The sequence below is a fragment of the Chlorocebus sabaeus genome, chromosome 23 (assembly GCF_047675955.1).
Source record: "Chlorocebus sabaeus isolate Y175 chromosome 23, mChlSab1.0.hap1, whole genome shotgun sequence".
In the NCBI taxonomy this organism is placed as follows: Eukaryota; Metazoa; Chordata; class Mammalia; order Primates; family Cercopithecidae; genus Chlorocebus; species Chlorocebus sabaeus.
This window is the reverse complement of record NC_132926.1, coordinates 82984532-83261099: the sequence shown is the minus strand read 5'-3', so window position 1 is coordinate 83261099 and position 276568 is coordinate 82984532. Positions and strand designations below refer to the sequence as shown.

The window sequence follows — 276568 nt, the reverse complement described above, 5'->3', positions numbered from 1 at the left end:
GCACTCTAGTTCTTTTTAAGGCAATATGAACCGTAATAACTTCCTCCTGGTGGGGAGGATTTGGGAGGGCAGGATTTTCTGGCTTTGAAAACATAAATCTTCACTTCTTGGGCTTTAAAAAGAGACATCAAGAGATCATAAGTTGGTCTTTGTTCAAGAAACACACCAAAGAGTAGAAAAGTTAGGAAAATAAACGAAAGGCACAGGAAAGCAGTGTTACTTGTATTAGGTAGAATACTAAATGGATCAAATTCTGATTGGGGTAAACATACATCATTTCTTCTTCTTTCTTTTTTTTTCTTCTTTTTGTTTTTGGAGACAGGGTCTCACTCTGTCACCCAGGCCGGAGTGCAGTGGTGCAATCTCAGCTCACTGCAGTCTCGACTTCCTGGGTTCAAGTGATGCCCCCAAGTAGCTGGGACTACAGGTGCCCAGCTAATTTGTGTATTTTTTGTAGAGACTGAAGATAGGGTTTCACCATGTTGCCCAGGCTGGTCTCAAACTCCTGGACTCAAGCAATCTGCCCGCTTCAGCCTCCCAAAGTGCTGGGATTACAGGCATGAGCCACCACACCTGGCCATAATCATTTCTTAAATAAGCTTAATCATTGCAGTTGGTTATTTACATGCAGTAGTTCAGAGCAAAAAAAAAAAAAAAATCATGTCAGCTGAACAACATAAAATAGGAATGAAGTGACATAGTCACTGAGTACCCAGTGATGTTTCTGTGCTGAGTGAATGCAAATAATCTATAGCACAATGAAATGTGCTATAGACTATTTGACTTTTATGCTTAAAAGTCAAAAATAATTCTTTATCATTCTCTCTTCATTCCCAGAACTCCAGCTCTTTGGGAATGAAACTTCAACTCCAAAATCCCAACAGTGACACAACCCTAAGAGTCCTGTTATCTGATTTATTTTTTGTCTTATTTTTAATTTTGTAGCATTGGCAGCATTCTATTGTCTGGGGTTAGCCGGAATAACACAGTATTGGATTGCTGCTGTCCTTTCTGAGCAAAGATACTTTGCTGCAGATTTTCTCCCTGTCCTATTTGTATGTGAACCAATGTCTCCCCCACAGAGAAAGTAATCGGGATGTTCAAGGAGCAGTTCAAAGTTCTTTATTATTTCACTACCTAACTCATCATATTGTTTCTTTCTGCTTCTATCCCTTTTCTGTATATCTTCCAAATGGACAAGTTACATGCAAACAATTGTTATTATTTAGATGGTATTTTCCTTTAAATTTACTGCTCTTTGGCTGGGCACAGTGGCTCACGCCTATAAACCCAGCACTTTGGAAGGTTGAGGCGGGCAGATCCCTTGAGGTCAGGAGTTTGAGACCAGCCTGGCCAACATGGTGAAACTACCATCTCTACTAAAAATACAAAAATTAGCTAGGTGTGGCGGCGCACACATGTAATCCCAGCTACACCGGAGGCTGAGGTAGGAGAATCGCTTGAACCCAGGAGGCAGAGGTTGTGGTGAGCTGAGATCATGCTACTGCACTCTAACCTGGGTGACAGAGCGAGACTTAAAAAAAAAAAAAAAAAAAAAAAAAAAATCTGCTCTTCTTCCCCCAAGTACCTCTAATAAGCATGCCATTTGATCCTATCAACTAAATAATAGAATATGCTGTCCTTTGTACCCAAAAGGTTATGTCATGGCTCCCTGCCAGTGAAATATGTGCTTGGAGTGGTGATATGTTTGTGTCTCACCTCCGTTAAGATCATGCTACAGATTTACAAGAAGACTGGGGCGTCCAGCACCCAGCAGGATACGCTAACATTCTACAAAGCCAAAATGGCTGCCCTCAGCCTCCTTGGAATGATGTTAAAGCAACTGAGTAAACTGGTCCTGCCAACTGCAATGTAATAAAGTAGGTCTATCAAACTTCAACAGGAAGAAAGCAACAGGGCAATATTTTCTAACTGAGTTCTTCATGGGTAATATTTCTCTGACCCATTTTTTATTTCAGTAATGAAAACTCCAACTCCAGAAAGAAAAAAAAAAAAAAAGCATTCTGCTACCAGATTGAGTATACAAGACCTAGCCACAGATGAATTAACCAAGTAGGAATTACACCTGCCATAGATGACATTTTCAGAACATTATCTCAATCAATAATGTAACACTACCAAGGGAAATGGTGCTATTTGATAACCCAGAGGGTTTCCACAGCCTTCTAACAGGAAGCAGTAAGGTGGGATTCACTGAAGGGGGAGATGGAGAGGGACAATAAATTTATTTTCTAGTGAGCCCTTCTTTTGTGCTGCTAAATAGCGATGCCAGTAATGCAGTGCTGGTCATCAGCACAGTGAGGACTGTGAGTAGAGCTATTGATTGGCTCACCCTAAGTGCAAGGGAAAGATTCTCGGCCTGAGTCAGCTCATGAATGTCCATCTTCCTTCTTGGGAAGGAAAAGGAAAAAGGAGTGAAACAATTTGGGGCAGCCTGCAATACAAGATCCTTAGCATCCTGTCACATTGGAGATCTGGATGACATCTGGAGGTTAGGAAAGTATACCTGGGGAGCTGGGAGGAAGGGTGGCAATAGGACAGGAAGTGTTCACAAAGCAAAATGACAAATGTGGAATGCATTCTGGTTACATTTTGAGCCGCAGGCCATTATGAAGGGTTCTTTTGTGCATAGTCATTTATTTTATATATTCTGCCTTGAGGCAGCATACCATAGTGGTCAATATTATGGGCTGTAGACTGAGTTTAAATCCACCTACTTTACTAGTTATGTGGCCTTAGACGTGCCAAGCTGTTCTTAAGCTTCAGTTTCCTCATCTTTACAATAAGAATTCTAAAAGAAATTCATACCTCCAACATTCATTGTGAGATTCAATTTGTTACATTTTAAAGTTTTTAGCATAGGACCTGATACAAACCTAGTACTCAACCTACCTTACTCAGAAATGGACCTAAGATGGATAGTTAGTTGTATTTTCACCTTTAGGAACTGGCAAACCTATGAGCTATTCCTAGAATGAAATTTGCATGTATGCCCCTGTGAACATCCAAGAATTTAGGACGCGGCCACAGTTCTGCATAGTTTATTCACATCTATGAGGGAGATGTGCTGTGCACATGGTTCCTAGGAAGAGTGCATGAGACCAAATGCAAAACCTGTGCATATCAGGTGCTTCCTACTGGACCCCTCACTGCAGCCACCCCAGAAATCCAGCAAACATTCTTGAAAGCACCTACTAAAAAAATAACCCTGACTTGTGAGTACCCATTTGCCCTGGACAGAACTTCAGAAATTAGGGATAAACTGGGGACAGAAAGAACTCTGAGGAAAAGCTGCTAATGGAGAAATTATTGCTAGTGATTGCTGGTCATGTATTATACAGCTTGGCAAATCCCAGTCCCAGTGTAGACAGCACCTAACTTTGGGAAAGGACACTCTGAAATGTTTTGATAGATGGGGTTGTATATAAGTGGTGTGGAAACTGGGCTTCCAGGGCTCACATCATCACCATAACTCTTATCCACAGATCCCTTCTCGTTGTTCAGCCTAGGCCAACGATAGCATTCTTACCTTCTCAGAATTGCTTGAAATAGATAATGAAGAAAAGAAAGAGAATAGGCCGTCTGCCATGAAGGCTGACAGATTTAAATTGGCCCAAATGAGCAATGCCCTTCTCCTCTCTGATCTTAAAATGGTTTTCAAATGTGAGAGGTGAGAGGAGCTGTGAAAAATTTTACACAGATGCTCAATAAAAAGGCAACATGGGAAAAAATAATGAAAAGATGTCAAAAAAACCTATAAAAATGACAGAAATGGGAAAGAGAACGTGGAGCAAGTGACAGAGAAGGGTGGAAGAGAGATGATTAAGAAAGTTATATACAGTTAATAGAAACACTGATTACAGTCAATGCTTGAGGTGTTTATGGAGAAGAGCAGTGACAGGGAGCAACCATGTATTCTTTCATATCATGACTTTTAAAATTTATTTTTTAAATTTATTTTATTATGTATTTATTTTATTTCTTTCTTTCTTTTTTTTTTTTTTTTTTTTTTTTTTTTTTTTTTTTGAGACAGAGTCTCACTCTGTTGCCAGGCTGGAGTTCAGTGGCTCCATCTCAGTTCACTGCACTCTCTACCTCCTGAGTTCAAGTGATTCTTCTGCGTCGGCCTCCTGAGTAGCTGGGATTACAGGCACCTGCCACCACACCTGGCTAATTTTGTATTTTTAGTACAGACTGGGTTTCATCATGTTGGCCAGGATGGTCTCAATCTCCTGACCTCGTAATCTGCCGCGCTCAGCTTCCCAAAGTGCTGGGATTACAGGCATGAACCACCACGCCCACCTTAAAATTTATTATAGATCCCTCAGGCATTAGAGAGCATAACTGGCCAAGACTGGTTTTGTCAACAAAATCGAATTTGGACTATCTCCAGCATAAAGGGAGAAAGGAGGGATTTATTTTATGGTCACAGAGGTACTTTGTGGAACCCAAGGGCAGGAATGGAGCCTGGGAAGCTGTTAGGATCTCATCTTCTGACTCTAAAGTCACTTTCTCCTCTCCCTCTCAGCAAGCTGACTTCTCTGCCTCGCAGGTACTCATGGTGGAACATGGCCACCTCACAGAGTTATAGTTTTATCCACCTACAGAGAGTTCACAGCCTCAGCGGAGAATCCCTTTGGCTCAGCTTAGGTCAGGTAAGATAGCATAATACAAAAAGAGCAGCGGGCATCTCCCTCATTTCACCACAGGCCTCCGTGAATTTTTGGCACTCTGGGGCTCTAAGGCATTGGTGGTGTGGCCCAGCAGGAGAAAGCAAAGCACCAGCGCCCAGCAGTGCTGGGCAGCCACATCCAGGACAAATAGTCACATCCAGGACAAATAGTCTAAGCTCCTTAGGAAAAGCAGCAGCCCAGCTGGGCACAGCAGGAGAAACACAGGCACACTCAGAGGAAGAGGTACAGGGCAGAGGCACCACCCGGTTAGCAAGACTTATCCAAAAGCCCATACAATTCAGCCCTGCGGCACTCACACCTAGGTATCTGAGTGGAATCTATAGGAGGCAGATGTGGCAAGAATCTTGGAAAGTTGTGCTGTTAATGCTAATATCACTGTATTTCTTTACGTTTGAGAGATAAAACTCCTGCCAAATTACCTAGCACATCAATGATGCTTCATAAAGGTAGGTATTCTTGTTATCAGTACTGAGATTTAGGTAGTTTGGTTTTCCAATCCCAGTCTCTCACCTGAATTCCAGACTTGTATTTCCAACTGCCTGCAGATCGCTTCCACATTAATGTCTCATAAAGATCTCAAATGTAACAAATCTAAAGCCAAACACTTGATTCCTGTCACCTACACACAAACACTGTCTGCTCAACCCACAGCCTCCTCCTGTCTCTAGCGATGGCACCACCCTTCACCAGGGCTCAGGCTTAAATAGTAGCTCAGAGAATCGGCCATGTCTCTTTTCATCTCACACCATACATTAAATTCACCAGAAACTCTGTTACACATACTCCAAATCTGACCATCTGAAAGGTCTCCCTGCTGACTCTCCTGCCCATGCCTCCATGGACTCTAACCTGGACGATAGCAAGACACTCTTCACGAGCCTTCCTGCCTCCACACTTGCTCCTCTGTGGGCTCCAACTCGCCATGCGGCAACCAGATAGAACCTACAAAACATAAGTAGAATCACTCCCTGCTCAGAACTCCGCCCTGGGTTTCATCACATTTAGAATAAAATTCAAAACCCATAGACAAACACAAACAGATGGACTTTCTACAAACTATTAACTTGTACTCTTCAAAAAGAGCAGTGTCATAAAAAACAAAGGAAAGCTGAGGATCTGTTCCAGACTAAAGGAGACTAAAGAGACATGGCGGTTAGATGCAGTCTGTGTAGGATTCTGGACTGGACCCTGACGAGGGGGAAAAATGATTCTTAAAGGACATTATTGGGACAATGGATAAAATTTGAATATGAACTCTGTCTTAGATTATAGTGTTATACAATGTTAAATTTTTATGAATTATGAAAGAGAATATCCTTGTTCTTAGAGGCATACACTGAAATATTTTGAAGTAAAAAGTCTGCAAATTGTTCTCAAATAATTCAGCAGATAATGGTAGTGTGTATGTGTATATAATATACATAGCTAGATAAATAGTCTGAATGTGGCAGAAATTTAATAATTAGTTAATTTAGATGACGCATACACAAAAGTTAATTGTACTATTTTTACAAGTTTTCTGCAAGTTCAATTTTTTTTTCCAAAAAAGTTAAAAACAATCCTTAGCCCATGCTGGCTGACATGGTCTATATTTTCAGCCCACCCCCTTCTTCTCACTTTAACCACATCCATCTTTGCTTCTTCTAGGACAGGTATGCTTCTGCCTCAGGGCTTCTCACCTACTCTCTTTCTGCCTTAGATATTTGCAGGCATAAAGCCCTTCTCTTTATTCAGGCTCTGAGAGGCCCATCATGACCATTCTATCTAATGATACCCCCTCCCTCTCTACTCCTGCACCCTCCTTTGTTTTCCTTCACTATCTTACTACAGTCCTTGTTTATGTGTTCACTGTTTGTCTCCCACGTTAGGATGTAAAGTCCATAAGGCAGATAATTTTTCCTATTTATTGTTTTGTGCCCAGAGAAGACAGTTTTGCCCCTATGAATAAATATAGGAAGAGAAGAAGGAAGGAAGGGAGGGAGGGAGGGAGGGATTCAACTTGGTAATGCTTCAAGAGTAGAAGTAAAACTGAAACTAGAAGAAACAAAAAATGAAGGAGTCAAGAGTGAGCTGACAGATGTGATTTTATAATCAGAAAGGCTTTAAGGTTATGGTAACCCCTTTTTCTGATACTTGCCTATTAGCGATATCAGTAATGGAGGCTGTATGGAAGGGAGGGAGTTGGTTCTAGAACTAGACTGATCCTGTATCCAGTGCAGGGGAAGCAAAGGGATCTAATATCTGTTGATCACCTCCTATGTCCAGACACAAAGGCACCTTGCAAACTCTATGAGATTTGAGGAAACTGAGGAAAGTGGTTGAGTAATTAGACGGTGATCACCAATCAGTGAGGGGTGGAGCTTACATTAGAATTTAGACTCCTTGGGATCTAAAACTCATGCTCCCCATATGAAGCCATGATCCTGCCCAATAATGTCTTACTGTTGCTATAAGGTTTACATTGAATTATATAGTACCTACTTGAAAGAAAATACTAACGAAGTCTGAACAAATAGCCCTATTAAGCTAACCCTCTTTTATGAATAAATAAACACTAAAAATGGCCATTTTAATTGTTTGCTAACAGGGCATCTAAAATATTTGAGAATACTGTCATTAAAATGTAAATGTTTCTCCTGTAATCTTACTTATCAAACACTTGTTTAATTATTATAAAAATGAATTTTTCCCCTAGTCCATAGCAAATGCAAAAATGAATTGTATTATTGTTGTTTAAATCAGTGGGGTCAATAAATCAGGCTAAAGAATCTTTAGCCTGTTTTGTGTGTAAACATCTGTATAAACACATATGCATATGTATAATGTTGATAAAACCTTATGTAAGCTTCAGCATTACTAATCACTTCATAAAAATGTGCTAAAACTTGTCCACTCATCAGAACCACATTCTTTGGCAATCAGAGGATAGTATGATGAATTCAGTTTATAAAATAACTCTCTGCAATAGAATAGAGATTTTAGTGAGGAGAAAAATTGGACTGAATGTAGCATAGAAGGGAAGAGTCATTCATTTAACAAATGTTTATTGAACACCTACTAAGTACAAGCCACTCTGTTAAAAACTGGAAATTCCACACTAAATAGGCTCATTTTCTTACCTGGAAGAACTTGTGGTCTAGCATAAAGGAATATTATGTTCAACCTTCGGTGCTCAACTTTGAAATAAAATGTTTTAAAATTGACTAGTATGGTTTTAATATACCAACTATAATTTATTTCTATAATGCCTATCCATAATTTCAATAAAGTATAGTAATTTCTCTCATGATGTGTGCACTGACTGGGCTCAGCTGGGTGGTTTTTCCTTGGGATCTCTCATGAAGTGGTGGTTAGAGGTCACCTGAGGGAAGCAGTGATCTAAAGTTTCAGTTGGGCTGGACATCCAAGGTAGCCCACTCAAATGGTTTCAGTAGACTGAAAGTCTACTGAAACTTGTAATTTGCATTCATTTAGAAACAGGTTCAAGCATCTTATTTGCCCATCATTAGAAAGAAGATCACTTTTAAAGTCTCAAATTTTTCCCTAGTGCTTCATATAAAAAAGAACTATAATAATTTTCACAATAATTAACATAAATTAACTTTGGGAAATTGTTATCAATTCTTCATATCTGAATAGGTAGGCTCGGAAAAGCCCCAAAGACCCTCCCTATACTTAAAAATTTGTAACTCACCATGTGGTTTAGTATTCTCAAAAAGATAAGTAAGGAAATAAAAAATTCCAGATGGCAACATGAGAGCACCCAGATCTATAAAACAAACATTAGGTCTAAAGAGAAATATAGACTCCAATCAAAAATAGATGGGGATTTCAACACCCCACTCTTGGCACTGGACAGATTTATCTAGATCTAAAACCAACAAAGAAACATCAAATTTAAACTGTAGCATGGACCAAATGTACCTAACAGAGATTTATAGAACATTGCAATCAACAGCTGGAGATACACACATTTTTCTCATCAGCACATGGAACATTCTCCAAGATAGACCATATGTTAAGATACAAAACAAGTCTAAACAAAATTCAAAAAACATAAATCATAACAAGTATCTTACCTAACCACAGTGGAATAAAACTAGAAACTAGTAGCAAGAGAAACATTTAAAACTATACAAATGGGCCAGATGTAGTGGTTCATGCCTATAATCCCAGCATTTTGGGAACCCAAGGCCAGAGGATCAGTTGAGGCCAGGAGTTCGAGACCAGCCTGGGCAAATATAGCAAGATCCCATCTCTACAAACAATTTCAAAAATTAGCTAGGCATGGTGGCACATGCCTGTACTCCCATTTACTCAGGAGGCTGAGGCAAGAGGATTGCTTCAGCTATGATCACACTACTGCACTTCAGCCTGGGCAAGAGTAAGACTTTGTCTCTCAAACAAAAACACAAAAAGAAAACTAAACAAAAAATACTATACAAATACATCGAAATTCAACAACATGCTCCTGAATGGCCAGGCATGGTGGCTCACACCTCTAATCCCAGCACTTTGGGAGGCCAAGGCAGGTGGATCCCCTGAGGTTGGGAGTGCGAGACCAGCCTGACCAACATGGAGAAACCCCATCCCTACTAAAAACACAAAATTAGCCGGGTGTAGTGGCACATGCCTATAATTCCAGCTACTCAAGAGGCTGAGGCAGGAGAATCGCTTGAACCCAGGAGGCAGAGGTTGTAGTGAGCCAAGATCCTGCCACTGCACTCCAGCCTGGGCAACAAGAATGAAACTCCATCTCAAAAAAAAAAAAAAAATCAGTAACATATCTATACACAAATAGTGAACTAACTAAAAAAAAAAGTCAAGAAGGCAATCCTATTTACAAATGCTACAAAGAAAATACAATGATTAGGAATAAATTTAACAACAATAAAAACAAAAACACAACAACAACAAAGGAATGAGTTTAACCCAGGAGGTGAAAGATCTCTACAAGGAAAACATACAACACTGATGAAGGAAATTGAATCTTTAGCCTGTTTTGTGTGTAAACGTCTGTATAAACACATATGCATATGTTGATAAAAACCTTATGTAAGCTTCATCATTACTAATCACTTCATAAAAATGTGAAGGGTCATAAAAATGTGAAGTGTCATAAAAATGTGAATGTCAAAAAAAATGAAAAGACATTTGCATCCATGCTCATGGATTGAAAGAATTAGTATTGTAAAAATGACCATACTACCAAAAGCAATCTACAGATTCAATGCAATTATTATGAAAACTACCAATGATATTCTTCACAGAAATAGGAAAAAAAACTTAAAATTTTTAGGGAACCACACACACACACAAAAAACAATCCTAAGCAAAAAGAACAAAGCTGCAGACATCACACTACCAGACTTCAAAACATACTACAAAGCTGTGGTAACGAAACCAGCATGGTGCTGTCATAAAAACAGATACATAGACCAATGGAACAGAATAGTGATCTCAGAAATTAATTTGCACATATACAGCCAAATGATTTTTGACAAAGTCACCCAGAATACTCATAGGGTAAAGGACAATCTCTTCAATAAACGGTACTGGGAAAACCAGATATCCATGTGCAGAAGAATGAAACTACCTGTCATCTGTTTAAAAAATCAACTCAAGTGGATTTAAGACCTAAATGTAAGATCCAAAACTACAAAACTACTGGAAGAAAACAGGGGAAATCCTTCAGGACATTAGTCTGGAAAAATATTTTATGTATAAGACCTCAAAAGCATAAGCAACATAAGCAAAAATAAACAAATGAGAAAGGGGATTAACATCCAGAGTATACAAGGAACTCAAACATCTCAATAGCCAAAAAAAAAAAAAAAAAATCTGATTAAAAACTTGGCAATTGATCTGAACAGACATTTCTCAAAAGAAGACATACAGTCACTAAACATATGAAGAAGGGCTTGACATCACTAATCATCAGGAGAATGCAAATCAAACTGTAATAGTGTATTATCTCACCAGAGTTAGCATGGCTATGATCAAAAAGACAAAAAATAACATGGTGGCAAGGATGTGGAACAAAGGGAACTCTTATACACTGTTTTGAGAAAGTAAACTAGTGCAGCCACTATGGAGAACAGTGTGAATGTTCAAAAAAAAAAAAAAAAAAAAAAAAACAACTACAAATAGAGCTACCACATAATTCAGCAATACCATTATGGGCATTTATCCAGAGGAAAATAAATCAGTATATCAGAGACCTCTGCACCCCCATGTTTCATTGCAGCACTATTCATAATAGCCAAGATATGGAGTCAACCTATGAAATCAACCTAGTTGTACAACACCAGATGCTTGGTTAAAGAAAATATGGTATACATACACAGTGGAATACCATTCAGCCATAAAAAATAATGAAATGCACAGCAACATGAATAGAACTGGAGGATATTGTGTTAAGTGAAATGAACCAAGAACAGAAAGTTAAACTCCACATGTTCTCATTCTTATGTGGAATCTAAAAAAAGTAGGTATCACAGAAATAAAACAAAACAAAACAAAACAGTATACTAGAGGCTAGAAAGGAGGAGAGCTAAGAGGGAAATAAGGAAAGATTTGTTAACCAATACAAAATTACAGCTACATAGGAGGAGTAAGTTCTAGTGTTCTATACTACTGGAGGATGACAGGAGGACTACCAGAGTTAACAATAATATGTTACATAGTTTCAAATAGCTAGAAAGAGGATATTGGCTATGTGCAGTGGCTCACACCTATAATCCTGACATTTTGGGAGGCTGAGGTGGGAGGATTCCTTTCAAAACCAGCCTGGGCAACATAGAAAGACCTCATCTCTACTAATCTTTTTTATTAATTAGCTGGTCATGGTAGTCCACATCTGTAGTCCCAGCTACCACTTGACAGCTGTGGCAGGAAGATCGCTTGAGCCCAAGAGGTCCAGGCTGCAGTGAGTTGTGACAATACCATTGCACTTTAGCTTGGGTGACAGAGGGAGACTCTGTTTAAAAACAAAACAAAACAAAAAAGAAAGAGAAAACTGAATGTCCCCAACAGAAAGAAATGATAAATGCAAACGAGATGATGAATATGCTAATTATAATTACTGTGTGTTAATTTTTTAATGTTATTCAGTAAATATATGTGTGTGTGTATACATATATACACACACATTATATGTGTGTGTATGTATGTATAGACACAGGGTCTGACTCTGTCACCCAGGCTGGAGTGCAGTGGTGCAGTCATAGCTCACTGCAGGCTTGAACTCCCGGGCTCAAGCCTTCCCCCTGCTTCAAGCCTCCTGAGTAGCTAGGACTACAGGCACTGCCACCATACCTGTCTAATTTTTGTAATTTTTTGTAGAGATTTGATCTTGCTATGTTGCCCATGCTGATCTTGAACTGGCTTCACGTGATCCTCCCACCTTGCCCTCCCAAAGTACTAGGATTACAGGTATGAACCATCACTCCTAGCCAAAAAAAAAAAAATTAAATTAAAAAAGTAATAATTTAGTTGAACTGAGTAAAAACAAAAACAAAAAAAAAACGAGAAATGTCCGGATAGTAAATAACAGATTCTAGCATAGAAGGAAGAGAAAAAAGTACATTAAGAGGTCTCAGTTGCAATTTTTTCCGATAAGAACTTCCTCCAGCCTCACTCTTTGTGTAGTCCCACAGTGCTTCCTGTACCTCCTGTTCTCCATAAACAAAGATTTAGTCCCATTTCCTAGCTCCCATTTTCATTGTAAGCCCTGCTGCCATTTATCAGTATAGACACGCATGTTGATTCCCGAGCTCTCTGGGAATCTCTGGATGATGAGATTACAAAGAAAATCTCAGGAGGCTGGTTCACTGGAGGGCATTTTGAATCGATTGTGAACATGTGTTGGGTGTGTAGGTCAATGAATTCTGGGGGTAGGCTCAGGTGGCTCAATGAAGAAGGCTACTTCCTTAGACTACTTCTGACCTCAATTTAAGCAAATTATTTATAGTTGGGATAAAGTAGTTTTTGCATGACCTTAAAGTAAATTGAACAAGCCAATAGACAATGTAATGATCACCCACTTTGAAGCTCCTTTTTTTTTTTTTTTTTTTTTTACAGGAAAGAGATGCATTTAGATATTTGGTAAGAACTTCATAGAGATTAAGGTGATGGAAGTGTGGGAAGAAATTTCAGAAGCAAAGAGAAATGGTTTGTTTTTTAGAGAAATAAATGGGTCAGTGTTTCAAATACTCCATTTCATTCATGAAGTTGGCAGCAGTATCAATAAGCTCAATTGCTAGCAAATGATGATCTGATTAAAGTGGGAAGAATATATCCAAACAGGTAGAGATTATGAACTAAAATTCCTAAGATTAAATTATTATTATTTTTTTAGATGGGGTCTCACCCTGTCACCCAGGCTGGACTGCAGTGGTGCAATCATAGCTCACTGTAGCCTCAAACTTCTGGACTCAAGTGATCCTCCTGCCTCAGCCTCCTGAGTCACCAGGATTAAAAACATATACCACCATGCCCCATTAATTTCCTGCCTTAGCTTTCCAAAGTATAGGGATTACAGGCATGAGCCACCATGCCTGGCCTAAAAGTACTTTCCTTCCTTCTTTCTTTTTTTTTTTTTTTTAAAGAGATACTGTCTCATTTTGTTGCCCAGGCTGGTCTTGAACTCCTGGCCTCAAGTGATCCTCTCACTTTGGCCTCCCACAGTGCTAAAATTACAGGAGTGAGCCACCACTAAAAATATTCTTAATGTATTATTTTCTGACTGTGTTAGTAGGACATTGGGTAACTTTTTTTTGCCAGAAAAAAACTCAAAGATTTGCTTTTACTTTACAAACTATACATTCCTTGTTCTCTTGAGAATGTCATTCCACTTTTCAAGTTCACTGAACTATGCCAACCCACTTGAAAAACTAAATTGACCTCAGTTATCCTTGTTTATGCTGTTGAAAATGAACTTCTTAAGGTCACATTGCATTAAGTTGTTCATTCCTTTTGTTGTCCCATTCCCAAGTATCTCCAGGTGCTTAAAATGTCGATAGAAATAATGAAATCACTAAATGAAAACTGGAGACAATATGCCCAAATTTCAGAGAAGAAAGAAGAAAATGTTCTTTCTCTTCACTCCTGCCATGGAATATGAAAATGATAAAGAGAAGCAGTGACTAACCTCCAAACTCTTGCTTCAAGGGCAGGCAAACGGTGTTTCAGATGGATATCTAAGACATTCAAGCTCCAAGCCCCAGACCTGCAACACCTCTGTCTCCTACCCTTGGATGACTCAGTTCTACAGTTTGGATTATATGGTCCGCATTTACCTGGAGCTCTTCCTTAACTGATCTATTATGTATAACAGGATGGCTCACCCGGCAGCAATTTTGCAATCTCTTTCTCATGAAATATTTTGCAAGAAAGCTCTCCCTTTGACACCCTATTCAGCATAATATTGTATCATGTATAGATTAATATTGCATTTGTTCCATGATCAGTTATCTTGCAAAGTGAGTTATTCAGAACACAGCCAAGAATCAATAGGAAGATGAAAAAATTATCTGAAAAACCAAGTAATACTCTTACAGAATATTACTCAAAGAAGAATCTCTCTGGCCATTACTCAGGACTTACTTCTATGTTAGATACAATTCTTACATGCCTAATAAATCAACTTGTTATTCACCCAATTCTATGCAATCTTTTTTAGAGATAGGGTGTCACTGTGTCGCCCAGGCTGGAATTCAGTGGTACAACCACAGTTCACTGCAGCCTCGGCCTTCTGGGCTCAAGCCATCCTCCCACCTATACCTCCAGAGTAGTGAGTAGTGGGAACTACAGGCAGGCTCCACTACCCCTGGCTAATTTTTTATGTTTTTTAAAGAAACAGATCTCACTGTGTTATACCTGCCTCAGGCCCACAAAGTGTTGGGATTACAAGCATGTGCCACTGTGTCCAGCCACTAATGACATTCTTAAAGTTACTCCTAGGCTAACCCAGGCCATAAAGATGGTGCAGAACTGAAACACGGTGCCTGGTCTTACACAGGTCCTCAGCAGCCTTAGAATGTGCTCAGTGAACTGTTTATGATGTGACTGAATGGGATGATGAGACGCAGCCCAACAACACTATGTTCACTATGAGAAACTTAGTGAAAATATTTGGATCTGAGGATTCATTTCTTTCTCTTCTTAATGTAAGGAACCATACTGGCTCTTCTTTTTAAATTGTAAACTCTGTGAACAATGTAAGTGATTGTCATTCATATTCTGCCTTGGTATCAGAAAGCTCAAAGCCAAGATTGTGATCCATTTCTCATTAGTGTAAAGGATTTCATGGGAATAATTTTGTGTTTTGCATTTTGTTTTATTTTTTATTGGCATCATTTTTCTTATTTTGAATTTACATCTTTTTGCCATATTGTTTGTTTTATTTTTAAAAACTCATATGGAATTTACCATATGCTAGACACTGTTCTAAGCACTTTGCAAATATTAATTCATTTAGTTCTCATAGTTACCCTATGTTATCATATCCATTTATGGATAGTTAAAAATGGAGGCACTTAGAGATTAGTTGCATATCATTTAATCTACATACAATCTTTTTGGAATATAAGAAAATATATGGCTGGGTGCAATGCCTCATACCTGTAATCCCAGCACTTTGGGAGGCTGAGGCAGGTGGATCACTTGAGGCCAAGAGTTTGAGACCAGCCAGGGCAATGTGGCAAAATCCCATCTCTACAAAAAAAATAAAAATTAGCCGGGCATGGTGGCTGCAGTCTGTAGTCCCAGCTACTTGGGAGGTTTAGGTGGGAAGATTGCTTGAGCCCAGGAGGCAGAAGTTGTAGCAGTGCTGAGATTGTGCCACTGCACTCCAGCCAGGGCAACAGGGGGAGACCATGTCTCAAAACAATAAATAAATAAGTAAATAAATAAATAAAGCAAGCTTATTCAAGCTGGAAAGGCTGATTGAAAAAAAAAATTTAATGCTTAAAATCGATAAGTTAGTAAAAAGCAATAGGTAGAAATATAGAGGTAAAATACTAGGGGAACAAAAGCTAAAGGTTTAAGTGATTGCTTTTGGGGAATACGATTCAGGTGTAAAGGATCATGGGAACTGCTGTGTGTGTGTGTGTGTGTGTGTGTGTGTAAGCCTTTAACACTTTAATCCTTTTTAAACCAGGAATGTGATTTCTTTGAAATTTCTAAAATATTATGAAAACATCCACACAAACTTCTCAATCATAAAAGTGACTATCCTTTGATCACTCGCTGTGTGTGGTTCACTGAAAGGATATGAATCATGTGATATCACAGGGAATTTCCTGAGCAACAGACTGAAATTGAAAAATATGTTAGACTCTAGATCTGACTACATTTGGGGTTGGTATAGTTCTTCTGTCAAGGTACATGTCTTCAGATTACTAAGGTTCTACTTCTCTGAAACACAGTACAAAGCTATGGCACTTTTGAAGCAAATACCTGAGAACAGGGCTTTTCACAGTGCTGGCCTCAGACTCTGTCCCTCATGGTCCATGAAGGATCATCTATCTGTTTAGCAATTAAATATTTTTTTAAACTTACAATAATTATTTATATATATTTTGTAAATTTGAGATGTAAGATTATAAGTTTTGCTAAAATCTTATTCTGTTCTAACAATTTGTAGATTTTGTTTGTACTGTATTAATAAGAAACTCTTGCTTAACATTCAACTAAACTGAAATATTGTCTCTTGACCTCAGTGTTTTCAAGTTAATTAAATATTATCACTTAAATTTGTTACATTAAGCATGTTTCATTGCTGTCATTCCAATTCAAAGAATATACCCATCTATCAAAAGCAGCTCATTCAACATTAAAAGAACTGATAAAAATGGTAATATAAATACTGTGACCCAAAATAAAGTTGGAAGTATGAATAGGGAGAAGTGCTCTAGTGTGAATGTAAAATGCAGATCTGTATGTGCAAAAGCAAATAAATCTAAACGTGTAATGATTTTGCACAAGCAGCCAAAAAAGAAAAGTGTGGTTAAGTCCTATGATGAATATATGATAAACAAACTTTATTGGAAAATTGATCCACTGCCACCAGTCCCAGTACATTATCTGTTAGAATACTTGTCTATAGCAACATACAGCTCTAGAGGACTTCAGGCATAATGACTGTTCTTGTAAAATCAATCAGTTTTTACGAAACTGTGCAGAATTATGGTATTCAATAAATGATTTCTTTTTCTGATGACATAAATGACCAAACTACCAACTGATATTTAAACAAATTTATATACCTATTACACTTTATTGCTGTGAAGGTTTTTAAAATCATAAAAATGTAAATGCCTTTTGTTATACCAGGGAGAAAGCAGAATACTTTTGAAGAATAACATGTCCAAACAACATGTCTTACTAGGAATGAATAACTTACATAACACATAACAATTAAAGCAACGTTATACTGCCTCAGAATTAGAAATACAATCTAGTGAAACAGAAACCAGCAGTTGACCCCAGCATATAAATAGAAATGACATATAATGGAATTGACAATTCAAATCAATGGGAAAGGAGTAACGTATTTAATAAATTGCACTTGAACTATTGTTTATTCATTTTCAAAAAAAAGTATCTTTACCTCACCCTGCATGAATATAAACTCCAGATGTTTTAAAGACATAAATGTCAAAAGAAAAACATTTTTAGATGTTAGAAGAAAATATAGATATATTTGTTTATAAATGAACCTTAAATTGAGTAAGAATTTCTTAAACAATATACCAAAAACACAAGAAGCAAACGACATGACGGTTGATATATCTGATTATATCAAAATGCTTAGCTTGAATATAAAATTTTAAGATATATTTATGTACCAAAAAATATAAAATCATGAATCATTGTTAATTTGAGAGAAGCAGGAAAAACAATAGATCCAGAGAAAGTATCCAGGAGATTTTAATTATATGTATAATTTCTCAAAAACATCTTTATATCCATGTATGCTTATCTATATATAACTGTATCTATATTTCTCAAAAATATGTATAATAAGCATTTATGGCAAAATGCTATAGTTTGACAAAGATGTCTTACTGGTGTGGGTTGTATTGTTTTCTATAATTTATCTATTTTATGCTTGAAATAGATTGTAGTAAAAAAAATCAAGAATATTTAAGAGACATGGAAAATAGAATTTCAGGTCCATTACAAAGTAATAAGAGCTCCAGAAGGAAATATTAGGGAAAATGGAAGCTTAGTGATATGGTTTGGCTGTGTCCCCACCCAAATCTCATCTCGAACTATAGCTCCCATAATTCCCATGTGTCATGGGAGGTACCTGGTAAGATGTCATTGAATCATGGGTGTGGGTCTCTCCCATGCTGTTCTATAAAGGGGAGTTCCCATGCACATGTTCTCTTTCCTGCCGCCATGTAATATTGTGAGGCCTCCTCAGCTACGTGGAACTGTGAGTCAATTAAACCTCTTTCCTGTATAAATTACCCAGTCAGTCTCAGGTATGTCTTTATTAGCAGCATGAGAACGGACTAATATACTTAGTATATTCCAAGAGATAGTGGCTGAATATTTTCCAAAATTCACAAAAGACATAAATCAAGTTTAAAAAACACATCCCCTTACACCCTCTCATAAATACATATTTTTCTCAAAGATCAGTTGTGCTCGATCTGGGATCTTTTTGCTACAATTTGTGCCAAAAGTATAAAAGTATCTGAACTGGGATGGAACAAATTTATTATAAAATTAGAATATCACAATTAAATATTCTTACCCAGATGGCCCAGACTGTCGCCTGAGAAAGTTGAATAATTACTCTGACCAACTTAGGGCAAGCTTATGTATCCCTTCTACTACCACAGTTGGTGCTTTCTTGAAAGTGTTGCCTTTTGACTGCAGGCCAACCAACTCAGTCCATTACAGTAACTCCATAAGAGAACAACTCTGCTCCAAAGAAGGATTCCAGTGCCTGCCACATCCTGGCTAACGAGAGGTCCTGAGTCTTTCCACATGGTGACTTCACTGCTAGCATAAGCAGCATTTGAGACAACCACCACACTAAACAAAACTACAACAACGGACTCTCACAGAGTCCAATTCACTGCCCTGCCACCTTCACCAGAGTAGGTGCTGGTAGCCGCAGCTGGGAGACCGGAAGATTGACCACATCACAGAACATTTGCAGACATTCCCTAGTACCAGCCCAGCATCTGGTATCCCTGCTGGGTGGCTAGATCAATAGCCACCTGGGATCACTCCATGGGACAAAAGAATCTGAATAGCAGCCCTTGAGTTCCAGATTTTTCCACTGAAATAGTCTACCCAAATAAAAAGGAAGCAGAAAAGTAATTCTAGTATTATGACAAAACAAGGTTCTATAGAACCCCCAAAAGATCATACTAGCTCTCCAGCCATGGATCCAAACCAAGAAGAAATCTCTAAATTGCCAGATAAAGAATTCAGAAAGTTTATTATTAATCACTCAAGGAAGTACCAGAGAAAGGTGAAAACCAACCTAAAGAAATTAACAATACAGGATATAGATGAAAAAGTCCCCAGAGAAATAGATATCATAAGATATCATAAGAAAAAACAATTACAACTTCTGGAAATAAAAGACACACCTAGAGAAATATTACTGTAGTACTGTGGCAAAAACACAATTACTTTTGCACCAACCTAATACAAAATACACCAGAAAGCTTCAACTATAGACTATAACAAGTAGAAGAAAGAAATTCAGGGCTCAAAGACAAGACTTTCAAATTAACTTAATCCAACAAAAACAAAGAAAAAAAGAATTTTTAAAAAATAAATAAAGCCTCCAAGAAATGTGGGATTATGTTCGATGACCAAATATAATTGTTCAATATATGTTCAGTGACCAAATATAATTGTTTAATATATGTTCAATGACCAAATAATTGGTATTCCTGAGAAAGAAGAGAAATTTTAAAGTTTGGAAAACTTATTTGAGGGAATAATGGAGGAAAACTTCCCTGGCCTTGCTAGAGATCTAGACATTTAAATACAAGAAGCTCAAAGAACACCCAGGAAATTCATTACAAAAATATCATCACCTAGGCACACAGTCATCAGATTAACTAAAGTCAAGATGAAGGAAAGAATCTTAAGAGCTATGAGGCAAAAGCATCAGGTAACCTATAAAGGAAAATCTATCAGATTAACAGCAAACTTCTAAGCAGAAACCCTACAAGCCAGAAGAGACTGGAGCCCATCTTTAGCTTCCTTAAACAAAGTAAATATCAGCCAAGAATTTTGTATCCAGTGAAACTAAGCTTCATAAGTGAAGGAGAGATAAAGTCTTTTTCAGACAAACAAATGCTGAGAGAACTCATTACTACCAGGCCAGCACTACGAGAAATGCTGAGATTTCTAAATCTTGAAAAACCTCAAAATACGCCAAAATAGAACCTCCTTAAAGTATAAATCTCATGGGGCCTATAAAACAATAATACAATTTAAAAAACACAAGGTATTCAGGCAACAACTAGCATGACTAATAACAGAACGGTACCTCACATCTCAATACTTATATTGAAGGTAAATGGCCTAAATGCTCCACTTAAAAGATACAGAGTGGCAGAATTGATAAAAATCCACCAACCAAGAATCTACTGTCTTTAAGCTACTGACCTAACACAAAAGGACTCACATAAACTTAAGGTAAATGGATGGAAAAAGATATTGCATGCAAATGAAAACCAAAATTGAGCAGGAGTAGCTATTCTTATATCAGACAAAACAGACTTTAACGCAACAGCAATTTAAAAAGACAAAGAGGGATTAGTCCAACAGGAAAATATTACAATACTAAATACATATGTGCCTAACACTGGAGTTCCCAAATTTATAAAATAATTACTACTAGACCTAAGAAATGAGATAGATAGCAACACAGTAATAGTAGGGGACTTCAATACTCCACTGACAGCACTAGACAGGTCATCAAGACAGAATGTCAACAATAAAAAATTGACTTAAACTGCATTCTAGAAAAAATGGACTTAACATATATTTGCAGAACATTCTACTCATCAGCTGCAGAGCATACATTCTTTTCATCAGCACATGGGACATTCTCCAAGATAGGCCATATGACAGGCCACAAAACAAGTCTCAATAAATTTAAGAAAACCAAGATTTTATCAAGTACTCTCTCAGACCATAGTGAAATAAAATAGGAAATTAACTACAAAAGGAATTCTCAAAACTATACAAATACATGGAAATTAAATAATCTGCTTCTGAATGATTGTTGGGTTAACAATGAAATCAAGATGGAAATTTGTAAAAAATTATTTGAACTGAAGAATAGTTGTGACACAACTATCAACACGTCTGAGATACAGCAAAGGTGGTGCTAAGAGAAAAGCTTATAGCATTACATGCCTACATAAAAAGTCCGAAATAGCACAAATAGACAATCTAAGGTCACCCCTCAAGGAACTAGAGAAACAAGAACAAACCAAACCCAAACCCAACAGAAGAAAAGAAATAGCAAAGATCAGAGCAGAACTAAATGAAATTGAAACAACAACAACAACAAAATACAAAGGATAAATTAAACAAAAAGCTGGTTCTTTGAAAAGACAAACAAAATCAATAGATCATTAGTGAGATTAACCAAGAAAAGATCCAAATAAGCTCAATTAGAAACAAAACAAGAGATACTACAAAAAATACCACAGAAATATTAATACAAAAGATCATTCAAGGCTACTATGAACACCTTCACATGCACAAACTAGAAAACCTAGAGGAGATGGTTAAATTCCTGGAAATATGCAACTCTCCTAGATTAAGGAAAAAATAGAAACCCTGAACAGACCAATAATAAGTAGCAATATAGAAACAGTAATTTAAAAATTACCAACAAAAAATAAGTCCAGGACCAGATGGATTTACAGCTGAATTCAATCAGACATTCAAAGAATAGTGTCAATCTTACTGAAACTATTCCAAAAGGTAAAGGGAATCCTCCCTAAATCATTCTATAAAGCCAGGATCACCAAAATACCAAAACCAGGAAAGGACATAACAAGAACAAACAAATAAAAACAAAACTACAGAACAATATCCTTGATGAACATATATGCAAAAATCCTCAACAAAATTCTAGCTAACCAAATCCAACAGCATATCAAAAAGATAATCCACCATGATCAAGTTGGTTTCATACCAGGGACACAATGATGGCTTAACATCTGCAAGTCAATAAATGTGATACACCACATAAAGATAATTAAAAACAAAAATCACATGATCATCTCAATAGACACAGAAAAAGCATTTGACAAAATCCAGCATTGCTTTATGATTAAAACCCTCAGCAAAATCAGCATAGAAGGGACATACCTTAAGATAACAAAATCCATCTATGACAAACCCACAGCCAACATTATACTGAACAAGGAAAAGTTGAAAGCATTCCCCCTGAGAACTGGAACAAGACAAGGATTCCCACTTACACCACTTCTATTTAACATAGTACTGGAAGTCCTAGCCAAAGCAACCAGACAAGAGAAAGAAATAAAGAGCATCCAAATTGGTAAAGATGAAGTCAAACTGTCACTCTTCACCAGTGATATGATCGTATACCTAGAAAACCCTAACCACTCATCCAAAAAACTCCTAGGTCTTTACTAAATGAATTCAGTAAAGTTTCAGGATGTAAAATCAATGTACACACATCAGTAGCACTGCAATACACCAACAGTGACCAAGCTGAGAATCAAATCAAGAACTCAACTCCTTTTACATCAGTTGTAAAAAATAAAATAAAAATATTTGGAATATACCCAACTGAGAAGGTGAAAGATTTCTATAAGGAAAGCTACAAAACACTGCTGAAAGAAATAATAATTGACACAAACAAATGGAAACACATCCCCTACTCATGGATGGGTAGAAAGATATTGTAAAAATGACCACATTGCCAAAAGTAATCTATAAATTCAATGCAATTCCCATTAAAATACCATCATCATTCTTCATAGAACTAGAAAAAAAAATCCTAAAATTCATATGGAACCAAAAAAGTGCCCGCATAGCCAAAGCAATACTAAGCAAAAAGAACAAATCTGGAGGCATCACATTATCTGACTTAAAACTATATTACAAGGTTATAGTTACCAAAACAGCATGGTACCAGTATAAAAACAGACAGATAGACCAATGGAACAGAATAGAGAACCCAGAAATAAAGTCAAATACTTACAGCAAACTGATCTTCAACAAAACATACAAAAACATAAAGTGAAGAAAGGACACCCTATTCAACAAATGGTGCTGGAATAGTTGGCAAGCCACATGTAGAAGAATGAAATTGGATCCTCATGTCTCACCTTATACAAGAATCAATTCAAGATGGATCAAAGACTTAAATCTAAGTCCTGAAACTATAAAAAATCTGGAAGATAACATCGGAAATACTCTTTTAGACATTGGCTTGGGCAAAGAGTTCACAACCAAGAACCCAAAAGCAAATGAAATAAAAATAAAGATAAATAGATAGGACTTAATTAACCTAAAAATCTTCTGCACAGCAAAAGAAATAATCAGCAGAGTAAACAGACAACTCACAGAGTGAGAGAAAATCTTTGCAAACTGTGCATCCAACAAATGCCTAATATCCAGAATCTACAAGGATCTCAAACAAATCAGCAAGAAAAAAAAATCTCATTAAAAAGTGACCTAAGGACATGAATAGACAATTCTCAAAAGAGGATATACAAATGACCGACAAACATAAAAAATGCTCAACATCACTAATTATCAGGGAAATGCAAATCAAAACCACAATGTGATACCACGTTACTCCTGCAAGAATGACTGTAATTTAAAATTCAAAAAATCATAGATGTTGGCATGGATGTAGTGAAAAGGGAACACTTTTATACTGCTGATGGAAATGTAAACTTGTACAACCACTATAGAAAACAGTATGGAGACTCCTTAAAGAACTGAAAATAGAACTACATTCCATCCAGCAATCCCACTACTTGGTATTTATCCAGAGAAAAAGAAGTCTTTATATGAAAAAGACACTAAGTAGCACATGCATGTTTATAGCAGCACAATTTGCAATTGCAAATATATGGAACCAACCTAAACACCCATCAACCAATGAGTGAATAAAGAAAATATGGTATATATACATACATATATACCATGGAATACTACTCAGCCATAAAAAGGAATTAAATAGTGGCTTTCACAGCAACGTGGATAGAGTTGGAGACCATTATTCTCAGTGAAGTAACTCAGGAATGGAAAACCAAACATTGTTATGTTTTTACTTACAAGTGGGAGCTAAGTTATCAGGATGCAAAGGCATAAGAATGATGTAATGGACTCTGGGGACTCAGGGGAAAGGGTGGGACAGGGGGATGAGGGATAAGACTACACATTAGGTACAGTGTACATTGCTTGGATGATGGGTGCACCAGAATCTCAAAAATCACCACTAAAAAACTTATCCATGCAACTGGACCCCACCTGCTCCCCCAAAACACTATTGAAATAATTAAAAAAAGAAAAAATATATTGTGCACTAAACTCCATATTAGTTTCTCCCTGATGTCACTTGCCTTCTTTCCAGCCTCATTTTGCATCTTAGAAATCTTGCACTGAGTTGTGTACAAGGTCACCTGTGTCACTGAGGGCCTTGTTTTTTAAAACTTCTAGGTATTTTATCTTCCCAAGTTTCAAAATTCCAGTTTTGCTCCCACCAAGGATTTTTCTGACAAGAGTGGGTTCCTTCTCATGTTTATGCTGGCTTTTCTTTCTGAATGCCTTACATGAACTGTAAAAAAATAAATAGAAACATAGAAATATTAAAATATATCAATGTCTTAGTCTGTTCAGGCTACCATAACAACAACAAAAAAAATCATATCCGCCTGCCAGTGAACAAATAAAAAAAAAAAAATTAAGCTACTGATGTAAATGACGAGTTGATGGGTGCTGACGAGTTGATGGGTGCAGCACAGCAACATGGCACAAGTATACATATGTAACAAACCTGCACGTTATGCACATGTACCCTAGAACTCAAAGTATAATAATAAAAATAATAATAATAAAAAAAGTTCAACTACTAATAATGGAAAAAAAAATTCATTTTTCAAATGACACTGTTAAATATAATATAAGCGGTATAAAAGTGTAACAGCAATAATTTTCTTCATGTTAGCAGATCATTCACTTTACTGTTAAATTACTACCAGTGGTAAATGTATGATTTAGATTTAGGCATATATGTAATACATATAACGTATTTGATTATTTTTATTTGTTTCATTTATCACTGAAAACCCAGACTACATGAGAACAGATATAGGCCAGGAGTCGACAAACTATGGCCCACAGATCAAATCTGGCCCACCACCTGTTAGCCCTCCAGCTAAGAACAGACTTATATTTTTAAAGGGTTTTAAAAATAAAAAAGCACTATTCCCTTATATATGAAAATTTTGTGAAATTAATATTTCATTATACATAAATACAATGCTATTTTTTTAAACACAGGCACATTTGTTTGTTTATGTATTGTTTATGGCTGCTTTCATGGTACAATGGCCAAGTAGTTTCAACTGAGGTCATAGGGCCTATAAGGCCTAAAATATTAACTCTCTGGCTTTTTGCCAAAAACGTTTACCAGCCCCTGACATAGGATACACATGGGTGACTTATATGCTCCAATTGAATATGCAGGAAAGAAAAGAGGTAAATTGTAAATAAAATAGTTTATACATTAATGCCAATGTATATACTACTTTATTCACAGAAAAGAGTTATGAAGAAAAATATGACACCTTACCTTGAATGATTCAGCACTAGGTGAAATTGTCAAAATTATTAAGATAATTAAATTGTGGTAATTACTATAACTCCTTCATGTTATATGAAGGAATAATGAGTAAGTAAATGACTGTGCTTTTTCATACTACAGTTACTGAGATTTTGAAAGGAAAGTTGCTCACATGACTTTTGGAAAGGAGAGATGAAATTAAAACACTTCATCATGATGCTGAAAATGCCAGGAAAGATTATATTTTTAGTTTCATGTTTTGTTACTGTAGTGAATAGCCAGAATCTAATACTTCAAGACCAAAATCTCACAAGTTTGTAAGTTGAAAATAAGATATAAATTTTCATCAGAAGACAAAATTGAGGCTCAAATTATTCCATTGCTGAGTGTTACCCTTTTTAAGCACTTAATATTTTTTCATTTTTCAGAGAATTAAATCAATGATATATTATTGTACAGACTTTAAGTACCCAACCCCCAAAATGCTGAAACAGAACATGAAGAAATTATCCAGAACTACACGAAACCTACAAGTTTAACCTCATATGTCAAAGCAATCAACCTTATAGGTTCCTTTTTGTTTTTAGTTGGGGTCTCACTCTGTCACCCAGGCTGGAATGCAGTAGCACAATCATACCTTCTGCAGCCTCGAACTCCTGGACTCAAGCAATCCTCCTGCCTCAGTGTCCCGAGTAGCTGGGACTACAGGCATGCACCACCAGGCCAATCTAATTTTAAAATTTTGTTTAGAGAGTGTTTTATAAAGAGTATTTCTGTCTTGCCATGGTGCCCAGGCTGTTCTCGAATTCTTGGGCTCAAGCAATCCTCTCGTCTCGGTCTCCCAAAGTGCTGGGATTATAGGCATAAGCCACTGTGCCCAATCCAACCTTATAGGTTGCTTTGGTGGCTGTTGTTATTTTAATGTGATAACTCATCCACACCGTGTCCAAGAAAGTAACTAAAGTCATTATCAGTGAGCAATCACTCTTTAACTTTAGGTTCATTTTCAACACAAACATGGAAAACTGATGGTTATCAAATAGTTGCTCCCATTCTCAGTGATGCACAAATGTAATGTTCTAGCTCAATTGAAATAATCACAAGATAAAAACTGCCTGGATATGGAACCTCACTACTACCTTCATGAAAACTGCACATTGATTAGAAAAAAAGAAAAATTATTTCCAACCTAGAATTTTAAAATCTGCCCAATTATCAATTAAGTAGGAGATTAGAAAAAAAACATATTTTTAGAAATAGACTCTCAAAAACTTAATTCCTGTTTATCCTTTCTTAGAATGCTACTGGAGAACACACTCCACAAAATAAGAGAAAAACCAAAGAGGAAAATAGGAGATCCAGGAACCAGGGAATACAACACAGGAGGGAGGCCAAGAGAACCCCTGTTTATGGAATGAAGAAAAATCCCAAGGCTATGGTTACAGCAGGGTAGAAGCACACCAGTCCTGAAGGGGAAAGGTTAGAAAGTTTTAGAAGAGACATCTGAAAGAGATGAAGTTGATAGAGCATCTAATGTGTTTGAACATCATAATTGAACAATTTACACAATTTACACAATTAAGGGAGAGTTTGGGACTAAATTAAGTACATAAAAAGAACAAGTAAATTGACAAGACATTTAAAAATTCCAAGGAAGATAAAATATTGTGCTAGCAAAAAAAAAAAGAGTAACCACAGTATACTGCATGGTTCATCAACAAACTGTTTACATGGTCATCATAATGTCAACACTGAACATTTCTCTTTTTTTTTTTAGACAGTCTCACTCTGTCTCCCAGGCTAGAGTGTAGTTGCATGATCTCGGCTCACTGCAACCTCCGCCTTCTAGGGTCAAGCAATCCTCACACCTCAGCCTTCCTAGTAGCTGGGACTACAGGTGCGTGCAATCACATCCAGTTAAATTTTGTATTTTTTGTAGAGACGGGGTCTCATCATGTTGCTCAGGCTGGTTTCCAACTCCTGGGTTCAAGTGATCCTCCTGCCTCAGCATCCTAAAGTGCTGGGATTAGGCATGAACCACTATGCCTGCCAGAACATTGTTCTTATTAAAGTTATATCTATACCGGAAAGATGCGGCATGTGAATGCTGTTGGGGGAAAGCTGGAGATAAAATTGAACTAAATCCTTTCATAATAGAAAGTTAATAATTAATGCCAAAAGCGGTAATATTGAGAAGTAGAAATACACACCTTTTATAGAGATTTAAGTCAGTTACAACCACAAGAATCAATCAAGAGAGTTAAGAAGGGAAGTAGACAATGCTGGGGGTGAGTTGGGGGAGGCAAGGGACTGCTCTTTTTCATAAAAGCTTTGTGGAGGTATTTCTGTCTTTATATTATGTGAATGATTAATTTCAATAAAAACAGAAAAGTATGTTTTAAATAGTTAATAGTTTTAACTAGTTACTTTTAAAAGTATGTTTTAAAAGTATGTTTTAAATCATTTATATATAAATATCCATATATATATATAGAGAGAGAGAGAGAGACAGAGAGAGAGAGAACTTATCTATCAATTAAAAAATGACTTATTTATTTGAATACAAGGATGAGTCTAGGCAGGGCTGGGAGAGGGGCACCACCCACAGAAAGCACAAGTCCCTCCCCAACACCTCACCATATAATTTTTAAATGGATAGTGATGACTATAAAACTGCTAAGTTATTTAGATTCCTTCAGATACATGAAAAATGTACTATTTTATTTTAAAATGCTATATTAGTCAGGGTTCTCTAGAGGTACAGAACCAATAGCATAGATGTATATATAAAAGGAAGTTTATTAAGGAGTACTGACTTATATGATCACAAGGTCCCACAATAGGCCATCTGCAAGCTGAGGAGCAAGGAAGTCAGTCCAACTCCCAAAGCTGAAGAACTTGGAGTCCAATGTTCAAGAGAAGGAAGCATCCAGCACCACGAGAGAAAGATAGAGGCTGGGAGGCTAAGCCAGTCTAGTCTTTCCATGTACTTCTGCCTGCTTTTTTTCTGGCTGCTCTGGCAGCTGATTAGATTGTGCCCATCCAACTTGAGGGTAGGTCTGCCTCTCCTAGCCCACTGACTCAAATGGTAATCTCCTTTGGCAGCACCCTCACAGACACAACCAGGAACAACACTTTGCATCCTTCAAGCCAATCAAGTGGACAGTATTAACCATCACAAATTCCAGTATTTAAAATGCACTAGAAATGATATGCTTGATTATAACATACAACAATTATGTCTTATCTTGAACAATTTTAGATATCAACTTAAACTGTTTCATGGGATTCATAATTTTTGAAATTATTTTAGGAAGTCTGAGACCAAGCATTTCATACCAAACACCTGTTAAAAGTAAACGTTTCTGTGGTTCAGTTTAATGGGTGGACTCATACTCCCCTCTAGTGGTTAAGATGGTCAAAAACATATGAGATACAAATTTGGACCTGTGGCATTTTGGAGACACAGGAATTTCATTTCCTTTTGTTGCACTAGACAAATAACAAGTTTTGTGAAATCTGGATATAGTAAAAGGATTTTGAAAACTAGGATTTGACAACAAAATGGACCACAGAAAAACAACTTATCTGCCTTTAATATTGTGATTGGGTGTGAACCAAGCAAGAAAATTTTTGCTTTCCGGAGAAATCCAAACAATACAATGTCAGTATCATATTCAGAGACACGATGAAGACATTCAATTAACTGAATGCACCTATAGGTTCATTGTGTTCTCTGTGTAACTGTGGAGGTTTGCCTTTGTATAAGCATCCCCATAGCGTTTTTTCTCCTTACCCATCACTGTCCCCAAGGACTCCATGGTGTGACACTGTCAGTAACAAGAACACACATTATGGAGAAAGCACGGCTTAGTGGTATGAGTAGGGAATGATGAAATTTGAGAAAGACTAGATATCTGAATTTTATCCCCATCTATCCCTAACTGTGATCTTGGAAGAATTAACTTATTTAGGCCAATTTCCACAATAATAAAATGGTTAAAATTCTAGCATGTGTGTTGCCTCTGCCACTGTGGTGTGCCCCCATGGAGGTCGGCATCCCAGCACCCATTGGCACCCTGCTACAGCTGATGTAACATACACCCCACAGTGCTGCTGCTGGCACATGCAAATGAGAATGAATCATGCTGCCACTGCACTATGAAATGCTTTGACTGACACCACCCATCAGAGTGTAGTGACCAGCAGTCTGGGAGCACCTTGGGCCTCCTCCCACAGCACGCTGGATTTCTAATCTTGAGGAGACAGAGAACAACATTGAGCCTCAATACAAGTCCCCCTTAGTTAAAGCATGCAGTCTAGGAGTTGAGAGGTGACCAATGGTCTCCTAAAATCTTCCAGAAATGAAACCAGTCAGCGGAATCCACCTTATATCACAATCAAACCCTCAAGATGATTGAATAGGATAAAAGGGAAAAAAATCCAAAGGTTAGCAACTTAAAAGATTGAAGAAATTTTCAACCAAAAACATGAGAAAGAACCAATGCAAAAACTCTGACAACTCAAAAGGCCAGAGTGCCTTCTTTCTTCTAAATGACCATACCACCTCTCCAGGAGGGGTTCTGAACCAGGCTGAGATGGCTAAAATGACAGAAATATAATTCAGAATATGGATAAAAACAAAGATCATTGAGATGCAGAAGTACATTGAAACCCAATCCAAAGAAGCTAAAAATCACAGTAAAACAATACAGGAGCTGACAAACAATATAGCCAGTATAGAAAAGAATATTACTAACCTGATAGAGCTGAAAAACACACTACAAGAATTTTAGAATGCAATCACAAGTATTAATAGTAGAATAGAACAAGCAATCTCAGAGCTTGAAGACTGTCTTTCTGAAATAAAACAGGCAGACAAGAATAGAGAAAAAAGAATGAAAAGAAAATAACAAAACCTTTAAGCAATATGGGACTATGTTAAGAGAACAAATCTATGAATGACAGGTATACCTGAAAGAGATGAGGAGAATAGCACCAATTTGAAAAACATACATCAGGACATTATCCATGAGAACTTTCCCAGCCTAGCCAGAAAGGCCAACATTCAAATTCAGGAAATGCAGAAAACTCCAGTAAGATAATTCACAAGAAGATCATCCCCAAGATAGGTAACCGTCAGATTATCCGAGGTTGAAATGAAAGAAAAAATGTTAAAGGCAGTTAGAAAGAAAGGTTAGGTCACCTACGAAGGGAAGCCCATTATACTAACAGAGGACCTCTCAGCAGAAACTCTATAAGCCAGAAGAGATTGGAGGCCAATATTCAGCCTTAATTCTTAAAGAAAAGAAATTTCAACCCAAAATTTCATATTCAGCCAAACTAAGCTTCATAAGCAGAGGAGAAATAAGATTGCTTTCAGACAAGAAATGCTGAGGGAATTTGTTACCACCAGACCTGCCTTACAAGAGCTCCTGAAGGAAACACTAAATATGGAAAGGAAAGATCATTATCAGCTACTACAAAAACACACATAGTGTGTTATAGGCCAGTGACACTATAAAACAACCACATAAACAAGTCTGCAAAATAACCAGCTAACATCATGATGACAGGATCAAATCTACACATATCAATACTAAACCTGAATGTAAGTGAGCTAAATGCCCCCAGTGAAAAGGCACAGAGTGCAATCTGGATTAAAAAACAAAGACCATTAGTATGGTGCCTTCAAGAGACCCATCTCACATGCAATGACACCTGCAGGCTCAAAATAAAGCAATGGAGAAAAATCTACCAAAAATAATGAAAAACAGAAGTAAGCAGGAGTTGCATTCCTAATTGCTGATGAAACAGCCTTTAAACCAACAAAGATCAAAAAAGACAAAGAAGGGCATTACATAATGGTAAGGGTTCAATTCAACAAGAAGACCTATCTATCCTAAATATATATACACCCAACATAGGAGCACCTAGATTCATAAAGCAAGTTTTTAGAGATCTCCAAGGAGACTTAGACTCTCAAACAATAACAGTGGGAGACTTTAACATCCTACTGACAATATTAGTCAGATCACTGAGGCAGAAAATTAACAAAGACATTCAGGACCTGAACTCAGCACTGGATCAAATGGATCTGATAGATACCTATAGAGCTCTCCACCCAAAAGCAGCAAAATACACATTCTTCTCACCACCACATGGCACATATTCTAAAACTGATTACATAATCAAATACAAAACTTTGCTCAGCAAATGCAAAATAACTGATAACAACCACTCTCTCAGACCACAGCACAATCAAATTAGAAGTCAAGACTAAGAAATTCACTCAAAACCATATAACTCCATGGAAATTAAATAACCTGTTCCTGAATGATTTGGGGGTAAATAATGAAATTAATGCAGAAATTAAGAAGTTCTTTGAAACGAATGAGAACAAAGATACAGTGTACCAGAATCTCTGGGACACAGCTAAGGCAGTGTTAAGAAGGAAATTTATAGCCCACATCAAAAAATTAGGAAGATCTCAATTTAACAACTTAACATCCCAACTAAAAGAAACAGAGAACCAAGAGCAAACAAATCCCAATGCTAACAGAAGACAAGAAATAACCAAAATCAGAGCTGAACTGAAGGAAATAGAGACACCAAAAACCATTCAACAGATCAACAAATCCAGGAGCTGGTCTTCTGAAAAAAATAATAAAATATACCACTAGCTAGACTAATAAAGAAGAAAAGAGAGAAGATTCAAATAAACACAATCAGAAGTGATAAAGGGATATTACCACTGGACCCCACAGAAATACAAATAACCATCAGCGAATATCATGAACACCTCTATGCACATAAACTAGAAAATCTGGAAGAAATGGATATATTCCTGGAAACATACATCCTCCCAAGACTGAATCAGGAAGAACTTGAATCCCTGAACAGACTATTAGTCAGGGTTCTCTAGAGGGACAGAACTAATAGGATAGATGTATGTATGAAGGGGAGTTTATTAAGGAGTACTGACTCGCACAATCCCAAGGTGAAGTCCCACAATATGCCATCTGCAAGCTGAGGAGCAAGGAAGCCAGTAAAAGTACTAAAATCTTAAAATTAGGGAAGCTAACAACGCAGCCTTCAGTCTGTGGCCAAATGCCCATGAGCCCCTGGCAAATCACTGATGTGGTCCAAGAGTCCAAAAGCTGAAGAACTTAGTCTGATGTTTGAGGGGAGGAAGCATGCAGCACAGGAAAAAGATGAAGGCTATAAGACTCAGGAAGTCAGTGTCTCCCATCTTCTGCTGCCTGGTTTATTCTAGCTGCCCTGGTAGTTGATTGAATGGTGCTGACCCACATTGAGGTGGGTCTGCCTCTCCCAGTCCACTGAATCAAACTTTTTTGGCAACACACTCACAGACATACCTGGGAACACTACTTTGCATCCTTCAAAGCAATCAAGTTGACCTTTAACATTAACCATAACACAGACCAATAATGAGTTCTGAAATTGAGGCAGTAATAAATAGCCTACCATCCAAAAAAAAATAAGCCCAGAGCCAGACAGATTTACAGCTGAATTCTACCAGATATACAAAGAAGAGCTAGTACCATTCCTACTGAAACCACCCCAAAAAATTGAGGAAGATTAACTCCTCCCTAACTCATTTTATGAGGCCAGCATCATCCTGATACCAAAACCTGGCAGACACACAACAAAAAAAGAAAATTTCAGGCCAATATCCTTGATGAACGTCAATGCAAAAATCCTCAACAATATACTGGCAACCAAATCCAAACGCACATCAAAAAGCTTATCCACCACAATAAAGTAAGCTTTACCCCTGGGATGTAAGGTTGGCTCAACATATGCAAATCAATAAATGTGATTCATTGCATAAACAGAACTAAAGACAAAAACCACAGATTATCTCAATAGATGCAGAAAAGACTTTCAATAAAATTAAACACTGCTTCATGTTAAACACTCTCAATAAACTAGGTGTTGAAGGAACATACCTCAAATTGTTTGCCATATATGACAAACCCACAGCCAACATCATATTGAATGGGCAAAAGCTTGGAGCATTCCCCTTGAAAACCAGCACAAGATAAGGATGTCCTCTTCTCACTATTCCTGTGCAACATAGGAGTCCTGGCCAATGCAGTCAGGCAAGAGAAAGAAATAAAGAGCATCCAAGCCAAAAGAGAGGAAGTCAAACCATCTCTGTTTGCAGAAAATATGATCCTGTATCTAGAAAACCCCATATTCTTGGCCCAAAATCTCCTTAAGATGATTAACAACAAAGCCTCAGGATACAAAAGCAATGTACAAAAATTACTAGCATTCCTATTTACCAACAACAGTTGAGCAAAGAGTCAAACTAGGAATACAGTCTCATTCACAGCTGCCACAAAAAAGAATACCTAAGAATACAGTTAACTATGGAGGTGCTTTCACCTCTCTACAAAGAGAACTACAAAAAACTGCTCAAAGAAATCAGAGATGACACAAAAAATGAAAACAATTTTATGTTCATGGATAGGAAAAATCAATATTGTTGAAATGGCCATATTGCCCAAAGAAATGTATAGATTCAATGCTGTACTTATTAAACTACTATTGACATTCTTCACAGAACTAGAAAAAAAAACTATCTTAAAATTCATATGGAACCAAAAAAGAGGCCTGGTATTGGGGGAACCCCCCCCCCCCCGCCAATATTTCAATGTAGGTTCTATTTTCCATAAGTGTCAGTCAGCTGAGAAATAAAGAGAGACAGTACAATGAGAAGAATTTTACAGCTGGGCCGCCAGGGGTGACATCACATATTAGTAGGACTGTGATACCTGCCTGAGTCTCAGACCAGCAAGTTTTTATTAAGGGTTTCAAAAGGGGAGGGGGTGTAAGAACAGGGAGTAGGTATAAAGATCACATGCTTCAAAGGGCAAAAAGCAGAACCACTGATAAGGGTCCAAAAGATCACGAGGCGAAGGGCAAAAGCAGAACCACTGATAAGGGTCTATGTTCAGCGGTGCATGTATTGTCTTGATAAACATCTTAAACAACAGAAAACAGGGTTCAAGAGCAGAGAACCGGTCTAACCACAAATTTACCAGGGCTGAGTTTTCCCAACCCTAGTAAGCCTGAGGTTTCTGCAGGAGACCAGGGCTTATCTCAGTCCTTATCTCAACTGTACAAGACAGACATTCCCAGACTGGCCGTTTATAGATCTCCCCCCAGGAACACATTCTTTTCCCAGGGTATTAATAGTAATATTCCTTGCGAGGAAAATAATTTAGCGATATGTTTCCTACTTGCATGTCCGTTTATAGGCTCTCTGCAAGAAGAAAATATGGCTCTTTTTGCCCTACCCTGCAGGCAGTCAGACCTTATGGTTGTCTTCCCTTGTTCCCTAAAAATCACTATTATTCTATTCTTTTTCAAGGTGTACTGATTTCATATTGTTCAAACACACACGTTTTACAATCAATTTGTACACTTAACACAATTATCACAGTGGTCCTGAGGTGGTGTACATTCTCAGCTTATGAAGATAATAGGATTAAAAGATTAAAGACAGGCATAAGAAAGTATAAAAGTATCATTTGAGAACTGATAAATGTCCATAGTAAGATGAAATCTTCACAATTTATGTTCCGCTGCCATGGCTCCAGCCTGTCCCTCCATTCAGGATCCCTGTCTTCCCATAACAGCCAGGCACGGTGGCTCATGCCTGTAATCCCAGCACTTTGGGAGGCCGAGGTGGATGGATAACTTGAGGTCAAGAGTTCGAGACCAGCCTGGCCAACATGGTGAAATCCCATCTCTACTAAAAATACAAAAATTAACCAAGTGTGGTAGCACACACCTGTATTCCCAGCTACTTGGGAGACTGAGATAGGTAAATTGTTTGAACCCAGGAGGGGGAGGTTACAGTGAGCCAAGACTGCACCACCACACTCCAGCCTGGGTGACAGAGTGAGCCTCCATCTCCAAAAATAATAATTTTTTTAAAAATTTATATGATGCCAAAAAAGAGCCTAAATAGCCAAGGAAATCCCAAGCAGAAAGAACAAAGCTGGAGGCATCACACTACCCAATTTCAAACTATACTATAGGGCTTCTATAACCAAACAGCCTGGTACTAGTACAAAAACAGACACATATACCAATGGAACAGAATAGAGAGCTCAGAAATAAAGCCACACACCTACAACTACCTGATCTTTGACAAAGTCAACAAAAACAAACAGTGGGGAAAGGACTCCCTATTCAATAAATGGTGCTAGGATAATTGGCTAGCCATAGATATAAGATTGAAACTGGACCCCCTCTTTATACCATATACAAAAATCAACTCAAGATGGATTAAAGACTTAAATGTAAAATGCAAACCTATAAAATCCCTGAAAGACAACCTAGGCAATACCAGTCTGGACATAGGAACATGAAAAGATTTCATGACAAAGATGCAAAAAGCAATTACAACAAAAGCAAAAATTGACAAGCAGGATCTAATTAAACTAAAGAGCTTTTGCACAGCAAAAAGAACTATCAACAGAATAAACAGACTATCAACAGACAACCTACCAAATGGAAGAAAATTTCTGCAAACTATGTATCCAATAAAGGTCTAATATCCAGCATCTATAAAGGAACTTAAACAAAATTGTAAGAAAAAAACAACCCCATTAAAAAGTGGGCAAAAGACATGAACAGACACTTTTCAAAAGAAGACATACATGAGGCCAACAAGCGTATGCAAAAAAGCTCAATATCACTGATTATTAGAGAAACGCAAATCAAAACTACAATTAGATACCATCTCACATGAGTCAGAATAGCTATTACTAAAGAGTCAAAAAAATAAATAACAGGTGCTAGTGAGGTTGTGGAGAAAAGAGAAAACTTTTACACTACTGGTAGGAAAGCAGTGTGGTGATTCCTTAAAGAATGAAAATCAGAACTACCATTTAACCCAGCAATCCCATTACTAGGTATATACCCAAAAGAATATAAATCATTCTATGATAAAGACACATGCATGCCTATGTTCATTGCAGCACTATTCACAATAGCAAAGACATAGAATAAACCTAAATACCCATCAATGGTAGACTAGATAAAGAAAATGTGGTACAGAAATACCATGGAATACTATGCAGCCATAAAAAAGAATGAAATCATGTCCTTTGCAGGAACATGGATGGAACTGGAGGCCATTATCCTTAACAAACTAACACAGGAACAGAAAACAAAATACTGCATGTTCTCACTTGTAAGTGGAGGCTAAATGATGAGGACACATGGACACATAGAGGGGAACAACAGAAACTGGGGTCTAGCAGAGGATGGAGGGTGGGAGGAGGGAGAGGATCAGAAAAAATAACTAATGGGTACAAAGCTTAATACCTGAGTGATGAAGTAATCTGTAAAACAAACCCCCATGACACAAGTTTACCTATGTAAGAAACCTGCACATGTACCCCTGAATTGAAAATAAATGTTTTTCAAAAATAAAATAAAGTATAACTAATAAGTAATTTAAAAATTCTAGCCCTGGCCAGGTGCAGTGGCTCATGCCTGTAATCCCAGCACTTTAAGAGGCTGAGGCGGGCGAATCATGAGGTCAGGAGATCGAGAACATCCTGGCTAACACGGTGAGACCCCGACTCTACTAAAAATACAAAAACTTAGCTGGGCGTGGTGGCGGACACCTGTAGTCCCAGCTACTCAGGAGGCTGAGGCAGGATAATGACATGAACCCGTGAGGTGGAGCTTCCAGTGAGCTGAGATTGTGGCCCTGCACTCCAGCCTGGGCAACAGAGTGAGACTCCATCAGAAAGAAAGAGAGAGAGAGAGAGAGAGAGAGAGAGAGAGAGACAGAGAGAGAGAGAGAGAGAGAGAGAAATTCTAGCTTCACAGGTACCTTGTAAATTATAAAAGCATATAAGTAAGGTGCTCAATAATAGCAACCAATTGTCGTTATTGCTACATTATATGCTTGAAAGATAAGTAGCTCTGTCCATTTAGAGGATACAGAATATAATTGCAAGGAGTCCCTTTCAGTAGCTTAGTCATTTCTACTTATTTGGTCATGATAGTGCCATCTTCTAAGGGTTTTATTTCCCATTCTCTGACATAAATATTTCCATTGAACTTCCTCCCTTCTTCTTTTATCAGGTTTGTATTAGGAAAAAATATCCAGCCCCCACAACAACCAGACTTTGAGCAATCATACCCATATGATTGCTCCTCCATGACTGCTCTGACACTTGACCCCTGTAACTTTTATCAAAGGCTTCATCCTTGCAATTATCTGCTCTTCTGTGCATTCCTTAAAGAACTAAAATCAGAACTACCTACTATCATTTTTCCCCCTCTACTGGATCATTTTTATACACCCAAAATATCCTCAAGTATCTGTTTCTCTTGAAAACAATTCCCATCTCCACCTCATTCCTCGAAATCCTTCTTAACTTCACATAATCTTGAAGCTAATGACCTATTTCTCTGTTTCTCTTCACCATTAAACTTCTTGGGGCTGGGTCCAGTGGCTCACACCTGTAATATCAATACTTTGGGAGGCCGATGTGAGAGGGCAGCTTGAGGCCAGGGGTTCCAGACCAGCCTGGGCAACATAGTAAAACTCCTGTCTCTATTGAAAATACATTTGTTTTTAAATTTATTGAAAGTGTTGTCTATATTAAATTTCTTGAAAGAGTTGCCTATAGTCCCACTTTCTATTTCCTCACCTCACATGCTTCCCTCAGTACTATCCATTTGGAATAATTTTCTTCCACTCAGCTGAGACTTCTCTTGTCAAGGTCAGAAATTAATTCCCTGATACTACATTCATTGAAACCTTCTCTGCTCTTATGTTAACTAACCCCTTAGCAGCTTTTGACAGTTGACCACTTAAATTTCTTTTTAATGTGGTATGTGAAAATGATATACTGGTGATAACTTGATGACTTGGTAGTAAATAATACAAACTCACTCAAAGTAACTTAAATAGAAAAGGATTCATTGGAAAAATGAAAAAATGATTAGGGGCTGGGCATGGGGGCTCAGATCTGTAATTCTGAGACTGAGATGGAAGGATCACTTTAGGCCAAGAGGTCAGGACCAGCCTGGGCAACATAGTGAGACCTCCATCTCCACACACATAAAAAAAGTTTAATTAAAAGATTAGCAGCCGGGCACGGTGGCTCATGCCTATAATCCCAGCACTTTGGGAGGCCAAGGCGGGTGGATCACAAGGTCAGGAGATTGGGACCATCTTGGCTAATACGGTGAAATCCCGTCTCTACTGAAACTACAAAAGAAAATTAGCCGGGCATGGTGGGGGGCACCTGTAGTCCCAGCTACTCAGGAGGCTGAGGCAGGAGAATGGCATGAACCCAGGAGGCCGAGCTTGTAGTAAGTGGCGATTGCATTACTGCACTCTAGCCTAGGCGATAGAGCAAGACTCCATCTCAAAAAGAAAAGATTAGCATATTTTAAATTAATACTATTTATCATAATATAGTACATTATAAACTCAAATACAAATTAATATTGGTAATATAGTTAAAATTTCAATCACTTCCTTAAATAATTTGACTATTCATATTGACATTTTATAGCTTCGGTGGCTAGAACTAAAATAGAAAAGGGACTGGTCGAGGTGGCTTACGCTTGTTATCTCTGTACTTTGGGAGGCTAAGGTCAGAGGATCACTTGAGCCCAGGAGTTTGAGACCAACCTGGGAAACATAGCAGGACACCATCTCTACAAAACTAAAAATTATAAATTATAAAATTTTAAAAATAGGCAAGGGCTAAAGGCTGCAACAAAGAAACAAAAATATAAAAAGATTAGTGAAAAGAAGATGTTCACTCCTGTTGCAGTTTTATGTAAGGGGTTTCCTGCAGACTTCATCACGTACTTCAACTCAGATAGCAACTATAGCTCCCATCTGAAGCAGCTATTCCTCATTCTTTTCAGGACCCTGAACCACCAATATGACTACACATTTGATTGGACAATGTAAAAGCAAAAAGTAGCACAGCAAGCAGCCTCTTCCAGTGGGCAGGGTCAGCAGGCCCAAACTCCCACAGACAAGCAAACTGATAAAACCAAGAGTAACACGAAAGGTTTCTAAGAATGAATTGGGGAACAGAAGCAGCAGAGCAGACGATCAGAGCAGCATTGGTTTCTCTCCAAATCTAGAATTTTTAGTTCATATGTACACTAGCCAGTGGTTGTGGACAGTGATTTACTTGATGTAAAGAACTTAATTTCAGTATAAACTCACTTTGAGCAGCACTGGTGATGTTGTATCCTGAGTTGTAGCTGCTGTAACTGTGACTATTAACTGAGATAGTGAAACATGGTGTCTGGTTTTCTACAAGTGGAAAAGTTAACTAAATGGTTGACACACACAAATTGGGGGAATTTAAAAAATTAAAAAGTAGAAAAGGCACTCTGGAATCCTCTGCATTCTGGAAGTGAAAGAAGAGGTGACACTTTCAAAAAGATAGACTATATAGAAGAAAAGTTCATTGGAATGGAGCAAAGAGGTGAAAGATCCAAGGCAAAGAGTAGGAGGGAGTCTGACCTCACTTTCTGACAGCAGCTAGCCACTAGTAAACTCTTACTCTTGCCATTTTCTTTCTAGACCAGTATAGGGCAATCTTGAATGCCACAGTAGTAATAAAATATTTATTCACCCTAATGCTAAATTCCTAAAGTATACATGAAACGCAGTGTCTTATTTCTGTTTGTATGTGCGTGTCTTGTTTTCACAATTTGCAGCCATAGCAAAACCATAATTAACTGGAATTCTACAGATCAGAAAATAGGTTATACAGAAACTGAGGTGAGGGAAAATGGTTTGAAGAAGGAAAATGGGTTGCTAAAAAATTAAGCAGAGTTTGAGGTAGAGAAGACAACCAGATAAAAATGTCCAATGGGCCTCTGAAAACAGCACTCTAGAGTTTGGGAGAGGTCACCACTGGCAATGATGTAGAAATTATCTACTGAAACATAACAATTAAAGCCATGAAAGTAGATGGCATTGCCAAGGAAGAATGTGTAAAAAGAGCAAAAGAGAGTGTATTAGTCCTTTTTCATACTGCTATGAAGAAATACCTGAGACTCGGTAATTTACAAAGAAAAAGAGGTTTAGTGAACTCACAGTTCCACATAGCTGGGGAGGCCTCACTATCATGGTGAAAGGTGAAGGGGAAGGAAAAGCATGTCTTACATGGCAGCAGGCAAGAGAGGGTAAGCAGGGGATCTGCCCGTTATAAAACCACCAAGTCTCATGAGACTTATTCACTATCATGAGAACAGCATAGAAAAAACTCACCCCTGGGGGCGGAGCAAGATGGCTGAATAGGAACAGCTCCAGTCTCCAACTCCCAGCGCGAGCGACACAGAAGACCGGTGATTTCTGCATTTTCAACTGAGGTACTGGGTTCGTCTCACTGGGGAGTGCCGGACAATCGGACAATCAGTGCTGGTCGGCTGCTGCAGCCCGACCACTGAGAGCTGAAGCAGGGCAAGGCATCGCCTCACCTGGGAAGCGCAAGGGGGAAGGGAATCCCTTTTCCTAGCCAGGGGAACTGAGACACACAACACCTGGAGGATCGGGTAACTCCCACCCCAATACTGTGCTTTAAGGAAACGGGCACACCAGGAGATTGTGTCCCACACCTGGCCGGGAGGGTCCCACGCCCACAGAGCCTCCCTCATTGCTAGCACAGCAGTCTGTGATCTACCGGCAAGGCAGCAGCGAGACTGGGGGAGGGGCGCCCGCCATTGCTGAGGCTTAAGTAGGTAAACAAAGCCGCTGAGAAGCTCGAATTGGGTGGAGCTCACAGCAGCTCAAGGAAACCTGCCTGTCTCTGTAGACTCCACCTCTGGGGACAGGGCACAGTAAAAAATAACAAATGCAGCAGAAAGCTCTGCAGACGCAAACGACTCTGTCTGACAGCTTTGAAGAGAGCAGTGGATCTCCCAACACGGAGGTTGAGATCTGAGAAGGGACAGACTCCCTGCTCAAGTGGGTCCCTGACCCCTGAGTAGCCTAACTGGGAGTCATCTCCCACTAGGGGCAGTCTGACACCCCACACCTCACAGGGTGGAGTACTCCCCTGAGAGGAAGCTTCCAAAGCAAGAATCAGACAGGTACACTCACTGTTCAGCAATATTCTATCTTCTGCAGCCTCTGCTGCTGACACCCAGGCAAACAGGGTCTGGAGTGGACCTCAAGCAATCTCCAGCAGACCTACAGCTGAGGGTCCTGACTGTTAGAAGGAAAACTATCAAACAGGAAGGACACCTACACCAAAACCCCATCAGTACGTCACCATCATCAAAGACCAAGGCAGATAAAACCACAAAGATGGGGAAAAAGCAGGGCAGAAAAGCTGGAAATTCAAAAAATAAGAGCACATCTCCCCCTGCAAAGGATCGCAGCTCATTGCCAGCAACGGATCAAAGCTGGACGGAGAATGACTTTGACGAGATGAGAGAAGAAGGCTTCAGTCCATCAAACTTCTCAGAGCTAAAGGAGGAATTACGTACCCAGTGCAAAGAAACTAAAAATCTTGAAAAAAAAGTGGAAGAATTGATGGCTAGAATAATTAATGCAGAGAAGGTCATAAACGAAATGAAAGAGATGAAAACCATGACACGAGAAATACGTGAGAAATGCACAAGCTTCAGTAACCGCCTCGATCAACTGGAAGAAAGAGTATCAGCGATTGAGGATCAAATGAATGAAATGAAGCGAGAAGAGAAACCAAAAGAAAAAAGAAGAAAAAGAAATGAACAAAGCCTGCAAGAAGTATGGGATTATGTAAAAAGACCAAATCTACGTCTGATCGGGGTGCCTGAAAGTGAGGGGGAAAATGGAACCAAGTTGGAAAACACTCTTCAGGATATCATCCAGGAGAACTTCCCCCACATAGTAGGGCAGGCCAACATTCAAATCCAGGAAATACAGAGAACGCCACAAAGATACTCCTCGAGAAGAGCAACTCCAAGACACATAATTGCCAGATTCACCAAAGTCGAAATGAAGGAAAAAATCTTAAGGGCAGCCAGAGAGAAAGGTCAGGTTACCCACAAAGGGAAGCCCATCAGACTAACAGCAGATCTCTCGGCAGAAACTCTACAAGCCAGAAGAGAGTGGGGGCCAATATTCAACATCCTTAAAGAAAATAATTTTAAACCCAGAATTTCATATCCAGCCAAACTAAGTTTCATAAGTGAAGGAGAAATAAAATCCTTTACAGATAAGCAAATGTTTAGAGATTTTGTCACCACCAGGCCTGCCTTACAAGAGACCCTGAAGGAAGCACTAAACATGGAAAGGAACAACCGGTACCAGCCATTGCAAAAACATGCCAAAATGTAAAGACCATCAAGGCTAGGAAGAAACTGCATCAACTAACGAGCAAAATAACCAGTTAATATCATAATGGCAGGATCAAGTTCACACATAACAATCTTAACCTTAAATGTAAATGGACTAAATGCTCCAATTAAAAGACACAGACTGGCAAACTGGATAAAGAGTCAAGACCCATCAGTCTGCTGTATTCAGGAGACCCATCTCACATGCAGAGACATACATAGGCTCAAAATAAAGGGATGGAGGAAGATTTACCAAGCAAATGGAGAACAAAAAAAAGCAGGGGTTGCAATACTAGTCTCTGATAAAACAGACTTTAAACCATCAAAGATCAAAAGAGACAAAGAAGGCCATTATATAATGGTAAAGGGATCAATTCAACAGGAAGAGCTAACTATCCTAAATATATATGCACCCAATACAGGAGCACCCAGATTCATAAAGCAAGTCCTTAGAGACTTACAAAGAGACTTAGACTCCCATACAATAATCATGGGAGACTTCAACACTCCACTGTCAACATTAGACAGATCAACGAGACAGAAAGTTAACAAGGATATCCAGGAATTGAACTCATCTCTGCAGCAAGCAGACCTAATAGACATCTATAGAACTCTCCACCCCAAATCAACAGAATATACATTCTTCTCAGCACCACATCGCACTTACTCCAAAATTGACCACATAATTGGAAGTAAAGCACTCCTCAGCAAATGTACAAGAACAGAAATTATAACAAACTGTCTCTCAGACCACAGTGAATCAAACTAGAACTCAGGACTAAGAAACTCAATCAAAACCGCTCAACTACATGGAAACTGAACAACCTGCTCCTGAATGACTACTGGGTACATAACGAAATGAAGGCAGAAATAAAGATGTTCTTTGAAACCAATGAGAACAAAGATACAACATACCAGAATCTCTGGGACACATTTAAAGCAGTGTGTAGAGGGAAATTTATAGCACTAAATGCCCACAAGAGAAAGCAGGAAAGATCTAAAATTGACACTCTAACATCGCAGTTAAAAGAACTAGAGAAGCAAGAGCAAACACATTCGAAAGCTAGCAGAAGGCAAGAAATAACTAAGATCAGAGCAGAACTGAAGGAGATAGAAACACAAAAAACCCTCCAAAAAATCAATGAATCCAGGAGTTGGTTTTTTGAAAAGATCAACAAAATTGACAGACCGCAAGCAAGACTAATAAAGAAGAAAAGAGAGAAGAATCAAATTGATGCAATAAAAAATGATAAAGGGGATATCACCACCGACCCCACAGAAATACAAACTACCATCAGAGAATACTATAAACACCTCTATGCAAATAAACTGGAAAATCTAGAAGAAATGGATAATTTCCTGGACACTTACACTCTTCCAAGACTAAACCAGGAAGAAGTTGAATTCCTGAATAGACCAATAGCAGGCTCTGAAATTGAGGCAATAATTAATAGCCTACCAACCAAAAAAAGTCCAGGACCAGATGGATTCACAGCCGAATTCTACCAGAGGTACAAGGAGGAGCTGGTACCATTCCTTCTGAAACTATTTCAAACAATAGAAAAAGAGGGAATCCTCCCTAACTCATTTTATGAGGCCAACATCATCCTGATACCAAAGCCTGGCAGAGACACAACCAAAAAAGAGAATTTTAGGCGAATATCCCTGATGAACATCGATGCAAAAATCCTCAATAAAATTCTGGCAAACCGGATTCAGCAACACATCAAAAAGCTTATCCACCATGATCAAGTGGGCTTCATCCCTGGGATGCAAGTCTGGTTCAACATTCGCAAATCAATAAACATAATCCAGCATATAAACAGAACCAAAGACAAGAACCACATGATTATCTCAATAGATGCAGAAAAGGCTTTTGACAAAATTCAACAGCCCTTCATGCTAAAAACTCTCAATAAATTCGGTATTGATGGAACGTACCTCAAAATAATAAGAGCTATTTATGACAAACCCACAGCCAGTATCATACTGAATGGGCAAAAACTGGAAAAATTCCCTTTGAAAACTGGCACAAGACAGGGATGCCCTCTCTCACCACTCCTGTTCAACATAGTGTTGGAAGTTCTGGCTAGGGCAATCAGGCAAGAGAAAGAAATCAAGGGAATTCAGTTAGGAAAAGAAGAAGTCAAATTGTCCCTGTTTGCAGATGACATGATTGTATATTTAGAAAACCCCATTGTCTCAGCCCAAAATCTCCTTAAGCTGATAAGCAACTTCAGCAAAGTCTCAGGATACAAAATTAATGTGCAAAAATCACAAGCATTCTTATACACCAGTAACAGACAAACAGAGAGCCAAATCATGAATGAACTTCCATTCACAATTGCTTCAAAGAGAATAAAATACCTAGGAATCCAACTTACAAGGGATGTAAAGGACCTCTTCAAGGAGAACTACAAACCACTGCTCAGTGAAATAAAAGAGGACACAAACAAATGGAAGAACATACCATGCTCATGGATAGGAAGAATCAATATCATGAAAATGGCCATACTGCCCAAGGTAATTTATAGATTCAACGCCATCCCCATCAAACTACCAATGAGTTTCTTCACAGAATTGGAAAAAACTGCTTTAAAGTTCATATGGAACCAAAAAAGAGCCCGCATCTCCAAGACAATCCTAAGTCAAAAGAACAAAGCTGGAGGCATCACGCTACCTGACTTCAAACTATACTACAAGGCTACAGTAACCAAAACAGCATGGTACTGGTACCAAAACAGAGATATAGACCAATGGAACAGAATAGAGTCCTCAGAAATAATACCACACATCTACAGCCATCTGATCTTTGACAAACCTGAGAGAAACAAGAAATGGGGAAAGGATTCCCTATTTAATAAATGGTGCTGGGAAAATTGGCTAGCCATAAGTAGAAAGCTGAAACTGGATCCTTTCCTTACTCCTTTTACGAAAATTAATTCAAGATGGATTAGAGACTTAAATGTTAGACCTAATACCATAAAAATCCTAGAGGAAAACCTAGGTAGTACCATTCAGGACATAGGCATGGGCAAAGACTTCATGTCTAAAACACCAAAAGCAACGGTAGCAAAAGCCAAAATTGACAAATGGGATCTCATTAAACTAAAGAGCTTCTGCACGGGAAAAGAAACTACCATCAGAGTGAACAGGCAACCTACAGAATGGGAGAAAATTTTTGCAATCTACTCATCTGACAAAGGACTAATATCCAGAACCTACAAAGAACTCAAACAAATTCACAAGAAAAAAACAAACAACCCCATTAAAAAGTGGGCAAAGGATATGAACAGACATTTTTCAAAAGAAGATATTCATACAGCCAACAGACACATGAAAAAATGCTCATCATCACTGGCCATCAGAGAAATGCAAATCAAAACCACAATGAGATACCATCTCACACCAGTTAGAATGGCGATCATTCAAAAGTCAGGAAACAACAGGTGCTGGAGAGGATGTGGAGAAATAGGAACACTTTTACACTGTTGGTGGGATTGTAAACTAGTTCAACCATTATGGAAAACAGTATGGCGATTCCTCAAAGATCTAGAACTAGATGTACCATATGACCCAGCCATCCCATTACTGGGTATATACCCAAAGGATTATAAATTATGTTATTATAAAGACACATGCACACGTATGTTTATTGCAGCACTATTCACAATAGCAAAGACTTGGAATCAACCCAAATGTCCATCAGTGACAGACTGGATTAAGAAAATGTGGCACATATACACCATGGAATACTATGCAGCCATAAAAAAGGATGAGTTTGTGTCCTTTGTAGGGACATGGATGCAGCTGGAAACCATCATTCTTAGCAAACTATCACAAGAACAGAAAACCAAACACCACATGTTCTCACTCATAGGTGGGAACTGAACAATGAGATCACTCGGACTCGGGAAGGGGAACATCACACACCAGGGCCTATCATGGGGAGGGGGAAGGGGGGAGGGACTGCATTGGGAGTTATACCTGATGTAAATGACGAGTTGATGGGTGCTGACGAGTTGATGGGTGCAGCACAGCAACATGGCACAAGTATACATATGTAACAAAGCTGCACGTTATGCACATGTACCCTAGAACTTAAAGTATAATAATAATAATTAAAAAAAAAAAAAAGAAAGAAAAAAAGAAAAAACTCACCCCTATGATTCAATTACCTCCCACCAAGTCCCTCCCAGGACACATGCCGATTATGGAAGCTACAATTCAAGATGAGATTTAGGTAGGGACACAGGCAAACCGTATCAGAGAGCTTGGTACATTTTTAAGGATTTCCAACAGACAGAAAAAAGAGATCTGATTTAAGGGAGGGGAAACATCCACTATTATGCAGCTGCACTACTTGGCCTCTCAGGAGCATGTTTCCCTTTCATTCATTTTTCTCTTTTATTTTTGCTATGCCAATCCCAATTTATTCTATTTTGCCCACTTCACTCTGGGAAGGGTGAGCTACTCCCAGCTCCAGGGGTAAATCCTAATTTACCTAAGCTGATCATTGTACTCCCTTCGTCTTGTGATAGATTGGCATGCATATCTCTATATATAATATATGCGTGTATATATTTGTGTATGTTATATATAATTGTGTATACGTTTATATATATATACACACAGTAGTTCTGGCTCATGCATTGTGAGAGAAAACCCGCTGTAGAGACTTCTGGAAAAGAGTTTCGCTGCTGAAAGACACATGAGAAATGAAGTTCCCCTTCTTCTGGCTGTTGTTCCTCTTGGAACTGCAGCAGCCATCTTGTGGTATTGAAGAAAACTATCTCAGGATGGCAGAGTAGAAAATGGAAAGGACCTGGGTCCTCAATCACATCATTAAATTGTTGATGAGTTACCCTTGAGACAAAATACTTCAGGACTATGGAAGATAACTTTTCCTCGGTGTTTAAATCAGTCTAGTAAGGATTTTCTGCAGCCCAAAGTGCACATTAATATGTAAAATGCAGCCAGAGTTAAGAGTCAGATCAACCTTATCAAATGTTCCTGATAGTTGAAGAAGAAGAGTCATTCTTGGTTTAGGTCCAAATAGAAAGTGAAAAACTCAAAATCCTTAATTGTATTTTAATACATATGTGCTATGTATAACACATATAGCTTAAAAGGACATTTTAGTCATATTTCTTCAAATAAATGAAGAAATATATCAAGTAAGGTTTAATCAGAAAAGAACTATTAGGAGACAGATGATTATGATGACTAGATAGATAGATAGATAGATAGATAGATAGATAGATAGATATAGATAAGGGGATTCGGTACAGGGATTTGACCTTATCAACTTTGGGAGCTGGTTAAACAGTCACTGTAAGGCTGTCGACTTTGCACCTGAAGCTGAAACTCTTAAGTCCATACAGTAGACAGTCGGGAAAGAAGATGGGTCTAAAGTGAGGAAGACCAAGAACAGTCTCAAACCTATAAGCACAATTGGAGCCCCTGAGAACACACTGACCAATATGTCATTTCTTGTTTCTTCTCACCTGAAGGAAATACAAGCCCTGTAGAAACAAGGGCCATTCATCAAGGTGCTAAACACACACACCTGGCCCAGGAGTCAGAGACACTGACTCCAGGGGAGGGTAGAACAGGTGCAGGCCTGGTCACTGACTCATGCCAGGAGGTGATCCAACAGACAAGCAACGAGCTGTCTAGGCCATAAAATGGCTGCACCTTCACTTTTGCCCTCTGAATCTCCCACAAAAATGTCCCTGGTGGCCCACGCTAACTGGCAACACACAGGACAGTAAATTCTGGGAAGTCTAATGTAGACTAGCCAAGTTGACACACTAAAAATTCACCAAAACTTGCCAGCTTCTCGTGAAATAAATGGAGTCTATTGTTATCATGGTGTTTCTTTTTCTTAATCTAATAGGACAGTCTTTGGAAAAAACATCTCCGTATTTACATGCATGCTTACCAAAGCCTTTTAGTGGCATCTGTTTTGCAAAATATTTGCATCTGCTCAGCATCTTACTATTTTAATTAGATGTTATAAATAAGAGAGCACTTATCGTCTCTGAACTGTATCCTGAACTTTCTTGAATATGCAGATAGTGAGAGATGTCCATTCTGAAGACAGTTGCTTTACAGACATATGCTACTTGTTATGATAGTAGAACACCTTTGCCAAAGTACCATATCCTAGTCTCAATTTTGCCAAATTTATCAAGAATAAATATTATCTCTGCCCTAGAAGACCAATAATGAAGGTTATGCATGATCAAGGTAATGTGAACAAGAATTGTCTAATATCTGAAAAATCTATTTTAACAAACATGTTTTTCTGTGTTATAGTGAATGAAAGACTCAGCAGTGAATAAACCATAGACATCAGTACTATATACAAAGGTCAAAGTTAAGAAATATACATATATGTTAAATGAGATTGATGAAGTCAATAATTAACCTGTATCCACTTAGGTCAATTTACCTCTTTGTGTCTCTATTTTCTTATTTACAAAGTGAGATAAATAAAGCAAATTCTAAGATTAACTTCCAACTTGATTCTATATATATTTCTGAATGTATTCATGTATTTAATTCCAGTATTATTTAATACTTTAGGAGTACAGAATAAAACAATTTAAAACATAAAAATACTTATACATAAAATATTTATACATTTGCACAAATATATTGCAAATATATCATTATAACAGAGGCATGAACTACTTTATAATTATTTGCATAAACTAAAAAATATAAATCCAACCAGAAAAATTTTGCATCAAATGTATCACAGAATATTTTTCTGTTTTGTTGTTGTTGTTGTTTGTTTTGACACAGAGTCACACTTTGTTGCCCAGACTAGAGTGCAGTGGCATCATGTCGGTACAAGTGAGTCCCCTGTCTCAGCCTCCTGAGTAGCTGGGATTACAGGTGCCCACTACCACGCCTGGCTAATTTTTTTGTATTTTTAGTAGAGATGAGGTTTCACTGTGTTGGCCAGGCTGGTCTCAAACTCCCGACCTCAGGCGATTCGCCTGCCTGTGCCCCCCAAAATACTGGAATTACAGACATGAGCCACTGTGCCCTGCCCTGTGTATATTTTTTAATTTGTACAAGTTAATTTTAAAATCTGAAGGCCAAAATATGCAATGAACAAACAAGACAATGTGTTAAACAAGTCTAAATACAATATCAGCTTTGGGAAACAAGAAAAAGTTAATGACAGATAATTGGTTGGGAGGAGATATTTACAATATTTTGAACCAATAAGGAACTAATTTTTAGTATCCCAAAGGAACAATAATTAACATGTAAAAGGAAAATCAATATAAAAATTAGTAAATGATATAAGCAGGCAATCCATAGAAGAAAATAACTCAAAAGAATATAAAATATATGAAAAGATGTCAAACTCATTGTTAATCGAGAGAAATACAAGTGAAAATAAAAGGGAGAATTTTTTAAATAAAGCAAGATGATGCTACTTTATACCTATAAGATTGAGGGAAAAAAAGTCTGATAATGTCAATCATTGACATGAATAAGGGACTACAGAATCTACAAATGGGAGTGCAGACCGGTGCAGACCCTCTGGAGAGCAATTTGGTAACAGTTTGTCAAATGGAATAATAAAGTAAAATAGACCCTGTGACTGAGTAATCCTATTCCTAGGTACGTTGCGAGAATTTTCTTACACAGGCTCAGCCTATAAGCGGACATATGCAAGTATATTAATCTCAGGGTTGTTCGTAGTAATAGGAAGTTAGCTAAACTGGAAAGCTGAATGGAGAACTATACAGTCAAAATAAAAGAATGGGGAGATTTATGAAACCAAAGTAAACATTAAAAACCAAAACACCACTGTTAAAAATTATAAAGAAATTAGAAACAGCATGGGGCAAAACCACCACAGCTGAAAATCAAATCAGCGGCCTAGAGAGAAAGACATAAGAGAATGACTGCAGATGCAAAATAAGAAAAACAGATTGAGGCCGGGCGCGGCAGCTCACACCTGTAATCCCAGCACTTTGGGAGGCCAAGGTGGACAGATCACCTGAGGTCAGGAGTTCAAGACCAGCCTGGCCATCATGGTGAAACCCCGTCTCTACTAAAAACACAAAAATTAGCCGGGCATGGTGGTGCATGCCTGTAATCCCAGCTACTCGGGAGGCTAGGGCAGGAGAATCGCTTGAATCCAGGAGGCGGAGGTTGCAGTGAACAGAGATCATGCCACTGCACACCAGCCTGGGTGACAGAGTCAGACTCCGTCTCAAAAAAAAAAAAAAAAAAAAAAATTGAAGAAATTATATAGAAAATTATAGAAAAAGAGGACAATGAAACAGAAAATATATTCATAGATACTATTTTATTAAAACAACTTTCATACATGGAAGAAGTAATGCAATCTGCAGTGTGAAAAAGTATACAGATTATCAACATAAACACATATTCTGGTTAAGTTACTGAAATTAAGAATAAAAAGTTCTTCGTGTTTCCTTACAAAACAACCAACTACACGAGGAAAAAGGCTGTTAACAGCAGACGATGTAGCAATAGCTACAAAAGGCTGAGGGAAACAAAGTTTGACCTCTGGGCATAATATTCAGTCAAGGGGATACACAGATGAAAGGCAGGTGTCCTAAGACCTCACTGAACTGGGAGAACACTGAAGTCTCTGCAAAATCTATTGGATGACAGAACCGACTCAACCTAGAGATTAAAGTAGAAATTTTGGGTGGCAACTTGGAGCCCTGGGCCCGGCAGCAGCCCCCGCGCGGTGCAGGTGTTCGCTTAGGCCCGAGCACTGGCAGGGACCCCGGGAGGCGGCTGGGCAGGAGCCAGGCTGGCCTGGGAACCCGGCACTTGGAGCCCGGCACCCGACGCCTCCGTAGCCAACGGTGCGCAGCTGACAAGAAGGGACCCTCGGGCACCTGGAGACCATGCCAAAGCAGCAGGGCTTCGAGTTCTGCAGTTGCACCCTGGGGCAGGGCCGTGCCACGTGGTGGCCCCCATGGTGACCAGAGCAAGCTGGCCTGGAGGCTGCTGAACCGCCGCCATGGGGCACAGCTGTGCTACACACCCACGCTGCACACCCAGGTATTCAGCCACAACACCAACTACTGAAAGGAAAACCTGTACTGCGAGGTGTACCCTAAGTACCGGGCCCCTCATCCTGCAGTTCTGTGCCAATGACCCTGAGGTGTTAGTTCAGACAGCTCTCCTGGCTCAGGATTACTGTGACGCCATCAACCTGAACCTGGGCCGCCTACAGGTGATAGCCAAGAGAGGTCACTATGGCGCCTACCTGCCAGACGAGTGGGACCTGCTCCAAAGAATGATTGAGCTGACACACGAGAAACTCTGTTCCGGTCACATGCAAAATTCGTGTCTTCCCAGAGATTGACAAGACTATGAGGTACGTCCAGATCCTGGAGAAGGCCAGCTGCCAGTTGCTGACCTTGCATGGGCGTGCCAAGAAGCAGATGGGGACCCTGTCGGCCGCAGCGTCCTGTGAGCAGTGTGGAAGGCTGTGGCCATCCTTGTGTTTGCAAACGGAAACATCCAGTGCCTGTGGAATGTGGAGGGCTACATTTAGGACACAGGCGTGCAGGGACTCATGAGAGCCGAGGGTAACCCGTACAACCTCGCCCTATTTGAGGGCCGGAGCCCTGTGGTGTGGGAGCTGGTCAGGGAGTACCTGGACATCCTGCAGGAGCACCCCTGGCCACTGTCCTGCGTCAGGGCCCACCTCTTCAAGCTGTGGCACCGCGCACTGCAGGTACATCAGCAGCTGCCAGAGGAGCTGGCCAAGGTGAAGACCCTGGAAGAGGTCGCTGCGTGAGCCAGGAGTTGAAGCTGTGGTGTCAGGAGGAAATATCCAGGCAGGAGGTAGCAAAGACAGCCAGCGACTTGCCCTTCCCCTGGATCTGCCAGCCCTACCTCGGGCCAGGGCCCAGGGAAGTGAGCAAGGAGAAGGTGGGTGCGTGCAACAAGCAGACCCAGGAGGTGGAGTGCTGCACAGACGTCCTGTCCAAGAACAAGCAAAGAAGCAGCTGGGGATCTGCCACAAGACCTTCTACCCTATCTGGAGCTAAAATATGCAAAGTCTGACCAATGTGGAAATGTTACTTGGGGAAGGGGAGAGGGGGTGTGGGTCCTTCTTCTTAGAGCTCCCGAAGCTTTGGTGGTGGGCTGCTTCCAAGATGGCAGCAAGCCTCTTGTTCTCTGACCTGGGATTCTTGGCCTCACCAATTTCAAGGAATGGAATCTTGGGCCATGTAGTGAGTGTTATAGCTCTATTAGAAGCTGTGGGTCACGGAAGAGAACCATGGAACCCACTGATTAGTGTTCAGCTCCATTAGGACCAACCTGGGCACTTAGCCCTGCGGGAACAATGGCAAACATTTAGCCAGATAGGGAGTGGCCATGGGCACCTCACTGGATCAGGAGGCAGCAGACACACTGCTGGATCTGGAGGGATGGAAGTCAGCAGTGGGTCTGCCACTGCACACAGCAGTGGTGGATGGTAAGCAAAAGCTCACCTTGAGCCCTAACAAACATGGATCGGAAGAGTGTGTAGTTGCAAGATTTAATAGAGTGAAAATAGAGCTCCCATAAAATGGGAGGGGACCCAAAGGGGGTTGCCCCTCCCTGTTTGAATGTCTGGGGTTTATATCCCAATCATTGTCCCTCCCTCTGTGCTCTCAGGCGATAGGTGATTGGCTGTTTACCTCCTGTTTTTGCCTAATTAGCATTTTAGTGAGCTCTCTTTACTACCTGATTGGTCGGCTGTGAGCTAAGTTGCAAGCCCCGTGTTTAGAGGTGGATGTGGTCGCCTTCCCAGCTAGGCTTAGGGATTATTGGCCTAGGAAATCCAGCTAGTCCTGTCTCTCAGTAACCCAAAGGGCAACAGGTGTGTGTTCAGCTGTGCTGTGGCTGCTGCAAGAAGCAAGCCTCCAAAGAGACCACGGATTGCTTTTTTAAACCAAATTTGAGAAGTGTCTGGCCTGAGCTGCAGGAGCCTCACCTGACAGGGCCTGGAACACCAGGTGGCTTCTACCAAGTCATGGGAGTGCCCTGGCCTGAAGGCCCCAGAACTCCCAACCCCCAGCACTGTTGCTGAAGACTGCATGTGTCCTACTTGAGGAAACGCCTTTTACTTAGGGAATCTCCCACTACTTAACATGGAAAGATGCGCTCATGTCCTCGCCTTGGCCTACTCTTGGGGCCTGGAAATGTTGCAGCAGGAAGCAGGCCCCAGGCTGGATTAGCCTTGTTCTCCCAATGCATGTGTTCAAAAGTAAACAAATTATTTCAAAGATTAAAAAAAAAAAAAAAAAAAAAACAGAAATCTTGATAAAATGGGAATATTGAATAAATGTAGAGAAATAAATTTACCAATGTAGACATTTTGATTGTAGAATACAATGTATGTGTTGTAAAACTTTACAAATTAACAATATAAGCTAGTTAATAAAATATCAGGAGGGAAAATATGGGAGAGGGACAGAGAGTAGTTTACTAAATGTTTTATATTTCATAATAAAGAGTCATTAGACACTATGTGAATTTTATAAATCAAGAAAGAGTTAAAAAGTATAAAATTTATAAAAATAACTGATATAAGAACTAAAAACAGACCTTTCAGATATCAGAAAAAAATACACAGAGAAAAAGAGAGCAAATCAAAGATAATATATAAAGTAAAAGAGAATATAAAGCATTATAAATAAAAAATAAGATGAAGACTAAACATATCTGTCCTTTTAATAAACATAAATGAGATAAATGCATTTTTTTGTGAGCAATCTTCACTCGCTGCAACCTCTGCCTCCTAGGTTCAAGTGATTCTCCTGCTTCAGCTGCCTGAATAGCTGGGATTACAGGCACACACCATCTTGCCCAGCTAACCTTGCCCGGCTAATTTTTAGTAGAGACAGGGTCTCACCATGTTGGCCAGGCTGATCTCAAACTCCTGACCTCAGGTGATTTGCCCATCTCAGCCTCCCAAAGTGGTGGGATTACAGGCATGAGCCACTGCACCTGGCTTTTTTTTTAATTTGCTTTCTTTTGTCTGTCATATTGATGCAGGATTTTTGCTTCTTAGTTCAGCTAAAATCCAAGTTCTTATCTCATGACCAGGAAAAAATTAGGCACAAGGACACATTGAAGGTTGAGGAGAGCTGATTTATTAGGCAAAAAGAAAGCTCTCAGCAAACAAAAAGGGAGTCCTGCCAACAGGCTCCCACCTCACAGATTGAATACTAGGCCACCACACATGAGCTGAGGAGGCCAGGCTCCTCCCCCTGCATAAGGTGCAAATCCCCATTGGCTTCACCCGCACAAGCGGGGCCCCAGTCTGTCATGGGCATGCCTAGACAAGGCCCTGGGCAGGTTCCCTTATCTGCTTTCTTCATGGATCATTCCCTCCTCTAAAGAAGTACATCCAACACCATTAGAATAAGGATAAGGACAAAGACCAATCTTAACTGCTTCCTGCTGACAGAGGGCACTGTTTTGGGAAGACAGCAATCAGATCTCCTCAGAGGCCTATCTAAGGGTCTTTGGTAAAAGGGGGCTATTGTTTAAGGTTCCGTTACATGATCGTTTGGAGTTCAGTGGCCTGAAGGTAAGAAGAGACAAACTGTGTTATTAGAGAACATGTAGCAAAACTAAACAAAAAAGGGTAAAGACAGCTCAAAAATCCCAAGACTTCCAACACTCCCAGATAACTGGTGGCTACAGTCATGCCTGGTAAGATTTGGGTGCATGAGACTTGGCTTTGGTGAGCTCCATAGGTCTTATTTTCCCAAAAAGAAACCTCCAGGTTAGGAGCACCTATTTACTCCCATCACCTGGTAGGATTTGCAGGATAATTACTCAGAATTAAAACATTAATCTAGATTTTTACATTACCCATCCCTTTTGTTCCTTCTCAGCTGCAGCCGGAGATTGCTGGTTGGTCCACAGCAACAAGTAGGGTTAGTCTAAAATGTAGGCAAAAACTTAAAAACAACTAATGAGTTTAGAATTTAATGACAAATGTATGATAAATTTCGAAACATAATTTCTCTCTCTCCAATCCTCAATTAGTTAAAAGCAAATCATGATAAGCCTGAGCTGTTTGCAAAATAGAGTTTAGTCTTAATACTTGGCTTGATTACTTGCATAAAGTGCAACAAGAATAATTGTTTTTACATAGGCCTTTTTTTTTTTTTTTTTTTTTGAGACAGAGTTTTGCTCTTGTCGCCCAGGCTGGAATGCAGTGGGGTGATCTTGCCTTACTGCAACCTCTGCCTCCCAGGTTCAAGCGATTCTCCTGTTCTCCTGCCTCAGCCTACGTAGGCTTTGATGGAATTCTGTTCCACAAGGAATCTCAGATAGGACTTTCGAAAGCCAAGCCCAGCCATGGGTTTGTAAACTCAAATATCTATGAGTTAGGTAAACTCCATTCTTCTTGAGGTCCCAAGAACATGGCATTCCATGACCTGTTAGAAAGTGACATTCTTTACTCACCATAGGTTAGGAACCCTGTACAGGGACGGTGTAGACAAGGTATGAGGTCAGTTTTCCCAAGGGGCTTTTATCGGCTCTGCAAGTCAAGCTTGATTCCTTAAAGGGAAGCACACCCTTCCAGTCAAAGCCTTGGTAAAACAACCAGTTTCTCTAGTTGCATCCTGTTGCAAAAGAAAATGGATTCTTACTGCACTGATGCAAACAACTATACTGCCATAAGTCAAGAATACTCATAACAAGTTTCCAAATCCTGAAGAAGCCAGTCAGAGAAAAAAACAAATATGCTCCAAATTTTGTTCACAGGAGCATACGTTACTCAATTATTAAAGGCCATAAATAGCTCAAAATACATATCCTTGACTCTGAAAAACAAAACAAGGATCAGGAATGTTCCAAGCAAAAGTATGAAAAAATAGTACTTCAGTTTTCTATGAGGTCAGTCCATTCAGTTTACTCTTGCTTTGCTTGATATTCATGAACACTTCAGTTCTTCATGAGTCCTGTACTTCTTTTTATTCCATTGTCACATTCCCCAAAGTTATCAGAAACTTGCATTTGAGAGCACCTGTCAGGTTCTATAGCTGATTATAAACTGTGTTTTGAAGAGGATCAAAACAAGACAACAATTGTCTGTGAATAACAAAGTGTCCAGGGTAGTTACTCTCAAAACATGACTGACAAAGAAATTTGGTTATCTCTGTGGTTTCTAACAACATAAAAATCTTAATTGTGATTGATAGCATATACTCAGTCATTGAATTTTAGAAATCTCATACAATTCTGAAACAAATGTTAATATTATTTCCTAAAGTACAATCTGAAGAAGATGAAACATCATATTGGCAATCACACATACCTAAACATGTCAAATAATCCTGCTTACCTCTCTTTTGAATGTTCCAGGAGCCCTCTGTACCACTGAAAAGGTAGGGGTCAGGAAAGACAATCTTGAGGCTGAAATTTGATTTTGGGAAGTCCGTTAATGTTATGAAATAGAATTCCATATTACCATATGGAAGTTATTTATTTTGCCAAAATGATGACTCAAAAATTTTAAAACAAAGCAAAAACCTTTACTGATTAAGAGGGAAAATTTAGCTTTCCAAATAATTTGTCTCCTCCTTTCTCTTTCTTTTCCTTGGCAGCCTATCCACAAGGCAAACAGAAATCTTTCATTATCCTTTACTATTACACAAAAATCTTGTACATGGGAGAGAAAGCCAAATTTTGCCCTTACATTAGTTTACTGTTAATGTCAACTCCAATTTTCTAATGAAAACTTAGACAATTCTATCCAATGTTAAGCAGTTTGACCACGAAGTAAGATTCTTATAACCTTTTATAACCCTTTACAAACTTTGCTAAAGAGCAGATTTGTGCCTTAAGGGAAATTTGTTATGCTTTTATTTCAATGCTGAATTTACAGAAAAACAATATAATACACTACTGAATTTAGTCAATGTTTACACATAGAATTTCTTTTGCAAGATTAATTTTTACAATCCTTCCATAATTTTCTTAAACCTTTAGCTTTATTTTAACTAATTTAAAGCAATCCTTTTACCATAGGCAAAAATTTAGATTTCCATGCCTTCTTATAATATTTTACTAAGATTACATGATTAATGAATATTTACTGAGATTAAGGCCTATGTACGTAGGACTTACCATGTTGTAAAATAGGCAAGTTCTCAAAGGCCAAAGAAACAGTTTACAACTTTAAAACATTTAGCAAGTCCAGTATCTGACCCACATAATTTAGACCACCTACTTCCATTTTAACTACATTTGCATTTTACTAATAATCTTTAAGACTTTTTTTTTTTTTTTTTGAGACAGAGTCTCACTCTGCTGCCCAGGTTGGAGTGCAGTGGTGCGATCTTAGCTAACTGCAAGCTCCGCCTCCCAGGTTTATGCCACTCTGCTGCCTCAGCCTCCAGAGTAACTGGGACTGCAGGCACCCACCACCACACCCGGCTAATTTTTTGTGTTTTTAGTAGAGATCGGGTTTCACCGTGTTAGCCAGGATGGTCTCAATCTCCTTACCTCATGATCTGCTCGCCTCGGCCTCCCAAAGTGCTGGGATTACAGGCGTGAGCCACTGTGCCCAGCCAAGACTGTTTTCATTACTCAAAGATTAATGTCACATGAACTAAAAGGCATTATAGCTTTTATTTTTCTTTCAAAAATATTTGATCTAAGTACTTATTTTCCTTTATGCCAATTAATTAGAGCTCTCTTTTTTATAGACATCACACGCAACACGTATATAACCACACAGACAAACAGAAGCAGATCCAGTAGTTACAAGATTTTCTGTTTACCAGCCAGGCGCGGTGGCTCACGCCTGTAATCCCAGCACTTTGGGAAGCTGAGGGGGGTGAATCACCTGAGGTCAGGAGTTTGAGACCAGCCTGACCAATATGGTGAAACCTCATCTCTACTAAAAATACAAAAATTAGTTGGACGTGGTGGTGTGCACCTGTAGTCCCAGCTACTCAGGAGACTGAGACAGAAGAATTGCTTGAACCTGGGAGGTAGAGGTTGCAGCGAGCCAAGATCTTGCCATTGCACTCCAGCCTGGGTGACAGAGCGAGATTCTGTCTCAAAAAAAAAAAAAAAAAATTTCTGTTCACCAATCTCCTTATTGGACTATTGGCCTCTAAGTGGGGCCCTTTAAGAGCAAGGCTAGGAAAGCATGCAGTTTCTAAGGCCTAATAAACAGGTATAGCTGGAAGACAAAAGCAGATTTTGAAAGGGATCCATCTGCCTCTAATTCCTGGAGCTCCATGAGGAAAACAGAGGTCTCTCCAAAAGTGGAAGCAGTGGCACCTTTTCTGTTTTTACCAGGCCATCAAAAATTATCTTAGGGCCTCCCATGCATACATTAAGGGTGGCAAGAAAAAATGGAGAAAAAGAATTTAGTCAACTGAGAAAACAACCTTTTTCCAACAAAATAAGATCCAAGAGGAGAAAAACATAAAGGTCTAATATACCTATAACTTGGATATCCACTTTTAATTAAGCTGAGTGCTCTTTAAGAAAATCCTTTTAAATCCGTTATTACCTGACTTTGCCCATGCCAAGCAGCCAATATTTCTGGCTTTTGAACTTTACCAAAGGTAATCTCCTAGGTGCTCAGAGAAAGGAAAATTGAAGGTGGTTCATGAAGGGGGAGCGAATCAACAAATGGTAAAGGTCATGCAGATATCAAACTAGAAAGGACCCTTTACCTAAGCCAGGATTGAACCCAGACCACCGTTGTAAAATGGCAGAGTCTAAAAGAAAGCACTGCCACATGGTTACAGGTCATGCTTTCAAGGAAGTAAAACAAAACGGAGACCTGCAGCAAAGTTTGCCACTGACCGGTTTGCTAGACTGCGTTGAACAGTGGGCCTATGGAGTCCTAGGCCCACGTCGCATCCTATGGTACCCCTATTTCTGACAGAATCATACAGAGAGACATGCAAAGCACACCAGATTGGCTACAGCTTAAGACCAACCTCACAAATACTTTTTCATAATTAAAACTTTAAAGAGAATATAAACAGTGATCCTTATCATTCTCTTTACTGATTTGCACAGGGACAGGGAGGCTAAAAGCCTGACTGGTTTAAAAAAACTCTTATCCTTTTTCTAGCATATCAGGCTTCTGGCTTCCAACCCCTCAAGTTCAATCCCAAGCCAACCAGTTTAAGGCTTGGGAAATTAACTTTTCCCAGTTTGGAGGATACAGCTGAGGGGAGTGCCCTGTAGCATGGGGACACAACCACCCATCTGTAAAGAAAGGACAGAGGAGGAAAAAGGCAGCATTTTTTCAAAGCAACCCCAGGACTCAGTATGCATTTGAAAGAGGTGCAGACTGAAAATGAATGGCTGCGCATCTAGAAAGAGGGGAGAGAGGCATCCCTGATTCCCTTCTCTTCCTAGTGAATACCTGAGGTACATGAGGTAGAGAAAGTGAGGCATCCTTCTTTCTTTATTTTTATCCCTGAGTCCCAGTGACCACACCACCAGGTGGTCACCAGCACATGGGTGCTGCCCATGAGTGTCAAAGCAACTTTCACCCATGTTAACAGTGGGACCTAGGTGATAGGATTATCCTCTCTTACCCATGTATGTCCTATCTCCCCTGCTGTCAGTAGCTTGAGTTCCCTAGACCTCATTTATGCCATGGGATACTAGCATGACCTTTATCCATGAAATGGGAGACTTGGCTTAATCAGCAGCAATTAGTCATGCTCACCTGCACTGTGCCTTTTAACTTCAGTCATCGTCTGCCTCTGAATCCCTCAGATACAGTTTTCTTTCCTAGGGCTTCAAGTCGAAGCTTGGAATTGAGTTTGGGACAAAAGACCTGCCTCAGGGGGTTGCATGGACTCCTTATCATAAGCTGAATGCTAAGGTGAAGCTGTAGAATTGAGTCCTCCTCCAACAAGGGAGACAAAAGGATGTCTTGTGAATTGAGGTCCTGTAAAACGTCTTCTAAAAGGAAAAACAAAACCAAAAAAACTGACGTAAAAGTTAACTCCTGACAGGGTGGAGGAAAGAAAAAAAAAAAACAGCTTAAATGCAGGGCTGGAAAGATGCTTGAAGGAAGAACCTCTTATTCTTATGCAAATGGGTTTCTCCAACAGGGAGATAATTTTTTTTTTTTTTTTTTGAGACGGAGTTTCACTCTTGTTGCCTAGGCTGGAGTGCAATGGCGTGATCTTGGCTCACTGCAACCTCTGCCTCCCAAGTTCAAGCAATTCTCCTGCCTCAGCCTCCCCAGTGGCTGGGATTACAGGCACAGGCCACCACGCCCAGCTAAGTTTTTGTATTTTTAGTAGAGACTGGGTTTCCCCAGGTGGACCAGGCTGGCCTTCAACTCCTGAGCTCAGGTGATCCACCTCCCTTGGCCTCCCAAAGTGCTGGGATTACAGGCATGAGTTACCACACCCAACCAAGAGAAACTTTTCATTGCTGTTTCTTCCCTGGGGCTTAGACCAAGCTGGAGCCTAGACCAAGCTGGAGCCCTTGGCTGGGGAAATGGGGGAAGGGAAGACTCTGTGGGCACGTAGCAGGAAATGCTGTCCTGATGGCCACACAGGGCCCTGGCCCCCAAGGCCACCTTGGGCTGGGCGGTGTTGGTGGCTTATTCCTGCCCTCCATGGCCACTGGACATGGCATGCACATGCAATGGACACTGCCATGCACCCCAGCTGGGAGGGAAGTGGGGCAGGGAGCCGCCGCTCACCCATTTGTCCCACACGTGCACCTGTGGCCATTGGGGTGGGAGTGGAACACCCCCAATATTGTAAAAGAAAAGATAGGTGACATTACAGTCCCCCCAGAAAAGAAGGGAAATGCCATAGAAAAGGCTGGGTTGGACTGAGACCAATATTCCTGATCCCCAAGAGCAACAAGGGCTCGGGGGTCAGGGGGCAGAGTTTCCTCTACCTTCAGAAGAAGTCTTAGGACAAGAAGGCTCAGAAATGACAGAGAAATAAATTTTTTTGCCCACATTTTACTCACCATTTCTCATAGTTCCAAGCAGGCCACCAAAATGATGCAGAATTTTTGCTCCTTAGTTCAGCTAAAATCTGGGTTCTTGTCTTACTAAAAGGAAAAATTAGGCACACAGGCACACTGAAGGGTGAGGAGTAGGCAAAAGGAAAGCTCTCGGCAAATAAAGAGGTGGTCCTGCCAACAGGCCTCCACACACAAGCTGAAATGGCAGGCTCCATCACCTGCATAAGGTGTGAATCCCTGGTGGCTCCACCCCATTCTCCCAGTGCACACATGCGGGCCCCCAGTCTGTTGCAGTCATGCCCAGACAAGGCCCTGTGCACCCTTATCTGCCTCCTGCATCTATCAGTATTGTACAGGATAAGGCCTTTTTATAGGACACCAAAGGCACAATCCATGAAAGAAAAAATAAACTGGACTTCATTAAAATTAGTTTTTTTTTTTTATTATTTTTTTTTTTACTCTGTGAAAGACATTGTCGAGAGAATGAGAAGACAAGACACAGACTAGGAGAAAATATTTGCTGAAGACATATGTGATAAAAGACTGTTATTCAAAATATGCAAAGAATGCTTAAAACTCAACAGTAAGAAAACATACCCAATTTTTTAAAAAGGAGGGATTAAAGACCTGAACAAACACCTCACCAAAGAAAATATACACATGGCAAGTAAGCATATGAAAAGATGTTCCATATTATATGTCATCAAGGAAATGCATATCAAAACAAGTGAGATAACACTAAACACCCATTAGAATGTCTATAGTCCAGCACACTAACAACACAAAATTCTGACAAACACGTGGAACAGAAACTCTCATTTACTGCTGGTGGGAAGCAAAATAGTACAGCCACTTGGAAGACAGTTTGAGAGGTTCTTCCGTAAGTCAACATACTCTTAGCATGTAATCCAGTAATTGCCCTCCTTGGTATTTACTCGAACTAATTGAAAATTTATGTCTCCACAAAAATATGCACATGGATGCTCATAGCAGCTTTATTCATAATTGCCAAAACTTGAAGACAATCACAATCGAGATATCTGTCCTTCAGTATGTGAAGGGATATATAAAACTATGGTACATCCAGACAACAGAATATTACTCAGTGCTAAGAAAAAAATGGGCTACCAAGTTATGAAAAACATGGAGGAAACTTAAATGCATATAACTAAGTGAAAGAAGCCAATCTGAAAAGGCTAACTACATGCCATAGAATTCTAACTGTGACACTTGGAAAGGTAAAAACTATGGAGACAGTAAAAGGATCAGTGGTTGTCATAAGTTAGGGGATTGAGGGAGAGAGGAATGAATAGGAGGGACACAGAATTTTTAGGGCAGTGGAAATACTCTGTATGATACTATAATGAAGGATACATGTCATTATACATTTATCCAAACCCACAGAATATACAACACCAAGAATGAACTACTGACTTTGGGTGATGATGTGTCAATACAGATTCACCAATTGTAAGCAAATGTAGCACTCTGCTTATGGGGAGGTTATATGTGTGGAGACTAGAGAGTGTATGTCTGTACCTTCCTCTCAATTTTGCCATGAACCTAACACTGTTCTAAAAAACTAAAGCCTTTTATGCTGAGCACAGTGACTCATGCCTATAATCCCAGCAGTTTGGGAAGCTGAGGCAGGAGGATCGCTTGAGGCCAGGAGTTAAAGCCAGTCTCGGAAATATGTGAGACCCTTTCTCTACAAAAAATTAGCTGGGCATGGTGGTGCATACCTGTAGTCCTGGCTACTTAGGAGGCTGAGGTAGAAGGATCCCTTGAGTCCCGGAGTTCAAGGTCACAGTGAGCCATGATGGCACCACTACACTCCAGCCTGGGCAACAAAGCAAGACTCTATCTCTCAATAAATAAGCCTTTAAAAATACATTTTTATAAAAAGACAAGCAATAAAAAACCCAAAAGCTGGTTTTAAAACTATCAACAAAATTGGCAAACCTCTAGTTAGGCTGAATAAGAAAAAAAGATAAACAATTGATATCAGAAACAAAAAAAAAAAAAAAGGAAAGATCACTATGGAACATACAGACATTTAAAAGTTAAGGTGAAAGAACATACCACCTCAGTAGACAACATTTATGACAAAACTTCTCTAAAAACCAAGAATAGAAGGTAAATTACAAAGCCTGATAAAAGGCATCTATTTAAAAAACCTTAATGCTAAGATAATAATGAAGAAAGGCTAAATGCTTCCACTATAAGGATAAGCCAGGATATCCACTCTCCACCTCTCCCCCATGTCAACATGGTATAAGAAGTCATACCTAGTGCAGTAAAGCAAGGAAAAAAAAGTATACAGATTGCAAAGAGGAAGTAAAGCTGTTTTTATTTGCAGACATGATCATGTGCATAGAAGAACCTAAGGTACAAATAAAACTTTTCACTAAAGATATGATCATTTATGCAGAAAATCTTAAAGAATCTGGAACAAAACTATTAGACCCAATGAGTCAGTGAGCATGATCAGAGGATACAAGGTCAAAGGACACAAGGTCAAATCCAAAACATGAGCACTTAAAAACTGAAAATTAAAAAAAAAAACATTTAAATAGCACAAAAATATAATTTACCAAAGATAAATGTAACAATATATGTTACAAGATTGTATACACTGAAAAACTGCTATATGCTGATGAGAAAAATTAAAATACCTAAATAATGTAGACATATTTTGTGTTCATGGGCTGAAAGTCTCAACATTGTTAAATTGTATTTCCCAAATTGATTATGTAAACAATGCAATCTCAAAATCCCAGCATGTTTTCTAATTTAGAACAAAACATTGCAGTTCATTAAGATCCATTTTTTTTTTTTTTTTTTTTTTTTTGAGTTGGAGTCTTGCTGTTGCCCAGGCTGGAGTGCAGTGGCGTGATCTCAGCACACTGCAACCTCTGCCTCCCGGGTTCAAGCAAGTCTCCTGCCTCATCCTCCTGAGTAGCTGGGATTACATGCACACACCACCATGCCCGGCTAATTTTTGTATTTTTTTAGTAGAGACGGGGTTTCACCGTGTTGACCAGGCTGGTCTCGAACTCCTGACCTTGCAACCCGCCTGCCTCGGCCTCCCAAAGTGCTGGGATGACAGTCATGAACCACCATGCCGGGACTGGGATCCAATTTTTAAAATATTAAATAAACAAAGCCAAAACAATTTTGAAAAAGCAAAATAGGATTCATGACTACCTGATTTTATGGCTTACTATAAACTATAGTAATCACCATAGTGTGGTGTTGGCATAAGGACAGAAATATAAATTAATGGGACAGAATAGAAAGCCCAGAAACAGACTCACACATATATGGACAGCTTATTTTCAATAAAAATCAAATAAGCCAGGCAAGGTGGCATTCATCTGTAGTCCCAGCTACTTGAAAGATTGAGGTGGGAGGATGGCTTGGAGCATGGGTGTTTGAGACCAGCCTGGCAATATAGTGAGATCCTGTCTCAAAATAAATAAATAAATAAATAAATAAATAAATAAATAAATAAATAAATAAAAAGAAATGTAGCGGAAAAAAGGATAGTCTTATTAACAAATGGTGCTGAAAAAATTGGATATATAATATTTAAATAGTAACAGAACCCACAACTTTTTGTGTTCCACACAATATAGAAAACATCAACTCAAAATGAATCACAGACATACTTAAAAGGTCAAGGCTGCAGTGAGCCATGATTGTGCCACTGCAACCTGGGAAAGGAGGATCACTCAGCAATAAAAGGAAACGAACTACTGATAGATGCAAAATCAGGGATAATTACAAAAGCATCATGCTAAGCAAAAGGCAAACTCAAAGGGCAACATACATATGATTCCATTTATATGACATTATGAGAAAAATAAAACTATAGGAACAAATCAGTGATTGCCAAGGGCTTGGTATAGGGGAAAGGAGCAAAAGAGAACTTACTTGATAAGATGGAAATACTTTATATCTCAAGTATGCTGATGGTTACAACAACTGCATAATCTGTCAAAACTCATCATGATGTATGCCTAGAGAAGGTGAATTTAACTTGGGTAAACATGATGTAAATTTCTTAATGGGAAAAATATAGCAAGTAACAGCAACAGAGGGGATATTTTTTGTTTCTGCAATTTTACTTTAAAAACATTGGAAATACAACATATTTCTCTTAGTGTTTTTACAAGTTGTGCTCTTGTGCGTTAAAAAAGATAGTGTCTCATGATACTATCTAAAAATATATTTCTTTTCGAAAGATAAGGGAATAGACAACCCAGTCATTGTGGCTTGAGTCTGTAATCCCAGCTACTTGGGAGGCTGAGGGAGCAAGATTGCCTTGATCCCAGGAGTTCGATACCAGTCTGGAGCAATATAGCAAGACTCCACTTCTAATTTTAAAAATAATGAAGAAGAAAGGTAAAACAATAGACAAATCAAAATGTTTTTACATTTTCCTATTTTATATATACCACATCTCTGCATCTCTTTGCAAAGTATCGATTATATTTCCTAAGTAGCCATATAGTTACAGAAACCAGGTTTTCATTTAAGCATTAGTGTATTATTTATGACAGTGGAATTAACCTCTGTATTAATTATTCAGGTCAATGAAAGAGGTATTAAAACCCCATTACTTGGAGCATTTCCCTGCCATTTTAATTCCAAGAGATGAGGCTTACGTTTTTCTATGTTTCTCAAGTACCTCTGGTGATTTTTATTAGTCAAGTTTAAAAACTGGAAGTTAGTAAACAGACTCAAGTAATCCATGAAACAGTAAAGCATACGATAGTTTCCGATACTAACAAATCAGGTTAACAATGGTAAGACAAAAATTTTGGTAACGCTGGCCATTTATAGGGCATAGCATTTCCGGGAAGGACACTAAAAAAATGAAAACAATGTAATTGATACAAGGCATTAAGTACTGAGAATATAGCAGTGAACAAAATAAAGTCCCTGCCCTAATGGAACTTATCTTCTAGTGGGGAAGCAGTCAACGGCAAATGAACCAAATATATAAGCAGTGGTAATGCTAGAAGATGCAAGATAAGGGACTTTTTAAAACGATGGGGCAGGGTACTAATTTCAAGACTTGAAATGACATTTGAGCTGAAAGAAACTTGAATTGAGGAAACAAGTTTTGTACAAATCACAAATAAGCATTTTTAATAGATGGACAACAATGCAAAGATCAAGAAGTATTTTCTTTGTATTGAGAGGAGTGACTGAAGTGAAGCAAAAAGAACAGAAATAGCTAAGTAGAAAGTGCCTTAGGCAGAAAGCCGTGAATGCATTTATCAAAGACCCTAGTTTTTAAAACTTTCTTTTTTTGAGGCAGTCTCACTCTGTTGCCCACGCTGTAGTGGCGTGATCTTGGCTCACTGCAACTTCTGCCTCCTGGGTTCAAGCAATTCTCCTGCCTCAGCCTCCCGAGTAGTGGGGATTACAGGCGCATACCACCATGTCTAGCTGATTTTTGTGTTTTTAGTAGAGATAGGGTCTCACCGGGTTAACCAGGCTGGTTTCAGACTCCTGATCTCAAGTGATCTGCCTGCCTCGGCCTCCCGAAGTGCTGGGATTACAGAGTGAGCCACTGCACCCAGCCTCGTAGTTTTTAAAACTTTTAATGTCATTAGTGTAAAAGGGTTGTTTGGTTTTACATATTTTAAAATTACATATTGTTAGCTAAGTGGAGATGACTTCAGGGTAGTGGTTGAAGCTAAAGATACTTAGCACTAGAAACAGGAAAAAAAAATAGTACAGCTGTTGAGAAATAAATCAAATTAAGTCTTATGATAACAATGACATTGGATTCCAGAAAGTAAAAAGAAGTGGGTAAGAGGCAACAGCTGATCAAAAAAGAAATTAAAATAATAATAATAATAATAAAACCACCACAGGACTTAATATAGTCAGCCTACAGAACACTAGAGATAAAGCAAAGATTTGAAAAGTAAACAGAAGAAATAAAAAAAGTAACAAGTAGTGGTAGTTCCATAGCTCATTCTAAATTTGAAATCTAATGAATATTAGTCTACAATAATGAAATGACAACACATAATTTTTCAGTCACATAAAGTTTTTGTATCACCAACGCAAACAATATCATTAGCTCCTTTAACAGAATCGTTAGGAGTTTGAGACTGTTCATACCTCTTTAGTTTCATCTTTAGATCAGGACTCAAATGTGGAGTAGAACATGGAATTAAAATTATTTCATTCATTTGAATGAATTGAGTTTCTACTACAAATTTTGTTTCAAATACAGGTGTAATTTTTTTTACACCTTAAAAAAATTGTTTTTAAAAACAATTTTATGAAAAAAAAATTTTCCATAGTCTGAACATTAATTTCTAACATACTCTAAATTTTTTTTTTTTTTTTAAGCTAAAGGACAGAGTGGTTAGTGGCCTTTTAGTGTAGAAAATCCAGTGCATGAAGCCCCATTAATTTGTATAGGTACTTGTAACAACCTTTTAACATTTTTTATTAATCCTACTTTCCCCAGTAATCTCATCTTTCATCCTTTTACACCATAGCTAAGATTTCCTATTCCAAGATCTTCCCATCAGAATTCAAGGAATTTCTGTAATGGAATCAACCTATTAGGTCTTAATTTTTTTTGAGTTAAGAAAATTAGCATGAAGTGTTCCACAAAATCAATTACTAATGTCAGAAAATATAATCTCAAATTTCCTTCAAAATATCTATAATTGAATGTCTTAGAAATTTTAACACATTTTGACACTATCTCAAAATATTTGTTGTTGCATTACTATCTAATTGTGTCCTCTATAACATCCTCCATTCATTACAATTATTGTACAGTGCTAAAATCTAAGTTTCGTTTGCATTTTAAAATTGAGTAATGTGTATTTAATAGAGGCATCTATATTAATGTGCTTTTACATATTAACTCAGAAATATTTTAAAACATTTTTGCAGTTTCCTATGAAGCTGAAAGTCTTTTTAAAAAAATCCCGTATTTAAATATTAGTTGCTCTTCCAAATCCCTATCCCTTTTTAAAGCTGTTGTATTTATAAAGCTATGACAGCCAAATTGGGGTGCAAAAATCATTTTCTAGTTAGAGATAGTAATGGCGTAGAAATACAAATCATGCCATTTACCCCTAGAGCATATTCTTGATAAATTTCATGAAAATGAATAACCTACTCAACCTTTTCATATTAATTACAAAAAGAGAAATTATATATACAATCTACATTACATAAATTAAAAAGGTTCTCATTAAGCTACTCACTCTGAAAATAAATTATTCAAACTCATTTTCCATAGTCTGAACATTAATTTCTAACATACTCTAAACAAAGAATATCTTTATAAGCAAACAGGCTATTGCTTTTAGTAAGAATAATTTATTGTATAAGAGTGGAAGGTTAATTGGTACAGTACTATGCATAATCTCTCACCCTTGAAAAATTAAACATAACTGGATAAAAATAACAAAGCAGAATGAACATGTGAAAGACAAAAAATAAGCAAATTTTAGAGAATGTTCTGCTATATTTATGTACTGTTCTTCTCCATTGTCTTTTCTACTTACTGATCTCTTACAAAAAATGAACATATTTTGTCATTTGATAAATGTACATACAGTTCTATATTTTTCATTCAACTCAGCTGACTGAAACTTTCAACTAAATGTAGCATTATTTTAAAAATTAGAGCCCATTCCCTTGTCTCAGAAAATGCAACATTGTTCTGTGAAATTTGCACAATAGAATATTATGCAAGTATCTCAACTACAAAGCAATAAATTAAAAAATGCCAGCCATGATCTTATGACTTAAGCATCATGAATTAGTCAAATGCTAGCCTGTGGAATAAAATAATCATACTAAATGTACAGAAAAGTGATAAAAGTTTCAAAAATGTGTGCCAGGACTATGTTCATTACTTTTATATTTAAATATAAATTAGATGTTTAAAAAACTGAGCTATTCCCTCCCATGTTATCTCATATACCAGAAAAGAAATAAACCATCATTATTCTTCAGGGTAACTGTATCAGAAAGAGAAATTACTGCAAAACAAAACAAAAAGCAAAAAAACCCACAAGCTTTTATACACATAGACCTAATTGGACAAAGGAAAATTAAAAAAAAAAAAAAAAATCTATGGACAGGTTATCTGTAGGTGGCTCCCACAGCCAACTAACAGTAACACACAGAGGAATATTATAGAAATTATGTCCACATACTTATGTTTGTCAAAGTTAAGATTCAAATTTGTTACATCAAAGCATACATGCTAGAATGTACCACATGACTTTTAAAAATCCCACTGAATATAAAATAAAAATCTATGAATAAATATAAAGCATCCCATAATAATATCTGCAGGAAGCCAAAAGGGGCCAACAAAAATGTCTATGGCCTAAGTTTTACTTCATAGGAATATTCATATATTCTCCAAAAGATTTAGTTGTAATGCTACACATTACAAATATTCAACTGCTTACCAAAATACGTTTTCTGGCAGCAAAACGTTACTCAAAAAGGGAGTGCGGGGGGTGTTAAGTGCTTGAGGGAGTAAGAATGCAGCAGAAAATTACAGGAGCCCACATATCCTTTTTCTTAAATTTAATTTGTCATATATAAGGTTTTTATATACAATCAGTGTGCATTGTAACAGTTTATATTAAAAGTCAATCAAGTTTATCTAAAATGTTAACCTGGCTGCATAGCACATTTGACATTATTGCCCACATGAAACGGGAAAACAAACACATTTACAATAACTTTTGGCCGTTTTGGATTCTGAAAAGTGTTTATACACCTACCCTTTTAAACCAGATGCATCTGAAAAAAATGTTTCCAGAGCATGCAGTTTAAGATTTTACATATCATCTCGCCATTTTAAAACTACAAACACAATATTGACTAAAAAAGGAAAAAAAAGGGGGAAGAAATAACATGTATCTAATAAAATATTCAGTATAAAAAGAGGACTAATGGAATTAAAGTGGCCCCTTTCCCCATTTTTACATTCTAAACAATGATTCCATCAAGACAAATCATTAAAAAGTGTTATTACACTGATTTTTTTTTTTTAATAAGAAGGCCTGAGTTGGTAGGGAAAGGAACAGTCAAAAAAAGCCTGAGAAAGGGAAGGAAGTAAGGAAAGTTCCTTTAATATTTACAGTAATTTACAGCCATTTCTTTTTTGTAAAAAGGCATAATAATAGATCACAAACAGGAAATTCCTGGCTATTTTACAGATATAAGTACAGAATTTAAATATTCAAGCTTGTGATGAAAAGCGGCAAGGTGGTCGCAGTGTACAATGTAAACAAGTAGCTTTGGAAATGAACAAAGTCCTTGAGTGTTTTTCTTTATTAAGAAAGAACTCTCTTTCATTCCTTCCTGAAACATGATCACAGGTCAGAGTAAAGTTCATATATAAACATAATTTAAATGGAGGTCAGTCTAAAATCACTGACTTAAAAACAGTTTTATCCAGCCTGTATGGGAGGGCAGTGTTGAGGTCCCTGTAATAGTAAACATTTTCCATTTCTTTAAAAAAGAAACAAACAAAAAAAAAGTACTACAACATTTGTAGTACAGTGCAGCATAATCCTTAAATATAAAAATATTTTCTCTTCTGTTGGGATAATAGACCTTGCATCCTGGAAAGAAGTAACAATACTGCTACTGATAGAAGATCTGTTTATATCTTTCAAGTCATGTAAGGCAATTACTGTGTTGGTTTATGATATATGGCTAAAAGTCCAGAAAGACGAAATAGCAGTTTTTGTTATGTTTTCCGACTACTCCAGGTATGCTCCGGTGTACTTTTGTGTTCAATTGAATGTTCAAATGGAGATCTGGAGCCATAAGGAGATCTCTGATCTAGTGGTGACCTAGGGCCACTGCTGGAAGCTCTGTGGTCCATTTGCCAATCTGAGTGATACCTATAATCCCTGGAAGATTTATGGTGCGTATATTCAGAACTTGATCGGTGGTCTGAATGTAACCGATGATCTGAATGAGAACGATGATCAGAATGAGATCTATCTTTTAAATTTCCTTCCAAATTTGACCTGTGATCTCTACTCCTGTGATCATCCAGTTTTCTGTGTTTCTCTCTGTCACCGTAATATCTAATAAAGAAAAATTGAGAATTTTAGATAAATAATGCAAATTAAAATGTTTCCAAATAAAAGATTACTAAAAAACATAAAAAAAACTTCAAACATGTTTTTAACTGTATACAAGCTCAGTGTTTCATTATAAAACTTACTAAATTAACTCAAAAATCACTGGAAATATCTCTTTGGAAAAACTATTTGATTCATAAAACTAATATGAACCATACAAAGTCCTTAAAATAGCATCTAATTTCACATGGCTATTTTAGATAATTAGCTGCTTTTTATTTTACAAATCATTTATATGACTGCATCTTAATTGTCTGAAAGCTGAAATTAAGACTATTACAACTATCTGAAACACTCCTGAGACCAGAGTCTTTTATCAACCACTAAGCAGGAAAAAGTTTAAAAATGCTAGAATGCAGTCTACGAAATAATCTGAAACAATTTTTCATTGGTTGCTGATGCCTATTACAAGCTTCCTCAAGTTTGACTAGTTAGTAAGACGTGACACATGAATCATTAAGAAATTTACTCCAAAACGTGACAGCTTGACAAAAAATAAATGTGGCAGTTTAATGAGAAGTATTCTCTAAAATGAGCGCCTTTTCCAAAGTGACACACACTGAAGATAATGTGTTCCTTTTCTGTTGACCTTACTACAAACAACTATATTGAACAAGCCTGTGAAATATATATTACAAATCTGCCTTTATCTTTTAATTATTTGATGCTTTCTAATAATAAGAGACATTCTACAACTGATGTGTTCATAGTGTTGACAGCGGTTCTCAAAGAAATTGTAGTGAACACAACTAAAATACAAAGAATGTCTTCTAATTTGCTTCTTCTACTTACTATAAAAGCATAAATACTATAAATCTGTTTTCAAGTTTACTTTTAGTAATGATCATTAACTACTGACAATACTTCTTTATCAATAAAGGAATAAAAAGTATTCTATGTTATTACACTGAGGTTGCTTACTGTTCAAAGGCTTCAAAAAACAACAATAAACAAAAAACCCTCCTGGTTCCAAGAATATTCCAGATTGCTGAGATGAAGTTTAACCTCAACGAGATGTGTTTGCATATATTAATTTTTCCCCTCATGACTTTTTAAAAATATGGAATACAAAATTTCCTAAGCCAAACCTGAACCACTATTATATCAAGTTTTTATTTTATCCCATTTATTATATTTTAAAGAGTATTTGAACCAATATTCTCCAAAACCAACAATGAATCCCACACAATTTATAATTATGCAACTCCCTACATTAACTTTCTTACTACATATTTTGATCTCAATTTTATGATTCAAAAGCCATTTTATAGAGAAATTCAGTTCTTAAAATATATAAATTTTTCTTAATTATATACAACACCTTTATTTCACAAGATTTGTTTTGACTGCATGAAGATTGAATTAGTTGATAGGTTAAATACAGGAACATCATGATAAGGAGAAAGACATGCATAAGCAAAATTTCTAAAGTGACTGCCAAGTTTACCTGCTGTCTTGCTTGTAGTGATCCCAATCACGATGGTCTTTACCATTACTAAAAGAAGAATAGGGTCTTTTCCTGGATTCACTTTTTTTGTAAGAATCTCCCTGATGTCGGTCTTTATGATGATCATGGTACTGAGTTAAGTGTCTATCAGAGGAATAACTGTCCCTGCTGCTATCATCGTGATTTGTATTCTCTTTTAATCTTTCCACATCTGTTAGATAAGTACAACTTTTATTAACGACCTTAAAAATAATATGTGGCCAAAAAAACTTAAGTTGATAGATAACAAGAACTCGTTTCAACCCTTGCCAAAACAAAATTGGTTCCCAAATACAAGCAGTTGAAGCATTTATAAATGGTGTATAAAAGCAATACTAAGGATTATTTTAAAAGGGTCACTTGATTCTGAAATGTGACAAAAACTAAAAAATATGGGACCCATTCCTTTCTCAGACTACACTTTTGTGGCTCTCATACAGAAAGAATGCATTACTATTCCAAATTACATAAAAAAGAATATTTGTTCATTTTAACAGTTATTCTACAATTTCTAGAAACTGGGAAAAGGATGATTAAAAGGATAATCAACTAAAAAGAACCACAGCTTAAGAGAATACATTTTATATAATAATGTAGGTATGTATCAGAATTACCGTATCTTCTTAATATAAAGGTACTTGTAAATAAAAACAAGGTAAGAACTTTTTTAACATTTAGTTTATTTAAAACAAATATTAAAAAAAAAAATTTTTTTTTAATTTATTTTCCCAATCCGTAAGGCTTACATACCTGGATTTCTAATCACATGAGGATTCAAGTTGCTGTTTTGATCATTGTTTTGCTAAAATAAATGCACACATGTGTAAGAATCTTTAGGTGACTTCACAAACTTACAAAAAAGGATAATTCTTAGAAAATACTGAAGTCTTCAAACAAGGTATTCAGTATTCTTAGAAAATACTGAAGTCTTCAAACAAGGTGTTTATGTGTGTACATATATGTATATATATGTGTGTGTATATATACATGTATGACATTTATAGATCTCCATTTTTAAAGTATGAACTACTTGTCCCATGACTTAAAGATATTTTTTTCACTTTGAAATAAACTGACTTAACAGAAAAGTTGCAAAAATACTGAGTTCTCACATACCCTTCATCTAGCTTCTCCTAATGTTAATATCTTATATAAACATACTATATAGATCAAAACCAAATAATTAACATTGGTATAACACTATTAACTGAAGAACAGACTTCATTCAGATTTCACATTTTTCCACTCATGTTCTTTATCTGCTCGGGGATTCGATTTGGAAGCCCATATTACACTAAGTTGTCATGTCTTCCTCTGGGGCAGCTCCTTAGTCTACTGCATGCTGTTAATACTTCTGGAGAGTAGCAGACAGTTATTTTATAGAATATCCCTCAAGAAGGGCTTGTCTGATATTTTCACATAACACTTACATATTTTTGGCAAGAATTCCACATAAGTGATGTGCCTTTCTCAGTATCAGAGGGTTCATGATGCTGATGTGTCTTACCACTGGTGACATTAACCTTGATCACTTGTTTAAGGTGGGTCAGGCACGTTTCTCTATTATAAAGTTATTATTTTCCCTTTATAATTAATAAACATTTCAGAGGAGATCTGTCAATATCCTATTTTCTTGCCCATTAACTTTACCTCCCTTCTGTGAATCTTGCCTGCAACAATTATTACTGTGGTGTTCAATGGTGATTTTTAAAATTTATCTTATTCATTCTGTATTTATTAATCAAATTGCTTTGTAAAAAGAATGTCTCATGGTTTTAATTATATAAATTAAGGGAAAAAATATGATAGCAAGTTTACCTGAGATTCCTGCCGTTTTTTAATAGCATGCTTATATAATTTATGTAATTTTCTTGCATCAAATTCAGTAAACTTAGATACAAAAATCCATAGGTTTCTAGAAGAATTAAAAAAAAGGCAAATTACATTAGTCTGGTGGAAAATATTTAGTTTTTTTCATGGAACTCCTTCCCTCCAAACAGAAACACATACACACATACACAGCCCTCTATGGAACAAACTCTTAAGGATATTAATTCTATGTATTTTTTCAAAACTTTATATATGAATAAGACTCCAGTGAAACTAAACATTATATTTTACTTCTCTTCCAGATCACTTCATTTTATAGTCTTTAGACTGAAAAGCAGTAAACAATCCTAATTTGAAATGCACCAAAGATATAAATTAAATCAGGAAGTGATTCAGATTCATACTGTGATCCTGATTATGCACATAAGTGACAGGTATGTTAATAATTGGGAGTGGAAAGACCATCAGGTAATACGGATTATGCTTGTAAAGAATTGTCTTAAATAATGCATTAAAAAGTAACTGTCACTTAATAATAGTAATGTAATGGTCCCAAGAGTTAACACGATCAAACACCATAAATGAGGTACAGCTTGGTATCTCTTGCCATTCCAACAGAGGCATCAGTAATTAATCAGAAACTGTGGTGATTATTTCATAATGCATGTGTATATCAAATCATCAAACTGTATACCTTAAATATATAAGAACTGTAATTGTTAAATATACCTCCAAAAAGAAAAGGAATGTTAAGTTCTAAGGGAGGGTAGTAGTCCCTAGAAGATTCAAATGTACACTAGAGGTAAAATATTTACCTTGAAATATATTTTTAAAATGAACTTAAGAGAATATATTGAATGGTACCTTACTGAACTGAAATCCACAGAAGGGGGAAAATTCATCTAGCCTTTACATAAATTCACAGACTATCTCGAACATATCTACATTCTAAGGTTAACTCATAAGGGTAAAAGGTGGGAATTTAATAAAGTACCTTTTTGTTCCTAAGTAAATTCCTTGTAAAAACATATTTTCCGGCCGGGCGCGGTGGCTCACGCCTGTAATCCCAACACTTTGGGAGGCCGAGGCGGGTGGATCACGAGGTCAGGAGATCGAGGCCAACCTGGCGAACACTGTGAAACCCCGTCTCTACTAAAAATACAAAAAAATTAGCCGGGCGTGGTGGCGGGCACCTGTGGTCCCAGCTACTCAGGAGGCTGAGGCAGGAGAATGGCATGAACCTGGGAGGCACAGCTTGCAGTGAGCGGAGATCGCACCACTGCACTCCAGCCTGAGCAACAGAGCGAGACTCCGTCTCAAAAAAAAAAAAAAAAAAAAAAAAATAATAATAATAAAATAAAATAAATAAATAAATAAATATTTTTTTAAAATTAAAAAAAATACACACACACACACACACACATACATATACATATTTCCCCCCAAAAAATCTAGTCAGGAACCAGATTCTGGTCTTAATTATATCATCCAAATGACTATCTGATCTTGAACAAAGCACCAGAGCTGAGGCAAGCATCAGCACTTACACAAACCTAAGAATTAGTGCCTCTTTTAGAGTTCAGGTCCTAGTGTTTCCTCTGTCATTCTCCAGTTCCAGCCCTAAAATGCTTTTCAACTGAATCAATTTTTTTCCTTCTGTAAAATGGAATAGTAAATATCTGTTCGTATTTCCTACAAGTAATACTAAGTATCAGCTAGAATGAGGCATATTTGATAGACGAATAAAATACAAATATACATTCTATTTTGGCCGTCACTTTATTACAGTGATCTTTAAATAAAAACTAGTGTTGCATTTCAGTTGTTTTTAAGAAATTTGGTCAAAAAATATATTCAAAAAAATTGTAAGCAAAAAACAAAAAGATCATTATGGTAACTACTGTAACACTTGCTTAATGCTAACCGTTCTGTAATCTTTAGATTTCTATCTTCTTTCATTCTGTACAATTCCCCAGATGGGGAAGGAAAGATGGAAATATCTCATAAAGCAAAACAGCTGCGACTTCTGCCTCCTTGGTTCAAGTGATTCTCTTGCCTCAGCCTCTCGAGTAGCTGGGTCTACAGGCACGTGCCACCATGCCCGGCTAATTTTTTTTTTTTATTTTGTATTTTTAGTAGAAAGGGGGTTTCACCGTCTTAGTCAGGATGGTCTCCATCTCCTGACCTCGTGATCTGCCCGCCTTGGCCTCCCAAAGTGCTGGGATTACAGGCATGAGCCACCGCGCCTGGCCCACAATGACTGTTGTTGAGGGGATGGGGTGAGCCAATGATAGGTCTCAATATAAGGTACTTTTTTTTTCTTGTTTCTGTATTAAAAAAAAATTCCCCCCAGCACTTTGGGAGGCCAAGGCAGGCAGACTGCTTGAGGTCAGGAGTTCAACACAAGGCTGGCCAACATGGTGAAACCCGTCTCTACAAAAAATACAAGAATTAGCCAGGCCTGGTAGCCTGGGCCTGTAATCCCACACTACCAGGGAGACTGAGGTGGAAGGATAGCTTGAGCCCAGGAGGCAGAGGATGCAGTGAGCCGATATCCGCCACTGCACTCCAACCTGGGCAACAGAGTGAGATTCCATCTCAAAAAAATGAATAAATAAAAATACAATTTCTCCAAGAGAGCAAAAGCTATTTTGCTTCATGGGCTATTTCCCTCTTTCCTTCCCCATCTCCCTCTTAAGGGAATTTGGTTTAACCAGAGACAGAGGTAGCAGGAATGAACAATAAGGCATACGAAATCAAAGTAACTGAGAACCAAACGGGAAAACCAAAAAGGTAATCTGCCCAACTGAATGAAGAAAAGTGAGGTGAGAGCATAGCCTTAGGATGTAAAGTGACAGAACACAATGAAAAAGTTAAGTCTCCTGGCTATTAAGTCTCTCTTCTTCCAAAGGTTTCCCCACTGTTTCCTAATAACAAACCGAATTTGAAACATGGTACCTATTTATGTTAGTCACTGTGTAATTTTTTTATTTTACTTAAAATTTTATTTCAAATTCTTTAATTCTTTGCTCATTTTTAAATTTACTTTCAACCAAATTCACTGTGTAATTTCAATAAGATGTTCCTTATTTCTCATCTAGAACGCAGAAAAAGTAGATATTCTAACTCTTTGAACCTCAAAAATCTAAGCCCTAATTACAAGAATTCAAATATTGGTGTGTAAGATACAACTAAATATTTTCATTCAGTGGTCCTCCAAAAATGATAACCCATTCTTGGCAAAAGGTATTATTCAAATGAGAAGTTGCCAGGCTTTCAAATTTTGTATTTCCGGTTAAATGTAAAAGATAGAAGCCAAGCATTTTTACACTAAAAAAAGTAGAGAAGAAATTAAATATAATCCTTTAGATTAGCTAAATTTAGCTTTAAGAATAATGCACTACATTACTTTTATTTTCCTAATTTTTGCATTTTACATTGCTTGAGGATGTTAATTTTTACAACTTTATACATGTATCCAGGATGTAAATTGCTAAATTCATGCAACAATAAACTCTGTGGGAACATCAACTTCAAAAGATATTACCGATAATAATTTGGTAAATTGCAAAGACTTTTTCAAATAAAATGCAATCTGAATTTTAATGAAACAGCTGTCACTATTTCTTTAAAGGCAGAGATGCCACTTGTTACATACCATGATACCTAAGTAACCACTCATAAATAAAAAACTTTAACATTAAAGGGAGAAAAATTAAAACAATCATCTGCAGGTTACCTCTTTAAAAATTATCTTGTTCCCTAAACTTCAGAATCAGGAAAGAAAACAGAAAAACAAAAGACAGTTACATAATACAAATTTAACACTTCCTGAAAAGTGTATCACTTACTTTCTCCATTGCTTAATTTGTTCAGGATTTGTATACTCTTTTAGACATTCTGTGATATGGTCTCCAATTTTTATTAAACATTGTCTAGTATGTTCTAGTTGTTCTCTTTCTGAAAGGCCTTTCTCAGGCCTATCAAGTTGTTTCAAAGCTGCTTTAACAGGCCTCATTCTTTCTTTACACTTTAAAATGAGAAAACAAGAATATAAACACATGTATTAAAAATCTAAAGTCAACAAGATCTACCTCCTTCAATGATATTTACATGAATATTATAACACTGTTTGATAGCAAAATAAGCAATTAAATCTCACTTCACAAATCTTATACATCAGGGTTCTTTCCCCTTTAGATTTTTTTCAGGAAAGTAAGCCTTTCTGTTATCATTTAAAATTAGTATTTGAGTAAGTAAAAGTTTTGGATTTTACTTAGCTTCTACATAAATGGTTATTTTTTATACTGTAGCACACTATTATAAGGAGTCAAATATAGAATATTAAAAGAGAGTAAAAATATTTCAGAGTATAACTTAATATACCCTACTATCCACTAAATACAGGGTAAAATGATTTTAGCAAAACTATTAAAATCAATATAGCTATATATATAACTGTCTATTCTTCTAAACTTTTGCAACAACAGAAGGTGGCAATAATGACTTGCTCTTCATATTTTGGGTGGTTGGGGAATACAGGGTCAAAGGGTAACTTTTTCCTTGGCCTGTACATTCCTGACATGCTTATAAAAGGCTGACATATTAAGAACTGCATGTTTTATTGTAGCAATAGGAACTACAACCTTCTACCAAAATCAAAATAAAAATATTACTAACAAGGGAACCTTCAGATAAAATTTGTAAATGCAAAAACAAATTAAAAATTAACATTATATTCACAGAAAGCAAGCTGGTTTAGTTCTAGGTATATAAGGATGATGGGTCAACATCAGACAATACATTTAGATAATCTTTATTAAGAAATCGGGCCAGGTGTGGTGGCTCATGCCTGTAACCCCAGCACTTTGGGAGGCTGAAGCGGGAGGATCACTTGAGTCCAGGAGTTTGAGACCAGTCTGGGCAACAGTGAGACTCTGATTCTATACCAAAAAAAAAAAAACAAAAAAAATTAGCCAAGTATGGTGGCACACACATGTAGTCCCAGCTACTCAAGAGGTCAAGGTGGGAGGACTGCTTGAACCCAGGAGACTGCAATGAGCTGTGATCATGCCACTGGCACTACAGCCTGGGCAAGCGTGAGACCGTATCTCAAAAAAATAAAATAATAAATCCTCACACCACTGCTCTGAAGGACCTCTCTTATTATAAAGAAAATTAAAATTCAGTCAGATCTGATGCTTTAAGAAAATCTTTAATTTCCTTTCTAACTTTTAGTTTATTCATTGCTGTTCTTTATGTTTCCTATTTTTTGTTCAACTTTGGCAGTTTATATTCTGTTAGAAAATAATTTATCCAACATATGTCAGTTTAGTACATACTATGTTCTAGATATTGTTCCAGACCCAGGAAATAGAGCTGTAACTAAAACAGATCCTGCCTTTATGGAACCTGGAATCTAGCATAACACTAGAGAGCCAATAAATAAAGAAGAAATAGTGTGTCAGGTGACAACAACTGTGATAAAGAAAAATAAAGCAATAAAGTGCAGGGAGCTTCCTATCTTATACAAGATTTCAGAGAAGGGCAATGTTTGAGAGGACATCTAAAGAAAATGAAGGAGTAAGCCATTCCAAGTAGAGGAAAAAACAAACATGAATGCCCTAAAACTTGCTTGATATGTTTTAAAAAGAAGTATGAACACCAGTGTCGCTGGAACCAAGTAAGTGAGAGAAGTGGCCGGCAATGATGGGAGGTGACTAGATGCTACGAGGTTGGTTTCAGGCTAAGAATCTTTTCTCCTACATGAGACAGAAAGCCATTGGAGTGTTTTAAGCACAGAAATATAATGGTGGGACTTTATTCTCCCTCTAAGTCATGATTACTCTGGTTGCTATGTGGAGTGCCAACGGAGGTATGAGCAGGATGGAAGCAATAAGAATAGACCCTGACAATAGTCCTTTGCAGTAGTATTTAATCTATTTTATAGAAGAAACTGAAACTTAGAATAAAATGACATCTGTCAAATCCAGCTCTAACTGACCTCAGACTCTGTGCTCTTTCTTGACTGCTAAATTATACTGTCACTTAGGAAGACAACCAGTAAAAGATAAGGAAAACCAAGGTGCCAAATGAAGCAAATATGTTTAGAGAGTGACGACCTAGAAAAGGCCATTGATTTTCATAATTATTTAGAGCTATTCCCAAATACAATGGAATTTCTTACTTAGAGGTAAAATCCTATACAAGCCAGAAAGTCTGGCTCCGGAGTCCATGTTTAAGAACTATTCCGGTCTTCATTTCCATGATACACACAATATCATTTAAGATCAATGGAGAAAAAATTCATGCATTGTGCACAGTAGGAATTTTTCCATTCCAGCAGTTACATGAAAAAGTAAGAAAACTAAAAAAGAAATGTGGGGGAAAAAAAGTGGCAAAAGGTACAATCTCACCTAATTCATTAGTGGACCACAGAGAGAAGGGGAAGTAGCTCAAGTGAAGAGTTTAATGTTTTCACTTCAAAAAAGCAAAAGAATACCACCTCCCCCGAGTCCCACCCAATACAGAGTAGACAAAAAACAAAAACAAAAAAACAGTTACCCTTGAAAAAGAGAGAAGAAATCCCAACCTGTGAATCTGCAGAGGAGATAAAAATAAAAGTCCAGAGATAAAACATATGGCTCAAATAAATAAAATGGAAGATAGGAGCCACAGCAGCTTTGAGTGTCTCCAATATTCTCAGTGACTGGAAGAATGTCAACAGCTCAAAGTAGGGAGAACAAGAAGACTGGTAAGAACCAATATATTTAAAGGGCATGAACAATATTTGAACTATATTAGGGCATGTTGTGCAATCAGTAGGAAATACATTAGTGGGTTCATTAAATCAGCACTGTCTAGTCATGGTGCAAAAGAAGAGAAGGCAGGACAAGAGGGTAAGCTGGGGATCTAGAAGGACATAATGGGTCAAAAACAAATACAATTTTAGAAGGTGAAATTTTCCCTCTTTGAAGTATAGCATTTGATTAATACTAGTGATAAAACTAACAACCAAGTCTAACAAGTGACTGAAGTACGTTAACTGCTCCAACTGGTACAAAAGATTCAGATTCTAGAAATGCATGTTGTCATGCATTCTCTAAAAAGGAAATATAGGACTATATATTTATATATAAATTTGTATATATTGTAACTATATATAAACATGATACATTTATATATCAGACTACAAATGTTACCTTCAGTTGTGGCCTGTAAGGAAACATTTCCTAGTCCTAGTTAAGGCCAAACTACGTATCTGTCTCATACCACTTGGCTTTTTTCTCTAAAATTATTATTCCTTCCTGGTTTTGCTCTGCAATTGGACTTTTTAGTCTCACAATCACTATCAATTTCTGAGCTTTCTGAGCTTTTCTGAAGACAGCACTGATCTGCAAACTTTACATGTACCAATTCATTTAATCTTCATACTTACTTTCCAAATAGCAGCATTCTGCCTCAAGAGTCAGTACTATTAACCACATACATACTGTTATATTATGTAATTACGTAAGTATACAATAATATTCAGTAAATAAATTATGAATATATACATTGAGTAAATTATAAATAAATACAAAAATTATAAATATCTTCAGTAAATAAAGTCTTTAGAAAAGGCACACATAGTTTCTCCCTCACTTTGAGGAACACAAAGGCATGACAACATGCAGAATCAGTATATTTTAGACAAGAGATATTGCCAGTCCAAAACAACATACATAGGTACAAAAATTGAACCTGTTTAGAAAGTCGTATAATTTGACAATGCAACTTTACAGCTACTGCATCTACTAACAAAACATTAGGCTCATATTTTGTACATAATTTTTTCTTATTTTACTTTTCTAGTGAAACATTTCACTCTTACTGTATTTTTTTAAAAAAATATTGGTCTGCAAAAGACTGGCAAAAAAACTAGTCCTTCACCATAGATAACAAGCACAATTACATATACATGTGTGTGTATATACACATATTTATTTTATTTTATTTTATTTTTTTTATTTTTATTTTTATTTTTATTTTTATTTTTTTGAGACAGAGTCTCGCTTTGTCGCCCAGGCCGGAGTGCAGTGGCCGGATCTCAGCTCACTGCAAGCTCTGCCTCCCGGGTTCACGCCATTCTCCTGCCTCAGCCTCCCGAGTAGCTGGGACTACAGGCGCCCGCCACCTCGCCCGGCTAGTTTTTTGTGGTTTTTTTAGTAGAGACAGGGTTTCGTCGTGTTAGCCAGGATGGTCTCGATCTCCTGACCTCATGATCCGCCCGTCTCGGCCTCCCAAAGTGCTGGGATTACAGGCTTGAGCCACCGCGCCTGGCCTATTTTATTTTTTAATGGCATTCGGGAATTTAAAAATTTGAAATATGAGCTGGAGGAAAACAAATACACTCAAAGTACTTGTTAAACCCCTCTTCTTAAAGTCTTTCTTAAAAAGTCTCTCTGAATTGCTTCTAAATTTAAGACACCAGCTGGGCATGATAACTCAAGCCTGTAATCCCAGTACCTGGGCCCACCTTGGCCTCCTTTTATCTCCCTTGTTTTTTTTTGTTTTTTTTGTTTTTTTTTGAGATAGAGTCTCACTGTTGCCGGCCCGGGCACGTAGTCACGTGAAGTGCAATGGTGCAATCTCAGCTCACAGCAACCTTAGCCTTCTGGGTTCCAGCAATTCTCCTGCCTCAGCCTCCAGAGTAGCTGAGATTACAGGCGCCCACCACCACGCCCAGCTAATTTTGTATTAGAGTTTTGTATTTGGAGTTTCATCATGTTGGCCAGGTTGGTCTCAAAGTCCTGACCTCAGGTGATCCACCGCCTCAGCCTCCCAAAGTGCTTACAGGTGTGAGCCACCACACCCAGGCTTATCTCCTTTTCACCAAGGAATTCAAGACAAGCCTGGGTGATATAAAAAAATCCCCATCTTTACAAAAAAACTAAAAATTAGCTGGGTGTATGGCACATGTCTCTAGTCCCAGTTACTCGAGAGGCTGAGGCAGGAGGAGCGCCTGAGCCCAGAAAGGTGAGCCTGCAATCGGCTGTGACTACACCACTGCACTCCAGCATGGGTGACAGAGTAAGATGCTAACTCAAAAAAAAAAAAAAAAAAAAAAAAAAAAAGGAAGCCTTCAAATTTTAAATATATTGCTTATATCAATCTAATCTACAATAAATTCAAATGCAGTTCTAAATTAAAAGCTATAAATGACAAACTTCAACTTAAATGTTACATGATTTAGTACTAATAATCAGAAAGTCAAAGGCTTACAATGCTGAATGTCTTCTGATCCAGCTCTTCAGATTCTTCAGAAATGGGAACTGGTTCACCACTTGCCGTGATATGAACTGGAGCATCTGACACTGAAGATTTCTTGGATCTTTCCCTACCATCAGACTTGGATTCGCTCAACTAAAGAAAAAGTGAAAAGAAAACAAAAACAAAACCCCAATAGCAACAAAGGCAAAATGACTAACACTTCCAGAAAATAATTACTGTCTCATTTTATCCTACAAGTGCTCATTCTCATTGAATATCCTCATCTATTTTAATTTTTTTTCCCCAATTTCATTTGGGGAAACAACCAAAGCTACTCTGTAATGTTACTCTGAAGGTAAAACATGAAAGAGTGTTCAGACCTATTATTCTCCTCTACTGCATACCCACACATGCTTCTGAAGAACTCAGTTATTGAGACTAGCATCGGCTGATATGCAATTTAGTCTCCTAAAATGTAAATATGCTGATTGTTTTTACTTTCTATTTTTTATTATGATTTGCATACCTTTTCTTCCTTTATGTCTTTTTCTTTCTGTATAGCTTCTTTTACTTTGTTTTCTCTTTTTTCTTTAAAATCTTTTTCCTTTATATCTTTCTTATCCTCTTTTTCTTTTATCTCCCTTTTAAGTTCTTTTTTATTCTCCTTTTCTTTTGCTTCCCTCTTTTCTTCTGGTTCCTTCTTTATAAAAACATCTGGCTCAGGTTTTTCTTCACTGTCTCTTTCTGTTTTAATTTTTTTATTTGGATGTTTCACAGAACTGATCTCATCCTGAAAAGTGCAAGTATGGCCAATGTATTACTAACCAAATTTTAACAATGACTAATTTTTTTTTCACATGACTACAGATTGCATGTATGTGGATTCTGAAAGACAGCCCAGAATCCCCCTAATAATTATACATGCAATGTTTACCTTCCTATAAAGCCAGTCCCGTTCAAGTTCATAATACAATTAAAGGAGACAGAAGCTCATCGAACTGGCAAATGTTTGAAAAGGAAGGACCTTTGCTCTATGCCTCTAGTGCTATATAATATCTACTGGATAGTTAGAATTCTGTTCTATAAATGAGACTATGTCATGAACCATAAGTGCGCGCGCACACACACACACACACAGTCTTCAGTACCTAAAATACAAATTTTAAGGGACTAGTTCAAATTTTAAATGTAAAGTACACAAAAACATGCCATAATTCCCTTTCCATAGAAAAGGTTGTTGTTCTAAAACACATTCTTACTTTATCATCATCTTCATCAGACTTCTCTGAAGGCAAAGGAGAAGAATCACTCTTTATTTCCTCTTTCACTTTTATAGACTTCATTGCTTTATTCTTCTTAGCTCTTGCTTTTCTCCTCTTTGAACTTCCCTAAAAATCATTATTTTAATTTTAACCAATTCTACAGATTTCATTTTTAAAAACTTTAAATCCAATGGCTAGAATACATATACCTACCTGATCCTTAGTATATTGGTAATAAGCTGTACCAACATTAGAAACTCAAAAAAGGTGCTATAACTTAATGAGTCAAATATAATATTAATGTAAATAAAAAATACTAGCCAACTATTATTCCTTTAAAAAAAGAATCAGAGAGAAGTAGAAACAATTTTTTGTCCTCTGAGATTATTATCACCTTCAGCTTAATTCAATAGCACAAGAGACAGCATTAGGAATGATTTTTAATGCTACAGGTAGTTACTGACATTATGGTCATAGGTAAACTTCTAACGGTTGCTCTAAGTTTCCAATCACCTCCTTTTTGATGTCTGTTTTGTTCTTTTTCAGTAAGCTCGGCAAGCTATGATGCTGTCCCTTAAGCACTCTAATGACTCCAAGTAAAACAGTCATGTAGGCTATGCAGGCTTGACTTCTCAAAAAGCACTCCACACTCTAAACGAATTTTCTTTATCCCTCTCCAAAACTAGAAAAAAATCAATCCTACTTCTAAAAGCTATGATTCACCAGTTTTAACATGTATGCCGAGATAATTTAAGGTAAAATTTGAATATGGCAAGATCAAATAAAACTACTTAATTATAGAAAAATCTATTTATATAAGCTCATATTGACTTCAGATGTTTAGCATGGTCAAGTAAACGAAATTTATCTTACTAAAAAGTAAACTGGTCTTAGGCATGTGGGCCTTAACTTACCGCACCAGAAAGAGCTTCTTTTTTTGCAAGATCTCTACTAAGTAATTTGATGAGGTAGTCTGCACGGGTCTGCAACTGTTTTGCTTGTGGTTTTTTATCAGGATCATCTGGAAGAATCTGAAAAAGCAATTAACGTTTTCACATTGTCTTAATAAATAACATGAGAAATTTATTGGGTAAAACATGCTTAACCATTTAAATATATATATACACACATATAGTTCACCAACAAGTTTCAATTATTAGTATTTGTAGGAATAAACTCAATGCAAAATACATTTTTTATACCTATGCCAGAGCCAAAGATTTAATTTTTCTGAGAATGAATTCTAAATATACTTTAAATACCCTCATATTATCTTTCAAAATGGAAATAGAAAGTATGAGGTCGTAAATTTCCTTCAAATATACAAAAGTGTACTTAACATCCACTGTTATTCCATGTTATATAATCCTTAAATGCCCTCCCTTCTCAGTAAAAGTGTATTTATATATAATGTACAAAAAAATTCCTAGAATACAAGATGTCATCTTTCTAGAAGAAGACCTAAAGCATACACTGGGAGGAAAGTTTTATAGGGGAATCTAGACTACTTAATTTTTTCTTCACAGTAACAAAGCACCAATATCTAAAGGTTCCCAACACATAAGTATAAACAATAAGGAAGTTCTCCCAGTGTTTCCCGTTTTAGGCCAAAAAAAAAAAAAAAGATTTCAGCTAGCACGGTGCAACCAAATGACCAAAAATACTAAAATACCGATGTTTTTAAAAAAATATATAAAAGATTTTAATGATTTTGTCTTACTGGAATAATAAAATTAATGATGAATCGGTACAAATATATAGTTAGATAGAAGAAATAAGACCTAGTGTTTGATAGATGAGTAGGGTGACTATAGTTAGCAATAATCTATACATTATAAAATAGCTAGAAAAGAATCATTTGAATGTTCCTAGTGTAATGATAAATATTTAAGGTGATAATGTCCCAGTTACCCTGATTTCATCTCTACATATTATATGATTGTATCAAATTATCACACGCCTCCAAAAATATGTACATCTACTAGGCATCAAAAAATTTTTGATAGAATAAAACTTTTAACCTAATAATCTGAAAAATAATACACCTACTGCCTTAATAACATATAATTTCACAGTAATGCAAAATCTCAGAAATCATTTACATTTGATCTTTTCATGCAAGGCATCTTCTAAATACACCAAGGTCACACAACTAGCTAGAGCCTTGGTTTACATATTTCCATTATTTCCAACATAATTTAAAAGTAAGAATTAGAATAAATTAAACATGAATGGTCAACAGAATCAAGAAATAGAAGTACCTTGTGTGTAAGACTGAGGTCAGGATCCATTTTAATCATTTCCCAGCTTCCATATCCATATTCATAGATGCCAATTAACAAATTGGAATCATCTTCTTTGCCCCAGTCTATATCAAAATGAGCTGCCTTTGTGTGGCATGGGATAGTATACCTGGCATTAAAGTTAATAACTAATGGTAAGTTTGTAATTGCCTTACTGAAAAATTAATTTTGAAAAGCGTGAGTCATTAGAACTTTAAAATACTATGTTTTATTTCTTTGATTTTTTTTTTCATAACTAGGCAATAACACCATAAAAATTAAGCACATTCATTTTGTAATTATTGACTAAGAAAAATCTTACAATGGAGAAAATAAGTAACTCACTGCTTTCTTTCTTCTGGATCAGAAGGAATGGATTTGTGCAAAGGTATTAATTCTTCTTCATGGGAGATGACTAGCTTGGCATTCACCTGTACTCCTGATATTCGGAATGTTGGACCCTTCACTTTTCCGAGTCTACCACCTTGATTTTTTTTTTAAAAAGAGTATTTTTAAAAGTATAAAACATAATTCTATAAAACACCAAGCAACTGATGCTATTACTTATGTTATTTAACAATAAGTATTCTTTATTTATGTTATTAAGAGATTACTGGAAAACCTTAAATTTCATTACATATGAACTAGTGATTATAATCTAGCAGATGTAGATTCACGAAAAGTATTTATCTAAGTGTTTTACCAATTACATAAGATGGATCAATCTATTAATACCATCAACCTCTAAATAAAGAATTATAGGATGATAACTCAGGGTCTCGCTCTGTCACCCAGGCTGGAAGTGCAGTGGTACAATCATTGCTCACTGCAGCCTCAACCTCCTGGGCTAAAGCAACCCTCAATTCACAAGTAACTGAGAATACAAGCATGCACAATCACACCCTGCTAATTTTTATTTTTTCATTTTTCTTAGACACGGGGTCTCATTATGTTGCCCAGGCTGGTCTCAAACTCCTGGGTTCAAGCTAAACCCCCATCTCAGCCTCCCCAAGTGCTGGGATTACAGGTATGAGCCACTATGACTGGCCTGCTTATTAAATCTTATGTAAATATTTTTATTCAGGTAAATGAACTGTAAAATAAGCATAATAATAAAATAATTATGTACCAAACCAATATCATATATGTATATTTGCATTATATTTTCCCAGTCATCTATAATAAAAAACCCTATAGACACTATACATATTGTATTGTGTGTGTATATACACATATAGCTATGAATGTATATATGTGTATATACGTGTATGTATACATATACATGTATGTATACACACACACACACACACACACATATATATAACTGACATAAAACAGTAATTTCTGACCTTACCTCTCAGACAGAAAATGTCAGCGGAATTAAAAACAGATTCTACTGCCTTCAAATTGCCATTCTGTTCTCCATTTCCTATTACCCAGAATGGCTTTACTTTGTTTCATAAATAATCTTTTGAGACTGATGAATAGATAATTTAAGATATAATATCTAGCTCAACAAAGCATGTTTTGAAACTTTCATTTACTTCTCTTTTAAATCACTCTCATTTTAATGTTACCTGTTCGTTCTGTTCCTGAAGAACTATCCTTTAAAGCTTTAATGCAACCATTATGTACCAATTCTCCCAGTCGTCTAAGGTCTGTTTCCGACTTATCAACTAATTCAGCATCTCGAGCAATTGCATCTAATCTGTAACAAAATAATCCAATTTTCAGGTAAATATGTTAAATGAAGTGGTGCCATTGAAGAAACTAAGTTTCACTCTATTTCAAGATCTAAATGCTACTCTACTGCATGCTCTATATATTCTTGTTCATATAAATGGCAGGAAGCACATGAAAACCAGGACAATGTGGCAGAGAAACAATTCATTTATATCTTCAATAATAAGTTTACTTAATTAGAGAGCAAATGGAAGATTACATACCAATTCTATAAAAGCTTTTAATAACTGATCAAATTTTAAGATGTTCAAAATGAAGTGGTGAACTTTTATAATTATAAACAAAAAAGCTGAGTAAAGTTCCGTAACTTTTTATTCCTCTGCACCAAATAATATGAATGATTAATATTTAAGACTTTTGTTCATCTAAAATAATTATGCAAGTATTTTGTTATATTTTAAGTATGCCATCTCAAAATGAAACAGAAAATATGTCTATTTTTGAAGGGATTTTTTAGATAAAAAATAAACTCATTTGAGTCTTTGCTGGTCTATATGCAGACAGTGGGTTGACCACAACAAAGGGCAAAGAATATCCAAATCACAATACTTAGTGAGATTATTTGATAACTTCAAAAAACTGTCTTAATTTGAATTTCAATACAGTTTGTATAATAAGAGAATGAATTCGAGAAAATTAAGAAAATATCTCTAGTTAGGGAAAGCAGAGCTGGTTAAAAGGCTGTGCTAGCCTTTGGGAAGCTGAGGCGGGCAGATCACCTGAGGTCAGGAGTTCTAGACTAACCTGGACCACATGATGAAACAGTCTCTACTTAAAAAAAAAAAAAAAAAAATTAGCTGGATGTGGTGGCACACCCCGGTAGTCCTAGCTGCTTGAGAGGCTGAAGGAGGAGAATCACATAAAACCAGGAGGCGGAGGTTGCAGTGAGCCGAGATCGTGCCACTGCACTCCAGCCTGGCAGACAGAGTGAGACTCCATTCAAAAAAAAAAAAAAAGACTGGATTAGCAACTCAGCCCTTCTATGGATAAATCTGCTTATGCTACTTTTAAGTTATTGATGAAAAATGAGATAAAGACTGTAAAAAGTGCCTTACAGTCATAAAAGTGCAATTTAAACATGTATTGTATAAATAACTTCATTTACAGGAAAGAAATTTGAGACTAGAAATTAAAGATAGTATAAAAACATTTTTAAAATCAATCTGAAATTTGTCTTGTACATTAATTTTGTAAATGCCGATTAAAAGCAAATTTAACAAAGTAGCTAAACTGAATGTTAACACAAAGCTGACAGCATGTAACACATTCCATTATTCTATGAGAATAATAAACGTATTTACCTTTCCAGAGGACCACCAAATTTCTTATAGCTCTTGATAAACCTAAGAGAAAATAATTGTTTGGTAAATGTGAGCTTCAGTATTCACTAAAAATATAGGTATTTCTAATATTTACAGATATAAGAAGGTACTTGTTAGTATAAAAATTAATTCAAGGCACTGTTATCTAAGAAGAATGAATCAACTATGCTAAAAACAAAAATGTTAAAACATTAAGATACAGCAGGTAAGACAAGGCATATTTTAACACCCAGGATGATGTTTAGAGATATCAGTATAAATAAAACAATAGAAGCTAAATTTTGTTTTAAAAATTACTTTATTATTTTCATAAGACCAAAAAAGGTCTGAAGCTACCAGAGGAAGTGTCTCCATAATAATTATTAATTATATTACACTTCTTCACATTCCAAGTGCTGATAAAAATTTACTGAATGGCTTTAATTCAGATGCGTGGTATTACAACAATGAAAAATTAAAATTTTACTTAAGAAAGCTACATAAGTGGTTAGTAAATGAGGAAAAATATCCAGGTAAAGTAGAAGTCGAAATGCTTCCTCAACTAAAGACGAAAAGTCCAGCAATTCAGGTGGTCGGTACCTTTAAAAAAGGCTAACAATGTATTAAGTTTTCTGGTAGAAAGAATGAGGAAGAATTTTGTCAGGTCTAAGATTTAAAAGAAAAAAGTTACAATGGCTTGTAAGAAACAAACTTTCAAAATACAAAACTGAACAAGATTTTAATAAATTTCACATCCAAAACTATTACACAAACAAAAGTAAGCTGTTATCCCATTCCCCCTAAATAAATGTGTATATATAAACATTCTGAATGGACATTACAATTTATCCTGCATGGTCAATCTTACCTCACCTCAATTCCTACTTCAACATATCAGAAAAGGTTTTATAACAGGGTTATTTTCAAAAAGGAAATTACCTTGGTGTTAAGAAACTAGAAAAATACAGAACTTCTACAAAATATTAGTAACTGGGAGTCCTAAACGTAGTGAGAATTTTTAATAAAAAATTTTAATAAAAAACCAAAAGTATCATAAACACTTTTATTATTCAAAAGGATCACTATTCTGAGTCAAATTAATAAAAAAAATTTTGCAGCCTAAGTAGTTTAGCAATAAATAAATAACACGCAAAGGTAAGACACTAAACTTGTTCAGTTATAATACCCAAAAGCAGAACCACCCAATTCCTACTCAAATAACATACATTTGCCTCTTCTAAAACTTCATCACAATTTTTGAAAATTATGGAATTTTTATATTTTAGTTTCACACTCTACTAAAACTAAGTTGAAGCGATTGTCTTATATCATCTTACCGCCTAATTTCTGCATCACTAAATCCTTTAATATTCTCGCGAGGAATAGTCCGTGGTCTTCCCCGTTTCTTTGGCCTTTTCCCTTCTGAGATGGAATCACTATCAGATCCAGAGTATCTCCTACTTCTACTGCGCCTCCCTTCACTTCCATTGAAACTAATCTGGAATTGGAAAATAAATATTTACCCAACCTTAGTGTAAAAACAGCTTTTATCTTAGGAGCAAAAGCCATTATAAAAGATGGTCAGAATCTTAAAAATGTTATTCAAAGTATCAAAAACATTCCATAAACAAAATTAAAAAGCAAACAGAAAAATATATACATCTGGTGGGTATTTTGACTTAAAGGGTAATGAGACAATGTTACATCAAAAGCCTCAAAAGTTATTCTACTGACCCAGCAACATAACTTCTAGGCATTTTTCCTGAGGAGATCAGAACTGTGAAGAAACACTGATCAATAAAGTTATTTACATCATAAAAGAAAAATGTGGCTGAGCTTAACAGCTCATGCCTGTAATCCCAGCATGACTGGGAGGCCAAGGCAGGAAGATAACTTGAGCCCAGGAGTTCAAGACCAGCTTAGGCAACATAGTGACACCTTGTCTCTACCAAAAATTTAAAATATTAGCGAGGCATTTTTGGAGCAAGCACCTGCAGTTCCAGCTACTTGAGAGGCTGAGGTGGGAGATCACTTGACCCCAGGAAGTTGAGGCTGCAGTGAGCCATGACTGTACCACTGCATTTCAGCCTGAGCAACACAGTGAGATCCTGCCTCAAAAACAAAAAGCAAATAATCTAAATACTCATCAAAGAGAGACCAGACAAATCTATATGATAGAATGCTAAGAGACCATAAAAAACGGGGTTGTAGAATAATTAACATTCATGACATACTGTCAAAAAGAAGAAAAAGTTCCAAATTAATACGACTCCACAATTTAATTTGGCAAATGATAATGAATTTTTAAAAACTGGAATGATGTACACTGTGATAATATTAGTCGTTATCTCTGGGGGAACGGATTGATTAACTGTCCCTTTTTTTTCTGTTCTGCTTAATATCCACATATTGCTATTCTAACTAGACAAGTCAGATATTTGAAAGAAAAAAATGCCAGTTGAACCCACATAAAAGACTATTTGTAACATCCATTAATTTTAATGGGATACATCAAAACATACATTCTGTAAGTCTTGGGAGTTTTTCCAAAGCTTTGGCACATATTCTGAACCTCTAATATGCTGAAAGTTAAATGAAGTCAAAAATGGTATTTAGACCTTATTTTTTCTAATCTCCCTTGATCCTTTCACAAGATCATAATGTAATGCCGCATTCTCACACACTCTAAAACAAAATTACTTAGGGGTTTGAATAAATAAACAGAAACAAGAAATAACATACATGGTTACTTTTAGGCCAAAAACATTATTTTTGGCTCCACTTCTGGCTGTTATGTAGAAACTTGGTAGGGGCACTGCTCCTACTCTAACAACAAATCTGATCTACAGGATCCTAATTCTTCTGTTTAACATCAGAGAGATGAAATTTCAGGGCAACCTATACATCTAAATGTAAGGAAATACAAGAGATTACAAAAAGAGAAAAAGATATAGGACTCAAACAGTGGCTCATTTGTGAACAGCATAGGTGACAGAAATCAAGTACCATACAAGACGGTATCAGCTAAAATCTGCTAATGACTGAGTATAGGCTATTGTGAGATCATAGGACCTAACAGCCAAAACTCGGAGGACCTGCACCCATTCTCAGGCACTCTGCCACAAACTTCCACTAGGTGATCATGAGAAAGCAGCATGGTAGAAGACTGGACAAAACTTTTCTCCATGGTACAGCCTTAGAGAAAGTGAGTAGTCACCTTTGTGGAAACAGGAAGGAAGCCTTGCTAGATCCTTCTCATTTGCTCAATTGAGGGCACAGAATAAGATCTAATATGGTTGCAAGAATATAAAAACAAAAAACTCTACCCTTGGGGGAATGGTAGCAGGGCAGGGACTAGAGTGAGGCAAGCCCCTCATTTGCCCCAGGCTTAAAATTTAAGGAAACACCAAAAAACTCAGTAATCAAGACAAATAATTTTATAATATCCTAAAAACCAAAGGATAATAGAAAAAGAAATTAGTCTTAGAATTTTTTCCTTTTTGGCAATATAGCTTGGCATGGCACTATTACAGTTATTTAAAAATCTGATATTTGTTTACTTAGGCCACTGAATAAATACCAAACGTTTAAAAACTAAAATTACATAAAGTATGCTTTCTGAACATGACAGAATTAAATTACCAATAATTAACAAAGATAGTTGAAAAATCTCCTAAATACCTGAACATTTTAAAACATACTTCTAAAAAAACCTATGGGTCAAAGAGAAGTCACATGGGAAATTTTAAAATATTTTTAAATTAAGGAAAATATAAAAATAGATTTGGAAGATTCAGAAAAAGCAATGCTTAAAGAAAAATTTGTAGCATTAAATGCCGATATTAGAAAAGAGAGATTACATTTCTATATCTAAGCTTGCACCTTAAGAAACTGAATAAAAGAGGCCAGGTGCAGTGGCTCACGCCTATAGTCCCAACGTTTTGGTAGGCCAAGGCGGATGGATCACTGAAGCCCAGAAATTCCAGACTAGCCTGGACAACGTGGCAAAACCCCATCTCTACAGAAAGCATACAAAAATCAGCTGGGTGTAGTGGGACACATCTGTGGGAGGATCATCTAAGGCCATGAGGTTAAGGTTGCAGTGAGCCAGAATTGTGCCACTGCACTCCAGCCTTGGCAACAGAGCAAGATGCTGTCCCAAATAAAAAAAAAAAAAAAAAAAAAAGAAAGAAAAGAGCAAATTAAATCAAAAGCAGAAAGGAAGAAATAATAAATTGCAGAAACTCATGAAATTAAAAACACACAAAAAAATCAATGAAACCAGGAGCTGGTTCTTTGAAAAGATGAATAAAATACAAGAGGAGTAAACACTTCTCATTTCATGAGACAAACGTTATCAAATCAAGGACATTACAAGAAAAGAAAACTATGGACTGATACCTCATAGAAACAAACAAAATCGGTCCAGGTTGAATACTCTACTTTATAGAAACATCTTTAAAATTGCAAAATCACCTGTTTTGCACAATTTCTCATTCTTGGGAGCATATAAATTTCTTCAAGTTCTTTTTGTCTTTCTTCTTCTTCTAATCGTCTTCTTTGATCTTCGGGAATAATTTCCTCCCAATTCTTTGAATTTCTTTCAGGTTCCAACTCAATGTCATCCTCATCCATATTTGAGAAGTTGGCAACCTGATAAATTTCAGAATTTTAAGAGTAACTGTTATAGAAAAATTGATCCCTAATTTTTTCTTTAAAGGGAAGAAACTGACATGCCTAAATATCCTTAGGATACTGAATATGACTGTGGACTAAACCAAAAATAACTTCTAAACAACCTAGATTCATTACCTCACTAGGGCAAAGCAGATCAAACAAATGACATCTAATAATCCTCTAGGAAAGATTTTCTTTTGCCCTACTGCTCAACAAAATTAGTAGCATCTCAGAACTAAAAGCAGTTAACAGAACAATAAAAAAAGTAATTTATACTATTAATATGCTAAATAATCTGCAAAATTCCCAGACCAGTCCATGTATCAAGTATTGTAGAACAATCTAATATCATTTTTATGATCACAAAAACACAATCTAAAGAGCTACTGGCAGCAAAGAGCTACTGGCAGAGACACAGAGCTCTTTGAGAGCACACTACCTTCTGGGAGGATTATATAAGATAGCACATTTAAGGTACTATGCAAGGTCTGGTATACAGAAAGCACCCATTAAGGCTAACTATCACAGCCGGGCGAAGTGGCTCACGCCTGTAATCCCAGAAACCACCTCTTAACCAGGATTACTCAACAGTCTTCTATCTTATCTCCCTGCTATAGCTCTTGTCTCACTACAGTCAATCATCCACATAGCAGCCAGAGTGATATTAAAATTACAAAAGTTTTTTATTCACTGTGTGGGGTACACTGCAGATGTTCTATAAATACTTGTCAAATGAACACATGAAATGAACTGACCCTTAAAAACTGCAGTTCATAGAAAATAGCTAAGATGTAGAGAAGCCTGTTTCTTTAAACAAATGGCACTTAACTTACTCCATGAGGTCAGTTGACTTATGTTGTTTTAGAACTCCTTTCAACTCACTGGCCCTCAAAAAACCAGGGATATTAAGTATCAATATATAGTAGCTTATTGTTTACTTTGACTGATTTACTTGAGTTTTCTTATTTGTGATAAGTTAATGTCAAAAACTGCTTCAAAAAAAATCAGCCGAAAGCTTTCAGTCATGGAAATCTAAGTAAGAGATCACATTGATTCATTTATTTACCCAAGTATTTAAGGACATGCTATTTGCCAAGCACTATTCTAGTTACTAATTAGCAAACAACAGCTCTTTCCACCCAACAACATGTAACTTCATAAATGGATCTGGTCTCTTTCAAATCAGTTTGCTACTGGTTTGTCTGAACAAGGGAGAGTAGTTTTTATACAACATAGCAATCTTCCTGATTATGCTTAAAGAAAGATTAACAAACTACTAAATGACAATAATTCAATTCCTCTCAATTTAATGTAATTACAAGGAAAATTTTGTTTAAATCTACCTTGAACTGGGAAAGCAATTCGTCTCCTACAGTTAAAGGACCTGGTTCATTTTCATGAGTTTCAGCTCTCTTCAAGATTTCATCTATATCCATTTCCTATAATTAGAAAAACAATATTTAAATATACTTGAATCCTTTCATCCTACCAAACAGATGACACATATTCTGAAGCAGGTTTTTTTTTTTTTTTTTTTTACCTGGGGCTCTTGTTCTTCTCCTTCAGGTTCCTTAAAAAGTTCCTCAGCACCAAACTTTAAAATGGCTGATAACTCTTCTTTATTGAAAGGAGTAGAACTAAAAGAGGAAAAACAAAAATGCTTAACATTAACAGTTAAAAATATTTACACAGCACTTTTACTAATTACTGACATTTTCACCTTTACAAAAGTTACATGAGGAAGTTAGATGAATCAAGTATTAGTATCCTTTTTTTTTTTTTTTTTTTTTTTTTTTGAGACAGTGTCTCACTCTGTCACCCAGGCTGAAGTACACTGGCACAATCTTAGCTCATTGCAACCTCCGCCTACCAAGCTCAACTGATCCTTCTGCCTCAGCCTCCTGAGTAGCTGGGACTACAGTCGTGTGTCACCATGCCCAGCTAAGTTTTTTATTTTTTGTAGAGGTGGGGTTTCACCATGCTGTCTAGGGCAGTATATTTACTTTAAAATAAGGAACATGAAGCACAGAAGTTAAAGAGATTACCCCTAAAATTACACATCTATAGCGATGAAACCAGGTAGTGAAGTATGTCTTCTAACTAGAAATTAGTCAAAAGTCTTCCAAAATATAAAAAGTACAACACTGAATACATTTCCTCAATGATCTATAGTGATGTAACATATCCAAAAAATGAGTTTCCTGATTCTAAAATGACATTTTTTAAATCATAAAGTAACCACCTTGATGGGGCAGAACCTGTATGTAGTACTGTCTTCCCAGTTGTGTCCATTCTTTGAATTACAAGATGATCTAAAACCATCTTCTTTTTGGCCCTTTCAAGAATATCTTCTTCAACTGATCCCTTTGTAACTAGACGATAAATATTCACCTGTAGAAACACACACGAGGAAACAAATTGCAGCATAAAGGATTTGTTTTGCTAACTTCAAGTGCCTAAACATTGGCACACAAATTGAAGCTCATTCTACACTACATGAAGTTTTCACGGGTTAAAAGCAAAACGAAAATTTAAAAAACATGTTTAAAGCTAGAGTTCCTCAACTTAAACTCTTTTGAAATATATCCTTCCTTCCTTCTTAACATTTTGGCAAGGAGATTGCATTTGCTTATTTTTGCTTTTTTTTTTAAAGGAAAGACAGTAATTTGTAAGTTATGATTTAGCGGGGGAAAATGGGGGGGAGCACATAAACTTCTGACAGCCTTATTATACTCGCTGCCTTGATTCTAATGTTTCGTCACTCTATATAATGCAAAATTCTATGAACCACTCCTCAAGTTAATTAATAAGCAGCCCACCATAAAACAAACTCTCTAAAATTGAAAAAAAATTGGTGTAGTAAATTTTCCCTATTTCTCTAGGTAAAGGTTCAGTACCACCATTTAAGGGTATTTTGTTACAATTATAAAAATGGGGTCACATATTATATGTGGAGAATCTTGGAAGCACATGGACAAAATATACACTAACAGAAAGGCAGCACATGCTACTCAAACTCTTTCCAGTTAAAACAAGCAAGGAGACTTTTTTTATTATAATTGAAAAACACTGCATTTTATAGTTATGACTAGAACACAGGATATAAACAGCATACATGATCCTATTTATGCATAGTTATCTCAATTCTGTCATATTCTCCAGGTGATTTTGGTAAACCAAGTTCCTTAGCATCCTATCTGTTAAATAGTAGTATGACTGCTGCAGTGATCTTACCCTCTAGAAGATACACTGAAACCATTCCTCCCCAAAAAGAATTCTAAAACAGCAACATAATACAAATTAAAATTAAAAATACCTGTTTCTTTTGCCCAATTCGATGGGCTCTAGCCTGTGCCTGAAGATCATTCTGTGGATTCCAATCGGAATCAAATATAACAACAGTGTCGGCAGAGGCTAAATTAATCCCTAGACCTCCAGCTCTTGTAGACAGCAAAAAGCAAAAATCCTGTAAGAAATTGAATAATCAAAATGAAAATTTTTCAATTAATTTTCTGAACTTAAACAGCATGTTACTAATTAAACAAAAAGGCAGTTTTTAAAACTAATACATAGACATCTAGCAAGACCAACCAACAAAAAGACTCCAAAATCAAATATATACGTTATTAATACCAAATTCAATATAGTGTTTACTTCTGTTGGAAAAAAAAAAAAAGAAAATGGAATAGGAAAGGAATGATGCTTCAACTCAAACTGTAAATTTTATTTCCTTAAAAAATAAAAGGCACATACCAAAAAAAAAGAACTCTATGGAAAATAGTGTGGAAATTCCTTAAAGGAACTAAAAGTAGAACTACCATTTGATCCAGTAATCCCACTACTGAGTATCTGCCCAGAGGAAAGAAGTCATTACATGAAAAAGATACTTGTATATACATGATTATAGCAGCACAATTTGCAATTGCAACAATGTGCAACCAGCCCAAATGCCCATCAATCAACAAGAAGATAAACTGTGGTATACATATACAATGGAATACTACTCAGACATAAAGAGGAATGAAATAATGGCATTCGCAGCAACCTGGATGGGATTGGAGACTATATTCGTTTTTTTTTTTTTTTGAGATGGAGTCTCACTCTTTTTATTTGGCCTCACTGTAACCTCCGCCTCCCAGGTTCAAGCAATTCTCCTGCCTCAGCCTCCCAAGTAGCTGGGATTACAGGTATGCACTACCACACCCAGCTAATTTTTGTATTTTTAGTAGAGATGGGGGTTTCACCATGTTGGCCAGCCTGGCCTTGAACTCCTGACCGCAAGTGATCAACCTGCTTCAGCCTCCCAAAGTGCTGGGATTACAAGTGTAACCCACCACGCCCAGCCTGGAGACTACTATTCTGAGTGAAGTAACTCAGGAATGGAAAACCAAACATTGTATGTTCTTACTCATAAGAGGGAACTAAGCTATGAGGATGCAAAGTAATAAGAAATGATACAAAGGACTTTGGGGACTCAGAGGGAAAGGGTAGGAGGGGGTGAGCGATAAAAGACTACAAATTTGGTTCAGTGTATACTGGTGAAGGGTGCACCAAAATCTCACAAACCACCACTATAGAACTTACTCATTTAACCAAATATCATCCGTTTCCCAAAAATCTATGGAAATAAAAAAAAAATTTTAAAGCAAAGTGCGATAATTTGCTGTTTTGGGGTCTTGTCTTTACTTTTTTTGAGACAGAGTCTCACCTCTATTGCCTGAGCTAGAGTCTAGTGGCATAAGCAAAGCTCACCGCAGCCTCAAACTCCTGAGCTAACTGATCCACTCAACTCAGCCTCCCAAGTAACTGGGACTATAAGGGAGTGCCACTATGCCCAGTTTATTTTTTTACTTTTTTTTTTTTTTTTGTACAGACAGCAGTCTCACTGTTTCCCAGGGTGGTCTCAAACTCCTGGCCTGAAGCGATTCTCCTGCATTGGCCTCCCAAAGTGCTGGGATTACAGGTGTGAGCTACCGTGCCCAATCTGGCTAATTTATGTTGCAGCAAATTAAAGTAACTGTTCCATGCTGAAACAGTATTGATAATAAACGGTAAAATTCTTGGCTGGGCATGGTGGCTCACACCTGCAATCCTAGCACTTCGGGAGGCTGAGGCAGGTGAATCACCTGAGGCCAGGAGTTCAAGACCAGCCTAGCCAACATGGTGAAGCCCCATCTCTACTAAAACTACAAAAACTAGCCAGGCACGGTGGCAGGTGCCTGTAATCCCAGCGACTTGTGAGGCTGAAGCAGGAGAACAGCTTGAACCCAAGAGGCTGAGGTTGCAGTGAGCTGAGATCATGCCACTGCACTCTAGCCTGAGCAACAGAGCTAGACTCTGTCTCAAAGAGTGCAATTCTTAGGTTTAAACTAGAATAGTGACTTTAAAACCTCGTTTGCTGATCAAAGGTGGCTAACACTAGTCCTTTTTTATAAAACTAGATATGAAGATTAAAAATGTCTGAATATAATAATGTAATATACTGATACTAAATCAAAATTATTTATAATTTAAAAAGCATTAATACATACCTCTGATCCCTCAGCATTAAAATGATCCAGAGCTTGTTTCCTCAGTTCTCCTTTTATTGATCCATCTAACCTCTAGAATAAAACACATTAAAATACTGCATATAACAGAATCGAAATGTTACAAAGCAATTATAAAATTAAGTAGAAATATGAAGCATGTCTTGCTAAAACTATAATAGAAGGTACCTACTAGACGGTAAAATAATGCTCAGGCATTCCGTCTTTGGTCTGTGCTCCAAATCACTAAGACTGCACCCTCAAGAGTAAATACAGCATAGGTTGTCATACTATTCTGCCTCAGTCCCATTCTAAAGGTATGTGATTGAGTACACAGCTGTTTACAAACACCTGAAACAAGTTTCATATCATGCCATGACATACTGTGTTATACTCTCATGTTTTATCATTTTACTTTCAAAATGTTGGTGTAACCCATTAAACTGATTCACAGATCCATTAACAGGTTACAATTCAGTTTTAAAAACACTGATTAAGTACAGTGCGGTTACTAGAACAGCATTAGTGTCACTTGAGAACATAGATAGGCAAATTATTCAGCCCTACCCCAGACCTACTGAAGGGGTTTAGCAAAGGCCATCCAATTAATTCTGATGCACACTAAAGTTAGAAAATTACTGATGTGAAGCATCATGGGCTCTAGTCAACATCCTGCAAATGAGTATTTTATTCACTGGGTATCTTGAGCAAGTGATTTGACTTTTCTACACAAACTTTTTCTCCATGTCAGTTCTGCTTTAAGTAAAACAGACATAATAGTAGTCCCTCTTTCGTAGACTATAGAGAACTCAGTGAGAGAACATAGGAAAACACGTAGCACAGTGCCTACACATACTGAATGCTTATTAAACATTAGCTACTACTTCACTTTATAAATGGCAATGATTTTGTAATTATTACCTGGTTATAGACTAGAAATAACTTGTCTACTGTGATCCACGCATTTAACCGATGTATTAAACTAGTATTTTGGGAAGCCATATGCCTACCTTTGCTTTGTTACTGTATGAATTTTAACTCTCAGAAGAAAAATATATACATTTTAAATGATGTATTCTAAGTGCTTTAAGTGAAATGCTCTTAATTATCACCTACACAAAGTAGGAAAACAGATGTCTATTAAGGTTTTAAAAAATTAAAATAATGTTTCTTTTCCACTAAAATACAAACTAGTATAAATATTAAGAATAGTGGCATCTCATTACTGTGGCATGACCTAAACCAAATAAAATTAAAAATGATTCTCTCCAGGAAGCGACCTAGGAACAAGAAGGCATTAGCGGCAGAGAAGTGGTGCTTATAAACACTCAAACAAAAAATTAGTTTGACCAGGTACACAATAATTTGTTCAAAAACAAATCAACACAAGGCAGGAGAAGAAAGCAAATGGAAGGACAGGAGGAATAGCTAAAGGGTACAAGTTGCTTTCCGATGAAAATGTTCTAAAACCACCTATCTGACAATTACACATATCTGTGAACATAGTAAAAACCACTGAATTGTATACTTTAAAAGAGTAAATTGTATGATAAGGGAATTACATATCAGTAAAAGTGTTTTCAAAACCCTCAACTAATGGTACTCTTCTACGTTTTCCCCTAAATGATTGTAATTATTTCTCAATGATATTCATATCACCAAATACCTGTCCTTCTTCACAACACTTACCAGAATTGTAATGTTACATTTATTTGCAATCACCTGCTTGATGTCTGTCTCCTGTAAAAGATTATAAGCTCTGACAAAGCAGGGAATGTGTGTTGAGTCCCATTATTATAATTTTACTGCTATTTTACTATCTGCACTAAATATACACCATTTGTTAGCTGTATCTACATAATGTCTGCTATGTTCCTAGCACTGTTCATAAAATTGCTTCAAGGATTAAATAATTGGATGTAAAGTACTGAAAATAGCACCTGACTTTAAACACTCATCAATAATATTAGCTTTAGTTATACTGAATGAACTTCAACATAAATTTTGAATAGATGGAAGGGAATTTTGGTCTTTAGTTTCTTCTCTAAAGTTGTCCAGTTTTACCCAGTGAACACTGTGTCAGGTAACTATGAGCACACCAATCGTCAGAATCTTGGCAGCATTCACATTCAGAGGCTGCTGGCTGTTTTCCTCATTCAGATTAAAGACTAAAGGCTCCCCTGCTTTTAAATCTATCCAATCAAGAAAACTCTGTCTTAGTTCAATTTTTAAAATCTAAAGCAAGCACAGAAGAAAAAGGCAGAATTAAAAGAAAATAAAAATTAGAGGAAAGAAAAATTGTTTTGTTGCAATATGTAAAGTCAAGAAGAAAAAACGGAATGACAAACATTTTTTAAAGCAGATATATCTTTTTAAAGAAAGAGTGCAGTTTATATAAAAACCTAAACACTTATAAAATAATTTCAAAGGTAATACTGTAAAATATGCACAGGAATTAGATAAAATTTAAAACAACAAATACAATTAAATGCTTACTTGAAAGGGGAATTGACGATATTTCAAATATTCTGCAAGTATATCTAACATCCGCACCATTTGCGAAAAAATAAGAACTCGATTGCCTCGTTCTCTTAGGCGAATTAATAGCTTGTCAAGAAGAATCAATTTTCCGCTACTACGAATTAAGTGCTACAGAAACAATAAATTCAAGTCATTATATGTTAAAAGATGTAAATAAGCTGTCCACATAACACTTTAGTTGCTTGAATTCTTTTAAATTGAGATTTTTAATTTTCATGTTAGAAAACAACTTGTTACACTTTTCAAAATTTTCTAAGACCTTTACCATTTCACTATGACTTAAGCTAAAATATTCCTTGCCATATCACACCTAGGTTTTTGTTGTATTGTCAGGGAGGAAAAAAGTACTGTTCACTCTGTTTGCTAGTTACTTACACCACAGTGTTTCTCCAAAAATCTTAGCTGAAGAACAATTACATTGGAAGCAGCAGCAACTAAGCAACCAAAGGTTTAAAAGGAGTAAGCAAATGCATTCTAATGTATTAATTCTAGATGCTGATCCCAGCCCTTCAAGGCACTACAGTGGCTGGACTGCAGTTGTGCCTTCACACTTCTAACTTATCTTCCAGAAGTACCAGGAAGGGTTAAGATGTGAGGTCAAGATGTCCTTTAGACTACCATCTACCAAATCACTAATGCAGCACAATTACTATTAATGATTTTTTTCATAATTATGAACATACTGTGGGATTTTTTTGCTGGATAAATCATTATAGTCCACGGTTTGAGAGACATATTTTTAGAAAATTCATCAAAATAATTAGATAAATTAGAATTTTAAAATCTTTTCTACAAAGATTAATAGCTGAGACCATTATATAAAGGCACCATTAACTAAAGAGAACTTTTAACCAATATATTAAAGTACTGAGCTATTTTCGATTGTAAGTGAAATCAACATTTCTAGAACTTTATCATAAAGTAACAACATTTAAAAATTCTTACTTGTAAGGCCTCCTGTTTATTATAGAATTCATTATTATCTGGTGGTTTAATGAGGTAGCAATGGTTACAACATTTCTTTAGCTCCATCATAATGTTCAAAAAGCCTGAGGTACTGCCCTTGGAACCTTTGCTGAGGGCTTTGTAATTCCTAGTTAAAATCCATCTTAAAAAAAAAAAAAATTATGAAAATGACATTTAGCAGAACAATTACCAGGATAAATTCTAAAAGCATTTAAAAAAAAAAAAAAAAAGGCAAAAGGTAGTACCAAAGTAAAACTGTACCATTATGAAATTCACAACTGGATATACGATGGACCAAACCTCTTTCATAATACTCACGAGAACACAACTTGTTTTCCGAACCATTAGCTACACACAGAACGGGCTAACGTAACATAATTATTACAGAGCATTAATCCTTTTCCCCTCAAATTTGCTAAAAAGATGGTCGCCTGCATTACTTAATCTTCTTACAACTTTCACTGCATTAGACATCTAATGAAACTGAATCTTCTACATGGACCTAAAAGAAACCTGAGGATACCTGGTTTTAGCCACAACTGTCTTCTCTAGATTGCAATTACACAATACATATGCAACTTACAGAAAACACCTTGGTGCTATTTTACTGCTCCTAACTATATGTAACAATTCCTGTGCTCACTTCGGCAGCACTTATACTAAAACTGGACCGATACAGAGATTAGCATGGTCCCTGTACAAGGATGACATGCAAATCCACGAACACTCCATATTTTTTGTGTATATACACCATGAATACTACACAGCCACAGGAAAAAAAGGATGAAATGATGTCCTTCAAATAAAATAATGTCCATGGATATAGTTGTAGACCATAATTCTAAGTGAATTAACACAGAAACAGAAAACCAAACATCGCATGTTCTCACTTATAAGTGCAAGTTACACACTGCGCACACACGGACATAAACATGTAACACTGCGGACTACTAGAGGGGGGAATGAGGGGAACATGGGTTGAAAACTACCTACTGCATAACCATGCTCACTACCTGGATGCAATATTACCCATGTAACAAACCTGCACATATACCTCCAGCATCTAAAACAAAAGCTGAACTTTAAAAAGAAAAGAAAAATTTCCTCTCACCACGACCTTTTCCACCTTTTATTTTCTTCCTTTTAACAAGGTCAGTTTTTGAAGGGACTTCAAAGTCTCAAATATCTAGTGTACATACTCTTTTATTACCATTCTTTACCACTAGTTATACAGGCAGTTCCCCAAAACTGGAATGAAAAGCGAAACAAAACCCATGGACAATGCTCAATGCCGTAAGAGGTAATCAAGAATAAAGAATTATTTTTCCTTATCCAGAAAAAGTTTATTATTAATTTCTCTAGAGGTAATAATTCTAATAATTTTTCCAGAAATTTATGGCAGTATCTTATTACCTTAGTTGCCAAAAAGTACCCTGAAGAGTTTAAGTTCAACATTCATGATATATGACTAGCACTGAGAGAATTACAGGTGAATGTATCTTCTTCCTACTTTGACTTTTCTTTCCAGTTATTCTACAAAATGCATTACTTTTTTTTAAAAGAACCCCATAACAAAATCAGATAATCGCCATTGTGTACTACAAAATATACTCTTATCATAATTATTAATTTGAATATTATCAAGCACCTAGATCTAACTACCGATCTATAGGGAATACAGGGGATACTGTTAAACTATTTTAGAGGGAAGTACTATGCAAAATCTAGATTGTAGAAAAATTCTACAGAACAACTGTTTTCCTCATTGTATACATTTTAACAAAAAAGAAGTACCTATGGATAAATTCCGAGACAAATCAATTGCCATATATGAACCTATCTCAATCCTGATTTGAGTAAACGTAAAAAAATTTTTTGAGACAGAGAAAATCTGAACAGATACTGAATACTGGCATCAAGAAATTACTTGATTCTGTTGAGAGAGCAATAATTTCCTAAACTGTGAAAATTTTAAAGTGGGTTATTTATGATGGAGTCTCACTGTCACCCAGGCTGGAGTGCAGTGGCATGACCTCGGTTCACTGCAACCTCTGCCTCATGGGCTTCAAGCGATCCTCCCACCTCAGCCTCCTAAGTAGCTGGGACCACATGCACCCACGACCACTCCTGGCTAATTTTTTTGTATCTTGGGTAGAGACAGGGTTTTGCCATGTTGCCCTGGCTGGTCTCAAACTCTTGAGGCTCAAGTGATCTGTCCCCCCTCAGCCTCTCCAAAGTGCTGGGATTACAGGCATGAGCCACCGTGCCCAGGTGATACTAGTATTTTTAAAAATCAATTATTAGAAATACACAGAAAAATATTTATGGAAAAATGTCTGATCTGCTTCAAAAGGATAGTTACTGAGGGAAATGGGGATGATCAGAGATACATAAAAAGACTGGCTTGAGAGGAAAGTGAAGCTGGGGCTGGGCACAGAAGCTCACACCTATAATCCCAGCACTTTGGAAGGCTGAGGTGGGTGGATCGCTTGAGGTCAGGAGTTCAGGACCAGCCTGGCCAACATGACAAAACCCTGTCTCTACTAAAAATAAAAAAATTAGCAGGGCATTGTGGGGTACACCTGTAAACCCAGCCGCTCGGGAGGCTGAGGCACCAGAATCATTTGAAACCGGAAGGCGGAGGTTGCAGTGAGCCAAGATCGTGCCACCGTACTCCAGCCTAGAGTACAGAGGGAGACTCCATCTCAAAAAAACAAACAAACAAAAAAAGTAAAGCTGAGTCATGGGTACAAGAGTTCATTAAATTATCCTATTTTTGTACATGTCTGAAATTTTCCATAACAAAAATAATTATGCAATAAGTATATTCTTTCAAATGTGTGGCACCTATAGATTTACCATAAAATATAAATGTTTCTGAAACTCCAAATGCATGTAGCAATATATTTCCTTTTATGCAATTAAATGTTTAAATAGATATTAGAATAGATTTTCCTTTCTGACTCTTTGAAAAGTCCTACTGTATAGATCTTGACATACAAAATTTATACCAGCTATGATCTGTTAATACTCTTCAAAAAGCAGCAGGGCCTAAAATTTTGTTCTAAGTTTCTTTTTTTGGCCTCTATCTGTTAACTGTCATAATCAAATAATAACCTTCATATCGTGGAAATCCTAACACTTAAACTTTTTATAATGTAACAGTATGATATACAGGAAAGCAATTAATGATGTGTTAGAAGATAAATTAGTCTTGTTACTCATCATTTTGGACATGTCATTAAATCTCCTTTTGCCTCCTAACGACACAGAATAAACTTATTCTAAAACTCAAGAATTGCAACTGCTCTACAATACTATTGTAGAGAAGGTGGGGGCACCAAGAGCAGGACACAGACATGGAAGTTATTCAGAATTAAAAGTTCAGAACATGTGCTCTGTGTACAGCTTACTTGTAATATTGTTTCTGTAAAGCACTCATTTCCATTCTTAAAATCTGCTCAACCTTGGCAGGAAGAGATTTTTCCACATCTTTCTTAACTCGGCGTAACAGAAACGGCTCAAGCTCCTTGTGAAGGCTTGCATAACCATATTCTCTCCCTTTGCCATGTTCTTCTTCAAAATCTTCCCAGGAAGAAAACCTTTAAAATTTAAGAAATTGGAACAATCACTAGAAAAAGTCAAACTGCATATGAGTTTTTTTTTTTTTTTTTTTTTTTTTTTTTTTTTAAGGGGAGTCATTTATAAACAAAATACTACAGACTTTTAGAATAAAAAATTAGCTAAAAACTTAGTTACTGGCGGGGCACGGTGGCTCATGCCTGTAATCCCAGCACTCTGGGAGGCCGAGATGGGCGGATCACGAGGTCAGGAGATCGAGATCATCCTGGCTAACATGGTGAAACCCCGTCTCTACTAAAAATACAAAAAAATCAGCCAGGCGTGGTGGCGGGCGTCTTCAGTTCCAGCTACTCTGGAGACTGAGGCAGGAGAATGGTGTGAACCCAGGAGGCAGAGCTTGCAAGCTTGCAGTGAGCCAAGATCGCGCCACCGCACTCCAGCCTGGGCGACAGAGTGAGACTCCGTCTCAAAAAAAACAAAAAACAAAACAAAACTTAGTTACTTCTAAAAATTTCCCTCCCAAGAAGATGCATGATGAAATATAATTAGTTGTTTTATAAGTTATGATTCTTGAATCAAGTGAATATGAAGTATTTTGAGGTATGGGAGTAATTATCACTAAAATATTTCTCAAAAAAAATACTTTTAAAGTTCTGGACCTACTGAAAAAGAACAAGTAATGACCTTAGGGAACTTATTTAGCCTTGTCTAGTCTAGTTTTCCTCATTTAGAAAAAAGGATTGCCAGCACCTCATTGTTGTTACTCCTACTATTAAATACAAAGAATGTTACTATGTTAGTTTTTCAAGCAAGGTATATTTTGAACATGTGCAAAATCAACTGTTGTGATTTATAACACACGGCTTAAGTTTACTAACAAAATTGAAAAATTGAAATGGTATTACAAACTACCTGACCTCATTTTCCTTTTTAAAAAATTCTTAGTAATCTGTGATCTAATCTTTTAAGGCAATAAAAACTCTTCCTGACCTTATTACCTGGGTTTCTTCCCACTAAACATAACCACACAAAACTATGATTAAAATTGTAAATTTGTCTTACTTTTCTGGCATAATGAAATGTAGCAAAGACCAGAGCTCTTTGAGGGAATTCTGTAGAGGAGTTCCAGTGATAAGGAGACGATGATTGGATTTAAAATCTATTAAAGTTTTATACAGAAGGGAGTCATCATTCTTTAATCGGTGTGCTTCATCAACACCTATAAATGCCCAATTTAGACCTCCAAGGAACGCCTTAAAATAGAAAAACAATATTTTGAGAGAAAAATGGAAATCAGATTTAGCCTTACCATTATATCTGAACTCTATTATTAAAATGAAACAAAAATTAAAAACACGCTTATCTAATTTTCAAATAAAAAAATTGTAATTTCAAGATTACAATACACAAGTAACTCAGCACATATTCCTTCTATGACAAATTTAACCACTAGAACGTAATATCAAGCTAAAGTTTTTATTAGCTTATAAACTGATAATTAACAGAGAAAAATCAGCAGTGTCATTGAAAATTTTTACAAAAGATTTTTAGCCTAAGCCCAATAGAAGCCTCTATTAATGTCAATATGAAAAAAAACTAAGACACAAATTCAGAACAGTGTCTTATTCCAAGTGTAGGTACAATTCTTTGTACAACTTTCATGTGTAGAACTCTCTTAAACTTAGGTCTCCAAGTTACAGCAAGCCTGATTCCACTACTTAAGAGTTGTGTTACCATAGGCAAGTTCATTACATTCTTTGAGACATTCTTGAGTCCCGTTTTCTTTTCCATAAAGTAGAGAAAGCGAATATAAAGTAGATGGAGGAATTAAGTAAGGCAGTATCCATAAAGCCTTCATTGCTTCACACAGTGGCAGCTTAATCCTATTAGTTATCTTCCTCTTCTTTAAAGAGCTTACAAGTCAATACACACTATAACAAACTAGTTTCATTAGACTGAGTTGGCAAGGTTTTTCTAAAAAGAGCCAGATAGTAAATATTTCAGACTTTGCAGATAAGTATATGGTCTCTGTTACATATTCTTTCTACGACCCTTTAAATGTAACCTTTCGAAAAGGTAAAAACCACCCTTAGTTCAAGCACCATTAAAAAAATAAGACCACAGGCTATAGTTTGCTGACTCACGATTTAGGCTATTCTCTCATCTTGGCCACAGCATATGATAAAGAAAAAACTGATATACAAGAGACAAAAACACGAGAGAAATAAATACATACCTTATCCTTTAATAAAATTTCATAAGTTGTTAACAGTATATTAAATTTTAACCGTTTGGTCTGATGATGTGTCCATTCATGAGTTCTTATCTATCAAGAAATTTGAAGGACAATTTTAAGACAAACATCAAGCAAATTATACTTTTACTTACATATCTAAAAATAAAAATTCATTCAAATATGTAAATGACTATTAATATATGTTTATCTAATAAAAGAGTTTTTGTGGTTTTTTTGAGACAGAGTTTTGCTCTTGTTGCCCAGGCTGGAGTGCAATGGCATGATCTTGGCTCACCACAATCTCTGCCTCCCGGGTTCAAGCGATTCTACTGCCTCAGCCTCCCGAGTAGCTACAATTACAGGAATGCACCACCACACCCAGCTAATTTTGTATTTTTAGTAGAGGCGGGGTTTCTCCATGTTGGTCAGGCTGGTCTCGAATTCCCGACCTCAGATGATCCACCCACCTTGGCCTCCCAAAGTGCTGGGATTACAGGCATGAGCCAGCGCGCCTGGCCTGAGTTATTCTTTATACAGTCCAAAATGCTATGTAAATCTTATAAATAAAGCATAAATACCACAGCATTTGTTAAAAAATGAAGTAGACACAATTTTAAGGCACATCTTTCACAAAAAAAAAGGTCTTATTTAAGAAAACATTAGTGATTAATTCATTTAATAATATAATGTTTATGGAGGAAATATGATGTCTGGGGTTTGCTTCACAGTAACTAGGAAAGTAGTGTTAAGAGGTATAGATAAAACAAAACTATCAGTAAATTTGTGAAACTGAAGATGAGAACATGAGGGTTTATTACATTCTTCTGCCTGCTCTTATGTATATTTGAAATTTTCCATTAAAAATGTAAAATACGGGGGCGTGGTGGCTCATGCCTGTAAATCCCAGCACTTTGGGAGGCCAAGGTGGGTGGATCACTTGAGTTAGGAGTCTGAGACCAGCCTGGGCAACATAGTGAAAAGGTGGGTGGATCACTTGAGGTCAGGAGTCTGAGACCAGCCTGGGCAACATAGTGAAACCCCATCTCTACTAAAAATACAAAAATTAGCCGGGCGTGGTGGCAGGCACTTGTAATGCCAGCTACTTGGAAGGCTGAGGTAGGAGTATCACTTGAACCTGGGAGGCAGAGATTGCAATGAGCCGAGATTGCACCACTGTACTGCAGCCTGGATGACAAAGTGAAAAGAAAAAAAAAAGAGAAAAAAAAAAACCCACACACAAAACCAGTCAAATATATATATGAAGTAACACTAAACCAAAATTGACTTTGTTATAGTCAATTAAACATGTACTGAGAACTTATTTGTGGCAAGTTCTATGCCAGAAACAAAGATTTTTATAAAGACCAAAACAAAACAAAACCCTTCATCCTTGTTAGGCCAAGAACGGTGGCTCATGCCTGTGATTCCAGCACTTTGGGAGGCCAACGGAGGCAGATCACTTGAGCTCAGGAGTTCAAGACCAGACTGGGCAACACAGCAAAACCCTGTCTCCACTAAAAAATATAAAAAAATTAGCTGAGTGTGGTGGTGTGCTCCTGTGGTCCCAGCTGCAATGAGCCAAGATCATACCACTGCACTCCAGCCTGGGAGACAGAGTGAAACCCCATCTCAAAACAACAACAACGCTCAATCCCAAAGACAAGTACATTTTTATTTCTACATTTACAGGGAAACAACTTACCATGTTTCTGCTGTTAATGTCACCTAAATAAACCACAGCATTCATTTGAGAAGCCCATGTCTGAATTTCCCTTTGCCAGGAAGTAAGAGTGGAGAGCGGTACTACCAATAGAAAAGGTCCATATAATTGATGTTCATGAAACAAATAATTCAGAAATGAGATCGTCTGTATTGTTTTTCCAAGGCCCATTTCATCAGCGAGTATGCAACTATTTCCTCTACAAAGTTAAAAAAAAATTAGCATGGAAGAAAATATTCAAATATACAAAGAAACCTTTTTACATCATGTGTATATGTTTATATGAAGTTAAATAAAATTAATCTGATAGGTATTATATAGAATATATCACTTTTATTAACTACAAATAATAAATGTAAAGGTATTTGGGTACTCAATCACTAATGTTGTAAGAAAAGTAAAAGGAGATGACCACTTTAGGCCAGAAGAGGCTTAAAGGTTAATAGTATTATGTTTAATCAATTATAAAGACAATAATGCAATTCATCTACTACTAGTAGAGTCCAGATATATTAAGTATTAAATAAGTAAAAAGCATATAGGAAGAACATAGATTAAAAGAAAAAACCTACAGCTAAATTGCAACGGAGAGTCAAAAAGTAGACTGGGGGCCACAGAGGACAGAAAAAAAAATGTAGAAGACTAAATGGATATTAAAATAACTAGGAAAAAAGAGAATATTCCAGGAACAGCATGGGATGAGAATGGATATGCATTTTGATTTTTAAACAGAATAAAAATGTATTTTAAAAAGGCAACAATCAAGTTAAACTCAAACTCCACTGGATTTTCTTCCTAGTATGCAATAAATATTGTTTATATAAACTAGGAAATACAAAGAGTAGCATATCAACTGCCAAAGTCTTATCCTTTATGTAAATGGAAATTTTTTCTGAATTCTGTATTGGTAAAATTCTTACTCTGTCAAATTAAATAGATGATTCAAAACACACTTACTTGCACCAAGAATGAGCAAGCCAATTTAAACCATTCAGTTGATAATCTCTTAATTCTAAGCCCTCATGTCCTCCAATATAGGATGGCTGCTTCTTCAGGGCTACAAATCTTGGCCTTTGTTTTAATACCTTCAGCAGAAATAAAATTATGTAGAATTATTAAATATAAGAAATTATACTAAAAGATGAAAGCCTCAGCTTTACCATAAATTCTTAAATTTCATCTCTCATCATCAAGCTCAGAGATTCCATTACTCAAAATGTATCTGAGGATTCAGTCAATACTGTTTTCTACTATTCTAACAAAAATGAAAAGTGAAATATTTTGCCTTCTTTTTTAAACAAAAATTTATAGAGAAAATTAAGTTCCTGCCAAAATATGAGTCTCATGTATATCACATGCAAAACCTATGTTAAATTGTTCACAATCATTGCTCCAGCCTTAAGCTACAAATAAACCATAAAACTGGCTTAGCTTACCATTCAATTTCTGAATTCCAAGTTATCCCTATGAAGAATGTAATTCTTTTAATAAGGAAAGAAAGTCTAGTACTATACAGATCTCAACACTATCACTAGTAACTTTGGGTAAGTTACAAGGACTCAGAAAGTATTGTGCAAGGTAGTTCTGGATACTTTCCTATATCCCTCTCCTCTTTCTCTACCTTCTAAGAAAATATCCACTATCTTTAATATTGAGCATATCTCTAGTTTCCAAGAGCTTTTTTCTATTTAGTTTCCCAATCCTTTCCAACAATCGACATAACCAACTTATCTTTCTGACATAGTGATGCTCAACAAGATAAAAGACAGTACAAGATTTAAGAAGATATATTGACCAAAACATCGTTTACAATTTTTTTAAAAGAGAAAGTTTCAAATAAAAAATTATAAAACTAAAACTAAAAAACAAAAACACACAATTGCAGCAAGTTCACTTCCTGTCAGACCAATTAACCAAGAAATATTCTCCCTTAGTCTATCTGAAATCAGGATCCAACTGCTGTATTTAGGCTTGTAAATATTTATAATGCATAAATATATTTTTAATAATTTAAAATGTTAGACAATACTCACTTTGCAATCTTTAAAAGGAGTAGTTTTTGATTGGTTCCTGCTAAAATACTCATCAATGCACGCTTGAAACTTTTTGGAAATGAGAGCTCCATCTTCCCAGCTGCACTCTGAGTATGGAAGGCCCTGCCATTTGCAGTAATAATCAGGATAACCAGCCGCTGACTTTTGATTGGAATGAGCTGTGAGATAATCAGGCATTTACTTATTTTTTTTTTTTTTACATTTAATCATCAGATGCACAATTCTTAGTAAAGGCTACACGAGTAAAATTTAGCTATCTAGTTTACAATACTCTTTTAGTGAGAGCAAGCTACTGTGTATTTGATGTGTAAGTGGCAAATTTATGACTTTTTTCAGATTATTTCAAGCATAAAAAGATAAAGTTTTTTTAACCAGAATCATTTATCACTAACCAATTATACGTTCCACTATTTGATACTGTTTATGTAGATCATCTGTAAGTTCTTGCTGGCAATTATAATATTCCACATCTTCTGGAGAAGCATTTTTCAACCTGAAAAATTATTAATCCGGGAACAGACTTAAAAATCTCCCATAAATAAGCTGCCACTCCCCCAACCCCAACACTATTTGTAGCACAGAATCTTCCATTTTGCCACCATGTGGGCCAAGTTTCAGTAATAAAGAAACTAACAGGAATAAGGCATCATTAATTTTTAACTAAAAATTTGTAACTTATAATGTATGAGACACTCTACGTGACTGTTATCACGGACAGGTTTAGATAGGTACACCCCTAGGAGTTTTACCTTGAGATGGAATAAAATCATCCCTCAGTACCTGCAGGGGATTGGTTCAGGATCCACTACAGATGCCAGAATCTGAGGATGCTCAAGTCCCTTACATGAAATGGCATGGTACTTGCAATATAACCCACACATATCCTCCCCTATACTTTAAATCACCTCTAGATGTTCTTAAAATACCTAATTTTACATTTACAGTGTAAATAGTTGTTACATTGTATTGTTTTTAATTTGTATTGTTGATTGTTGTTTTTTTTTCTTCCCTCCGAATACTTTCAATCCATGGTGGGTTGAAACCAAGGATAGAAAAACTGTGGACAAAGACAGCCAACTGTATTATAAAGTCTATAGTTATTTTAGGCTATCATTTGATGTTACTATGTATTCTTTATTAACATGAAGGCTTAGTAATCTTTGAACTATTAAAAAAAGTATGACATACAGCATACTCACCATCTTTTTGTTTCCTGATCTTTTTTCTTATAATTATCCAATTTTTTCATTCCTCTAACATTCTGCTGCTTGAGGGTTTCTTCTGTCTCCCAAGTGTTGTGGATATGGGACCATCCTTTCCATTTAATTAAATACTGAATCTCTCCTGGTTCTTTGTTTTTTTCAAAGCCTGCATTTGGGTCACCATCTGCTTCAACTGCATAGATGGTTGTAGTAGCACCAGTAGCTGAAAACAAAAGCATAAGATCCTTCCATGTAATCAATTCTGTTGTAGGATTATATTTCAACTCAAAATTTCAAAAATACGAACACAAAAACATAATACTCTTAAAGTATCGGGGGTATAGAAACTATGGGAAATTCTATCGCTCATAAATAAAACTAAGAATTTTAAAATTATCTAATATAATCCCCTCTTTTTTCAAATTAGAAAAAATAAAAAGATAGAGGTCCACCTGAGATCCCACAGCATTATTCTATAATTATCCACAATATAGGAAATGTGGTCAGGTGGAGGCCCAGTGCGGTGGCTCACACCTGTAATCCCAGCACTTTGGGAGGCCAAGGCAGGTGGCGGATGATGAGGGCAAGAGATGGAGACCATCCTGGCTAACACGGTGAAACGCCGTCTCTACTAAAAATACAAAAAATTAGCCAGGCGTGGTGGCAGGCGCCTGTAGTCCCAGCTACTCGGGAGGCTGAGGCAGGAGAATGGCATGAACCCGGGAGGTGGAGGTTGCAGTGAGCCAAGATCGCGCCACTGCACTCCAGCCTGGGCGACAGAGTGAGAATCCGTCTCAAAAAAAAAAAAAAAAAAAAAAAAAGTGGTCAGGTGGTTATTAAGAAGATACTCAGGCTAAGCAAAGCATGCTTTTATAAAACATAAGTAAAACAACAACAACAAATCCACCCGCTTAGCTTTCAACACTGTTGAAACATCTTTAACACTTTACTCTTTTTTTTTTTTTTTTTTTTTGAGATGGAGTTTCGCTCTGTCACCCAGGCTGGAGTGCAGTGGCGCGATCTCAGCTCACTGCAACCTCAGCCTCGTGGGTTCAAGCAATTCCCTTGCCTCAGCTTCCCAAGTAGCTGGGTCTACAGGTGCGCACGACCTCACCCAGCTAATTTTTGTATTTTTAGTAGAGATGGGGCTTTGTCATGTTGGCCAGGCTGGTCTAGAACTTCTGACCTCAGTTGATCCACCCGTTTCGGCCTCCCAAAGTGCTGGGATTATAGGGGTGACCCACTGCGTCCGGTCCTTTACTCTTGTAAATATTATTTAAATAAGCAAACAATAAATGGTTTTTAAAAAACTACCTCCTTTTCTCCCAATCCGACAATCCATAAATCTTTCTATGGTTTCAAATTCCTCTTCCTCAGGTTGAGGAACGTCCTCTCCGCAGACTTCCAGCAGGTCATCAGAATCTGTTTTCATTTCTTCATCCTCCTTATAGCTAACATTAACAGTTGCTTGGCGACGAGAACTTCTTTTATCATTATCATAATCTTCTTCATCCTCCTCCTCCTCAGACGAATCAATCTGTCTCTTTTTTTGTCCAAGAATCTTCTTTCCATTTTTTGACTTAGATCTAGGAAAGGACAAGAAGAAAAAAAAAAACCAAGATTTGAAAAACTATATACACAAAGAATGAACACCTTTTACAATCAATTTTCACCACCAAACTGAGACCATACCTATTTTGAGGTTTTCTGCTTTTGACTTTGTTTTTTGGCTCATAATCAGATTCTGTTTCATCACAACTGCTTTTATCTCTCTCTTCTTCAGATTCTGAATCTGAACCAGACTGAGACGGAGATCCTGACCCAGACATTTGCCAATCTTCACTGTAGACAAAATTTATAAAGTATTTTTATTTGTACTTATACAGCAAATTTTATCCCTAATACAAAGATGATCAAATCAACTAAACTATATTCCAGTTATTATCAAAAATACTGTTGCTTTTACTCATGCTAAAAATGATGAAGCATTTATAGAATAAACACACGCCGGATAATATTCTTCATAGACTTCTCTCACAAGTCTAGTTTTGTTTATCAGTTATACGTCAATGAACAGCAAATAAATATTTTAATTTTCACTATAGATGAAAATCTTGTAAAATTATTCTACTTGCCCTCTCAAAAAAGAGATACTAATCCATGCCATTTTAATTCTCTAGAGGCTGTGATTTTGAAAAACACCTTTTTAAACTGATTTTTTAAATAGTGCCCGTTCACTAAGAAAAGCTTACAGAAAAATGTAAAAACAAAAGCAACACTAGTACCATCTCAAACATTCAATCTGAGTACCTTATCTTTTTATTATTTTTAGCCTGTTAAGTCTATTTCATTCCAATCAACATGTAGAGAAAAATAATGGATGTTAATATTTTGCTATCATAAGAAGTTCAAATGAAAGGTACATACTGAATTCTTACAAATACACTATATCCTATTTCAGCTATGCTTCTGCTTCATTGCTCTGTATCTTTTGCACCAATTGTAACTATGATGAAGGCTACATAAACAAGCGTATATGATCATATCTGCTTATGATAAAAACATAATAGAAGCAAATTTTTTACTTTGACATCTTTTCAGGGCTTGCATGCCAAGAAGTCTCCATTTTATATTTTTATAACAGAAAAAAAAAATGGATGATCCAATATACATCTATTAATAGGAGGATCAGAGAGATTTGTAGAAAGAAAAAGGAAAAAAAATCCAAAGATAAATGACTGACCTTTCAGAATAAAAGATAGAACAGACTAATAAAAGATATGAGTCTTCACATTAAAAATGCCTGAATCTTTTGGGAAAGGCAAGTAACCACTCTAATAGGCAGAGTATCAAAGGCAAAGGAAAATAAAAGTCAAGAAAATGGAATGTTTCCAAACCATTAAAATAAACATGGATTGAAATTTTGAAGTATTCTTAATACTTGCTGGGTCAAAATCTTTAGGAAAATACAGTGAGTTTCTAGAATGAGTTCTACAGTATGAAGTAAATTTCACATGCAGCTGAATAGTAAGGATAGCTATTAACATAATTATAAGAATCATCCCAAATCAGTCATCCTGTCATCCCTATACTCCTATATTCCCAAGTTATTAACATCTTCCGATATTACAACTAAGGAGATCATTAAAGTTTAAAAATATATAGGGGGAGTTATAGGAGATAAAGAAATGGCACAATACCCTTGGGTAGTCACAGAAAGATAAATGTTAAAGATTTATCTTTAAATGGTGTAATGGTGTAAATTAACTTTATAAAATGCCAAGAACTAAGAATTTAGAAGACTTTCCTTTTGGTAACAATTTTCATAAAGAAAGAAATATGAAATCATTAAGATTTTTCTAAAATGAAGAAGTCAGTTGAACAAAATGACATACTCTCTATGCTTTTTCCTTTTGACCTCACTTGATGAGTCATCGGAATCTTCACTGCTAGAAGAATCCTGCAGAAAAAAAAAAAAAGTCAGTATCATCCACTAATGATTAGAATGTAACCATATCAAAATTTTACTTGCTATACTATTTAACATTCACTTTATGAATAATAGCACTTGTGAAGCCTTTTTTAATGTAGTTTTATTTATATTAACTAGCTGAAAGGAATCAGTAACATTTTTATTGCAAATTAATATAGCCAGTGAAATTAAGTAAACAGCAAAATGTCAGCACTTTGTATAAAACCTTAAAATCTACCCTCTCTGGAGACCATTATTGTTGCCTAGTATAGCCAAAACAAGAAATCCTAGGTGCCGGCATGCCAAGTTTTGAACTCTTTTCTTCACCATTACTATTACTTTTTGTTATAATTTTTCCTGTTTTTGTGCAAACATACATGTATGCATGCTTGCACACACACACAAACTACACTGTTGAAACAATTTACTCTTTCAAAAATATTATGTTGAGAATTCTGTTATTATTTTGTACAAATATGATTTAATGGTATAATATTCCTTCATTCATACATGTATATGGATATATGTGTGTAGGTGCATATCAAATTTAATTATTTCCCACGGAGTTCACATTATTTCTAACTTTGGTGTGATGAGCAAATGCACACAAATGTCCCACTGCTTATTTTGGATTAATCCCTAAAATTGGAATTATTGGATAATGCAAAAGGTGCATTTCAACATTCTTGATATATACACTTAAAGTATTTCCTACTTATTCTTTCAAAGCACCTATTATTTTTAATAATTTCACCAAATACTAGTTAAGTGATTCAGCAGCATGTCCACTTTTAAAATAAAAGCTCATGATGAAAATGCACCTCTTCTGATCCGCTATTAGATGAGGCTTGATGTTGTTGTTGTTGCTGTTGCTGCTGCTGCTGCTGCTTCCTGAGCATTGCAGATCTCTGAACGGCCAGAATACTAGGACTAGATTTCCAAAACTATAATAGAAATATAAACCAGTGAACGATGAAGTATTAAGAAAATTGCAAAAAAGGTTAATTTATTGAAAAGCTGTACCACCATCTTTACGGCCTCAAAGTAATAAAGACTATTTTCCTTACCTATATGTAACACGATTATCATTGCAATATAATTAAATAAAATGCTGAGTTTTAGTTATGTATAAAAAAAATGGTGTGTTGAGTTCCACAGACAATATTAATCAATATCCTCTTGATATTAAGAGCATCTAAGTGATAATACGCTTTATTAGTGCAACTCATAGTGTGGTTACCTATTTTATCAGTGTGAGGTGAAGAGGCTGAGTCAGAATATACACCAACAATGTCACTAGGCACATTGTTTTAGTTCAGATTTGGTGGGGGGCAGTAGTAACATATTTTTCTATGAAGGAAGCCTGTGTCGATTTATATTCTGGCCCTCAAGCATCTTATCTCATCACAGACAGGTACTCTGAGTAACACTGTACACTACCATGAGGTATAGACAAGTTTTTATATCTCTTGTAGTAGTTTTTTTCAAACAGAATAGCCCCTTATCCTATTCTATCATTATCTTTGAGGAATCTGAGTTCCATCAAATTATTCTGTTAGCAGCAATAAAGTATTTCCTTTGAAGATCTTGAAAGTAGAGATCATACACAGTAAGGTTAACAAGTAGACCTCAGGATGTCTTAAATTTGTATCTATGACACAATGGATATTTACGAAACTCAATTTCTGCGTAAGAGGCAGAAAACGTTTTATTTGCCTGCATGTGATTTACACTTTGTGTTTTCTAGTTCGAAAATGCATCTATTCCAAGCCAATTAGTCCACACGTGTACCACCATGAATGTGAGGATCACTAAAAGTAAATTTTAATTTAAAACGCTGTCTTCCCTAAAAGCTAGATTAAGAATGGTATAAACCAATCCTCTAAATTTTCCCAAAGTAATACAAGCAATCTACCTTTCATTGGGTATTTTATTGATTACCTCAGCTCCATCAACTTTCGGTGGTTTTGCTTGAACTTTGTTTTCTCGGGAAGTGTCTGACTCAGACTCTGACTGACTGCCTGATTCAGATCCGGAGTCAGAGTCACTGCTACCTGACTGGCTACTGCTTCCATCACTACTGCTTCCAGAACTCGAACCAGATCCAGAGCCTGAAGCTGACCCAGAATCATCATCCGACTGGCTATAATTTGAAAATAAACAATTTCAAACAAAATTCATTAGGAATTTAATTTTTCTTAGACGTCAGCAGAAAGCCCCAAATCATTAAATTTCACTTCATACTTAATATTTCAACTATCTTTGGCCAACAAAATAGAAAAATAAATTGACTTAATCTATAGTAACAACTGTCATACTTGATAATTTATACGTGATATATTACATACTTGATAGATTTATGATACATTTTATAGATTTTTATGGCTAAAACATAAGCAACAAGATTGTAATCTTCTAAGACAAAATGCAAAATCCACTAAGTACAAGATCCTGGGTTAGAAACTTTGAGAAGTCAAGAAGTTGAAGCCATGATACCTACCTTTATAAAGTTCTAGCAATTATAAAGTAAGCAATGTGCGAAGAAAAGATTAAACGTGTTAAAAAAAACTCTTAACAGTAATAAGCAGAAATTTATTTGTAGTTTCTGCCTGTTTTCAAGTTTCCATCTCTATCACTCCAGGAGAATGTAGTTTATTATAATCGAGCTATGATAAAATATAATTTATTTTAAAAAATCAGTAACGCTGCTTGTCTGAGAAAACATTAATTAATAGTTCTTCATGGATCTGTAGCAATAAATCTGAAATAGCAAATTCTCATATTTCCTAACATGCATACACATACATACAAAAGCAATTAACATTTCATAAACTATCTTTTTTTCCATTTCTAATTTTTAGTCCAAGATAGAGCAGAAATGGTCTGGACTAAACAGTTCATTATATAATTATCCCCAAGGTCATTTGTTTATATGTTGAAAACTAGGGCATTAAATTTCTGGTACATACGGTAGAATCAGATTTTGATGTAATTTCATTTGGCTTTATGAGAAACCACAGGTAACATAGTTTACAGATACACAAGAAAATACAAGCTTCCTGTCCTCTTCTGTAATTTTCTAAAATGCCACCAGATGGAGGTATTTACTCTAAGACAACACAGTAATTCTCTTTTTCCAGAGCAAGAATTTAATAATTTCTGCATGAAAACAGAAATAAAAGTTTGCAGGAAGAATTTTGATTCTACAGGTGAGATATATAAATGCTTAAAGTATGAATAAGCATTATTGTTTTTAAATCTAATGGAATAAATGTTATATTCACAGAAACGGTAAATTAAAATTTGCTTCTTAAAGGCTTATGTTACGAACATCATTTTTGCCATCATGTCTACTCTCTGGTCACATAGTGTTGAGGTCCAAAAACAGCATATTACAGGCCTGTAATTCTTATTAGTCATTAGTCACTCCAGATGCATAGCTAATACAGACTGCTTGTTAACAAATCAAAATTCTTAAATGAATATAGAAATCTTTCCTTTCACATTCTTTAGGCAGTAGTACTGACTGGAGATAAAAGCAACAACCCGAGGCTAGGCTACTCTAATCGCACGGGTTTATTGTTAGAATGCCTTTACCTTGGGTATTAGAAATACTGAATAAAGTATTTTATTGAGTTGTTCTTTAGTAGGATAAAGAATATGCAAAAAGAGCCAGGAGCGGGGGCTCACACCTGTAATCCCAGCACTTTGGAAGGCAGAGGCGGCCAGATCACCTGAGGTTGGGAGTTCGAGCCCAGCCTGACCAACATGGAGAAACCTCATCTCTACTAAAAATACAAAACTGGCCGGGTGTGGTGGCGCACGCCTGTAATCCCAGCTACTTGGGAGGCTGAGTCAGGAGAATTGTTTGAACCCTGGAGGTGGAGGTTGTGGTGAGCCAGGATCACGTCACTGCACTCCAGTCTGGGCAACAAGAGCAAAACATCTCAAAAAAAACCAAACAAACAAGATGCAAAAAGAGTAAGGAATATCTTATTTACTGCCATAGAATGATCTAAGATACAGTTTAAGTGAAAAAAAAAAAAAGTTTACAGAATGTCTCTTTTGCATAAGAAAGAAAAATATTTATATGTATTCGCTTCTATTTTTTGAAAAGCAACAATGGCAGAATAACCCAACTATTAAAAAATGATCACCTAAAGAGAGAAGGAGGGAAGACCAGAAGGAACAGCAACTGAAATGAGTCTTCAGTTTTAGAATTACGTAAATTTTTTGCATGATTTTTTTAAAAAGAGATTTTAAAAATGAAAGACAAATATATACGGGGCCAGAAAAAAAATTATAGACTGAAAACTCTGAGCTAAAACAGATCAAAAGCCTCTCCCTAATTAAGAAATTTTATTTCCACCTATTGCTGCAAATGCTCTTTCTAAAATAAAAAGCTGATTGTGGCCTTTCTTTTTTAAATCTTCTGTTCTGTAACAAAGTTCAACAAACATCTATGAGACCTTTCAGGAATCTCTAATTCTCCAATCTATTTTCAACTGGTTGCTTACTTAAATCCCTAAGTTCAAGCTATGGCAAGCTAAATGTAATTCTCTGAAAGCCACTCTTTCCACTTCCTGCCTTTGTATCATTCCTTCTCTTTTCTTTTTATTATGTAATTTTTTAACTTGAGTCCCACCTCACAGCTACTCCTCCAATAAATCTCTGCTAACTCTATCTCAACCCAATGTTAAATCAGGTATCCTTTCTCAGCACTCCCAAAACTTCTTGAATATATACCTCTATCTTGGTTACGAGCAAACGATGTAATAATCACTGTAGTGTTTTTGTTTTCAGGTACCCCATCTAAGACCTTACGTTCCTTGAGTGCTGGGATTGGCTTATTGCTGCTTTATGTCAAGCATTAAATGAAGAATACAATGTTTCACAGGTAGATGAATGACTAAATAAGTAAATCAAAGAGATACAGGGGGCACAGTTTTACATATTTTATGTAAAACTCACAAATTTGGCTACTAAATCTCTGATCTCCAATTAATATTTTATTTTAGGTAACAACCAGTATTACTAATCTTTTATAAAACTGAAATATCTGTACAACACTTAAGAGTTATCCTTAAAGTATATTAAATCTCACTAGCACAATACTATTAAAGTGGTAGGTAGATTACTAAAAACACTGAATTCTTAATTCAGATAATATACCCATGGAATAAATAAATAAATAAACCCATTGAATTCTTTTCCTCACTTAATTCACAGAAGAAAAACCACCATTAATAGGTACTGTGATAAAGTTATAGTGTTTTCTTAGGGTAAATTAAGGAGAAATACCACATTTAAAAGATAAAATAGTAATTCAAATTAAAGTGTCTTTTCAAGTTTATTTTTATATACAATTTCAAATATAAACTGTAGAGTAATATGATGAATTATCATGAATCTATCACCCAGCTCCACAATTAGCAACTCATACCAATCTTGATTCAACTAAGAAACTATTTGTAAACATTTGCAATACCAATATATCTTAAAAGATCACTTCTTTAATATTAAAGATTTAATATTATTAAACATTTAAATTAAGTATACTGAATATTAAATATCCACATCAGGCTATACTTTTAGTCTCATAATTGTTTCTTCCATTCTGCTTTCTAGATTTTGCTAAGTGCACCCGTGTTATCATTTAATATATTTTTCTATCCCTTGTATTTCTTATAAACTGGCAATTATATCTAGAGGCTTGATCAGATTTAAGTTCTGTTCTTGACAAGAATAGTTTATACGTGGTGTTGTGGACTTCTACCAGATGGCATTTAATGTTCTGTTGTTTCCTTTTGTGTGAGATTTAGTAAAAATCTGTGGACTCAGGTACTGCCAGCCTTATCCATCCATTATAAAGCTCCCCATCACTTCATATCTAGTATTTTTTAGTAGCCATTGATGATCATATGTTTTCTTCCATTAATTAGAGGCAGTGAAGTGGTGACATCATTCATCAGTTACTCAAAACATCTTTTCTTCATTATTAGGTAGAATACTTCTATAAAGAGAAACTTCTCCCTCATTGTATTTGTTAACTCTGAGGTACATAGTTCATGAAGGGATTTTATTTCTTTTCCTTATTTACCAGTTTTCAAAATGAGTTAAATCGCCAGCATCTTCTAAAGTTGACCAATAATTTTTTAAGTCCCATTATGAACTCACGGATTTCAATTTATTTTATAAATTTTAATCCACTGTCAGCATCCTTGATGTCCAAACTCTCCCACCTTTTGCCAACAGGAAACCCTTTATTAGCACCTAAGTCCTTCTGACAAGACCTGAAGCAGTCTTGGATAACCTAATTGCCTTTCTAGTATGACAGGATGTACCAGGCTCATCTTGTGTATTTGTTGCCTGGGGCTATAACCCAGTCATTTTATCAAAAAGCCCTTCTATTTATAATAAATTAGAAACTAAGCTGCAATACTACTGGACTGGTTGCCTTATTTAGGATGTTTCAATTGAATGAGCTAGGATGCGCGTATTTTTAGAGAAAATACATTAAGAATTCATGTAATTCAAAACTGCAGGCTTTTTACTTCGATTGTATATTCATGTCATCACTCAGGCTGAGTTGGTTGCAAATGGCACTAATTATTTGCTTTATTTCATTTTTAATAGTTTCAAAATAATACATTATAAACAGTATGATTATTCAAGTTAAGATGACTATGCAATTCTTTTTGTTTTCAGGAATACTCACTTCTACAGTCAAATGACTGCTATAAAGTCAGGTAAAATAATTATTCTCTGTGTGACCACCAATTTGGTACAGTTAGAACCATTTGCTTTTTTAAATACAGACTGTGCTTTCTTACTACTTTTGATTTTATGTTGCTTTATTTACTTGGATCCAACTTTGGAGCTACAGAACAAGTTATGGTCAGAAGTTCAGCTTCCATTCCTGACTCCTGTACGCTAAGTCCTCTCTTCCCCTATAGTAACCATTTAAAAATTTTTTATTTTCCCCTTTTTTAACATAAGCAAATTATGAATAAGAATGTTTATATTTCCCCTTTCATAAATAATCATTAACATATTTTACTCTTAAATAAATGGTAGCAGATTATATACACATTATATCCTGGAGATCATTCTGCAGTAGTAGACATATTTGTGCAACTGCATATACTCAATTTTGTAGATGCACCATAGTTTCATGTCCCTCAAGGATGTACATGTTGTTTTCAGTTCTTTGATTCTACAAATAGTGATACGAAAAAAAAAAAATGGCCCTCTGCAGATATCTTTTTTCTTTACAACAGTGTGTCTTTTGATGTGCTATTTATCAACCAATGTAAACTCATCCTTTCTGAAGTTTTAAATTTACAATCACCTAGTACCTAGATTCTGACTTCTAAATACTATTCCACACTTAAATAAACTACAGCTCCTTTGAGAAATGGCAGGTTCTAAGGGTGCAACAGGGAAGATACAAGATGAGTCTAACCCTCCTGTGCCAAAATGAAAAAAAATGCATATATATGGAGGAATGTCAAAAAGTACAGAGGAAAAACAAAAAGACATGGGAGCCAACTTGAAGGGGGTTCCACTGACCAAATCTGATTTGAGTATAAAAATAAAGACAGTTAAGGATCACTACTCAGTAAATAAAACAGGAACCCTTGAGTTGGTGCTGAAGACAGAAACAGACACCCAGAGGAGGGCTCTGATAGAGCTCAGAATGTCAGCTGGTAAATATGGACAGGATATTAGTCTTAGAAAACCATAATTATGCAATCATCCAAGAAAATGCTGATTCGGGCAAAAAATCATCAATGGATACTAAATCTAGGGGAAGAGTTTGCTGAGTAGAATAATTTACATAGACTCAAAGTGTCTTTTCACAAATTGCTTCTTAGCTGTTAACAAATGAATTAGAAATCACAGTGGAGAAACTGGACACCATGTCCTGGTGACTGAGTGTAGCATCACTAATAGGGGCAGACAAACAATGTGAGCTCCAGCTGTGAAACACTTGAGAAGATGGATCATTACCTACACAGTTCTCCAGCCAGGTATGCAGAGTAAGGAACACATAACTTGGATATAATGATAAGTGAATACCAGAAAAACCCAAATTGAGAAATATATTCCATAAAATAACTAGCTTACAGTCTTTCAAAATGCCAATGTCATGAAAGACAAAGAAAGAGGAACTGTCCAGATTAAAGGAGATTAAAGAGATATGACAGTCAAATGCAATATGTAATCTCCGTACTGAAAGATGACTGACCAAACTGGAATGCAGGCTGAAATTCAAGTACTGTATTAGTGTAAATTTTCCTGAACTTAATAAACAATACAGGCCTTAAGTAAAAGAATACTTTTTTTATTCTAAAATATGTACTGACCGTTATGGAGAATGGTTTAAAAGAAAAAAAAAAATAACAAAAAAATATATACTGAAGTGTAAGAGGTATGATTTTTGCAACCTACTATATCACAAGTTTTCTCCATTAACATCCATGATTATGAAATCTTTGCAGGTAGTAAAAATGTACAATGAAGCAAAAATTTAAAAGCCACAGAAGTAAAGTGAACATAACAGGCAACTAAACATTCAATGTAAGAAAAATGGAAATACAATTATCTAATGTATAATGTATCAATAAATTGGCCAAACTAGGCCAGTAGAAATAAAATAAGAAAACTTCTTTTTAAAAAATCTGAAAAGATAAAAATGAACATTAAAGAAGGCAAATGTTAAACTGGGCACGGTGGCTCATGCCTATAACCCAGCACTTTGTGGGAGGATGAAGCTGGTGTATCATTTCAGACCAGGAGTTCAAGACAAGCCTGCCCAACATGGTGAGACCCCATCTCTACTAAAAATACAAAAATTAGCCAGGTGTGGTGGCACATGCTTGTGTTCCCAGCTACTCAGGAGGTTAAGGCATGAGAATCACTAGAACCCAGGAGGCAGAGGTTGCAGCGAGCCAAGATTGAGCCATGGTATTCCAGCCTGGGTGACAGGGCAAGACTCTATCTCAAAAAAATAAAATAAAATAAAGAAGGCAAAGTCAAATGTATACAATAGTCACCTCAGAAACTGCTAGTAGCACTAGAGAATAGACTGTTTATGTGTATTTAAACATTGTATGTCAAAAGCCTTAGATCTATTTTCAATTACATTAAATAACATATATTTATTTACTTTTATTCTTAGCACATAAAGATTTTCTTTCTTGTATATATAATTTCCCTACTTTTTATTTCCTTTTTTTTTTTAATCAGTTAACAGTGATTAGATGAATTAGATTCCAGTTGGCGGTGTTGGGGAAACCCTGATAGAAGGTAAACTAATTTTCCACAGAATTATAATGGAGGATGGCGTGCTTGACAAAGAGAGCTATAAATAAAGAAATCAAAGAATTTTATTTACTAAAGAATACAGCATAGTGCACTAAATTCTCATCCTATGCCTCTTGTTGCCTTCCACCTATAGCTACTGCTTAAGTGTCAATGTCATTCAAAAGAGCTTCTTGCTAGGCATGGTGGCTCACACCTGTAATCCCAACACTTTGGGAAGCTGAGGCAGGAAGATCACTTGAGGCCAGGAGTTCGAGATCTGCCTGAACAACATAATGAGATCCCGTCTCTACAAAAAAAAAAAAAATACAAACTTAGCCAGGCAAGGTGGCAAATGCCTTCAGTCCCAGCTACTCAGGAGGCTAAGGTAGGAGGATCATTTAACCCAAGGGTTCGAGGCTGCAATGAGCTATCAACTGTACCACTGCACTTTAGCAGGGACAACAGCCAGACCCTAACTCTTAAAAAAAGGGGAGGCGGCCTTCTTTTAAGGAATTCTTGGAAGAATTTTTGGACACACACTTACAGGGTAAATTCTGGACTAACCTGATGTTCTGAAGTTCAACCACAAATTATTTTCCTCTAGCTCTCTAGCCCTTTCTTCTCCTTCTAGTTGTATTTATATCTGTACACTGGTTAGATGAGCCTCAGGTTTCTGCCACATAGAACGAATTATTTAATTATTTAATTAAAAAAGGAAAATATGATGTTATTTGTTAGTTGGTGCTATGTGCCAGATATTAGGTTCTTATTTAATCCTTTTATTTTCATAATACAGACAAATAAATTAAGGATCAGAGAAGGCTGTGTAAATAAATGCCAACATTGTAATAACAAGGGTACAAATTATGAATATCTATGGAGAACTAAAAGGAAGTTCAGAAAAATAAAAGTCCCTAATTTCTTAGGATGAGAGTAGTCGTCTATTTTTTAAAAAATTCCTTAATGTTTGTGGCAGAAAATGTGCCCCAACCTATCCACCCAGTATCCATTTTGCTTGTCCTCTAGTATTAATAACCATCCCGCCAGTTTTGGTTGACACATGCCCACCCCGCTAAAGATTAGCTTTCTCAGTATCTTCTATAGCTCAGTGTAGTCATGTGAGTAGGCTGTGGCCAATGAGATACAGCTAGAGGTGATGGTGATGTGTGATTTCTACATCATAGCCTTAAATATGAAGTGGCTTGCCTTAAATCCTCCCCCTTTGCATCTTCTCCCTGCTAGCTGAAAAGGGTAACCACTAGTATTGGAAGCCATACATTAACAAAAGTAAGGCTGCCCAAAGGTTTGAACTCCCTTACCTGGGAGTGAAATAGTAGTAGTTATATTTAAGCCTCTGTGTTTTTAGTTCTCTAATACAGTACCCTAACTGTTTCTCTAGCCTAACAGCTGTACTAACTTTGTGAAATAAACATTTTGGAAAGAACATGTTTTATACATACACAATTTTAACTCACCTGCTCATATCCTCAACTAATGAGTATTGAGCTAGAGTTTCTATTGGGAACAAAATGCCATAGGAAAAAAAAAAAACACTTTATGTGAAAGTAAAAAGATAAAATACAACTGGTCTGATTCCTAACTGAGGAACTGGAAATAGGGGAAATGCAATCACACGCATGGTTTTATGGGGAGTGATTTCAGAACTCAGCATCAGTATCTTTCTCCATACTTTTCCCTCTGTCTGGAGAATGCTTTCTCTCCAAAGCAATCAATAAAACTTTTCACTCTTCAAGACTATTCAAAACCACGACCATTCAAAACTATGTCCTCTAGGTAGCCATTCCCTGATTTCCCCAGGCACACATCACTGCTCTAGCTCATGTTCCCACAATACTGTGCTCAAGTTACTAACAATTCCTTCACAATATTACAATTATTTGTATACATATATCTCTCTGCTAACTAGGTCTTGAAGATCATTCAGTCAGGACCTTAATTTTAGTTATGTTATAGACCATTGTCCACTTTAGCATGACTGTAGAAAGAATCTGGAAAGTAGTAGGCAATGACTAAATGCTAAGCATTAACAACAACAAAAAAGAATAGTGGCCAAAGTCAAGCAATGGCTTTCCAACTTTTTGGACCATGACCTATATAATACATTTTACATCATGATGGAGTATACACACACATAAACACAAATAAAAAGTTTGATGACACAGTACAAATAAAAACTGTAAAAGGTTTCAGAAGACCTGGAAAACATCTTCTCATCTGTACAACTCTGAAAACCAGGTAGTTCCACTGCTTTATTAAACACTGACCAGCAAAAACAACAGTTCCTTTCAGCATTCTAAACTACCAATCCAAGACAAAATTGTACTATAAACTCTTCTTAAAGTACAATATGATTCTATCTCCTTAAAGTTTCTAACTGAAGAAATTTAAAACTGCTGAAAGTGGAACGATACTAGGAAGAATAACTTTTAACATGACTAATTTCAAAGATGATTACTTAGTTGTGTTGAACCTGGGATAAACTCAAGAGAAAATATTTTCTAGTAAGCAGAGAATGATCAGATGAGAAATAAGGACTATGGATATATACATTGAAAAGTCATTGAAAAATAGTTTCCTAACATACATACAAAATTTATTACAATATTATGACATGAATGAAAATCTCTAAATCTTTAATTTATAGTTATAACAACCAGGCAAACCTTAATGATTTTTTCCCCCTTTAGTATTATCTCTCAGGTAGAAGTCTAATACACACAGAAATTATGTTTCCAAAAAATCAAGTGAGGTTGGAGAGGGTAATAGGAGTTAAGAGATTAAATTAGATTGGCTATGAATCAAAATATGTTGAAGCTGTATGGTGTGTACATGGGGCTCATTTTACTACTGTCACTACTTTAACATAAACTTCAAATTATTAATAATAATGTTTCAGTTAACACAAATAATGCCTACATTTAAAAGTTCAATTTTGGCTGGGCGCAGTGGCTCACACCCAAAATCCCAGCACTTTAGGAGGCTGAGGTGGGTCAATCACCTGAAGTCAGGAGTTCAAGACCAGTCCGACCAACATGGTGAAACCCCACCTCTACTGAATACAAAAAATTAGCCAGGCATGGTGGCACATGCCTGTAATCCCAGCTACTTGGGAGGCTGAGGCACAAGAATCGCTTGATCCCAGGAGGTGAAAGTTTCAGTGAGCTGAGACTGTGCCATTGTACTCCAGCCTAGGCAACAAGAGCAAAACTCTGTCTCAAAAATAAATAAATAAAGTTCAATTTTAAAGAGATTACTGATACTTAGTCTGCTTTTTAAAAAAGGTTTTGGCAGGGCACAGTGGCCCACGCCTGTAATCCTGGCACTTTGGGAGGCCAAAGCAGGCGGATCACCTGAGGTCGGCAGTTCAAGGCCAGCCTGACCACCATGGAGAAATCCTGTTTCTACTAAAAATACAAAATTAGCCAGGTGTGGTGGTGCATGCCTATAATCCCAGCTACTTGGGAGGCTGAGGCAAGAGAATTGCTTGAACCCAGGAGGCGGAGGTTGTGGTGAGCTGAGATTGCACCATTGCACTCCAGCCTGGGCAACAAGAGCAAAACTCCACCGCCAAAAAAAAAAAAAAAAAAGGTTTTAAAATATTTATATGCTTTTATATTACTTTAACGAATACTGCCACAAAAAAATAAAGTTACCAGCAATATATAATTTTAAACAAAATTATTTGTTATGTGGTATTTCATCTGTCTGCATATACCTATAGGTCTGTACTGCACCTGAGAAAAAACTTCTTTTACTGCGAGTCATTTGGTTAAAAAAAGTGAAATAAACAATGTAGTATGTATCAGATACTAGGTTGGACACTAGGTTAATCCTTCACTATAAAATACATTCTAAAACTGGAATAGATAAAAAATGATTAGGAATTTTGGTACCCCATATACCACTAATTCTGATTCTTTTACTATAAATTTTCCTTTCATATCAAACCTCTGCCGTTTACTAATGTAACTGAGGACTGAATCATTTAGAACTGTGAAAACAGTATTACAGAAGTAATAATACTCAGTATCAAGCACAAAAACAAAAAGACTCTTTCTTGTTTTAGGCTTCTAGGAATTCAGACTGTTACTTCACTCTTTTCCAAAGGCCCCATGCCTTGACAAAAACTTTTGATCCTAAGACTCATGATCTTTTACTAACATACTTTTCCTTAGTATAAAAATTAAATCACTCTGCTTTTTGCTTAATCCTGTCAAAATGCCTTACCACCAAAGTCACATTACCAGGACATTTTTAACATATGTGAAATTTAAGATTATCATGGTTTAAGTCAATCCCTCCAAAAACAAAGAAACCAAAAAAAACAAAAACAAAAACAAAACCCTCTTCATTTTAATATTGGGCTTGATACTTGTCCTTATGATCAAACCGCACTCCTACATTTGAACGGCTACAGATTTTGGTATCTCTCTGCATTTATGGTATTCACCTGATATATACATGTATTTTTGAAGACTTTTATCTCTTTCTTGATTATAAGCTTTAAAGGAACTCAAATTTTAGAATCCCATGATATCTACCACACAGTAATTGCTCAATCATCTAAATAACTATCTGAAAACAAACACTTGTATTTCTGAAAGCAACAACAGTAGAACTGAGAAATAGCTATTCGGAGTCATTCTCATTAAGACTAACCCACTATTCTTGTGTCTTATGCCTCAGTTCTGAGAGATACTGTAGACACTGAATTCCAGAAGTCAGTACTGTTTGAATAGAACTTTGCATATCTCCAGCTTTGTCTCTACATATTTTAATCTCAATAACTTAGATCTCAATCTATCTACACCAAACAAACTTCTGAGCACAATTTAACATTTAAAGTTGACTTCTGACTCAACAGTCACCTCATACCATAGTGATAGATAATATATTTTCAATCATAAACACTAATTTTCTCAGTCACATATACAAGTTGATTTTGGAACAAGATTCCTGGAATTTCTCCCTAAAACTAGTGGTTCCAACCCATTCACATGGGGAATACACTCCCCATGGGTAGTGTTTTTTCTACTATGCTTCCTTTTCCTTCCTTCACCTGGAACTAACCCACACAAAAACTTTTTTTTTTTTTGTGACGGAGTCTCACTCTGTCGCCCAGGCTGGAATGCAGTGGTGCAATCTCGGCTCACTGCAAGCTCCGCCTCCTGGGTTCACGCCATTCTCCCACCTCAGCCACTCGAGTGGCTGGGACCACAGGTGCTTGCCACCACGCCTGGCTAATTTTTTTGTATTTGTAGTAGAGAAGAGGTTTTCACCGTGTTAGCCAGGATGGTCTCGATCTCCTGACCTTGTGATCCACCCGCCCCAGCCTCCCAAAAGAGCTGGGATTACAGGCGTGAGCCACCGCACCTGGCCAAAAACTTTTAACAATGAATAAACCTCAGTAAAGAACTGCAAAGCTAGATGTCAAACATATTCTCCTTATTAGGGGACTTGCACACTTCTTTATTGGGGGACTATGACTTCTATAAAAATCTTCCTGAGCCAGGCGCGGTAGCTCACGCCTGTAATCCCAGCACTTTTGAGAAGTCAAGATGGGCGGATCACGAGGTCAGGAGATGTGACTATCCTGGCCAACATGGTGAAACCCCGTCTCTACGAAAAATACAAAAATTAGCTGGGTGTGGTAGCATGTGCCTGTTATCCCAGCTACGCGAGAGGCTGAGGCAGGAGAATCACTTGTCAGAGGCTGCAGTGAGCTGAGATCATGCCACAGCACTCCAGCCTGGCGACAGAGCAAAACTCTGTCTAAAAAAAAAACAAAAAAAAAATACTTCCCCTCTAACACCTTTTTGAATATATATTATTTGTTCTTCCTTTCTTTTCAAATTGCATTTCTCATCATTATTGAAATTACAAAAGTTAAAGCATGCTATGAAAACTTTCCAACTAGCTCATTAAATGACTCCAGTAATTTACCCTCCATTTTCTTTTTACTTCACTTTCATGCCCATTTGGTCCCACAAATTTGAATATACTCAATTGTATATTTAAACTGGCTATTCCATTATCACCCCTAGATTATAACAGTCTTTCTTGAAGTTAATTTATAACTTTAAAACATGACAAGATGCTGAATGATTATAGGTGAACAGCTTCATATACATGCATATGAATTTAACATGAATACAATTCTCCTGGGAATCTTGTCAAAATGGAAATTCTGGTTCAGTAGATCTGGGACCTTTTAAGATGAAGGAATGGCTCTGTACAGTACTAGAATAGAGAATAAATGATTCTATGTACTTGTCAAAACCCACAGAACAGTGCCTCATGGAATAAGTATTAATATACACAAATTTTAAAAATCAACCAGTATGATGATGATCACAGGATGGAATGCATATTGTAACAAATGAGTCTAATTTTATTACAAATTTATCACATAATTACACTCAAAGGGGTGAGGGAAAAATGCTTGACCAACATCAGAAAACAGTGTTTTGACTAGAAACTTAAAGGCTAAATATTAAAGTGTACTGTACATAAACACCATATTTTAGTTGGGAAATTAGTTTCTCCTGATAAAGTATATCTAAAAATTCTAAAACTGCTTTACATGTATATTAGGAGTGAATATATAAACACATAAATGGTGGATGGTGAGAGCCAGGTTTCTCACTGTTGAATAAGGAAGTTACAAAGGAATAAGAAACAAAGGTTAGAATGAACCCTATAGTACAGGGTTAGAGTTGGAGCCATCGGTATGAACTCATGTTTATGTATGAGTTGGTATGTATATAGATGGAAGGATACAGAAATTACTATAGATATATAGGTATACATAGTATATCTATATATATTACCTAGCTCTGTCCACTTTGTTCACTGAGAGGAAATAAAAGCAGTGACACTTGAATATCAAGAAGCATACCCAGTACCCAAATCTTGGTTTCTAATACCATTTTCCACAAAAATGGAACCAAGGCTCCTTGGAGAGTGGCTGATTCTAGGGTGAAAGTAAGGGAGTATGTAAAAGAAACATACAAGCCAAACTAAAAAAGCTCCAAGAGCCAAGGCTAGATCAATTTAAGTAACAAAAAAGTCAACTATTATACATTAGGTACATAAAAGTACCTATTATACATAAACATATAAATATTATACACAAATATGTATTTTATAGAGTTGTAATCCAGTTTAGTGGATTAAATATAATCCACTAAATCCATATAAGCACACATATAAATCCATACATATATAAACGATTTATAAATTTCCTTATAGAAATTCCATTTAATATATGTAAATACTCCCCCCCACCAGAGGATGGAATTTAATTCCTACCCAACCCTCCTGAACGTAGGCTAGACACAGTGACTCGTTTCCAAAGAATATATTATGGAAAGGGAACTTTATAGTAGAGAAACTTGCAAATACTACCTTGACCAAGTGATGGAGGTTAACACCACCAATAATGTCATGAGGATAACATGTTTCCCATGATGTGACTAGCACATTTTATCTTTGTGGTATTCTTCTAAAAACCAATAACCCTAGTTTATCCTAATAATAATAGACAAGGCCAGGTATGGTGGCTTACACCTGTAATCCCAACATTCTGGGAGGCCAAGGCAGGTGAATTACCTGAGGTCAAGAGTTCAAGATCAGCCTGCCCGACATGGAGAAACCCTGTCTCTACTAAAAATACAAAAATTAGCCAGGCATGGTGGCGCACACCTGTAGTCCATCACTCAGGAGGCTGTGGCAGGAGAATCGTTTGAACCCAGGAGACGGCAGTTGCAGTGAGCAGAGATCGCGCCATTGCACACCATCCCAGGCAAGAGAGCAAGACACCGTCTCAAAAAAACAAAACAAAACAAAACAAACAAACAAAAAAAACAACAGACAAATCTAGATTTCAAAGACATTCTACAGGATACCTGGCCAGTATTTCTCAAGATGGTTTAGATCATGAAAACTAAGGAAAGACTTAGAAACTCTCACAGATCAAAGACAACTGGGGAGATTTGACAACTAAATGCAATGTGGTACTCTGGATTTAATCCTACAACAGAAAAGAGGGAGTTAATGGAAAAATCAATGAAATCCAAGTGAAGTATGGAGTTTAGGTAATAGTTTTTTAAAAAAGAACAAAAAATAAATAAAATGGCTATAAATCTTGTTTCCCCATCTGGAAAGTGGGAATCATAACACTATACTTCACAGAAGCTTTGTGAGGATGAACTGTGATAATTCAAGTAATGCACAACGCCCTATGTGCATCATGCTAGGTTAAGGCACAGTAAGAGCTCAACAATCATCGGTTGCCATTGTTACTGTTTCCGAAGAAATGAAACTTACCTAGCCTCTTGCTGGTCTTGCTCAAGACACAGTTCATTGGAGGTTCCCAGAAAATGAAAACCATATATAAAAACATCAATAACAAAAAAAGTGGCAAGATGCTATGACTCCAGATGAATAGCTTCATATAAATGTGTATGAACTTAACACATAAGAATCACTTGGGAATCTTGTTAAAATGAAGATTCTGATTCAGTAGGTCTGGGGCAAGGCACAAGGTTCTACAGTTATAATAAGTTCCCAAGTGATGCCAACACTGCTGGTCCATGGACCACAACTGGAGCAACTTTTCTATTACTGTAGTTTTAAATATTCCCCATTTTAAAAAAAGTTTAAACATTTTTTCCATTTATCATAACGTAATATTCATTTTAAAACACAAAACTGCACTACATATAACCCATCAGTCATCAACATCTTAAATAAGCAACCACTTAAGCAGAGTAAAAGGGATAACATCACATTAATGTTTGCCCACACATCATCTTATGACTATATACAGAAAAGTAGTATCTTCGAAAGTTAACTCATACACCATTCTGATCTTTAACCGTATAGCCATTCCTGAAGTAAATCATCACTCAAGATAACTTATTTAAAACTAAAAACAGTCGGTTGGGCACAGTGGCTCACGCTTGTAATCCCAGCACTTTGGGAGGCCAAGGTGGGTGGATCATGAGGTCAGGAGTTCAAGATCAGCCCACCCAAGATGGTGAAACCCCATCTCTATCAAAAATACAAAAATTAGCGGGGCGTGCTGGCAGGCACCTATAATCCCAGCTACTCAGGAGGCAGAGGCAGAAAATTGCTTGAACCCAAGAGACAGAGGTCACAGTGAGCCAAGATCATGCCACTGTACTCCAGCCTGGGCAACAGAGTGAGACTACATCTCAAAACAAACAAACAAACAAAAATTTAAAAAAGTCTACCAGGATTTGAAAAATTTGCTTGCAAATACCACCACAAATCCACACAGCTGCAAACTGATGCTTTGAAATCTTCCAGCATTATCTTTAAAAAGCTTAACTTCAGTTATATAAAACTTTGTGTTGAGCTATAACTGTTATACAGGTGCATCCTGGCCCACATTTCTTAGTAAATAAATTTCAAGACTGTCAGCAATAGCATAGCCAACGAGACATATTTTCCTGTGTATTCTTCTTCCTTTCAGTGAATAGTTACAGAGAGCTCTCCAGACAGAACACTTAAAAAAATTTTTTTTCAATAGAAAGCTAACTGTAACCTGCCAATGCCAAATGAATTTTTTCCTAATTCTATTCTGTTTAATAAACTTTCACAAAGGAAAAAGGAAATTTTGAAGCAAAAATACATTATAGAATTCTAGCCACTAAAAAACCAAAATTTACTTTAGAAAGCTACTTACAATGAATATCAACTTTAAAAATAAAGTATATTTCTCATCTAATTGTATTAGGGGCCCAGGCACGGTGGCTCATGCCTGTAATCCCCAGTGCTTTGGGAGGCCAAGGTGGGCAGATCACTTGAGGTCAGGAGTTTATGAGACCAGCCTGGCCAACATGACAAAACCCTGTCTCTGCTAAAAATACAAAAATTAGCTGGATGCAGTGGTGTATGACTGTAGTCCCAGCTACTCGGGAGGCTGAGGCGGGAGGACTGCTTGAACTTGGTAGGTGGAGGATGCAGTGAGCCGAGGTCACACCACTGCACTCCAGCCTGGGCGACAGAGGAAGACTCCAGCTCAGAAAAAAGAAAAAAAATTACTCTATATTAATATTCATAGTTATAGAAGCTTTCGTTTTTTTGCAAGAAAATCCCTCTACCTCTAAAGTTCACCTCCTCAGTCTTTTAACAAGGCACAATCTCCCTTCTTTGTAACGTCTTATGACAAAAGCTTCTGGGGAAAGGAGTGGGAATAGAGTGTTAATGACTGTAGAGCATAGCTATAGCAGCAGCAAGAAAGAAAATGAAGGTAAAAAAGAAGGTCTCTCTCCTGATAAACTCCAAGGCAGTTGTAAAAGCTAGATAACCACACTTTTCAGAAGCACACAAAATTAACAACTCTGAATAATTAAAGAAATACGCTTTGCAATTATTTAAGATGAATATGCATTGTAAAAGATTCCTTAAATTAGATTTCACAAGGTTTAATTTTTTTTTTTTTTTGAGAAGGAGTTTTGCTTTTGTGGCCCAGGCTGGAGTGCAGTCGCGCGATCTCCGGCTCACCACAACCTCCACCTCCTCGGTTCAAGCAATTCTGCCTCAGTCGCCCGAGCAGCTGGGATTACAGGCTACCACACCCAGCTAATTTCGTATTTTTAGTAGAGACAGGGTTTCTCCATGTTGGTCACGGTGGTCTCGAACTCCCAGCCTTAGGTGATATGCCTGCCTCGGCCTCCCAAAATGCTGGGATTACAGGCGTGAGCCACCGCGCCTGGCCATAAGATTTAATTTTTTTTCACCTGTAGTATCAAATTAGACCAATTACTCCTCCTTACTTTAGATATGGCAGAAAAATAAATAAAATATTGGAACAGGTAAGTAGTCAGAATATACCAGCACATGATCTGTCTGCTAGACAGATCCAACTAGAGGATTTACTCTCAAGAATCTTATTTCCTATTTTATGAGTAGTTTGGTTCCTGTGTTTCCTCTAGATATTTCTACCTACTAAACATTTCATTGCAACTATGAATAAGAAAACGTGAGGCCGGGTATGGTGGCTCACACCTATAATCCCAATACTTTGGGAGGCCAAGGTGGGAGGACTGCTTGAGCCCATGAGTTCAAGACCAGCTGAGGCAATATGGTGAGACCTCATCTCTACAAAAAATTTTAAAATTAGCTGAATGTGGTGGCATGCACGCCTGTCAGGATGCTGAGGTGGGAGAACCATTTTGAGCCCAGGAGGTGGAGGCAGAGGCTACAGTGAGCCGAGACTACACAACTGTACACCAGCCCGGGTGACAGAGTGAGGACCTGTCTCGAAAAAAAAAAAATTGTGGGTGGACAATATGACTCTTCTATTCACTTAACTGTAGTCAGTAGTCAGCATACCTATAGAGATTTGAATCAAAGCTGAGATTTAAGTCTTTTAATTAAACCTCAACTCTAGTGGTTCTAGTAAAACTTTACTGTTTGAAACTTTACAATGCACTTTGTAATTAATTAAGATGAAACTTCAATATCAATTCAATCCTTAGAGTCGAGGCAATCATAGGAGTTCTAATTAATGCAGAGATAGCATCAACTCAGGTTTTATAACTCCTAGACTATACTTGTTCAATAACGCTGCTTTCCATAACTGTTCCTTATTTTATTCTGTATGATATTCTTGTTTATCCAAATGGTACCTACGAAAGTTGATAAATTAAAGTATAACTAGTTAGGTCAGAAAATTCCATGTGTCAGGCCGGGCGTGGTGACTCACGCCTGTAATCCCAGCACTTTGGGAGCCCGAGGCAGGTGGATCACTTGAGCACAGGAGTTTGAGACCAGCTTGGCCAACGTGGCGAAACCCTATCTCTACAAAAAAAAAAATACAAAAATTAGCTGGGAGTGGTGGCCTGTGCCTGTAATCCCAGCTACTCTGGAGGCTGAGGTAAGAGAATCACTTGAGCCTGGGAGACAGAGGTTGCAGAGAGCCAGGATCGCACCACTGCACTCCAGCTTGGGCGTCAGAGCGAGACTCTGTCTCAAAAAAAAAAGAAAAAGAAAAGTCCAAGTTTCAGATTAAATACAAATACCACTACTTAATTTCAGTTTTCTATCTAACATTTTTCTTAATCTTCTTAACTGCCAAAACTTTCCCGTTTCTTGTCTACCCCCCATGTCGCCATCACTGTAATTAATGTTTTTGTTATACAGTATCCTGTGTTACACAAAACATGCTGGTTACAATAAGCAAATATTCAGTGCTCATTGTCTCAGAAAATATTTTAAGCCCTTTACATGAAGCATCTCAATCCTCAAATTTTTTTAATTTTATTTTTTATAAATTAGAGACAAGATCTCACTATGCTGCCTAAGCTGGTCTCCAACTCCTGAGTTCAAGTGATCCTCCTGCCTCAGCCTCTCGAAGTGCTGGAATTACAAGCATGATCCACCAAACCTAGCCATGAACTTTAAATAAGATAATAGTGTAATCCCCTCTTTATGGGGAAAAAATGAGAGCTTCAGAGATTAATTTGCCCTAATTCACACAACTAATAAGAGACAGAAATGGAATAAGTAAACAGGCTGACTCCACATTTCTAATTTCTAAATACGATAATGCATATAACTACATGGATTGTAAATTAATGTGCAGATAACTCAAAGTTTGGGAGCTACAGAATTTGAAGAATCTTCTTTGCAAACACTTGGCCCAAGCAAGAACTCTTAACTCCTTCACAGATAATTAAAACTCCAATCTGAAAATAAAACAGGGCGCAGTAATATTTCAACAAATGTTTGGCTCAGCACTGTCTAAAACTTTCTCCAGTGATAGAACTTTTCTATGTACTGTCCAATATGGTAGCCACTAGCCACATATGATTATTCAGTACTTGAAATGTATCTAGTACGACTAAGTAAATTCTGAATACTTTGTAATTGAAGTTTAAATAGCCACATGTGAATAGTGGTAACCATACTGAACAGTACAGGTATAGAAGACAAAATGCCAGAAAAAGATGAGTGAAAAAATTTTTACTGCCTTCATCTAGAAATTTCACTAACAGTCAAAACAATTTAAATCTATTTTACATGCTCCAGCTTAATTATTAGCTCAAATATAAACTTCCAAATAGATTTAGGTAAACAAAAACTTTCTATATTTAAGACCTACTGTGTATTTGAATGAAAAAAATTAAAACCTGTATTATGAGAAAAGGTTCGTATATCACAATTTTTTTAGTATTTTGGATAGCTAAAAGGAAAACCTGAAAACTCTGCTACCTATGAGGAAAACTAAACAACAATAATAATAAAGAAAAAAGAGAGTGAAGTTTTCAACTCTCTTCATAGTAAACAACTCATAACAAAGTGCTTACTTACCTTGATTCTCCACTACTGTTTCTAACACTTTCTTCATCACTGTGTCCATTCATTGTAAATTATTATCAAGAAGTTTTAAAGTAAAATATAAATCTTCCCAGTTTAAAAGATGAATATAAATACTGACTCCTTGAATATAAAAATTCACAGATAAATTTTCTTCAACAGTCACAGGTTTTCTGGGACTCTCCTTTCATTCACCTAAAGAAAATATATTAATAAATTAAGAAAATTTCCTACAGAAAAAAGGTAAATAAGCCCTGTTTAAAACATATAAATCTACATAGGCCAATTAGACTAGAGGTAGTAAGGAAGAAGTGGAGGCCTTTTATTAAATACTTAAAATACCTAGACTTCTAGTAACCACACTCCTGACTACTAACTGGAATTTAGTATGCTACTGCTAGTATACTTCGGACAGAAGAATTAAAATATTTGCGGAGTGATATGATTTTGAGAGACTAACTGAAACTGCAACTATCTAACACTGTTTGTATAGACTCCTAAAGCAAGGTGATACGATGTAACATATGCATACATCCCAAGAGTAGATAACGGAGTCTTATTAGATAACTTGGTCGAATAAATGAAGTGGGGGGCCGGGGGAGGTTACCTTTAATCAAGTTCTCATTCCTCCCACCAAGAACTTCATACACTTGAGTGAGAAAGTTTTGAAAACGCTCCCATGGGAGGAACAGGCAAATAAAAGATATCATATAATCTCAACAAAAATGCACAGATCAAAATAAATGTGTTCTTTAACAGGTAAACGGATAGTGGGGTAACATTTAAATAATACTTAACCAGTTTGCACTTGGTTTTTATTTTGTGAAAAAAATTAAAAAGGTAATAGAATATCCACTATATCTGATTTTCTTACGTAAAAAAATTGGGGCAAGAATAATGACCCAAGACACACCATTTCCACCTTTAGAGATTTCAGTACAACACTGAAGAATCACCTACAAGCCATCCACGAATAAACAAAGGAGATCTCTGGCAGGGGAGGGAGAGGAAGAAGCGGGGGAAGGAGACGTCAGATCCTTCCCCAGCCAGAAAGTACCGAGACAGCCAACTGAGAGCAGAGCTGTCCTGCGACCTCAGCAAAGAGAATTCACTCCTACGATTATTTCCCTTCCACAAAAGAGGGAGGGAAACAGACTGTTACCAACTCAATGATAGCAAAGTCTGCATCTGGATCAGGATGTTAATTCTCTAGACTACAGTCCAGTAAACTCTGCAAGCACAGGTTATCTAAAAAGTAACCGTTCTACTCAACATTTATTCCTAATGTTAAATATTAATCTCACCCTAGTCAAACAGCCTTACTGAACAATTAAGTCTTAAAAAATCGATGTTAACAAACTGCCTTTCCCGTTTCTTCCTTTAAAAAGTTCACTCCCCTTTTCGTTCTTTCCTTTTCACTTTCCTTTCGTCCCTCAAAATGGCTTTCTCTGTACATTTTTAACTTCTTTTCTCCCCCATCTCCCTTACCCGAAAAAGTCCTCTGAAACCCTTTCACAACCTTAAGTTCTGAAGCTCCAAGCGCACACAGTGCTCCGTCTTCTCAAGTGTCTCCATGAGGACTATCCTAAGTTATCAAACGTCTTCAATCCCCTGTCTTTTAACAGTTGCTTTGCTCCTGCTAAGTTTTTAGAGCTGCACTCGAAAGAGGTTTGGAAATCATCCTCCTTGCACATCCATTCAACGCGCTCCAATCAGCCTCCCTTGCGGACCTGCCCCCCTCTCCCAGGGCCTCCATCCCGGTCCGGGAGTCCCTCTTCCCGCCTCAAACTTCCCGCAGACCCGCCCCGCGCCCTCCCAGGCTCGCCCGAGCCGCCGCCCCCTCCCCCTCCCGCCGCTCCCCACGTGCTGGGAGCCCGGGTCGCAGCGGGACCCACGCACCGGCTAAGAGCCAGCCATTCGCGGGTCTCCTCTCGCGGCCCGGTCCGCACCAAGCTGAAGAGGCCGGGGCAGGGCCGCCAGACCGGCGTAAGGACGCGTTCTGCGGCCGCCGGCCTGTACTCGCCGCTCACACGCCCCCTGCGCGCCGGGCCCGTACACCGCCACCGGCACTCACAGAGCCAGCCGGCCTTCGCCCGGCCGCTGGGCCGCCGCCTGGGCACCGCGCCGCGCTTGCCCTCCACCCGGCCGGCTCCTGTCCTCCCCGCCACATCCTGACCCGCCCGCCGCCCCCTTTCTTACCGGCGGGCTTGGCGGGGCGGAGGGAGCCGACTCCAGTCGACGGCCTCCCCCGCGCCCAGGCCCGGGATCTCCGCCGCCAAGGTCCTAGAGCTCCGGCGTCTCCGGGTAAGGAAGAGTCCGTGCGGGGGAGGGGGAAGGGGACAGACGCGGAGGGGAAAGGGAAGCCCTGGCCCGCAGCACCAACGCGCGATCCTCTGCGGAGTGGAGCTAACAATTCATTATTGAAGCACCAACGGCGAGGGCAGCAAGAGCTAGAAGTAACGAGTCGTCGCCGCCGCCGCCGCGCGCGCGCGCTCCCGCTCCCGCCGCTTATCTGCCCCCGGCAGCCGCCATGACGCCGAGAGAGCGAGCGAGCTCAACCGTCCCCGTCGTAGCCGCCGCCGCCACCGAGGTCGCCGTCGCCTCCGCCTCCCGCGCGACGTAAGCGCCTCTGCTCACTCCCCTTCTCGACAGAGCGCGACGCGGGCAGGCGAGCGGGCGAGTGCGCGCACGCCGAACCCTTTCGGCTCGCGCGCGGGCTGCGGGAGGGACTACGTTTAAGAGTCGTGGGCGTAGGAAAAAAGCGATTGGTACTGGGGCGGGGCGGAGGGCGAGTGCGCGCACGCGCACGAATGGGAGTGCGCACGCTGGCTGCGCGGAGGCCGCCGGAGTCTGACTGCGCGGAGGCCGCCGGACTCTGGTCGCGGCCTTAGTCCGCTGATCTTCGCTTGGGTGCCCGCCCTTAGCGGCGCGGCGTTGAATTCCGGGAAATGGGAGCTTCAGGCTCGCTCCGTGCGGGTATGGGCGCTAATGTCACTCGGGATGGTTGCGCAAAGACGTCGCGGCGGAGACTGACAAGGAACCGGGGAGGAACGGGGGTGGGGAGAGAGTGCGATGGTACTCGGGAAGCCGGGAACGGCCGCGCTGAATAAGCCTAAGGGGCCGGGTCGCAAGGAGTGTCGGGTAGCACAGGCCTCGGCTCCGTCGGAGCGCCAGGCCTCAGGGTCCGGGCGGGGGCTGCTGCGTCACACCAGGCAGCCTGGGAACGCAACTGTTGGGCAACCGTGGTGGCCTCTCGCCACCTCTTACGTTTGGGCGATCTGCGACTGACGCTCCCTCGGGAGCTGATGTCCCGCACAGGCGGGGCGCCTGAGGAGGAGTGAAAATACAGACCCGGTTGTTGACAGCCTGTGATGCCGCTTGATTCCTGTGTGGGTGGCTTGGTTTAGAAATGTACCAACCCTTCCTTTCTAGGTTCCTCCCCAGAGGGCGGGGTGAAGGGTGCGGCACTGAATCGCAACAAAAAACGCTACTCGAGGGATGTTAGTAACTGTCTCAGCTTAACTTGCTGCCTTTTAGCTGACAGTTTGTATCGTAATTGTAATTGTGGGCCTTAGTTAAATCCCTTCAATGTGTTGGAAACATCTTTTTTAAGTGTGTTTTTGAAACATACGTAAAGCATTTTGAAATGCTTTTTTGAAAGCATTGTTTTTTAAATCAAAATTCTGTTACACGTTATTTTTTTCAGTCTGCAAATGGACTTGACTCACTCAAGGTTAATGATTTTTGTTTTTTACTTATTTTTATAGAGGCGGGGTTTTGTCACGTTGCTAGGTTGGTCTTGAACTCCTGAGCTCCAGCGATCCGCCTGCCTCTGCCTTCCACAGTGTTGGAATTACAGGCATGAGCCGCAGCACCCAGCGGCCAAGGTTAATAATATTTAAAAGTTTCTAATTCCATTGTTCAGTTATGTGATTTCGTGTAAAGGTCCACTTTCCAAGTCAAATGAGTTTGTGGTAACATGCATTCCCCAAATAATTATTTTTCTCTTGTGGGAAATATTCCAGAGTTTTAGGCTACCAGCTGTTTAAACAATTTGGTTCAAATCCTTCAAAAAAAATCTCAAAACATAACTCCACATATGTATTTACTGCATATTGAAGGGTATATTCACCTGGAGGAGTAGGAAAAAGCAAACAGATGCCCATGGCCTTTTTGAAAACATGTATCTATCAGCAATAATTGAATAGCAAAACGAAATGGAACACTACCGTCCTTTGCAATGTTAGTTTTAATACTGGGCTGTGAGGGATAAAAGGATCATACAAATCTTCATTTCTGAAGTCCCTAGAGTATTATGAACTGAGTGCTAATTTTTCATATTAAGCTTTATGTTAATATCCTTAATGATAGAAACTTCCTGTGCCCCTAATTTCTCCAGAGAAGCTATTAACATATATAAAGAATGTTGTAATCAGAAGTATAGTTACAACTCTGACATTTTGTCATTGTCTTATGAAAATAATTACTGTATAATACAGTCTATTTTACGTTTTCCGGAAGCACATCAGACTGTTTTTTTGGTTTTTTTAAACTACTAATTGTGCCATCAAATATGCTATTCTGCCATATTGTGCCATCAAACATGCTATTCGAAAAAATATCTTGCCCAATTTGTAATAAAATATTGAACATTGGAGATCTAGATTTCGAGTAAAATCATACTTCATTGCTTCACAGAAGTAGACAGTAGGTGGAAGATTGCAACAATCTTGCCAGTTTATTTTCTAAAAAGCGTGTAGGCAATCCAAAGATACCTTTTGGGTGATTTATCAATGTAGTTAAATTTACAGTGTCACTTTATCTGAATAAACTGGCTTTATCTCTACTTACTGGTACTAAAACAATATCCAAACAGTTGATAATCTCACATGACTAACGAAAAATTCCACATAATTAACATTAACCAGGAGGTTTTTTTTACTATTTAATTTCCGATTTTTTAAATTTCATATTCTTTGGAAAGAATGTTATTTTCCAGAATCTAAGACAGCATTTTGTGGGTCCTTAATTGTGATATGCTTTACTAGGCGAAGTACTAAATGGGTATCCTTAGGTGGGGATAGACTGGGAACCACATATCCAGAATTTGAAATATGTAACGTAAACAGGATGACTTGCTCCGTTGTTAGCTTTTTGGATGCCAGGGTTGAGATTTTAATTCCATAATTATCTTCTTGTTGCCTGGAGGATTTGCATATGAGAAACCACAAAAACAATCAGGACAGTATGAAAATACCCTAGAATCTCAACCTATGACAGTATTTCCCATGTCCTTGCCAAACCAGAGGAAGTCTTTCCAATATGATTCTTAAATTTACAAAGTTCTCTGAATAGAACCCATGAAATCCTAAGTCATCGTCTAGTGAAGATTTACTGTACATTTTCTGTTTTCCTAATAAGAAATTAGGGGAGTTTAGTTCCCAGTGTTGGGCAAGGGACAGGACTCAGTCACCTGTAAAGTTCAGAAACTACATGTGCCTGACCTTCCTATTCTTCCCCTCTTCTGATATGCAGAATTTCTAGGTTCTAGGTAGTATTTGGGAAGTTTCCCAGATTATTGTGATGTCCACCAGTGGCTCATTCACCTTCTTTATGGTCACTGTGTTTGGGGATTTTGACTGATAAATTCTTGAATCACTAAAAGCTAAATTTCAAACAAAATTCTTAGAGGTGATACTAAGAGGCAAGTATGTATAAACTCTAATAGGCATTGAAGAAGATAAAAAGATTCCATCCTCTGCTGCAAAAATTGTGTGCACACGGAGTAAGAAAGAAGGTTCAGTAGCCAACCTCAAAAATATTAAAAAAGAGTTGCACTGATGCTGTATCACTCCTTTCCTTGCCCAGATTCTCTCTCTCTCTCTCTTCTTTCTTTCTCTCTCCTTCCTTCCTTCCTTCCTTCCTTCCTTCCTTCCTTCCTTCCTTCCTTCCTTCCTTCCTTCCTTCCTTCCTTCCTTTCTCTTTCTTTCTTTCTCTTTTTGTCTGTCTTTCTTTCTTTGTCTTTCTTTGTCTGTCTGTCCCTCCTTCCTTCCTTCCTTCTTTCCTTCTTTCCTTCTTTCTTTCTTTTTTTCTTTTTCTTTTTTTTTTTTTGACAGTCTCTGTCACCCACACTGGGGTGCAGTGGTGAGATCTCAGTTCACTGCAACCTCAGTCTCCTGGGTTCAAGTGATTCTCATGCCTCAGCCTCCCAAGTAGCTGGGACTACAGGCGCGTGCCACCACACCCAGCTAATTTTTTGTACTTTTAGTAGAGGCTGGGTTTCACCATGTTGGCCAGGCTGGTGTCAAACACCTGACCTTGGATGATCTGCCTGCCTCAGCCTCCTAAAGTGCTGGGATTACAGGCATGAGCTACCACGCCTGGCCCTCACCCAGATGCTTTACTCACTGCTGTCCAAATACTGTTGGTCCTCTGTACCTGCAGGAATTTGCAGGTACAGAGGCTCAACTGTAAAGGACTTGAGCATCCCCAGGTTTTGGTAAATGGGGGTCCTGGAACTAATTCCCTCAAGATACTGAGGGACAAACTGTACCACTCATTTTAATGCAGAAATTTTGTATTCATCCTTTCTTTTTAAATCCCACTACCAGGCTTAGTTTAGGCCTCTATTTTCTCTACATCTTTCCCTTCAGCTTATCCTTTAGGTTTCCTTCAAACTTGAAACCTAATTAAATCAGTCCCCTGCTTATATACCACATATATTTGTAAACTAAACATATATAAACATATATGTACATATCATATATTCCTAGTATTTTAGTTACTTTTTTCACAGACCAATCTCAGGATTGCCGCCCATCATTCCTCACGAACGCTTGGTACTCTAGACACTTCTGCAGGCCACTGGAAAGCTATCTCTCATTGTAAGTGGATATAGCCCATTTATCTTATGGATCAATCTTTCATAGGTTCATTTAAGTAAATGCTCAAGAGCTCTTGAGTACCCTGACACAACTGTGCTGTCAGCCTCTGAGACTTGTCAGACAACTCTCTGACCTCCCTTTTAGGACATGGAATTGAGTATTCTGTAAGTGCAACATGTCATTGTATCACAATATAACATTTGTTTCCATACTACATTGTGAGGTCCTTGAGCAAAGAGACTGTGTCCCAGTGCATTGTATTGATATTCATTCAGTACAATGTATTACATACCAGACATTCTGCTGAGGGTAGGGAGGGATTATAATACAGCAAAAACTAACACTTCCAAAGGTAAAGCCCAGTTCAGGACACAGTCACACTATAAAATCACAACTTAGAAAAATAGTTTGAAGAGACATACAGTGCTTTGAGAATCCATAATAAAGAACCCTAGTCAGGAAAGTCTGGGTAAAAGAAGCAACATGGACAAAGATTCTGGGGTCAGAGAGATCACGTCAATGCATTTGCCAGTTTGCCAAGAACAGGCTGTATTCACTTTCAGAAGTGTTCAGGTTGGGATAGTAAATTGCATGACCACCCTATCTGTAAGGAACTCTTAAGAGGCTTGTTACTGCTGGAACAAACAGCAGCTGGACAAGATGAGGCTACATAGACGCTAGGCCCAAAGGCTAAGTGAAGTATGTTTTTCAAGACAATGAGGAAGCTACTGAAGGATTTGAAACTGGGTGGTAGCTTGATGGGATTGGCAAATTGAAAGTTTTTACTTTAGGTGTAAATCCCAGAGAAGGATTAGATGTGAGTTGAAGTAGATACAGTATTCCTAAGAGAGTCAGGAGTCTTTGACACATAAGAGAGGTGAGAAATGATACGATAGACTAGGATAGTGTAATGGAGGTGGAAAGAAGTAGAATTGGGAAGAATGACAAAACTTGATGGGATTGGATTCAGGCAGGGTTAGGGGGAGGAAGGATGTTAGTCATTTGCTGGTGAATGACATTCACTTATATAGTAATGTATTTACAGATGTGTAGATAGGGAGATTATTATATTTGGTTTAAGACAGAATTGGGCCCAGTGCGGTGGCTCATGCCTGTAATCCCAGCACTTTGGGAGGCTAAAGCAGGTGGATCACGAGGTCAGGAGGTGGAGACCATCCTGGCCAACACGTTGAAACCCCGTCTCTACTAAAAATTAAATTAGCTGAGCGTGGTGGCATGCACCTGTAGTCCCAGCTATTTGGGAGACTGAGACAGGAGAATTCCTTGAACCTGGGAGGCGGAGGTTGCAGTGAGCCGAGATTGCGACACTGCACTCCAGCCTGAGCGACAGAGCTAGACTGTCTTGGAAAAAGAAAAAAAAAAAGACTTACAGAATTTCCAATGCCTTTGAATTGCCCGGGAGGTTTCGGGTGAAGTCTAGACTGAAAATTAAAGCTGTTAAGTGTGAAGTGTGTAGGGAAAAATTAAAGTCTTGAGTATTCATGAAGTAAACTTGGAAGACAGCCTAAGTGTGTGCAATGAAGAATTTCAGTTTATTTTTGACTAGGTAAAGGAAGATGAACTGGATAAGGAGGAGTTACACAGTTACCAGAAGGGTGTTGTGCTATTGAAGATGAGTAAGTGCTTCATGGAAAGAGTGGTGAATAGTGTCCAGTTGCTGTGTAAGAATTAGGTGGAAGGATTATCACATATTAATCATCTAAAAAACAAATACATTAATATCTTCAAAGTCTGATTTGGGATAATATGTTTTCATTGTTTTTTTCAAACAGGAACTGAACAATACCATCATTTACAGTTATGGGCTGTGGGTGGTCACTTAATTGGTGTGATTTGAGACTGAGAACCTCCTATTCCACAAATCTGTACTTCATCCTCTACTAATGCTTGAAAAGTCATTGATGGAAATCTGTTTTAAGATTTCCATCAATCCTGTTCCACAAATCTGTACTTCATCCTGGGAAGAGTAATATGTTTAGAAGATACATAATTCTCAGCTGTGCCAAAATTTAGAATTACCTGAGGAGTTGTATACTAAAAATGCTCAAAATTCTATTCCATGGTTCTGAGGTGGGGTCTTGGCATATGCATTTTTTTTAAAAGCTCCCCTAGGTGATTCTAATGTGCCATTGTTGAATAATCATTGACAGCATCCTATTAACACAATGTTGACTCATAACATTTTTTTTTAGATGACATGTGGGGAGGACAGGACACTTATTTATAAAACAGTGGTTGGTAATGGCCATTGAGTAGGGAGGATTTTGCCCCCAGAGAAAACATTTGCCAAAATCTGGAAAAATTTTTGTGGTCATCCCAGTGGGTGGGTTTTGCAGAGTTGGCACTATTCATATATAGTAGTTAGAGGCCAGGGATTCTGCTAAAAATCCTACAGTGTACGGCACATCCCCCTCTTCCCCTGCACAAAAGAATTATCTGGCTCAAAATGACAGCAGTGCCCTTGTTGAAAAAACTTGCCATAAGTGATGGCAAGCTAGGTAGTATTTTCCAGTGAAATCTCACACAGATTGGCGTTGTGGTTTGGTAAGGGTGCAAATGAATGAGGATCTACTCTCTACCTAGCAGCTTAGCCAAAACTCACCCTTTCTTATAACCAGTAACAAAAGAGCCTCAAATAAAATACATTCTGCAGAACAAAGAAATGTGACTAGCATAACAGACTAATTTCAATGTTATTTTTCTTGTTAACAATTTATAGTGTAACAAACTCTTATTGCTGGTAAGGGTGCAAATTGGTTACAACCACTTTGGGAAATTGATGGGCAGTATTCATTATAGCTGAACTTATGTCTACCCTGTAATTCAGCAGTTTCACTCCTGAGTGTATACTCAAAGAAATGAATGTGTCTACTAAAAGTTTTTGTGTAGCAATGTTCATAGCAGTTTGATTCATTATAGCCCCAAACTGGAACAAAGTGAAGCATATTCATAATATGGAATATTATCTGGTAATAAAAAAGAAAATGCCACACACGTAACAGATAAATCTCGCAGTCATTGCATTGAGTGAAATACACACAAAATAATTCATATTGTATAATCCCATTTGTATGAAATTCAGAAAAAGGCAAAACCAATTGATGATTGAAGTCAGGATGGTATTGACCTTTCTGGCGTTGGTATTGACTTGGAAGGGGCACAGTGAGCCTTCTGAAGTGATGGAAATGTATACCTTGATCTGGAATGTTACACTGGTGAATGTGTATGAGAAAGTGCATCAAGCTGCACATTGACTTTTTGTGAACTTTATATATGTTATACTCCAGGGTTTTTTTATTATTAAATATAAAAAAAACAGCAAAGCCGCTTCTTAACTACTTGAAGTCTTCTGTCTCAAGCTTGGTTAAATACAGGGTCAACTACATAATATAGTCTCAATAAATATAAATAACCTAATGCATTATTTGGTAAAAGGAATATTGGATTTGGAATCAGACCTAGTTTGTTTTTTAAGACTAGTCAAGTGCAGTAGTGAGAAGGAGGAAAAGAGTAGAACAAGAGTTCAATCTAGAACAGACCGAACAACCAACTGAGATGACTGACTACCTTTGGACCAGCTTCAGACCTGGTTTTGTATCACAGTTTCATCTTCCATGAGCTGTATGACATTGAGTAAGTCACTTACTTGGGTACTTTTTGTGACTGTAAAAGAACAGAAGATAGCTGAGAGAAGTATAAGAAACATTTTTAAAATTTTAGCCTTGATTCATGATCCCTCACGACTGAGAAACATCCACACACATTCAGGAATGGGCCTCAGCAGTTAGTAATGTATTAGGTGACCTAACACTTCTGGCTTTAGCTAGTTGAACAACAGAACCCTATCTGAATGAATCAGATTGTTCTGAGAATTTAAAATTAGGATTGAGAGAAGCTTGTCAGACTGCTGATCACTTGAACTGGGAAAATATAAACGTAGGCCAGGGCTGCTTTGTTTGGTAGCAAGCAGCATGTGGAGAATCTGAGAGATGTGATAGAGAACAAGAGTAATCTCAGATTGCTTACCGAACACCCAGTGTTCTAAATGCTGTAAGTCTATGAATTTGGGTACAGGTTTAGTATTCCTTATCCAAAATGGTTGGGACCAGAAGTGTTTAGGATTTGGGTTATTGGAATATTTGCGTATACATAATTAGATATTTGGAGATGGGTACTCAAGTCTAAACATGAAATTCTGTTCTGCTTTCTATTTTATGCTTTATATACGCCTTATATGCATAGCCTGAAGGCAGTTTTATACAACGTTTTCAGTAATGTTGTGCATGAAACACATGATGTATTTTACGAGGTCAGGTGTGAAATTTTCCACCTGCTGTATCATGTGGGTGCTCAGAAATTTTCATGAGGGAGGAAGATTGCTTGAATCCAGGATTTTAAGACCTGCCTGGTCAACATAGTGAAACCCCAGCTGTATTTAAAGAATAATAATAAAAAGTTTCAGATTTTGGAGCAATTCAGCTTTCTAATTAGGGGTGCTCAACCTGTACTATTATCCTTACTTTACAAGTAAGGAAACTAAAAACCTTGCTTAAAGTAGGTGCTAAAGATACTAAACCCCAAGTAATTTGACCCCAGAGTCTGCTTTCATGAAGCAGTGCTGACATATCAGACACAGATATAGTAGCTTCCTCAGTTACTGATAGCTTTCTGGTTCCTGATCTTAGTGCTTTGCAAAGATAGGTCTGCTCCCTATCTTTTAATTATTTATAATAATTTATCCTTAAAATAAAATTTTGTGTCTTTGGTTAATCTAGCTTGAGTGGATTTCAGCCAGTTGCAACTGAAAGAGCCCTGCCTCAGTTTGACTGTAAATGGGGTTGCAAATAACAAACCTCAGAGAAACTGAAACTGGCTGATTCGAGGTAAGATAGGGGGGTAATGTGGACTTCCCACCATTAAGATGGAAATTTAGTTTGTGTTATGCAGCAGTGAATCTTTTATCCAGACATTCTCCAACAGTGTTTTAGAACTCAGTCATTGAGTGTTGCATTAGAGAATTTGGTAGCCAGATATTTTTAAATGTCAAGTATATTGGTTACTATATATGAGTTTTGAAAAGTACATTGGAAAAAAGAGGCATTCTAAACAAATTTTCCAGAAAAAAAGCAGATTGGAGCAAATTCTGCAAATTTGACAATTATTGGAAGCCATTTCTGCCTGTAGCCTATGGTCTAAGAATGTAAGACCAGATCAAATTATTTGAGAGGCATGTTTAGTTGCAGCATTTTTTTTTTTTTTTTTTTTTTTTGGCCACAGTTTTTCTAATGCTAGAGTTTTTACACTGAATACCAGAAAGTGAAATCTTAGTATTAGGAATAAGACAGTCAAGGAGATGCAAGTGATAATAAAGAACTCTAATTCCTCAGCTCCCCTCCAAAATATTTTCTACTGCCTACCCCCTTTCATGCCTCCCAGAAATATGATGATACCTCACACCGTCTGTCAATAGCAACTAGGATCGGAATGCACTGTGTGTATAGGGATATGACTAAAGGGCAAGCTGGCATGCCTACTTATTCTCTTACTTGCTTGTGAGGCTAAAACAGAACAATGTCGATGGACAGAGTCCCAGCTGTTGCTAAGAAACAGAAGTTCAGAAGAATTGACAACTTCAGGAGACAGCTGACCCACTAAGGTCTTTAGCATTAACTAAATACAAAAGGAATCTCCCTAAATGAAAATTGTCAGGCAATCCTTCACAGTAGAGCAGTTGCATGCCATAAAACCCCAATGTCTGCAGTAGACCCAGACCACAGACTATCTCAACTTCTTGGGCACCTTTCAGTCTCCAATTCAAAGGAATGTGCGCCTGCCGTAAGTGAGTACCCTTACCCCAAATGAGGAACCTCAGTGTCTCTCACTTGGGAATGTACCTGAAGGACTCTATAAAAGGGAATCCAAACTAGGTGTAGCCAGATTTTCTAATAACTGGTTAGGAAGTGGGTTAATTAATTTATGCCTTGTAAGATTACAAGGGCCCATTATGTCCTATTATACTCCTGCTGGATACAGTATATACTCTATTTGAGCTAGTTAAATTTGTATTGAGTCCACAGATTGCAGTATAAATTCAAATATTTCTTGAAAGCTGTCTCTATCCCTGTCCTCAGGCCAAGTACCAGGAAAACAGTGTTAAGGAAAGGGTTTTTCTTTTTTTTTCTTTTTTTTTTTTTTTTGAGACGGAGTCTTGCTGTGTCGCCCAGGCTGGAGTGCTGTGGCGCAATCTCGGCTCACTGCAAGCTCTGGTTCCCGGGTTCACACCATTCTCCTGCCTCAGCCTCCCAAGAAGCTGGGACTACAGGCGCCCGCCACCACGCCCGGCTAAGTTTTTGTATTTTTTAGTAGAGATGGGGTTTCACCATGTTAGCCAGGATGGTCTTGATCTCCTGACCTTGTGATCCACCCACTTCGGCCTCCCAAAGTGCTGGGATTACAGGCGTGGGCCACCGTGCCCGGCCTAGGAAAGGGTTTTTCTCACTTGGAATTGACAATTTAGTTTGAAATTGGAGGAGGAGAAAGATGGATGAATAAGTAACAGGATTACAAACGGAAGCTGGGTGCCGTGGTACATGCCTGTAGTCCCAGCTACTTGAGAGGCTGAGGCGGGAGGATTGCGTGATCCCACGAGCTTTAGTGGAGGCCCACCTAGGCATCATAGCAAGTCCTTCTGTCTTAAAAAATAAATAAGTTATTGGGATGATTTCTGTAAAGGAAAGATAGGGTACTATCAGAAAGAGTAACGAGACATTTACATGGGCAGAGCAGTTAGGGCGGTCAGAGAAGGCTTCTTTGAGCAGTATCTGGAAGGATGAGAAGGAACTGATTGTAGGAAGAACCATGGGAAAAGTAGGAAGGAGAGCAAATGCAAAGACCCTAAGGTAGGAAAGGGTTGTGACATGGAAAGGACTGGAAGAGGCAGATATTGCTGGAGATAAATGAGTAAGAAATAGAGTTGATAATATAGTGAGCACTCATGCAACAATTTAAAAAATTATTTTTTAATTTTTATCTGAATTTATTTCTACTAAGTTTGTATTAACATTAATTTAAAGAAGTAAAAGTACTCATTTGGCTAGAAACTTCTCTCTTTTCATTTTTTAAATTATCCATACATCTTAATTTTTTAACTACCTGAAATTAGACTTGGTGTAACAATTATAAGGCATGAATATTTTACTTTTAAAAAATGATTTTTCAGTCAATTTGATTTTATGGTTTCTTAACATTTGTTATGATGAATCATGTTTCTGTTTTTTCCTCTGACTAGTTAATATCACTTTAATTAGAGAAATGTAAGTAAAAACTGTGCAAAACTTGTTGTTTCGTATACTGCCATTAACAAAACTCCCCGAGGAGATAGTATATGAACCTGTCTAACTCATCAAAAATAATTAGCCTAGACAAATAGATATATTTGATTGGAAGGGAAAAGAAGTACAAGTAGCTCTCCATGTTGATGTCCTGTGGGTTTTGACAGTTAAATCAACATGTAGTTTTCAATGACAATACATTAATAAAATAAGCTAATTAGACATTTTGAAAAGGGTTCCAACTTAAAAAACAACAACAACAAAAAACTATCTGTATAGCCCAAAATGTACAGTCCAATAGAACTGCTGCAAGGAAGAGAATGGTAGTAGGACTTCTGCTTGTTTTTCATACTTCCATTTCTGTGCCTTCCCCTTGCCTGCCACTCTCATACAGAAATCAGAGAGGGGTCTTTAAAAACGTAAAACAAATCATCTTGCTTCACACTCTTTCAGAAAAATTCAACCTCCTTTCCATTGAGTCTTACAAGAGCCTGCATGATCTCACTTCAGTCTAACTCTCCAAAGTCCCATCCCCTATCATTCTCCCCCCTACTCATTATGTTCCAGCCAATTGGCTTGCTTTCTGTCCTCAAGCCTGCCAAATTCTTTTCCACTTGCAGGCTTTTGCTCTGGTCATCTCTGTTCCTGGAATGCTTCCTTGGCTCTTCACACATAGGGCTATCCGTCATCCTTTAGGTCTGAGGCCAGATGTCACTTCCTTAGGCTTCCAAAACATTTTCCAAAGAGGGCTTCCTCTGTTACTTTTTCTAATTCCCCTGTTTATTTCCTTCATAGTAATGATCATGATTTGCAGTTACTTTATTTTACCTGTCTTGTCTGTTGTCTACTCCCTTACTAATACATAAGCTCCCTGATAAACTGATATGATGAAACATTTGGAAAACTTAAGGATGTATTAAAAGTAAATTTTGTAGGATTTTTAAGAAGAAGCAATTAAAAATTACCAGTGAAACATAACAATTAGAAAGGAAACAAAATCATCGGACCCTATTACCATCTGTTGTCAACGTGAAGTAAATATTGTTATTGATTTTAAAAAATATTGTGTTATACAGTAGTTCTATTGGAGTGGTAGGCATGTAGGTAGTATGTGAGTGCTGAATGCCCATGGTAGAAGTTGGCGTTGTTGATCCAACCTCCATCTGTCTTTCTCCCATAGGATAGTGGCCACATGGTCCAGCTTTAGAGTTCAGCCTGATTAACTTAAATTGATTAGTGTAATCCCATCCTGCTTGCCACTCTACTACATTTATGGATGGGTAAGTCTAAGCCAATAAATTCATGGCGTTCCTTAGGCCATAGGGCATAGTTAAGGAATGGGCATATAACCCAATTTGGAATAAAGAGTTATGAGAGGTTTGTTTAGGAATTCAGAGAGAGGCCCTTTTTGGGTTTTTTTTTTTTGAGTGAAAGATGAGAATGAGCTTCTTTGTTGCCTCTGGGTGTTGAGTGTGTTGTTGTGAAACCAGGAACTGTTAAATTTCTTTTGCTCCCACAAGAGACGCAATCAATCTAAAGATGAAGACATCACACAGAAGAGAAGAGAACCGAGGAAATCACAGAGAAATGGAGCTAGAGCTGCTGGGTGAAGCTGACTCAGGCTTCTCATAAACTCTGTGCTTCCAATTGTGAAAATAAATGCAGTTCTCATTTCTTCCTCTTTTTTTTTTTGTAAGTTTTTCAAAATTTTATTTATTTAGAGACGGGAGTCTTCCTATATTGCCCAGGCTGTTTTTGAACACTTGGGCTCAAGTGATCCTTCCCTCCCGAGTAGCTGGGACTGCAGGCACATGCCACTGTGCTCGACTGTAGTTCTTATTTTTTAAACTAGGTGGGATTGTGATTACTATGAGTTGAGGCATCCTAACTGATAAAATCCTACTAATAAGAAGTCAAGAGATAAGGTCTAAAATATATAAATGAAGAGGTAGCTAGGAATATATATTATTTAGAAAGATGAAACTTGCTAGCAGAATAAACAGCTTTCAGTAGCTGAAAAGTATTTGTCTCTTTAAAATAGAAAGCAGAGATGGGGAGAAGAGAAATGAGGTGCAGGCTATTTTTTTTTTTTTAATTGTGAGCCTTTCAACACTTTGATTTGTTAATTGCATATTTTAATTATTAAGTTTTTTAACCTGATGAAGCTTAGACTCTTAAATTGAGCCCATTTAAAAAATTGTATCTTAAATTGCTATTTTAATGCAAGCAATTTTAAAATAAAAATATCTGGTGTTCCAGATATAGAGAATGGGTAATAGAGGAGTAGGGTACATGGAGTAGACCTAGAAGGAAAGTCAGGATCTTAAAAGATAAAAAGTTTAAAGTTTTGGGGTTTTTTTAAAGTGCCTAGTGGCTATGGTGTTTGTTTTTTTTTTTTTTTTTTTTTAAGACGGAGTTTCATTCTTTTTGCCCAGGCTGGAGTCCAATGGCGTGATCTTGGCTCACCGCAACCTCCGCCTCCCAGGTTCAAACGATTCTCCTGCCTCAGCCTCCCTAGTAGCTGGGATTATAGGCATGCGCCACCACCCCGGCTAATTTTGTATTTTTAGTAGAGAAGGGGTTTCTCCATGTTGGTCAGGCTGGTCTTAAACTCGCGACCTCAGGTGATCCACCTGTCTCGGCATCCCGAAGTGCTGGGATTACAGGCGTGAGCCACCGTGTCCGGTGTGCCTAAGTGCCATGCTAAAAGTACTGCTAAAGTATTGAAAAACAACAAAAACACTGATAGATTTATTAAGATAGATTTCTTAAAACAAATTGAACATTTTATACATAATATGATTTATCAAAGCCCATTTTGGGGAGAGAGGAATATCAGTTTTTCTTTTTCTTAGGCTGATATTGGCAATATGTTTTCCCAAAGTAATATTATAGCCCTATATTCCACTTGTAAAATACTCAACCGTTTCTATGTGTAACAAATTTATTACTTCCCAATAGATTTTCACAGTGTTCTCATATTCACTGCATAAAATTCTTGTGCCTCAGCCTCCCAAGTAGCTGGGATTACAGGCATCCTGGAAGTCCTTAAGAGTTGATACTAATCTTCTCCATCTCCACCTAAAATGTGAGATACTGCTTTTGGTTTACTCTTTTGTCTGAAGTAGACTGGGGATCAGTTTCCAAAACTCTACTTAGCTTTCCCTACTATAATAGATCTTACTTCACGATCTAAAACTCAATGTAGGAATTACTCTAACTGCCAAGCATGTCTATACCAAATAACATTCCGGGACTGGGGACCATCAACTGTTCCCATGGACCCAGGTATGCATCATGAGCCAGGATTTGGCCAAGACTAAAGTTTATTATTAGTTTGGTGCAAAAGTAATTGCGATTTTTGCCATTAAAAGTAATGACAAAAACCGCAATTACTTTTGGATAAACCTAATACCTGGCTCCTGTATGCTGCTACTCTAATAAGAAGGCCAAGATGATACTGTTGGTCTGCAGGTATCAATGTCAACTCAGACCTTGTGTCTGTCTTCCCTGAAGTATCTAAATATTTCCCACTTTCCAGTGTGCAGTCACCTGAGAAAAGGGCTAGATCCCTTTAGGGAAGTATGGGAAGAATCATTACAGTATATGATTATGGGATCCTTCCTTCCAGGGATCTGGCCACCTATCATCAGGTTCCCAGTCTGAAAATTGGCTCAGATCTGGCAATTGAGTGAGGGATCATGGTGCTTTTTATTGTGATAACCACTCTTAGTCTCCCCATCCACTCTTGCTTTTTTTGATTATATATGAGAGGCAGTACTCTTGTTGCCTCCCCATCTGTTTTGCATGTAGGGACACTGAACGCTGTTAGCCAACTCTAAAACTCATTTTGGGTTGAACTCCCTTGACTGTCACTCTGCTTTTGCTGGTCATAATTGTGACTCCCCCTGACTTCTGGCAGTAAACCCTGCCCCCTGGCATTTAATGTGCGTCTGGGGCCGGTCATTCCCATTCCTTTTGATAAGCCACGCCCTGTGATAGTATCTTTTATCGTTAGCTCTGACTATCAACGGTGAACTGTCACTGAACTTTTTAGTGAGGCTAGTGCGTCTCTTACTGGTACATTCCTGATGACCTTAGTGAATGGTGTGTCCTCCGGGCCCTCCCATGGAACGTAATTCTTGTGTGGGCTGCTGGCCTCACATAATATATCTACTCCAGCCTACCCATTTCCCTGATCCATTTTAATCCTGTTCTTCACTATCTTTCTTTAGCAGTTCAGGTGTTTTGACTTCACTCAACATGGGCAATTGCTTATAGTAACCATCCTAACCGGAAGTTTGCACCCTCCTCTGGGACCCTGATAGAGTATTAAATCTCATATCCTGAAAATACCTCCCAGTTAATAATGTCACTTTTTTCCAGTCTTATGTTTCAGCCTTCTTCATCAAACACCCTCAACATCCAGTCCCACATACTCCTTTATTTCCTACCAATATATTCTAATTCTTGCTGCTGCTTTTGGGGGTATACATTGGGCCTAGTGCATTCCCATTTGGGCCATGACTTAATTCTAGTTACTGGTCTGGCAGTCATGAGAGATAGGGTAGGTTTCCAAGAAGGCACTCTGTTGTCTTATTCAGGAACTATCTACTTTTGAGTACTAGCTTTCAGTAAGAAAGGGAGGCAGCCTCTGCAGACTGAGTGTTCAAAGGAGATTTGGCAGCCAAAATCTTTGGGGGTATCCCCCTAGCTGTCCTCACCCTGTATGCCAGAGTCCCAAGTTTTCCAACTAGCAACTTAACCTTGGCTTCAATTGTATTTTAATCTTCTTGACTGTTAAGTCCTGAGTTTGGTGTTCCAGCTTTTTTCTGTTTTCCCAGGGCAAAAAGATAAGGGCCTCTTTGTAAGCTACTAAAGAAGCTGTCTGACCTACACAGTAAGTTTTCACTTGTTAACAAGCTCTCAGATTTTCATTAACCTTTTGTAGGCCTTAATGTAATTTTATAATAGCTGGCCAATTCCATTGTTCTTGTAGATATTATTACACACACACACACACACACACACACACACTCACACTCACACTGAATTTTTGCCCCAACAAGGGCATTGCTCTGTATCAGAACATTCTCCCAAATGACTCCTGTAAGTTTTTTTTTGTTTTTTTTTTGAGACGGAGTCTCACTCTGTAGCCCAGGCTGGAGTGCAGTGGCGTGATCTCAGCCCACTGCAAGCTCCGCCTCCCAGATTCACGCCATTCTCCTGCCTCAGTCTCCCAAGTAGCTGGGACTACAGGTGCCCGCTACAACGCTCGGCTAATTTTTTGTATTTTTAGTAGAGATGGGGTTTCACCGTGTTAGCCAGGATGGTCTCAATCTCCTGACCTTGTGATCCGCCCGACTCAGCCTCCCAAAGTGCTGGGATTACAGGCGTGACCCTCTGCACCCGGCCACTGCTGTAAGTTTTAATGACTGAGCCACCACGTTCTTCCAGGGACTATCCATGCTCCAACAATCACACATCCCATTGACAGTGGGTCAGTTCTGATGAACCCCAAGCCCCTTGTTTGTTTGAGTTTGTGGTATAATATGAAATAATTTGGTCTTTGTCTCTAGTTCCTGTCACAGAGCTAAAACCCTTGGAATTTCCTTGTTATTCATAATATCCCTGTCTTGATCACTTCTGAGTTTATGCTACTGAGATAATTTAGGGTGGGGCCCCTAAATAGCCTCAGGATCAGGCCAGTTGCCAGAAAAACCAGGTGATTTCAGGATTAGAGGATTGGAACTTTTAACTACACCCAATAACCTCCAGGAAAGGGAGTGGGGCTGGATGGATGTCAAGCTCTATAAAAACTCTTGGACAACATGATTTGATGAACTTCTGGGTTGCTGAAGATACAGAGATGTTGGGAGGCTAGCACACCCAGAGAGGGCATGGCAGCTCTGTGCCTGCTTTCCTCCGCATACCTCATCCTGTCTATCTCTTCATCTGGCTGTTCATATGTTTCCTTTATAATATCCTTCATAATAAACTAGCAAATATAAGTTGTTTACCTGAGTTCTGTGAGCCAACCTAGCAAATTAATTAAATGCTAGAAGGAGGTTGTGGGAACCCTGATTTGTAGCAGGTCAGAGTATAGGTGACAACCTAATACTTAAATCTGAAGTGAAGGCAATCTTGTGAAACTGAACCCTTAAACTGTGGGATCTGACGTTATCTCCAGGTAAATTACCAGGTGGATTACCCTATTCCAGGTAGATAGTGTCAGAATTGAATTCAATTATGTAATACCCAATTGGTGTCCAATGGAGAATTGCTTGGTTTTGGAAACAGCCCCCCACACATCTGTTCACAGAAGTGTTCTGTGTTGAGTGTGAGAGTGGGGTTGTGGGGAACAGTATGTTTTGTTTTTTTTCTTCTTTTTTTACAGGGTTGCTATAACAAAATAACATAAACTGGTTGGCTAATAAATAACAAATTTATTTCTCACAGTTCCAGAGGCTGGAAAGTTCAAGATCAAAGAGCTGGCAAATTTAGTGTCTGGTGAGGGCCGACTTCGTAATAGATGGTGTCATCTCATGTGCCCTCACATAGTTGCTTTTGGCTTTTTTTTTTTTGAGACAGAGTTATGCTCTTGTGCAATGGCATGATCTCGGCTCACTGCAATCTCCGCCTCCCAGGTTCAAGTGATTCTCCTGCCTCAGCCGCCTGAGAAACTGGGATTATAGGCATGTGCCACCACGCCCAGCTAATTTTGTATTTTTAGTAGAGACAGGATTTCTCCATGTTGGTCAGGCTGGTCTTGAACTTCCAACCTCAGGTCATCCGCCTGCCTCAGCCTCCCAAAGTGCTGGGATTACAGGCGTGAGCTACCATGCCCTGCAACCCTCACATAGTTTAAGGGACAAACTAGCTCTCTGAGGCACTAATCCCAATCATGGGGGCTGATTACTTCTCAAAGGCCCCACCCACCTCCTAATACTATCACCTTGGAGGTTAGTATTTGACCATAGGAATATTGGAGAGACATAAACATTCAGACCACTAATCCTTATACCAACTGGTTCACTTTGGATGTTCCAGGAAGCAGAATATAACATTAAGAGTACAAGAAGTCTATTGGAAAAATGATGGGGAAGAAAAAGACAGAGACTGTGGTGTAGATCTAAAAATCAGACTGGGTTGGGTGTCTCATGCCTGTAATCCCAGCACTTTGGGAGGCTGAGGCAGGTGGATCACTTGAGGTCAGGAGTTCGATACCAACCTGGCCAACATGGTGAAACCCCGTCTCTACCAAAAAATACAAAAATTAGCCAGGTGTGGTGGTTCACTCCTGTAATCCCAGCTAGTCAGGAGGCTGAGGCACAAGAATCACCTGAGCCTGGGCGTCGGAGGTTGCAGTGAGCCGAGATTGTGCCACTGCATTCCAGTCTGGGCAACAGAGCAAGACTAAAATAAATAAATAAATATCTAGCAGAATCTCAGCTAACCCATTGTGGAGCTCTGGGGAAAATATTGCTTGTTAGGGAAATTCAACTTTGGGCAGAAATGACTAGACCCTTATACCATTTCCATGTTCAGTCATTGTCTGGGGGCTGCCAGGGAAGACGTTACCTCAACTGGTGTGCTGTGGTAGATCTTGACAGTGCTGCAGATGGAGGCAGTTAGCTTACTGGTATTCATTGCAGCTGAATGGCAAGTTCTATCTAAAATGGAGATATTAGTGGTGTACCTCCTATGACTGCCCCACTGATCTAACCTGAGAGGGTTCAGGAGATGCCTTCAACTAGTAGTCTAAGCATTTGATGGGGAAGGAGAGTAAGGCCAAAACAAGGCAGGTTGGCTGAAAGCTGATGACGGAGCAGTTATCCCATTAGATATCCCCAACTCTTGTCACTAGGCAAAGGCCAGTTGAAAACTGGTTTTATCAGTACACATTCACACCTGTTCATTTACATATTGCCTATAGCTTCTTTTTATTTTTTCATTTACATATTATCTGTGCCTCCTTTTTTTATTTTTTTCTTTCTCAGATAGGATCTTGTTCTGTCACCCATGCTGGAGTGCAGTGCTGCCATTATGGCTCACTACACTCTTGACCTTCTGGGCTGAAGCAATCCTCCTACCTCAGCTTCCCGAGTAGCTGGGACCACAGGCACACGCCATCACGCCCGACTAATTTTTGTATTTTTTTGTAGAGATGGGGTATTGCCATGTTGCCGAGGATGGTCTCAAACTCTTGAGGTCAACCAGTCCACCCACCTTGGCCTCCCAAATTGCTGGGATTAGAGGCATGAGCTACTGCACTCAGCCTGGCTCCTTTTTCACTACGATGCAGTGTTGAGCAAATTCGAAAATATTTACTGCTTAGTCTTTTCCAGAAGAGCTTGCTGGAAAGTTTGCTGATTTCCAATCTATGCCATTGGGGTTATTTACATCTATGCATTGAGGTTATTTGTATCTATTGTATCTCCATGGTAGATTTACTATATAATGGTGTGTGCTGCTTATCTCTTCCCAACTGCATTGAGAGGAATCATATTGGTAGCTTGAAATTGGCTATAGTGGGGGAATTTTACCATAGAAGTTAGCAAGTGCTACAATTCGGGCCTTTTTCTTTTTGGACAGCTGATTGTTAAACATTGACCTGCAGCATTTTTCAGTATGGGGTATTACAGGCTGAATTGTTTCCACTCTCCAGAGGTATGTGTTGAAGTGCCTACCCACAGTACCCCAGAATGTGGGTGTGTTTAGACCTAGGGTCTTTAAAAAGACATTTAAGGCTAGGCACAGTGGCTCATGCCTGTATTCCCAGTACTTTGGGAGGCCGAGGCAGGCGAATCACGTGAGGCAGGGAGTTTGAGAGCAGCCTGGCCAGTGTGGTGAAACCCCGTCTCTACTAAAAATACAAAAATTGGCTGTGTGTGGTGGCATGTGCCTGTAATCTCAACTACATGGAAGGCTGAGGTGGGAAGATCACTTGAACCTGGGAGGCAGAGGTTGCAGTGAGCTGAGATCACACCACTGCACTCCAGCCTGGATGACAAAGCAAGACTATGTCTCAAAAAAATAAAAATTATAAAGTCATTTAAGTTAAAATGAGGTCATTAGGGTGGGCTCTAATCCAGTATGACTGGTGTCTTTTTAAGAAGAGGAAATTTTTACAGGTTTTGGGGAAGACTCTGTGGTAACACAAGAAGACAGTCATCTACAAGCCAAGACCAGAGGCCTCAGAAGAGAACAACCCTAGTGATACCTTGATCTCAGACTTCTAGCCTCCAGAACTGTGAGCAAATAAATTTCTGTCGTCTCACCTGCCTATTCTGTGGTACTTTGCTATTGTAGCCCTAGTAGACTCATAGAATAAGTGACCTGACAAAGTGTCAAAAGTTCCTGCAGAAGCAATCAATTGAAACGACTTCCAAAGAGCTTTGGTATAGGGCCAGGAGTAGTGGCTCACGCCTATAATTTGAGCACTTTGGGAAGCTGAGATGGGAGTATCACTTAATGCCAGGAGTTCAAGACCAGCCTGGGCAACACAGTAAGACCCTGTCTCTAATGTCAATTTAAAAAACAAATACAACAACAACAGCAACAAAAATGGCCTTGACTATTTAGTGCATGGTCTTTTCCAGAAAAATTTGCACCTCACAGAAGTTTGCTAATTTCTGTGGTAAAAATTCCCCCACTTCAGCCAGTTTCAGGCTACCAACATGATTTCTCTGAATGCAGTTGAGGATAAGCAGCAGCACACCATTATGTAGTAATCCCACCATGGGGATACAGTAAATACAATGCACAGATGTAAATAACCCCAAGAGCATAGATCAAGAGTCAGCAAATACACCTGATTCTTTTTACCCCAACTGCATTTTGGTGACATTTAATAAATTTGCTGAGCACTGTAGGTACCATGCAAGCCTTCTGGACTCTGTAAAGACCAGTTACCCTAGGAAATAGTTTTCAAGACTCTAGAATCAGGGTTATATAAAGGCAGTACAGCTTTGCTCCCTCCCACCTGTACCCTGCCTTTTGTTGGCCTCATTCCTAAGGTAAAGTGATAGCTAGGTAAAAAGCAGAAGTTACAGCTAATGGCAGTCTTAAGGGAGAATTTCCGGAAGGATTCAGTAGGCTAGGTGAGTGACACCTGAGCTACTTTTTGTTTAAGATATACTCATGTAGAAAGCCCTTGAGAGCTGGGCGCAGTGGCTCATGCCTGTAATCAAAACATTTTGGGAGGCCGAGACAGGCGGATAACCTGAGGTCAGGAGTTTGAGACCAGCCTGGCCAACTTGGTGAAACCCCGTCTCTTTGACAAATAACAAAAATTAGCTGGGTATGATGGCAGGTGCTTGTAATTCCAGCTACTACAGAGACTGAAGCAGGAGAATCATTTGAACTTGGGAGGAGTGGAGATTGCACCATTGCATTCCACCCTGGGCAACAGAGTGAGACTCCGTCTCAAAAAAAAAAAAAAAAAAAAAAAAAAAAAAGAGTCCTTGAGAGAAAGGGGCAAGTAATATGAATGTACCGCTCCCTAGGTAGTATAATCTTTAGCCTTAAAAGTTCTGTGTGACTTGACCTAGGGTGTTTTTAACCTGGAAAAGAGCAAACTGATTGGGAAAGTAAATAGTCCCAAGACTTCAGGAGAATAAAGTAATCTCAGTGACCTTTTATGCTGTTGTGGTGTGGATATGGCACCCCGAATTAATATGTTGAAACTTATTAGCCAATGTGATAATATAAAACATGGGACTGTTGGGAGGGAATTAAGGCCCTTATAAAAGAGGTTGAAGAAGTGGATTTTCTCTCTCCCACTCTTTTGCCATGCAAGGACACAGCATCCATTCCCTTTTTTACCCTTCTGCCTTCTGCCATGTGAGAAGGCCCTCACCAGACATCAAATGCCAGTGCCTTGATCTCGGACTTTCCAGCCTTCAGAACTGTGAGGAATACATTTCTATTGTGCATAAATTAACCAGTCTGTGGTATTTCGTTACAGCAACACAAATGGACTAAGACATATACCATTAGCACTTTTGGAACATGATTTACTTTACTGGCACAGTACATATATAAAATAAACTCTCTTTTATCGTTTTGAAAATCAATAAATATGCATTGAATGCCTATATATTTATGTAGATCAACACAGGCTATAATAGGAGAGCTCTAACATATTTAAACATTTATTCTCACATCATTAGTTACTTGATAGAGAGTATAAAGGACAGAAAGACTTGAAGTAGTGAGAGCATAGCCACTGCTGATTAAAGACAAAAAATAAGAAAGTAGATAAACAATTATTCGTCAGTTAAAAATAAAACTTTTAAAAATTAAGAAAATATATATGTGAACTTCTACGTCCTTAAAAGGTCAGCTTACATGTAACTTTTCTGGAACAAATATATTTCTGAAGTAAAAAATATATATAAAGGTATACTTTCATTTAGCACTACTGATATATGAAATTCCACATTTATGAAGTATACAAACTGTATTAGGGTTCTCTAGAGGGACGGAACTAATAGGATATATATGTAGGAATTTATTAAGTATTAACTCACATGATCACAAGTTCCCACAATAGGCCGTCTGCAGGCTGACGATCAAGGACCAGTCCGAGTCCCAAAACTGAAGAACTTGGAGTCCCATGTTCGAGGGCAGGAAACATCCAGCATGGGAGAAAGATGTAGGCTGGGAGGCTAGGCCAGTCTCAGCTTTTCACATTTTTCTGCCTGCTTTTTTATTCTAGTCCTGTTGGCAGCTGATTAGATAGTGCCCACCCAGGTTAAGAATAGGTCTGCCTTTCCCAGCCCACAGACTCAAATGTTAATCTCCTTTGGCAACACCCTCACAGACACACACAGGATCAATACTTTGTATCCTTCAACCCAATCAAGTTGACACTCAGTATTAAGTATCACACAAACTGAAGTGGATCATTTGGCTTTCCAAATGGATATGCCATGAGATTAATCATGTATTTCACAAATTGAACACCAGTAATAAAAATATTTTACAACCAAACCCATTTTATGACATCATTCAATGGCATTCTTTAATTTCATGAAGAAAGCACAAATTCAGCACCCCCAAAATGAAAATTATTTATACAATAAAGCATAATATAAATGTTATATAATGACATGACATATAACTTTGTACTGTTAATACTGATTTAGATGATGTTGTATAGTGAGTACTAGAATATGTATTTGAATACAATACTTAGCAAAGCATCTTTATTTTTTGACATAATTTGACTTTAAACATTTTATTTTGTTACATTTTTTAAGACGCAGGACCTCACTGTGTCACCCAGGCTGGAGTACAGTGATGTGATCATAGCTTACTGCAGCCTTGAACTCCTGGGCTCAAGCAATCCTTCTGCCTTGCCCTCCCAAAGGGATTACAGGCTGAACCACCACATGTGGTGTATTTTATTTTTTTTAATGAATTTTTCTAACCCCTTTTGCAGTAACCAGGACCTACCCTTAGGTGAGGCATAGATGGACACCCAGAGTCAACACACTAGTGGTCCCAAGCTGGGTCGGAAAACCTGTGTGATCACAGGGAGACCCTTTGAGAAATCCCCCCTCAACCAAGTACTAAAGCTGATAGGTAAGTGTGGCCTCCAGAGCAAATGTGACATCTGGAGAGTCAAATTTACCCTGGACAAGTCTGCAGAGCTGCCCAGGAGCTGCTGATGTTTGTTGAGAAGGACCCATGGCGTCTGTTTGAAGGCAGTGCCCTGCTGCAGTGACTTATTCACATCAGAGTGCAGCACAGGGACAGAATGAAACTACATTGCAACCTAGGCCTGAAGATTGAGGCTTTCTTGCAGAGATGCCTACAGACCCAGCTCTTCAAGCCAGGATTTGGCCAAGTCCAGTCATCATGCCCCTGTGCTGATCCACTAGCACCATATCTGGGTCTGCAGGTGGTGAACATCCTGTCTGTCCTTCACTGACTGCCTGGACTCCCAGAAGCATGGCAACATCTCCCTTTGCCCTTTGTTTGGTAGTGGTCGCCTGGGCCTCCTGAAGAGAAGAATTCCAAGAAGGACCAGGGTTGGGTTGGAGGGCCCCTGGAGATAACCAAGAGGAGGGTTAAGCACACCCTGGGGTGGGGAATTGTCTAGTTTTCTAATCAGATAATGGGATCAACATTTTGGAAACAAGGATTCTAGGGATGATGCTTCTCTATTTTCCATTGATAATATGGAAAAATGTTTTTGAATGTACATACTTTTATATTCCATTAATAAGTACAATCATCTACCCAAATCATTTTTTTCCTGCAATTTCAGTAACTGAATTTGAGGTAAGTAAAAATGCTTTGTTTTCTTTCTTTTTTTTTTTGAGATGGAGTCTCGCTCTGTTGCCCAGGCTGGAGTGCAGTGGCACAGTCTTGGCTCACTGCAAGCTCCACCTCCCGGGTTCACGCCATTCTCCTGCCTCAGCCTCCCGAGTAGCTGGAACTACAGGCACCCACCACCATGCCCAGCTAATTTTTATATTTTTAGTAGAGACGGAGTTTCACCTTGTTAGCCAGGATGGTCTCGATCTCCTGACCTCATTATCCACCTTCCTTGGCCTCCCAAAGTGCTGGGATTACAGGTGTGAGCCACCGCGCCCGGCCGCTTTGTTTTCTTTCAAGCATGCACAATCTACTTTCTAAAATTCTACGAGCATGAAAAAGAGGAGCACTTCTTAAAACACATACCATTTACTAAGAAATCTGTTAAATGTTCAGGTGGTGTTGCACAGTTTTCTAGGCATAATATTTAAACCATATGTGCAGTAATAGGCACATACCTCCTTTGGACAATGTGAAATCACGCCATAAAGTATTTTCAAAAAATGTTCATATATTTTTTAGTAATGGAACTATTTTTAAAACAAAAATTTGCTTAGAATCTTAGGAAGCCAAAGAGGTAAACATAGCGATGCTAGAGTTGAAGCTGGGTTGGGATGCAGAGGCTCTTCCACTCAGCCATCCGTCCATTATCCTAGAAGCCCTGTAGGTTTCACCCAGAATCCTGGGTCCTTAAGAAATCGAGTTTGGGAACTGGTATAAGGAGCAGGCACCAGGTAAGAATCTGAAAGCTTTGTTCTGAGTTTGAGACTTGTAGCTGGTCATTAACTTTTTCTGGTTTTTGTTCCCTGATTGGTGTAGTGGAGGTATAAGATGTAGATGATCTCTGAGGTGTCTTCCAGCTCTAAAACTTTATGATCTCAAGTGCTACTAGTGATAAATTACTCCACATCTGTCCAATCAATGCCAGAGATTTAATCTAACTTCATGAGCAAGCCAGGCTGTGCCAAAGAAGAAATAGTTCTCGACTCTGTATTTGGCATTGTTTTTAACACTAGAAGCAAATTTCATTTTTCATATTGGCTACATTCATCCCTTATCATCAACCAAGAATTATTTCAACATTGCCTAGTTTATCTAACATAAATAAGGAATGTTCATATTGTTCCATATTTGAAAACTCTGACTTCTAGTTCATGACTATCAAGTTGAATAGAAACTTGGCACATAGTAGGTATTCAATAAATAGTTGTTCCTTATGACTATGCTAAAAACCAGTGAATTGTATACTTTAAAAGAGTGAATTTTTATGGTACATGAATTGTATCTGTTTTTTTAAGTTGTTAAGTGAATGAATTAATTATATTTCTGGATGTAGAAGTAAGGGAATTTGTTGCAGTTTTAAAATCCTAATTTCTGGTGCTCAGAATAAAAGAGCAACAACAAAAACCAAATTAAAAAATAATAATAAAAAAGAACAAAAGAAGCTGCCACTTGTTGTCAGGAGACATTAATTATTGGGGCTGGACACAGTGGCTCACACCTGTAATCCCAGCACTTTGGGAGGCCAAGGCAGGAAGATTGCTTGAGCCCAGGAGTTCAAGACAAGCCTGGACAATAGAGTGACACTCTGTTTGTATGAAAAGAAACAAGGTCTCCCTTTGTCACCCAGGCTGGAGAGCAGTGGTGCAAACACAGCTCACTGCAGCCTTGACCTCCCAGGCTCAAGCAGTCCTTCTGCCTCAGTTCCCCAAGTAGCTGGGACTACAGGCCCGTGCCACCACACCCAGCTAAATTTTGTATATTTTGTACAGATGGGTATTTGCCATGTTGCCCAGACTGGCTTGAACCCCTGGGCTCAAGAAATCTGCCCATCTCACCCTCCCAAAGTGCTAGGATTATAGGCGTGAGCCACTGCACCTGGCCACATTCCTGAACTTTTAAGATTTTGGCAAGATGTTACATAGTAGAATTTTCCTTGCTACTTTTTCAGAGGCAAAATAGTGACTAGATCAACTTCACTCATAAATCTCTATGGCATTTTATAATGTTTTTATGTGCCGGGCGTGGTGGTTCACACCTGTAATACCAGCACTTTGGGAGGCCGAGGCGGATGAATCACCTGAGGTCAGGAATCGAGACCAGCCTGGCCAACATGGTAAAAACCCATATCTACTAAAAAATACAAAAAACTAGCCAAGCATGGTGGCAGGCGCCTGTAATCCCAGCTACTTGGGAGGCTGAGGCAGGAGAATTGCTTGAACCCAGGAGGCAGAGGTTGCGGTCAGCCGAGATCTCACCATTGCACTCCAGCCTGGGCAACAAGAGCAAAACTCCATCTCAAAAAAAAAAAAAAAAAAAAAAAAAAAAAAAAAAAAAAAAAAATGGTTTTATGCATTATAAGTATTGCATTTAATGCCATGAATTCACAAATGCCTAATATGTTGCCTATTATTCCCTTGAGTCAATTTCTTAATGCCGTGAGAGCCATGGGCTTACACATTAACTGTAAACATTTACAATGTTTGGGAATCGGGTGCAGTGGCTTGTACCTGTAATCCCAGATACTGGAAGGCAGACACAGGAGGCTTGCTTGAACCCAAGAGTTCTAGACCAGCCTTAGCAACATACCGAGACCCTGCCTCTACAAAAAAAAAAATTGTATAAATTAGTCGGGTGGATGGTAGCAGATGCACGTATTCCAAGGTACTTGGGAGACTGAGGCAGGAGGATCTCTTGGGCCTAGGAGTTCAAGCCTGAAGTAACTCCTCATCTCTCTAAAAAAATAAATTACAATGTTCAGTCAAATGTACATAAATATCGTATTTTTATATATTTCCTTCTTTCTGAGTAAATGAATATTTGTTGGGGGAGATCTTATAAATTAGTTTAAAATAAAAACTCTTTATATTTGGTTTATTTCTTATCTTTACTATATTACTAATAAGAGAGGACAGCCATAGACTATTTTTAAGAATTCTATTTAAAGGACTTTTGCCTCTAAAATAGAGGCAAAAGCTTTAATTCTGCTTTAAAAACACTTCATTCAGTAACACATGGTACTTATTTATTTATTTATTTATTTATTTTGAGACAGAGTCTCACTCTGTTGCCCAGGCTGGAGTGCAGTGGCACAATTTCGGCTCACCACAACCTCCGCCTCCCTGGTTCAAGCAATTCTCGTGCCTCAGCCTCCCAAGTAGCTGGGACTACAGGCTCGTGCCACCATGCCCGGCTGATTTTTATATTTTTAGTAGAGACAGGGTTTTGCCAGGTTGGCCAGGCTGGTCTCGAACTCCTGACCTCAGATGATCTGCCTGCCTCGGCCTCCCAAAGTGTTGGGATTACAGGCATGAGCCACCGCACCCAGCCAGTATGTACTATTTAAAGTCATCGCTGACACATCATTTATACCTCTGATATAACCCTTAGAACATAGAGGGTCCTAAGTAACTGTCTAACTGTCTCATTTTATAGATAAGAAAAGTAAAGCCTGAAAAGCTTAAGTGACATGTCCAAGACTACCTAGCCACTTGATGGCAGAGTTTATGCTTCAGAATTACCTAGAAATTCAAAAAATAATTCAAAAATCATTTACATCATCTAAATTCACAAACCTGATGACCCATCCTGATCCTGTATCCTAATTCTCATTTGCTGTTTTTCTCCTTTTGATATGTTAATATTTACATATATCTTAATTATTTACAGAGTATTTGATATAACCCAGCAGCATATTGCATAAAACTTTTAGGTTTGCTTTGTACTGTAGTAATACGTTTAGATGATTGATTGATTGATTTTATTTATTTATTTATTTATTTATTTATTGAGACGAACTTTCGCTCTTGTTGCTTATGCTGGTGTGCAGTGGTGTGATCTTAGCTAACTGCAACCTCCGTCTCCCAGGTTCAAGCCATTCTCTTGTCTCAGCCACCCAAGTAGCTGAGATTACAAGCATGTGCCATTATGCCTGGCTAAGTTTTGTATTTTTAGTAGAGACAGGGTTTCACCATGTTGGTCAGGCTGGTCTCAAACTCCTGACCTCAGGTAATCCATCTGCCTAAGCTTCTGAAAGTTCTGGGATTACAGGTGTGAGCCACCATGCCGGGCCAAGTTTGGATAATTTCTAAAAGTCATTATTTACAGCATGTTATAATGACATCTATACGTCTATTAAAATTGTTCTTTATATAGGCTTTGAACATTTCTGGCAAAAAGTGTATTTGTTTTTGTTCTCAATGTCGTAGTGCTCACTTTAATGCTGTAACCTGAGGAAACTGAAGATCAGAAGCATGAGGAGAGACATTTTTATGTACTTGTTTCTCGTAGTTAAAAGATTAGTTCCCTCAACCTTGGTTTTCCCATGCAGGTTTGTCTCTGCCTCAGAGATGATTTGAAGAATTATTCTCACCAGCAGCAGGTGTAGTCAGTTTACCAACATAGTTGTTATATTACCAGAATACTTTGATCGTCGGTAATCATTTTTTATGATCCACTTGCTGACTAACCAGAGATTCACCGAATACACACACATGCACGCGCACACACACATACACACACACAGACACACTTGCAAAGCTACAAATCAGGTTCTATGGTGGATGATGTGGTATGACCCCCACTACGCCCCCCAATTCCAGCCCCTTAAGGACTAAGACACTCATGCGCCCGTTTGCCAAGAGTGTTGGCTGCTGACTGCTGGCAGCTACATTCTTCTTATGATTGTTCTTTGCTTAAAGAAGCTGCCTCACCTAAGTTTACACCCCCACTATCGATGTGGGAATACAAAGGCTTGGACACTTGGCTTTAATTTAGAACTTCTCTGAAGGGGCTTCATAGCTCCCGTGGGGCAACTGAGATCTCTGTTGTAACTGCATCACAGTTCAATTCCTCCCTCTCTAATCCTACTTCCTTACCTCTCACAGATCATGTTTCTGAGAGAAACCCTCCTTTCCACAACAAACCTCCTACATGCACCTCAGAATCTCAAAGTCTATTTATTTCCTGGGATCCCGACTTGCAGCTGCTTACAAATATGTGTGTGTGGAAATGGAAGGAGAGAAAATAAGTTTGAATGAGTTGATTAATTTTACCTGTCACATGTGGCATAATCATGGGAGAAAGGCCAGGAAAACAAGGCTTGGATATTAAATTCATTTTCTCATATAATACTACTGGTTTTATTTTATCTATAGTCCTTACATTAGATTATCATTATTTACTTCTGAACGTTAGACTACCTCATCCTTCCGTTCTTTACCCTCTTTTCTCTCTATAATTCCATAAAGAGACCAGATGTGGTGGCATACATCTGCAATCCCAGCGCTTTGTGAGGCTGACATGGGAGGATCAGTTGAGGCCAGGAGTCTGAGACAAGCCTGGGCAGTATAGCGAGATCTAGTCTCTTAAAAAAAATTATAAACAATCTTTTCTATTCAGGTAAGTCCTATGAATTTAATTAGCACCTATACACACATGGATTCCTAAATCTTTAGCTCCAATTCTAACCACTTTCTGAGGTTTAGATAAGAATTTTCAAAGCCTTTTTGACCTCTCACCTTGAATTTTTGACACTTCAAATTCATTGTGTCCAAAACTAAACTCGTTACTATGAAAACTACTTCCCCATGTAGTCTCTAGGTTTTAATATAGTCACTGTCTGCCCAGCTCCCCCAAAGTAAATGATCTAATCATTGTTAATCTTCCCATATGTTACACTAATGATTGATCACCAAGTCTTGAAAATTCTAATCAGAAATGTAAAATCTACTTTTTCCACTGCTTTACTTAAGTCTTGTCATTTTATTTTCTTTTTTGGTCTGAAAGGCTACCTACTATTCAATGTTAGTTCTTTAACCATCCTCCCAGTTTTTCAGTGTAACTCACCACATACCACCTACCTTTAGGCCTATAAAAGAAACTGTATCCAGTGATATTTGTGAAAACCAATTTGGGCCCTACTTCCCTGTTTCTGATCCCTTACCTATCCCGAATTCTTATTCTGTCTCTTTTACTTCAAATTGGCATTTAGGTGTGTGTTTGGGCTCTTGAATCCTATCTATCCTGTAGGATTCTGACTTGGCTGTCTCTACTCTGGACCCCTGCAGGTGATGTTATCATAATGATTCTCATACTCGGAGCTGAAGCTTCTGGATACTAAGGATGTAGCAGTCAACAAAAATTACTGTTCTCATAGAGTTTAAATTCTAGTGGGATAAGTGCATCTGTTGAAGCTCAGAGATGAGGGAGGGGAATGCTAACCACAATATTTACACTTTCTCACCTGGCTGACCTAGTTTGTTAAAGAGGGAGAGAGACTGTCCAGCAGATTGTACCAGCATCTCCTCCCATAGTTGTCCAAGGGATCTGTAAGCCATTGCTACTTCACCCTCTTCAAACATATCTTGGGATCAATTAAAACAAAACCGAAAACAAAAACAGTCTTCCTTGCTTAAGCAACTGCAAATTCATGTGAAAGCCTGAGACTCATAATTGGCATGTGTAATCGGGTGATATTTCACAGTATTACATGGATACAACGTAATCTTCACAGCTTTCCTTTTTCTTGGTTTGAGGCTTATTACACAAAAGGAGCCAGAGGATTATTACACAAAGGAAGCTACACCAGAAAGGGCACTGATTAGCTTTGAGACTCAAAGTTGACTTTCCTGACCTCTCTAAGAAGAGAATTGTCTTGCAAACCTGGAGAATGAAAGAGTTTCCCAAACTCCTTTTGCTAGCATTAACACATCAAAGACTAGGCCTGATAGCTATTAGGCTCTCACATCACTACTACCCACAATAGGAAACATCATATTGTGACCCAGTTCACATGTACCTAGACCGAATATTATACATTCATGTGAACTGAATCATAATATGATATATGTACACACACACACGTGCATTATCGCTGAAACAAAAATTTAACATGCATTTTGATATATTCACTACAATTTTATTTCTTTTTAATACACTATTCACAGCACACTGAACTGAGATGTGCATTAAAAAATATATATATACCACCTAGGATTTTTCAAAAGGGAGAATTCGGTGAGACAGAAAAAGAAGTTAATTCTGCTTCTGCTTGGGGCGAGGGTTGGGGATGGGTACGGGTGGGGGCCGTGCTTAGGGAAAGGATCTGAAGAATCAAAATGTTCAAATTCTTGGTGTTGAGTAGATTTTGATCAGAGGGAAAATATCTTACAGTGAAGAATGGAATTATTTGATGTCGGTTATTAAAAGCAGAAAGTTTTGAAGTCACTGCATTCAGGGGGAAGTATAAGGTCACCAAGACATTGTAAAAAAATAGATGCGGATGAGGCAACTGCAGAATGTTTACATTCTTACAGGGATAAGCACAGGATAAGCTAAAACCACAGCTGGTGTTTGACCAAAGAAGGACTGGCTATAACTGACATTGCTCTGTGTGGGTCCCTCCTGATGACTTGGGCAATGAAATTCCTCCTTATGATAATGATACTATAAAAAGAAAGAAGTAAGAAAATGAAGCAATTGGTAACCAGTGATGGAGCAACCTGTGGTCTAGTTACTGTCATCTTGAGGGAAAGACTGGGGAGCACTTGTGTTTGTGGTAGGTTGGGTGGTGGTGGCTGCAGGTGGAAAGTTGTGCAAGAAAGATGAGACCATGAAAATAATAAACATGAGGTAGGCATAAAAATGTACAGACTTGTCGGCCAGGTGTGGTGGCTCATGCCTGTAATCCCAGCACTTTGGGAGGCCGAGGTGGGCGGATCACCTTGTCGGGAGTTCGAGACCGCCCTGACCAACATGGTGAAACCCCGTCTCTACTAAAAATATAAAAAATTAGCTGGATGTGGTAGCACATGCTTGTAATCCCAGCTACTCGGGAGGCTGAGGCAGGAGAATCGCTTGAACCCGAGAGACGAAGGTTGCAGTGAGCCAAGATTGTGCCATTGCACTCCAGCCTGGGCAACAAGAGTGAAAACTCCATCTCAAAAAAAAAAAAAAAAAAATTGTACAGACTTGAATACTTACAGAAAATGCTTGGGTGCCATAGACATGTTATGATTAACTGACAAGGTTGTGTTCAATAAAGATAATAGAATTCTGTGTCTCCACATTGCCTCATCAGTTTCCCCCATCCTACCTTTGAAGCAAAAAGTAGATTAAGCTGAGTTTTTTCTGGGCTGGGTTAAATATAGATTTTTTTCTTCCTTGCCTCCCAAAAGGGGAGGAAGTAAAAAGGAAAATGAGATTGTTGACTGCTATATCCTTAGTACCCAGAGGACCCTAAGAGGTTATAGTAAATGAAAAGACCTCATTGTCGTTGTACATTCAAGTATAGTGAGCAAATGTGTGACCCTATCCATATGGTCTTTGCTCAAATGTCACCTTTCGGCAGGCCTTCCCTAACCACACTATAATTTACCCCAAGCATTCCTTCTTCTGCTGTTCTGCTTTACACTTCTACATAGCATTTATCACAAATAAACAACAGTGTGTGTGTATGAATAATATAATGAATGTCTTATGTTCCCATCACCAAGCTTCAATAATTATTAATATTTTAGCGTCATTTATATTACCCTCATCATTTTGTTTTGCTTTGTTTGGGCTTTTTTCTAAAATGTTTTAAAGTGAATACCAGACATGACATTTCCTTTCATACTGTATGTTTTACTTATTTAATGTCTGTCTGCTCCTACTAGAATATGTGCTCCATAAGGGCAGGAATTTTTATCTACTGTTCACAGAAACATTCCCAGCATGTTTTTTACTTTTTCTTTTTAAATTCATTCAATTTTGAGAAGTGATTTCGAGCATTTTTTTTTTTTTTTTAAGACCAAGTCTCTCTCTGTCACTCAGGCTGGATTGCAGTGGCATGATCACAGCTCACTGCAGCCTCAGCCTTCCCAGGCTCATGTGATCCTCACACTTCAGCCCCCTCAGAAGCTGAAATTGCAACTGCACGCCACCACACCCAGCTAATTTTGTATTTTTTGTAGAGGTGGAATTTCACATGTTGCCCAAGCTGGTCTCAAGCTCCTGGGCTCAGTGATCTGCTTCCCTCAGCCTCACAAAGTGCTGGTATTATAGGCATGAGCCACCGCTCCAGCCACAGCATCTTAAAAAGCTTCCTGGGACATAATAAGTGCTCAATAAATATTTTTTGAGTGCATAAATATGGAATCCAAAAAGTAACATTTTCAGTCTCTTCCTAGTTAGGCATTGTCTCAGTCAGTTCAGGATGATATAATGGAATATCATAAATTAGGTGGCTTAAACAACAGAATAGTTTGTTTTCAGTGTATAGAAATGCAAATAACTTTTCATATGTTGGTTTTGTATCCTACAACTCTCTGGATGTATTAGTTCGAAGAGTTTTTTTGTCGCATTTTTAAAGGATTTTCTATACATAAGATGTTGTTCACAAAAAGGGACTTTACTTCTTCCTTTTAGATGTAGATGCTTCTTATTTCTTTTTCTTGCCACATTGCTCTGGCTAGGACTTCTAGTACTTTGTTGAATTGAAGTGGTGAAGGTGGGCATGTTTGCCTTGTTCCTGATCTTAGAGAAAAAGCTTTCAGTTTTCCACTGATTAGTATGATGTTAGTTGTTGGCTTTTCATATATATACTTTATTATGTTGAGGTACTTCCCTTCTCTTCCTTTTTAAAAATTTTTTAGCAATTCCCAAATTGTAGTAGAGAGAGTCTGTGGGCTTTTTTTAAATCACAAAAGGATGTTGAATCTCGTAAAATGCTTTTTTGGCATCTATTGAAATGATCATATGGATTTGATCTGTTGATGTGGCAAATGACATTGATTAATTATTTTGTATCTGAAAAGAAAATTAGGAAAACAATCCCATTTACAACCATACCAAAAAGAATAAAATACTTAGAAATAACTTAATTAAGGAGGTAAAAGACATACACTGAAAACTATAAAACATTGATGAAAGAAATAATACATGCATAAATGGAATGATACTATATTCGTGGATTGGAAGATTTAAAATTGTTAAAATATTCATACTATATGAAACAATACAGATTTAATGCAATCCCTGTCAAAATCCCAATGGCATTTTTACAGAAATGGAAAAGACAATTCTAAAATTCATGTGGAACCACCAAAGACCATGAACAACCAAATCAATCTTGGAAAAGAACAAAGCTGGAAGCATCACACATCCTGACTTCAAAATATATTACAAAGCTACAGTAATCAAAACATATATAAAAAACGTACATACAAAACCACATAATACAAAAATCAACTCAAAATGAATGAAAGACTTTAAGGCTTGAAACAGTAAAACTCCTAGAAGAAAACTTAGGGGAAAAACTTCATGACATTGATTGGCAATGATTTTATATATACGACACCAAAAAGACAGGCAGCGAAAACAAAAATAAGTGGGACTACATCAAGGTACGTAAACCTGCACAGCAAGGGAAACAATCAACAGAGTGAAAAAGCAACTTACACAATAGAAGAAGATATTTGCAAACCACATTCTGATAAGGGTTAATCTCCAAATTATACAGTGATTTCCTCAAAACATTACTCAATAGTAAGAAAATGGATAACCAGATTTTTTTAAAAAATGGTCTAAGGACTTGAACAGAGATTTTTCCAAAGAAGACATGCAAATGGCCAACAGATATGTGAAAAACAAATGCTTGATATCATAAATCAGGGACATGCAAGTTAAAACGACAATGAGAGATCACCTCACACCTGTCAGGATGGTTACTATCAAAGGAAACAAAAAACAAGGATTAGCAAGAATGTGGACAAATTGGAACCCTTGTACACTGTTAGTGGGAATGTAAAATGGTGCAGTGGCAATGGAAAACAATAGAGAGCTTCCTCAAAACATTTTAAAAATAGGACTACTGTATGATCCTGCAATCCCACTTCTGTGTATATATCCAAAACAATTGAAATCAGGATCTCAAAGATGTTAGCACTCCGATGTTCATTACAGCACTGTTTCACCACAACCGAGATGAGGAAATAACCTAAATGTTCATGGAAAGGTGAATGTGTTTTTTAAAGTGTGGTACATACAAATGGTAAAATATTATTCAGCCCTAAAAAAAGAAGGAAATTCTACAATATGCAACCACATGGATCAACCTTGAGGACATTACATTAAGCAAAGCAAGCCAGTTACAGAAGGACAAATACTGCATGATTTCACTTATTTGAGGTATCTAAAATAGTCAAGTCTGGAAATTCAAGGAGGGAATGGTAGTTTCCAGGAGTGGAGGAAGGAGAAATGGGGTATTATTAATCAATAGGCATGAAGTTTAAGCAAGATGAGCAAGTTGTATAGATCTGCTGTACAGCATTGTGCCTATAATCAACAACACTGTTATTGTACACTTAAACATTTGTTAAAAAGGTAGATCTCACGGTAAGTGTTCTTACTACTGTGAAATAAAATTAAAGAAAAACTGCAAAGTCTAACACTGCTATCCTACCAATGAGCACTTTTTTCCTCAAACTTGCAGCAGCCACTGCTCAAAGTTCTCCATCTCAGTATCCATTTGTCAGTAATCCACCGTCATAGGCCAATTACTGCATTGGGTCTTAGATTATTTACACTCCTACATACTATACAGGCCCAAGGCATAATTCACTAGAATAGAATTTGCAGAGTGTGTTGCTCTACCCATTCAGCTAATCACAACAGTCATTACCATTACAGCTTCGATCCCTAATTTCCCACTTCCCTGCCCCTCTAAAAACCAGCCTCTGATTGCTAGTGGGATAAGATGCTTAAGAAAACCTACAGGATCCACTGTGCTCTTGGACATCTAATGTTTTAGCATAGTCAGCACATTGTCATTCTTATGGTAAATGCACCAGATTTTTGCTTAGGGCACTGTCTCTCTTTGGTTACCATTCCACATTGTTAGGTTGGGACTGATCCCTCCACCTTTGCTCCAGAAGTAATTATGTAAGCCTGTCAGAGAATCTCATTAGCCTTACCACAGTGCTTGGGTCATAGATAAATGTATAACAGGAAACAGGCAAATCAAATGCATGAAATCCATTTCTGAGCTATATGTTGGAATTGTTGGGGGCAGAATAGCTCTCTTTACAACAGATTTAAACCTAAAAAATTTTGAGCTGCTGGTTGCACTTTTGCTATCATATGTGGAGAGCCTAAAGTTAGCCTATCTGAGACTGAAGATAATGCTTAGGAAAGGAGAACCAAGAAATGACTAGTTAATATCAATTGAGCAATTACTATATGTTAATCACAATTGATCATTTAATTCTACAGTAACTCTTAGAAACAGGGTCCAAATTGATCATCCATAAGCTAGAGATGAGGTCAATAAGAATAAATGTCTTGCCTAAAGTTTTACAGCTAATGGCAAAGCTGAGATTTGTACTAGCTAGATCTAGTCTAGATCTAGATCCATGTTCAGTACCACTATGCTACACTGTCTCAATGTATGCTAATATATTGACTAATAAATACATGCACTTCAGAGAGAGTTGGAGAGAGAGTAAGAGCCTGAGAAAAACAATGAGTCCTGGTTATTTGTCTTTGAGTACCTGGATCTAATCATACCTAAAATCATAAACTTTTTTTTTTTTTTTTTTTTTTTTTGAGACAGAATCTCGCATTGTCGCCTGGGCTGGAGTGCAGTGGCACAAACTCAGCTCACTACACTCTCCGCTTCCTGGGTTCAAGCGATTCTCCTGCCTCAGTCTCCTGAGTAGCTGGGATTACAGGGGCCTGCCACCATGCCCAGCTATTTTTTTGTATTTTTAGTAGAGATAGAGTTTCACCATGTTGGCCAGACTGGTCTCGAACCCCTGACCTCGTGATTCACCCACCTTGGACTCCCAAAGTGCTGGGATTATAGGTGTGAGCCACCGCGCCTGGCCCTAAACTTTTTTTTCCTTTAAATTAAATAAGCAAATTCCCCTTTCCTTTCCACTTTTTTTCAGAAGCCAGTTTGACTGTTAAAACTGATAAAATTCCTAATATATACTTCAATATGCAAGGAGTGATACACAGAAAACTATATCAAACATGAAAGCTTTCAGATCACACTGAAAACACGGGATGGCTCTACATACTTTATAAACATTTACACTTGTCTCTAGGAGAAATTTGAGGACTATTTCATGAGATTCTTTGAAGTAACTCATTGAAGTAACCAACCCTTCAGTATTCTCCCTATATTTACCCCTGCCCACTTATGCTCTTTCATTTCTTCATGCCAGGCCTGACTGACATACACCTTGCTCTACATCTAGGGCCTACAACTTCAGGAAAAATCAGAGTACATAGTAAAAGCAGTGTCCTGGTGACCTGGCATGCTGCAACCCAGGCTCCCATCTCAAAATTGCCCATAAATGTATCTGTTTTCCTTGGACCTTCCCCGAAAAAGTTACACTGAGCCTTGTCTAGTAGGGGAGCCTTGCCTCAGATACAGTATCCATCTCAAATTTGTTGCTTGAAGTCATCCTAACACATCCACATAAGGAACCTAAAGGAGCATGACCTGACCCTCCTCATTTGTTCTTTTTCTGTTCCTGCTTTCGTCCTGTCCTTGAGTGATTTCCAATTGGAGACGCCTCTTATTTAACCTACCATTTCTGTAGGCAAAGATTTCTTAATCAGTATTACAGACAACACAATAAACAAAAAGATTAGCAAATAACAAAGTGATAAAATTAAGAATTTCTGTTTCTTGAAAGATATAATTGAGACACTGGAAAAACAGGAAAAAAACGTTTGCAATGCGCACAGCAAAGAGATCCTACAGATTAATAAGAGAAGTACCTAGAAAAATAGGTAAGAAACTTGATTGGCCAGGTGTGGTCAATCCTAGCACTTTGGGAGGCTGAGGCAGGCAGATCGCTTGAGTCCAGGAGTTTGAGACCAGCCTGGACAACATGGTAAAACCTCGTCTCTACAAAAAAACAGAAAAATCCGAGTGTGGTGGCAGGCACCTGTAGCCCCAGCTACTTGGGAGGTGGAGGGGGGAGGATCATCTGAGACCAGGGAGCTGAGGCTATGGAGAACTGTGATCGTGCCACTGTATTCCAATCTGGGTGACAGAGACCGTGTCTTAAAAAAAAAAAAAAAAAAGTTAAAATCCCAAAACTTAATTTGGTACTCCATATAATGGGATATACAGTTGATCAATCAGTATATGAAAAGGTATGTAGCATCATTAGTCAAAAGGGAATCGAAATTAAAACTATAAAGAGTTAACATTACCTACCCAGTGATCAGAATGGTTAAGAATATCAATACGAAGAGTTGATGTGGGCCACTTGGGGTGACTCATGCCTGTAATCCCAATACTTTGGAAGACTGAGGCAGGAGGATCCTTTGAGGCCAGGAGTTCAAGACCAGCATGGGCAACATAGCAAGACACTGTCTCTACATAAAACTTAAACCGTAATTTAAAAAAATTTAACCAGGCATAGTGTCATGTACCTGGAGTCCTAGCTACTCAGGAGACAGAGGTAGGAGGATTTCTTGGCCCAGAAATTCAAGGTTATAGTGAGCTATGACCACACCACTGTACTCCAGCCTGAGAGACCCTGCCTCTATTGAAAAAGATAAAAAGTTGATTTGGATAATTTGTTGATGATCTGGAACTCTCACACACTTTTGGTAGGACTATAAATTGGTACAAGTTTGCAAAAACAGTATTAATCTGCTAAAATTTTAATCTCCTAAAATCTTAGGGACGTGCCCACCGGGAATGCAAACATGCATATCAAAGCTACACTGGAAGTTGTTAACAGTATTATTTATTCTAGCTATAAATTGCAAGCAACCCCAATGGAATTAGAATAGATAAATAATATGTGATATATTCATGGAACAAAATACCATTCAGCAGTGACAGTGAACACACTATAGCTATGTACACAATGTGGATGCATCCCACAAACATAATATTTCCTGAAAGATACCAGACACCAAATAATATAAATGCATGATTCTGTTAATGTATACTCAGAAATGAAATTTTAGAAGTTAGAATATTGGTTACCTTTGAGGAAAAGAAAAGGGATAGTGCACCTTGCTCCAGAATACGCTGGTAACATACATACTACCCTGGCTGTCTGGTGGATAATTCTACCCTCTGCCCCAAGTCTGATGTCCCACTCCAGACCACAAGCAGGTTCCCCAGTCTTTCTACCCGATTCACCAATGGAAGGGATGGTGGAACTGTGTTTTAACAATGGTCAACAACCCGGATTTTCCTAAACGTTGCACATACATGCATAACTATTTGTTCATATTGTTCCCTCTGCCTAGCATGGAATTCCCTCTTCTCTCTCAGCAGAGAAAGCCATACTCCCAATTCAAAACACAGATGGCACCACACGAGGTCAGAGAAAGAGGCAAGAAGTTTTAGTCAACTTGTCTTTGATTATTGGCTTACCATATGCAGTCTACGTGAACTTGGTCATTGCTTAACTTTTTAGCCTGTTTCTCACGTATGAAATGAGAATAATGATATCCAGCTCATGGGCTGTTTAAAGGAATACATGACATGATAAGGTAAAAGCTTATTACATATTATTTTTCTTTGTTTTCCTTTTTCCCTTGCAGTATCACTTGCTTTCAGCTGTGTACTGGCACCACTCAGAATCATTTTAGAGTCATTAATTTTACTTATTTTTCTCTTTAATTTCTTTTAATTTTTTTTTTTATTTTTTTTTATTTTAAAGGCATGGTCTTGCTTTGTTGCCCAGGCTGGTCTCAAACTTCTGGGCTCAGGTGATCCTTCTGCCTCAGCCTCCCAAAGTGCTGGAATTACAGGCATGAGCCACAGTGCGTGGACCCGAGTCATTGATTTTGTTTTAGTTAATTTAATTAATTAATTTATTTGAGACAGAGTCTCACTTACTCTGTTGCCCAGGCTGGAGTGTAGTGGTACGATGTTGGCTCACTGCAACTTCCCTCTGCCTCCTGGGTTCAAGCGATTCTCCTTCCTCAGCCTCCTGAGTAGCTGGGATTACAGGCATGAGCCACCACGCCCAGCTAATTGTTGTATTTTTAGTAGAGATGGGGTTTTACCATGTCAGTCAGGCTGGTCTTGAACTCCTGACCTCAAGTGATCCACCTGGCTCAGCTTCCCAAAGTGCTGGGATTACAGGCATGAGCCACCGCCCCTGGCCCCAAGTCATTAATTTTAAAAAATATTTATTTAGCCTGGGTGTACTTGGTAGGAGCCAAGGTTAGAAAAAGAGCAAGATAGGATTTGCGAGAAATTATTACTTTGGCCAAGAATAGCAAGTTAGTGAATAAGAAAATGTCTAATGAAAAAATAATTTTCGGAAATTCTAAGAAAACTTTAAGAGATTTTAAAGCCATTATGTGCAAGAGACTAAATTTTTTAGATAACCAGAGAGATAAATCTACAGTAGCTATGCTGATCTAAAGTTATTGGTATCTAGCTTAATAGGTGTGTCAATGGGAAGATTAAAAAAAAGATATGACACATGAGACAGTAAGAAGGAAGAAGCATTAGAATTTTTAAAAATAGATACTGTATAAAGAATAGTACAGGCCAGGCATGGTGGCTCACATCTGTAATTCCAACACTTTTGGAAGCCCAGGCGGGAGTATCACTTGGGGTCAAGAGTTTGAGACCAGCCTGGGCAAAAAAATCAAGACCCCATCTCTAAAAATAAAAAAGTTTTTAAAATTTAAACTAAAATTAAAAAAAAAAAATTAGCCGGATGTGGTGGCATGCACCTGTACTAGGTGACAGATTGAGACCCTGCTGAAGAAGGAGAAGGAAGAAGAAAAGAATGAGGAGAAAAAAGGAGGAGGAGGAGAAGTGGTAGGAGGAGGGTGATAAGCAGAAGAAAGAAGGAGAAGAAGAAGAGGAAGAGGAGGAGAAAGGAGAAAGATAAGGAGAAAAGAAGAAGAAAAGAAGAATAGTATAATGTGAACCTGTTTTGTATTTTTTGGTTTTTTTTTTAGAGACAGGGTCTCACTAAGTCATCTAGGCTGGATTACACTGTCTCAGTCATAGCTTACTGCAGCCTTCTGTACTACAGGCACACATCACCATCCCCCGCCTGCCTTTTTTATTTTGTTTTGTTTTTTTTTTTTTTTAAGATGAGGTCTCTGTGTTACTCAGGCTGATCTCAAATTCCTACACTCATGCAGTCCTACTGCTTCACCCTTCTGAGTAGCTGGGATTATAGGCATGACCCACACTGCTCCTCGCAATTTCAAAGTCACATAGAAATTGTATTTGTTTACTCTGAAACCAAAAACCTACCAATATTTTATCAATCTAATTGTGTGTGCTTCCAATGGTGATAGCTGAACATTTCAGATATTGAAAACAAAACACACTGTTACAGAATAAATTCATCATGTTGATTCTAAATAACATTAAACATGTTTTATTAAACATCATTTTAATTTTTAAAAGATGAGACTTTTGTCACTTCTGTCAAAATATCTATCTTGGAAAAAAGAAAATAGGATGCAGGAAAACATCAAGTGGCAACTGTTGCTACATAGCTAGAAGGCTACATATGTTTCGGTTATTAGACATTTCCATGTTCTGTGACTTTTAAAAAGATTACTGCCCCTGTAATGGGACATAAATCTTAACAATACATACAATTTGACAACTTGAAATTTATTGGTATTGTTATAAGCTGTTTAACTGACAAAATTTTACCTTGACATTTGAATAAAACATCTAATATGCAATTTGCTTAACACATAATTTGCATATCATCTGCTATAATATAAACTTTTATTGTAACAATGGGAATATAAGATATAAAGACATTTTTACATAGTAGACGTGAACCAATGAATCCTTTAAGATGAAATGTGAAATCCTGGCAAGGAAGGGGAAAGAACAGAACATATTAATGGAATGCCCTAAGATGGTCTGAGAACACTTACCCCTAATCAATATTTCACCAAGCAGATCACATAGCAAAGCTACTAACTGAGCTAAGCACTGAACTAAGATACATAACTAAGATACGTAAAGAATAAAGAATAAAAATTTGTAATACACAAAATAAATTACATGTTTACAGTTGTGGATATATAAAAAGCCAGTATTTTAAAAAAAGATTCTGGAAGAATCATGGCTTGCCAATAATCAAAATTGATTCTGGACTGTTTCATCAATGGAAGATCTTTTGAAGTAACAAGATACTCATAATGGGGAAGATACACTCAGGAGAGGAAAAAAAAACCTTCTGATATGAAATCATGGAATATCACAATAACTATTTAATGGGAACAAATATTCCTACTGAAGTACTAAACTTTAATGTTCCTATTACAGTACTAAACTCCTGGATATTACTCATCTGACAGGAGACAGTTGAACCTTACTGTTATGCTTATACAAATGTTTGGAATGTAACTTAATCTGGAACAGTATTTGCACCTGGAACTTTTGTTATAATTTCATGAAATTTGCTTTATGAGTTTCCACTGCCATTTGGGAGTAACCTACATTCAGTCCTTGCCTCTGTGTTAGTTTGTTGTTGCATTGCTATAAAGAAATACCTAGACAGACACAGTGGCTCACACCTATAATCCCAGCATTTTGGGAGGCCGAGGGGGGCAGATCACTAGAGCCCAGGAGTTTGAAACCAGCCTGGGCAACACAGTGAAACCCTGTCTCTACAAAAAATACAAAAATTAGCCTGGTGGTGCACACCTGTAGTCCCAGCTACTCGGGAGGCTAAGGTGGGAGGATAACTTGAGCCCAGGAGACGGAGATTACAGTGACCCATGATTGAACCACTGCACTCCAGCAGCTGGGTGATAGAGTAAGACCCTGTCTCAAAAAAAAAGAACAGAGAGAGAGAGAGAGAGAGAGAGAGAGAGAGAGAGAGAGAGAGAGAGAGGAGAAGGGGAGAGAGAGAGAGAGAGAAAGAAATACCTGAGACTGGGTAATTTATAAACAAGTTTCATTGACTCACGGTTCTGCAGGCTGTACGGGAACTGAACACACCCACATAGGGTATGTACAGAATCAGATGCTCTGGGGCCTCAAGGAAGCTTACAAGCATGGCAGAAGGCAAAAGAGAACCAGCATGTGACATGGAGAGAGAGGGAGAAGGTGTCATACACTTTTAAACAACTAGATCTCACGTGAACTCAGAGCAAGAACTGACTAGCACCAAGAGGATGGTGCTAAGCCATTCAAGAGGGATTCACCCCAATGATCCAAACACCTCCCACCAGGCCCCACCTGCAACATTGGGAATTACATTTGAACGTGAGATTTGGAGGCAACAAACATCCCAACTATATCAGTTTCTACCCTAGTACAGGAATCTTCATTGCATATAGTGCCATGCCATATTGGGTGCCCTGAATTTCTTTCAGTTCTAATAGGTACAAAAGTTAGCTGCTTGTGGGCAGTGAGTAACATTCATGAACTTTATGGAGGCTACAGAATTGCCTAGCTGTTCAGTTTGAGGATGTCCCCGGGGAGGGCTATCTCTTAGATACCTTAATAATTAACCTTTTTGCACATAGCATCAACTTCCCAAGACACAATATATCCAAACGTTAGAAGAACAGAGTTCATGAATGTTTATGCCTAAGCATGGACTTTGCTGAAAGTTGTGGCTTGTTTATGTGGGTGTGTCTTTAGTTAGGTACCCTATATGGGTATGTCTTTAAGTACCCTAACCCTCTCAGGTGTGTCTCTAACCCTCTAAGGTTAAGGTACTTAACTAAAGACACACCCACATAGGGTACCTTGGAGTTTAGGGTACTTATTTAAAGACACACCCACATAACTCTTACTGTGCTGCTCTGACTCACAAATAAAGGTGGAAACTGGCAGGCATAATTCCTGTTCCCTTATTTCATGTACATGTCTGAGAGTAACTGGGCTCCCCAGAGCACTTGTAGATCAGAGTCTAGGACGGGAAACCCAGACTATGTCATGCCTAAGTGCCACTCCAGAGTACACAAAAATGAGAACATGTTAGAAAAGATCTTACAAGTTCTCAAGCAGCTCTGTAGTTCATTTATTCCCAATCTTCTCTTAACCCTAAAGTGCTGGTGTTGCTAGTCAAGGACAGTTTCAGAGCAATAATTTCAGAGCCTATGAGCTGCCTTTGTGTATACAATGATATATGTCATAACTCTCCTAGTTCCTGCAAAAGAGCTGTAATTCTTCTTAGGATTGGGGGTGCACACTTTAAAGGAGTATGTTGATAGAAACTTGTTATAGGAATTCATTTTCCCCTCAAGCCACTTCATGGAAGCACAAGTACAATTTGTAAATTTAGTGAGGCCATAATTCAGGGATGCACTGGATTTGGGCTTCAAACTGAGTGCACAGAGATCACTAGAAGACTTAGGGGGAAAAAGGAAGTGACCCCATGAACAAGGGGGAAAAATTGACAGACGAAAAGAGTGAAACAGAATGATAACTGCCAGAGGAAGGGATGAAGTTTTATTCCCTACAACATCCTTTCTTGTACTGCCTAGGTGCAGAGGCACATCTGCTGCCATGATAGGAGTTTCCTAGAAAGTGGTGAAGAGACCATAGCCTAATGCAAGTAGAGAATTGGGACCAGGAAAAATAAAGCCATGAAATAATGAGTCTACTGTGTTAGATGTAATTTATTACTGCTTCCAAGATTTAACATATGGAGTAAAATCCTAAATGTTGAATGAAAGAATCCGAAAGTTGAACATAATATAAGGTGTCCTAGGATCCCTCAAAAAAATTAAATACCATTGGTTTAGAGAGAGGTATTCTATGGATTGACGTTTCCTGGGAATTTGGGGGTTTGAGGAAAAAAATATACTATATGTTTAGTATTTGGTTATATTACACTATTTGTTTAAATACATAAACATTTTAACATAAGTTCGTTGTCTGAGAATTTGCTCTATTTTCACGTATCATCAATATTTCTAGGAAAGAGTTTCCAGAACATTTTATGAAACTTTAATCAGTGGGTATCTATAAATTTTATTGGATTATGATGCCATATAAACAGGTAAGAAGCCATTTTTTCCCCTAAAACATTATCCACACAAAATGTTCTTATAAAAACCATGAACTTTGTCTTTTCTCTTTGGCCCTACAACTTCACCGCCACCAGAGCAGGTAAACAGTTCTTAGGATTCCATGCCTCAAAAATGTACTTTCAGGCTAATCTGTTGTTGGCCAAGAAAAAGCTATAGGGCCATAATAACAGGCAATTTGTAGCAAGAGAGACTTGAATTTAAAGTACCTCATCACTTCGCCCACCACACTGGGCCCTGAAAAACCTTAAGAACAGGTCACTGAGCCCCTTTCAAGTCAGGAATTATCTAGTGGACTAGTACCTCATCGTCTTCTTTCAAATATCTCCAACCTATTTTCCATTGCTTATATTCAGGCTCTTTCTTTATAGATCTCATGTTGCATCCTGATTGTTTTCCTGGTAGAGCTAGGAGAGAGAGACAGCATGTTCCTTTTATGCTTTCTGGACTCCTGGGATCCTAGAAGCCAGCTAAAGCACATAGTTGTAGAAAGAGCTACTAGCTACAGAACAGAAGAGCTAATCTTTCCTTGTGTATTCTGCCAGGACAAATTCTAGCTTTCCATTGGCTGGCCCCATTCCACCTCACTCCCGTGCCAGGTAAGTCTTTTGAGTCATCAAGCACAGCCAGGCTCATCCTGTTAGATATGTATACCCCCAGATTAAAACCTAATGCTTCCCACCTCACCCACTCCACCTGGCTTCTCATTCTGAAAGTTGTACTTTATTAAGGGCCTAATTGTTCTTTTTTTGTGCCTTACCTCCACTCCCTAATTTGAATTACTCAGTTTCTTTTGTTTTTTCATATTGAACATTTGATACACAGACTGTAATTATTCATAATTCTTATTTACTATCACACTCTCATCATTTGTACACACGGAGCTTCCTTCCTTCTCTCCTTCCAACCTTCTTTATTTTTTATTTGTTTACAAACCGAGTCTTGCTGTCACCTAGGCTGGAGTGCAATGGCATAATCGTAGCTCACTGCAACCTTGAAATTCTGGATTCCAACAATCCTCCCACCTCAGCCTCCAGAGTAGCTAGGACTGCAGCCATGTGCCACCATGCCCAGCTAAGTTTTGTTTTATTTTGTTTTGGTTTTTATTTTTTAGAGAGAGAGTCTCACTTTGTTGCCCAGGCTGGTGTTGAACTCCTGGGCTCAAACCATTCTCCCACCTTGACCTCCCTAAGTGCTAGGATTACTGGTGTGAGCCACCATGCCCAGCCTTATAATTATTTTTTAAAATTTATTAGTGTAGTCAGAGTCTCACTATGTTGCTCAGGCTGGTCTTGATCTCTTTGGTTCAAGCAATCCTTCTGCCTCAGCCTTCTGAGCAGCTGGGACTACAGGTATGCACCACCACATCTGGCCAATTTATTATTTTTTATTTTTATTTAAAAATATTTTTTGATTATTGTTTTTATTATTCACTGACTATTCCCCAAATGTTTTAAAAATTATTTTGTTGAGACAGGGTCTCGTTCCATTGTCCAGGTTGGAGTGCAATGGCATCATCGTGGCTCACTGCAGCCACAACCTCCTGGGCTCAAGGGATCCTCCTGCCTCAGCGTCCTGAGTAGCTGGGACTACTGACATGTGCTACCACACCTAGCTAATGTTTTTTTTATTTTTTTTAATTTTTTTTGTAGAGAGGTGGTCTCACTATGTTGCCCAGGCTGGTCTCAAACTCCTGAGTTCAAGCAATCCTCCCACCTCAACCTCCCAAAGTGCTGGGATTACAGGTGTGAGCCACTGCACCTGGCCTTATTTTTTTAGAGACGGGGTCTTGCTATATTGCTCAAGCTGGTCTCAAACTCCTGGGCTCAATAAATTCTCCTGCCTCAGCCTTCTGGATAGCTGGGATTAATAGGCCTAAGCTACAGTGCCTGGCTCAAACCTTTTATTTTAATAATTTTATGTATTGCAAAAAAAGAAAAAGACCATTTATGAGTCTACCACAGGAAAACTAGAGCACAGACAATAATTTACATCCACCTCTGTGGTTCTTCCTTATCTTGTTCCCTCCTGCTTTGATTTGAATGTGTTTCCCCAAATTCTTGTGTTAGAAACCTAATCTTCAATACAAGAGTGTTAGAATGTGGGGCCTAATGGGAGGTGTTTAAGTCATGAGGGATGGACCATCATGAATACATTAATGTTGCTGTAAAAATGGCTTGTGAGGCTGGGCTCAGTGGCTCACGCCTGTAATCCCAGCAGTTTGGGAGGCCGAGGTGGGGAGATCACTTGAGGTCAGGAGTTCAAGGCCAGCCTGGCCAACATGGTGAAATCCTGTCTCTACTAAAAATACAAAAAACTAGGTGGGCACGGTGGCACATGCTTGCAGTCCTTAGGTGGCTGAGGCATGAGAATCACTTGAACCCAGGAGGTGGCAGTTGCACTGAGCTACGATTGGGTCACTGAACTGCAGCCTGGGAGACAAAGCAAGACTCCATCTCAAAAAAAAAAAAAAAGGGCTTGTGAGGGTAGGTTTTCTCTCTCTTCTGCTATATGAGGAGGACACGGTGTTCCTCCCCTCCGAAGGATGCAGCATTCAAGGTGCTATGTTGGAAGCAGAGAGACTGGGCCCTGACCTGTCAGTGTCTTAACCTTGTACTTTCCAGCCTCCAGAACTATGAGAAAGAAATTTCTATTCTTTATAAATTACCCAGTCTCAAGTAGTCTGTTATAGCAGCACAAAACAGACTAAAACACCTTTATCCCCCACTGCATCCAAGGTAATCACTATTCTGAATCTTGTGTTCATGATTATTTTGCTTTCCTTTTACTATGGTACTGTATGTATGCCTAATTAATTAATTAATTGTAAAGATAGGGTCTCCCTATGTTGCCCAGGGTGGTCTGAACTCCTGGGCTCAAGCAGTCCTCTCACCTCAGCCTCCCCAAATGCTGGGATTACAGGCTTAAGCAACCAAAACTGGCCATATGTATGCCTTAAAGGTTTTAACTGTTACATGACTCATTTTCATTTGACTTCAGACTTGAGCCCTCACATGACTGCAGTGTTCAGTCTGTTAGTCTGTCATGGTCTTGCATGAACTAAAGACGAACTGAAAGTCAGATAAATAGTAATTCAAAGGCACTTGACATCATGACATCTGTGCCTTATTTGTGAAAGAATCCAGTAAAGATGCTCTAAAAGATAGGAACCAAAGATATACTATGAATATTTGCCTTTTCTTTATATCTATTCCTTTAAAAGCTTTAGAGAGAGATTACCTGATAAGTAACCCTCTGAAGATTTCTGATAGTTTGCTGTTTTTCTGTTCACTAGTCTTCTTTACCTTAGAGTGTTCTACTCATTGTTTAAGATACATTTCAAAATTCACCTCAGGGCAACAAATGCAAACATAGACAAATGGGATTACATCAAACTAAAAATCTTCATAGTAAAGGAAATAATCAACAGTGAAGAAACAATGTATAGAATGGGAGAAAATATTTGCAAACTATACACCTAAGAGGTTAATACTCAAAATATATAATGAATGTAAACAACTAACAGCAAGAAGACTACCCAACTGAAAAATGGGCCAAAGATGTGAATAGACTTTTTTTTTTTTTAAAGAAAACACACAGTGGACAAGTATGCAAAATCTCAACATTATTAATCATTAAGGAATCAAAGAAATGCAAATAAAAATCACAATAACACCCTACACTCCTATTAGAAAGGCTACCATTAAAAAGACGAAAGATAAACAAGTGTTGGTGAGGATATGGAGAAAAAGGGATTCAGCAACACATCAAAAAGCTTATCCACCATGATCAAGTGGGCTTCATCCCTGGGATGCAAGGCTGGTTCAACATTCGCAAATCAATAAACATAATCCAGCATATAAACAGAACCAAAGATAAGAACCACATGATTATCTCAATAGATGCAGAAAAGGCTTTTGACAAAATTCAACAGCCCTTCATGCTAAAAACTCTCAATAAATTTGGTATTGATGGAACGTACCTCAAAATAATAAGAGCTATTTATGACAAACCCACAGCCAATATCATACTGAAGGGGAAAAAACTGGAAAAATTCCCTTTGAAAACTGGCACAAGACAGGGATGCCCTCTCTCACCACTCCTATTCAACATAGTGTTGGAAGTTCTGGCTAGGGCAATCAGGCAAGAGAAAGAAATCAAGGGGATTCAGTTAGGAAAAGAAGAAGTCAAATTGTCCCTGTTTGCAGATGACATGATTGTATATTTAGAAAACCCCATTGTCTCAGCCCAAAATCTACTTAAGCTGATAAGCAACTTCAGCAAAGTCTCAGGATACAAAATTAATGTGCAAAAATCACAAGCATTCTTATACACCAGTAACAGACAAACAGAGAGCCAAATCATGAATGAACTTCCATTCACAATTGCTTCAAAGAGAATAAAATACCTAGGAATCCAACTTACAAGGGATGTAAAAGGCCTCTTCAAGGAGAACTACAAACCACTGCTCAGTGAAATAAAAGAGGACACAAACAAATGGAAGAACATACCATGCTCATGGATAGGAAGAATCAATATCGTGAATAGGCCATACTGCCCAAGGTAATTTATAGATTCAATGCCATCCCCATCAAGCTACCAATGAGTTTCTTCACAGAATTGGAAAAAACTGCTTTAAAGTTCATATGGAACCAAAAAAGAGCCCGCATCTCCAAGACAATCCTAAGTCAAAAGAACAAAGCTGGAGGCATCACGCTACCTGACTTCAAACTATACTACAAGGCTACAGTAACCAAAACAGCATGGTACTGGTACCAAAACAGAGATATAGACCAATGGAACAGAACAGAGTCCTCAGAAATAATACCACACATCTACAGTCATCTGATCTTTGACAAACCTGAGAGTAACAAGAAATGGGGAAAGGATTCCCTATTTAATAAATGGTGCTGGGAAAATTGGCTAGCCATAAGTAGAAAGCTGAAACTGGATCCTTTCCTTACTCCTTATATGAAAATTAATTCAAGATGGATTAGAGACTTAAATGTTAGACCTAATACCATAAAAATCTTAGAGGAAAACCTAGGTAGTATCATTCAGGACATGGGCATGGGCAAAGACTTCATGTCTAAAACACCAAAAACAACGGCAGCAAAAGCCAAAATTGACAAATGGGATCTCATTAAACTAAAGAGCTTCTGCACAGCAAAAGAAACTACCATCAGAGTGAACAGGCAACCTACAGAATGGGAGAAAATTTTTGCAATCTACTCATCTGACAAAGGGCTAATATCCAGAACCTACAAAGAACTCCAACAAATTTACAAGAAAAAAACAAACAACCCCATTAAAAAGTGGGCAAAGGATATGAACAGACATTTCTCAAAAGAAGACATTCATACAGCCAACAGACACATGAAAAAATGCTCATCATCACTGGCCATCAGAGAAATGCAAATCAAAACCACAATGAGATACCATCTCACACCAGTTAGAATGGCGATCATTCAAAAGTCAGGAAACAACAGGTGCTGGAGAGGATGTGGAGAAATAGGAACACTTTTACACTGTTGGTGGGATTGTAAACTAGTTCAACCATTATGGAAAACAATATGGCGATTCCTCAAGGATCTAGAACTAGATGTACCATATGACCCAGCCATCCCATTACTGTGTATATACCCAAAGGATTATAAATCATGCTGCTATAAAGACACATGCACACGTATGTTTATTGCGGCACTATTCACAATAGCAAAGACTTGGAATCAACCCAAATGTCCCTCAGTGACAGACTGGATTAAGAAAATGTGGCACATATACACCATGGAATACTATGCAGCCATAAAAAAGGATGAGTTTGTGTCCTTTGTAGGGACATGGATGCAGCTGGAAACCATCATTCTTAGCAAACTATCACAAGAACAGGAAACCAAACACCACATGTTCTCACTCATAGGTGGGAACTGAACAATGAGATCACTTGGACTTGGGAAGGGGAACATCACACACCGGGGTCTCTTATGGGGAGGGGGGAGGGGGGAGGGGGGAGGGATTGCACTGGGCGTTATACCTGATGTAAATGACGAGTTGATGGGTGCTGACGAGTTCATGGGTGCAGCACACCAACATGGCACAAGTATACATATGTAACAAACCTGCACGTTATGCACATGTACCCTAGAACTCAAAGTATAATAATAAAAAATAATAAAAATAATAATAAAAAATTAAAAAAAAAAAAGGAACCCTTGCACACTGTTGCAGGGAATGTAAATTTGTATGGCTATTATAGAAAACAATTTAGGGATCCCTAAAAAAATTAAAAGTAGAGCTAGCATATGATCCAGCAATCCAACTACTGGGTATATATCCAAAGGTCATGAAATCAGTATGTCAAGAAGATATCTGGCCTCTCATATTTATTGCAACACTATTCACAATAGCCAGATACAAAAATCATCCAAGATAAAGAAAATATTGTACTTATATAAAATAAAATACTACTCAGCCAAAAAAAGAAGTCTTGTCATTTCCAACAACATGGGTAAACCTGAAGGACATTAGGTTAAGCGAAATAAGCCAGGCGCAGAAAGTCAAATACCACATGATCTCACTTATATGTGGAATCTAAAAATTTTATTCTATGGAAATAGAAAGTAGAATGATGATTACCAAAGGCTGGGGTTGTGGGGAGTGAGAGAGGAGATATTGGGAAGATGTTGGTCAAATAATACATAATTATAGTTAGAAGGAATAAGTTCATGCGCAGAATGGCGACTAGTTAGTGAAGATATATTATGTTCTTGAAAAATGCTAAAAGAGTTTAAAAATGCTAAGTGTTCTCACCACAAAAATGATAACTGTGAAATAATAGATTTGTTAATTAGCTAGATTGAATCATTCCACAATGTGTATATATTCAAAACATTATATTGTACATATTAAATACATATAATTTTATATGTCAATTTTTAAAAATAAATAATTTGAAAAAAGTAGAAGTCACTTCAGAAAATCCTTGTACAACTCTCACAGGCATATAGTTCTCCATCGTTTGTTCTTTAAGCGCATGCCCAAATCATTATTCTGGAATTTATCTCACTTTGTGATGATTCTTTCTAGAGAAGCCTGTCTTTTCAAGTCACTGAGCTATTGAAGAGATGGTCTCACTCATCTTTGTCTTTTCCAGAAATTAGTCCAGTACCAGGGCAATAGTAAATATTTGTTTAGTAAATGAATGAATGAATGATAGGCATTATTTCAGATTATTAGTAGTGGAAAAGAATGGGGCATAGTGTTGCATGTCTGTAGCCCCAGCTATTTGGGAGGCTGAGGCAGGAGGATTGCTTAAGTCCAGGAGTTCAAGGACATTCTGGGCAACATAGTGAGACTCTGCCTCAATATGTATTTTTTTCTTTTTACAAAAAGAAAACATTACCAAAATGTCTACTTATAATCCCAGACTACAATAAGAATGTGCTGTAACAGGAGTGAACTTAAAATTGTTTCCATATCTGCTCACCCTACTAGGCTTTTTCCTTATAAATGATATCACCGAATAGAAAATGGTAAATCAGGTTTAACAATCATGCAGTAATCACAGTAGTGGTGGGTACTATAACTGATTATAACTGAGGCTGAGGATTACATTCATTTACATCCTCAGGAAATTCTGACTAAAATGGCAGATTTGGAGACAGTGGTAGAGGGGACAGTAGCAGACAAGGAATTTATTTATTTGTTTGTTTATTTTTTAGAGACAGGGTCTTGCTCTGTCACCCAGGCTAAAGTGCAGTGGTGCCATCCTAGCTCACTGCAGCCTTGAATTCCTGGGTTCAAGTGGTCCTTTCACCTCACCCTCCTGAGTAGGCTGGTACTACGGGTGCACGCCAGCATGCCTGGCTTCAGGCAAAGAATTTAAACAAATATTTGGAAGATGGAAAGCAGAGAAAGAGCAATAATTACATTAGTAGGGCAAAGTAAGCTGCAACCTAAATGCCTGCAGAAGGGAATACCAAAGAGAAGCAAATAGAATTGTTTCAGGACTCTGGTAAACAGTTAAAATAAGGAGCAAGACAGGACTGCTGGAAACAGAGGGAAACTCCGAAAAATCTATACTCGGCGTACCTAGACTACCCTACAAATGCCTTCTTGTCTCCCACCACGAACTAGATGTTTAGTCTCTGGATATATTGAACTGGAGAAGCTCTAGGATAGGAGACACCAGCTCAGCAGATGGTGGTGGGGGAGGGTTAACTTCAGACACTGAAGATGACACCTTGAGTTCATTTGTTCTTTTCCCAAAATGCCAACAATCAGATCTATGCCCTATCGGATGGGAGATCAGGGGATTTCTTTATGGAAAAATTGAATAGTCTTGGGATCCTCCAACCAAAAATTCAGCTTTTTACCCAGGTAATCGAGAATTCAACTAGCCAATAAGCTTTATACTGCCTTAACCTGAAATATAGGTGATTAGCCAAAGATCTCCAGATGTTTGAAAATGACCCCTTGACACGAGAGGCACAGGTTCAATCAACCTAATATGGAAAAGGAACCCAGAGAATATTGAGATAGGGCAAGAAGAAGAAAAGAAAATCTTTTAAAAAAAATCAGTAATAGTCTCAGAGAAACAAGAGAAGATATTGCATCCTCGCAACAAAAAACAATGTTACTTTGTAGCAAAGAAATAAGATGCTATATTTTAAAAGGAATAATTTGGGAACCCTCCCCCCAAAAAAGTCCTCTTAGAAAAAAATGACAAATGAAAACATTAAGAAAATAGAACAACAACAACAAAAAGCAATAGAATATAAGAAAAAAATATAAGAAAATCCAGTAAGTTTGGGCCAGGTACAGTGACACATGCATGTAATCCCAACACTTTGAGGCCAGAGGATGACTTGAAGCCTGGAGTTTGAGACCACCTTGGGCAATAAAGTTAGGGCCCTATCTCTACGAAAAGATAAAAAGAAAAAAAGAAAATTCAGGAATTTCAATATCTGATTAATAGAGTTCCCAAAAAAAAAAATAAAGAATAAAGAAAATGGAAATGAGGGAGTTATCAAAGACACAACATAAAGAAAATTTTTCAAATTGAAAGAACGAGAGTCTATGTGTTTAAAGGGCCCACTCAGTGCCCATAGTAGCAAATGACGACCAACAACAAGAATGCTATGAATAAAATGAAGATCCTTTAACCTGAAGAGAGAAAAAAAAAGTAGTATGTGGAGGATTATCTCATCAGACTGCAAGAGTAGTAAGTACATGTAGAAGACAGTGCAGCATTGCTCTCAAAATTCTAAGGAAAAATTTTCAACCTAGAGTTTTATATTCAGCCAAACTATTCATTAGTTATAAGAAAAAACCAAAGGTATTTTCAACATGCAAGTCTCAAAAATTATACTTCCCTTCCATTCTTTCTTAAGATATTACAAGCCATGGCCGGGCATGGTGGCTCAAGCCTGTAATCCCAGCACTTTGGGAGGTCAAGGCGAGTGAATCACCTGAGGTCAGGAGTTAAAGACCAGCCTGGCCAACATGATGAAACCCCGTCTCTACTAAAAATACAAAAAAATTTGCCAGGTGTGGTGGTGCGCCCCTGTAATCCCAGATCCTCAGGAGGCTGAGGCAGGAGAATTGCATGAACCTAGGTGGCAGGTGGTTGCAGTGAGCTGAGACTGAAGTGCCACTGCACTTCAGCCTGGGCAGCAAAATGAGACTTCATCTCAAAAAAAAAAAAAAAAAAAAAGATACTACATTACAAGCCAGATGTGGTGGCTCACACCTGTAACCCCAGTGCTTTGGCAGGCTTAGGAGGGAGGGAGCCCTTGAGCCCAGAAGTTCGAGGTGTTGAACTATGATCACATCAGTGCAGTCCAGCCTGGGTAACAGAGTGAGACCTTGTCTCTAAATTAAAAAAAAAAAAAAAAAAAAAAAAAAGATATTATTTAATGATATTATTAACTGCATCCAAACATATTTTTGATCATCCTGGATCTTGGAAATTAGAAGCAAATCATGAGCACTGAGATCCAGGATGTCCCAAAATAAAGGCAGGGTAAAGGAATTCCTGGATGGCAGCTATGTATCTGGGATTGATGGATAATCTGATGCATTTTAACTATATACAAAATAGTATTGAGGATATTTTGAAGACCTTTCTGAGAATTTGGAGAGAATTTTTGATAGGTATGTGGGAAAATAAGTAAATTGGAGAGATTGATAATCTGTATCTCAGAAGAAAAAATGGAAACAAGAAAACATTTCAAAATGAAAAACTATATTACATAGCGAATCAATAGTAGATTATATTTTAATATTCATACTATTCTTAAGAGTGATAATTTAAAATATTTAGAGAAATTTTAGGGAAAGACAAATGGGGTTGTGTATATCCTTATCTACTATGACATATATAACTAATAAAACAAGAACAATATTAGTGTATCATTAGAAACTCCTTCACCTCAGCAAAATGTATGAATATTGAAAGTGGTAGCATTTAAATAATAGGATGAGAAAGGTAGGGGAAAGGTTATAGTTTGCTACGATTTGTTATAAGCTTTTTTCTGTTCCATTGAACTTTTAAATTATATGTATACATTATTTTAATACAAGTTAAAATTAGTTAAAAGTCAAAAGTATTACAAATTATTATCCTATACACACAGAATCACATATAGAATACACTAGCCCTGTATTAGTCTAGATCCTCCAAAGAGCAGAAGCCAAGATAGGATTAAATATGAAAAATATTTATTAAGGTAAATACTGATGAAAGAAACATGGGGATTTGGGAGAGGCTAGGAGAGCCATAGGACTATTATGCATGTCTGATTTTGAGTGAAGAAAAGAAAAAAAGAAAGGAGGAAGGTAAGCAGGCAGGAAGGAAGGGAAAAGGAAGGACAGGTAGAAGCAACTTTTACTGTTGTGTAATCAGAGGAAAAGTCTACAAGACCACTGGAGGGTCCTCAAACCAAAGTAGAACGGCTGGGTGTGGTGGCTCATACCTGTAATTCCAGCACTTTGGGAGGCTGAGGCAGGCAGATCACCTGAGGTCAGGAGTTCAAGACCAGCCTAGCCAACATGGTGAAACCCTACTACTAAAAATACAAAAATTAGCTGGGTGTGGTGGTGCACGCCTATAGTCCCAGCCACTCGGGAGGCTGAGGCAGGAGAATCGCTTGAACCTGGGAGGTGGAGGTTGCAGTGAACCGAGATCATGCCACCGCATTCCAGCCTGGGTGACAGAGTGATGCTCCATCTCAAAAACAAACAAACAAAAAACACAAAGCAGACCATCAGAAGAGTCCTGGCATCTCCCAGGAACAGGCCTGCCTTCCTGCTGGATGGAACAGCTCCTGGAAAGTTTGGCTTCAGTGCAAACCTAGCAATTGATTTCAGACCACAGAGGTAAGAGCTCTTGACCCATTAGACTTCCTGCTGTAGAAGATCTAAGAGGCACACTCTCATGGTTGCCACTGCCACAAGGACTGTATTGAAAATAAAAAGATTTTGTGTCATCTATTGAAATAAGTGTGTTAAAAAATCAAATTAGCAGGGGATTTTTGTATTTTGTTTTTTGTTTTTTTTTTTTCATTTGAAAAGAAGGGATTCTAGTATTACCTATCACTTAGGAGCTTTGTGAGAATAAAGTGAATAGAAAGATTAGATAAATAGATATAGATATGTCTTAATCTCTCATAGCCTGTCACATAGAAAATGCTATATAGTTACACATTAAGTAACAATGCTACAATAAGGTAGACAGTTCGGGTTTTTATTTATATTACATCATCTTCCGCTTCCTGAGACATGGAAGACTACTGTGTCACTAGATTTGATGAAAAAATGTGAGCAGAATTGATGCATATCATTTTTAGGCAGATGCGGTAAAAGTCCATTCACAATTCTTCATGTATCTTTCCCTACTGGTCATGAAGGAGGCCTCAAGTTTAGATGAAAGAGCTAACATACAGCAAAGTAATCTGGATCGCTGGAAAATCCACAGAAAACATGTGCCCTAGAATAATTTCTGCACCTACAGCAAACTTTGCATAAAGGAAGAAATGGATTTTTGTCTGCATTTTTTTTTTTTTTTCTGAGACAGAGTCTTGTTCTGTTGCCCAGGCTTGAGTACAGTGGCACAATCTTGGCTCACTGCAAACTCTGCCATGGGTTCAAGCGATTCTCTTGCTTCAGCCCCCCAAGCAGCTGGGATTATAGGCATACACCACCATACCTGACTTTTTTTTTTTTTTTTTTTTTTTTAGTAGAGATGTGGTTTCACCATGTTAGCCAGGGTGGTCTCGAACTCCTGACCTCAAATGATCCACCCGCCTAGGCCTCCCAAAGTGTTGGGATTACACACGTGAGCCACTGTGTCCAGCCAATTTTTTTCCATGATAGCAACATAACCTAGACCCTCCTGACGAATGCAGCTATTATTGTTGTTGTTATTATTTCTAAAGATCCTCTCATTGAACAAGTGACTGAATTTCTGTGTTTTTGTTTTTTGTTGTTGTTGTTGTGCAGTAATGTGGAAAAAGTGACAATTTCATTTCTTAAGAATGCTGTTGTAAAATAAGGAGAGAAAAATGGAGCTGATTGAACCATCAGAATGCAATGCAAGTCTGATTCTGAGTGAAAAAGAGAGGAGTAAAAGAAGGAGGAAAGCCGGCAGGCAGGAAGAATGAAAGACAGGTGGAAGCATCTTTGACTGAAGTAAAGTCTAAGGAAAAGAAGGAATTTGTAATTTGGAGTAATTGTTAATTTTTCTTTTTTCATAACCACATCCAATCAATTACTAATTCTTTTAGACTCACCTTCAATAAATATCCCAAATCCAGAACTTTTCACCATTTTGAAACCATCTTAATCTCCTGTCTGGATTAGTAGTATCTCTCTCTCTCTCTCTGTCTCTCTCTCTCTTTTTAAGACAGGGTCTCACTCTGTCGCCCAGACTGGGGTACAGTGGAACAGTCTTGGCTTGCGGCAACCTCCACCTCCTGGACTCAAGCGAGCCTCCCTTTATTTCACTGTATACAAAAATTAATTCAAGATAGATTAAAGACTTAAATGTAAGACCTGAAACAATAAAAATTCTAGAAGAAAACCTAGGAAAAACTCTTCTGAACATTGGCCTAAGCAAAGAATTCATGACTAAGACCTCAAAAGCTAATGCAACAATAACAAAATAGAAAAATGGGACTTAAACTCAAAAGCTTCTGTACAGCAAAAGAGTCAACATAGTGAACTGAAAACTTGCAGAATAGGAGAAAATATTTTCAAACTTTGCATCCAGCAAAGGACTAATGTCCAGATACTATAAGAAACTCAAACAATTCGACAAGAAAAAAACTACTCCAGTGGGGCATGGTGGCTCAAGCCTGTAATCCCAGCATGTTGGGAGGCCGAGGTGGGTGGATCATGAGGTCAAGAGATCGAGACTATCCTGGCCAACATGATGAAATCCCGTCTCTACTAAAAATACAAAAATTAGCTGGATATGGTGGCACGCACCTGTAGTCCCAGCTATTTGGTAGGCTGAGGCAGGAGAATCACTTGAACCCAGGAGGCGGAGGTTGCAGCCAGCCGAGATTGCACCACTGCATTCCAGCCTGGCGACAGAGTGAGACTCGGTCTCAAAAAAAAAAAAAAAAAAAAAAAAAAAAGAAAGAAAGAAAGAAAAAGAAAAGAAAAGAGAAAGAAAAAGAAAAAACCCATTAAAAAGTGGGCTATTTTTCAAAAGAAGACATACAAATGGCCAAGGAGCATATGAAAAAATGCTCTAATCACTAATCATCAGAGAAGTGTAAATTAAAACCACAATGAGATATCACCTAACACCAGTCAGAATGTCTGGGATTGGTTTTATTTTGTTTTTGTTGTTGTTTTGTTTTGTTTATTTGTTTTTGTTTTCAGGGACAAAGACTTTGTATTAATCTGTTTTCATACTGCTATAAAAAACTGCCTGAGACTGGGTAATTTATAAAGGAAACAGGTTTAATTGACTCACAGTTCAGCATGGCTGGGGAGGACTCAGGAAACTTACAATCATGACAGAAGGCAAAGGGGAAGCAGGAACCTTCTTCACAAGGTGGCAGGAAGGAGAAGTGCCGAGGGAAGAGGGAAGAGTCCCATATAAAACCATGAGATCTCATGAGAACTCACTGTCTATCATGAGAACAGCATGGGGGAACCAACCCCTTGATTCACTTACTTCCACCTGGTCTCACTCTTGAGACATGGGGATTATGGGGATTATCATTCAGGATGAGATTTGGGTAGTGACAGAAGGCCTAACCATATCAATTTTGCTCTATCACCCAGGGCAGAGTGCAGTAATGTGATCACAGCTCACTGCAGCCTCAACCTCCCACATTCAACTGATGCACCCACCTCAGCCTTGCAAGTAGCTGGGACTACGGGCACATTCCACCATGCTGAGCTAACTTATTATTTTTTGTAGAGGCAGGATTTCACTATGTTACCCAGGCTGGTCTCGATCTCCTGGGCTCAAGCGCAAGAGTCTGACTGGAGCCCAGGAGTTCGAGACCAGCCTATGCAACGTAGTAAGATCCTGTCTATGTTGAGACTCTGTCTAAATCCTCCTGCCTCAGCCTCCCAAAGTGCTGAGATTGGGAGTGAAAAATGGCTGCTATTAAAAACCAAAAAAAAAAAAAAAAAAAACATGTTGGTGAGGATGCAGAGAAAAGAGGATGCTTATACACTGTTGGTGGGGACGTAAATTAGTACAGCCTCTGTGAAAAACAGTATGGAGATATCTCAAAGAACTAAAAATAGAACTACCATTCAATCCAACATCCCACTACTGGGTATCTACCCACAAGAAAAGAAATCATTATATCAAAATCTACCTGCACTCATGTTTATTGCAGCACTATTCACAATAACAAATATGTGGAACCAACCTAAGTGTCTATCAGTGGATGGTTGAATAAAGAAAATGGTACATATATACCATGGAATACTACTCATCCATAAAAATACATGCAATCATGTTTTTTGCAATAGCAATGGATGGAACTGGAGGCTATTATCTTAAGTGAAGTAACTCAGAAACAGAAAGCCAAATACCTCATGTTCTCACTAGTGAGTGGGAGCTAAATAATATGTACACATGGACATAGAGAGAGGAATAACAGATATTGGAGACTTGGAAAGGTAGGAGGGTGGAAGTAGAGGTTGAAGGATGAGAAATTGCCTAATGAGTATAATGTACAATATTAGGATAATGGGATCATTAAAAGCCCAGACTTCATCACTATGAAGTATATCCGTGTAACAAATCGGCACTTGTGCTGGGCCAGTGGTTCACACCTGTAGTCCCAGCACTTTGGGAGGCCAAGGTGTGAGGATCCCTTGAGCCCAGGGGTTCAAGACCTGCTGGGCAACATAGGGAGACCCGGTCTCTAGAAATTTTTTTTTTTTAAACAATTAGCTGTGTGTGGTGATCCCACCTACTCAAGAGGTCCCACCTTGTGGTCTTACCTACTCAAGAGGCCAAGGTGAGAAGATTGCTTGAGCCTGGGAGCTCGAAGTTACTGTGAGCTGTGCACTCCAGCACTGCACTCCAGTCTGGCAACAGGCAAGATCCTGTCTCAAAAAAACAAACCAACCAACCAACCAAAGAAACGAACAAAAATTCACTTGTACTCTAAGTCTATAAAAATTTAAAATAATAATAATAGTAAAAGGAAAATTGATCTGTGAAAAACCAAACTTATAAGTATTAAATTAATAAAAGTCATTTGATAGCATTAATGTAAACCTTAATTTGAATACTAAATTTAATATTGCTCCTCATCTTTTGATTTCTAAGCTGTGTTGAGATATTAGAGAGACAAATGAATAATTACTATCTTAGCTCCACAGGTTTCCTAGTAGAATTGGAGTCTGCTGAAGTCATCTGCATTGCACATTCATTAGATATTTTATATATTTGATTTTTTAAAAAATTATTTTTATTTGGAGGCAGGGTCTCTCTATGTTGCCCAGGTTGGACTTGAATTTCTGGGCTCAAAGAATTCTACCACCTCAGCCTCCCAAGTAGCTGGGACTACTGATGCATGCCACCTGAGTAGCTGGGATTACAGGCATGCGCCACCATGCCCGGCTAATTTTTGTATGTTCAGTAGAAACAGGGTTTCAACATATTGGCCAGGCTGGTCTCAAACTCCTGGCCTCAAGTGATCTGCCTGGGTGTGGAGATATATTAGTATATTTAATATTAAATAAAATTGTACAGTTCTTAGCAGAAGAAACTTTGCACACTTTCCTAATTTCGACCTATCATTCTGTTTTGTTTGTTTTTCTTGAGACAGAGTCTTGCTCTGTTACAGAGGCTGGAGTACAGTGGCACGATCTTGGCTCACTGCAACCTCCGTCTCCCGGGTTCAAGCGATTCTCCTGCCTCAGCCTCCCGAGTAGCTGGGATTATAGGCACACACCACCACGCCTGGCTAATTTTTGTATTCTTAGTAGAGATGGGATTTCACTATGTTGGCCAGGCTGGTCTTAAACTCTTGACCCCGTGATCTGCCCACCTCGGTCTCCCAAAGTGCTGGGATTACAGGCGTGAGCCACCATGCCCGGCCCTCCACCTGTCATTCGTGACCATTTTCTCATAAACCCAGACACTAGTTTGGGCTCTTGATGACTTATAGATGGTAAAAGATTGGCATTGTGGAAGACAGTGTGGTGATTCCTCAAAGATAGAAATACCATTCGACATAGCAATCCCATTATTGGGTATATACCCAAAGGAATATAAATCGTTCTGTTATAAAGACACATGCATGTGTATGTTCATTGCAGCACTGTTCACAATAGCAAAGAAATGAACTCAACCTAAATTCCCATCAATGATAGACTGGATAAAGAAAGTGTGGTACATATATGCCATGGAAAACTAGGCAGCCATACAAATGAATGAGGTCATGTCCTTTGCAGGGACATGTTTGGAGCTGGAAGCCATTATCCTTAGCAAACTAACTCAGGAACAGAAAATTCATACTGCACATTCTCACTTATAAGTGGGAGCTAAATTATGAGAACGTGTGTACACACATAGGGGACCAACACACACTGGGGCCTGAGAGGGTGGAGGGTGGGAGGAGGCACAGGATCAGGAAAAATAACTAATGGGTACTAGGCTTAGTTCCTCAGTGATAAAATAATCTGTTCAACAAATCTCCATGACATGCGTTTAGCTGTGTAACAAACTTGCACATGTACCCCCAAACTTAAAAGTTTTAAGAAAAAAGAGAACTGGGGGACAAGGGGAGGGAGAGCATTAGGACAAATACCTAATGCATGTGGGGCTTAAAAACAGATGACAGGTTGATGGGTGCAGCAAACCACCATGGCACATGTATACATATGTAACAAACCTGCACATTCTGCACATGTATCCCAGAACTTAAAACAAACAAACAAAAAACAAAGAACTGTCACAAGCAAAAGTATATCACAAGCGAAAATATGTTTTTCGGCCAGGCGCGGTGGCTCAAGCCTGTAATCCCAGCACTTTGGGAGGCCAAGATGGGCGGATCACGAGGTCAGGAGATCAAGACCATCCTGGCTAACCCGGTGAAACCCCGTCTCTACTAAAAAATACAAAAAGCTAGCCAGGCGAGGTGGCGGGCGCCTGTAATCCCAGCTACTCGGGAGGCTGAGGCAGGAGAATGGCATAAACCCGGGAGGCGGAGCTTGCAGTGAGCTGAGATCCAGCCAGTGCACTCCAGCCTGGGCGACAGAGTGAGACTCTGTCTCAAAAAAAAAAGAGAAAATATGTTTTTCTTGAAGACCAACAAGCTCAAGTAGAGCTCTTTGAATTCTTTCTGAAGTGAACTTTTAAAAAGGGAAGGTTTAGGAATGGAAGAGAAAAAAGAAAAGGAGACACCACTTTCTCAATTAGGAGGAACCCTAAGGCCATCTACTACTTACCCATAAGGAAAGCAAGGTTTATAGAAAAAAAACTGAGTGAGGAAAAGCCAGGTGCAATACCACATGCATTCAAGGAACTTTAAAGAGTGCTTCTCAAAGAAAAGGGTCAGAGTGTGCCTTTGGGGCAGGTAGGAGGATGAAAGAATTTTATCCCAGTCACTGCAGGCTGTGGCATAAACTGAAAAAGGCTGAGAAAGTACTGCTTTAACCTTTTCACTAGTGACATAAGAAACTCCAGCCCCCAGCATTGTTACCTACTGCTATCAGTAGGTATCCTCTTTTGGAGGCAAAGTGAGGCAAGAAACACCTTGAGTTCCCTCAAGTGTACAGCCAATAGCTTTTATTTTGTCCTCCTGTTAACCCACATGAATTTAATACTCCAACCATGAGATGTTGCTGTGTCATTCAAATGAGATCAGAGTATTAGAAATACCCTAACTGGGCCAGGCACAGTGGCTCATGCCTGTAATCCCCAGCACTTTGAGGGGCCAAGGCAGGTGGATTGCCTGATCTCAAGGGTTCAAGACCAAACTGGGCAAAGTGGGGAAACTCTGTCACTAGAAAAAATACAAGAATTAGCCAAATATGGTGGTGCACACCTATAATCTCAGCTACTTAGGGGGCTGAGGTGTGAGGATCACTTGAGCCCAGGAGGTGGAGGTTGCAGTCATCCGTTCAGTTCACACCATTCAGTTCACACCATTGAAGTCCAGCCTGGGCGACAAAGCGAGACCCTGTCTCAAAGAAAAAAACAAAAATTTCCTAACTGTTTATAATCCTTACCACAGCTCCTATGCATCATCCAGAGATGGGCCATACAGCCCACTCAAGGCCTGGTGTTTCCCCTAGACACATCAGAAATAGGATAGGACAATATTTTAACTGAAATGACATATGACAACTCAAAACTATGTACGTGGCCAGCTGGGAGCTAGCCTCTTAGAATGATCCAAAAACTGTTTAATTTGGTTAGCACTTTTGATAAATAAATACTGAATGTGAATGCCCTGAGGCAATAGACATGCTTACTCTGATTTGCAAAAGCCAAATACCTCTTCTAGATTCCACGTTTCGCTACTTTATTTTCCTGTCTCTGAACTCCCCAGTACACCTTGTAATGTTTACTTTTAGGTGTCAACTTGACTGGATTACTGAATACATAGAAACCTGGTAAAGCATGATTTTGGGGTGTGTCTGTGAGGGTGTTTACAGAAGAGATTAGCATGTGAGTGTGAGTGGACTAGGTGAGGAAGACCCTCCCTCAATGTGGGCAGGCACCATCCAATTTGCCAGGGCTGGAGAACAAAAACAGAGGAAAGACAAGTATGTCCATCTATTTCCTAGAGCTGGGCTGCGTTCTTCCTCTCCTGTCCTTGGATATCAGAACTCCAGGCTCCGGCCTTTGGACTCCAGGACTTAACACCAGCAGCTCCCAGATTCTCAGGCATTCAGCCTCCAACTGAGAGTTACACCACTGGCTTTCCTGATTTTGAGGCCTTCAGACTTGGTTTAAGCCATGCTACCAGCATCCCAGAGCCACCAGTTTGCAGATGGCCCGTTGGGAGACTTCCCACCCTCCATAATTATGTGAGCCAATTCCCTTAATAAATCCCTTCATATGTCTGTGTACATATCCTATTATATCTGTCTTTCTGATAACTCTAATACACATTGTCTACATATATTTGTGCAACTTAGCTGTCCCCTACAAGTATGTGGGCTTGCTATTTCCTTTGTAGCCTGCGTTAGGCAAAGCAGTCTCCTTCTATTCCTATCCTTATTTTATTTTGCTTTTTCTTTTTTTAAATTTTTTACTCTTTCTGGCATGTGCCTCTAGATGTGATTCTTTCCATATTTTAAAGTGTGCTCAGGCCAGGCACAGTGGCTCACACCTGTAATCCCAGCACTTTGGGAGGCCGAGGTGGGTGGATCACCTGAGGTCAGGAGTTCGAAACCAGCCTGACCAACATAGTGAAACATCACCTGTACTAAAAGTACAAAACTAACTGGACATGGTGGCACATGCCTGTAATCCCAGCTACTTGGGAGGCTGAGGCAGGAGAATCGCTTGAACCTAGGAGGCAGAGATTGTAGTGAGCCAAGATCATGCCATTGCAGTCCAGCCTGGGTGACAAGAGTGAAACTCTATCTCAAAAATAAATAAATAAATAAATAAAAATAAAGTATGCTCAGCTATTAATTGCCCAACAAACTTACCACGCTATAATACAGTGATTATAGCTAACATTTTTACAGCTAGTTGTGCTAAACACAATTCTATGTTTTCTACGTATGTCAGTGCATGTAATCCTCACAACTAATTTATGGGTAGGTATAATTATTTTTTCTACTTTTAAGAGAAGAAAAGAGGTTAAGAGACTTGCCCATAGAGAAAGTAGTATTAAAACCCAGATGGTCTGACTCCAAAATCCACCTTTCAGTCACTATAGTACATACTGAGCCCTTGATGTCTGCACTACATAATGTCAGTTATTTTCTGTATACACCTTATACATTTTAACAGTACAAATCTTTTCCCAATATCAAGCCAATTCTCTGTTCCCACAGATAAATCAAAGCTCTAATATCAGATTCAGTGTCTCAGGCCCTCTTGCATATCTTCCTCCTGTTTGCCTGCAACCATGCACATTTTCTTTTAAATCCATGCAGTCCCACTGTTGGGACTAACCCAGGGCATGTTTCAGCCTGAGTCTTTTCCTCTAAGGTATATTCTAGGCCATCTTCCACTAAATATGAGTTCAGTAACATGTGAACAGAGGCCACTATGAGCCACTTTAATCCCAGCAGAACCCTAGCTTTCTTTGCTCCAAGTTCTTCCAGCACTGTGCATACAGGGGCTCATTGAGAAGGATATTATCTCTGCAGAGTCTCATTCCCTAAATCTCACCTTTCTTCAGTGTTGAAATCATTAAACCTTGGTTAAAGTTGTTCTTCTTAGGCTGATGCAGGCATTTTCTGCAACCCATTTTCCTGTTCCAGGAGGAATTTGCCTATTTTCTCTAGCATTGAATATTACTCCTTCAACCCTGGCTGAGGAATAGGATGAAGAAGAAAATTGATCTTGGAGTGGAGAACACAGAGCAATCCAGCAGTACTTGGTATTTTTAAGTCAGAAGTTTACATGCTGAGGCTCTGTCTTGAGGTCAGCCGGACACCCTAGAACTGAATCCTCGTCTTCACCAAGACAATGGTCTACTTACTGGATCCCATACTTGTGCATTAGCCTTGCTCTTCTTGTGGGGATATATCCATAAATAGGACAACAGTCCTTAAAGTTTAAGATTCTTTAGTGATCTTACCTCCTAAACCTTAGCTGTGTATACACTTTGATGAGTTTAACTACACCAGATGTTGGTGATCAGAATTCCAAATTCTGCTTTTTAAAATTTCTTTAAACTTTTTGAGACAGGGTTTTGCTCTGTTGTCCAGGCTGGAGTGCAGTGGCACAATCATGGTTCACTATGCCCTTGACCTTCTGGGCTCAAGTGATCCTCCCCTCTCTGCCTCCCAAGTAGCTGGGGCTATAGGCACATATCAGCACACTGGACTAATTTTTTATTTTTTGTAGAGACAGGGTCTCACTATGTTGCTCAAGCTGGTCTTGAACTCCTGGACTCAACCCTCCCACTTCAGCCTCTCAAAACTGCTAGGATTCCAGGCATGAGCCACCACACTTGGCTAGAATTCCAACTTCTGAGTCATACACTACTAGGTTGGGCTTTGGACTCCAATCCCAATGTACTCTACTCGTGATTCAATCAGGACTTTGTGGGCCCCCAAGGATTTCTCTTGTTTAGGTCAGAGGCAGACTGAAAGAGTGTTCACCAAGAACTACACCCTAAATTGAGATCTGGAAATCCTATGACTTGAATGGAGTGAGGGGAAAGTAAAGATGAATACAAAGAAAAATGAATCATAGGCATGAAAGGCATTTCTTAAAGAGGCCTAAATCTGAACTCATGTAAAACATAATCTCCTAAACTTTCCTAGGGCTGTAGTTGTGTTTTTGGAGTTAGTTTGGGGCACAAAAGCTGTATCAGAAGGATACACAGCATCCAAGCACTACGTCCATCTTACAACATCAGACATATTGGAGATTGGCACTCCAAAAATGCAGACTTGACTGGGCACAGTGGCTCACGCCTATAATCCCAGAACTTTGGGAAGCTGGGGCAGGTGGATCACCTGAGGTCAGGAGTTCGAGACCAGCCTGACCAACATGGTGAAACCCTGTCTCTATTAAAAATACAAAAATTAGTTGGGCGTGGTGGTATGTGCCTGTAGTCCCAGCTAATCGGGAGGCTGAGGCAGGAGAATTGCCTGAACCCGGGAGGCAGAGGTTGCAGTGAGCTGAGATTGCACCACTGCACTCCAGCATGGGTGACAGAGTGAGATTCCAGCTCAAAAAAAAAAAAAAAAAAAAAAGAAAAATGCAGACTTAAGGGACACTAGGCCACTGCTGATGCTTTAAAGTTGGTCAGCCACCCCAAAAGTGTCTCAGTGTCTCCTAGCAAAGAAAAAATTAGGAAGAAGTCCAGGATAACTTCTGAATGCCTTGTAAGATGGGGGTACCAAAACCCCAGACAAACAATATAAGAGAGAAAGTGATGATTTCAGTTTTGGTTTGTAGCTGTCTGTAATATTCAGGAATAGATGTCGAGCAGGCGGTTGGATATACTGGTCTGAAATCAAATTACAGAGAGTTCTGGATAGGGATAAAGATTTGTGAGGCAGAAGCAAAAAAGGTAGTAACTGAAAGCTTGAGATAATCTTTAGATCTTCTGCAATCCTATTACTCTAAAATTATTGCTTTTCATGTTGATGACAAATTTAATTTTTGCCTACCAGTTTAGTGCATGATGTTTTAAATGCAGAAAAAAGTGCCACTGTTCCTTTGTATCTTCTGTGACATAATGCATTGATTCTGTATTTAACTGTTCTATGTAAGGATACTCTTTTAAAGAATGTTAATCGATGCAGAAAAGGAAAAGGAGTAGAGTACTGTTACGAAGATTCTGATGTGAAGCTCCTCAGCAGCGCCTCTCATTTTCAGGCAAATTTTTTACTTGGACTTTTAATGTCTTTGGTTAGGAATATTTCTCCTAATGGAATTGAGAATATATTCATCATAATATTGGAAGTGCTTGTTGAAAAATTAAAATTTCTTAATCCCTTTCAGAACTACTGTGTTATGATATCTCAAACTAACATTTGAGACTCCCTGGCTTGATAACTATGATTCCACTGAAGATGACTATTGAGATAATCAACTTTGTAGCAATTCTCAAACTTTATATATGAGTCAGTCAGCTGGGTACTTACTAAAAATATGGATTCACAGCTATTCTCCAGCCCTAGTTTTGATTTAGTAAGTCTAGGAAAAGGCCAACATATTTGCATTTTAATAAACACTTGTATCTGTGATTACCTGATTACACATTGAGAAATAATATTTATTTCTTAGTATTACCCTAGAAATTCCAGGATAAGTATAGAATAGGATTTCTTATAACCTGAGATCCAAATATCCCAAAGGAGCCTATGAATAAAATCTAAAGGGTTCACGAACTTGGGTGGGGTAAAATACATCTTTATTTTCAGTAACTCCTAATTAAACCTAACATTAAAAAAATTGTAAATGTAGACAACATAGCACAGTATTAAGAATAATTCGCCTAACTTTGTCATCAGTAGAAAACACAGAAATTTTTATATTGCATTGGAGTTGCTGCAAATATCTCGAAGTGTTGTTTATAATCATCACTCCTTTAAAATTATGGTAGTTACCAGACTGCCATTAGATTTCATTTAATTTAATAAAGAAGCATACATATTACTCTAAAATTAAATTTGAAAACATTTTGAAAACTGTGTCTTGATAAAATTGGTTTCTTTCGTAATCCTGCATATTTCTAAAACCATTTACAAATGATTACAAGAATAGTCCATAGGCTTTGCTAAAATATTTAAAAGCTCCATGGCACTAAAAGGTTAAGAATCTTAGTGTAGGAAAGAATAGTTTCTATTGAGACATTAGGGAGGTATATTAATTCCATGGGAAAAATCATAAATACTTATAGATCAGTTGAGATTTTTGACTCAGTCTCCATTTCCGCTTTCCTGACTAATTTTTCACTCTTCAATATCTCTTCTCATGGACTACATCTTCCCCGATTTGTTTACTCCTCCTCAACAGTTGAATGGCTGTGTTTTCCATCAATGATGACAGCTTTTAATCATAGATCTCAAGCCCATTATGAACGTTAGTTAATGTCTGACATCGCTTAATGAGGTAGGTAAAAACTATTACTGTTTCATAGATGGGAAAATCAGATTGAGGCAAGTTTGGTGACTTGTTCTTAGGTCACCCAAGAAATTGTGGCTTATTTCCAAAATCAATGCTTATTCTCCTTACAGACAAATGATGTGGTTTTTTTTGTTTGTTTGTCATAGTATACCAATCTGTTGCAAAGATAACCTATTTTGCAAAAAAAAAAAAAGATTATTGATACAGGCATGGAAATAATCTTTCTTAAGGCAGAAACATTTGATGGTATCAGTATTTATACTGCTTCAACCTAACAATGTATTGGTTGGGTTTTCTCTGAAAAATAATAGATGTCTTGGTTGGAGGGAAAAAGCCCCAGCTCAAATAAACCATTAAAACCACTATCCATTGATTTGAATACAATAAAAGTTGATTAAAAAAAAAAGAGAAAAAAACTCACTACCCATTTTGAAATAAAGCAGTTAGTTTCTTCTTGTATTTAGAAACTCTACTTAGTAAGAGTCGGAGAGGAACAAAGTGAACATTAGTTATCAAAATGCGTTGACTTACCTTTTGATCTTAAGACACCACACACAGTAAGCACTTTTGTCTTTTTGTGGTAACTTTGTTTTCTATGGACTCATGTTGCTTTGATCAATGGTATTTGTGTGCCTCATCTTAATCTAACTTTTTTGTTGTTTGACCAGTTCATCTGGTTTGACAGGCTAATGTGAAAAATTTGAAAATTCTTTGTGATTTGTCTTTTTAAATGGTATTTGCTCTTCTCTTGTTGTTTTGCTAAATCCTCAGTTGCCTGGCAAATAAGGCAAACAGAAGGAATATGATTTGGAATAGTTGAATAAATAAATATTTGAGAGAGAAAGGAAAATTTATTTTTTATAGAAAAATCCAATTAATATATGAGAAAAGAATGAGGAAACTTTAAAATTTCCATTAGACAAACACGATTGTTGCAGGTAAAATACATGGAAGGATTCTAAAATCAGTGGACAAAAGTTTGAGGAAAAATAAGATATTTGTATAGTCTCAAATTATTTCCCCTAACGTACTTATTAATGGGAGAAGAGGGATAATTACATGGAGAAATTCGGTAGATACCACCATGTCTCCCGGTATTTAAAATTAGTAGGCCTTAAATAAATGTATTAACTTTCCTCTCAAGCCATCTCTTCCTGCCTATATTCGATTTTCATTTAAATTATTAACAATTAGCAAATTTCTTGAGCTAGAATTCTCAGAATAACCTTTGACCTTTCCTTCAAGACCTACTGTCCCTTCCTCCTTCCCATAACTATTTGCCAGATTCTCTGTTAGTCACTGAGAGTACTATTGTGAAAGAGCAGACACGGCCACTTAATACTCACGGAGTTTACAACATAGTGGGGAATATACATAAGAAACCTAATACATGAATAAAATAATTACAACGTGTAAGAGGTGCCATAAAGAAAATATAGAGGGTAGCATGGTAGAAATTTACTGAGATAAAAATATTGAAGAAGGCTAATTCAGCTAAGCCTTCTGAAGCTGAGACCTGAAAGGTGAGAAAGTTATGTCAAATGCTGCTGAAAAGTCCAACAATTAACATTAAAATCTTTTGCTCTGAAGAAGACACTGGTGGAAAATGAAGACAAACCTACAGACTGGGAGAAAACATTTAAAGTCACTTTTCTAACCAAAAAAACCACCACCACCACCACCAACAAAAACTTGTGTTCAGAATATATAAAGAATGCTCAAAATTCAACAATTAAAAAAGCAAAAAATATACACAAATCAACTCAAAAAGATATGTTGATGGTAAATAAGCATATGAAAAGATATGGTACTCATTATGGAAATGCAAAGTATGATCACAGTGAAATGCCCAAAATACCTATGAGAATAGGGAAAAATTCCTGATATTACCAAATGTTGGTGAAGATGTGGATCAACTGGAATCCTAATATTTTGCTGTCACAGCCACTTTGAAAAACAGTTTGACAACCTTGTTGACTTAAGCAGGTTTAATCATTTAAACATTTATGATTTGCCATCATATATTCTATCATATAAGAACATGCTTTTCATAATGCAGCAGTCTGACTCTCAGATATTTACCCAAGATTTATGCAAGGTTATGTTCACACAGAAGTCTGTACATGAATGTTCATTGCAGCTTTATTAGTAATTGTCAAAACCTGGAAACAACTCAAACTTGAATAAATGAATTAGCAATTTGTGGTATATCTATACATTGGAATTCTTCTTAGCAATAAAAGTTGAGAAATATGGATTCATGTAGCAACATGAATGAATCTCAAATATATTTTGTGAAAGTGAAAGAAGATAGAAGCAAAACATTTATATTGTATGATTTCACTTATTTAACATTCTAGAGAAGGCAAAAATATTAAGATGGGAGACAAATCAGTGGTTGCCAGGAGTAGGGTAGAGATGGAGGCTCACCATAAAGAGGCAGCAGGAAGGAATTTGGGGAGTGATGAAACTTTTTTTTTTTTTTTGAGATGGAGTCTTGCTGTGTTTCCTAGGCTGGAGTACAGCAGCATGATCTCAGTTCACTGCAACCTCTGCCCTCCTGGATTCAAGCGATTCTCCTGTCTCAGCCTCCTGAGCAGCTGGGATTACAGGTGCAGGCCACCACTCCCAGCTAATTTTTGTAGACATGGGGTTTCACCAAGTTAGCCAGGCTGGTCTTGAACTTCAGACCTTAAGTGATGTGCCCGTCTTGGCCTCCTAAAGTGCTGGGATTACAGGTGAGAGCCACTGTGCCTAGCCTGATGAAACTGTTTTGTATATGACTGTGATGATGTTCTATGAATGTGTCAAAACACATAGAAATATAAATTATAATAAGTGAATTTATGTAAATTTTAAATCTGTAAATTTTTTTTAAAGTTAAGCAAAATAAGAATTGAGAAAAGACTTTTCGAGTTTTTCGTTATGCATTTCATTGGTGACTGAGCAGTTTTGATGAAGTGGGGCTCATTGAATCCAAATTGCATTATGTTTAAGAGGAAGTGAAGTGAGTAAATGGAAACATGTAGTGTGGACTTTTCTAGAAGTTTGACTATAAAGGGGAGAAGGGAGTAGATGGATGAGAATGTGAGCTTATAATAAATCTTAATTTTGGGGGATGAGACCAGTTAGAAATAAAACTAATAAAAATGTGCAAGACCTCTACTGAGAACATTACAAAATTTAATAGAAGATATAAAATTTCCAAATAAGTAGGTGCATCATGTTCACTGATGAGATGACTTAGTGCTACAAAAATCTAAGTGTTCCCCTAATTAATTTATAAATCCAAACAATCTCAATAAAAATGCTAATAGGATTGTGTGTGTGTGTGTGTGTGTGTGTGTGTGTGTGTGTGTACTTTGCCAAATGGAGTCCAAAATTCATTAGGACAAGCAAATGTATAAGAATGGCCAAAATAATCTTTGACAATATTAGGAATTACTTCATCAGTTTTGAAGACACATTATAAAGCTATATTTATAGAAACACTGTGGAACTGGTGCAGGAATAGACATCCAATTTTGAGATATGAACAAGGTCGTCTCCTTGAGGAACAATTCTACAGTTCTACCAGTAGAGTATACTGTTAATTTTCCACTTTGCCTTCCTGAAAGTCACTAGAGGCTGTTTAATAGGTTATCTGTGTACTGGAAAGAGGGCAACATCCAGATTTTTCTGGGATTACTGGGACAGACTTAGAGTTGATGCTAATTCCTGGAGAACTCAAATGCTCTTTGGCCAAATAGAGTGGAGATTTATAGACATTAGATGTTATATGGAGCTTTGGTCTAATTTCTTCTCACAGTGGGCCAAGTGGGTCCACACAAAGAACCCTATGGTAATTCTCTTTATTTCTGAATTTGTAGTTCCCAAGAAAACACTTGAAAACCAACAAACTCTTCAAACTGGCTCCATTGCCTGTAGAATGATGGCTAATGTGAAAAGGGCCAAGTAGAAACCACTAGAATTACTCTGATCAACCGAAATGTTAAATCAAAAGCAATAGTGCATCTGTGAGGTCTGTGGAGATTAATGTCACCATGAAAGTCTTGAGGGATGCAAGAGTGTAGATTTAGCTTGTGATGATGGTAGTAGGCTTTAGGCTTTTGGAGAGTGATAGAGGATTTTCATAAAGTTTTTTTTTTTTTTTTTAGATGGAGCCTTGCCCTGTTGCCCAGGCTGGAGTGCCATGGCTTGATATTGGCTGTCTGCAACCTCCGCCTCCCGGGTTCAAGTGATTCTCCTGCCTCAGCCTCCCAAGTAGCTTGGATTACAGGTGAGTGCCACCACACCTGGCTAATTTTTGTATTTTTAGTAAAGATGGGATTTCACCATGTTGGTCAGGCTGGTCTTGAACTCCTGACCTCAAGTGACCCACCTGCCTTGGCCTCCCAAAGTGCTGGGTTTATAGGCATGAGCCACCGTGCCCAGCCAATTTTCATAAACTTAATCAGGTGGTGACAGGAAATACTGCTGCTTTTATATATGTAGTCTCTTTACTGGATCAAAACAACAAAATCTCTGATACCTAGTATGCAGCTATTGCTCTGGCAAATGCTTTATTCTCTCTATTCCAACCAAGAAGCAATTTGCTGCTGCATTATTAAGACAAAAAAAAAAAAAAAAACAAAAACAAAAACAAAAACAAAAACCATTCACTGTTGCTTTCAGCTCTGTGGCTGTCTGTCATAATCTAGGCTACATAATATATGAAATCATGCTTTTAGATCTATTGTGAAACTTTATTAAGACACATTTGTGCTGGGGGAGGAGATAAATCCCATGAAAATGTATTGGGTTCCTAAGGTCCTGGGGTTCGGGATATACTGAGATCTCTCCTCCAAAGTAAAAGTTAACTTGATGTTACCCACTAGCATTAAACAAGTGGTTATTTTGTGGATCTCTTTTGGATCTGGAGCCAACATATATCTAATTTGTGTGATTTGCTTTGCCCATTTACTGAGGTTTGAATGGAGCTCAGAGCAAAAGAAGACTCTGAAGCTGGTCCAGGTTACAGTACAAGTTATTTTACCATTTAGGCCATATGAATCAGCAGGTCTGTGACTTTTAGGGCTGTTCCATGGAGCTTCTGGCAAATCCCCATACAAGAATGACAATACATGCTTGTAAGATTTTAAAACAAAGCTATGTAGATATTCATTCACCTTTTTAGAAATGGCATCTTTCTTGCCACTCAGTGCTGGTAGAGATTAAATATCTGACCATGGGACATCAAATGACCAGGCAATCTGAGATGAGTATCATGAACTGGATGTATCTGATCCCAAAAGCTCTAAAGTTGGACATCAACAGCGAAACCCCATTATAAAGTGATAGTGGTAGGAGACTGAGCTCAAAGAGATACTGAATATGTGATTTGCATGAATTGAGGTTTAGACTCTCATGAAATGTACTGTTATTGCATTGCTGCCTGTCCTTCAACTCATACTTCTGACCTCATGGGGCGTTCCCCCTGACTGAGGAAGAAAAAATTTCAGGCCTGGTTTACATATGATTCTGAGTGATATGCTGACACAGATGGAAGTGAATTGATGCATAATTATGGCCCAACTCAGAGGTGGTCTGAGATGACAGTAAGGAAATGAAATACTTCTACTGAGCAGGACTTCAAGCAGTATATCGGTCTGCTTGCCCACTCTGCCTGGAAGGAGAGATGGCCAAAAATATGGATCATATTGACAGTCAGTAGTGATTGTCACTGGAAATTCAATGACTTGAAAGATACACAATTGGAGGAATGAAGATAAGGAGATCTGGGCAAAAGGTATTTGTGTGTACCCCCAGAATAAGAACAGAATATGAGGATTTGTCTCATGCGAATTCCTACCAAAAGTCACTGATTGAAGAGTCTTGCAGTTACCAGCTAGACAAGAAGACCCATTGTATGCATAACATTCAGCTTCTAGCTTCATCTACAAGTGCTTCATCAAGGACTTATGAACAAAGTGGCCTTGACAACAGGAATGGAGATTACACATGGGTTCAACAACATGAACTCTCATCAAGGCTAATCAGATTAATGTCACTGCTGAGTGCTTGCCTGGCCAGTAGCCTAGCTGAGCCTCTGAAAGAGCAGGATTCTCCTGGGAGACCAGTTACCAGTCTGGTGGCAGGTTGATTTTCTTGACTATACTGTCACTTTGGATAAATTTGGCTTTAAAATTTGTGTTACTTGTCTGAAATGTCTGTCAGCATCACCATCAATTAACCTACGAATATTTCACTCACTATCATGGTATCACACATAATAGTGTTTCTCCAAGTATGACCCATAAAACCATAGGGATCTCCAAGACCCTTTCAGGGGATCTATAAGGCCAGAACAATTTTTAAAACAGAACTAAGACATTACTTGCCATTTTTTGGGTTTACATTTATACTGATAATGCAAAAGCAATGCTGGGTCAAACCGCTGTCTCCTTAGCACAAATCAAGGCAGGGGCACCAAACTGTACTGAGTTCTAAGATTCTTTGCCACTGGGGACTCAGAAAAAAATATAGTTTCACATCAAGAATATACTGATGAGGTAGTAAAAATGATTACTTACTAATTTTTTTTTGAGATGGAATCTTGCTGTGTTACCCGGGCTGGACCCGAATTCCTGGGCTCAAGGAATCTTCCTGTCTCAGCTTCCCAAGTAGCTGGGACTACAAGTAAATGCTACCATGCCCCACTAATTTGATTAAATATTAACTCTTTAGTACATGGCTTCTAAATATGCTATGTGGCAAATAAGTCATTCATATAGCACTTTTGCTGCATACAAAAATACAATATTTGTCTCGTGGAAAAGCACTTGTGTGATGAAGTTGTGAGCCAAACTAGCTTATTTTTTTCATGGGGCACTATTTTTACTTGAAAGAACAATTGACAGACAAATTAGGATTATTCAGACTTGGATATTTGGTAGACATTTTCTCAAAAATGAATGAAGTAAGCCTGTCATCTCAAGGAAAACAACTGACAGTATTTTGTTATCAATTAAAAAAAAAAAAAAATTAAGCTTTCAACTAAAAGCTAGTGTTTTGGAAAACTATCCAGTACTCTGAGCATGAAAACTTCAGAATTAAGATGCTAAAAATATTGTTAGTGTGATATTAGTGATTGTCATTTTATTTTATCGTATCATGAAATGTGTCACTACTTGGAAGGTTTGAATAATTCAGTAATGCAGTATTTTCCAAATGTTCAAAGCATGATGTTACAAGATCATGAATGGTAAAAGGTTCATTTAAAGTGCAAGTTAGGCTAATAGTTTTAATGTAACACAGTATATTGAATAATAAATTTAAATAAAAGGCAAAAGATAAATTGAGAAAACTATTTCAACACATGTTAACACTGTCAGAAATAGCACTTTAAATTATTTTAATAAGTATAATAGATCATTGAATTATTTCTACTTATTTGGGTATAGAAATGAAATATTTTTTTTTTAACTATTGTTTGAAAATGTACTGTGTCAAAATTTCTTTTTCATCCCTTAGCACACTCTTGGGCAGATTCCAAAATCTTCTGGTATTTTATTTTATTTTATTTTATTTTATTTTATTTTTTGAGTTGGAGTTTCGCTCTTGTTGCCCAGGCTGGAGTACAGTGGCAAGATCTGGGCTCACTGCAACCTCCACCTTCCAGTTTCAAGCAATTCTCCTGCCTCAGCCTCCTGAGTAGCTAGGATTACAGGCACCTGCCACCATGCCCAGCTAATTTTTGTATTTTTAGTAGAGACGGGGTTTCACCATGTTGGCCAGGCTGGTCTTGAACTCCTGCCCTTGTAATCGCCCTGCTTCGGCCTCCCAAAGTGCTGGGATTACAGGCGTGAGCCACTGCGCCCGGGCTGGTTATTTTTTTAATTAATTGTGCCCTGCATAGTTTCAAACCACCAGGTCATGTCTCCATTCCTAGTGCCACCAAAAACTGAGTTTCTGGCTACTAGGAGTGACTTCAAGAAATGGGTATAGGGATTAGAAAAATGCTACAAAAATAGTTCTTGAATTGCCAAAATAACTAGTCTCTGAATTGTATTATTCTTACTTCTTAACCCTGTACTTTGTATGAAGTGGCAGATGGGGGTGGGAAGAGGCTGTAGGGCTATTTTTGTAAACCTTGAGGGTAAGGAAAACTCTCTGTTCACAAATTTGATGGTATTTTTATGTCTTTCTTTAGCATGTAGGTTACTTGGAACCTCTGGACTTCAGCTTTAAGTCTAAACCTAGATTGAAGAGAGTAGAAAAGTCTACCTAACACCCTATTCTGTAAGAAAAATACTAATACAACAATGGAAAAATGACAAAAGATCCTAAGCAGAAAATCCACAAAAATACAAATCACTAATAAACATTTGCCATCTTAGGAAATCCAAAATAGTGTTGGACCAGTTGATATGGTTTGACTGTGTCCCCACCCAAATCTCATCTTGAATTCCCACATGTTGTGGGAGGGACCTGGTGGGAGGTAACTGAATCAAGAGTGCATTTCTTTCCTGTGCTATTCTTGTGTTAGTGAGTAAGTCTCATGAGATCTGATGGTTATTATAAGGAGGGGCAGGGTTCCTGCACAAGCTTTCTTTGCCTGCTTCCATCCATGTAAGACGTGACTTGCTACCCCTTGCCTTCTACCATGATTTTGAGGCCTCCCCAGCCACATGGAACTGTGAGCCCAATAAACTTCTTTCTTTTGTAAATCGAGCAGTATTTGGTATGGCTTTATCAGCAGCATGAAAACAGACAAATACACCAGTATAACAATTTTATATGTCATACTGCCATTAAAATTTATAATACCAAGGCCAGGTGTGGTGGCTGACACCTGTAATCCCAGCACTTTGGGAGGCCAAGGTGGCAGATCAACTGAGGTCAGGAGTTCAAGATCAGCCTGGCCAACATGGTGAAATCCCATGTCTACTAAAAATACAAAAATTAGCTGAGTGTGGTGGTGTGTGCCTGTAGTTTCAGTTACCTGGGAGGCTGAGGTGGGAGAATAATTTGAACCTAGGAGGTGGAGGTTGCAGTGAGCTGGGATCTTGCATTGCATTCCAGCCTGGGTGACAGAGCAAGAGCCTGTCTCAAAAAAAAAAAAAAAAAAAAAAAAGAAAGAAAATGTAATATCAAAATGTTTCAAGCTTATGAGTGATAGGTACTTTTCATACACTGCTGATGGATTTCAAATAAGAATAACCAGTTGTGAGGAACAATTTGGGGACCCATGTCAAGAACCTGTGTCGATATAAATATATTCATGCTCTTTGACCTACTAATTCCTTTCCCAAAAATTGACTGAAGAAAATAATCTTAGATACTGTATTAGTCAGTTTTGCATCGCTATTAAAAAACCCTGAGATTGGGTAATTTATAAAGAGAAGAGGTTTAATTGGTTCACAGTTCTTCAGACCATACAAGAAGCATGATATAAGCATCTGCTTTTGGTGAGCCTCAGGTAGCTTACAATCATGACTGAAGGTGAAGGGGTGGCCACCATCTCACATGGTGACAGTGGGAGCAAGAAAGTAGGGGAGGTACCACATGCTTTTAAATAACCAAATATAAAATTAACTGAACATGGTGGCACCATGCCTGTAGTCCCAGCTACTTGGGAGGCTGAAACATAAGAATCGCTTGAACCGGAGAGGTGGAGGCTGCAGTGAGTCAAGATTGTGCCACTGCACTCCAGCCTGGGTGACTCCATCTCAGAAACAAACAAACAAAAAACCAACAATAGTCAAATCTCATGAGAACTCATTCACTATTGTGAGGACAGCACAAAGCTATAAAAGATTAACAACCATGACCCCAACAACTCCATCCAGGCCTGATCTCCAACACTGGGGATTAAATTTTAACCCTCTTGGTGGTGCAAGCCATAAGTCTTGGCAGCCTCCATGTGGTGGACCGAGCTGTATTTGGGGCCCTTTGAGCAGAGATTGGAGTTGGAGTTGCCTAGATGCAGGGAGCAGTGTCCCCAAGCTGCACAGTGTCCCTGTGGCCTGTGGTGGGAGAAGCTGCCTTGAAGGTCTCTGAAATGCCTTCAAGGCCTTTTTTCCATTGTCTTGCAGATTAGCACTTGGCTCCCTTTCAGCCTTGGTAATCTCTCTAACAAGTGGTTGCTCCACAGCCACTTGGATTCTTCCCTTGAAAATGGGCTTTTTTTTTTTTTTTTTCCTACTACATGGTTAGGCTACAAATTTTCCAAACTTTTATGCTCTGCTTCCCCTTCATATTAATATAATTTCCAACTTTAAGACATTTCTTTGCTCCTGCATCTGAACATAGGTTGGTAGAAGCAGTCAGTGACACTGTGAATGCTTTGTTACTTAGAAATTTTGTCTCATGCGTCTGTGTGAAGAGACCACCAAACAGGTTTTGTGTGAACAACAAGGCTGTTTATTTTACCTGGGTGCAGGCAGGCTGAGTCCAAAAAGAGAGTCAGCAAAGGGTGGTGGATTATTATTAGTTCTTATAAGTTTTGGGATAGGTGGTGGAGTTAGGAGCAATGTTTTGCAGGCAGGGGGTGGATCTCACAAAGTACATTCTCAAGGGTGGAGAGAATTACAAAGAACCTTCTTAAGGGTGGGGGAGATGACAAAGTACATTGATCAGTTAGGGTGGGGAAGAAACCAATCGCAATGGTGGAATGTCATCAATTAAGGCTATTTTCACTTCTTTTGTGGATCTTCAGTTGCTTCAGGCCATCGGGATGTATACGTGCAGGTCACAAGGGATATGATGGCTTAGCTTGGGCTCAGAGGCCTGATGAATTTCTTCTGCCAGATACCCTAAGTCATCACTCTTAAGTTCAAACTTCCATAGATCCCTAGGGCATGAACACAATGCAGCAAAGTTCTTTGTTAAGGAGTAACGTGGGTTACTTTATTCCAGTTCCAAATAAATTCCTTATTTTCATCTGAGACCTCGTTAGCTTGGCCTTCACTGTTTATATTTCTATCAGCACTTTGGTCATAACTACTGTACAAGTCTCTAAGAAGTTCCAGACTTTCACTTGTCTTCTTCTGAGATCTTCAACCTCTGCCTGTTACCCAGTTCCAAAGCTGCTTTAACATTTTCAGGTATCTTTATAGCAACACCATACTGTTTTTTTTTTTTTTTTTTTTTTTTTTTGAGACAGAGTCTCAATCTGTTACCCAGGCTGGAGTGCAGTGGCACGATCTCAGCTCACTGCAACCTCTGCCTCCGGGTCTCAAGCAATCCTCCTGCTTTAGCTCCCTGAGTAGCTGGGATTACAGGTACCTACCTCCACACCTGGCTAATTTTTGTATTTTTGGTAGAGATGGGGTTTCACCATGTTGGTCAGGCTGGTCTTGAATTGCTGACCTCAGGTGATCCACCTGCCTCAGCCTCCCAAAGTGTTGGAATTACAGGTGTGAGCCACTGCACCCAGCCAACACCCTACTTTTGATACTAATTTTCTTTATTAGTTTTGTATTGCTATAAAAATTTACCTGAGACTGGGTGATTTATAAAGAAAATAAGTTTAATTGGTTCACCGTACACTATAGACCATACAAGAAGTATGGTGCTAGTATCTGCTTCTGGTGAGGTCCTCAGGAAACTTACAATCATTGTGGAAGGCAAAGGGGTGCTGGCATCTCACATGGTGAGAGTGGGAGCAAGAAAGGTTGGGGAGGTGCCACATACTTTTAAACAACCGTATTTCACTAGAACTCACTTAATATCATGAGTACAGTACACGGCATGACGGGTCCACCCCCATGACTCAAACACATCTCACCAGGCCCCACCTCTGACATCGGGGATTATATTTCAACATGACATTTGGAGGGACAAATATCCAAACCATATCAGATACTATCAAGCATATATGAGCAAAGATAATATTTATGAAATTATAAGAGTAAATACTACAACCATTTAAATGACCATAAAGAGAACTGTTAAATAAATTATGGTGTACCTATATGAATAAAATGTTATATAACCAATAAAATGATTCTTTTGAATAACTGGTTAATATATAACTTTCTCAGAGTACAATATTAAATGAATAAAGTGGAACAAGATATTGAATGCATATTATGATTTCAGTATTGTTTATTAAACAACTCATAAACATACGAAAGTAGAAAAAATATTTCTATGGTCATATATTAAATCAATAAAGTGGAATATAAAATTGAATGAATAGATTGTTTGCTTTTTAAACCTCATAACATATAAAGATGATTGAGAGAAAAATGCTGTACCATCATATATATTATTTATATAATTAAGATTAATTAAAATTAGATCATCTTTCTAATAATGAAAGTCATTGGTGTTTTTTATTTTTATTAAATTATTCAAGTGTATTTATCAATTAGGAGATAATAGTATAATGTCACTAAAAATATTTATTGAGTACTTATATCTACATCATTGCTAACCTATTAAATAGCAACAGATAAGACATATTCTCATTTAAAGCCTAGACTGAGGAAGAGAATATATACATACAAGGATATGTATTGCTTTTTAAACCTCATAACCCACAGAATATAACAAATTATTGATACTAAGAATACAAAAAATGATATAGGAGTTCAAATTTCAAGGAATAATTATTTTTACTTTTTATTTTTTTTTTTAAGATGGAGTCTCACTCTGTTGCCTAGGCTGAAGTGTAGTGGCTAGATCTCTGCTCACTGCTGCAACCTCTGCCTCCTGGGTTCAAGCGATTCTCCTGCCTCAGCCTCCTGAGTAGCTGGAATTACAGGGGCCCATGACCACTCCCAGCTAATTTTTTTTTTTTTTTTTTTTTTAAATTTTTCAGTAGAGATAAGGTTTCACCATGTTGACCAGGCTGTTCTGGAATTCCTGACCTCAAGTGATCTGCCCATCTCGGACTCCCAAAGTGCTGGGATTACAGGTGTGAGCCACCGTGCCTGGCCCAGTTTTTAAAAGAGACGGTGGCAACAGAGGAAAGTAAGATGTGACTGGGCTTCTAAAAATGAATAGAATTTTTTTTTAAAGAGCAAAAAGGGGAGAAATAGAAGCAGAAGAAATAATATCAACAGAAGCTTAAAATGTGGCAGTTGTATTAGTTTCCTAAGTTTGCCGTAACAGCAAAAAGTACTGGAGAGCTGGGTGGTTTAAAACAGTAGAAGAGTATTGTCTCACAGTTTAGAAATCAGAAATCAAGGTGTTGGCCCAGCCATGCTTCCTCCGAAGGCTTCAGAAGAATCCTTCCTTGCCTCTTCCTACCTTCTGGGTTTGCTGGCAATCTGTGGCATTCCTTTGCTTGCAGATGCATCTCTTCAATCCTCCTTCTTCACGTGATGTTCTCCCTACCTTTACATCATCTTCTTTCTGTTCGTGTCTGTCTCTGTGTCCAAATTTCCACCTTAATGACCTCATTTTAACTTGGTTACCTCCGTGAAAACTCTATTTCCAAACATGGGAAGATTCTGAGGTACTAGGGGTTAGGACTTCAACATATGTTTATTGCAGGATACAACTGAACCCATAACATTTTATTTTTATGTTTATTTTTTTAGAGATGGGATTTTATTATGTTGGCCAGGCTGGTCTCGAACTCCTGGCCTGAAGTGAACAGCCTGCCTTGGCTTCCCAAAGTGCTGGGATTATAGGCGTGAACCACTGCACCTTGCCAGCAACTTCTTATATAACAATGATTTGAGAGTAGTAGGAGTAAGTTTAGAGTGAGCTCCTAGGATGGGGCATAAAGAACTTTGAATACTAGGCTGAGGAAATTAATTTTAAAAAATACAGGTAAGTGATGAAGAGCCACTGAAAATGTTCAAGAAGTAGGACTGAACTCATGCAACTCCCTTACTCTCTTGGCAAGCTCTCACTGAAATAACTGGAAAGCTTTATCTTTTGGTTTTGTTTTAAAACTTCACTTTTAAACAGGTAAGATATGAGGAATACATGGGAGGTAGAAAGCAAATGGTGTCAAAAAGACAGAAAAAGAACAGAGGAAGCAGCAGCATGGGATGGTGGAGGGAAGCCCTGCTCTCTCTGGGAGAATTCTGGAGAAGCTCTGGGCTGAATCCATACAAAACAAAACAACAACAAAAAACTGGGTCATGGAGAAATCTGCAATGTTTTATGTATAAAAGGTGCCAAAAATTTCCCTGAACTGGAAAGTCTATTCGAAATTTACACTGAAGATATTGTCCAGTGGCTGTAACTGTGGTGACTCATCACATAAAACCTATAATGAACTTCATTTTCACAGACCACATGTTGGACACTTGTCCTTGATATATGGCTTTAGTATGACATCATTCTCACTTAAGAACAACTTTATTTCTGGAAAACTGTACTCTGTACAAATTATCTGTTGCCATTTTGCATGAAATCAGTGCAAAAGCCTCTCATCATAATACTAAATGCCTTCTGAAAGTTTCTGTCAGGGGCCAGGCATGGTGGCATCTGCCTGTAGTCATAGCTACTGGGGAGGCTGAGGTGAGAGGATCACTTGAGCCCAGGAGTTCCAGGCAGGAGTGAGCTATGATCATGCCACTCCACTGCAGCCTGCACGACAGAACGAGACCCTGTTTCTATAAAGAAAAACAAAGACAAAACAAAACTCTATCAGTGCAAATCCAACCTAATTACTTAATTGTATTTCCAAAGTTTGAATTCTGGAGGCAAGCACACACTTGACAGGGCAAGGTACAGAGCTTTTATAGAGGCTTGACCCTTCCCCCACATGAAACAATCAGGATTCCTGCTCTCTACATTCATCTCTTAAACAGTCACAGGGGGGACTTTGGCAAGTCAACTTGTTTTATAACTAAAACTCATTTAGATGTAGAACTTTATATATTTTTAGTCACTGGAAACACCTTATTTTTGTCTAAAAAATTTCAGAGTGTTATTATTAAGTATTTAGAAACAGGGTCTTGCTATGTTGTCAAAACTGTATTCAAACTCCTGGTCTCAAGCCATCCTTACTCCTCAGCCCCCCAGATAGGTGGGATTATAGATGCATGGTTAAGACACTCGCTAAACATTTCAGATTTATTAGAAAAGTTACAAAATATTGAGAGAAACAGACAATGAGCAAATTTTCTGATTGTGATGAAATGCTGAGATCTTATATAAGCGGGAAAACTGCTTCATATGTCTCTATTCTTTGCAATGGTAATTATTTCCCTCTAGCTAAGTTTATTACAAGAAAGGAAGACATATTCAGATACATATTTGTTTGGCCGTGTGTCAGTAGGGGAATAAGGTAAATCTATATGAACGATGATTTAGTCTAACTTTCGTATCTGCTTTCAAATTTAATTGAATCTGAATCTGACTGTCCTCCCTCACCTCCTCCATCCTTCCCTTCAACTGAAAGCTTGAGAATAATAAATATAACTCTCTTTGTTCTCCGAAGAGATCATTTCAAATTCATGGAGGAAATGGGTTAAATGACAGGTCAACGTTGAAGAGATTAGTGCATGGCTAATACCTTATGATGGTAGGATTCAGATCCAGACTAGACGTATTTCTGTAAGTAATTGTGTAGAAAAAGGTCTCAGAGACATTTTAATAGTTGGGTTCATTTATGGCAATTTAATTATTATCTAGTTTGGCCTGGTTAATCTAGGAGCAAACCTCTTATATTGTTCAATCTAGAGTAGATCCAATTGCCCTTTATTTAAAAACTATTTCTTTTATTTTTTAGTAGAGATGAGGTCTTGCTATGTTGCCCAGGCTGGTCACTCCTAGCCCAAATGATCCTCCATCCTCAGCCTCCCAAAGTGCTGAGATTACAGGCATGAGCCACCATACCTGGCTTTCTAATCTCCTCTTAAATGGCAGAATTTGCAGAACTTTCCCTCTTAAGTAGCAGACTAAATGTTATTAAGAAAACAAAATCGAAAGCGGCGTTTTTTCCCTACTGTGAATTGAAAAGGGAAGAGTAAAGCATCTCCTTTCCCCAAACAAGAGAGGGATGGCCAGCAATTTGTTTTTAAAGGCCTGAGTTAGAACTTCTCTTTCCACCTCTGCTTAGACAGGAGAAAAGTAAACTGGATTATCTCAGAGGAGGAAAGGACCAAAACTGGATTTTGGAGTTGAACAGATAAATGTGGCTTATCTTCACCAGGTAGCTTCCCAGTGGTATGGTGACTGACGGTGCACATTACGCCTTGTGGAGCCAAGGGTGTAGGTAGGGGGACTCTTCCAGAAAGTACATGGATGCTGTCGCTGTGAGAATCATGGTGAAAGCTTCCAGTGCCCATAACTGCCATGAAGGGAATGAGCTGCTGGTCTTCTATGAACATCACAGGTTTAGAAGATGATAGAGCACAGACTAGAGTTCTTCTCCAAGTTATCAGGGCAGCATTCATCCATCCCAGGGAGACCCTTCTCTCTTGCCTCCCCATGATAACTAATATCTACTGTTTTTAATTCCATAGTGAGTGTGGGCATAACTCCAAATTTAATTTGATATAAGGAAATAAAGGAATGTGGTGCTTTCTGTACCTGAATATATAGAAGGTATTTGCCTTCTAGAAGGTCAGGGCCAAGGTTATTGCTAAAATTAGATTCACAACCAGAGTCATCCTCAAGATTCTCAAAACATTACTCTGGAATGTTTGTGCCAGAGACATAAAGTTATTCAAAGTTGTATTAAGTTTGTGGATATAACCTGATAAATTCCAGGAGGATGGGAGACCAGAAGACCCTTAAATTTGTTACTCATGAACTATGTTAACATATCTTTCTTTCATATTCACTCACTATTCTATCTATTCTACTTCTTGTTTCATTTGTTTTCTCTTTTATTATTAATTTCTCTTCAGACTGGTTGAAAATTCAAATATCTGAAGCCAGTAAGGTAATATAGATTAGTAAATGGGGCTGCATTGGAAAATGGTGAATAACAACTGGCTCTTGGCTTCAGTGTCAGGATGAATATGGGATTGTGTGTGTGTGGAGGAAGGACAATATTGACTGCATATACCTTGCCTAAGGAAAGTAGTCACTATTCAGCAGTGGAAAGTGGATCCAGAGTTGCTACATTTCAGATTTTTCAAGAGAAGTTGGAAATCCTTTTCTTTAAAAAATGAAATACTCTGTATTTGAAATATTGGCAATTCAAATGAAAACTGTAGAAACACTGTATTCCACCTACAGAATGGCTAAATTCAAATGGTGTTGCGTGGGGAAATAGAAACTCTCATATATTGCTGCTGGGAATGTGAGTTGGGAATACCTCTATGGAGAGCATTTTGGCAATGCATGTCAAAATTAAATATATACATATGTACATATTCTTCATCTCAGCAATTCCACATCTCTACATTTACCCTATAAATAGGTTTGCACTTGCAAAATCATATGTGCACAAGGATAGTCATTGCAACACATATCTAATCCTAAAATATTGTAAACAACCTAAATGTCCATGAAAAAGGAACTGTGTAAATAACCTATGGTACATCAGTACAATGGAATGTTATGTAGACATTGGGATGACTGGAGATAGTGCTATATTTACTAACATAACAAATGTTAATAAGAAAAGCAAGATGTAGAATAAACAGTTTATATTGTATGCTACCATTTCTCTTTTTAGTTTTATATTTAGAGATGGGGTCTTGCTATGTTGCCCAGGCTGGAGTAAGATAGCTATTCACAGGCATGATCATAGTATGCAACAGCCTCAGCCTCAAACCACTGGCCTCAAATGATCCCTTTTCCTCAGCCTCCCTAATAGTGGGGTCTATAGGCTAATGCTACTGTGTCCAGCTTGTTGTCTATATTTTTTAAAGAACATCTATGTATTTTATCTTAAATAACAAATATATATTAAGTATTAACATATATTTATATATACACACACAAAGATTTTTATATTTATATGTGTATATACACAAAGATGTGTATATTAATATATACATACACACATATTTGTGCCAGGATTTAGCAGTGTCTTCTTTTAAGTAGTTACTCAATAAATGTTCTTAACTGAGTAGATGTACTTTTCCTCATGTTATGCTACTCTCATTCCATTTTAATTAATTAATTAATTAATTTTAGAGACAGGATCTCACTCTGTCACCCATGTTGGAGTGCAGTGGCCCGATCACAGCTCACTGAAGCCTTGAACTCCTGGGCTCAAGCAGTCCTCCCATGTCGGCCTCCTGAGTAGCTTGGATTACAGGTGCTACCATGCCCAACTAAGTTTCTAAATTTTTTGTAGAGACAGAGCCTCACTATGTTGCCCAGGCTGGCCTCATATGTTTCGCCTCAAGTGATCCTCCCATCTGGACCTCCCCGAGCTCTGGGATCATAGGCATGGCCACTATGTCTGGCCACAATTTTCTTTTATTCTTGTGTTTCCTCTACCACGCCCCAGTCTTCTCCTGGGTCTCTGGTTCTCAGCCATCTACTCTCTTCCTGCTACCATCTAGTATAAGAACCTGCATATGTCATTTTGAATCCAGGCAAAATTGTGACCCCTGCTTTGGCATCTGATAGAAACAAATGAGTTTAGTTTCTGGCTGTCACTTACAGGTGGTGTAAACCTTTCCCAACTTCTGAACCTCAGTTTTCTCTTTCATAAGATAGAGATAGGAATGCCTATTTGGGCTGGGCATGGTGGCTCACACCTATAATGCCAGCATTTTGGGAAGCCGAGGGGGGCTGATCACCTGAGGTCAGGAGTTCAAGACCAGCCTGGTCAACATGGTGAAACCCTGTCTCTATGAAAAATACAAAAATTAGCTAGGTGTGGTGGCACACACCTTTAATCCCAGCTACTCGGGAGGCTGAGGTAGGAGAATCACCTGAACCCGGGTGAAGGAGGTTGCAGTGAGCAGAGATGGTGCTGCTGCACTCCAGCCTGGGAGACAGAGCCAGACTCCATTTCCAAAAAAGAATGCCTACTTGGTAGAATTATTGTGAGACTTAAAAACACATACATACATACATATGTGTATATATGTATATATTTATATATGTATATATAAAGTCTCACAATAATTAAGTGCCTTAAAATATTAAGTGTCTTAAAAAATGTATCCAGTCCAGAGCTTATACATGTAAATGAGCAATGAGCAATAATAGTTAATTTATTCTCAAAGAGATCAATACAATTAATTCACTCTCAGAGGCTTAAGCATTCACCTATCAAAATTGTTTGAATTCTTCCATCACAGTAGAGCAGAAATAATTAATAATAGTACAAAGAGCATTTTTATTTTAGCAGAAGTTAAAGCATTAGGGTCAATGGAATAAAGCTCAAATGAACAGAGTTTAAATATTAACTAAAAGAATTTGTTTGTTTTGGGGGATGGAGCAGTTCAAGAGTGGCTTGGTCAGGGACTGGGAAACAGGAAGTAGCTCAGGAGTTCCCTTGGTTGTAGCACTATGAGACTGTTTAAGTTAAATATTGTTAATTAAGGCCTTGCACCCCAAGGGAGAAAAGACAATGTGGATTATAAGTGGCTGTGTGTTAGCAAAACTACCTTTCGAGAATTTCTAAAATCTCTTAGGGTTTCAGAATCTATCCTGAGGTTAGAATCTTGAGAACTTCATATTTTGGGAAATCTCCCTTACTGCCTCTCCTGACTGCTAGCTGCCATCATTTTATATTTATTTATTACTGACTGATTGATTGAGACAGGGTCTCACTTTGTTGCCCTGGCTAGAGTGAGTGGTGCAAACACAGCAGCCTCTACCCCTTGGACTCAGGTGATCCTTCCACTTCAGCTTCCTGAGTAGCTGGGACCACAGACTTACGCCACCACTCTCGGCTAATTTTTTAAATTGCTATAGAGATGGGGTCTTATCCTGTTGTCCAGGCTGGTCTTAAACTCCTGAACTCAGTTGATCCTCTCACCTTGGCCTCCCAAAGTGTTGGAATTATAAGCTTGAGCCACTGTGCCCATCCTGCTATCTTATTTATTTATTTATTTATTTATTTTGAGACAGAGTCTCCCTTTGTTACCCAGGCTGGAGTGCAGGGGTGCAATCTTGGCTCTCTGAAACCTCCTCCTCCCAGCTTCAAGTGATTCTTGTGCCACAGCCTCCCAAATAGCTGGGATTACAAGGGCCTGCCACCACACTTGACTAATTTTTGTGTTTTTATTACAGGTGAGATTTCACCACGTTGGCCAGACTGGTTTCGAACTCCTAACCACAAGTGATCTGCCTGCAGTGGCCTCCCAAACTGTTGGAATTACAGGCCTAAGCCACTGCGCCCAGCCCCATCCTGCTATCTTTTAAATTATAGGCAAAGTACCTTTAAAATGCATATCAAATGCAGCCCTGAGAGGGACAGAATATTCCAGAAGAGCCAGAGATGGCCTAAACTAACTGAGGGAGATATTACCCAGTACACATTGCATTGGTGAAGAGAGCTGAAGAGATGGAAGAATTTGTCACTGTGTATAATAAAATACTTATTTTAGCATAAATGGTAGCCATAGGCTACAGAGCTAAAATTGTTCTAACAAGTTGCATTTTGTTGACCTTTCAAACTAAATGCCCAGGGTACCCATCTTAATTCACTGCATCGTACAAATGATTCTTGATTCATATATTGCAGAGTTGGAGCAGGTTACTTCTAACAATACCTCCCAAGTCTGTGATTTGTAGAGTGCATAATTTTCTTCTAAGGTGATTAGAGCACTTTGTAGACATTGCCTAATAGAAGTCTTTGTACCAGTTAGAAAAGTCAGCAGTACTACAATTTTAGTTTTCCAGGTGTGAAATATGAAGATTAAACTATTGGGCCTGGATCAGTGGCTCATGCCTGTGATCCCAGCACTTTGGGAGACTGACGGCGGGTAGATCACTTGACTGCAGGAGTTTGAGACCAGCCTGGCCAATATGGTGAAAACCCATGTCCGCTAAAAATACAAAAATTAGCTGGGCATGGTAGTGCATGCCTGTAGTCCCAGCTACTTGGAACTTGGGAGGCTGAGACAGGAAAATCGCTTGAACCCACAAGGCGGAGGTTGAAATGAGCCAAGATCCTACCACTGCACTCCAGCCTGGGTGACACAGAGAGACTCTGTCTCAAACAAAACAAAACAAAAAAACAAAACAAAACAAAAAACAGTTTAGGCTATTGAAGCCTGAGTATGGATTATTCTAGCTTCCAGATTCCAATAAGCATCTTGTAAAGATGAAGATCTCTAAATACAGAGAATGCAAGCAGTGTGCCTAACTTTGCTTAGAAAGTGCTGACAGGAGCGAGGAGTTTCACTAGCATTTCCTGTCTCAAAAACAAGTTCTCCATTTGATATTCAATGACAGTAAAACAAGGATCAGAAACTGTTACAGTTTGTTCAAAAGCAGAAGCTAGAATCATTTCAAAGAAAGACAGGGCAAAATTAAAACTGAAACTCCACTTCTACCTCTCTGTAGAAGCAGTGGAGTGTATCTCCTAGAGGCTGCTACTCCCTTGCTGCAAGTGAAATTTATTAACCGCAGAAGTGTCTTTCACTTGTGTCTTAAATGAAGGTGTATCTTACTGTTTTTGATACTAACCAAGTCATCTTCTGGGAACCAAAAATAGTTTTTGTGGCTTTATGAAAAGTCTGGCCTTTCCACAGCATGTGTATCCATTGACCTCACTTCTGAGAGCTTTAGGCTAATTTGGTAATTAGACTATTTTGCACCATTAATTAGAATGCTCTATGAAATAACCCAAATCCCAATGCAAAGAAGAACAGCGTGGTATACAGATGTTTGTTTTTTTAAAATTTAAAAACATTTAATAGTCTTCTTGGGTTCCAGAATCAGATTTTTAAAAATTAACCATCCCTAAAAAAACTCACAAAAACCACTTTTATCGGGAGGTTCCATTCATTCTTCATGACTGTGGTGGACCATCCATTATTTTAATACACTATAAAATTTCAAAGTTGGTGACAAAACAAGAAATAAAAATGGAGGGAATTCTCATGGCTTCATGGGTATTTAGTTAGGAAGGGTAATGTGGGGAAGCTGTCACACAGGAGGCAAAAAATTGCAGAGACTAAATATGTAAGGTATATTTATAGCTTCCTCAGCCATTCTCTTTGCCTAAAATGACCTTTTCTTTTTTCTTTTTTAGACAGTCTCACTCTGTTGCCCAAGCTACAATGCAGTGGCACGATCTTGGCTCACTGCAACCTTCGCCACTAGGATTCAAGATTCTCGTACCTCAGCCTCCTGAGTAGCTGGGACTACAGGTGCACACCACCATGCATGGCTAATCTTTTTTTATTGTTAGTAGCAATGGGATTTCCCCATATTGGCCAGGCTGGTCTTAAAATCCTGACCTCAGGTGATCTGCCCACTTCAACCTCCCAAAGTGCTGGTATTACAGGTGTGAGCCACTGCACCCGGTCCTCCTTTTCTTATTTCTAAGTGATATTCTCATTCATCAAGGCTCAATTCAAATATTACTTCCTGTCAGAAATTCTTTTGTCTCTATCCTCAAACCTCACATTTGCTGCTTTCTTACTTTTGTTTCTGTAGTCATTTCTTAACAGATCATATTACTGATTTTTAGTTTTGTAGTTTTATCCCCTAATAGGCTCTAACTTCCTTGAGAATATGAATCATTCATCCTTACAATTCTTACAGTATACATATTGTCTAGTATACAGTAGATAAAGTTTGTTAAAGGGTACCAGTTTGGAATAAGGAGTTAGTAGCTGAAAACGACCTAAAATGCTCTCTACTTTCAAGTTATAAACCCACACATTCCTCTGTTTCTCTGTATGTGTCTGTCACTGCTTAGATGATACATGGTCTAACACCCCATCTATTAAGACATCTTCAAATGTCAGACTCCCGTTTCTAACAGTACTACACAATTGTGTGTTATTTTAAACCTTTCAAACGTCTTTTACATCAATCACTTTATTTAGTTCTTACAGTAATTCTACAAAGTTTCTGGATGAGAAAACAGAAACAACAAGCATCAAAGACTTTGGACTACAGCTCAGGTCTTTTGAACCCTCGCTATAATTCCCTTTGGTCCAGAGCTTACAGTTTTTAAACTTTTTACTTTCAAATACTTTCAAACTTACAGAAAAGTTGCAAGAATAGTGCAAAGATCACCCATATACTTCACACAGATTCACTATTGTTAACATTTTACCACATTTGATTTCTTTCTCCCACCCTGTCCACATATATACAGGACCATTTGAAAGTGAGCTGCAGATGTCATGCTGCTTTACTCCTAAATACATCAGTGTGTATTTCTTAAGAACAAGCATATTCATCTATGTACTGTAGTAAAATGATCAAACCTAGGAAATTTGACATTGATATAATATTTTAATCAATACACCTAATACAAGTTTGCAAATTTTTCTAATCATGTCTTTTATGAATTATGACTTTTTTCTGATTCAGAATTGAACAGAATCACACATAGTATTTACTTATATCTTTTTAGTCTCCTTTAATCTGGAAGTGTCCAGTATTCTTTTTATTTTGTGATACTGATATTTTTAAGAGTTCAGGGCATTTATTTTGTAGAAAGGAAATTAATTTGGGTTTGTTTAATGCTTTTGTATGATTCAATCCAGGTTATGCAAGTTAGCATGTAAAAATACCATGTAAGAATAATACTGTTTTCTTCTTAATACATCACGTTAGGAGGCATGTGATGTCAGTTTGTCCCAACACTGGTGATGTCCACCAGATTTCTCCACTATAAAGTTATTACTTTTCCATTTTTAGTGATGTCTAGAGTTTTTATTTAAAAAGAAAATCTAGGGCTAATTGTTGTGTAGGCACCTGGTGTGCCCCAACTTGTAGATTCTTGGACCTAATTTTACACCAATCATCACTGAGACCACTGTTCTTGGCTAGGTAAAAATCAACATCACTATTGACATTGATATAATATTTTAATCAATATACCTAATACAAGTTTGTAAATTTTTCTAATCATGTCTTTTATGAATTATGACTCTTTTACTGGTTCAGAATTGAACAGGATCACAAATAGCATTTTACTTCTTATATCTTTTTAGTCTCCTTTAATCTGGAAGTGTCCATTATTCAGCCTACACTTGCCTTTTCTTTTCTTTTTTTTCTCTTTTCTTAATTCTTCTTTTCTTTTCCTTTTTTTTTTTTTTTTTTTTGAGGTGGAGTCTTGCTGTGCTGCCCATGCTAGAGTGCACTCAGCCTCATGGGTTCAACTGATTCTCCCGCCTTAGCCTCCCAAGTAGCTGGGATTACAGGTACCTGCCATCAAGCCCAGCTAATTTTTTATTTTTAGTAGAGACAGGGGTTTCACCATGTTGGCCAGGCTAGTGTCAAACTCCTGACCTCACGTGATCAGCCTGCCTCGGCCGCCCAAAATGCTGGGATTATAGATGTGAGCCACTGTGCCAGGCCACACTTGGCTTTTCTTAATTTCTGCCCCATTGCTAACTCTACAGGGCAACTGGGGTGCCTGTGGTAGGTAACAGATCTGCCTCACACATTGTATACGAGAGGTTAATATCATTAAGGCAAATCGTGGCCTATCAGGGACAGACCCCAGTGGATAAATGCCACCTTCTGTCCCTTGTTTGCAGAATTTTGAGGCCCATTCTATATGGATCTTTAGAGGATTTTCAATGGATCATGATCTGTGGTCATGTTCAGCTTGAGACCTTCTTCCCCTGATACTGCTTGCCTTTCTTCCCTATTTTACTCTCTCCAGTCCATTCACTCCTTAAAACTTAGGATCATTTCCCAAAATAATCCCTTGCACATAAGCCCTTGTTTCATCTTTTTAAAAAGAGATCTATACTAATACAATTATACCTACTGTTAATAGAGTTAGTGGGTCCACAGTTAGTGGGTCAGGTAGGTGACAGATTAGAAGTTAGCATTACAAATAGAGGAATGCATCTTTCTTAGGTGCTGACCCAAGTAGACCTTCCTTCTTAACCCCCAAACAAAGACACAGTACTGGTCACATTAATGCCTCTGTAGGCTCTGATAATGACATTGACACTTCTCTCCAGTCGATGTTTCTTACCTTCCCTTTCCTTCTCCTCTTTTCTCTTCTCCTTTTTCCCCCTCCTTTCCCTTCCCTTCCCTTCTCTTCCCTTTTCTTTTCTTTCCTTTCCTTTTCTTTTCTTTCTCTTTGTGAGATAGGGTCTCACTCTGTTGTCCAGGCTGAAGTGTAGTGGTGCAGTCATGACTCACTGCAGCCTCAACTTACTGGGCTCAAGTGATTTTCCCACTTCAGCCTTCTGAGAAGCTGGGACTACAGGCATGTGCCACCATGCCTGGCTAATTTTTAAATTTTTTTTGTAGAGAAAAGGTCTTGCTATGTTGCCAGGGTCAGTTTCAGACTCCTGGGTTCAAGTGATCCTCCCACCTTGGCCTCCCAAAGTGCTGGGATTATAGGAATGAGTCACTGTGCCCGACCCATGTTTCTTCTCAGCCTACTTCCACACCAGTGCAGTGCCTTCCAATCTGTAATCCCTGAGAGTATTGCAAGAGAATGAAAAGGGCTTAGTGAAAGTGATTGCTCTGCTTAAACTGCATGCATCTCTTCCCCCTGTTTCTCATCATACTGCCCTTTAGCGCTCCTTTTTCTTTCCACTAATGATTTTCCCTTTGTCCTTGCCCATTTCTCTCTGATAGACAACTCATTTCCCTTTTGTCCTCTCTGATAGAAAATTTGACTCTGTGTATGTATGTTTCCTAGAAGAAAGCAGAACCATGATTAAACACCCAGTGAATAATTTGGGATGCTGATGAAATCAAAGAAGACTGGAAAAGCAACCTGCTGGGTGTGCTGTGGAGAGATTTCCTATACTGGGCAGAAGGTTAGATAAAAGATTCTCTGTGGTGTCTTCTATCTCTGGGAGTTTATGCTAGAAATGTCAACTTAATTAAATTGCAGCGCCTGTCAACAATCCAAGGGCAAAAGTTTGCTCCAGATCTACAATTCAGCCTCATTATCTTAGGGTGAATGTGACCGAGTATCGTATAACACCACCAGTATGAAAAGAACGAAATCCACACAGCCTGCATAATTATAAGTGCAGAGAAGAAGAAATTGATGACACAATATTAAGGTTTATTTTTGCCACCTATAAACATGTCAACATCGTATTATCTCATTATCTCAGATTTTTATTCAATTCTATGACAGCTCAAGGTAACCACTACATCTGTCAATTAAAAAAAGATAAACTGGCGGGGCGTGGTGGCTCAAGCCTGTAATCCCAGCACTTTGGGAGGCCGAGACAGGCGGATCACGAGGTCAGGAGATCGAGACCATCCTGACAAACACGGTGAAACCCCGTCTCTACTAAAAAAAATACAAAAAACTAGCCGGACGAGGTGGCGGGCGCCTGTAGTCCCAGCTACTCGGGAGGCTGAGGCAGGAGAATGGCGTAAACCCGGGAGGCAGAGCTTGCAGTGAGCTGAGATCTGGCCACTGCACTCCAGCTTGGGCGACAGAGCGAGACTCCGTCTCAAAAAAAAAAAAAAAAAAAAAAAAAAAGATAAACTGCTTATTGAAATTTTAAAATTTGATCTATGACATGGAGTTGAACTGTAAGCACTTGCCAGTCTTCCTGATGCTCCAGATAGTATTTTGCTGCAAATTAATTAATCTAACTACATCTTCTTGATTTTCTCACGCTGCATTAGAAAGTGTGTGCTCTTGGTCATAAACCGTGATGAAACTATAACAACCATGTAATGTAACCTTATGGTTTGAGTTGTCTGGCTAGTCATAGAGATGAATATAGTATAATTAAGCCACACTCTCTCCTAGCAGTAATGAAGGCACTGTTTGGGGGACTATGCCCGGGACAGGAGATAAGTTGTCTATAGCACTGGAACAGTCTACACTATCCAAGTAAGGTAACCAGCTAAGGCACTTTCAAAGTAAAACCAAACAGGAAGTCACGGCAGATAATGCCACTTTCATCACTGGTAATTACTGACTTTAGAGTTGTAATGAATGGCTGCTACAGAATAAAAGGTAGGTGGCAATTTATGCAACAGATCATTGTTCATCATCAGCAGTATGGGTGGCACTAAGCAATAGGCAGAATTTTTTTTAAACCTGTGAGGTAAAATAGATTAAAGGTATTATTAATAGGCTAGGCCTAAAGGAGCAGTGTCTTAATTATGGTCTCTTTTTCCGATCCTTTCTTAAAGATATTATATTTCTACAACTGATGAAGGACTAGATTAAGCTTAGGCTAGTAATAGAGGGAAGATTCATCGCTGCATTAAGATCAAAGAAACTTCCAAAATCTTGGTTGCTCCAAGCACCAGAAGTCAGTTGTCATTTTATTGGAAGCAATAGGGAAAGGGTAGCTCACAATTTTTTTATTTTTTTTAAAGTATTTCTCAATTAGTCCACCATTTATTGGACCGGGCTAAAGTAAACTGCATAATTTTACAGAATCTCAAGTTTTTCAGGATATCTTGTTAACCAATGGGCTGACATTCTCTTTGCAGGAGCTCCACCAAGTGGTCATCCAGCTTGTGGGCGAAACTCAGAAAAACAGATTAGGAATCCTTAGAAAGTCTGACTGATAGCTGAGTAGAGCAGTCTGAAGGCAGATAAACATGAACCCTCCATTCACAGAGAGATTCAGATACAGGCTTGATGTTTAGGCAAGACATCTGCTTTTCCCCACCATTTGTTTTTGGTAACTTTCTTGTCCTTATTGAACTATGTCTGCCCTTTGACCTCATGACCCCATATGCTTTGAGCCCTCCATTTTCTCCTAATCAATTAGTCTCCTTCTGTCTTCTCATTTTCCCTGTTCAGCCCCACACACTGGTGTCCACTACTTAAATTATGCTATCAATATTACTTTCAACTCTTAATCCAGCCATCCTGTTTCTCTGACTCTGGAACTGAGCAGCTGAGAGTTCCTGGAGAAAAATCACACAGCCATACCAATTGATGTCACTGTATGTTGTTGCTTTCTGACCAAGGCTGAGTCCTCAGTTATGGTGAAGGTGCTTCTGATCAACCGACAGTGGGTATTCAAAACATTTCCCTTACTGTCAAAACCGCCAACTCCTTACACAGCAGATGATGATTCTGTCCATTTCATTGTGAAAAGCCAAGGGCACAAAGTGAAAACTGCACCTTCCTCTCCCTCTTACTTACATGCTTATTTATTGGCATTTGTACTTTTCCTTCCTGATGGAAAAGGTGCCTATCTAACTCGAGGCTCATTTCTCAACCTGTAGATTGGATTCCATCCTCTTCTGTGTACTCAATGACTTTATTATATCAATCATCTCCCTCTTTCCTGTTTTACTTCAGAAAATAAACAGAACAGTAGTCTGTCTTATTGAAAATGAAAGCAAAAGTAAAATTACTTTGGCAGTTTTGGGTCTCTAATTAAAAGCCAAAGAAACAAATTGAGAACAACTTATGGAAAAAAATGGTATTTGTTGGAAATATACTGGTATAATGCAGAATAGAAGAAAATGCTAAACAGTCAAGCTTCCTGAGGGCAGAAAGCACAGGATCACTGAAATGAAACCGTGGACATTCATAATCATGTATGTTTACTAAGGTTCAACTACCTTTCCTCCTTGTGTCACAACTTAAGATTCAGCTCCTAGGAAGGAAACATTTGATTGGCCAAGCCCACCAGAAACATGTGCAGAGGAGATGCTCCTGATACCTGCACCGCTGAATTCCATATGGCACAGTTCACGGAACTTTGCTTTGTCCTTGTTTTGTTTGATGTATCTGTAGCAGCTCTTCTCCTTCTGGAGTCCTCCTTTGTTTTCTGTGGCATTATTCTTTCCTTAAAAAGAAAAAAGATAATTCTTTTTAGTCTCCATTGTAGGTCTCTTTTTTTCTGCTTAAACATTAAGTGTTATCTTCCTCATGGCTTCAACTTCGATCACTGTTACATTACAAACTCCCTCCTGACAAATCTTCCTTTTGAGTTTGCAATGGAACCTTACAATTGAATTTCCAATAAAATTCAGTATATCTAAAATTGAACTTATGCATTTCAAACCTGCGCTTTACTTGAATGGCACATTTTCATAAATGGCATATCTCATATCCAGTCACCCAATCCACTTCCCTGGGAGTCTTCCTAGGTCACTCTCACTTACACTCAATCAATCCCTAACCCCCGTGGCTTCTAATTCCTTGGTATCTCTTGTTCTCCTCTTTCCTAAACTCATAACCATTTTTTAAATTAAGGTCTCAATGACTTCTCACCTAGATTGCCGCATTAGCTTCCTCAAAAGCAGGTTTCCTTACACGTCATACTCCGTTTCTTACAGAGTGATCCTTCTAAAATGCTAATCTGCTCTGCAAACTTGGATTCAGTCCTTTATCTTTCAGGATAAACTTCAAAGCTTAACCCATGCATTCTGTCTTTGGCCACTTTCCAAGCTTCAGTGATGGCTACTTCCTTACTGCTATAATGTAAAACAAGCAGGTTTCCAGTTGGAGGGACTAGAATTGTTTTTTAACCTTGACTGAATGTAAGAATTTCTTGGGACATAATTGAACATGCAGATTCTTGGCCTGACCCTAAACATATTAAATTGGAATCTCTAGGAGTGGGGCTTATGTTTCTACTGATTTTTTTAATGTCTCTACTGATTTTTTTTTTTTTTCCTTTTGAGACAGATTTTTGCTCTTGTTGCCCAGGCTGGCATGCAGTGGCGTGATTTAGGCTCACTGCAACCTCCACCTCCTGGGTTCAAGTGATCCTCCTGTCTCAGCCTCCTGAGTAGCTGGGATTACAGGTGCCCACCACCACACCTGGCTAATTTTTTTATTTTTAGTTGAGATGGAGTTTCATCTTGTTGGCCAGGCTGGTATCATACTCCTGACCTCAGGTGATCTACCTGCCTCGGTCTCCCAAAGTTCAGGGATTACAGGTGTGAGCCACCACGCCTGCCAGTCTCTACTGATTTTTATGATCAAGCCAATTTGTGAATTAATGCTTGACTGTTTCTAGGACTCCTTGTACTTATGCTGTTTGTACTGCAATTTCCATCCCCCTTGTCCTTCAAAAGTTTACTTAGTGTCACTTAACAGGTAACTCTCATTCTTACTTAGAGGCCTCTTCTCTGTGTTCCTGTACCATGTAGGCCTATCTCTGTCATAGTATCCAACATATAATATCTGACTAACCTACCTATAACTGCTCTAAAAACTTATCTTTGTTTTCCTAGTACATAAAAGACAAATAGTAGGCATTTGGCAAAAATTGCTTTGATATGTAAAAACAAATGAAAAGCTCAATACACTTTTGCTGCTATGGATTCTTTCTGTTGCTTTATCTCTAAGGAGGTGCTCATAAGATGAATATGTTCAATTACTTAAAAACACCATTATTACTATGATTCCTTTAAAATCATATTATAGAAGAATATTTTTTGATATGTGAAAATATTATACTACTAAGGGAAAATAGGCTAAAATTTATATAATATGACTTTTGGTAAAAATTTTAAAACAAATTAAAAGCGTATATAAAAACATATTGAGAAGACATACAATGTAATTTTCTTACTCTTTGATTATGAAATAATGGGTGATTTTGTATCTACTTTCTATCAGAAGTAGGTACATCTAAAACATTTTTTTATTTGCATAAATTTAAGGGCTACAAGTGCAGTGTTGCTACATGGATATTTTGGATAATGGTGGTGAAGTCTGGGGCGTTTTTTGTGACCATCTTCTGAATAATGTACATTGCACCTATTAAGCCACTTTTCATCCTTCACTCCCCTCCCACCTTCCCATCCTTCTGAGTCTCCAGTGTCTGTTACTCCACACTCTGTGTCCAAGTGTACATGTTACCTCGCTACCATTTGTTAAGTGAGAACATGTGGTATTTGACTTTCTGTTTCTGAGTTATTTCACTTAATATAATGGCCTCCAGTTCAAGGCAAATACTGGGTGGGGACTTGAGGCTCCTGAGGATTATAAACCAGTTAAATAAAAGATGGTGCTTAAAGCAATTTAGGCAAGAGTGCAGTTAACACCATCAGCTGCCAGAAGGAAGAAGTCTTGTTGAAATAGATTAAAATAGGAAGAAGGAAGTGCCTAAAAAAATTTAAATTGATCACAAAGTCTGTTATCTACCTTGAAGCTGGTGATCTTGAAAGACTTTGTCCAGTTACAGACTAAATATTTGTGTCCCCTAAAGTTCCTGTGTTGAAATCCTAACCCCCAAAGTGGTGGTATTAAGAGTTGGGGTGTTTTAGAAGATGATTAAGTCTTGAGCACCGAGCCCTCATGAAGGGAAGCAGGCCCTCACCAGATACCAAATCTGCCAGCACCTTAATCTTGAACCTTCCAGCCTCCAGAACTGTGTGAAGTAAGTGTTTGTTGTTTATACGTTATCCTATTTGTTTATTTTGAGACCGAGTCTTGCTCTGTCGCCCAAGTTGGTGTGCGGTGTTGCCATCTCGGCTCACTGCAACCTCCACCACCTGGGTTCAAGCGATTCTTCTGCCTCAGCCTCCCAAGTAGCTGGGACTATAGGCATGCACCACCATGCCTAGCTAATTTTTGTATTTTTAGAAGAGACAGAGTTTCACCATGTTGGCTAGGCTGGTCTTGAACTCCTGACCTCAGGTGATCGGCCCGCCTCGGCCTCCCAAAGTGCTGGGATTACAGGTTCGAGCCACTGTGCCTGGCCTAAAGTTATCCACTTTATAATATTTTGTTATAGCAGCTCAGACAGACTAAGATACTCTCTTTTCTGTGTTTCTTGAAAGAGTGCTTCATATTTAATTTTTCCTACATGTTTCTGCAAATGTTAGTAAATAGAGTATACTCTGTAGGGAAACATTTTTTTATTTATTTAGAACTGGAATAACTGGGTGGCATGTGAGCCACTTCTGCTGTTTCTCAGCTCTGGCGGAAAGCTCCTTGACATGGTAAGGTCTCAAAGCACCACCCTTCACTGGTGGAAGCACACAAATGACAGTGATATTGTCCTAGAGGAAATACATCAACTTTTCTTCAGCTGGCCTTAATCCTAACTTTGCAAATGTCCTAAGAAGAAATAAAACAATAGTTCATTTATAAATGTGACTCAAGCCTTTATATACGAAATGTCAATAAATTTAAATTTCCACTTGTTTAGCTAGAATCATGACACTTTTTTTTTTTTTTTTTTTTTTTTTTTTTTTGAGACGGAGTTTCGCTCTGTCGCCCAGGCTGGAGTGCAGTGGCGCGATCCTGGCTCACTGAAAGCTCCGCCTCCCGGGTTCACGCCATTCTCCTGCCTCAGCCTCCCGAGTAGCCGAGACTACAGGCGCCCGCCACTGCGCCCGGCTCATTTTTTGTATTTTTTAGTAGAGACAGGGTTTCACCGTGGTCTTGATCTCCTGACCTTGTGATCCGCCCGCCTCGGCCTCCCAAAGTGCTAGGATTACAGGCGTGAGCCACCGCGCCCGGCCGAATAATGAGACTTAAAATCTATGTGTCACCTTATTTAGACACATAGATTTAGGAGCACATGAAAGAAATGCAAATATAAAGTTGCTGTCCAAAAGCACTCACAACTTAGCATAAATTACTTTTGCTGTTACATAAAGAATTTTTTCCATTGTATATTGTAGATGCTATTATTTTAAGTAAGGACTCCTGGTGAAGTTAAAATATATACTCCACAAATATTTAATGTTTGGATAATTTGTCAGGAGTAGCCTTATTACATAAAATGCGGGCAAATTTGTATTTAAATATCATGTAATTAGTTCCAAATTAAAACAGCATCAAATATAAATTGTTTATTTGTATAAATTACTTCACGCATAAAGGCTTAGTAGTAGGAAATATTGAAAGCCAGATGCTCTAACAAATTGTGACTAGGGAATCTTAAAACAGGTCATCACTTGGCCAGGAAGATTTGACATCTGACCTTTGATTTTTTTGAAATATGTTGCTTACTCAGCAAGAATGTCAAGCCCTGAATAATCTAATATTAAGGAGCTTCTTTCTCCTTTTGTGTCTACAAAGCTGGTAGTTACTGTGACAAGATTCAATACCAGGAATACTTTTTTGAACAAAGAACCTGAGATTTTTTTTTCTTGCCCTTATTCAGAATTAGCATGTAAATGGAAAGCAATGATATATGATCAATTAATAAGATGGAACCCAAAGTCCTATGAAACATCCTTTGTTTTTTCACTCTGTGGGACCTCTAAAATGTTTTAGGATTAGCTTCAAAGAACTAACATAAATATACTTTTGATGTTAAAAGGATAGTAAAAATCTATTTTAAGGAGTGTGATACTGTTGTGGAGAAAATGAAAAGGCAAGGAATTGGGAATTAAACTGGTTAAAGTTTAAGCACTAAATTTTGGTTTGAAAATAGATATCCAGATGTTACTTTTATTTTACATAATGTAAACTCTTTGAGAACAATTTCCTGTTTAGCTAACACAGTGAGTTTTTGCTTTCAACACAGTGTTTATAGGAGTGCCCGAAGTTACCTCTCTTGCAGTTTGTTAGACTCTAACTCAAACTGACATTAACTACATTGCTTGTTCACAATCAGGTTCCTTTGGTAGTTATATAGTTAACTACTTCTAATAGTTAGATGTAGGTAGACTCTATATATCTCTTTTCCCACAACGTAGGTATGAGTGGCATATTTATTTATTTATTTAAAAATTTTCACTTTTATTTTAGATGCAGGGGGTACATATGGAGGTTTGGTGACTGGAAATAGAGATAATTGAAGCTGCTCTTGAAGGGCTTTTGAATAGTCTTCCAAATGCTAATTATCCTTAGTATAAGTATTCTGCTTATAGTTTGCAGATTAAAGCCTATGCTTATGTATATATTGCATTGCCTATGATGACCTAGTTTGTGTAAAATAAACATTTCCCCCAATATAACAATATGCTTCCTTGAAAACACCTTACGTAGCCAAAATGACATGATCTCACCTAACAAAGTTATTAGTTTGTTAGTATCATGTAATACTCACTCTATATTTAAATTTCTCCTAGTTTTCCCTTTTCAAGTGGTTTAATCTGAATCAAGATCCAGTCTGAGTACATTCTGTTAAATCCCATGAGTCTCTTCTATTCTTTGAAAGTACCTTTTATAATGATACTCTGACTTGCTGAAGTCCTCCCAGTTGTCCTTTAGAAGATCTTATGCTGTTTGATCCCTTTCTTGTGGTGATGTTTTATTTGTTTCTTCATCTCCAGTAATCTCTGTAATCTGGCAGTCAAATCTAAAGGTTGCATTAAATTCAAGTTAAACATTTTTGTCAAAGTTAAAATCATAGGTGATGTTGTACACTTAACATTGCATCACATTGACGGTCATAAATGTCTGATTGTCCCACCAGTGGTGATATTAAATTGGGCCACAGGATCAAGGGAATATAAGTCTGATTCTTCTATTGCAAAATTATGTTTCTCAGATTGTGATCAAATTTTTTTGTCTAGTACTGTATGAATTTTCAGGTCACCAACAGCCATTTATGTTATTTTATTTTAACACCAACTGATAAGAGTTGGCTGCATTAATAATCTAATCAGGGCAAATAGTTATATCTATGATTCTTATCATTTATTTCACACTTATTAGTTAGCTTTCTTCGTCACGTAGACTGTTTTTTCTTCAACTGGGTCTATTTAATTTTCTAAATCACAATTCCTTCTAAAAAGTTGGAATAAATGTTAATTATTTCTTTTGTTTCTACAATTTGGAGGCACTGAGCAGATATCTGTCTTCAGAACTCTAATTGACCTGTCCAATGTGGGTGCTTTATAATACATATTCTATTAATTTTTAAAAATAATTCCCATTGTGCTTGTGCCAAAATGGCTATCCAGGAACAACTGTTATAGTGTATTGCATTTCTTATTTGTTTCTTGTTGTTATGTCCAATCCCCTAAGCATTTGTAAATATACTAATCATTGTTCTTTTTTTATTCATTGTATTTCCATGTAAGGGTGTATTTGATTCATTTACTGTAATCTTTTCCTTCCAGACTTTTCCCATGATATTCCAGAATTTCCATTTCATCTTGATGATTTCATCTATAATATTTATTTGGTGCTGAGAAGGTTCCCACAAATTAGTCAGATTCCAGTGCTGATATCCTGTTACTTTCCACCTGCTACCACTAACCCTCTCCTTGGGTATCCAGACAGATTATGGCACTGTCTTGTAGCTGCTCCCAGAAACAATTTATATGGCCAATATTTGTTACAGGATAAATACTGAGGATCTAGAACATCTGGCATGACATAATCTTTAGACAATTTTGATTAGTTGTAAGACTGTCTTAGATTTGACATTACCCGGATTTGTCATTATGGGGTCTGCCTAGTTTGTCTTCTGGTGTTGTGCTGGAAACTGAAATAATCTGATGCATTAATTAGGCCAGTATAACACATGAAATAGAGTGTGGTTTGACAGACAAAGGCCTCTGTGGAAGAATATTACCTTGCCATCCATGTTGAAGAATTTTATAATAAATTACAAACAATATATAACAAAACATTTATGAAAGTAGGGACTAGTACTGAATCTCCAGAGTGAAACCTCACATGTAACAGACTCTGAACAAATGCTGGTTGAATGAATTAATTTCAACTTACTCATCTGTGGGAATTAGAGATCCTTCAAAGAAATCCACAGATGAGAGTTGAAAAAATTGTCTTGTTGAAGCCTCCTCTTCTTTTTTTGAGACAGAGTCTCACTCTGTCACTCAGGCTGGAGTGAGTGCAGTGGTATGATCTCTGCTCACTGCAACCTCCACCTCCCTAGTTCAAGCAATTCTCCTACCTCGGCCTCCTGAATAGCTGGGATTACAGGCGCCTGCCACAGCGCTTGGCTAGTTTTTGTTTTTAGTAGACAGGATTTCATCATGTTGGCCAAACTGGTCTCCAACTCCTGACCTCAAGTGATCCTCCCACCTTGGCCTCCGAAAGTGCTGGGATTACAGGCATGAGCCACACGCCCGGCTGAAACCTCTCGTAACTAAGAGTCTATATTGTCTTTTATTGGAAAGTGTGTCAGAGTTCTTTTGCCTTTCCTGAAGACGTTTATAACATAAAATGCTAAAATGCTATCTGTTTCGTATCCTCTGACATCAGTTTCTTACTGTTATTATTACTACATTTCAAGGCCACTTCAGAAATATTTGGTAGTAAAATAAAGGCTCTAATTAAAAAAAAGTATTATGTTATTGATCATATCTTTGTTCTGTTGCCAATGTTTGCATGTCTAAAAACTCAGAAACACAATTTTTCCTAGTTGACTAGACATATTTAACCATGTATACTCACTAAAACAGGAGAAAATAGATTTATCAATCAGAATGTCATTAAAAATCTGTCTGCCAAGTAGAGCATATTGAGTACTCAGCATAGTTCTCCTCCCTTATGCCTACCCAAATCTATTGAGTTGTCTTCATGAACAGAGACTCAGAAGAATTTAATAACTTGTGTCACTAGAGTTGGCACTTGGCATACTCATTTTCTTTTTTTTAAATTTTTTTTGAGACAGTCTCACTGTGTCACCCAGGCCGAAGTACAGTGGCTCAATATCGGCTCGCTGCAACCTCCGCTTCCTGGGTTCAAGCAATTCTTGTGCCTCAGCCACTGAAGTAGCTGGGACTACAGGCGCCTGCCACCATGGCTGGCTAATTTTTGTGTTTTTAGTAGGGACATGGGTTAACCATGTTGGCTAGGCTGGCCTTGAACTCCTGACCTCAAGTGATGTGTCCTCCTCAGCCTCTCAAAGTGCTGGATTACAGGCGTGAGTCACCACGCTTGACCTGGCATACTCAGTTTCATAATGATGGTTTAACTGTCAAATTAATAAAAAGTCCTATGCCCTGTCCTCCAGAAAGTGCTAGAAACCCAGCACCACTCAAATTAGGCTCTCCAAATTCTTCTTTCATAGATAACAAGAAGACCACTCCATGTTTGTCTATATATATATATGTATATTTTAAAAAATAGAAATAGCTAACATCAATAAATTGATTGAATGTCAGCTTTCCAATTATGACGTATGAATTTCCATATATCTTTTATTTAGTTACCAGTTATTAATAGTTTGACAAACTAGCTTTATCTCCTCTCTCTCATTTTTCTTTCTTTCCTTGCTAACACTTTGAATAATGAAGAAATTTTAATGCATTATAATTCATTATGATGATTATTATTTTGATGTCATATTATCCCAAATTTGGCCAGAAGGAGCCTCTTCAGACCTGCTCTTTTATGTTTTTGCCATGATCATATTCATCCATTACATTGAATTCCTCTTGACTTCATGTCTTGGAAGATTTAAGCTTTAGATTTGTTACTGTTTTGATATTTCCCACATGCATTTCCACACAGATATAAATGACTTAGTCATTTGAAACAATTACTTGGTCTCCTCTATATCTTCAGGACAAGATGTTTTAAAAAGACAAAATTTAATGTTTTTATATACCATGGTAAAGTATGCCATTATTGTTATGTTTTTAGGTAGAGTCTTGCTCTCTCACCCAGTCTGGAGTATAGTGGTGTAATCACAGCTCACTGTAGCCTCAATCTTGATCCTCCCACCTCAGCCTCCCAAGTAGCTGGGACTGCTGGAGTGCCATCACACCACCATTGGTTTTTCTTTTTTTTGTATTTTTAGTAGGGATGTGTTTTGCGATGTTGCTCGGGCTGCAACATGGCCTGAGCTCAAGCAATCTGCCTGCGCTAGCCCCCAAAGTGCTGAGATTACAGGGGAGAGCCACCGTGCCTGGCCAATTTATGTCTTTTTAAGAAAAAATATTTCTATTAAGTTCAAAGACTAGCATTAGAGATGATAACAATAGAGTTTAGTTGGCGTTTGCTTCTTGGTATAACTTTATCTGCAATTTTTTGCTCAATACCACTTTGTTAGTGTTAACTCTTTTATGAGATTCCTTGTGGATTTTAAAATTAGATAAAATTTCATATACTTTCAGAATTCTGAATCCAGTTGAATGTTTAAAAACAAATTAAAATGCCATAGGAACTTTCAGATGAACAATCCAGCCTTGTTCAGAAATGCTAAATTACAGGACCTTTTCAAATAATTTTCCTGGTGAAAAAGTACTTTAATATTCACACAATGCCCAATGCGTGCCTTTTTCATAGAATGGCTTGATATGTGTTACTTCTTAAGGAAGCTATTACTTCTTTATAGTCCTTTCAGAATATTTTCTATACTTGTCACTAATGTTTTCACTTTGAAATGAAGAAAAATATATATTTCCAGAACTCAGTTATTCTCATGTCATATTTGAAATTAAAAAATTTTTCATCCCATGGGATATTGTTTATGTCATAAAGCAAGATTTAGCTAAAATATGCAAAGTTATCCTTGAAGGCTTAATTATAATTTCCCAATATGTGTAGATAGTCTTTTGCTCCAAAATGATCCTGAGGGATAAGAAAGTTTTATTTTTAGTCCCAGATCTTTCATTAACCAGCTCTATTATTACCTTAGGTAAATTAGTTGACTAATAATTTAGTCCATTTTTTTGATAAAAAAGTATCTGAAAATGTACAATATATGGGAGAGTCAATTCTTTGGGATTACTTTTTCTATATGCAAAACAGGAAAGTTTGACTAGGTAATTTCAAAATCATTCCTAATTTTAAATTGTTGTGACTCTGATAACAGATTTAAAATTTTATTATCTGAAGAGAGTATTCAGAGAAGAAGCACTTCCTTTTATCTGCAAATTCATCTTTTGCTAGAGGTGGAGATAAGTAGCTGAAATTACAGGATGGATATAATGTACTTCTGCTAGCTCTTTCCTTGTACATATTTTACAAATACAAAGTATCGCATATGAATAACATTGCTGCACTGAACGGTACATCCTCTGCTTTACATGTAGAGAGGTGGATGGACGGGAGATGAGGCAATAGTTCTTTTTTTCCCTTTCTGAAATTTTAAAATGTGTTAATGCTGGCTCACACCATTCTTTCACATGAGACGATACTAGGACAAACATGTTCATCTGAGAGACGTTGCTGCTTCTGTAGCTCGAAATATCTCTCCAGTCCTAGCTCTCTACCCCTTGGGTTTAACCACATCCAATTATTTTCTAAGACTCCATAAAGGATTCACTGCGTTCGTAACAATAGGCTATCTCCTTGGGGCACTGGTTCATCTGCTTTCAAATACATTATTGAAGAAAATTCATTCATTTCAAAGATCCAGTATTTCTTACAAACTCTCTGGAAAATATTCCCCCAAATGTTCTAACTTAGACATCTTCTTACTGCTGGCTTAATGATCAAAAGGAGTTAGAGAGCATGAAGCATTTTGAAGCTGAAGTGATTTAAATGCCTGTTCTGCCATATCCCTTGTTCTTGAATGTGTTCACTCACTTGCTGAATTTATAGAACCAATTTAGGAGAAGAACAATGTTTCTGCGTCCCCTAAGAAATTCCTCAAATTCCTCACAGTGACAATCAAAAGAAAATCTGATTTGCTCTTTGTGAGAGCATTTCTTATATACTCTCAGTAGCAGTAAAAGTTTTGATTGCTCTGGTTTCAAAAAGAAAATTACAAAATTTTTAAATTTCTTCTCCCTTTAAAAGCGTAGCTTAGCGCTCTGCAGTATATAAAAACACAATTAACTGCAGACAGAGTACCTAAGGCGTGAACTTTGTAATCAGACAGACATCGATTGAAATGTTAGCTCAGACATTTGCTAGCTCTGTGATTGTAGATATTGCTTTTAAGAAATCTGACCCTCAGTTTTTCATCTGTAAAATGAGACCCAATGTTTAATGTTGTAAGTTTTAAATGAGATAATACATGCAATATACTTACAACAGTCCTTGGAGCATATGACATGCTCAGTAAACAATAGCTGTCTGCTAACCTTTTAATTTTAGCTATTATTAACTAGCTGTTAACCTTTTAATTTTATCTCTAAAATTTGATGACTATTTTAAAAATGTGACTAAAATATTAGTATTGCTCTTCAAAGAAACGACCCATGATTACTTGCTATCATTAAATATTCAGTGTTCCTATTCCCACACTAGGTTGATTCAAAGTAGGATCTAAACAAGGGCCACACATTAAAGTTGATTGACATTTGTCTTAACAGTTTTTCATCAGTAGGTTTATTTCTTTTTCTTTTTTGAAAATTGATTTCCATTTGTTTAAAAAATACATAACTAATTCTGTAACATTTCTCACATTCTTGTTTGTCTGGTTGTAACTGCCACAGTGTTATTGAAAATGTTAACTTAAAAAAATAAGAATTTAAAATTTAAATGAGGTAGTAATTTAGCAAGATCCAACCAGACTTTAAATTCTATGACATCATGCTTTTTTCTTTGCATCCTATGGGGTGTGAGGATACAGTGCTAGGCAAATAATAAATACTTGTTTCTTGATTAATTATTCCTATAGTTTGAATATTTATCCCCTCCAAAACTCATGTTGAAATGTAATCTCCAATGTGCAATATTGGAGAAGTGGGGCCTTTAAGAGGTGACGGGGTGATGAGGGCCCTGCCCTCATGAATGGACTAATTCATTCATGGATTAATGGGTTAATGGATTAATGGGTTGTCATGGCAGTGGGACTAGTGGCTTTCTAAGAGGAAGAAGAGAGAACGAGCACCTCAGCACACTCAGCCCCTGTCCATGCGATGCCCCTCACTGCCTCAAGACTCGTCAGAGAGTCCCCATCAGCAGGAAAGCTCTCTCCAGATGTGGCCTGTCAACCTGGGACTTCTCAGCCTCCGTAACTTTAAGAAATGCATTTATTTTCTTTATAAATTACCCAATTTCAGGTACTCTGTTATAAGCAACAGAAAACAGACTAATACAATTACTGAGAGAAATACCCCTGCATTTAACTAAAACATATTAACGTTTATATTAGAGATAAAGTAAGAATTAAGAGTTTCAAGGCCAGGCACAGTGGCTCACACCTGTAATCCCAGCACTTTGGGAGGCCGAGGATTAGCCAGGCATGGTGGTGGGCACCTGTAGTCCCATCATGCCGAGATCATGCCACTGCACTCCAGTCTGGATGACAGAGCAAGACTCTGTCTCAAAAAAAAAAAAAAAAAAAAATTAAAGAGATTCAAAATTTGGTCTTCCTTTTGCCATCATTTTGCTAGTTTCACTCTGAAAAAAATGATTAAATATTTCTAAGCTCAAGCTTGCCTGTCTTTTTTTTTTTTTTTTTTTTGTCTCATTGATTTGCCATGAGAATGAGAAAATATGTGAATGGTAATATAAATGCTAGTTAAATAGTAACTGTTATTCTTATTGAATTAAAAATGCATAAATACTTATATTTAATTTTTAACATCAGCAGTTAGATAAAAGACTTGATGGCCTTGCTGGTTGAAAAGACACCCTTATATTTTACAAATGGAAAATGATTTTTCCTACTTAGCTTCCATGTCTATCTTTGCCATTATTGTGCAGTTTTATATGCCACATTATAATTGGAGAATGAACATTTTCCTGATTTTCTCACCAAGTGAGGATTCAGTTGCAATAATGATGATTGACTTGTATGGCAAAATGAGACCATAGACTTTGCCTTATGTACCCAGAACTCTTGATCAGGCCAGCTTCAGAAATCTTCTGAAAGAAGGGAGGACTCATCTCCATCCAAATAAAGCAATTGAGGAAGTATCAACAACTTTTTATCAAAGACTGAATTAATGAAATATTTACAGAAATAAATACACATGCATTTAAATACAAATGTCATTCCAAAAAATGTCATTCCAATGAATACTAAATACATTTGTAATAAGGGTCATTTGAAGTAAAAACAAGACCTAATTTCAGTTTTAGCAAAGGCTCAATGAATGTGTAGTGTCTAGGCACCTAATATGTTTAATGGTTTAAAAAACAGCTTTTAAATTCCATTTAGGACTCATTTAGATTCACAATTAAGATATGTGTTATAATACTCAGAAAACAACAGTGAATGACCAGGAACAGTGTAGTTGCAGAATTACAGGAATGTTGAACACACAAGGCAGACTCTGCATGAAGGTATAGCTGGAGGTTTGCATTTACCTACTCTTTAGGTTTGGACATAAGGTCTTATTAATAAAGGAATAACAAGGCATACCTGCATATACAAATGAACCAGAGCAGTGGTTCTCATCCTAGGGAGACGATTTAAAAAATACTAATATTCAGTTTTCGCCCAAGATGCATTACAACTCAGAATTTCTGGAGATATGGCCTAACATTTATTACTGTTAGTAAAAATGTTGGAATTCTTTCCCTTCAATTTTATCCTCAGTTCAAAATGGAGATGCTGACAAAATTAATTTTTAAAACATATATAACACTTGTAAATTACAATAGGTCAGGAAGGAAGCAAAATGAGGTAGCAGTTATTTTTGTGCCCTCTGTGAGCGCAGTTACAAACTCCAGACCAAACCATTGTGTGGGGTTTCAGCTCCTTGAAATGGCTTCTTTTCTCATCTAGAGATTACCTCCTTTCCAAGATTAGTGAACTTTAAAGACTATGTAGACAAGTTAGGTTTTCTAACAAGGGTGTTTTTTTTTTTTTTCTTGAGACCTCTTTTATATGTAAAATATCTTAGGAAAGTCATTTAGTCAATAAAAAAATATTGAGGAAAGAATTTTTCATGATTCATCATAATGAGCAGAGTAAAAATAGGTAAAAATAATCTGGTACAAAATATCAATGTTTTTGACATTTTTTTCCTCAAGAATTGTTGAGAGAATTTTAGATGTGTAAACCTGCTAGAAACAAAAGAGGTCTTTAGAAAATCTGGTTTTTTTAAAGAATGGTTTATATCTGTGAACAGAAGAAAAGTAAAGGTTCTTTGTCTAACTTATTTCAAACTCTTAAGTTGTGGTTTATGGAAGTTAGACTATTTCACCATGTATCCTACAGCTTTGACTGTTTTGAGTTATTTATTGTTACTGCCAGTATTAAAGTAAAAAGATGAATCAGTTAATAAGAAAAATTTTAAAAGTTGTAAATTTTCAGAGTTATGAGTTTTTGAAAAAACATGCAAATCTCCTATTAGTTTTTTCTTCTTAAGTCATGATTCAATTACTCTTTGAAAACAATAATCATTTTTCCTTTATATTTCATTTACATTGTGTGCCCAATTATTTTTCATTATTGGTCAGACTTAACACATTCTTTTGAAAGGAGAATAGATAGATACTTCTCAAGGTCCTTCCAGACTTATATTTTAATAAATTTATGACTAAAATTAATCTTCTCTACACATTGGTGAGTTAATTCTCTTGATCTGCCTGGCAGAAGGATAAGCACAACTTTGTCAGTTTCAAACTACTAAAGGCAGCTATAAAAGCGTAAGCCTTTATTGAATGATCTGGATTCCATAGTATACAATCAGAAAATAGCTTTATTTTTCCACCACTATATATCACTGCTGATTTTTGGACTTCTCCTTTTCCACTATTTGACAGCATTTTTTTTTTTTTTTTTTAACAGATCTCTTAGTTTGTCAGTCATTAACAGTGTTTGTTTATTTATTTATTTATTTATTTTTGAGACGGAGTCTTGCTCTGTCGCCCGGGCTGGAGTGCAGTGGCCGGATCTCAGCTCACTGCAAGCTCCGCCTCCCGGGTTTACTCCATTCTCCTGCCTCAGCCTCCTGAGTAGCTGGGACTACAGGCATGCACCACCATGCCCAGCTAACTTTTTGTATTTTTAGTAGAGATGCACTTTCACCATGTTGGCCAGGCTGGTCTCAAACGCCTGACCTCAGATGATCCACCCACCTTAGCCTCCACAAGCGCTGGGATTACAGGCGTAAGCCACTGCGCCGGGCCACCAAGTGTTTAAAAGTCCATTCTAAACCAGCATTCTAATCTTGCCTCCAGTTTAAAAATTTTTCCCTTTAGGCTTAGCATGGACTCTGGTTTTTTTTTTTTGTTTTTTTTTGTTTTTTTTTTTTTTTTTGTTTTGTTTTTGAGATTGAATCTCGCTCTGTCGCCCAGGCTGGAGTGCAGTGGTGTGATCTCACTCACTGCAACCTCCGCTTCTCGGGTTCATGCATTCTCCTGCCTCAGCCTCCAGCTGGACGCTGTTTCAGGAATTAGTGATGTGGGTGGGGACAGGTGAGGTGTTAACTCTTTTTCTGTCTCCTTATTTCACATCCTCTTTCAGTTCCAGCTCACTACGCTGTTCTTGGCTCTTCCAGCGTCCAGGTCGGGGGCAGGGGTGTGATGAGAGGTAAAGAGGTTAAAAAGGAGGCAGTAAAAAGGGGTTAAGATCATGATCTCTTGAGTGAGAGACTTGGGGTCGGAGCCCCTACCACCCCCTAGCTTGGTCACCTTGGTTATGTGTCTCCACAGTGTTCCTTCCTCACAATCCCAATAATGACTTTTTAAACAATGACTTAGAGTCCTGAGAATCATATAAATTGATCTGTGTAAAGCATTTACTCAGTAATTGTTAGGTGTTACTGGATATTTTATGGGATTCGTTATTATTCTTTTTTTTCTGGGTCTTTCTTTCTTTCTTTCTTTCTTTCTTTCTTTCTTTCTTTCTTTCTTCTTTCTTTCTTTCTTTCTTTCTTTCTTTCTTTCTTTCTTTCTTTCTTTCTTTCTTTCTTTCTTTCTTTTTTCTTTCTTTCTCTCTTTCCTTCCTTCCTTCTTTTACTTTCTTTCTTTCCTTCTCTCTCTCTTTCCCTCCCTCCCTCCCTTCTTTCCTTCCTTCCTTCCTTTTTTTTTTTTTTTTTTTGAGATGAACTCTCTTTCTGTTGCCCAGGCTGGAGTGCAGTGGCATAATCTTGTCTCACTGCAACCTCTGCCTCCTGGGTTCAAGTGATTCTTCTGCCTCAACCTCCCGAGTAGCTGATATTACGGGCATGTGCCACCATGCCTGGCTAATTTTTTGTATTTTTAGTACAGACGGGGCTTCACCAGGTTGGCCAGGCTGGTCTCGAACTCCTGACCTCAAGTGACCCACCTACCTTGGCCTCCCAAAGTGCTGGGATTACAGGCATGGGCCGCTGTGTCTGGCCTGGGGCTGTTTTACCAATGCCGATTACTCTTTACCTTGGCAGGTGTTCATCACTAGTTCTCTTTTGTGGGATGATTTTCTGTGTTCTCTGCCTTCCTCTCCACCCACAGGGATCTTTGCACTGTAGTTTCCTGGTGTTTGTAATGCTCTTACTGGCTGACCTCAGTTCTTACCCTGCTAGACTCATGCAGTTTCCTTCCCAGAGCAGGCAAAATGATGGAAAATGGGAAAATTCATGCATCGAGGGCCAGCTAAATGCTGGAGGTGTAGGCCATTTTGCCTGTAAGTGTCTGTTCTTGCTCTACCATTATGGGCTGTTCCGGTGGTCTCCTGCTTACAGATTCCTTTAGAGTGCCTTCATTTCTTCATGCATGGAGAAATACCTGGAGACATGTCAGAGCTTCCCCAAATACTCTCATCAATTTGCCTACAGAGTGTTGCCACTCAGCAAACTTCCACCTAAGGAGTGAACTATCTCTTGGAGAAAACTTTCATCTCTGAGTGGTCCTCTTAGGGTCCCTTTTCCTTGGCTTGCTTTTAGGGAAACACACCCCTGTCCTCTCATGTAGGTGAAGGGAGACACCATGGTATTCTCTTCCTTGAATTCATTTCAAAGACTCCCCCTCTTCAGTGAATCTCTAATCTTCTCCTAAGTAATCACTGTGTACATTTGCAAGCTTGTATTTTACTAGACAAGATGTATACCAAAGGAATAATCTACACGTAATTTGTGGATTGCAATTGTTGTGTGGCAGTATGGATTTCTGACTCCCCTCCCCTCATCTCCCCACCACATGTCTCATGTGAAGACTGACTCCTATTGAGAGCCAGAATACAAGGCTGTGGCAAATTTGATTCAAAAAGGAGACAGGTATTCTTTAGTACAATAAAGTGCAAACAATATACTAATATGTGGTAGTATGAAGAAGCTAATGGCCTTATACCGAAAATGTAAAAGACCGACCTTAATGAAGATATTTTTCTCTTCTCTCTTCTGCCTTCAGCAACTGAAAATCTCTGCAACAACTTGGCAATGGAATGTGAAGGAGCCGAACAAGGAAGGACCAGACAACTGACTCACGGGGTTTGGTTGAAGGAGATGAGGGCAAGGAGAAAAGGGATATGAAGAGGGTTGTAGAGACTGTGGGAGGAAGGAGATAGAAAAGGCCTTCGGCAAAGATACTTTTCTGCCTACATCTATGTTGGCCATATGGGGATGCCATAAATACCTTGAACACTGGAGGAGCTAGGTGTGGCACCAGAAATCAAGATGGCCCTCAAGGATTCTAGCCTCCTGGTATTCATGTTCTTATATAGTCTCCTCCAACATTGAAAAGGGCTGACCTGTGTAACCAATAGGATATTGTGGGAATGATGGAGTTTGTCTTTTGAGGCTAGATCATGAAAGACATGTGGTTCTTGGACCACTTAATCATGGAGAAGATGGCTGCCATGTTGTGAAGACTCTCAAGCAGCTCTGTGGAGAGGTCCATAGGTGAGGAACTGAGACCCCCCTCCAAGTGAGCAATCTTGGAGGTGGATCCTTTCCTCTCATTCAGGCCTTCAGATGACTACAGCCTGGACTGGTATCTTGACTACAACCTTATGGGGAACCCTAAGGCAACACCAGCTAAGATTCTCCTGAATTCCTCACCCGAAGAAACTATGAGATAATAAATCTGTGTTGGTTTAAGCCACTGTGTATTGAGATAACTAATTATGTGGCAATAGAAAACTAATACACTAAGAGATGAATTAAATAGAGAATCCACTCCAAGATTCCACTGTCCATTTGTTTATTCTTTTAAATTCTGTGTCTGCCTGACTGGCCCACAAGACTCTAGGATTATCAAGTATACTACCCTACCCTTACATAATAAAGGGTGTAGGCTGGGTGAGGTGGCTTATGCTGGTAATCCTAGTGCTTTGGAAGGCTGAGGTGGGAGGATCACTTGAGGCCACGAGATCAAGATCAGCCTGGGCAACATCGTGAGGCCAGGAGATCAAGACCAGCCTGGGTGACGGAGTCAGACTCTGTCTCTAGAAGTAAACAAACAGATAGTTAAATAAATAAATAAAATAAAGGGTGTGGTGTTTTGGTTGCAAAAAAAAAGTGCCGAACGGAGAAATATAAGATACAATGAAATGATATAACTCATGAACACTGTTATTATTTACATGTAAAAGTAACTACAGTTGTGAGATACTGAATGAGTAAAATTATATGGTGTGCACCTGTCATACAGTCATCAGTTTCACATGCTCCTGCTGAAAATAGCTGAGCCCTTAGTTCCTCGGTACCATTGACCTTTTCTTTAAAAAAAAAAAAAAAAAAAAAAATTAAATCTATTTCTTCTGTAATTTACTATCACATATTGTCTCCTCTCCCTTTTAAAAACAACGTTATTTCTCTCTTTTTATAATAGAGTATTCTGAAATCTTCTGTTTGTATTCTACATTGCAGCTTCATTTCAAATCAAATCCTTACAATTGGCATTGCTTAGCAAATTAACAATGATATACTTCGGTAGATATCGTGTTATGATTGCTATTGTTTTATGTAACAATTTGGCAATTGCATAAAAAGACATGTATCAATGATTCTAATAATTGAAATGCCATTTCCAGTTCCCCTTTAAGTGGAGGAAAACCTATTCAAATTAATTCATTTTTAAAAACCTCACTGTTGCAAGGCAATTTTAACAGAATGATACCACTATCTCCCTTGCTCAGAGGTTGCTATTTACATATTTAACATCCTGAATCTCTAAAGGGAGTTCAATACCATGTAAGCATTAGCATAAGGCAAGCATGTGAACCAGATACATCTACCTATCGCTTTTTACTTGGTGTTTTTCCTCCTTTAACTTTGTCATCAAACTCAGAAACCGTCAGCTTCTGGCGCCCTCTTGTGGACAAATGCTCCTACTGTTTTTGACAGCTCCCTTGTTTAGGGAAGTTTGAAAAAACGAATCATTTTCCTATTTATTTACGCAAAATAATTTGAATTTCTGAAATAGTGTGGCATTTGTTGCTCAGTTACAGAATTGGGGAACTGGGAGAAATTTCTATTAAAGCAAGCATAAGACATTAAAAAAAAACCACTCCCGATAAAGCAATGAAATTCCTACTACATTTTTGATTTGTTAGATGGGATTGTTGGTTCTAACTTGTATTGATAATAATTAATTGCAAGAATACCAATCATGTCTGCTTCCTTCCTTCTCAATTTAGGACTTGACTAACGGGGGGGCTTCCATTCAGCATTTCTTTTCCCAGCTCCAGGGTCAGGACTCACCGTGATCACTGGAGCCCCGGCGGTCTGTCACTGCAGGATGGGTCCCCCAACACAATTCCATAACCCATCCTACTGCCATTCCTTTCCTAGCGTCTCCTACAACAGTGTTCTCCTTTGGCCCATCCTCCTCATCCTGTCCTCCACTGACACATTAATTTTCCTTCTTGTGTTCGGGAAAGATTAATTGAGCATCAATGAGCATTTAAGATAAGCTGGAGTCTGAGTAACAGTAGAGGGATTAGCACAGTGCTAATGTGATAATAGGGCTTAATGAGTCAGGATATAACCCATGCCCAGACCATACAAAGCTAGGAAAAAAATTAGGCTCATAGCAGGGGTCATGTAAATTATTTCTTTGACTGTATACCTGCCTTTGTGAGATCTCCAGCCGCTTCCAGGTGTCCCTATCTCAACTATTTCTGGGAGTTCCTGTAAATTCCCAAAGGTGTTCAAACAGTTTTCTTGGCCACCACACAAACACTTTCCTTTCTTTAGCTGGACTCTAGGAGATGCAGGCTGCCACGTGTTGCTTGTTTGTGTATATGTAGGTGTCTCATGAATGTGTTGCCCTGAGGTGGCTGCTCTTGCCTTGTTAAGGCCAGCTGAGGTCACTGGGGCAATGCTTTGTGTCGAGAGATGTCTTGGTCACTGCTGATGTGCTAGTGCTCTAGGTATGTCAAGGCTTCGCCAAGTTTTTTGACTTTTTAGATCTGTATTGGCTTCATTTCCAAATGGGAAAAAATCCCACTCTTGTTCTATAGTCGTCCAAAGTTCGAAAGTAGTGCTGTTTTGTGTGCTCAGTATCTCTCAGACCTTTGAGCTTGGCAGCTGTCTTATATTTCTGCCAAAATCTCCTCCCCTCGGGTTCCCGGAGAGACAGAAGGAAGAGAGAGCCTATGAGGAAGAGAGGAAGTCACCGAACGAGATGAGACACACTTGCTTTATATCACTCCTCGCACTCTTTTACTCAGGGCATTTTTATTAGACGAAACAGTAAACGTCACTTCTCTTTCTTTGCTCTAAGGCTATTTTTAATTTTCTCAAACTGATTCCTTGTGGCTCTGATTCATCCATTCTCCAGAAATGCCCAGGCACGTCTGCATCTAGGAAGAATGCAACTTAGGTGTGTGTGGGATTCTCTCCATATTAGTTAATGGTGACAAAGGCGATAGTGGACAGTGGTGACCAGGTTATGAGGAGGGAAGGAACATCTTTAGAGGAAAAATATTGGCAGCCCTCATATTTCTAAAATATTGCAGAAATTGCTCTTTTGGGGGGAGTACATCCATGAAAACTTTCAGTACAGTTTCACAAGTGCTTGAATGTATCATGAGAGCATAATACTAAAAATCTCACACTATTCTGTCTTATAAAGTACTCCCACTTTGTGATGTGTTCAGCAAACATGCTAAATTATTATTAAGCTCATCGTTTACAAATACTAAAGTTATAAGACACCTAATGGCCAAACAAATGCATATATAAGTAAATAGGCATTACCTAAAGGCATTATCTGTTATTAGAATCATCGGTACATATCCTTTTATGCAATTGCCAAATTGCCAGATTATTACATGAAACAATAGAAAGCATAACAAGGTATGCTAATTTGACTGCTTAGCTAGAAATTTGCATAAAGACATTTTTGTTTCTTCTGTTTTGCAAGGTAATTATATTAAAATGCTCCCACCTCCCCATCTCTGCTTCTCACATTTTATGGCCCCAAAATACAAAAACAGATTCTCCTGATATTTACAGTATTGTGAAGTGGAGGCAGGCTATTTAATTTTGAACTCAGATGCCCCAACTTTCTAGCTGAATCGCCTAGGACGAGTTCTCTCAATAGTCTGAGCCTCAATTTCCTGATGTTAGGACATTGGATAAATAACACTAGTGGTAACTACCTTATAGGTGGCAAGACTTAACTGAGTTCATCAATAAAACCAAGGACGGTTACTAAGGCAAAATAAAACTTTTCTCCCTATATAAAAGTAAGTTTTTGCATGTCAGTTATTCCTCAATAAAGCTGTTAACTAAAATGAGAGACGTTTTTAAAATGAAAGTTGTCTTACTGGAAGAAAATGTTAAGTTCGACTCCTGAAAAATCTTAGCTTTCTTTCAAAGAAGGTAAAGTTCTGAGAAATACAGGTGGGTTGTGCTTCCTGCTACACACTATGGAATGAGTATCTGGGGGCAACATGAGTGGGGACCATAAAGTGTCCCTTCTGATGAATTTGTATCATCACTTTACTCTTTCGCTTAAGCCAGCACTGACCAATACAGTAGCCACTGGCCACATGTGGCTATTGAGCACTTGTAATGTGTCTAAGCTGAATTGAGATGTAGTGTCAGTATAAAATGCACACCAGATTTTGAAGACTTTCTATTAAAAAAGAATGTGAAATAGTTTATTAAAAGTTTAAAAATATTGATTACATGTTAAATCGATAATATTTTGTATACCTATTTTTAAAAAGAAATATGTTATGAAAGTTATGTTTGCCTGTTTCTTTTTACTTTTTAAATTGTGACTGCTAGAAAACTTAAAATTATATATGTATTTTGAATTAGATTTTTATCAAACAGTGCTGTGAGCCAAATACATTTTCACCTTTCCTTGATGACCCGAAGATACACAGAAAGGGCATACTTTCTGGAAGACTGGATTTAGACCTTATGACTTTAAATCTGGACACCATCAATAAATAGCTGTATGATCATGGACAGGCATGTTAATGTCAGAATCTCAGGATTTTGTATTTTTTATTTTTTCCAGAAGCAGAGGGGTGATATTATTATGTGAGTCCACAAATAGAGTTGTGCAAGAAATACAGGTTTATTTTGTCATAACTGGAGTTAATTTCTATTATGAGTGTCTAATTTATCTATTAAGGAAAACAATCTCAGTTAATTCAGGTTCACTTAGCCCATATACACAAAATCTTCCCTCTTCCTTGAATAGCCCTAAGGTAAGGAGGCAAAGAGTATTTGATCCTGGATGTCATCATCTATCTCTCCTAGGGACATTCTCTTGACTGCCTGGGGTTTAGTCATCATCACTGCTGTTTCTTTCTCATTCCCACTGCAAGGCCTCGTTAGGAATCCTAGTTCTCTTTTCCATAACAGATCCAATGTGGGATTTATGGAAAACAGTCCCCAAGCTACAGAACATACTTCATAGGTGTATTAAGAAGAATAAACAAGGTGATCCTTCTGAAGTGCTTAGTACAATGCCTGATATAAATGAAGCCTCTAATAAAAGTAGTTAATATTACTAATGCTGTTGATGCAGATGTTCTGGCTTTCAGGCAGTGCACTTTGAGTTTCTAGAAATTTAGCTGCCAGAAAAGAGGTGAGTAAGGGTGTCATTTTCTGTTGCTTCTTTTTCAGTAGTTCAGAGTTAGGAGAGCAAATGTATACACTGAGGGGAACAGTGCAGGGTTGAGGGGGTTGAGGTTTGGGGACAAAACAAAACATTAGTCTACAATTACTCCTTGGTTTTGATCAAGAGTTTAGCAGCTAGGATTGGTGCTGGGAAGACACCACCACATGTGGGTGGTGGTAGTTGGGTGAAGACTGGTAGACCTTCTAACATTGGAGGGTACCATGGCAGAAATAACAATACCACAAACATCTACTAAGTGTCTCTGACCTGTCAATAATGTGATAGGTGGTGTGGAGGATACACAAGAAGTGGAAGTCATAGTCCATGTATTTGAATAACTTACAATTGGATAAACACAAAATCCACATTGCATTTCTAGAATGAGTGATGACGATAAGTTGGAAGGCTGACTGTTTCTGCATGATCTTGTGTGATGGCGATGCTTTGGTGGAGATGTCAAAGCTCAGGATTAATACTAAAATGTTGGCTGGGCGCAGTGGCTCGTGCCTGTAATCCCAGCACTTTGGGAGACTGAGGCGGGCGGATCACCTGAATTTGGGAGTTTGAGACTAGCCTGACCAACATGGAGTAACCCCCCATCTCTACTAAAAATACAAAGTTAGCTGGGCATGGTGGCACTTGGGAGACTGAGGCAGGAGAATCGCTTGAACTTGGGAGGCGGAGGTTGCAGTGAGACAAGATCGTGCCATTGCATTCCAGCCTGGGCAACAAGAGCAAAACTCCATCTCAAAAACAAACAAACAAACAACCTAAAATGTCAGATATAGAAACTTAATTTGTTAGTGTGCTTGGAGCCAATATGGCTACCAGAAACTTATTCTTTGGGCAATATGATGGATAATCAGAATATTGATGCATTAATTTACAGTGAAGGATATTCCTTTCAAGAGAGGAGAATGCTTGCACAAAATTTAGTGACAGCTAATACCCACCAGAAGATAAAATAAATAAGTTCTTTAATTTTCATTAATATTCATTTATTGACATTCATTTTATCATCTGGTGAATTCTAGCTGATACTAAAAATTAAGTTTATAGAACAAATTCTTTAGCATCAAAAATTTTATCAACTAATTACATTAAAAATATGCAGATTGGGGAAAGACTACCGATATTAAAATGTTAGCAGTTACATGATCTCATATTAAGAAATCTTGTATCAGTTTGAGGAAAAGCAGTGTTTTGCAAAAGCATGGTTTGAAAACCACTGCTACAAATATTGAATGGTTTAAGACTGTCTTGATGATTCTCCGTTTTGCACTCATATTTATTAAGGGGTTAAGACATGATCTGACCTTTGAATGAGGTATTAGATTTGGATTAGAATTAAGAAATAGGACATATAAGCCAGAGAATGAATAAAGTGTCGGTGAAAGGAGATGTGCAGACAGGCTTTTAGTAGAAGGCAGAGAGGGATCAAATTAGAGACTAACAGGAGGGAATGTTGTCTGGAGGCTGATTTGATAGACGATGTATCATATAGACAATTTGATAGACGATGTATCATATTAAATTGCAAAGTGGCATGAAGAGAATGATGCTTGTCAGAAGAAACCTGAGCTAAAAGTTTTTCACCTTATGAGTTCCGTTTCCAAAATGTTACAGTTTCAGATCATAAAGAGTGGTTATTTTGGCCGGGCGCGGTGGCTCAAACCTGTAATCCCAGCACTTTGGGAGGCCGAGACGGGCGGATCACGAGGTCAGGAGATCGAGACCATCCTGGCTAACCCGGTGAAACCCCGTCTCTACTAAAAAATACAAAAAAATAGCCGGGCGAGTTGGCGGGCGCCTGTAGTCCCAGCTACTTGGGAGGCTGAGGCAGGAGAAAGGCGTGAACCCGGGAGGCGGAGCTTGCAGTGAGCTGAGATCCGGTCACTGCACTCCAGCCTGGGCGACAGAGCGAGACTCTGTCTCAAAAAAAAAAAAAAAAAAAGAGTGGTTATTTTGTGTTTAACTTCTCAAGCACTTCTTAAGAGTCACCTTAAAAGCACTTTTTTAAAACATTGTTTAGAGAATCAGCTATTTTGAATTATTGTACAAGCTATAAATGTCTGATTTTAAAACCCCCTTTGCCTCTCAAAGCTTTCATTTTTAGATAATTTTTTAACAGGCTCTGAGGTAGAAGGTAGCATATGCTGCTAACACACCTAATCTAGAGTTATTACCCAATCTTCTGGTTTCAATAGTTCCTCCCCATCTCTTCTAAATTTCATTTCATAAAATCAAATTGAGTTATAGGATATTAAAACTGTAAGGGATCTTGATTCACATGGTTATATCTTTGGGTTTTTTTTGTTGTTGTTGTTGTTTTGAATTCTTGAAAGGATTAAAAGAAATACAATACAAAGTAATCTTTGTTTTTCTAGGTGTTTCCTAGGGACTACACCAACATTATAATCTGGTCAAATCTCAACATTCTTCTTATGCACTGTATCTAGAGTTAGAACTTGTATACTTTTCTGGTATCTGGGTAAAGATTGCTTTATCGAGCCCTTTACTTACTAATTTTGCACTCGATTTTATAGAGTCCATCCTCCAGACAAATGAACGGAATATGGGATATATATTTTCATGTCACAATTTTGGTCAATGTAGCAATACTGCTTCCCTGCCTTCACTGTATCGTCTTCAGTGCCAACTTGGCTAGGCCACAGGACCCGAATATTTGGTCAAACACTAGTCTAGATGTTGCTGTGAAGGTATTTTTTAGATAGAATGAACATTTAAATCAGTGGACTTTGAGTACAGTAGATTACCTTCCATATTATGGGTGGACCTCCCTCTATCAGGTTAAGACCTGAAGAGCAAAAATACCGACTCCATGAGGAAGAGGAAGAGGAAGTTCTGCCTGCCACCTGCCTTCAGATTTGAGCCGCAGCACCAACTCTTCTTGGTGCCCAGCCTGCTAGCATACCCTGCAGGTTTGGGACTTGCCAGCCTACACAATTGCATGAGCCAATTCCTTAAAATAAATCTCTCTTTCCATATATATATTTCCTATTTGTTCTCTTTCTCTGGAGAGCCCTGGCTAGTACAATCAGTCAGGTATGATTAATGATCTACCTCTGGCCAAAATTCATCACTATTCCTACAGATTAGAGTTTAATGTAAAAGTATGAGACTAAAGTCACATTTCATAGTTGCAGAAATCAGTCTTCATGAGTAAAGAGAATAAAAATGGAAACCCCAAAACGAGAAGAGAATTTACTCAACATGATCTTATTATTGCTCAAGAACTCACCCCCTCAAATAAGAGAATATTTCACAGTATCAGGGGTTAGTTACCGTTGGAAGCAGATGCAGGTTTTGCCTGCACAGTTTGGGGACCTTTCTTTAAGAAGTTAATACAAAAGTACTAAAATGAAATTAGGTATGAAGTGAATATTTATATAGATTGAGAAAAAGAATCATAACAATTTACAAAATTTTAAAAGCTGAAAAATACTATAAACACAACAAAATCCAGAAAGGAAATATATACTTTTAATTAATATATATACTTAGCATATATTAATATGTATAATTAATATATACTTTTAATTGCCTAATCGATGTTTATTACTCTCTCCTCCTCCAGTTTTTGGTGTGTATTTTTGGTTGCCCTTTCAGAATAGAAAGGCAATTTAGTTCATACATTTCAAACTATGTTTCTGCTCCATTACCAATAAACTTCTGCATTAGTCCAATCTCACATTGCTAGAAAAAAATACCTGAGACTGGGTAATTAATAAAGAAAAGCAGGAGGAAGAAAGAAAGAGTAGGGAGTTGCTATACACTTTTTAACAACAAGATCTTGTGAGAACTCTATCACGAGAACAGCACCAAAGGGGGAAATCCGCCCCTCTGATCCAATCACCTCCCACCAGGCTCCACCTCCAACACTGGGAGTTACAATTCCACATGAATTTGGGCAGGGCCACAGATCCAAACCATATCAACTTCCATGCCAGAAACTGTAAGACACACTCACATGGAGATAGGACCTCTGGTCTGAGCCTTTATGTGACCACATTGTATGAATGTGTGCAGTGTTTACAGGAAAGATGTATTTTTGAAAGCCTTTTCTGTATGACTGGCAGTAACTTAACTATATATTGAAGCAGCTGCAAACCGCATAAATATATGCCACATGACCTTAAATGTAGCCTTAAGCAGATCCTAAAAATGCCACGGCCACGTCAATACCACTCTACCTGAGGAGACAGGCAATGGGAGGAAACTCACAGTGGAAAGAGACAGAGGTCATCCTAAGAGAAAGTATCTCCATTTGGTAAATTTACAAAACCTTATGATTATGTGAATGTGGCCTTGGAAAGGACCTGGGTAAATGAGAGATCCCAAAGCTTCAGCACTGGCTACTGTAGATACATCACACCTGTCTCTTTTCGCACTTCAAGATAATTTTTTAAAGATTCATTTAATAATATATATTCCTGCTACTGGAATTACTGTGTGAAATTTTCCGTATTAACTAAATATTTATACTGTGAGTATGGGAACTACACGTGGATAGAAATGAAATATCTTTAAATCACACATTTGCAATGAATATTTCAGAGCAGTGTAATTGAATCTTGTGTATAATTATGACAGACATACAAAAATAGTTCTCTCTTTAAAGAATGTCTTTTTGTTTTTTTTGTCCTAGAAGGACACAGGAAAGGAACAAGAAAAAAGTTAAACAGGTTTTGTCAGGGGAGGTTGACTTTAGAACAAAATACGTAGTGAAGCCATTCATAGTTAGAAATTATTTCAAACGAAAATTGCCATTGGCTTTCAAATGGAAATTTCAGGAAGAAAATGTTAATAAAAATGTAATGGTTATAATGGTAACCCTAATGATGGTGATGTTATGTGTGTGTTATTATATGAATGATTATCATAATCTATGACACCTTTTTTTGGTACATTAAGAGGTAGAATGGAGTGGTGCTTATGAGGTCATGATTTATTCTTTCTTCTTTAGCTCTTTGAAATGACTTTGCTATTATTTCTAAATTCTCATTCTATAATAGGGCCATACACATCTGACACAGAGAATCAGATTGAAAGGAACATTAAGTCAGTTTCAATTCCGCTTTCATTATTCACAGGACTAAAGACTCTTCCAGTTAAAATCAGTTCTTTGGCACCTTCTTATTGATTCTGAAAAAGGCTTATACAGAAATTTATATAGGAATCTGTGGCAGCCCAGTGCTTTGATTTCCCTCTTTCCAAACTGTTCCTCTCGACACTAATGTTCTTATATAGCCTCCTTGCACAAGGACTCTGGGTTTGGTCATGTAACTTGCTGTGGTTATCAGTGGACATCAGCCAGTGTGACACAAGCAAGGCTTGTTGAGGGCTTTCACATTCAAGTTGTCTTCTTAGAAAACTCCATCTTGGAACCCAGATATTGCACTGTAAGAAAGTACAGGCTATATCACTAAAGAGGAACGCCATGTGGAATATCGCTGCACGTCCTCACTCAAATCTCATGTCGAATTGTAATCCCCCTTGTGTTGGCTGAGGGACCTGATGGAAGGTGATTGACTCATGGGGGCAGTTTCCCCTTGCTGTTCTTGTGATAGTGAGTGAGTTCTCAAGAGATCTAGTTGTTTGAAAGTGTGTAGCACTTCCGCCTTTGCATGTGCTCTGTCTCTCCTGTTGCCATGTGAAGATGTGCTTGCTTCCCCTTCATATTCTGCCACGATTATAAGTTTCTTGAGGCCTCCCCAGCCATGCTTCCTGTACAGCCTGTGAAACTGTGAGTCGATTAAATCTCTTTTCTTTATAAACTAGCCAGTCTCATGTAGTTCTTTATAGCAGTGTGAGAACAGACTAATATGGGTCCCCAAGGGTGAGACACCACATGAAGAGAGAGACTACTTGAACGAAAACCAAAGTGCCCCAGCCAAGTTTCCAGTTGAGTGTAGTCATGTGAGAGACCTCAGTTATCAATACATGGAACAGAACAACCCAGTGAACACAGAGAAATGTGAAAAATAGTACAGCATTGTGCTTTTAAATCAGTAAGTTTTAATTTGTAAAGCAGCAACAGATAATGGAAGCGGGATTACAGAAGTATTTTTAAAACCATCTCATCTGTACCAAAAGTGATTTGAATAATAATTATAGAAAGTTATTGGCCGGGCGCGGTGGCTCATGCCTGTAATCCCAGCACTTTGGGAGGCCGAGATGGGCGGATCACGAGGTCAGGAGATCGAGACCATCCTGGCTAACCCGGTGAAACCCCGTCTCTACTAAAAAATACAAAAAACTAGCCGGGTGCGATGGCGGGCGCCTGTAGTCCCAGCTGCTTGGGAGACTGAGGCAGGAGAGTGGCGTGAACCCGGGAGGCGGAGCTTGCAGTGAGCCAAGATCACGCCCCTGCACTCCAGTCTAGGCCACAGAGCCAGACTCCATCTCAAAAAAAAAAAAAAAGAAAGTTATTACATTGAATGTCCATAAAAATGACAAATATTTGTTCCGCACTTTACATGTAAAGCGTTATACTTTTAATAGCTAACATTTATTAAGTACTATATGCTAAAGAGTTTACATTCATTAATTTTTAAAATCTACTCAACTACTCTATGGGTTTGGCATTATATTTGTTCCCTTCCGATTTATAGATGAGGAAGTTGAAGCTTAAAGATGATAAGTCTTTCACCCAATGTTACATAGTATATAGAAGATACAAAAGTCTAATAAAATGCACTCTGTACAAGAAATGGAATGTGGTATTTAAAAGGTCTACACCCATGATATTACTATAAGGGATGGTAATGTTATATTACACAGTGCAGTGTTAAAGATCATGGCATTGTGAATCAGAAAGACACAGATTTAAATGGTGACTCTGACACTAGCTTCGTGATCTTAAACAATTTATGTAAACTCTCTGAACCTAGGTTTCCTTATCTGTATGACAGAGATTACAACATTATCTCCTCCGTGACTGTTGAGTGTAATCTGGGCAGTGGTGTGTTAGGGCCAGCTTGTACCTAAGTTGATTGTGTTCCTCTCTTCCCAAATCTGTATTCAGGGATATATGTTCTTAACTTATAAGCAGCCTTGGTGGGAGTTTTAACACCATGGAAATGTTAAAGCCTAACCAGCCAAAGACTTCCAGCCTTTAGTCTGACAAAATCAGATTTATTGACTGAGTCATAGCCAAGGAGAGCACGTGCAGGAACTGTGTAAGGTCACCTGTGCTTTGTAAGTGTTGAGTTCCTGCCGGAGGAGTCTGAGGAGGATCTAAGGGAGTGGGAAATCCATTCTGGGTTGGTGGCTACTTCTGTGACAGGATTAGTAGTGGGGATTAACTAGGGATTTCTTACTGTCATGAGGGTAAGAAGGTTTAGGAATTGTGCATCCAACAGGAACAGCAAAGGGCATTGGGAAGTGGCATTGGTACGGGAGCAGTAATCACTCATAGTGAGGGTCGTGATGACATCTCACAGCCACATAACCTGAGAGAAACCGTATGTCCTGTTAACTTTGTAGCCAACTTTATGTGTTTGTCCTTTCAGTCTGATTAACAGCAGAGCTGTCTGTTGTTTTTTAGTCTAAGTTCATTTTTACTCTTACTAATTCAAGAAGTCTTTTAGAAATCAGCCAACAGTACAAGTCAGAGCTTTTCATTTTGTTCCTGGAGACCCAGTTATTAAACATTTATCAGCGTATCACTGCTTGTTTGTTCTCATATTTCTGCCCTTTAAGTGAGACTCCTCTCCTTGAAGACACAGTGAACACAACCAAGTCCCATTATGTGTAATTAATGAAAGTCTAATATCCTCCTCAGGTCTTTCTTAGAATCCCCAGGGAATGCTTATGTTTCATAAATCCATCCCTAAGTGTTACCTTTGGATTACTTACCAATTTCAGGACTTCTCTGAAAATGTGCAAAGATTTTTGTTATTGCCACTTAACTAAAAAATACTTAGCAGGACATTTCTCTTCAGGACATAGCAAACATTTCCTCCAACAAATTTCATGTTTACTTAGTCCATAAAAGTTGCTTAAAATTACCAAAAATTCAGATTTTCTAGTTTTAACAAATTGGCACAGTGACTATATGTATTTCTGTTGTTTTCCCTTCAAATGTTATGCATTTTGGAATGAATACAGTCTCTATAATGGATGGAAATTAAGATAGAGATCTATGATTCAAAATGAAAGACGCACATACTTTTTTTTTTTTTTTTTTTTTTTTTGAGACGGAGTCTGGCTCTGTTGCGCAGGCTGGAGTGCAGTGGCCGGATCTCAGCTCACTGCAAGCTCCGCCTCCCGGGTTCACGCCATTCTCCTGCCTCAGCCTCCCGAGTAACTGGGACTACAAGCGCCCGCCACCTCGCCCGGCTAGTTTTTTGTATTTTTTTAGTAGAGACGGGGTTTCACTGTGTTAGCCAGGATGGTCTCGATCTCCTGACCTCGTGATCCACCCATCTCGGCCTCCCAAAGTGCTGGGATTACAGGCTTGAGTCACCGCGCCCGGCCCCGCACATACTTTTTTTTTTTTTTTTTTTTGAGACGGAGTCTCGCTCTGTCGCCCAGGCTGGAGTGCAGTGGCCGGATCTCAGCTCACTGCAAGCTCCGCCTCCCGGGTTCACGCCATTCTCCTGCCTCAGCCTCCCGAGTAGCTGGGACTACAGGCGCCCACTACCTCGCCCGGCTAGTTTTTTGTATTTTTAGTAGAGACGGGGTTTCACCGTGTTAGCCAGGATGGTCTCGATCTCCAGACCTCGTGATCCGCCCGTCTCGGCCTCCCAAAGTGCTGGGATTACAGGCTTGAGCCACCACGCCCGGCCCCGCACATACTTTTGAAATTTAAAGGGATCTTAGAGATTATTTAAAAATGTTGGGATTACAGACCTACTTGAGAATCTGAAGTAATGGATATTTTTCCCAGAAAAATGCATATGCTCTGGTGTGTTCACAATACATGCCCAGAATCACAGAATCTTAGTGTTTTTAGATCTCTTGAAGCCCAATAGTATACTCCAGTTTAGTAGGGGGAAAACCTGGATCTGGTCTGTCCATTTCTCTTCACTTTATTCATAAAGTTATCAAGCCAAGGTGACATATTGAACTAGTAGTAGATCTAGGATTATAAGTAACAACTTTTACCTTAATAAGCTACTGCTCCGTATGTCTTCTCTGATTTCTTTCTTTCTCCCATACCACCATCATAAAACAGATAACTTAGTAGTTTCCAAGTCTCGTTAGCAGGAATAATTTTGGATAGACCATATGGTGTAATGGTTAAAAGCATAGACTTTGGAGTCGAGGCCTGGCTTTGTTTCAAACTTTAGTTATAGTTCAGTCTTTTTTTGTGTGTGATAATTTTTATTGTGTATAATCAAGGTATACAACATGATATTATGGGATACATATAGATGGTGAAATGGTTACTATAGTAAAGTAAATTGGCATATCCATCGCCTTACATTGTTACCCATTTGTGTGTGTGTGTGTGTGTGTGTGTGAGAGAGAGAGAGTGAGGAGTAGCTGAGTCTACTCATTTAGCATGAATCCCATATACAGTACAATTTTGTTACCTATAGTCCTCATGTTGTACCTTGGATCTCTAGACTTGTTCATCCTACATATCTGCTACTTTACATTCTCTTACCTATATCTCCAATTCTCTCTCCACCCTCACAGGGGTAACTTCTGTTTTGTTTTCTTTGTATATTTGATTTTTTTTGTTTTTGATTTCACGTATTAGTGAAATCATGCTATATTTTTCTTTCTGTGTCTAGCTTATTTCACTTAGAATAATGTCCTCCAAGCCTATCCATGTTGTGATAAATGACAATAGTTCATTCCTTTTTTTTGGCTGTTTAATATTCCATTGACATACGTACCACCATTTATCCCTCTGTTCGTCAATGGATGCCTAAGTTGTTTCTATAACTTGGTTATTGTGAATAATGCTGCAATGAGCAAGGGAGTGTGCAGATATCTTTACAAGGTAGTGATTTAATTTCCTTTGAGTATATGTGCAGAAGAGAGATTGCTGGGTCATATGATAATTCTGTTTTTAATTTCTTTAGAAACCTCCATATTTTCATAATGGGTGTACCAATCTACATTCCTACCAACAGAGTACAAGAGTTCCCTTTTCTCCACACCCTAGTCGACTTTTGTTATCTTTTGA

The 276568-nt window shown here is 38.0% G+C and overlaps 2 protein-coding genes, 1 non-coding gene and 1 pseudogene across 4 annotated transcripts; 3 read left to right on the top strand and 1 right to left on the bottom strand.

The window, feature by feature from the left end:
• Positions 1-51827: 51827 nt before the first annotated feature.
• Positions 51828-54010, top strand: LOC103244264 (tRNA-dihydrouridine(16/17) synthase [NAD(P)(+)]-like pseudogene; annotated as a pseudogene).
• Positions 54011-70497: 16487 nt separating this feature from the next.
• On the bottom strand, positions 70498-144208 carry CHD1 (chromodomain helicase DNA binding protein 1). 2 transcript variants are annotated; one of them, XM_073010792.1, is made up of 37 exons: positions 144103-144208; positions 141898-142098; positions 121165-121366; positions 120045-120167; positions 119147-119211; positions 117444-117593; positions 117066-117337; positions 115749-115974; positions 114942-115042; positions 114529-114707; positions 113453-113580; positions 112478-112694; positions 110776-110865; positions 109602-109792; positions 108371-108559; positions 104937-105099; positions 103947-104099; positions 101454-101525; positions 99239-99388; positions 98165-98313; positions 97463-97559; positions 97266-97361; positions 95722-95898; positions 92583-92743; positions 91246-91287; positions 89779-89909; positions 88547-88685; positions 88181-88331; positions 86834-86950; positions 85917-86045; positions 85184-85447; positions 84670-84810; positions 79257-79435; positions 75394-75490; positions 74326-74377; positions 73537-73747; positions 70498-72032 (listed from the first exon to the last, which is right to left on the bottom strand). In XM_073010792.1, exons 2-37 carry the CDS (start codon positions 141948-141950, stop codon positions 71687-71689), a joined length of 5403 nt encoding a protein of 1800 aa, XP_072866893.1. In that variant the 5' UTR covers positions 141951-142098; positions 144103-144208; the 3' UTR covers positions 70498-71686. The 2 variants fall into 2 exon arrangements, with proteins under 2 accessions (XP_072866893.1, XP_072866894.1); XM_073010793.1 differs by lacking the exon at positions 85184-85447.
• On the top strand, positions 105593-105696 carry LOC119619612 (U6 spliceosomal RNA). Its single transcript, XR_005236107.1, has one exon. It is a non-coding gene; the product is annotated as a U6 spliceosomal RNA (small nuclear RNA).
• On the top strand, positions 142583-261499 carry LOC103244268 (uncharacterized). Its single transcript, XM_073010351.1, has 7 exons — positions 142583-142595; positions 143548-144879; positions 165274-165392; positions 218897-219018; positions 236812-236929; positions 240409-240529; positions 260725-261499. Exons 1-2 carry the CDS (start codon positions 142583-142585, stop codon positions 144435-144437), a joined length of 903 nt encoding a protein of 300 aa, XP_072866452.1. The 3' UTR covers positions 144438-144879; positions 165274-165392; positions 218897-219018; positions 236812-236929; positions 240409-240529; positions 260725-261499.
• The last annotated feature ends 15069 nt before the right edge of the window (positions 261500-276568 follow it).

Bases quoted from the DNA above. Each gene is read 5' to 3' on its own strand.
- CHD1 (XM_073010792.1), bottom strand. From the start codon at position 141,950: ATGAATGGACACAGTGATGAAGAAAGTGTTAGAAACAGTAGTGGAGAA. The intron at 120,168-121,164 runs GTAATCAATAAA...TTTCTATTATAG, and splicing joins CGAAAGTTGATGGAGCTGAG to TTTTGGAAATCTAGTCCTAG. The intron at 105,100-108,370 runs GTAAGCTGTACA...TTTTTTTTTAAG, and splicing joins TTACAGAAACAATATTACAA to ATGGATTTTAACTAGGAATT.